The 222,191-nt window shown below is 43.2% G+C and overlaps 1 protein-coding gene across 1 annotated transcript; it reads left to right on the top strand.

Annotated features, from left to right (window-relative positions):
• The first annotated feature begins 39,334 nt into the window (after positions 1 to 39,334).
• ST8SIA1 (ST8 alpha-N-acetyl-neuraminide alpha-2,8-sialyltransferase 1) lies at positions 39,335 to 212,461 on the top strand. Its single transcript, XM_004611354.2, has 5 exons — positions 39,335 to 40,055; positions 87,120 to 87,264; positions 131,182 to 131,291; positions 135,099 to 135,191; positions 205,151 to 212,461. Exons 1-5 carry the CDS (start codon positions 39,820 to 39,822, stop codon positions 205,635 to 205,637), a joined length of 1,071 nt encoding a protein of 356 aa, XP_004611411.1. The 5' UTR covers positions 39,335 to 39,819; the 3' UTR covers positions 205,638 to 212,461.
• Positions 212,462 to 222,191: the final 9,730 nt, after the last annotated feature.

Genomic DNA, 222,191 nt, shown 5'->3' with positions numbered 1-222,191 from the left:
TCCCCTGAGTGCAGAGCCGGGAGTCAGGCCTGAGCACCGTTGGGTGTAGGTCTCCAATCAAAAACAAAACTGCCGCCTGTCAGGACAGAGAGGCCCTGTCTCTGTCTCCTTGCCCTCTTCAAAGGGGACACATTTCAGATTATACTGGGGCCACTCCTGAGAAGGCACCAACTTTCTGGAGAATTTGTCTTTGTGCACACACTCCACCCAGTACAGGTGTGCGGCCTGGCTCCCCGAATCCTTGGCTACGAGTCTCTGTTTCCAGGGGCTCTGTCTGGAAGGCAAGACCTCCCGCAGCTCCGGGGAAAGACTGACGCTAGACTGAGGAGCGTGAGGACTGGGATTCTGGTGCATTCTATTGCTAAAAGGATCTCGCTGGCGTCGTGAACTGCTTTCGATCCAATTCTTCGCTCAGGTTAGGGGCCAAGGAGGAACAGTGCAGTACATGAGTCATGAAGATCCCACAGTATTTTTTTTTTTTTTTAAAACAGAACACAGGGGCTGGAGCAATAACATAACAGGTAGGGCATTTGCCTTGCACGTGGCCTACCCAGGTTCGATTCCCAGCTTCCCATATGGTCCTCTGAGCACTGCCAGGAGTAATTCCTGAGTGCAGAGCCAGGAGTAACCCCTGTGCATTGCTGAGTGTCACCCAAAAATAATAAACAAATAAATAAATAAATAAATAAATAAATAAATCCAGAACTGTCCTGGAACATAATTTATTGTGGTTTGTAGCAAGCTGCATCTTGCTTCATGACAAAGAGAGAAGCTAACGGAAATTCAGACACTTGATGGGAGCTTCTGCCTCACAGTAGGTGGGAATCTTCTCGCATCTGAAGAGAGTACAGAAGAATCAGAAGTACATTTCAGCCTTCAAAGACCTTTTCACGAATACCTCTCAGATCCTGCCTGCTAGGACTGTATTACATCCATGCAAATTTGCTAAATCTGCTGCCAGATTTTTTTGTTAATACTATAATCCAACTATATAATTTGTTAATATATAATAACAACTCTGATTTGTTAATATACTCTAAGTACTGAGCTATTGGTATTTCTGCAGCCATACAAAATGCCTGGAAAGATATACAGGAGGTATTTTCTCCTCTGAAACTGTAAAGTCTCAGATGTTCAGACTAATGGTGTAGGTTAAACACTTCTAGATGCATTATTCATTGTATACCAGAATCCCGTATTATGGAAACCTAATTGCTCCTCATTTGAAACCACAAATGTGCTGATTTATATTACGAGCACTTGCAACCGCCTTTCAGCAGGTGAAGTTTAAAAGGAACATTAAGCTTGGGGAACTTGTCTAAGAAAGATTCTTACACAACTTAAAATATTAAATGATAGCAAGGATACGTGATAAATGATTAAGCAATGAAAATGGAGAAAAGTAAGAGATGCACGGAATCAACTGTTAATACGTCCGCGTTCCTTCGCTTACGGAACTGCCCTAGCCCAGGAGTGCTAAGAGATCTTCCCGCCAGCGAAGGGCTGGAAAGAAACCCCTTGCCCGCTGCAGGCAAGACTGTGGAGACAAAGCCGTGCTTTTGCTAAAGGTCCTGCTGCTCTGACATGGAAGTCTCCCAGCGCATCCATGGAAATGCATGCGTAGAGGGGAGTTTACCCCACTCACGTCATCTGCACTTTAGGCTTATTCTTTGCTACAGTTTTATTTCAAAACTAGTCTCAAACATGTTTTCCCAAACCGGAACCATCAAGCACAGAGCACGCACAGAGAAAAGTCAAACAGCTACAACCATCAGCGGCAGCTCCCCAGTGGAGTCTTTCTCACCACACTCCACCAAGACTCCATCCCTAACCCAACGGCAGTTTCTACTTCTTGTTAAAGCTATTCCTGCTCCGGGCAACATGCCGCGTAGCAGACAGAGAGGTGCTGTGAGAAGCTGCACAAAATCGAATGCACAAGGGGTGGAGCCAGAAAAGGATTATTTCGGGGACTGGAGCGATAGTACAGTGGGTAAAGCACTTGCCTTGCACGTGACTGACCTGGGTTTGAGCCCTGGCACCCCATTTGGTCCTGAGTCCATCAGGAGTGATCCCTGAGCGCAGTCAGGAGTAAGCTGTGAGCACTGCCCACTGTGGCCCATCTTCTTCTCCACACCCCCACCCCCCAAAAGATTTCTTTCAAACAAGGCTGCCTCCCTTCCTGCGGGGGAAGGCAGTAGGGGAAGGATGTCTGACTGTAGATTTTCTCACTAGCTCTGGCCAGCACCTTTCTACTTCTTAGGTGGCCTGTCTCTATTGCAGTGTGGGAGGTCTTGTACCTTACTAAATTCCTTCTCTTAGAATGAACATTTATTTTGCTTTTTTGAGGTTTTTTTTTTTTTTTTTAGGGTAGGGGTTGAGGCCATACCCAGCTGTACTCTGGGCTTACTCCTAGCTCTGTGCTCAGGGGTCACATCTGGCAGGGCCTGGGGAACCTGTAAGTAGTGCCAGGGATAGACTAAGTACTAACAGTGCTATGGTGCGAAGTGGAGCATATTAATCACTGTACTCTCTCTCAGGCCTGCATGGCCATACCTGGTGATGCTCAGGGGGTTACTCCTGGTCTCCACACTCGGGAATTACTCCTGGCGATGCTCAGGGAACCATGGGGAATGCCTGGGATTGAACCCAGGTCGGTCGTGTGCAAGACAAATGCTCTATCTGCTGTACTATACAATTTTTGGGCCCTGCAATTTTTTAAAACATTTTTTAAAACCAGGTATTTTATTGGTACAGTTGCAGGTGCCAACCTAGACTACAGAACTCTTTCCATTAGGCATTTTCCATCAAACTGCCCCACACCACCCGTACCTTATTATAGTTAGGACACAGTTCAACTCCTGCAAGACTCCAAATGAATTGTCCCTGCCCCTCTCTCTGGTCATCTCCTACTGCTCTGTGTTAGCATTCATATTTCCTCTGCTTTCACTATTGGAAAAGGGCCATGGTGTCTCGTGTTCATCAATGCTTTCCTCGCACAGAAGTTAATAGTTATGAGTTCAAAGTTTATCAACATAAATGTGCATGTTGTGTATGCACGTGCATGCATATAATTTGGGAGAAGGTCACACCTCCCTCTTAGTGCCCTGAGACTAATATGACACTGGGTGGCAGATCCGCAGTGCCAGGGGTTGAACCCAGGGTGGCACTACCAGTTCAGCCATGCTCCTGCCTTAATTGAGGTGGTCAAGTGCCCTTATTTTTTCTCCTTTGATTTCTGTTGCTACACACACACACACACACACACACACACACACACATACACACATAAAGGACAATAAATATGATTTCTCTCTAGTTTCTAGAAACTTGATCTATTTGAAAAACTCTCATATTCCTTGATTTTAGGTTATCAGACTCTAGAGGTTGATACAAGCAATTGACAAAGGAAATGAGTCAATGTGGTTGGTTGGTGACACTGATGAAGTAATCCGGAAACCCCTACTCCCAATACTTAATCTTGAAATCTTACCACAATGTTTTGAAGAAGCTCAAAGGGTATATATGCAGACAGTGTATAAGAGGCCACCCACCCTGACAGCCAGATTACTACCTTCCCAGTGACAGAGTAGTTGATTTCAGCCATTTGGTTGATTTCAGCCATTAGTTTATTATGCGGCTGTTAATAAATAAACCATACGGATGTTATCTTCTTTGCTCATTAAATTCCATTTTTGAGGCTTGCAGCAGCCAGATTCTCCACGAGCAACTTTGGGGTTTGGCGTGTATTCTACACTACACTTGGAATTCTTCCTCTTCTAAGCGAATCCATGTTCTTCATTTTCATTTTGTAACATAACTCAACATCTCTCCTGTAGAAACAATTCTTTATTCTTTTTGCTCTAGGTTTACTTACATTCAGTGCACCTCTTTATCCCGTATTTGTTTTCCTTTGCATTTCATTTCATTTTCTTCTGGCTTTTCCCGATAGCATCCACAACTCCATATGCAACTAAGCCATTCATAACAGAAGAGGGAATAGATGTAGTGGGTTCAGACCACCCTGATTAGATCAAGACCATGATGCGACCACTTATTTATGGTGCTGAAAGTTAGTGCGTTAGGGTTTCTACTGGAGAGACAGAACCAGTAAGATGAGTATATATGCAGACACATACCTACATATATACATATATGTGAATACATACTTCAAGCAATTGGCTTTCATAAATGTGTAACTCAGTGAACCCAATGTCTCTTTGCCACCCCAGCCTATAAGAGTGACAAGACCCTAGTCCTGGACAATTCTAGCCATCTACTCATAATTTCTTGAAAATTGGGGTTGGAATCATCTCAGAACCATCAGAGTTGTGGGAGTCACCATTTCAGAGTGAGCAATGCTTAGTTCGATTCTCTGATCTCTTGGCTTTCCTCTGCTTCTCTGTAACTGTTTCAAGTCCTTCCCGTTCCCTCCTGTGACAGGAAATATGCCTGTACGTGGAAGGGGAGCTTGGAGTCCTTCCTATTTTCTCAACTCTTCCCAACTCTAGTCTGTTTTTAAATCTTTTCAAGCTTTCCTTTTCATTCTTTTCTGATTAAACTTTCTTTCTTTCCTCCCCTCTGAACACCGTGGTTTACAACATTGCTCCTGACACATTTGTTACCGTCATTTAATATTCAAGCACCAATCCCGCCGCTAGTGTGACCGTCCCATCTCCATTGTCCCCATTTTCCCAATCAACCCCCCCGCCCCTCAGCACTTAGCAGGCAAAAAATTTATTTTATAATGCTTGTTACAGCGCAGTGGCTAACTGGGATTATCCAAAAATAAATCCGTGAAAGAAAATTTGTAAAAATTGTTATCTTGCTGTGGGGTCATGAAATCTTTGAGGGTTCCCTAAGCTGCTTGTTGCTAGTTGAGCTTTCTGTGTTTGATGGGCTTAGTTGGCTTCTGTGTTACCCTCCCATCTAATCTGGTGTGCTCCTACTGGAATGTCAGCGTTTCAGAATTTGAAGGTGTCCAACAGCTGCAAATGTGCTCCAGAAACTCCCGGAGACTTAGCTGGGTTCGTGAGTTTACATGGCTGCAGTTTGGGGCCAGGTATGTGGCTGTAATGGCTTCTGGAAATGGGGCAGGGGGGGTTGGAGAGAGGCTACCTGTCCCCACTCAGAGAAGACCCCAGGGTTCTCAGCCTGAAGACTGGTGTACCTGGAATTTTCGGCAGCATGGCGTCTCTGCGGAGATTGACCTTGAGGCCGTGGGATCGTGGTGGCATGGCGACAGCTGTGGGGGTGTAGGGGTCTCAGCCAGGCAGGCACTTAGTTCCCCCTTCTCCTGAGGGTGCCGCAGAGTTCTCAGCCAGGAGACACGTGGACCCGTGAATTTTTGCGGCTTGCTTGATCTCCGCTGAGATTAATCATGAGTGTGTAAAGCTGGACCGATTGATGAGCTTACGTGGCAGCGGTTGTGGGGTGTGGGCGTTTCTCTTCTTGTTTTTGATCTCCTTCTTGATGTAGTCCTACTTGATACGCGTTTCTAGGAAGTCTACCCTGTCTTTTGTTACTTCGCCTTTCATCATCAACTGGAGAAAAAACGTTGTGCTGAATTTACATTCTCACTTCCCATTTGCTCGGTCGCTCACTGAAATCTCCCCTTCACCTCCACCTCTCCCTGAAAGTGTGATCCCACCGAGGGGGGTGGCCCAACCCGTGGATGTATGCGTTGACCCCACAACTCTCCTTCCCATTTTGTTTAGATCTCGGTAGCCCAAAAGGCCACACTCTTCCTCTTCTTTCTGCTGGAAGCCCTCTCCTCTCCTCTCTTGCCTCACTTAGCCCTGCTTCCCTACTACACATTCCTTCTGTACTAGTAGCACTGTAGCACTGTCCTCCCATTGTTTATTGATTTGCTCGAGTGGGCACCAGTAACATCTCCATTGTGAGACTTGTTGTTACTGTTTTTGGCATATCGAATACGCCACAGGTAGCATGCCAGGCTCTGCCATGCGAGCAGGATATTCTCCGTAGCTTGCCAGGCTCTCCAAGAGGGACGGGGAATTGAACCTGGGTTGGCCATGTGCAAGGCAAATGCCCTATCTGCTGTGTTATTGATCCAGTCCCAATATCCAGTATCCAGTATCGCTCCTATACTAGTAGTCAAAGCAATTACTCTCTCATTTGCACACAGTAGGAGACTTCAAATGTTTCTGTCACAACCCCACTCAGAGGGCGAAGCACCTGTAGGCTTACTCTGTGCAAAGGGCCCAGTCCTGTGTCCAGGTACCAAAGGACCCACTGAGAGGCTGGCTCTTCAACGGCTATTATTTCTGTCACTGCCACCCAGGATTATATTGGAAAACTAGCGGGGTGTCGCACATTCCAAGTTCTCCTAGCAAAGAAAATGCTGAGCAGTTGAATAAGAGGACTGACCTAGAAACAAAATAAGTTGGGAGTTTTAAATGACCAGTTTTAAAATATCCTGCCTAATTGGACATTATCACATTTCACATAGGAGTTATTTTCAATCGCACACGAACGTTCCTTAGAATATATTTGCTTAATCTAGCTTTTCTAATTTTTTTGTGGGAGGGGGGATGGACCAAGTTCATCATATCAGCATTCACTCCCTTAGCATTCATTATTATTTATTGACTGTGCTTTGAAATAACTCCTGGCTTTTGCAGTCTTCTGAGTGTTAAATCTGTGGACTTGTAACCTCGGGATATAAATCTTATACTCCACCGTCTACCAAGAAAATATGTGATGGGGTTTAGAGATGACAGAAGGGTGCAGAGAAAGCCAGAGAGCCCCATCATAACTGTCTCCATTTGCCGATGGGTAGCTGGACAGAAAATGCAGTCACCAGAAGGGGATGTGCAATTCCTGGGGTAAAGTAGCGACTGGCTTTCCTGCAGACCAAGCAGGAAGAACCACACGGAGGGGACTGGCCATGGCACCACCCTGGGGCAGGCGGTCCTTGTTGGCCCAGGGCTGGCAGCCTCTCACTATGAAATGACTGCAGGATTTATGGGCTGTCCACCGGCCACATGGACTGGTCCCTGTGTGATTTGTCTTTGGAAGTTCTCTAGAAAGAATGATGAAAAGCTAGCTGCCCTCGGTGACAGAAGTTTATTATGTCAAAGGAAACCAGACCCAGCGAAGTCACCCAGAAGTAAAGGATGTAAATGACTGAATATTCCCCATCAGTTCTTTTTTCAAAAGGAGAAAAATTAAAAACGCATCATTCAATTGGATAAATAAATCTTCTGAATTTGTGATAGAAGAGAGGGCGGTGGTTTATTCTTGTAGCCCCTTGTCCCCACGTGGACACACTCTAGCAGCAGTTGGTGCTGAGTAGACCAGACAGTCCCCCGAATGCTCTCTGCATTCGCCAGCAGAGAAAGGCATGGGAGGGACCTCACTCCCCCAAGTTCACTGCATGTGCTCTGGAAAATACCGAGAAGAGAATTATTTTGCAAAGTCACATGGCTAATACAGCTAAATGATTATTTCAATTTGAACTTTCTGAAATCGCTCTTGCTGAAAAGGCTAGAGAGTTCTCTGGTTCCATTTGACCGTCAGGAGTGACCCCAGGCTGCTTCTGTTTTAATTTCATTATTCTGTTATATGGCTTCCTCTCCTGTCCCAAGAAAAGCATAACTGATAGGACAGAATAAACAGACCCATCTTCCCTAGGATAGTGGCCTTAGCTTCTGAAACAGAAAGCACCATAAGCACTGTCGTCTCGTTGCTCATCAATTTGCTCAAGTGGGCACCAGTAACGTCTCCATTGTAAGACTTGTTGTTACTGTTTTTGGCATATAGAATACGCCACGGAGAGCTTGCCAGGCTCTGCCGTGCGGGCAGGATACTCTCGGTAGCTTGCTGGGCTCTCCTAGAGGGATGGAGGAATCAAACCTTGGTTGGCTGCGTGCAAGGCAAACGCCCTACCCACTGTGCTATTGCTCTTACCGAAACAGTAAGAACAAGAAATTACTGATGCCATCCAAGGGCCATCAGGGAAGTGTCAAGAAAAGGAAGGTAGTTGCCGGGAGTTGGGAGAGGAGAGGCGAGAGGAAGGGAGGGCTAGAGAGCTCTGGGGTTCTCCTGAGTCACTGGCACCTCAGATATTTATAATTCTTTCAAAAGAAAGATGCACATTGGCTTCTATTTCACTTCAGATCACTGGAAGTTGCTAAAATAGAAATTACTGTCAACGTTCAGCAGACATGGGGAAAAAACTGACATGGAAAAAAATGGCATTTCACTGGCTACGTTTAAAGTAACATCTTCTGAAACTCTGGATGGAAGCTGATGTGTTGATAGTTGTGTGGCTGAGCTTAAGCATAAAAACACAAAACAGCTGTGTGAGTCAATACATGCATGTCCCAGTTACGATATCTCCATTCTGAAGAACACAGCTGGTTTTGAATGGCAGTTTTCGTCTCCTTCTTTAATTTTTTGTCTTTTTTTCTCCTTTTTGTTTCAGTCTTTTAGGTTGAGATTCCAAAGCACTATAGAACTGTAAAATGTGTGTTAACAATAAATCTGTAGGTTCAGTTCACAGGAGATAGTTTTGGTTTGGGAGCCACACCCAGCAGTGCTCAGGGCTTACTCTAGGCTCTGCACTCGGGGATCACTCCTGGCGGGACTTATCGAACCACATGTGGTTCTGGGAATCAAACCTGGCTTGGCCTCCTGCAGTGCATGTGCCTATTCGCTGGACCATCTTTCCTTCCCCTAAGCTCATACATAATTTAATTAATATTAAGTCTCGACAGCTTCTTTGACAACTTCCTGTGATGAGAAGCTTGCTGCTCACCAGGCAGTTTATTCTGGTTCTTTCTTATTTCTATATGACCCTTCCTGGCCTTATTCGGCTGGGTAGAGGCTCCTGCCAGTTCATTGCTGGTTGGTGGGGCGGAGGGGGGTGGTCTGCAGAGTTGGGGGTTGAAAATTCAGGGCCTCACACGGGCTAGGCAGGTGCTCTACCAACCGAACTGAGAATCCAAGCTCCTTATTTATTTATTTATTTATTTATTTATTTACTTGGGCTGGAGCGATAGCACAGCAGGTAGGGCGTTCGCCTTGCATGTGGCCAACCCGGGTTTGATTCCTCCACCCCTCTCAGAGAGACTGGCAAGCTACCGAGAATATCTCACCCGAACGACAGAGCCTTGCAAGCTACCCGTGGCGTATTCAATATGCCAAAAACAGTAACAACAAGTCTCACAATGGAGATGTTACTGATGCCCGCTCGAACAAATTGATGAGCAATGGGATGACAGTGATTTATTTAGTTATTTATTTATTTATTAACTTGCCAAGCTCTGCCGTGCTACCCGTGGCATATTCGATATGCCAAAAACAGTAACAAGTCTCACAATGGAGACGTTGTTGGTGCCCGCTGGAGCACTGGGATGACAGTGCTACAGTGACAGTGCTACAGTGTTATTATTATTATTATTATTTTAGCAGAACAAGTCTTGTGCTGTTCCAAACCTTATTTAATTTTCACTTCCTGTCGACTTGACTTGTGCTGTTGAGGCTTGCAGGGCTGCTTCTCCGTAAGCACCGGCAGCTTGATGGGGTCCCGGAGGGCTCCTTTTGTACCTTGGACCTCCACATCTCCACCCCTGCGACTCTCTCCTCTGCATTTAGGGGCTCGCAGCTGGCCTGGCCACCCCCGGGGCTTCCCCGCCGTCTGAGTTTCCGGGTCAGCAATCAGAGCCATGGGGTTTGCCCCAGCTGGGCTTGGTCGGGGAGAGCGTGGCCTCAAATTACGACAGCAGGTCAAATGCCAGGCCATGTGATACCATCCCCAGAACGGGAACGAGGACTTCTAAATTTAAAACTGTAACTCGGAGCATCACCGCGCCGGTATGAGGTAACTGTCAGAAAACGGTTCCAGGGTGAATAACAACAAAGGATTGCTCGTGATTTCAGGCCGAGCCAACTTCCACTGGGCAGGGAGAGTGAGGAGGCTGTTTGGAGCCTCAACCACCACTGCAGACTCCCCAGCGCCGCTCTTTCTCAGGGGGGCTTTGTGTGTTGCCGGCCTGCCCCCTCCCCTCACCCAAGACTGGCTGGAACCTGAGCCCCGGAGTCAGGGCCCTGTTGTACCCGGTGACTCTGCCTCTCTGAGTGAGGTGCAGTTCTTCGTGGACAAGGTCAGGACTGCAAGCATCAAGGCTTTCCCTTCCAAATTCCCTGTCCCCGTTTTCCTGACCTTCGGAGGCAGGCTTCTAGCACAGAACGCTGGCTTGTTTCAGACACCCCTTTGAAATGTGGCGTGGCCAAGGACAAAACTTGCCCTTTGAGTGGTCACACTGACATAAGCAATTTAGTATTTCGGGAGACAGGGATTTTTGTGTCTCAGCATAACTTGGCTGCGCTGAAGGGCCCCACATGACTCTTTGAGATAATGGGTGTGAACTGATGCTGCACAGGAAAAAGGGCCCAAAAATCATGTGTGGGAACCGGTTGTGGAAGAATATCGAACTTGAATATCATTCAGGATATGACCTGGTCCCAGGAAGGAAAGTTCTGATGACTCCAAGTACCACGCAGTGATGTTTGTTACACTCAGTTCTGCAGAGTGTGGGAAGGGGCCGATATCAATGCAGCAGTAGTTTCCTTGAGGAGTAGGAATTCGATTCACATTTGAAACGGTGAAGACATCTATTTCCTTTCCTATCCATCACGCTCCCTCAGGGTTTTGCATGCAGTAAACCAGGAGGTTTCTGTGTTTCAGAAGAAGGCAGAGCACTTGCGTGGTGCTCTTCACCACCAAGATGCATTGCGGAGTCTTGCAAACGCCAGCTCCTGAGAGAGAAGTTCTGCAGAGAGGGAAGCGGATCGCTACACTGCCAAACTCTTTTAGGTTGGAGGCGTGAACTCCAGATTTTATTGGGGATCAGAGGAAGAGGGAGAATAGAGGATGTGACGTAGGGGACAACCGTGGATAAAGAAAACCTGTGTAAGTGGAAAAGAGGAAGGAAAAGGAGGGGTGGCTTGATCCATGACACAGTCTCCGCTTGAGTTCGAGCCTGGGGATGAGGCCAGTATGCAGCCTGTGAGTACCAGGGAAAAGGCCTTTTCCCTCATTTCCTGTGGTGCAGCTGGGATTTCAAGTACCTCCACAGAAGAATATCAAACAAGGTGAGTCCCAGGTAACAAAATGGATCAGAGACTTTTGACAGGAGAGAAGGAGCTCACCACTATCCAACCAAGGCGAGGGTCTTGGAACCAATGAACAATCAACATCGGGCTTTGATTGGGCAAGAGAAGAGATCAGAAGTTTTCACTCCTGTGGGATCTGCAGATGCCAGAACAAATGCCCCATGTCCCAGCAGGATGAGAACCAGTCTCCTGGTGTGATGGAGAGTCAGGAGTGCCACATGGGAGCCACCACAAGTGTCCTGCATCCCAGATCCCTGTCTCCTGCCTCCACAGCAGACATTGTTTCTCTCAAGGGGAGACACTCTGAAAGTGAGTAATCCTGAAATAAAGTTGAACCCAAAGAGACTTCAAGACTGAGAGCCTCTCAGTGACCTCTCAGTGTGATTACGAACTTGCAAGCATTTGCATCTGGACTTTGTGGGCTAAGAGACTCAGATCCAGGGTAAAAGGTCTTGATTTTCTAGAAAAAGACCAAATTGCTGCACCTTCATTTTCCTGCTTTACCTGAGAATGTATAAGAATTTATGCTGTTTATTCATTTTGCTTGGTGCAGTTCCAAAGATAATTTCATATTTTCCGTAGTCATACCAGCACTGTGGACTATAACAAGGATGCCACTCTGTCTTCTTTTGCATGGGCACATAGCTATATTACATAGAAATGACATCTCGGCCTCCCCATAAGAAATGTAAGGTCATAAGATTACCTTCTAGTCAATGACCTGGGGTTGAACGTGCTAAAGTCACTTCCAGAAGCTAGAACATACCCCGTATAATTATGAGATTATCTCTCCCTTCTTAACTAGATGCTTAACATCCCTAGACCTCTAAGGGTAGGACTCTTATTTGTATTTGTGTGTGTGTGTGGGGGGGTTCACAATTAGTGTTCAGGAGACTTGGGAGTCACACCCAGTGATTTTCAGCTTCCAAAGCTGGCAGTTCAATGAGATAGACTGAGGCCGGGTGGTGCAATGCTGGGGATTACCTAGGCCTCCCCAGCGAAGCTCACAGGACCATGTGGTGTGGGGATTGACTTGGGGTTGTCTGCATGCAAAATATACACCTTAATCACCTTGAGAAGCAAGACTCAGATAGAAAGAGTCACTGGGTGGTATATATATATATGTGTGTGTATATATATATATATATATATATATATATATATATATATATGCGTCCCCAAGTGAGTACGTAGGAACGAACCCACATATTGGCCAGGTATGTTCTCTTGCCTTCCAAGGCCATTGCAGCAACATGAAACACACAAGAGACAGGCACCTACATGGTGGGGCGGTCATACAGGAGATGCAAACAGATCTTGGGGAATCCATTCCTTTTACAGGAACCAGAAACAGGTCTGCACTTTGCCCACAAAGATAAGGGGAGCCATTGTCTAATCTCTCAAGGCTGCCTGCAGTCAACATAACCCTGAGGACTGACCAAGTAAGGACTGGCCTCCATCTAATCAGCAAGAAGTTGCAACGATATTCAAGGCTCATGCTGGATCAGGCAAGAAATAAATCTCTACTGTGTTAAGTCATTGAGAAATTTTCATTTCCACATTAATTTGTCCGTTCTGCCGAACACATGGTAGCACACATGTACTACCTAATACATACCTATGAAGAGATGTGCTCAACCCAGAAATTTAGTGGTAATTCTTGTCTTCCTCTTACCTTCTGTAGCATTTTCTGTATAGCTTAGGATCATCCAGGGGCTAAAATTTTATGTTTTTAATTAATTTTTAAAAAAAGTTTTTCACAATAGTTTATTATATTCAGTATTCCATCACCAATCCCGACAACATTACATCCTTCCACCACCATTGTTTCAAATTTTTGGGTGACTACCCAAATCTGCCTCCAAACCATGTATGGAATAAGTTATTTTGTGTTACTTGTTATGAATAATCTACTAAAATGATCCAAAAAATTTTCCTTGGAGGAAAGTGTGTGAAGATTGTTGTATGTCACCCTGGGGCCATTAAATCTTTGCATAAGAGATTATTAACCTGTTGTTATAGGTTGCCCTTGTGTGCTAATATATATGCAAATATATATATGTATATGTATTCTGATTGAAATAGGTTGCCTTCTACATTATACCTCATCAAATGTGATGTGCTACTCTTGGTACGTCAGTGAGGTAGAGTATGAGATGTCACTCCAGGAATTCTAAAGCTTTAAATAGGGTGATGTAGCCTGAGTTAAATTTTTAATTGGATGATGATTTTGGGGTGTGGAGGAGGAGGCATCTCTGCGGCATGTTTTATTTGTGAGATTTGTTTGTGAGTCTCTGGATCATGGCTGTTACAGAGCTTATGTGGTGCCAGAGGCAGTTCATGGGCATGACAGCCAAACTGAGAAGAGCAGGGAGATGGAGGGAGGTGCCCTATTCCTGACTCCACGAATTCAAAATTCAAAAGAGGACTGTTTTCTGTGGAAAACACCGACTCAAATTCTTAGTCACATATGGCATAAAATATTTATTTCTTATTAAAAATAAAGCAATCAGTTACATTTCTGAAAATAATATTATTTTCCACTGACTTACTTGTCTTTCATGTTCATTACTGGTTCCTTTTTAGTGTATATTATGGCATCTGTTTATTTGTAAATGAATCAAAAAAACCTATCTCGGGATTGACTTTTGTGGGTTTTGGTTTTTTGTTTGTTTTGGGGTCACACCCCTTGATGCTCAGGGATTATTCCTGACTCTGCACTTAAGAACCATTCCTGGCATTGCTCAGGGGACCATGTGGGATGCTGAGACTGAAACCAAGTCAGCTGTGTGCAAGGCAAGCTCCTTACCCACTGATATATGTCTCTATCCCACTCTCAGGGGATTGAATACACAGTCATTACTGATGTCAGTTACCTCCTTACTGGAAAATGAACACTAGTTCTATTCAAAAGAACAATCCTATCACAGATTCTATGTCCTTGCAACCATCGCAAGCATGTTTGTCATCGATTTTCTATAATTCACAGTGTTCTGAGAAGACTGTACCAAGCCTGTATCAAATTCAGAGTCAAATAGAGAGGTTGAAAGCACGATTTCCTCCTACAATGAATTATATTGGATTTTACTATTTACAGAAACAAGAATTTTCTGTCTAGACTTTTGTATGGCTAAACTTTGACTATCTAACCAACTTCAACGACTGGCACCTGCCGTGGCAAAACTAGGAATGTCAGCCGTGATCTATGGGTGCATGTTATTTCCTTAAGTGGTTTGTTGATATTTATTTTCTCAACAGATTTCTGTTGTCTATTAAGTCTCCTACCACCATCTGGTGTAATTAATGACATGTGAGTCTTGCCTCTTGGAGCACAAAATCCATCTCATGGCAGACAATGCAGATGGGCATTCCATGATTTTGGAGCCAAGATTTTGCACACAAAAGCTTTGTCAGCCAGCTGGGAGCCAATACATGAGGAGTCCTTGCCACCTAGAAGTTATTTTCCTTCCTTATTCATTGTCGCAGAACACAGGGCAATGTAACTTGAGTGTGACTGGACTGAAACTGAAGCTTCAGTCAGTGACAGTGCAAGTCTTGCCCAAACTTATGCCATCATCCTACCTCTGGCTCCAGATTCATGCCATTTGTCAGAACCTTTGTTTTTTTGTTCATTACCGCCCCCTTCCTCTCTCACTATTCTGTTCTCCCATTCATCTCTTCCTTGACCATAACTCATCATATTTTTTCCTGCTTCTTTCTTAACTACCACCAATAAAACAGTACCAGGAAAAAAAGAGGAAAAATGCATTCTTATGATAAAGATACTCAAACAGTAGTAGAGTATTATAAAACAACGGTCTACACCAGACAACAAGAGCAAAACTTAATAGGTTCTTTTGTTTCTAGATAATATTTCTTCTATGCATATGATAGAGCATGTGACATGCATCTTTGTTTTACACAAGGCAATCATTCCAAACATACTATTTTCAATTTTATTCTACTTAAAATGATTCCAATATCTTTCGATCAGCTCATAACATTCTTGCTTTTATACATTTGTTTTAGACAAGAAGTTCTGAGACAGGAAAGCTCTAGGACTGGACTGAGCTGTTTTTGGCAAGTTGACCTTTTTCTCCTGATTACAAATGGCGACAGTAGCAGCCAGGATCATATTCACTAATGGCAAAATACTTTTCCAGGAGGGGCTACCTTTCTTATCTTTTAAAAAAGTAAAGAGAGCTTTCCCAGAAAGCCCCTGGAAGGTTTCCAATCACGTGACATAATTCAGGTCTTTGAGAGTTAGTAGGTCTTTTGTGGATCTCTAATTTTGCCCCCACCAGAACGTTCCAGTTGTCTGCATTTCCGTTTTCTGAGTGTGGGCTCTGGTACAGGGGGTATCCCCTTCTTGTGGGCCGACAAGTTCAAGGCCACTGTGACTCCATTTCCCAAATGAAGAGCCCCTCATACCTGATTCCTCAGGATCCCCCTTGGCTTGTCTCCACTTGGCTTTCAAATGGAGAATCTCAGCAGGTCTCAATATTTTCCTGCTGTAACGTGAAGTCATAGGCTGGCGGCTGGCTATGTACTTCTCCTGTGCTTTTCATTTCAGATCTCCCCCTCACCCTCAGCTTTTTTTTTTTCTTGCCACATACAGCTGTGCTCTGAGGCATACATGACAGGGACAAGTGGAGACATTACTGGCGCCCGCTCGAGCAAATTGAAGATCAACAGGAAGAAAAGTGATTTTCATTCTCACAAGTGATACAGCTGTGCTCAGAGCTTACTTTTTTCTAATTTAATTGTCTTTTTAAAAATTTTATTAAATCACCATGAGATATAATTACAAGCTTTCATGTTTGAGTTACAATCACACAATGATCAAAAACCCATCCGTCCACAAGTACACATTCACCACCAATGTCCTCAGTATACGCCCCCTTTGTCACCCTCCCCCTGCCTCCATGGCAGACAATATTCCCCATACTCTCTCTCTACTTTTGGGCATTATGGTTTGCAATACAGATGCTGAGAGGTCATCATGTTTGGTCCTTTATGCACTTTCAGCACACGTCTCCTATTCCGACCGATCCCTCCAGCCATCATTGATTTAGTGACCCCTTCTCTATTCCATCTGCCTTCTCCCCCCGCCCCCCACTCCGCTCATGAGGCACAGTTTCAACTGTGGAGCAATCTTCCTGGCCCTTGTTCCTACTGTCCTTTGGTGTCAGTCTCATGTTGTGTTATTTTATACTCCACAAATGAGTGCGGTCCTTCTATATCTGTCCCTCTCTTTCTGAATCATTTCACTTAACATGATACTCTCCATGTCTATCCATAAGCAAATTTCATGACCTCATCTCTCCTCCTAATAGCTGAATAGTATTCCATTCTGTAGATGTACCAACGTTTCTTTAAACAGTCGAAACAGTCGTCTGTTCTCAGGCACTTGAGTTGTTTCCAGATTTTGGCTATTGTGAACGGTGCTGCAATGAACATACAGGTGCAGGTGTCATTTCTACTGCGCAGAGCTTACTCTTGGCTCTCTGCTCAGAGATCACTCTTGGGGGACAATATGTAATGTCAGGGGTAAACCCAAGTTGACTGCATAAAGGCAAATGCTGTCTGTATCTGCTGTGCTAACTCTCTGACCCTTTATTTCAGGTTTTAAGTAACATTTCTACCTACTATGTCTTTATTCCGCCAATTGTGAAGTTAGTTATGGAATTCCTGACCCTGCTACTCTTTCTCTGTTCCTTTCAGAAAGGTTCACTGAGTTCCTCATATATAAATTGCTTTTAAAATTATATCTTGCTTTTAAAATTATATCTGTGAGAAAATTCAAAATTGAGGGCACTTGAAAATTCTAGAACTTTTTTTTTTTTTTTTTTACTTTTTGGGTCACACCCGGCGATGCTCAGGGGTTACTCCTGACTCTGCACTCAGAAATTACTCCTGGTCGTGCTCGGGGGGCCATATGGGATTCTGAGAATTGAACCTGGGTCGGCTGCATGCAAGGCAAATGCCCTACCTGCTGTAGTATCACTCCAGCCCGAAAATTCTAGAACTTTTACTTTGTTCTTAATTCTTCATATTCCCCAGCCCCTATGTTTGTTTATTTTTTACATAGTGTGTGTTCTGTGGGGTCTTCCACTCTAAGAGACACAAGTTACTAAGTGCCATCTACTAAGAGCATTGCCTGCGGAAACAAAACTCATCCTTTGTCAACCTTTTAAATTGGCTAATCTGACACACAGGGGTTATCTTTCTAGTCAAAAAAACTCTAATGCAGGTCTATGCTTGATCGATAGCTGTTCTCTTTGCCTCCTACCATGCTTCCTCTCGACTTTGTCTTCAGTTCGAATCCCATACATTTCTGGGCATGTCATTACAGGTTAGGGCTAATAATTGCACCATCATGCACAATGAATGAACTTTGTGTTACTTAGAAACGCATCCAGTGATTTGTTCAATATTTTTGATTTATTCTGTTTTCCTGCCTCAAATCCACCTTGGCTCTGGGAACCAAATGGGATGCTGAAGATGGAACCTGGGTCGGCTGTATGCAAGGCCTCCCCCCTGTTACTCTCACTTTGGTGCCCTCGCTTTCCTTTTTATGATGGTCTAGTATACCCCTATCTTCATAAGATCCCTCTCCCTTCCATTTCATCAACCTGTTTTCAATTTTCCTGCTGATTCTATTTTGATAGACTAGTGACGCAAAAGACATCTGTATACCATGTCTGTTAGGAGGTAGTAATGGATTCTTTATTATGTTGAGTTTTAACATTAAGATGAGGTAGTATATTTGGTCCATTACTCAGTTCCTGTTATGTATGCTTTCATAGATTCTAAAATTACTCTCAACTCTCCCCACTCCACTTAGCATTATTTACAACCTTTGTTCTGTGTACATCTTTCATTTGCTTTCTTCTTTTATTATTACTACTTACTTCCCCTCCATTTTCAGTAAGTAGTTTGACATTTGTTGTGATCTATTTACATTGATTTACTGAACTTTGGTGCAGTTAAAAAGCATTCCTCTTTATTTCTAAACATGACATTTCCCTTTAAATATGTTTCTGATTCCTTAGATTCGCTGAATTATGGTTACGGTACATCATATGACTTCAAATCTTAAAAATAATATGAGCTGTTTGGTAGGGCCCGCCCTAGGGAATTTTTGTAAATAGTTCATCTGTATTTGAATGGATGTGGGTGCACTGTGGGATACAGTTCTATCTATTAAGGAGATTTGCAGGGTGCACAAGTTATGTATGGTCAGTATGAATTCTATCAGTGACTAAGGAACACGTGTTAAAACTTTCTGTTCTGATTGTGGATATGTTAACTTTCACATATAGAAGATATAGCTCTCTATATTTTGTTGCTGTGGAAACGGGAGAATTTACATTTAAAACTTTTGTTTTTGGTGTATTATATACATATATGTAGTTATACTAACTTAAAGGCTTTTGTAGATTATCTTTTTGTATGTTTGGGGACCACACCTGGTGGTGCTCAGGGGTTCCTCCTGGCTCTGCACTCATGAATTATTTCTAGTGGTGCTCAGAGGACCACATGGGATGCCAGAAATCGAACCCAGGTAGGTCACATGCAAGGCAAACACCCTATACTCTGTACTATCACTCTGGCTTCTGTAGATTATCAGGTTAAGATAGTTCCCTTTTATTCTTATTTCACTGTTTCTTTATGAAAAGATGTTGTAAAATGGTTTATGTGATTGCTGATATAATTGTGCAGTTTTGTCCTTTATTCCATTAATGTGGTGTTTTACACTGATTTTCCTTTGTTAAATCATCTTTGACTTTCTCAAATCATCAGTAATGCGCATGCATTTTTATGTATTTTTTTAAAATGCCATATATTTAAATGTTATTGATTCAATTTGGTAGTATCTTATTGAAGATTTTTTTTGGGGGGTGTCCTCCCAAGCAGTGCTCAGGGGGACCAGCTGCTTCTCCCAGTAGTAATCATCCAACTGAGCCAGGAAGTTCAGTGCTCAGGCTGCCCATCTTCTTGTTCCTGGAGATTTTTGCATCTATATTCATGGTGACATAGTCTGTTGTTTCCTTGTGACATATTTATCTGATGTTGTAAGCGCGCTGTTTCCATGCAGTGAGACAATAAGTGTTCTTCCCTGTTACATTTTTTGGGAAAGAATTTGTAAAGGATTAAGCCCCTTATCTGCTGTACTATCTTTCCAACCGCTGAACCACGATTTTCTTGATCCACTAATCAGGTGGAGTATTCAGAGTTGTTTCCAGGTTTGGGCAAACACACATAAAATGGCATAGATTATTTTACAGATCTCTGTGGACATCCTTCTTTCAGAAACTGACAGTAAGCTGCGAGCAGGAGATTTAACGCAAAGAAATCACCATCTGCTTTCCAAAGTGGCTGTAGTTCTCCTTGGTTTAAATGACTTTATCCATGGTTAGTGGGGGTTCATTCTAGCAGATTTCTGTCCAATTGGACAGGTGCTAATTCTTTAATTTTTCTCAGTGAATTCACTAGTGACCCTGTTCAGTACTCGGTTTTCTGTGTGTGAATGAAGGGGTCGCTTTTAACAGTTAAGTTATCTCTTTACTTGTCTCTTTATATTTATTACACTTAGCATCTACACGGGCTGGAGCGATAGCACAGCGGGTAGGGCATTTGCCTTGCACTCGGCCGACTCGGGTTCAATTCCTCCATCCTTCTCGGAGAGCCTGGCAAGCTACCGAGAGTATCCCGCCCACACAGCAGAGCCTGGCAAGCTACCTGTGGCGTATTCGATATGCCAAAAACAGTAACAACAAGTCTCACAATGGAGACGTTACTGGTGCCCGCTCAAGCAAATCGATGAGCAACGGGATGACAGTGATACAGTGATAGAGCATCTACATATCTCTATGCCCCCAAATTTTATAATAAGCAATTTTAGAAAAAAATTATCAAAACTTACAGGCACTGAGAGATAGTACGGTGTGTAAGGCACTTGCCTTGCATACCTGGGTTGGTACCCTGTGTTTGACACCTGGCATCCATTTGGTCCTCTGAGTCTGACAAGAGTGATTCCTGAGTTCAGAGTCAGGAGTAACCCCTGAGCATTGCCTGGTGTCCCCCACCTCCCATCACCAAGAAAAAACAAAATTAAAAATGCCTTCCCAAACCCAAAATACTTACAATGAACCAGGTCACAAAGCATTTAAGATGCGCTATCCCGTATACAACATAGTATTTAAGCATTTTCTTTGTGCATGTGTCCACTTGTTTAATCATCATAATAATCCTATTCCAGAGGGCTACTATTAATCTCATTTTAATATTTTCTTTTCCAAGAAGGAAAACATTCTTTTTAAAAATTGAATCACCCAGAGATACACTGTTACAAAGTTGCTCAGGATTGGGTTTCAATCATACAATGATCCAATAGCTACCCCTTCACCTCCTGCCTCTCCCCTGCCCTCCAGCCTGCCTCCAGGGCAGACACTACTCGTGTGTGTGTGTGTGTGTGTGTGTGTGTGTGTGCGCGCGCGCGCGCGCACTCTCTCTCTCTGTTTCCTTTTAGGTTGACAATAATGTTACTGAATAATTATCATGCATATCACTAATTTACCTCCTTTCAACACTCAGTTCCTGTCCAGACTGACCATCGTCATAGTGGTCTCTTCTCTGTCCTAACCACACCCCACAACTTGTGGCAAGCTTCCTGCCACGGATCAGTCCTCCTGGCCCTTGATTTTGGGTACTAGCCTCATATTACTACTGTCTTGGGGTATTAGTCTCATATTATTATTATTATTATTGTTATTATTATTATTATTTTAGTATCTGCAAATGAATGAGATCATTCTATATCTGTCCCTCTCCTCCTTCATTTCATTCAGTATGGTATTCTCTATATTCATCCATGTATAAGTAAATTTCATGGATTTATTTTTCCTAAATGCTTCATAGTATACCATTGTGTAGAGGTACCATCGTTTATCTATTCACTCATCTGAAACAACCGGATTGGGGTTGTTTCCAGATTCTGAGATACTGGCAATTGTGAATAATGTTGTGAGGAACATAGGAGTGCAGATAATTTTTCTACATTTTTTTTGTGCCTCTAGGTTATATTTCCAGGAGTGGTATCACTGGGTCCTGTGGAAGCTCAATTTCTAGTGTTTTGAGGAATGTCCCTATTGTTTTTTAAACAGGCAGGACCAGTTCGCATTGCTATCAGCAATGAATGAGAGTTCCTCAGAGAATGAATAAATTCTCCCCACATCAGCACCAGCGATGGTTGTTTTTGTTCTTTTTGATATTTTCCAGTCTCTGTGGCATGAGATGATATCTCATTGTTGTTTTGATTTGCATCTCCCTGGTGGTTAGTGATGTAGAACATTTTTTTTCACGTGCCTTTGGCCATTCACATTTCTTCTCTGAGAGAGTTTCAGTTCATTTCTTCTCACCATTTTTTTTTTTTGATGATTCTGGATATCTTTTTCTTGTGAAGTTCTACCAGTGTCTTATATATCTTTGACATTAACCCCTTATCAGATGGGTATTGGATAAATAATTTTTCCCATTCTGTGATCTGTCTTTGTATTCTTATCATCATTTCTTTGAACTATAGAAGCTTCTTAGTTTAATGTAGTCCCATTTGTTTATGTTTGCTTGCAGTTGCTTGGTCAGTGGTGATTCATCCTTGAAGATGCCTTTAACTTCAATGTCATGGAGAGTTCTACATGCTTTTCTCTATGTAGCTTATTGTCCCGTCCCGCGGGACCAAGTTATTCCAAGGTCTGAAGTAGCAAGGGCGAGAAAGAAGAGGGAGACCAAGCAAGGAACTATTGTCAAGGTCTCGTTTATTGAAGGGAAGTATACAGAATATATAGGCTGAGGGGCAAGGCTTTTGCAAGGGGGCCAGGGTGGTTCACACGGGGCATTCGCGGGGCATTTGCGTAAGGGGAATCAGCAGACTGGAACATGATATGCCTGTCATCTTTGTGGGTCTCGCCCTTGGTACGGGATGTCTGTTTCATAATACAATATCTTGGTGGGCACTTCCTGTCTGGGGAAATGGCTAAGTTCTCCTTTTCCCAGGGTCCCGATCCCCCACAACTTATGAATTCAGGTTTGATATTGAGGTCTTTAATCCATTCTGATTTGACTTTCATGCATGGCATTAGAAAGAGGTCTGAATTTATTTATTTTTTGCAGGTAGCTGATCAGTTTTCTCAGCACTAGTTGTTGAAGAGGATTTCCTTGCTCCATTTTATATTTTTGTGGCTCTTTTATAGAAAATTAACTGATCATATATCTGAGGTTCAATCTCAGGATATTTAAATCTATTCCATTGATCTGAGGGTCTGGCATTATTCCATGTTTTACGTACTACTGCTTTGTAGTATAGTTTGAAATTGTGGAAAGTGATGCTTCCCAATCTTCTTTCTCACAATGATTGATTTAGCTATTTAGGGATGTTTATTGTTCCAGATAAATTTCAGGAGTGTTTGGTCTATTTCTTTTAAAAGTATCCTTATAGTGGGAGGGATGCTGGGACAATTGGTGGTGGAAAATGGGCACTGGTGGAGGGATATGCACTCGATCATTGTATGACTAAAATGTAAGTATGAAAACCTGGAAGTCTGTAACTTTGTCTCATGGTCATTCACTGAGAAAATAAAATAAAATAAATAAATAAAATTATTAAAATCACTTCAAAATAGAATAAAAGTATCCTTATAACATGCACATCTTCCTGTCTTGAATTTGCAAGTTTTGTTATTTTTTCCGATCTCTTCCAGTCTTTGCTTATACGAATTTTAATTATAATTAGTATATACCACATGTTTATAGCAGTGTTAAGGTTTAAAGTATTGGTGTACAAAGCTACTGCACTTCACCACCACACAAGACCTATGACTTGGGTGGTGACCTGTGACCAAGGTCTCTGACTGTCTATATGTCACCTCTGGTCCCATTTTCATTCCCTCTCCTCTCTTTCACTGGGTGGTGATCTGTTTTATAATCCAAGACAAAAGGTTTGTGATTATTTAATAACATCTATTTTCTCGTTTGTCTATCCACAAATAAGTGAGATTATCAAGTATTTATCTTTATCTCTGTCTTATTTCTCTTAACATGATACCTTTCAGTTCCTTTCAGTTTTTGTTTAAAAAATTTTTAAACATATGTTATTTTCACTGGTGTGATGTAGCTCATTGTCATTTAATGCACATTTCCTTAATAAGTACCAAGGAACACCTCTTCATATGCCTACTGCCCATCTTTTGGAAGATATGTGTTCATCTCCTTTTCCCTTTCTTGATGGGATTATTGAGTTTTTGTGCTGTTGAGCTTTGTGAGTGCTTTATATATCTTCAATATTAGTTCTTTAGATGATGTATTGATGTATCTCCCACTAAGTAGGGTTACTTTTTTCAGACAGACTTTCTTTTGCTACGCAGAAACTTTTAAAATTGATATAGTCCCATTTGTTTACTTTAGTCATTATTATTGCCAATGGAATTAAATAACGGAAAACATCTTATACAGCTTTTTAGATCATATAGATTTACAATAATATATTGAGAGTATCTTATATTTTCAAATTAAGCCATCTTTTCTCTTTCTGCTGCCATTGCCTAGGTGTGTGTATGTGTGTGTTTGTGTGTGTGTGACACACTTGACTGCAAAGGTCACAATATGACTTGTGGTATGCTACAGATCTCCCGTTTGTACTGGGGATCACAATGGCAGTGCTGCTGGGAACTGCACTCAGCAATGTGGGGTTAGTGCCAGAAATAAAACTCACAGGAGAGAGACTATTCTTGAGTCACATTTCTGGGCTAAATTACATCTCTTTATAAAAAAATTTTTATCTAAAAATTAGTTTTTAAAAATGTAGACAAAACCACACTGTTTGATACAATTCTAGAGTTGAAATGGATAAGATAACAACCTCCAGTATTAAAATCGATAGGTTTAAAAATAAATTTCAGTTCTTTTGGCACACCCAATAGTGCTCAGGACTTGCTCCTGGTTCTGCACTCACGGATCACTACTGGTGGGGTTAAAGTGACCATATGACGTGCTGCGTACCAAATGCAACTCAGATACATACAAGGCAAATAACATACCCGCTTTACTATTTTTCTGTCCCATCTGTCTGTCCTTTTATAACAGAGTGTAGAAAAGTATCAGTTCAAACCTCATCTTTGCTAAACAACTCAGAAGCCACAGAAACTATGGCTTCAAACCAAGGTCTCAAACTAATTCACACAATATTATTTTTTTCCACTGCTTCAATGTCAACAAAGCTATGATATAAAATTGTTTTTATCCTAGTTTATGACATCATCCTAACCAGAATAATGTCTAAAATATAAAATGGATAGAAATACTTAAAACAACAACAGAATAATAAATGGTAAAATAGAAACTTTCACTGTTTTAGTTGCTTTTAGTGCCATTTTTAAATTTTGCAAAATAGATCTCTCAGAAAACAGAGCAACTTGTAAATGTCTTAAAGATATATAATACAAATAACATTTTATTTCAGTTGGCCTAGATAATGTAAAACAAAGTCTTAAAAAAAGAAATTATGTTCTGTATACTTGGCAATGAAAGTTGCAGGAATCCATTAAGTATCTAGTTCAAACAGAGAAACATGTCAGAAACTCTGCTTTTAAACAAGTAATTTTTCTTGTAATATAATTCAAGACTTGCCTCTGAGGACAAAGATTTTAGTATACATTAGGAAGAGTTAGTCGAGAGCAAGAATTTAAGAAGCAGCATTGAAGCAAAACTAGCTTTTATCACAATTAATTTTTATTATTTTCAAACATACAATGTGTACTTATTATTTAACAAATTTAAGATATCATTTTTTTAATAATGTAGGAGCACTGCTATTTATTCAGTCATCGATTAAGCTGATTGAATTTTGCATGAACTCCACATCACTTTTTTTTAATTCTATTCTGAATGTTAACTTTATTTTATTATTTTATTATTAATAAAAATAATAAGAGAGTCTCTTGCCCGCACGCCTGGCTGTCTTCCCCGGGGCTCCTCGGAGGGGATGGGCTCCAGCTTCCCTCCCCACCCCGAGCAGAGCTCCCAGCAGCCAAAGACCACCGGAACCTAGCTACAGCCATGCTCGAGGCCCCTCTCCACACGTTCGGACAGGCCTCATGCATGAAGGTACCAGCAGAGGAACCAGGTGTGTGTAATTCCATCAACGGCCAACATCCAGAGAGAGACTTAAAGCAAGCTCTCAGAAACGCGCAGCCACAAGATATCTTGTAGCCTACTTCTCCCTCTGGAAGAAACTCCAATCTTCTGAGAGTTTCCTGCCCACATGGGACAGCCTTGCAAGCTTCCCATGGTGTATTCATATGCTAAATACAGTAACAAGCTGGATCTCATTCCCCTGACCCTGAAAGAGCCCCCAGTGCAACATCATTAGGAGGGATGAGTCAAGATAGACTTCTAAGATCTCAGGGAAAGGACGAATGGAGAGGTTACTGAGCCCATCTGCGAAGTCGGTGATAAACGGGATTTTGTGATCGTGATTTTATTATTATTTTCCCCACTTTTTTTTATTCACCGTGAGATACAGCTATAAAGATGTCATGTTTGATATAATCATCAAACATCCGTCCCTTCACCAGTGCACAGTTTCTACCACCCAAACCCCCGGTATTCCCCAACCCCCCAACCCTGCTTTTCCAATCCTTCCTCTGCTTGTGTGGCAGACAATTTCCCCCATACTCTCTCTGTACTTTGGTTACATTGGATATTTCAACACCAGTCTCACCACCACTCAAACCTGCCGAAAAGGCAATGCTAGACAATTTGTTTTATATTGTTTGTTATGTATAGAATATAATGTCCAGGAAATTTTGTGTCATTCTCTTTTGGGAGCTTTAGTTTATAGTCTCTGGATCTTGGCCATTGATGAGATTACATGGTGCCAGGGGTAGTTTGTGGGTATGACTGCCAAGCTTCTGGAAAACTGGGGACCTGGGGGGAGGAGGCCCAGCCCTGATCCAAGCAGGCTTGGAGATCTCAGTCACGAGTTCCCACATACCTGGGTTCTCCAGCTGGTCCGCTCTCTGGTGAGGTTCATCCCGTTTTGGGTGAGGCTCGTGCCCTCTTGGGTGAGGCTCATCCGAGCATGTGAATAGTGGCCTTGGGCATGGCGGTGGTTGGGTTCTGGAGGTTTTCGGCTGCTGGGGTTCTGCTTGGGACAGCGAGGGAAACTCAACCTGCCCTACTCCTAGGTGCCCCCGTGAAGACAGCCTCGCGTGGGGTCAGGGCATTCCGTGGTGCTCTCTTCTGGGAGCTTTAGTTTATAGTCTCTGGGCCTTCACCAGTGATGAAATTACATGGCACCAGGGGCAGTTTGTGGGTGTGACTGCCAAGCTACTGGAAAACTGGGGACCTTGGGGGAGGAGGTTGAGTATTGATCCAAGTGAGCCTGGGGCTCTCAGTCATGAGTTCCCGCCTACCTCCGTGTTTCAGGCCCTAAGTGCATCTTTTGATCTCTTTCGAGATTTATGGGTCTCTGAAATATATGGGCTTATGTAGCTGAGTCGGAGGTGGTTTGTGGTTGTGTCTCTCACATGCCTAACTTTTGGCTGTTTAATTCTTAGTAACCTTGGCTCCATGTTGTTGGGGTCTGGCCAAAGACACAGCAGCAATTTGGGGGTATCTGGAAGTCTGAAGCCATCATCAAGCTGTTGATGCACTCGCCCCATAGGTACAGGTTTACCTGCTGGCAGCACCGTACCCCTTAAGATAAGATTTTTAAAAATAAAATAAGAAATATGTCTCTTGGGTACAGATTAGTGTGGCCTAAACCCTTATCTCTGATCCGAGTTCAATTCCTCCGTCCCTCTCGGAGAGCCCGGCAAGCTACCGAGAGCATCTCGCCAGCGCGGCAGAGCCTGGCAAGCTCCCCGTGGCATATTCGATATGCCCAAAACAGTAACAACAAGTCTCACAACGGAGACGTTACTGGTGCCTGCTCGAGCAAATTGGTGAACAACAGGATGACAGTGCGACAGTGCTACTAGTACAGGAGGAATTCAACCCGGGTCAGCCCCCTGCAAGGCAAATGTCCTACCAGCTGTGCTATCACTCCACTCCTACATATATTATTTATAAATACATTTATTTAGTATTCATAAAAATTATTATTAGAGGAAAATATACATTTATTACATTTTAAGTTCCATGCATTTAGGGCTGGGGGGGCACACGTGGGATGGGGGCTTTGGGGGAGGGGCTCCAGTCCCGCGAGACCAGGCCTCACACCGAGTCTCGCGAGACCAGGCCTCACACAGCTCACGCGAGGCCACGCCCCTTCCAGAGAGATCTAGGGGCATGGCGGCCTCCCTCACCGGAAGTTGCTGAGGGAATTTCCGCTTTTACCCGGAAGTGGCACAGCCCAGGGTGCGAGTGGCCGGAATTGAAGCTCGCCCCGTGGTGGCGTGAGGAAAACTCACGTGAGGTGAGAGAAACGCTTTTCGGGTGTCACGAAGTATCTCGCGAGGCGTCAGTCACGCTCCAGGCCTGAGAACAGCGTGAGGAGAGAAGGTGGTTGTGACGGTGGAACCCGGGCGGCGTCTCCCAAGGCCGGTGGTCGCCGCGGACTCTGCCCAGCGTTGCTTGGACAGGGATCAACCGCGAGTGTGTGTGTGTGTGTGAGTGAGAGAGTGTGTGTGTGTGTGAGTGTGCGTGTGAGTGTGTGAGTGTGTGTGTGCGTGTGAGTGTGTGTGTGAGGGTGTGTGTGAGTGTATGAGTGTGTGAGTGTGTGTGTGACTGTATGTGTGAGGATGTGAATGTGTGAGTGAGCATATGAGTGTGTGAGTGTGAGTGTGTGTGTGAGTGAGTGTATGAGTGTGTGAGTGGGGTTCTGGGTTTACCTGCCTTCTGGGGACGGGTAGGGTTCAGGACACAGGACACCCGTAAGAGGACAGAGAGAGAGACAGACAAAGAGAGAGACAGGGAGAGATAGACAAAGGGAGGGAGAGAGAGAGACAGAGAGATGAAGAGAGACGGGGGAATGGAGAGAGGGAGAGACAGAGACAGAAACAGGCAGAGAGGGAGAGAGAGATAGAGAAAAAGGAGGAGGAGAGAAAGGGAGAGGTAGAGACAGAGACAGAGAGGAAGAGAGAGACAGAGAGGGAGGAGAGACAGAGAGACAGAGACAGAGCGGGAGAGAAAGAGAGAGAGAGGCATGAGAGAGAGAGAGGGTGTGGGGGAGAGAGCGAGGAAAGAGGAGAGAGAGAGAGTATGACCCCCACTGCAGGGAAGGGGGTTTAAGCACCCTACAGCCCCAGGTTCTTTCTCCCTACCTCCCCGTGAGCTGATGGGCCAGTGCCACCTGTGGGTGCCCCTCTGTGCTATTCTTTCCTTCCCTGGCCAACCTCTAGATTCCTCCTTGTGTACTGATTGGCCGACACTGTCTGCAAGCACTGCTGAGTTTGTTCGTTCCGTTCCATTCCCGAGAGGTGGTCTCGGGTTCGGGCCCAGTTCTGCTGCCAGTTCCATCATCACACAGACTAGCTGACTGGCCACTGACAACTAGGGCGGCTGCACTTTGGTCACTCTGCAATTGGCGGTACTTCGGTTCTAACAGGACTCAGTAGCCGAATGGGCAGGGGTGAGGCAAGAGGGCTGACCTGTGTTCGGGGTGTGTTCAACATGTTTCCATTAGTCATTCGTGAAAATCCCTCCTTTGCTTTGTACCATTTTTTTGCTCACAAAAACTTTCACAGGCAGGTTGTGTGGCAAAATGGCGAGCCCTGTACATGGGTCCGTCAAGGCCTGCGTCTCCTGACCAGAATGCCAGTGGCAGGAGCACTGAGCGGTGGTGACTTACAGCTGAAAACGTTGATGCTTGGATTTGGATCCTGTTAAGAACAAAAGTGAGTTTCTTGAGTTAAATGGGCCAAGTTCCCAAGTTGCGGATGAGATGGTGGCGTTGTTGCACGCCCAGTACCGTAGAAAGCTGAATGTAGTCGCAGGCACAGGTTTGCACGCACTCAGAACTGAAAGTGGGGCCAGAGCGACAGTCCTGCACAAACAGCACTGCAGAACTAAGGTTCGATCCCCGACACCCGTTACACCCCCCAGAGGTAGCATGTCACATGTCTGTGCTAGGCCTGACGGTAAGAGCTGTCCTATTGCTTATCAGTACTAGTCACGTCACCCTTTGTTCTTAATTTTGTTATTGGTTTCCTTGCAGGGGGGTAGGGGCGCATTCAGAGACGGTTGAGGGTGACTCCTGGCTCTGACCTCAGGATCTCACCTAGTGATGCTCCGGGAACCATGTGCAGTGGAATCAAACCAGGGTCAGCCACACAGAAGGCAAGTGCCTTAACCCTTCTGCCCTCCTCTGGCCCAAGTCGCATCATCCTTACCCTTTCTTCCTTGACTTCTGTTTCCTGGATGCGGAGAGAGACGATCTCAGTGGAGCTTGGCTCAGTCTGCTGCCTGCCCTGTGATTGGTCAGAGAGTCCCCGGAAGGTGGAAACAGAGTAAGAAATAGAAACAAGTATAGAAACAGGCAGATGGATGGGGCTTACATAACAGGGGTAAGGGGTAGGGAGGGGGAGGTTGATGCTAAGGAAGGACGCCATCACTGACTTTTTCTTGAGCATCTTCAGGCAATAGAATCATACTCTTTTGAAGTTTCAGATGTGTTGTTGAGTCATGGCCAATAGGCAAAAGCCCCCAGACAGATTTGTTTTCCCCTAAGATAGAGAACTGGCTTGAAGCCATTCTATAAGATTCACCCGAAGAACGTACTTGGGAGAGTTAGAGGAAAGATACCAATCAGAACCTTAGGATGAGTGACTTGAATAAGAGCACACTGTGCCCGCAATATCCATGACCTTATGTTGGTTGTGTTTGTTGTATTGATTCTTTGGCAGTTTTTGTCAGAAGTCTGTCATTAAACTGGAGGGTTCAGGTTTTCTTCCTGGAGGATTTGGCTACTGTAAAAGATCTTGCGCTTTGCTACAAACCCAGAAGACAGACCCTTAAAGCTGTCTTAAAACTGGTGGAAGATGTCTCATGGGAGACTATTTGTCACATTGCTGCTTGCCTTGTGCATTAGGTCTCTTTTGCTCTTTTGGTACACAGAGAGAGACAGCCCTCTCAGCACTCTGCACTATATGACTGCTCACTGACCTGGTCACCGTCATGATATCCTGGTCATTCATCCTGTAAACTTCAGATAGAGAAATTATGACAAGTTTTATAGGCCGTTCAAAATGAACAGCACCAAGTTATTGCATAGGTTTAGCCTAACACAATCCCTAACTTCCATTCAAACTGCACATTCTCAGTGACAACGTTTGTTGTGTCTTACCTGACACCAGCTGCATATGTTAAGAGGAAATTGTGAGGGGCTGGAGCAATAGCACAGCGGGTAGGGCGTTTGCCTTGCACGCGGCCGACCTGGGTTCTAATCCCAGCATCCCATATGGTCCCCTGAGCACCGCCAGGGGTAATTTCTGAGTTAAGAGCCAGGAGTAACCCCTGTGCATCGCCGGGTGTGACCCAAAAACCAAAAAAAAAAAAAAAAAGAGGAAATTGTGAGTATTGGGAATGGAACTGTCCTTGTTATGTGGAGGAAAGAGTAGACGGCTCTTTGGCAGCCTTGCCTTAAGATGGTTCTTGCAGACTAGATAAGGAAAGTCAATGGGCGGCTGCAGATGTAGCAGTTGTTCTGGAAAGATGATGCAGACGTGAAATAAAGGGCTTTGCCTATTTCTAAGGTGATTGAGCATCAGGCTTGCTAACACTGGGGGCCAGGGTATGAAGTTTCAGAGGTTTCATGGAAGGTATTGTGGTATTCTCCAGAAACCATGTCCAGGCTTACTGGAGGCTTGGGCTAAAAGAGGACATTGGTGGGACAACTGTGGTCACCCTAGACAGTGGCAAAATGTTACCAGTGTGTTCTTTGTCTTGTGTCCACCACACTCACAGTCTCACAGGGAAGGAAGCAGTTATGTTCTCTCTGGCACCCATTTTTGGGGTTCTGACAAACTAGGGAGCACGTTGCCATATAGCGCAGCAGATGCTTCCTTACCCCAGACCTTTTGAATTTAAGCACCCAGGTAAATCTTATGCACTTTAAAGTCTAAGGACACTGGAATAGGATCTTTCTATCTGTCGTGTTATACAGGACTTCCTCAGTTCTGTTAGTAGATCTGAAAGAATAATTAATATCTTCACCCAGCTTTGATCTTTTCAGATCTATTATCTACATGCAAGAGGTGTTTTATTTTTTTTTAAATTTTTAACAATTTTTGTTGAATCACTGTGAGATAGTAACAAGCTTTCATGTTTGGGTTACAATCACACAATGATCAAACATCCATCCCTCTCCCAGTGCACATTCCCCACCACCAATATCCCAGGTATACCCCCCCTTTCCCACCCTCCCCCTGCCTCCATGGCAGACAATATTACCCATACTATCTCTCTACTTTTGGGCATTATGGCTTGCAACACAGACACTGAGAGGTCATCATGTTTGGTCCATTATCTACTTTCAGCATGCATCTCCCATCCCGACTGATTCCTCCAGCCATCATTTTCTTAGTGATCCCTTCTCTATTCCATTTGCCTTATCCCCTCCTCTCATGAAGTAGGCTTCCAGCTATGGGGTAGTCGTTCTGGCTATTGTATCTACTGTCCTTGGGTGTCAGCCTCATGTAATATTATTCTATACTCCACAAATGAGTGCAGTCCTTCTATGTCTGCCCTTCTCTTTATGACTCATTTCACTTAGCATGATACTCTCCATGTCTATCCATTTATAAGCAAATTTCATGACTTCATCTCTCCTAATGGCTGCATAGCATTCCATTGTGTAGATATGCCAAAGTTTCTTTAACCTGTCATCTGTTCTAGGGCACTCGGGTTATTTCCAGATTTTGGCTATTGTGAACAGTGCTGCAATGAATATATAGGTACAGATGTCATTTCTACTGTGCTCTTTTGCATCCTTGGGATATATTCCCAGAAGTGGCATTGCGGGGTCATATGGAAGCTCAGTTTCTAGTTTTTGAAGGACTGTCCATATTGTTTTCCAGAAAGGCTGGACCAGTCGGTATTCTCACCAACAGTGAAGGAGCGCCCCTTTTTCCCCACATCCACGCCAGCACTGTTCGCTTTTGTTGTTTTGAATGTGTGCCAGTCTCTGTGATGTGAGATGATATTTCATTGTTGTTTTTTTTGCATCTCCCTGATGACTAGCGATGTGGAGCATTTTTTCATGTGCCTTTTGGCCATTTGTATTTCTTTTTTGAGAAGCTTATGTTCATTTCTTCTCTCCATTTTTTGATGGGGTTGGAGGTTTTTTTTTTCTTATACAGTTCTACAAGTATCTTGTATATCCTGGGTAATAATCCCTTCTCAGATGGGTATTGGGTATATATTCTTTCCCATTCTGTAGGCTCTTTCTGTATTTTGGTCACTGTTTCTTTTGAAGTGCAGAAGCTTCTTAGTTTAATGTAGTTCCATTTGCTTATGTTTGCTTCCACTTGCATGATCAGTGCTGTTTCATCCTTAAGATGCTTTTAGCTTCAATCTCATAGAGATTTCTGCCTATGTTTTCCTCTATGTACCTTATAGATTCATGTCTGATATCGAGGTCTTTAATCCACTTTGATCTGACTTTTGTGCCTGGCATTTGACAGAGGTCAGAGTTCATTTTTTTGCAGGTAGCTATCCAGTTTTCCCAGCAACACTTGTTGAAGAGGCTTTCCTTGTTCCATTTCACATTTCTTGCTCCTTTGTCAAAGATTGAATGGCCATAGATTTGAAAGTCTGTGACAGGATATTCAACTCTGTTCCATTGGTCTGCAAGTCTGTTTCTAGCCCAATGCCACATTGTTTTAATTACTACTGCTTTGTAGTAGTAATTAAGTTGGGGAAGGTGATGCCACCCATCTTCTTTTTTCCCAAGGATTGCTTTAGCTATTCATGGGGGTTTATTATTCCATATGAATTTCAGGAGTGTTTTGTCTATTTCTTTGAAAAATGTCATGGGTACCCCACAGCAAATATCATTCTCAATGGGGGAAAACTAAAAGCCTTCCCTCTAAGATTGGGCACAAGACAAGGTTGCCCATTTTCGCCACTCCTATTCAATATAGTACTGGAAGTCCTGACCGTAGCAATTAGACAAGAAAAAGATAGCAAGGACATACAGATAGGAAAGGAAGAGGTTAAGCTATCACTATTTGCAGACGATATGATGCTACACTTAGAAAACCCTAAAGACTCTACAGAAAAGCTCTTACAAACAATAGGTCAATATAGTAAAGTGGCAGCCTACAAAATCAACACCCAAAAGTCCATGGCTTTCTTATATACAAATAATGAAAGAGAAGAGACATTTAAATAATCCCATTCACAATAGTACCTCAGAAAATCAAGTGCCTTGGAATCAGCTTAACCAAAGAGGTGAAGGACCTATACAAGGAAAATTACAAAACACTATATTAAGAAATAAAAGTGGACAATAGGAAATGGAGACACACCTCCTGCTCATGAATAGAGAGAATTAACATTATCAAAATGGCAATACTGCCCAAAGCACTATACAAATTTAATGCGGTCCCTAGCAAGAGGTGTTTTGGAGCAGAACCATCAGGGCAGGTTCTGTTGGTCCCTTCATGCGAAACCTGTGTGCCAGTCGCTGACTGGGCGGGCCGGGTACTGGGGCGGGAGTGCAGGCTCCACGTTGACTTCTTTGGCCTCACCTGCTCTCAGTTTTATTTTATTACTTGAATTAGATTTTTTCCTGGGAAACAGAACCAAACAAACATGGATGAACAAGAAATACACTTATTATGTGTAATTGGCTCACATTGATATGGGGGCTGAGAAATTCTCTGCAAGCTTGGGAACCCAGAAAACTGGTGATATTATTCCAATCTAAGTCTTGAGACTTGAGAGAGAAGGGAGGTGGTGCTATAATCTCCAGTACAATGGCAGAAAACCCGTGTCTCAGTTGAAGCAGGCAGGGAGGAAGACAAAAAGGACATATTCCTCCTGCATCTGCTTTTTGTTCTATTTATATTTTCAGTAGCATGAGTGATGCTTGCCCATATCTGGGAGGGTCAACTTCTTTATTGAGTTCAGCGTCATATTCCAATCTCCTCTAGAAACAGCCACTCGGTTACACCAAGAAGTGAGGTCTAATCGAGGTACCCCGTGAGAAGTCAAGTTGGCAGATGAATGGAACCACCACACAACAAAGGATTGTTTTCTTTGTTTATCATCCTGGCTGAGTTTACCATTTTAATTCTAATGCTAGACTGTGTGTGTGTGTGTGTGCGTCTGTGTGTGTGTGTGTGTGTGTGTGTGTGTGTGTGTGTGAGAGAGAGAGAGAGAGAGAGAGAGAGAGAGAGAGAGAGAGAGAGAGAGATGATTTTATAACTGAAAGTAACTTAAAGATCTCAAACATAATCCTCAGATTTGAGAAGATAAGAGAGAAAGTGACCTGGAAAGACGAGGTGATTGTATGCTCCTCTATAGATAGAATTTGATTGGTGGACATGCTGCCTTTTGGACAAAGATCAGTATATCGTTCCAGGTGAACTGTGCCTTCCTTTCTTCTGGGTCTCATAAAATGGAGTACATGGCAGAAATACACATTACACATGGCCACCACAGGCCATGGAAACAGGGTTTAATACAAATTTGCATTTGGATACTTTTAGTCTGTATTTGAATGTGCAAGAGGAGAAAATTACCTTAGAGTGTGAATTTTGGAATACAGACTTGTCTGGGTAAAGTTTTGGGCAGTTTATATAAATTAACCTGTTTTATGACGTGCTAACAGTAATTATGGGTAGGAACAGTAACTGTGTACAGTTTTATTTTAACTCTAGTAGCATGCAAGAGTCTGGTTGATGCTAAAAAGGATGGAGATTAAAGCATATTTTTACAGCTAGTATATTGGTTTGACTTTAAAATATAGTCTTTGTTTTTGATTTGTCCCTATTCTTTGATAGTTTAAAATCTAGTAGAGGAAACAGGTGATATAATTCAAATATGTAGATAAAGCAAAAATGGAAACTTCGTTATAATAATTCTGGTTGCAGTAGTTCTTCACACATTGCTAAAGTAGGCATAAAACCACTTGGGAAGAGATGCCCGTAGCCTAGAATGTTGTGTGGAAGGAAACAGCACTTTATAAAAGGATACGATTTTAAGGTTGAGGGAGATTTGGGGGTGGCATGCAGAGATGAAGTTCTGTAGAGGAGCTGACATAAATGAAGCAAGCACAAGAAAACGGAGTATAGTGACTTGGAGGCAATTGTTTGTGTGTTGGAATCTGATTGATGCTACGGGTTGGTAACACTGGCACAACCTGCCTGCTAGCCTATGGATTTTAGACATATAGAGCTGAATTTCTGGGTATGTGGTTGTCCTATTTAGCTGCAGGATGATACAATTAAAAGTTTCTTTGATAAATATGTCAGTAATACACAGGTGAATGGTGAAAGGACGATGGAAAGAGAGTGTTGGTAGATAAAAGAAAATTAGGAATAGAATTAAGATAGTAGCAGGAAAAAGCAGTTGGTTGAACTTGTTATTGAATAGATGAGATAAATTCTAATGCTTCATTCTTTTACTCATGACCTACGGTCTTAGACTTATCTTAAAGTGAAGGTTAGTATTTGCCATATATAATGTTAACTAGTTCCATATACTTTTAAATGTAAAAACTATTGACACGCTTTTATTAATCGATCTCTGAATATAAGGGACAATATCCTAGGTCTCCCTTAGTCCTGGTTCTTAGAGTTAAGAAACTGATTTTTTTCCTAAAGTATTTTTCTTTTTGGCCTGGAGCGATAGCACAGCAGATAGGGCATTTGCCTTACATACGGCTGACCTGGGTTCAATTCCTCCGTCCCTCTCGGAGAGCCCAGCAAGCTACTGAGAGTATCCTGAATGCACGGCAGAGCCTGGCAAGCTCCCCGTGGTGTATTGGATATGCCAAAAACAGTAACAACAAGTCTCACAATGGAGACGTTACTGGTGCCCACTTGAGCAGATTGATGAACAACGGGATGACAGTGCTACAGTGCAGTGCTATTTTTCTTTTTAGGGGAAATGGGGCATAACTGGCAGTGCTCGAGGATCACTCTTGGTGGGCTGGGGGGAGATCAAGGCAAGTGCTTTGATAACAATGATGTAATTTGATACATAAAATTATAACAATATCACTGTATCACTGTCATCCCGTTGTTCATCTGTTTGCTCGAATGGGCGCCAGTAACATCTCCATTCCTCCCTGTCACGTGCTAGTGTAGCCCGATGGCATATTGGGGCTTTTTCATATATATATATATATTGCTAATATATTGTATCTCATGGTGTTGTTCTCTCATGGATTAATGTATTTTAAGTGCCACTTTTAGCATCTCAGTGTTAGCTTCTGTCACTTTTTTTTTCTTAATGCATCTGGACTTTTAAAAAATTATAGAATTTATTGTATACCAAAATAACCATTTCTTACCAAAATCATAGTTTTGAATGACGTGTCAGCATATAAAATTAAAGCAAATGTTTCATTGCATTATGTAGGTTTTATATGTAAGTCATAATAATCATCATCTCTGCATACTGTTAAATTCACCATTAAAAGTCCAGTTCCATCCTTCACCGTGCATTTTGCTCTATTTGCCTACCCCTCTTCCCTTTTTTTACCCGGTAACTATTAATTTGGTTTTAGAGTCTAAAGGTTTATATTTTAGTGTACAAAATTTTGATTTTCCAACTGGTCTGTGACTGGAGTTCCTAGGTAACCTCAAAAATACATTCTACATGGAGGGAAATGTAATCTTCCCTTATACACCATTATTTAAAGGTGTATAGAGGTGTTTGTGTGTACATATTTATACACATACTTCCTATACACATCTTTCATGTTTTCTTGTCTTTTGTCACTTTATTCTCTTCAGGTTTTTAGTTCAACTCTTGAACCAATCCTTTTATAACTATTACTCATTCTCTTCTCTCCACCTTAAGAATAGCATATTTTACTACTTAACACAAATCTTGAATTGTTACTATTACTACTTTAAACAGTTATGTTGTAAATTAAGAATAATAAAGGTTTTATTGTATTTCCATTCATTCCTTCTGTTTCCCCTTCTTGTCTCTTTATACTCTGAGTTTCTGACCATTCTACACCATTTGTTCTCTCTGAAAACTTAACATTTTGCTTGTTATAGGGTAGGCTACTTGTGACTAATCAAGTCAGATTTTTTCTGGAAAAATGTCATTTCTAACATTAAAAAATACTTTCACTGGATATATAATCTCAAGTTTGTGGTTTGATTTTATTCAAAACTTTAAATATTTCACTCATTATCTTGTTTGCATGTATTCTGATGAAAAGTTGTTGTAATTCTAAACAATAAATAAGGTAAAACTTTCTCCTGCTAACTTAAGATTTTGTTTCAACATTCGTTTGTTGTTTGAACATGATGGATAAGTACATCTGTAGTTTGTTTTTTTTTTTCTTTCTCGTTTGGCTAGGTTTTCTCTGAGATCGAACATTCTTTGGACTGGTACTACTTTTGGAAAGTCATCAGCTATTTTACTGTTCTTTCTATTCTTTTCTCTCATCTCCCCCTGGTATTCCATTAAATACAACTTTTACCTTTTGGAATTGCCCCACAATCTTAGCTTATGAGGTTTCCGTTCGCTTGTTTTCATGCTTGGTTTTTGTTTGCCCGTATCCAGCCAGTGATGAGTGTCCATCGGAGGCATTCTTCATTTCCGTCATAGTAGCTTTGATTTTTCCACATTTTCGCTTCCGTTTTCATTGTCTGTTTGAGATCCATTCCCTGGTGCTGCTCAGCGTGGTGTCGCAGGGTGAGGCACTGAGTCACACTGACAGTGCTCAGGGAAATGTGCACAGTGCTGGCGAGCCAGCCCGGGGCCTCCAGGGCGCAAAGCGTGGACTGTGCCGCGCACATAGCCCCCATTTAATGATGTCTCAGAGGCGTCCTCTATATTAGCCACCTTCACCAGAGCCTGTAACACTGCAGTGTGGTTCTTAAATACCGGATACTTGTGGTCCCTCGGGGCATATGCTTGCTTCTCCTCTTCCCAGTTTCCTCGCCCTTGCCTTACAGCATGCCATGCAGTTTCTCTGGGTAACTGAGCAAGCCAGTCGGCCTTTGAACGTGAAGTTCAACTGCGTGGGGTGCGGTAGGGCTAGAACTCGGGCGCGTCCTGTTCCTGTCTCTCCCGATCTCCCCAGGCAGGAGAGGTTTCGGGGCCGTGCGGGCGGGCCGGGCGGCGTCTGCCACGCCAGCGCGGCGGGGTCGGGGGGAGAGGGCGCGGGAGCCGGGCGTTCCTGCAGCCAACTTCCTCGCGGGTCCCCTCCGGCCCCGCGCCGTGGGGACGGAGCTGGCCCGCGGCGCTGCGCTCACGCAGGTGGCGCGGGACTCCGCAGCCCGGCGGCTCCAGCGCGGGGCTCGGGACTTGGTCTCCCGGCGGCCGAGCCAAGCCCTGCGGCGGCTGCCGGGTCCCTTTGTCCCCGCGCCACGTTCCGCCCGAGCGCCCAGCCGCACGCGCCGCCGCTAGGAGGTCCCCGCGCCGTGCGGCTTCCCCGGCCGGGCGGGCCCCGGGGTGGCGCGTCTCCAAGGTCAGCCCCGGCCCCAGATTGTTGGCGGAGTCAGACAGGCAGCTCCCGACAAACCCTCCCTCCCCCGCGCCCCCCGAAGGCGTCGCACGGCCGGGGCTCCGGGCGCTCGGGCAGCAGCTGTTTGCACATCTGGATGCAGCAGCGCCTTTCCCTGCAGGGTGGAGGCGGAGGACGGGGAGCGCGCGCGCGCGCACACACACACGCACGCGCGCGCTTGCACGGACACACATATACACACACGCACGTACACACACACACACACACACACACACACACCTCCCCGTGCACGCGCGGCGCTGTGAGCGCCGTCGTGCGCGCGCGCGCGTGCGCGTGCGCGCCGGGAGTTGGGGGGGGAGCCGCGGGTGGGGGCGCGGGGAGGGACCCGTCTCTCCGCCCGCCTCCCGGGGCTCGCCGCCGCGGGGTGACAGCCCGGCCGTTCATTGTCCACCAATCGCGGCGCGGGCCGGCCGGGCCGGGGCGCCGCGGCTGAATGAACTGATGCGGGCGACTTGCTGGGGGTCCGGGCCGGGCCGGGGGGCGCGGGGCCGGCCGGGCTGACGCTTCCGCTCGGGGCCGCGTGGAAATTTCCGCGGACGCGGCGCGGCGCGGCGCGGGGAGCGCGTGGGGCGGGCGCGGAGCTGCCCCGGGCGCCGCGGCGCGGGAGGGAGGCGGGCGCGGCGGCCAAGGGCGCGGGAGCGTCCCTGGACGCGGACCGGGAGATGCGCGCCCCGGAGTCCAGGCCGGGCTGAGCCGCCGAGCCCGCCCCGGCCCCGCTCCCCGACGCCGACCCCCGCGGCCGCCGCACCCCCAGACACTTCTCCGAGGCGAGCCCCGGGAAAAGTTGCTGCAAAGATTTTCTCACGCGGACCGCCGGAGCCCTGGAGGCCGAGGGAGCGAGCGCGCGAGCCCGGGCGAGCGGGGGGAAGGTGTGTGTGCATGGGGGGCCGGCCGTGGGGGCCCCGGGACTGTGCTGAGACTCTGGCCGCGCCTCCCCGCCCGGGACCCCCGGGGTGGCGATGAGCCCCTGTGGGCGGGCCTGGCGACACCAGTCCAGAGGTGCCATGGCAGTGCTGACGTGGAAGTGGCCCCGGACCCGGCTGCCCGTGGGCGCCAGTGCCCTCTGCGTCGTGGTGCTCTGCTGGCTCTACATCTTCCCGGTCTACCGGCTGCCCGACGAGAAGGAGATCGTGCGCGGGGTGCTGCACCAGGGCACTGCGTGGCGGAGGAACCAGACGGCCGCCAGGGTCTTCAGGTAAGGCGTCCTGCCCTTGGCCTCTCCTCCCAGTGCCCGGCTCACCTTCTCCCTCCACCCCCCCAACCTCGGTGCCCTTGCCCTTTCTGTGCCATCCCCAGCCTAGCATCTGGAGTTGGAGGCCCTTGTCGTTCACCCCCACCGATGTGCAAATGCTTTTGCATCTTCTCAAACCTAGGATGTGTTCAAGGCTCTGGCCGGGAGGAAGCCCGGCTAACTTTGTGTCTTGCTCTTCCTAAGAATGTGGCATGACTCTCGGGTTCTGGGAAGCCTCTGGCACCTTAGAGAACCAGAAGCAGGAAGAAGACTCCCCCACCCCCCATCCCCTGCCCTCAGGGACGCGGTAATGAATGAGAGAATGGTGAGCGAGCCTGGAGCTTTGTAAATGCTACCCCTCTAGGGCCGCATCTCAAACCAGGAGATTTATGGATGTCCTACCAAGAGATCTGGGATCTCAGCATCTGGACCATTTTCTCCTGCAGGGAGTCTGCCGGAGGATGCTCCTTCCCCAAGGTCATGTACCTTGCAGGGGTGGAAGCTGTGCTTCGCATCACCCCAAGCTCCAAAACTATCCAGCTCTTTTGCGTGGCTTAGCGTGTGTAGATGCTTTGTGAGGGGCAGGAAACATGCTGCAGGCAAGGACTTTCTTGAAGTCAGAAAATGAAAAACTTAACCCAGGGTGGAAATCAGAAAGAACTCTGCGCAGAGGTACGGGGAGGTTGTAGTTGCGCTCCCTTTCTGGGGGTTTCAGTTTAAGTGTCTAAAAATAAGTTTCTGGCAGGCAGAACTCCTTCTCCCTTCTCGCTCTTCTGGGGCTTAATGAGGGGACACATAGGGTCATCTCCACCCCAACCGCCATTGCTAGTTGGCCGTTTGTGTGTCCCAAGGTCTGGATTTTGGCTTTCTGTAATTCTAGTAGTCGGGATGGAGGCTCCTCTTTGCTCTGATAGTCCCTTTTCCAGCAGTCTATGGCGCAGGTAAGAGCCAAGTGAAACACTTCACTTCCGTTCGATACAAATGTTCCTATAGGTTAAAACTTTTAAAGCATATGGTCTCCCTCCTCTTCTCAGACCTGCTCAAGGAAAGGAGGTCAGGGAGATAACAGCCAATTCGTTTAGAGGAAATCAGCTGACTTCTTTCAACTGGGAGGGAAGACTCTTTAGAATGATACTATTATTAAATTTAAAAATAACCCCATTCGCTTTAAAAGTAGATACTAATTTTCTTTCACCTTCATGGTATTGATTTTTGGACTCAAACTCTGGAAAAAAACAGAGTAGCACCCAGCAATTCCTTTATCTAAAAGCAGAAAGCGTTCTCATTGCGAACAGTAAGAAAACGAGCCAAGAACTTACTGTTGGTCTTAGATCATCCCCCATCCCCACCCCTGCCACCTTTTTTTTTTTTTCAGTATAGGAGGTAGAAAAATCTGTTAAGCAATATCTTTTCATGGGGAGGATGTAACCAGGTAAAACATGCTTCATATTTCTGAGACACTTTTGCCTTGCTTTCTGGGGCGTGGAGCCTTCAGAGTGTTGGCTGTCGTTTGGTCTAGTCTCTTTGTGCTGAGAATTACTTATTAAAATCCATAATGCTGTAAAGGCTGCCAAAACACATATCCCTCCAACTCGGCATCTGTAACGTTGTGAGAGGCACCATTGTTTATTGAAGAGTTTAGGCTTCAGAGTTGGGATCCTGAATTTTCAGTTTGACTCTGTTATGACTAGATAAATGACATTCTCTCTGACAAGTTGCTTTATCTCTTTGAGTCTTTGTGTGTGTGTGTGTGTGTGTGTGTGTGTGTGTGCTGGGGATCACACATAAAGCACGAACTCTACTGCTGAGCTAAATCCGAAGCCCTAGTTTCCTTATTTATATAGGGCGATAAGCGATAATAGCATCTGCCTTGCAGGGTTAATATTAATAGAAATAACGAACCCCAAACACCCTGATGCCCACGTTGAATGGTGTTATTAGAATGGCTATACATTATGTTTTCTGTGCATGTTGTAATGTAACATTATCAGAGTAGCCCACGAGGATGTGTAAGTCTAGGACCAGGGAGATAGTACCGTGGGCTAGGGTGCTTGCCTTGCAGTCTGAGGTTTGATTCCTGGCACCCGGTCGGTGGTCTGTGGTCATTGTCACCTCCCCGCCTCTCACCACCCCCTGCCCATAAACTGACCAGGAATTACCTGTGAGCTCTGAGCAGAAGCAAGCCCTGAAAACAGCTGGGTGTGACCCCCAAACCTAAAACAAACAAAAATTTGCAGGGGCGGGGGGGGGGTGGTAATGTCATCTGCTAAACTCGCAGAGGAATAAACATTATTGGCTCATATCCTGCTGTCTCTCCCCTGACAGCGCACGTTAACAAATAGGAATGGGGAGGGGTTTTGTGAGGCAACATAATGGCAATAGTATTAATATTCATATTTTTGGTATACAAGGTGGCTGCAGTTCTACCAGCACCAACGAGCCCAGGACCCCGAACCTCCCTGGCGTCTTCCTCAGGCGCTTCGAGGTGCCCACCCACTGTTTGGTACCCTCGGTTCTGGCGTCCAGGCCCTTGCTTGGTTTCTTTATATACCACATAGGAGAGAGGCCGTCTGGCATTTGTCCTTGTGGTGGGGGAGTTTTAAAAGACAGTAAATGTCTCCTGATTTAAGTTAAATTTCTTTTTTACTCGGATAAAATTTACTGTTTTTAGACATCTCATCAGTTAGCCTGTGGATAGTATTGTGTCTTTGTGGAGTATGAGATCAGCCAGAGTCTTTAGGACGTTACGGAGACACAACTTTGTCAAACGGGTATCTGTGTTTTCTGCTCTGCAATAGTTAATGCACAAACACACGTACATGAATGTCCAAAGTGAGCTTTTGTCTGGAGATGGATGCATGCGGCGTAGTGCATGCAAGGCACATAAATAATTGCAGCCACCCAGCCCCTGTTTCATGACTGACTGAATCACGCTGGATGTCATTTAACACTGGGGACAGCGGTGAGCAGAATGGACAGATTTCTCAGGGACAGCTTAACCTCCTACCAGGGAGCCACTGGTAAGACAGGTGAAGAAATGGAATGACTTAAAGTGCGTTCAGAAGAAAACGGTTCACTCTATTTATAAATGCTAAAATTCCCAGGGCGTTGTGCTTTTGTGATTTTCTTTTTCTACTCCAGAACTTAAATTCTCAGAGGGAACTTTGACAATTGCTGCCGTATAAATTAAGTAAGGAAGTATCAAAGCTGCAAGAGTTTTGAACTACCAGGAAGTTTCTCCAGCATCCACATGGTATAATAAAAGATAAGTCAGTTGGTCCTATCACAGCAGCTGAAGGAAGTTTCTTTGCAACTCTTCTTTCTGATTGAACAGTCAAGCAATTAGAAATATCTGAAGCAACATCCAAAGGGCCTTTGTCTTTTCTCTCCTGGTCTCGCCAGTTTATTTCACTTAACTGCTCTGAAATAAACTTCAACTCGCAGTTTCATTTTTGGATCAACAACAGAAACAACAGAATTTTTAAGTGCTTGTCTGTCTGGCACTGTGCTACATTTTTAATGTATTGCATTCCCTGTAAAACATGTAAGAACAGATACAATATTATCCACATTTATAAACATAAACTTGCCTTAGCCCCTGGCTTCTGGTCCCCACCATCTAGGGGATTTACTTTAATTCCCACGTGACAGACTCGTGTATTTATAATTAAATAAACAACTGGAGATAGGGCCATCGAAGAAAGGCAACAAACACTGAAACAACAGAACAGAAGCCAGGAGCTGTCAGAACATCAGAACAGGGTTGGGATTCTGGAGGTCCCACTGACTGGTTGTGTGATCATTCTGACTTGCCCTTCGGTTTCAAATCCCTTTTGTAAAGTTTTTTTATAATAATTTTTTACAGGTTTGTAGTGAAAGGCACATGGTAGTGTACACAGATTACCCACAAGGTCTTTGCCACATGCTTGTGTTTCATGCATGGCCAGACTGACCGTAGAAATCCTGGCAAGTTCACAGAATGTGCCAGGATAGTTTTGCAGAAAGGTGGGAGATGAGAGGTGTGCCTTGGAGAACGGAAAAGTGGGGTCAATAGTGGCGGAGGAATAGCAGAAGGATGTTCCAGGCAGGTAGACCAGCAAAAGGCACAGTGGGGAGATGTGGTCGTGCCCGATGCATTTCCTCTGTGATCTGTGCCAGTGGAGATTGTGCCAATGAGGCCAGATGGGAGGTGGTGCTGTCCAGGTCAGGATCCCTGAGCGGGATTGTACGTGGCTCCTAGGAAGCGCATAAGCAAGTGTTCCAGGGGACTGACTGTGTGTCAGCTAAGAGCCCATTTACATCACGTGGACTGGAAGGTCCGGGGGTAGTTTTACACTCCGGAGTGCTTTGAAAATCCTGTTTGCTACTGTGCAGTGACCACTCTTATAAGCGGTCATGTTTCTCTCCCCTTCCCTAATTTCTGATAACACTACTCCATGGGCTTTTTATTTTGTGTGACTTCTTTTCTGCCCATAGTTTTTTTTTTTTTTTTTGGTTTTTGGGTCACACCCGGCGATGCACAGGGGTTACGCCTGGCTCTTCACTCAGGAATTACCCCTGGTGGCGCTCAGGGGACCATATGGGATGCTGGGATTAGAACCCGGGTCGGCCGCGTGCAAGGCAAACCCCTACCCGCTGTGCTATCCCTCCAGCCCCTCTGCCCATAGTTTTGAAGATAAAGATATCAGAAGTTTTAAGTAGTCCCAGACCTGCCTCGGTGGCACAGAGAGTTTTGGGACATTTGTCCTGTACATAAGTGACTCAGGTTCAATCCCCAGTGTCAGGTCCAATCCCCATGGTTCCTGGAACAATACTGCTAGGGGTGATCCCTGACCCTTGAGCACTTCTGGGTGTTTCCCAAAAATTGAAGGACAGAACAGGGCAAGGGTAGGCCTGAACGGTAGGGGCAGGGTTGGAGAGGATGAGAGGTGGGTGCCGCCTGCTGTGTAAGCCAGATTAGGCTGATCAGATGGGTGTCAGCCTGGAAAGCCTCCCCGAAGGGCAGATCCTCCTCATCTCGCAACAGACGCTGTAGTGGCGGGGAGCAACGGTGCAGAACTTAGCCGAGCTCACACTCTCATCTCACCACTTCCGTATCCAGGTGCCCCTGCGCAAGTCAGCCTTTTGGCCGTTTCCTCTTTAATAAAAGGTCATTTCCGGTAGACTCTTGGTGCTTGTTTAGAATAATAGACTGTGCATTGAAATACTTAGAACTGTTTCTGGTATATGATTAGTGCTTAATCCAGGTTACCATTCATTCCCTCCCCCCAGACTGTGTGCAGTTTATCTTTTTTAAAACTTAAATAGGGCATACACAGTATTGCCTTCCGCTCACCTGTCAAAAACATTTACAGCCATGTGTCTGCCACGGCCCCTGTTAACTGTAGAAGTTACTGGAACTGTAGCAAAATTCGTACTCTCTTGAAATGTACTGACACATAAGCAAAGGCAGAATAAACAGATAATGATCCTATTATCTGGCAGTGACAGGTACATTTTTCATGTTGTGGTAAAAGTACCGACCAGGATTTTCTGCTGTGTCATTCCTGTTTCCATCCCCAGAGCTGAGCTCAGTTCCTGGCGCGCTCGTTTCGGTTGCCGTACTATGTGAATGGAGGGTGTCCGAGTGTGTGGGTGTCGGTAGGCAGCCCCTGGCTGTGTAGGGAGGGGAGGCCCCGTGCCGCTTGGCAGTGTGGGCAGCCAGTGAGTTAGCGGCATTCTCCACGTGGTCCGAGTTCCTGCTTGAATGCAGCTCCTCCGGCGTCTCCACGGGGGCTACGTGGCTCTTTGTCATGACGGGCTTGGACATCAGAGCACGGTTGGCAGCACCCTAGTCTGAGCGGGAAGCCCTGGGGACTAAAACTGCTCTGGGCTGGACAGCCTTTGCCTTATTTACTCATTTCTTCGTTTTAAAGGCAGTGTGTTCATTCATCCCCTTGCCCTTGTCCCTTGGCTGTTGTTTCGGTGACCAGGGGTCACTCGCACTGGTACCGTGTTTGCACCCTTGGTTGTGCTGTGACATGGATCTACACACTGGCTGGGGGAGGCCGTGCTTCAGAGACGCCAACCAGCCCAGGCATGGGGCTTTTCAGAGTCCTGCAAACATCACGCCATTTGGCACGAGGCTAAATTTGGAAACCACAGGCTGTAAAGGCTTTGCTTAGGCAAAGGAGGTGTCTCTGAGTTGGGAGAGATGCCCTCGAAGAAGGGTAAAGGAAGGGCGGCTTGATGAGTAATGGGCCTTAGCTAGGGAAGAGCGGGGAGAAGGGAACCTTTTAGATTGTTTTCTAGAGTAGTTATTCGTCTCCGTTGAGAGCTGGCGGGGGCACTTCTCAGTGCTTCTCTTTGATCCTGGACAGAGATGCGCCCTGGACAGCTCCACTCTGTCCTCTTGATCTCGTCCATCCTTGGAAGGTAGGCACCAGGAGGCGCTTTCCGGGCTCCCCAAATCACCCCAGCCTGTTCCCACAGCCCGCCAGTGGGGGGGCTGTTCCCCTGCTCTCTGCAGGAGGAAAGAGGAGAAGGACCTGGGATATGGACAGCAGAGCCCCGGAGGGGCTTCTGTGTCCATGGGATGGGACCTCTCTGTGCTACCAAACTTCGTGGGGTTTGAGAAACCTAAATTTGAACTTGGCACATGGGATTGTGTTGGAGGTAGGTTTGTCTAAGAAATACAGAACTCTTTTTTTTTTTTTAATTAGAGGCTCCCTCAATGTTGGGGGTGGAAGGTGTGGGGCCACACAGTGATTCTCAGCTCAGAATGCTCATGCATGACTTGGTGCTCAGGCCACTGTTCAGTGCTGTCGTGGGGCCATTGGAGCCGTGCCCTGCAGTGCTGGAGGCCATACGGTGTTGGGGATAAAAACCCAGGGCCTGGGGCATGCAAGGCATCCACTTGAGCTCTCTCCATGCCCCGGTACCATATTTTGTCTGTTTGTTGATATGATTAAAACTTAAAAATATTTAGATACTTGTACCTATTGTCTTTTGTCTGGCAAACGGAAGTGGTTATTTGAATATTGAATATTGAATATTGCACTTCAATATTCAAGTGCAATATTGCTCCCCCCCCCCTTCTTTTTTTCCAATTTGGGAACCTGTTGGTCTTCAGTTTGGAAAGAAATGTTTAGGGAACTCATTGGATCTATTGAACATGTTACTGTAAAGTATGTCCAGTTTGTCTTGACCAAGTTGTGTATTGTCTTGAAAGTAATGGTAATCATATCTGTAGTACAGTCTCTCATGACAGAATTGGTTGATATCTCTTAGCTATTCATTTCATTTTAGCTCTGTTAGGAGCTATGTGACTTTGGGCAAGTTGCTTGACCTTTTCTATTCTTTTGTTTGGCCGTGTAAGAAAGGTTTTGTTTTTTTTTTTTTTGCTTTTTGGGTCACACCTGGCGATGCACAGGGATCATTCCTGGTTCTGCACTCAGGAATTACCCCTGGCGGTGCTCAGGGGACCATATGGGATGCTGGGATTCGAACCCAGGTCGGCCGCAATGCAAGGCAAGTGCCCTACCCGCTGTGCTATTGCTCCAGCCCCCGAAAGTTTTAAAATGTTAACTCATTTCACAGGTTTATTGTGATAATTCAGATGACTAGTGTTGAATTCGTAGCCACATTCATTTGACAGGGAGAGCTGACGAGAAGCTGGTTGTCACCTACGTTGAGCTCAGACTTTGGGGTCCCCGCTAATTAAGTTTTGATCTTAGTTCTGTCATTTGCTAACTCTGTGACCTTGAAACATTTCCTTGATCTTTCTGAGTCCTAACTGTGGGTGGAAATACGTTGAAAGGGTGAGATGATGAATTCTTGCTACATATTAAGTAATAATGATGAGAAAAGTTGCTTTTTGGGATACATTATATGCTCCTGACTTGTATCTTCAATAAAAGAATGCATAACAATGAAATATGATCTTGTAACATACCTATTCCTTAGTATCAGAATGAACAAGGCCATAACATACCCGGTATTATTCTGAGGACAGAGTCCAGCCCTAAGTCGCCTGCTCATTTATTCATTAATTCAACGTTTACCAGATGCCTAGTGCCTACCAGTAAGGTGCTGGGATACCGTCATGAGAGTCTGGCATTGTTCCTGCTTTTATAGAATTGATATTGTCATGCCCAGTCTAATGCCATTTAGCCTCAGTGAGAAACTGAGGATTATAGTTGGTCTGCTTCGGATAATTTTGCTGATTTGCAAAGTGATTATTTTCTACCTTTCTGTTAGACTATCTTCTAGATATGGGGTTGCGTAAGAGAAAAGCAGCCCAACCCATGGAGTTTTATCACTCTTTTAGTTAGGTGCCAAGACGGAGCTGAATTCAGAGGTATACCTTCTCGATATTTAGTGAAAGATACAGAGTTTACCAGTTTTCTAAGTAACTGTAGTGAAAAAGATTTTTTTTGATCAAAGTGCTTGTTTAAATATTGATGCTACAGATATATTCATTATTTTATGTCCCTCCTGCCTATTTAAGATTTTATAGTTTTTATTTGTCTGATTTTTGAAGTAATTTATGTCCCTTCTGCTTATTTAAGATTTTATAATTTTTATTTGTCTGATTTTAGAATATTTACTGTAGAAAAAATTGTAAATGTGGCAAAAAATGAAAAAAACACTCCTAATTCCTCTTCCAGAAATACTAATTGTGAACATTTTCTTTTGTGCATGTTTGCATAAATTTTGCATACTAAATTTTCTATCTTATATGATTTTTTATATTTTTTATTTACTCAAGATTGTATCTTTATTGTTTTCCATATGATTCTCAACTAATATGCTTAGAGTAAAATTTCTTTATGATTTTTTATTTAGAAGTGTTTACTCTTGGATCAGATAGATAGTATACCTGGCAGGGGACTTGCCTTGCACGCAGCCGACCCAGCGTCCCATATGGTCCCCTGATCACTGCCAGGAATAATTCCTGAGTGCAGAACTTGGAGTAACCCCTGAGCATTGCCAGTGCCCCCCACCCCCACGCCTAAGAAAAACACAGAAAGAAAACCAGAAGATATTTACTTTCAGTTTTCTTATTTAATGTTACGGTATTGACGCAAATTACTTTCTTTAATGGCATCCTTAACAATGATGCTAAAAATTGCACGTTATGTTTTTTTCTTTAATTATTCATATAGGTTTGGTAAATACTGAGCATGGGAAAATCAAAAGGTCTTTTTAAAGAGTTCTGTTTCCTTAAGGTTGACATTTATTAATTTTGGCTTTGGGGACACACCTGGCAATAGTCTGGGTTTACTCCCGGCTCTGCACTCAGGAACTACTCCTGGCAGTGTTTGGGGGAACATATAGGATTCCGGGGATCGAACTGGAGTCTGCTGCTTACAAGGCAAATACTCTACCTTCGGTCCTGTCACTCTGGCCCTGAGGTTGACATTTAAAACAGGCCCTGAGCAGCACTGTTTTCCTTTGAGGAATGACTGATTGGGGTCCCAAGAGGTGGTACCGAGGGCACTTAAATTGCATATGACTGACCCCGATTCAGTCCACAGCATTGCAAATAGTCTCCTGAGCATCACTCAGAGTAAGCCCTGACCACTTGCCAGGTATAACCCCCAAACCCAAACTAAATCAAACCAAATTTAAAAAAATGCAAAGGATGATTTAATTAGCATTTAATGTTGCTGATCGTTTGGCGCTTATTCTTCAGGACCTTTCAGTGCTTCTCTGTGTGTATAAAACAGAAGTACAGGAAATACAACAGTATATTGGGACTATTTTTATAGTAACAATGTATGTAGAACTACATCACCCCTTTTTAATGATTGTGAGATTTTTCCTTTGTCAGAATAGTTGATCCATCAGTTAATCCATAATTTAATTAGTCCATCATTATTAGATATTCATGTTTTAATTTCTCATCATTATAAATAATGTTGTGATGAGTGTCCGTGGGTGTACGTCTTAAATATTTTTTAAATATACATTTCTAAAAGTAGTTTCATGGCATTTCTCCCCCTCCCCCCTACCCTTAATCCTTATAATTGGTTTCTCTGGTATTCATACAAAATCTTTGACTTTAGCCAAGTGGACTGGAGACTTTTTCTATCTCAGTGTGGATTAAATTTGGATAAAAAGTGATTGTTAACTTTAAATGATGAAATACCCTGCAGGGGAAAATTCACCAAAGGAACCAAACAACTGGGAAAGATTCCATATAACTGGATTCACACAGTGTCACACAGTCCCTCATTGACTGAGCTTTGCAGAGGCCTAGTAGGAGGAATTCATTTAGTGTACCTTTCTTTGTCATTGCTACTGTCTCTATTACAATCCATTGGATAACTAGTGTTAGTTATCCAATGGATTGTAATAGAATAGCAGGGCTTTTCATCTGCATGTAAAAAATAGTGATTTGGAAGAGATAGTACAGGAGCTAAGGAGTAGCATTCAGCCAACCTAGTTGGATTTCTGGTACCACGTGACCCTCCAGGCTTTGTCCAGTGCAGCCCTGGAGGCCTTGGTACACTCCAGAGTAGCCCAGGTGATTCCTGACACTGCAGGGAGTCAGATGCACCTTACTTATTCTTGGTACTTCACATTGAACTGAACATTGGCCCAGTGCACCAAGCTTGGAAGCTCCCCCACCTCTCAAAAAGAAATGACTTTATGATAGTATGTTCATAATTTTTCTAGAGAATTAAATAAAACTAATTTTAGAGGAACCCAGGTGTGTGGGACCCAGGGCTGAGATCTCCAAGCCTGCTCGGATCAGGACTGGGCCTCTTCCACCCAGATCCCCCATTTTCCAGTAGCTAGGTGGTCATACCCAGGGACTGCCCCCAGTGCCATGTAATCCCGCCAACGGCCAACATCCAGAGACTATAAAACCAGGTTCCTGGAAGCTTTGCAGCCACGTGACATCTTAGAGCCTAGTTCTCCCTCTGAGAGAACCTGGCAAGCTACCAAGAGTTTCTTGCCCGCATGGGAGAGCCTGGCAAACTCTCCGTGGTGTATTCATATGCCCAAATCAGTAACAATGATAGGTCTCATTCCCCTGACCCTGAAGGAGCCTCTAATGCGGCACCATTGGAAAGAACGAGTAAAGAGAGGCTTCTAAAATCTCAGGGCTAGGACGAATGGAGACATTACTGAGACCGTTAGATAAATTTGACGATGAATGGGATGATGATGATGATGATGATGATGATGATGATGAAGAATTTAAAAAGGGAAATAACTTATGCTTCGTGAGAATGTAGAGATTTTAAAGAGAGAGAAAAAAAATCCATGCAAAACAATTGTATTTTGTTCAGGATTATTTTAAGAATTCTTTTCTTATTTACTAAAATTAAATGCCCGGGGCTTGAATTTGGAACAGATCATTCCCATGTGAGTGGAGGGTGAGGGTGCAGTAGAAGGCATAAAGAGCTCATAATGTTAGTGTCACTTGTTTGGTCAGTGATGGGCCACGTAAGGGATTGTGGTCCCAATAGACCAGCGTGATTCTCAGCTTGGTCACTCCTGCAGATTGGCAATGTTTCATAGACCAGTGGTCCAAAAATTGCTGGGCTGTACTCTCCAGTCTGGGTGTGCAGGAGGTATTTAACTGTACGCCGCTGCCAGAGTGAGAGGATCGTAAAGATGCAGTTCTCAGAGCATGACCAGGTCATCTTTTGTTTAACAGTTGGGTCATTCCGGGGAGGTTGAGTGTTGGAGGGCCTTTCCTGCGTCTTCTGTCCCTGTTGAAATTTCATCAGCCTTTTGACGTAACCAAACATATTCAGTGTTACGTTGATACTTTAGGGTCAGTGATTAAATCTTTGTTTATATTTGTCTCTCATTTCACATCATAGCCAGAGTAAGAGTGTAATGAGTTTTATGGCCTGAATGAAAGTATTGGATTTTCTTTCTTTTAAAAAAAAAATTTATTGAATCACTGTGAGATAGTTACAAGCTTTCATGTTTGGGTTACAATCACACAATGATCAAGCACCCATCCCTCCACCAGTGCACATTCCCCACCACCAATATCTCCGGTAAACCCCCCCTTTTCCCACCCTCCCCCTGCCTCCATGGCAGACAATATTCCCCAGACTCTCTCTCTACTTTTGGGGCATTATGGCTTGCATCACAGACACCGAGAGGTCATCAATATTGGATTTTCTTGACAGACTGATTTTGGGAGTCTGTATGAATGGCTTCCAGAAGGAGTTTAATTTATTGCCTGAGATGAAGAGTCCATGCTGAAAATGGTCAATAGCAATTCATTTATTTACCCTTTAGTTCAACATATGTGCCTGGCACTGCTTGTGGGTACTGGAGACGAAGTGATTAATTAGAAGGATGTAGGTCTCCCCACCATTGAGAAGGGGCCTCCCAGTTTAGAATATGGGCTACCTGGCACCCTTGTCTCCAGCTTTGAGCTTAAACTATAATTCCAGCATAAAATCACACCGAATAACCTCTTACAAAGGGAAAGAACAGGTAAGAAACCGGAATATTCCTCTTGTTTTAAAATGTGATTTCAAGGTTTGTACCTTATAAGCAGTCCAAAACACTGGAAAAGCGCGCCGATGGGCGTGTGCACTCATGGACTCTCCGGGTGGCTGTCCCACTGCCCGCATTCGGTGCTCTGGAACCACTGTGTATGGGCTGGATCGGGACGGCCGTTGGCCAAGGACAGGCGAAGGAAGAACGAGGACTAAGCTGGTTGCTGATTAGTTACTATTTATTCAATCTTCCATGTTTCTCATCTCCCGCACTCACTCCTAGCTCTGTCCTCTCCTCTCTCTGGATCTACTGCAGCATCTCTGGATTCTCTAGTCTCTCCCCCTACTTGTCTCTCCCACCTTGCCCTCTAGGCTACACATAGCCAGGTAGCAAAATCAGCATAAGAAAACCCTTCCTGAGGGCCTCCAGGTTCAAAGGGCAATACTACCTAAGGGCATTCCAAAGCTCTTGCTGACTCTTAAGGTGTTTTTCTCCTTTCCTTAGTCCAAACGCTCACTAACATCTTAATACTAGTTATTTTTGTATGGACATAGCAAGAGATACATTGAGGCTTGCAAGGCAGCTCTCCTAGGAACATCTTGCCACAGACTCAGACTACAGCACTCAGGCCAGATTAATCATTCCTCACCCTAGCAGGGACCAAATCTAGTTATCACTATTTGGATCATGACAGCATTTGTCCATGATCAAGCTCTTAACTTATAGTCAAGCATTAGGCACTTTGGCCAGGCCCATCTCGATGCCAGGATAGCATACAACTCACCACTTGCCCTGGGTCCGTCCCTTCCCTCGTCGGGACCCTGCTTTGGGGGTGCTAGGAAGTAAGGGCAGCTGAGGCTTAGGTCCAGAGAACAGATGACCAGGAGGAAAATATCATGTAGAGTCAAATGACTCCCAGGTTACAAAAGCATAGCATTTGCTAAGACTTCCTGTGTCCATACAAAAAGGACATGGCTCTGAATAAACTATGCAAAGGACTCAAGGAGAAGAGAAAAAAACAATATTTACAAGTCAACAGAACACTAAGAAAGAAGCTACAAATAAGCACAGAGGAATGGGAGCACTGTAACGGGAGTAACCCAATAAACCTAAACCGCCTGAGGCTATGTTATCCTACAGACATTCTTTTTGGACTTTTAAAATAGAAATATGGGGACTAGGGTTGTGGCTCATTGTGGGGCCCTAGGTTTGATCGCCAGCCGTGGGAAGGAAGAAAAGACAGACTGCTTTGGAAAATAGGCAATATGGAGAAGGAAGCTCATATTTAATTGACATTTTTGAACCGAATTGTGTGCAAGAACAGTGCCGGATGCTTTCATAAGTCTGTATCAATCTAACCCTTGAATTTAAATTCAGCTCCATTTTTTAGACAATACTGATATTTTTAGTACTAGAGTTATGTACTTTTTTCCGTGTCTGCCATATGCCAGGCACTGTTTTAAGCACTTTACGCCACGTTATCATTTAATGTTCACAAATACTCTGAGGGAGTTATCCTTATTTTACAAAGAAATGGGCTCTGAGTAATTATTTGCCCAAGGCCATTTAGATTGTAGGTGGTGCTGAGAGCTAGCATTTTAATGAGTCTTACTATATATCAGAGCCTCTTTAAAATACTTTTTACCATTGTCATAACAGCACCATAAGAGAATCTTTTTTTTTTTTTTTGGCGGGGAGGTGAGGAAACAGCACAAATGGCATTACCTTTCCTTGGGATAGAACTTGAAATGGGTCTCGGGTAAGAGTCCGAGGTAACCTTCCTTTCCAGAGGCGCGAGGGAAGGGCCCATTTCCTTTCTGATCTAGACAGTTGCTGGCAAAATTCACTTCCCTTTGGTTGTATAGCAAAGGTTGCCATTTCCTTGGTGGCAAGGGCTGGCATTCAGAGCAAGCTGCTTCAAAACACTCCCCTGGCATTTTGAGTATTTGGGACTAAAGTTATATAAGAAACAGCTGGTACAAAAGAACAGTGTAACACTTCTTCGCAAAAAAAGGAGAGGGATTTCCCTTCCTTCTCAGAGAAGAGGCACCTTTAGCCAGGAAGTTTAATTTAGACCCGAAATGGTTCTGAGTGCAATTAGTGCTGCTGCTTGACTAACCTAAAAACTCTTCTTTTCCTCTCTAAAAAGGCTACAGAGAAATGTGCCAGTCATTTCTGTAGGTCTCCTGCTCATGGATCCTTCAGGGCAGGAATTTGTCTGTCTTTTTCTTCTGTTAATTGGTTTTGTGTTGGTTGGTTTTGATGACTAGAACTGCTAGACTTGGGCGGGAAATTAGGAACTTTCCTCAACACTGCCCGTTGAAGGCTGCTCTTGGCACCCACAGGTTTAGTTCCTATTTTCTTGTCTTCCTCTTCCTTAACCCCCACTCTAGGCTCATGGGAACTTTCCCGTTTTATTTAAGATGTAATTTTGAGGAACAGTTTTAGGGTCACATCAAAATTAAGAGGAAAATATAGGCTGGAGGGCTACACTCAACTGTGCTAGTGGGCGTGGGACATGTGTCACTGGGGGTCAAACTCAGGTCCTTGTGCAGGCAACGGGTGTGCCCCAACTCCTACTCTAGCTCCCTGGTCTCCCGCCACTAATTTGTTGTATTCTCATAGCTTTAACTTTTCCAGAATGTTATGTAGCTGGAGTTGTAGATATACTGTGTTGCCTTTTCAGATGAACTTTTTTTCACTTATGTGCATGTAAGATTCCTTCTTGTCTTTTTAAAGTAAAAGTTGCTTTATTTAGAGAAATAATGTATGTGTGTGCTTGTGTGTGGAAAGAGAAGAGAGAGGAGAGAGAGAGAGAGAGAGAGAGAGAGAGAGAGAGAGAGAGAGAGAGAGAGAGAGAGAGGAGAGAGAGGGAGGGAGAGAGAGGAGAGAAAGAGGGAGGGAGAGAGAGAGAGGACTCGAGAGAAAGCCAAGAGTACACATCTCAGATATGGTGACCCAGATCGCAACTCCTCTGTGTCTTTTTAATGACTTGATAGTGCATTTAATTTTGCTGCTAAATTATATTCTGTTGACTAAGAGACAGTTTATTCATTCACTTGCTGAAGGCCTTCATTCAGTTGCTTCTCAGCATTGGCAGTTCTGAATAGAGCTGCTATGAACGTTTCCTCTGCCTTTGTATGAATATCAAGGAGCATGGCTGCTGGTTCCCATGCTAAGAGTATGTTTAATTTTCCAGGGAACTGACAGATGTCTTGACACGATGGAGGGAATCTAATTGGTAACATTTCAGGGTGTGAAGGTGAATTAACACTTCAGTATTTCACTATTACTATCTAAAGCCTTTTTTGTTTTGTTAACCACCTTCTCAAGGATGCTGAAATAAAGCAGTGGCTCGAGTCAGAGAGAGAGGTCTCCTTTTTTTCCTCCTTTAATTTTAGCGATTATTTTGCTCTCCTACCCATCTGGCTGTTGTATTCTACTTATTTAATTCAAGTTTTTATCTGTCAGCTTCAAGAAATGATGTCAGCTATAAACGATCTCAACTGTGCTCTGGTCAGAAGTAGTAAAACTTGTACATCTATGCGAAACAGCTGCCGCAGGATCACCCTGGGGAGACTTTCCAGTGACAACTGATAAGGGCATGTTACTCGTCTCTTCATTGCTGAGGTCCCCAGGGTAATAATTGTCTCTGAAATTGGATTTATATGACAATAGTTTAGGTTATTCTAAAGAATAATAATGGAGAGCTAATAAATAATTTCAGGTTTTATTTTTTTTTTGTAATTTAAATATCACTCTAAAAAAATTATTTTATTTTATCTTTTTGGGTCACACCCGGCAATACACAGGGGTTACTCCTGGCTCATGCACTCAGGAATTACTCCTGGCAGTGCTCGGGAGACCATATGAGATGCTGGGAATCGAACACCCGGGTCGGCCGTGTGCACGGCAAACGCCCTACCCACTGTGCTATCGCTCCAGCCCCTAAAGTAGCACTTTTCTGTTGGTAAAGTTAAAGCATTATACGAGTGTGTGTTAAGCAAACATAAATGTCTGCTCGGTCTCATTCCCTGCCAATGAAGAATGTTGAGGTTTTGATTTCTATCTTTCCAGATGTTTTTGAAGCTGAAACATTTTGGATTAATTTGTCTTATAGTTGTAGATAGCACATTTGTATTATGTAATAATCAATTAATATATTGCTTTATCAGCATTCTTCTTTACACTCTGAGCACCTTCATCAGTAGTTACACTTGTATATATAGAACAAGGTAGTGCTGTCTCATTAAAAGGAAGCTCTCCATTCTGTTTGAGCGGTGACCAAGGTGCTTTTCTTTTCATTCATTCTTTTTTTTAACCAGAAATGGCTAAATGAACATCTTGGAAACAGTGTTTTTTTTCCCGCTTCTTCAGTTATCTCCACAGGATAACATTTTAGAAGGAAAATTTCAGGGTTATGAAGTCACACATTTAATTTTAGACTGATATTTATGGATTGTTTTTCAGTTGCAGTTTATGACCAAGAGGCTGTTGTCCTCTTTCCTACTTAATATTAACCTTAAAAATTTTTGCTTAGGTAGGTGAAACTTTATAATTTTCATGATTAGTGGGGACAAATTTCGTTTTACTTTTAAATACTTGCATAATTAAAAAAATACTTTTTGTTGTAATGCCGGAGCATTTCCTTTCCTATGACAAGCACTTCCTTATCTTTTGCCTACTTTCTTCTCCAGCTTGTCTTTTCATTTTCAATGTTTAAAATGTATTTTTTTTAAAGCCTTGTGATTCTATATCTGTTAAAGAAAATGTTCCCAATTTGTATTTTGATTTTGCCTATGTTTAAGAACTTTTTCCCTGTAAAGACAGAAGAAAGAATCAGGCAATCAAGTTCATCAACCTTTTCTTTTAAAACTTTTCAATATTTGCAACCTGACCCTGCAGCTGCAGGTATATACATCTGGTATTTTTATGACTTTAACACTTTTATTTTAGATCTATCTGTGATTCATTTTAGTGTAATGAGACAGCCAGTCTTTCCTTCATGTTTCTAATATCATTACTATTTTTTTTAAAAAAAACCTTGCCTCCACTTATTGATTTGAAATACCAAATTTAGCCATGCTTGATAATTCTGTGTATGTGAGTTTATTTTGGGAGTCCTACTCTTTTCCCGTATGCGTCCATTAGTTCTAATTTATACTGCCCCACTTACTGTGTAGCCAACAGCAAACTTAAATACCTCCCAGGGGCATTGCTTCTTCATAAAAAATTCATTTCTGATTCTTTCATATTATTAATCACTTTGAATTTTTTATCTGAATTTCATTGTTTATATATTATTGCAAAATTGAAGCTTCCTATCCAAGAATAAGATATTTACTTGTATAATCAATTCTTTTTTTTTTTTTTTTTTTTGCTTCTTGGGTCACACCCGGCAATGCACAGGGGTCATTCCTGGCTCATGCACTCAGGAATTACCCCTGGCCGTGCTCAGGGGACCATATGGGATGCTGGGATTCGAACCCGGGTCGACCGCGTGCAAGGCAAACGCCCTCCCCGCTGTGCTATCACTCCAGCCCCTGCATATTCAATTCTTATTTGATTTACCTAAACATAATATTTAATTGTACACTTTAATAGAGATTTTTCCTAGATATTGTAAATTTTGGTGGCTAAAATTTCATCCAACAGCTACGTGTTTTCATAGTTGTTTCTAGGTGATTGTGAGTTTTGAGATGCCAGCAGAGGCTGAGCTAGAGGCAAACCCAGATTCCCTGACTTCAGGGCTCACCTTTGTAGCACTATCTCTGAGGCCTGCAGAAACGATCGGGACCTTGCTTTCTTCCCTCTCGTCGTCTTTCCCTTCCTTCCTTTTCTTCTTTCCTCCCTTTCCCTTCCTTTCCCCTTCTCCCCTTCATCGAACTATTTTGACTATGCCATAGTTGCTATTAGAAGCAAGGTCTGGTTAAAGTCAGGTGGCTTTAAAGACCGTGGAATTCACCCTACAGTGCTGCCTCTTGTTCACAGGACTTTTTCTGGTGGAGGATGGGTGGTCCTGAATATGTGTGTGTCGGGGGGGTGGGCCATACTCAGCAGTGCCCAGGGCTTACTGCTGGCTCATGCTTAGTGGTCACTAAATGTGCTGAGGACTAGAATGAGATGCCAGGGATTGAACTGGGGTTGACTGCTTGTAAAGCTTGCACATTAACCCCTGTTCTATCTTTCCCGCCGAGGTTTCCTGAAATATTCTCTTAAATGACTATATCTTTTCCAGGTTGTTCAAAAGTCCTTAGTTATCTCAGTACTTTAAGGATTCTTGGTCAGTTTTCTTGATCTTATTCCCAGAGGGTCCTGAGTTTGACAGGAAACAGCTTACTGTGCAAGATTTATACGAATTGGGTTTCTGGAAATGTCATTATTTTAAAAGGAAGCTCAGGAGGGAGGGTAGGAAAATAGTTCGGATTTTTGTGGGGAAGTCAAAAAAGTAAGAGGCAAAATAAAAGTTCGGTTCAGAAAAGTGTAGAAATAGCAGTTGGCTTAAAGTTTATATGTTGATTTTGCCATATTCTCTCTGCATGAACTTCAGGAAAGATTAGTTACTCTAAGTTAATTTTTGTTACTGAAGCTTGGGTCCATGTTAGGTGGTTGGGATGAAAATAGATATGCATTGGAAAAATGAGAAAAATAGAAACTTTTTCATATTCAATGTGAAAGAATATATAGCTCTCTTAGCACATCTTTTATTCAACATAGCGTTGATGAACCGCTGATGTGATGGTTTGAGAGAATTGAAAAAAACCAACAGAAAGGATGAGCTTGTCCTTCACTTGCTTGTAGATGTGGGTCACAGAACTAAGTATAGGACTTGCAGAGACATAGAGACGATCACTGGACTTTCTTTGAAGGTGAATGGGATTTGAATATGCAGATGAATATCGGTACCTTTTGCACTAGGATGAGTACCAGAAGCAGCGTTCTGTTGTAAGCTTTGGTTTTTAGCAACATTGTACAGATGTGAGAAATTAGAGAAAATCCTGAGCTAAAGTTAAGATGAGGCTCCTGAGGAGCGTGGAAAGTATTGTAAGTTCTCAGAAGCGGAAGTGACTTGCTAACTGTGATGAGGAGAATGAGTCTGGCAGTGCCACGGGGGCAGATCAGCGCAGCAGGGATGTCGAGTAAGAGACATCCTGTCCAGAGTTAGATTTAGAGAGCAGTCTAGCCTGGGGAGATCTATAAGACTCAGCAGAGAGCCCTCTGGGTTCCAGAATGTTCTTGGAAGAAAAGATAAGTTCTTGGAAGAGCAGGAAGATACATAAAAATTAAGATTTGGAGTCTCAAGGCTACTGTTCACAATTGGATTGGTGGGGCTGAGAGCTAGTACAGCACTAAGATGCTTGCTGTGCACGTGCCCGTCCAGGGCTTAATCTGTGGCACCACGTGTGGCTCCCCACTCTTCAGGAGCAGGTCCTGAACATTGCCTGGTTTGTGGAGGGGATTAAAAACCTCAGTTAGGAGATGTTCTTGATGGGCTTCCTTCTTGCTCTTTGATAATGGAACATTTTTTTTTTTTAAATTGAGTCACTCTGAGATACACAAAGTTGTTCATGATTGGGTTTCAGTCATACAGTGTTCCGCTTGTCCCTTCACCAGTTCACCAGTGTACATTTCTCACCATTAATGGCTCCTGCCATCCCTTCACCCAGGCTGCCTGTACAGCAGACCAGTTCTCCTAGCCCTCGTTTCTACTGCCCTTGGATATTAACCTCATACTGTTTTATATATATGTAAATATATAAAACACACACAAATGAGTGCTATCAGTCTATGTCTCTCTCTCCCCCTCTGACTTATTTCACTCAGCATGATACTCTCCAGGCCCATCCATTTATAAGCCATTTTCATGACTTCATTTTTCCTGGCAGCTGTGTAGTGTTCCATTGTGTGGATGTATGATGGTTTCTTGTTTAGTCGTCTATAACAGAAGAGCTATTGGAGGAGCCCGGTGGCTAAAGGTCTGCAGTGAATGCTGGAGCCAGTGTGCACAGAGGCAGGGAAAGGGAGAATGCCAGGCTCGGCTGTTCTGCATCAGCCGCTTAGCTGGGTCCTGTCTGACCCGGCTGGTGCTCTGGTGGCAGAGGAGGGGTACAGGGGAGTGGGAGATGCAGACTCCCTGGCATACTTGTTCCCTTTCCCCTCACATACAGACCACGAGGTGCTTAATTCCAGGTGTACCACAGGCATGCACACATGGAGAAAATACAGCTAAAATATTTTTTCCAGTGGATTTACCTGTAAAGGCGATTAGAGGCCACCCCAAAAGCCTCCATCCCTCTAGGAGAGCCTGGCAAGCTACCAAGAGTATCCCGTCCCATGGCAGAGCCTGGCAAGCTACCCGTGGCGTACTTGATATGCCAAAAACACTAACAACGACGGTCCTCATTCCCCCGACCCTGAAAGAGCCCCCAGTACGCCATCAGGCTATACTAAATAGCACGCGACAGGGACAAATGGAGACGTTACTGGCACCCGCTCGAGCAAATCCATGAACAACGGGATGACAGTGATACAGTGATTTAAAGAAGGAAAATACTTGAATTTGCATGGAGCAGGTATCAGCGCATAAGCAGAGCATATCTCTTGGTGCCAGGTATGTGGCCTCTTTGGGTGGCCCATATGGCTGGGGTCACCTTCCCACTGAGAGCACATGCCCGTAGCTTAGAGACATTCCTAGTCTGTCGCACACAGAAAAGCACTGTGCGAGAGGCTGAAATACCATAAGCATGAGTAAACTGAGTTTACACATAAATTTATCATTACTGATAGGTTAAGTGTCCATTCACTGATTAACTTTTTTTATTGAACGTTGGGGTATTTGACTGAGCTGTCCAGGTTCACTGAAATAAAGTGACATTTGTGGGCCAATGGTTACCCAGGCTCTTTGGCACAGGCTGGGGTCCTTTTGTTTCTCATTTTCAACTTCCTTGGATATTATTATTCCATCTTCTACCCCTGATAGTTTCCATGTGGCAATTAACTACTTTAGCAGTTGTTTTGTGTTTTTCTTATTTTCTTTGTTGGCAAGTCCCAGATAGGTTTGTTTGGTAGATATAATACACTGATTTTTTTCTTATTCTAATATTTTTCTAGTATTGTTTAATATTGATGATTTTTATTAATAAATAGTAACCATGAATACAGTGTTTTATGTGAAAAGGTTTATATAATCTTACTTAGTTATTTCTACTAGTGTATGTTATCGATAACCTTCTTATTCCCACTTTTCACTTGAGAAAACTGAAACTTAGAAAATTCATAGTACATATCCTAAGTCTTATATGTGGTAAGAAATACCACAGAAATAAAATTCAAGATTACTTGCTTCCAAAGCCTGCTAACCATGAGCTATTCCTACTATAGCATATTTATGGAGTCAAAATTAAATTATAATTCATCTGGATATGTCTAAGTTCTTTAAAATTTATAGCATAAACTTGTGTTAGTATAAAATATTAATCTGCATCGTGAATAGCACCTAAGAATCATTGCCGGATTAATCCAAAGTTCTGATTAAAACTTTGAGGGATCGTAGCTACTAGGAATATAACACTTGATTTTGCCAAGTTTGTAAACTTCCCCGCAGTGACTGATTCTGTACATTTTAGGAATTGAAGTAGCAAATTATTGTTTCTTTTTTAAAAATTGTCTTCCCATTTCTGTGATACCTCTTCGTGGTTGTTACACCAAACACACACTCTGCCTTTTGATTCATCTAATAACGGCTAAAGTGATTTATATTTATCAACAAAAGCAGCAGCAATTGTAAAATCACAGCCAATTCCCACAGTACTGATGATGTGCTGATAAAACATGTCTTCTCAGACAATTGTGAGTTTCCCAACCGCATGTGTCGGGCACAATGGAAGCATTACCAGAGAGCCAAGAGTGGTGTAGAAGCCAGGGCTCTTAGAAAACATGGGATAATCCCTAGTAAACATAAACAGTGTAGAGGCTTGTACTGAAATACAAATTTTTAGTCCTCAAAATGAATGTGAATTTTTCGTAGTGATCCTTGCTCACAAATGGATCAGAGTCTATTGAGTTTAGAACCCAGGAAGTGTCCGTAGAGTTGTCATCTCATGACCTGTCACTGGGACCTTTGATGGCCCAGGAACCTGACAAGTGATGGAATAGCAGAGCAGAGATTTCAAGAGCTGGCTTAGTTAATATGTTGGATATAATAAAGACAAGAACTTTATATTAAGTTTTTGCCTTTGAAGTTATACTACAAGTTTTGGAATATTTTACCAGATGATCCTGATTTAATTCTAGCCCCATAATCCCAGTAGGTTGGGGAGGTTACCAACAGTGCCTTTTACATACAAACAGAGCAGGTATAAAATGACTCAGCATCATGCTTGCTGGTTCCTCAATGAAGTCTAAACCTCCTAAGCAGCCATATAAAGCCTTTTATCATCTGCTCCTTGCCTACATCCTGACTTTAATCTCCTACATAGCCTCCTGCTGCATATTTACTTGTGTGTATTCTGCCTTCTGATCACGCCAAGTACTCTGGCTCTGCTAATCATGCTTAGGCTTTCCCAAGTTTAAATTTAATAGACCAGAAAATTACCATATAAATTAGTAATAAACGGATAGGATTGATAATTTTATGTTTTGGCAAGAAAGGCACTTATAAAATACCACCATTTCACTGAGGAATTTAAATGTTAATTTCAAAATGTAAAGAGGGTATAATCTTTGGGAAAATTAGGTCAAAAAATTAAAATAAAATACGAAAGCTTTATATTTGCCTGCATTTTCCTCACTTTGAAGGACACTGCTGAAAAACTGGGAAAACCTGGGTGCTTGGGAACTTTGTACCTTTGGACTTCCTGTTTTGTACCACAAGAATTCTCTGGGTTTCCCAAGAATAGTAGAAATAAGTACCAGGAGGTTGTCTCCATGGCTTGGAGGCTGGTCTCTCATTCTGGGCAACTCAGAGAAGGGAACACCAAGTAAAATGTGATTGGAGGTCATGTGGGGGAAAGATGATGCGGGCCCAATATAGGCTAGAGACTGAACACAATGGCCACTCAACACCTTTATTGCAAACCACAACACCTAATCAGAAAGAGAGAACAAAAGGGAATACCCTGCCATAGTGGCAGTGTGGGGTGGGGGGAGACGGGACTGGGGAGGGGGGAGAGGGATGTTGGGTTTACTCGTGGTGGAGAATGGGCACTGATGAAGGGATGGGTTATCAAACTTTGTGGGGGAGAAATATGAGCACAAAAATGTATAAATCTGTAACTGTATCCTCACGTTGACTCACTAATTAAAAATAAACTATTAAATTAAAAAAAAAAAGAATTCTCTGGGTTTCTTAGACCATTCAGCCATTGGCCCGTCTGACCAGAGCCTCTTAATTCCTCGCTTCTGTTTGCATGCTGACCACAAAAAATCATCATTTACCACCTTCTCCCACCTATTCTCTTTTACTCCACGCATCACTCTGTGTTCTCCTCCCCTAAGTATTCCCTGCAGCCCCCTTCCTCCTACGTTGCTGGGGTTGCTGTTTACTCTTGCTGCAAGACTAAGAAATTCTGACAGGCAGAAGTGTCTTTATTCACCCTCTTACCCAGAGCTCAGTGTAATGTCGGTTACATAGTCTCGGCAGGTAATACGTATTTCATAGATGAATGAATGAATGCATGAGTGAATGAATACCAAACCCGCCTTGATGCCCTCCGTAAAACCTTTTCTGTTGTCTGTGATCTGAAGTTGCAAGCACAGAGGATTTGTTCAGACACAAACACAAACACTCACTGCCTTCAGTTAATTTATGGGCTTTGACCTCTTCGGCTCCTCTGTTTTTCTTTGTTGAGGAAAACTAATTATGTTCTCCATTATGAGAGTGTCTGGGAACTGTCTTCAGCTGCTGTCTGCAGCTCCTCCAGGCGCGCTGATGCTTCTCTGACTCTCGTCAGCTTGCCTTTTTCTTTTCGCTTGTTCACTTTTGGTTTCCCATCTTGGTGATCACCTTTTAATTTATTTTTATGGTAACAGTAATATCGGATAGACTATAAAGTACATATGGAGATGATGCAACTTTTTTTTTTTTTAAGTCTGATCTTTCTTAATCCACTCAGGCTATGATGTTTTACCTTTCCGTTATGTTTCCTTTCAAAAATATATTCTACTTTTTCCTCTTTGATAAAATTTGTCAAATCAACATGCCATGAAAGGATACCACAGCTTCTCAGGAAATCCAGTGTTGACATAAGCATTCTCATTTGAACATAAATTATCTCAGGGCAGTAGGGGGGATGGGGTTGAGCATTTCCCAACCCATGAAATGACTGACTTGCTTCCTGGATTATTTCACCGGCATTATTTGTTGTTCTATCGGAGGGACACATGCTTCTTTGTCTTTCTCACAGAGAGGTCCTGGATAGACAATTTCTGAGAATTCTTCTCTAAAGTGTGCTATGCACGTTAGTACCTTGGAAGAAACATTAGCCTCTCTTTTGGAAATCTTCTCTTCCTTTGCCTCTGATGGCAATCTCGTCTGTTATGAAAATAGCTTGTATTCATAGAGTCAGAATTATATTAATCATATGATGTATGTCTGCTTCATGGGTAAGCTTAAAAGCTTATTTGCAGTCTCTTTAAAATTGCTATCAAGTAATTTCCCCCCACATTTTATAAATGAGAAAACTGAAAACCAGAGCTTAAGGTGGCTTCAGCAGATGATTTCAGATTGTCACGCAGGTGGTTTAAGGTGGTTTAAGCTGAGGCGTACAGAATGACAGTTAAAGCCTCGAGACCCCAAAGCCTCTGTTCTTTCCATCGCAGCAGGCTGCCTTCTTCATCAAGCGACCTGGATCGTAGTCCGGGGGATGCCGCTTCACTTCTAGAAAGAGAAGCTAGACAGGTCTGACTTTAGGGGAGAGACTCTCCAAACAATAATAGTGAGTTTTGTTGAAATATTGTATGCAATCAAAGTGAAAGTAAAGTGAAATTTATTAGTTACACAGGCGGGGGGGGGCTTAGGGTGGAGGGGCTAGGGGTGTGGGGGGGTTAGGGGTGTGAGGGGGCGGGGTGGAGCTATACTGGGATTCTTGGTGGTGGAATATGAGCACTGGTGAAGGGATGGGTATTCGAGCATTGTATAACTGAGATTTAAACCTGAAAACTTTGTAACTTTCCACATGGTGACTCAATAAAAAATTTAAAAAAAAAAGAAAGAGAAGCTAGAAGTAGCTGACTGGGGCTGGATAGCACATTAAACCGTGCACTTCCTTTGCTTATATACTGCCAGACCCAGTTACAGTGCCCGGCACTGTATATGGCTATTCTGGAGCCTCTCACGAGCACAGAGCCAGAGTGGCCTGTGAGCACTTTCCTGTGTGGCCAACACTAACTGTCTCAACTCCTGCCAGAACAAAGGTACCTGCCTTATCGGATTGAGTGGACGACTACTTAGCGTAATTGACAAGGAATAGGACCTGGCATAGTGTCTTGTGCTTGGAATATTATTATTATTATCATTATTATTATTAGACGAGTAAGGAGAGGCTGCTAAAATCTCAGGGTGGGGAGGAATAGAGATGTTACTGGTGCCCACTTGAGTAAATTGACGAACAACGGGATGACAGTGATACGGTGATACAGTGATTATTATTACTTCCTTTCCCCCTTATGTATGTTCTTCATCCATTTACCCCATTACACCCCCACCCTGCTCTTCAATTTCATCATCTCCTTAGCATTCACTTTCAGTCTGATAGCTTTAGGAGATACTCTCATCCCAGGAAGACAGATAATAAGAGGTGCACTTGTCACTCAGTTCTTCTTTATTACATAAAAAGTGATGATAAAGCCAGAGTTGGAGGCTTAGGGTAAAAACATACTTAGGAAATGGGGAGAAGTGATGTTTTGTTAGGAAAGAAAAAAAGAACAGTGAGAGAGGAGGTTAGGTGTGTTGACTATCCCAGGTGGAGGAACTGGTGAGAATAGATAAATTTTCAAGAGTGCCAAATGTCAAGAGTGCTCAGGTTGAGAGACTAATTGGGGGAAGGCCATTTATTTGATCTGGGCCATTGGAGGTCGGTGAAGATCTTACAGAGGACAAATTCCATCCAGGGGATTAACTGGAGGGCCAGTGAAAGGCTAACTCAGAAATAATGACAGTAATAATGTATGGTTTGTAAAATTCTCCATAAAGCTTTTTTTTTTTTTTTTTTTTTTTGCTTTTTTTGGATCACACCTAGCGGTGCTCAGGGATTACTCCTGGCTCTGCACTCAGGAATTACTCCTGGCGGTGCGCAGGGGACCCTATGGAATGCTGGGAATCAAACCTGGGTTGGCTGTGTGCAAGGCAAACACCCTGCCCGCTACGATATCACTCCATAAAGCTTTTGTCATGTCTTATTTGGGGAAATTGTGGGGGAAGGAAGCCCAGGGCACTTTAGTGAGGTGTACTCCTTGCTACTGAGCTATATTCCTGGCCCTCACATTTTAAAGAGATGGCAAATTCAGGAGTTTGTTTTTTTTCAAGATGAGGTCAAATAGAAGTGTTTTTTTGTGTGTGTGGGGTGGGGAGGGAGGGCACACTCAGCTGTGCTCAGGGTTTCTCTCCTGACTCTGTACTCAGGGATTGCTCCTGGCAGGCCAAAGATTGGACCCGAGTTGACCTAATGCAAAGCAAGTACCTTACCCGCTGTACTATCACTCTGGTCCCCAAATAGAAGTATTTTTATGAGTAGTACTTAAGGATTTATTTAATAACGTTGATGTTTGAGACCAGGGAGAATTGATTAGTAAGTAGCAGTTTTGAATACCTGTAAACATAGCATCTAGATCATAGTAGAGGTATGTTAATAGTATTTCTCCCTATGGTTTATATTACTTTTTAAATTTAATTTTTCTTTAGCATGAACATATTTCCTAGATTCTTCTATAATACACATCTGTTTACTTTTTGGGGGACATCTAGTTTTACCTCTTAATTTTTAATGTCTTGAAATTAAATTTAAACTAACAAAAGTTTAAATTTTTTTTTTCTTTTTTGGGTCACACCCAGCGATGCTCAGGGGTTACTCCTGGCTTTGCACTCAGGAATTACTCCTGGCGGTGCTTGGGAGACCGTATGGGATGCTGGGGATTGAACCCAGGTTGGCTGCGTGCAAGGCAAACGCCCTACCCGCTGTGCTATGGCTCCAGCCCCTAACAAAAGTTTTTAAACAGTTTATGGCACTAATGAGGCATAGAAACATATAAGATGAAAACTGGGTCTCTGTGTCTGTAATTCTTATGTCCATTTCTTGAAATCAGTTGCCACAAAAATTTCTCTTTATGTATGATACACTTTCAGTTACAATATTACAAATATAGTACCTAAAAGGAAAATGAGAAAGGGGGAGCGGAGAGAGAGAGAGAGAGAGAGAGAGAGAGAGAGAGAGAGAGAGAGAGAGAGAGAGACAGGGGGGAGAGAGAGGAGGGAGGGGGGAGAGAGAGGTATCTGGTAGGGTGTAGGGAAATGGTGGGAAATGTGCACTGGTGAAGGGACAGGTATTGGAACATTGTGTAACTGAAACTCAGTCATGAATAACTTTGTAACGGTGTATCTCATGGTGATTCACTTAAAAAATTAAAAAAAAAATCCCAGTTAAAGAGGTTAAACTTGGAAAGTGTAGGGTTACGTGGCTTTAGGTTTTCTGAACTCTTTTGAAATAGGAATAAACTCATAAAAATGACAAACACAGAACAGAGAATAGCAAGAAAAAAAGACATCAGAAATTCAGGGCGGATGACAAGCATGTAGCCCAGTGATATTTGACTCGGAAAGAACAGAAATGCACATTCTTGAGTGCGTTTAGCCCAAACTCAGCTTTTTAACTGTATTTGGGTTCTGGATTTCCTTGGGAATGAGGGATCAGGAGGAGGGGAGGCTGTGTGCAGCCCTCGTGTTGGGGAGAGAACAGGAGGGACAGAGAGGTGGCAGGGGTGGAGTGTGTGGGGGGGTCCTGCCTCTGCCCAGGGCGCTTGCGCAGGTTAGTGGTATGGATCTGCCAGGCAGAAGCACAGGTATCCCCGCAGGCCCGGCCAGCACAACCAGGATGGAGTAGGCGTTGTGAGTTGTGAAGGTCAGCACGAGCATGCAGCTCAGGAGTACCTGGAGGGCTTGTCACGGTGGGAGGTGAAACCAGATCGGTGTCCAGCAGACACCTTGAGTCTCTCGGAGCAGAGCGCCAGGACGAACATCATCTGCAGCTGGCCGGGACCACTGGAGCCAAACACACCCCACCGGGCTTTGCCAGAAGGGGAAAAGAGAAGCTCTGCAGCCGTCCGGAGTGCCCTGAAGGCAGAGCCATGCTCACATCGACACCTTTGTCCCCTTACGGGGAATACTAGGAGGAGGGCGGTGTGACTTCTGTCTTGCCAAGTTTTTGAACATTGGGAGTCCTGTTTCAGGACAAACGCGGCGAGGATCTTGAGGAAAAACAGGTCATCTCAGGATAACAGAGTGATGCTGTCTTTTCTGTTTCCTCCCTAAAACATAATTAATGATAGGCTTTCGGCTGTTGTGGCTGTTTGGAAGGTAAAAGGCAAACAGGAACAAGTGGGAAGTGTCTGGATAAATGTTATGCTTGTCCTTTCTTCCTGCAAAAGAGCTGTAACCAGTTCAGTGATTTTTGCAAAGCAGTTTCTCCAACAGAGTGATAGAAAAGTCTTTTTTTTTTGGTTTGGTCTAACCCAATTTAGCATTGTCAGCTTTCAGTTTCAACAGCAGGGAATCCTATAGGAATGACATGAGTCCTTGCAGAATTCCAAGACTCAGTAACTGGACATGAGTTCAGATGATTCTAATATCAGGAAGACTGGTTGGAAATGTTTTCTAGAATTCTCACAAAGAGTTGTTCTTTGTCAGTCAGAAGGTAGAAGAAACAGAGAGACTGAACTTGGAGCAGCTGAAAGCACAGGAATGAAGGGAAAGGCTGTGTACCGTGGAGTGAGACCCAAGCTACTCTTTCTCCAAGAATGCTATTGACTAGGCATCTTCCTTATCAAGAAATGGGGGTTTTCTGTGGGAAATTACCTAACGTGCAAGAGGAGTGGCTGCTGCACTGACGTCGGAGTGTCCTGCCAGGAAATGATGGGGTTCCTATAGACTCATCGTTGGACGAGGTCCGGCACTGGGTAATCACTACCCAAACACGAAGGGTTTAACTGCAGCTGCTGCGTATTTCACTCTTTTTTTTTTTCTTTTTGGGTCTTACCCAGCAATGCACAGGGGTTACTCCTGGCTCTGCACTCAGGAATTACCCCTGGCGGTGCTCAGGGGACCATATGGGATGCTGGGATTTGAACCCGGGTTGGCCGTGTGCAAGGCAACCGCCCTACCCACTGTGCTACCGTTCCAGTCCCTGAATACTTCACTCTTAAATGTGAACAGACAGCTATGGCTCTTTAAATATTTCTAGAACACAACTTGCACTAAAGAGACCAAAATAAAGTAATTGAAATTTATTTCCCATGGGAAGAGACAATGCAAGAAGCAAAATAATAAACTAGAAATAAACTAGACTTATGTTTCACACAAAGAAAATGTATCACACTTTCGAACCCTAGGAAGGCATGAAAATAACCATTGGAAGATATAAAGCTTTTTATTTTTGTTTTATAGTTTTTGGGCCACACCTGGTGATGCTCTAGGTGTACTTCTAGCTCTGCATTTAGGAATTATTCTTGTCAGTGCTTGGGGAACCATGTGAGATACTGGGGACCAAACCAGGTTGGCCAGAGGCAACGCAGGTGCCCTACCGCCCTACCGGCTATACCATCTCTCCAACCCCAACAAAGAGCTTTTAAATGTTACAATTTTGATATTGAAAGTGAAAAGGTCAGTAGATAGATTTGTAAAATAATGTTTAGGAAATCATTCCTCCCAAATTGAAAAATAAGCTGAAAAGGACAAGCAATCGAAGCTTAGCACTGTAGCACTGTCGTCCCATTGCTCATCAATTTGCTCAAGTGGGCACCAGTAATGTCTCCATTGTGAGACTTGTTGTTACTGTTTTTGGCATATCACATATGCCATGAGGAGCTTGCACGGCTCTGCTGTGCAGGCGGGATACTCTCGGTAGCTGACTGGGTTTTCCAAGAGGGACTGAGGAATTGAACCTGGGTCAGCCTCATGCAAAGCTAGTGCCCTACCTGCTGTGCTGTCGCTCCAGTCCTTGTTTTCTAATGCAAAGCTTAAATAACAAGAATTTCATGAAGAATAGAAAAGAAAGAGGAGCCAGGGAGCTGGGAGTATGGCTCAGTGATATAGCACATGCCATGAATGTGTGTGGCCCCAGGTCCTGTCTTCAATCCCTTATAGTTCCACCAGAAAAACAAGAAACTCAGAAACCAAAACCCAAACCAAAATATGACCCACAAACAAACAAAACAACAAAGCAGGGGAGTGAGGAAAAAAGTATCGAAAGTCTGTTTTGAAAAAGCCTATATCTCGGATACATGGGGTCAGTATAGCGAGTGTGAGAAGACATATACAAGGTTTATCATTGTGAAATTTCAGAACCCTGAAGATCTTAAGAGTCAAAAAAGAAAAAAAAAAGAAAGATTTTAACAGCCTTCACAGAAGAAAACTGTGGTCATTTGTATAGATATAAAAATTATACCAGATTCCTCAACAGGAACACTAGTAGTTAGAATATAATGTATAGGTTATTCTTTCACTATATAAGAAAGGTCATTTCTAAACTAAAATTTTGTATCCAGCCAAACTAAGAAGTGTTTCAACAAAGGCTCAAAAGTTGTTCACTTTTTGTACCCTTTCTCAAAAAGAAAATATAGTACATATTACAACAAAGGAATATGTATTAAGGAAGAGGAAACAAATGGATAAAGTCATCTGGGAATACAATTTGGGAGTGAGAGGAATGCTTGTTTATGGAAATTATAGAGCAAAATGATTAGAGCAGGAAGACAAAAGCTTCCAGAAGAGAGGCTTCCAAGGAGCATGTTTGACTACATTAAGAAAATTTTATAGGTCTTTGAAGGGTTAGAAGAGAAAATGGAAACGCAAATGATTAATGGAGCAAATTAAAGTTAGGCAATAACTCAAAACATAAATTAAGAAACACCTGTGAGACAGAAACTGAAAGGATCATCAGAGATTACTCTGAGAATCTTTATGCCATGAAACTCGGGTACCTAGAAGAAATGGACAGATTCCTGGAATGCCTGTAGCCACCTAAGGCAAGATTTGTGTAGAGACTTACTTCCACCACCATTCACCAAGATGATTTGGAATACCTAAACAGGCCCATCACTATCAAGGAAAGTCAGATAGTAATCAGGTCTTCCCTAAAACAAAATCCCAGACTTATATGGATTCACAAGTGAATTCTTTCAAACCTTTACGGAGGACCTACTGCAGCCAATTTTTAGCTCTTCCAGGAAACTGAAAAGAAAAAAAAATACATACTTCCAAACTGTTTCTGTGAAGCAAACGTCACTGTGATACCAAAAGCAGCCAGAGACACCAGGGAAATAGAGAATTGCAGACTGATATCTTTGATGAACAGAGATGCAAAGGTCCTCAACAAAATACTCAATAGGATCTAACAAATCATCTAAAAGGTCATACACCATTACCAAGTAGGATTCATCCCAGGGATTTTTTTCAATTATTATCTTTTTATTTGAACATATCTTTATTTTTTTTCTTCACCTTTTTAAAAAAAATTTTATTGAATAACTGTGAGATAGTTACAAGCTTTCATGTTTGAATTACAATCTCACAATGATCAAACACCCATCCCTCCACCATAGCAACACAATACTAGTGGGAGACTTCAATACCGCTTTATCACCTCTTGATAGATCAACCAGACTCAAGCTTAGCAAGGACATACTGCATCTGAGGGAAGAAATGGAAGGAAGGGATTTAGTACATATATACAGGACACTTCATCCTCAGAAAGCTGAATATATATTCTTCTCAAGTGTGCATGGAACATTCTCCAAGATAGACCACATGCTGAGCCACAAAACAAACCTTCATAAAATTAAGACGATAGAGATTGTATCAACGATCTTCTCAGACCACGATGTGCTGAAATTAGAAATAAATCACACACACAAACAGAAAATGACATCCTAGGGATGTTAAGATGGTTTAACATACTCAAGCCAATCTACATAATAAACCAGGTCAATGAAAGGAAAAATAAAAATCATATGATCATATCAATAGATGCAGAGAAAACATGACAAGATCCAGCACCCATTCATGATAAAAACTCTCAACAAAATGGAAGTTGAAGGAACTTTCCTCATTACAGTCAAAGCCATTTGCTACAAGACCACAGCAAACATTATACTCAATGGGGAAAAAAAGGCTTTCTTCTAATATCAGACACAAGATAAGGTTGCCCACTTCACCACTTCTATTCAGTATAGTACTGGAATTACTTACTGTAGCAATTAGGCAAGAAAAAGGTATCTGGGCATTCATATAGGAAAGGAAGAAATCAAGCTCTCACTATTTGTGAATGATAGGATACTATAATTAGAAAATTCAAAAGCCGCTACAAAAAAGATCCTAGAAATGATGAATTTGTATAGTAACGTGGCAGACTAAAAAATTAATATGTGAAAGTCCATGACATTTCTAGGTACAAATATTGAAAGAGAAGTAAAAGATATTTAAAAAATAATTCTGTTCACAAGTGTGCCTCAAAAATCAAATATCTTAGAATCAGTTAAGTAAAGAGGTGAAGGACCTATACAAAGAAAACTACAAAACACTACTTCAAGAAATAAAAGAGAACTTGTGGAAATGGAAACACATCTCCTACTCATGGATTGGGAGGATTATTAATACGATTAAAATGATAGTACTCCCAAAGTATTGTATAGATTCAATGCATTCCCTATAAAGATACCTGTAGGATTACATAGCTTCAGGTAGTTTAGGTTTATTTACATAGCTTCAGGTAGTTTAGGTTTATTGGGTTACTCCCATCACAGTGCTCCCATTCCTCTTCAGTTTTGATCCAGACACTTCATTTCTTCAAACTGTGACTAAATGACTCTTATCATTGGTGACTCTTATCACCCCTGGACAGTGCAGGACAACTGGACTCTTTACTACAAGCCCTGCTCTGGACCCAGGGTCGGACTGAAATCTTAGCACAACTATAAGACTGTATTGTGATTTCAAATTGTGTTGTGATTTGGAATTGTTCCTCATTTTCAAATTTTTGTGTTTTTGTAAAAAGAAAAAGGGGGATATGTAGGATTACATAGCTTCAGGCAGTTTAGGTTTATTTACATAGCTTCAGGTAGTTTAGGTTTATTGGGTTACTCCTGTCACAGTGCTCCCATTCCTCTATGTTTTTTTGTAGCTTCTTTCTTAGTGTTCTGTTGACTTGTAAATAATGGATACCCATGTCACTTTTCAAAGAAACAGATCAAATACTCCTGAAAATCATATGTTATACATGAAACAATAATTCCTCTCTCCCATATCCTGAATAGCCAGAGTATTCCTTGGGGGAAAAAAAGGGAGGCATCACTTTCCCCAACTTCAAACTGAACTACAAAGCAGTATTAATTAAAACAGCATGATATTGGATTAAAGACAGATGCTCATATCAGTGGAATGGAATTGAATATCCTGAGACAGACTCACAGGTACGTCATAAGTTAATCTTTAATAAAGGGGGGAAATATGAAATGAAATAAGGAAAACCTCTTCAAGAGGTACTGATAAAACTGGTGAGCTATATGAAAACAACAAAAAATACCCCTCACACTTCTTTTTAATGCCATGGACAAAGTAAAATCAAAATGGATTAAGAAAGAACCTCAATATCAGACCTGAATTCATAAGGTACGTAGAGAAAAATATGTTCAAAACTCTCCATGACATTTAAGTTAAAGACATCTTCAAGTATGAATCACCACTGACCACACAAGTGGAAGCAAAGATAAACAAATGGGACTATATTAAACTAAGAAGCTTCTATAGCTCAAGGAAATGATGAGCTGGATACAAAGACAGTCTGTGGAATGGGAAAAATTATTTACTAACCCTCCATATAGTAAGGGGTTAGTATCAAAGATATATAAGGCACTGGTAGAACTTGACAAGAAAAATATATCCAAGCCAGCAGAAAATGGGGAGAAGAAATGAACAGAAACTTCTTCAGAGAAGAAATACAAATAGCAAAAAGACACATGAAAAAGTGTTCAGCATTACTAACCATCAGGGAGATGCAAATCAAAACAACAATGAAATATCATTTCATGCCCAGAGACTGGCAAGGATTAAAAAGAACAAGACAAACCAGAGCTGGTGCTGATGGTGGGAAGAAGGGGATTTTCATTCATTGCTGGTGGGGATGCTAACTGGTTTAACTTTTTAAGAAAGCAATGTGGACATTCCTCAGAAAACTAGAAGTAAGTTTTCATAGGACCCAGCAATGCCACTTGTGGAAATATACCCTAGGTACACAAAAATACGATGCAGAAAAACCATCTTCACTCCTATGTTCCTTGCAGCACTATTCACAATTTTCAGATCTGTAAACAACTCGGGTACCTGAGAACAGATGAGTGGATAAAGAAATTATGGTATATCAACAAAATGGAATACTACGCAGCCTTTGGAGGAAATGTAGTCTTGAAATTTGCTTGTACATGGATGGACATGGAGAGTATCATGCTGGGTGAAATGAGTCAGAGGGAGAGGAAGAGACATAGAATGATCTCGTTCAATTGTGGGACATTAAAATAAGACATTTTATGAGAAATAATACCCAGACAGGAGGAAAGGTTCATGGTAGGAAGCTTTCCACAAGTTGTGGGGTGTGGAGTTAGGACAGAGAGGAGACCATGATGACAATAATTGGAAATGATCACTCTGGACAAGATCTGAGTGTTGAAAGGAGGTAAAGTGGTATACATGATAGCAATCCATTGACAGTATAAAAGGAAAGAGAAAGAGAAGAAAAAGTATCTGCCATAGAGGCAGGCTAGTGGGTTGCAGGGAGAGGTGGGAGGGAAAATGGGTGCCAGCGAAGAGAGAGAGGTGGAAGAGGGGAAGGGGGGAGAAGAGAGACAGACAGAGAAGAGAGAGAGATATGCCATAGAGACAGGTGTGGGGGGAGTGTATGGAAGGAAATGGGAACATGGGTGCATTGGTGGTGGGGTGGTGGGAAATCTCCAATGGTGAAGAGATGGGTGTTGCAACATTGTATGACTGAAACCCAGTCAAGAGCAATTTTCAAGGTAATTCAGGCGATTCAATATGGTGATTCAATTAAAAAGGAAAAGTTTGGGAAAAAGGAAATACAGTGTTAGTCCACTGTACAAATCAGCTATTAAATCATAAATAGTGAGGCTCAGAATTTTGCTGTAACTAAAAGTTTTTGTACAAATCTGCAGATGATATGGTTGAAGCAAGGTCTGCATGTTTACAGAAAATTAAATGCTATTTTTGATGTGGCTCTCTCTTGTACTGATCCTCAATGAAAGTGTAACTTTGTAATGTAACTTAGTGAAGGCATGCCTACAAATGGTTCATCAGGAGACGTCAGCTTTTACAGACATTATAGTTCCGAAAATTGCTTTTGCTTTTGCCATACCAGAGATCAAAGCTAGGATCTTGTATGGGTGAGGCATGTGGTCTACTACTGAGCTACGTCCCAGCCCCAAGAACTGTTTTTAAGTTCAAAATGATTAAGAGAAATTTAACATTGTGCTCCTGATATATTTCCACTGAAGAGTCTTTGTCCTTGGAAGCTCTTTCTGCCTTTTGGTATACAGCCAATAAGGTAAATTTCCCCCAAATGGTTGGGCTTTGTCTGCATGAAATGATTTTGAAGTAACTCTTCACTTTGCTGAATGATCTCCTATGTGAGGGATTCCTTGGCAATTTACTTTTTACCTCAGTGTTTCCATCTACATGCGTTCTTCCCCCTTACCATAAGGACACTCATCACAGCCTGCGTGTTTCACCAGCAGTGGATGAGCATTGGGTTTACAGGCATCTTACAACTATGCTTCATCCTTAGTAAAAAGCTCAAACATTTTTATGTGAGTGGCCTTACTCATCTCTGAACATTGGCTACATCCTAGGAAGTTTTTCTGGCCTTTAGATTTTAGCTTTCCTTTATCCTTTATTCACAAAAATTTCCTTTTTGTCCATCAGTCTATCAGTTTCATCTATCATCTATCAATTTCATCTATCAATGTAATCTATCAGTTTCCAGCTTTTTCCAGTTCTTTTTTTTCACCCATTGTCAGATGATTCAGTCCATCTACATTGGTGACACCCTTTACTTTCTCAGTGCTTTCTGTTTTTAAGCACATCTATTTCTGTTTCTGCTTCAAACCTTGAACGTCTCCTTAACCATTACACTCCCATTGCTGTAACTATTTCTGTACCTCTAAAATGTCTCTCAAGATGGGGTTCTTATATTCACGAAACAAATCAGAATTACAGTCAGACACCAGCAAATGTAGCAACAAGGTAAGGAATGGTTGCCAGGACACGACTGCCTGATTGTTTCCATACGTTAAGAGTAAGCTAGGTTGACACATTTGACCTGGAGAATAAATATCTCCGCTCACACCTATGAAAGTTCATAGGGTAGGTATTTAGAAATAGTTGCTTTATGTCATGCAGACAGCTGGCTTGTGGGTGATTTGACTTGAGGCAGAGACAAGATATAGAGACTCCAGCCCCCTTCTTTCTTAGATACCTGTTCCTTTACTCACCCACTTGGTAGGAAATAAATTTAAAGCTGTTGTCAATGTACAACGCTGATATTCTGTGCTAAGTAAAGAGGAAGACATATATTTTAGGCAGGCAGGTAGCACAGTTAAATGTGCTGTTGAGAAAATTGAGAATCCTGGTGTGTTGTTACACAGAATTTCATAGTGTGGAAATGGGTCAGAGTACAAAAGCCAAGGTTTTATTCCCCCCCGAAAATAGTTTTGAATCTATTCAAGTACTGGAAATTACGAGAATATCAGAAGTATAGCATTCGGCATATGACAAAGAGAGAGACCGTTATGGGCTGGAAAGTTTTCAGGACAGGAGCTGTAGTCCTGCTGCGGTAGGAGGTGGAAGAGATTGATTGAATTCAAGGCTCTTAACTAGGCTTTCTGCTCAGTGTCCCACTCCCCTGATCATCTTGTTCGTTGGTTCAGTTCCCTATTTTGGAAAAAATCATTCTAGGTTGCAAATCCTTATGCTATGTACCCCCTCCCCACCTGCCACCTTTGCGTTCTCTTTGCCTTCCACTCACTTTCACAGAAATAATCTCAGACCCAGGTGTCAGCAGGACAAGAAAGAAGTTTCTGAATGCAGTGCTCAGATCCAGTACATAATGCCTTCCTCCCAGAGCTCTGCGGGGGCATCGTGGACCATGATTGCTTAGAGAAACCCCTGCGGCACCCCTCCCCGCTGTGTAAACTTGGATAGTGGAGAAATTGCCCTGTTGTTAAAGCAGATTTGCCACTTGGGCACAGTTTACAGTCCAGTGGGTTCGAGCTGGTGCTCTGACCTGGCCCTCATTTTCAGAATAGTACATTGTCACTGATGACCGCCCAGCCATCTCTCCATGAGGAGGGACCTGCCTTTTCCCTCCTTCCTATCCAGGCTTTCCAGAGTGAATTCTCTTTTCTTCTTTAAATACTTTATTGTTATTGAGGTAGCATGTTTTCAGTAGTACTGATATTAATGCTTTTGCAGTATACACCTTCTACACCACCAAAGTGCCAAAGACCCTCTACCACATCCTTTCTTCACTTCCTTCCCAGCACCGAAACACCCTTCCCCCTTCCCCACATTTACAAATCTCAGTTCTCTTGTTTAAAACAGTCAAAGGTTTTGCTTTCATTAGACATTGTCCATTCCCCTGTGGTATTTATTTATATGCTGTGAGTAAGATTGTCATTTGTACCGTTCCCTCTGATTGATTTCACTTTAAATGGCGCTAGCCATCCTTTTGTAGGCAAAGGTAGGATTCCATCTTTTCTTATGGCTGAGTAGTATGAGCACACACGTGTGTGTATATGTGTGTGTGTGCACATGCGTGGGCGTGTGAGTGTGATAATTTCTTGATCCAAGCAACTGTTAGATATTTTGCCTACTATAAAGAGCTATGCATTGGCTATAGGGATGTGTATAATATTTCAAGTTAGTATTTCTGTGTTCTTGAAATAGATGTCAAGGTGTGGGATTGATGGATCCAGTGGTTATATCAATAATTTCTTGATAAGTCTCTCTACTGTCCATAGAGGCTGAACTACTCAACATCCCCTTCAGCAGTGAATGAGAGTTCCTTTCACACTGCATCCCCACAACACTGATTGCTTGGGGTGTGAAAGGTGTCCCTTTTTATGCCATTCTCATGGATGTGAGGTAATAGCTCATTGTCATTTGATTTGCATTTCTCTGATAATTAGTGATGTAAACACTTTTTTCATATGCCTGTTTGTTGGATAACATTGGGTTGTCCTTGCTGCTTGGCAGGGAGCTTAGGTTTATTGAGTTACTCCCATAACAGTGCCCCTTAGGTACACCCAATTCCATCAGACACTAATAAGTCTATATATTACTTTCTCTTTTCTTTATGTCATTTGCATGGTTTGTTTAGCGATGTCCTTTTTGTATAGACACAGGAAGATGGTTGATGCTATGCTTTTGTAGCATGAGAGTTAATTGACTCCAAAATAATACTTACTCCTGGATATCTATCATATTTACTTGACTTAAGCCTCAGTTGCCCTTACTTCCGAACACCTAGAAAAGGAGGGCCCCAATGAAGAGACTGGATGGACCCGAGTCACTGTAAGGGGACAAGCTAAGCACCATAAGTATAGTAAGTTAAGAGCACAGTCATGGAACAAACTCTGTCAGGACACAAAAAGAAGTAACTGAATAAGGACCCTGTTGGGGTTAGGAAAGAGTAACCTGGCCTGAGGACTGTGGTCTGGGATGTATAACAGGATGTCCCCAGGAGGAGCCAACCTTTAAGCTTAAAATACCTCTTACTGTGTTCATACAAGATGACTAGAAATATTCTAAGAAGTAAGTTTACTATGACTGTTTAAATGGATTACTAGCTGAGGAGAGGAGAAAGTAATACACCCTGGATGGAATCCCGCCCTTGAGCGGGTCTCCTAGGAATCTGGCGTGCTGAATTCCCTCAGAGGAGATTTTGTTCTTGAGTTCATCTCCTAGAACTTCCCCTGAAGGAGGGACTTTACCTCTGTTTGTGGTTATGACAATGTTCAACCCCACCTTGGTGTACCCCACCCTTCATGATTTCTGTGTAACTATGCTGTAAGGGCAGAAAGGGGACTAGACGACGACTAGGAGGACTATTAGGAGACAAGGATGAGGGAACTATGCTGACTGGGACTGTGACCAAAACCACGACTACGTTTGTGCTGTAAGGGGAGAGATGGGAGTATGCTGGGAGGAGAGGGAGAGAGACTGACTACCAGCAAGCCTGGGGGCCCAGTCCTTCACCCGTCTGTCACCGTGGGCTGGCCAGGGGAAACGTTCTCGGTGCCGAATGCCACCAACGTGCCTTTCTTTTGAAATGCACACCTGTTTGCCATCTCTGTTTCCTTTGAGGATGCAGATGTATTTGAATGGATTTTGGAACTGGATATTTTGTTTTGTTTTTGTTTTGGGGGCCATACCTGACGATGCTTAGGGGTTGCTTCTGGCTCTGCCCTAATGAGTCCCTCCTAGTGGTGCTCAGGAGACCAAATAGGATACAGCGTTGGCTCTGTGTAAGGCAAGCTTCTTACCTGCTCTGCTATCTCTTCTGCTAGGGAGTTGGATTTTTTTTTTTAAATTTAAAATTTTTTAATTGAATCACTGTGAGATACACAGTTACAAAGTTGCTCCTGATTGGTTTTCAGTCATACAATGTTGCAACACCATTCTCTTCCCAAGTGTACATGGCATTTGCCACCACCAGTGTCCCCAGCTTTCCCCCCGCCCCCTGTCTCTATGGCAGGCACTTTTCTTCTTCCTTTCTTCTCTCTCTCTCTCTCTCTCTCTCTCACTCTCTCTCTCTGTCTTTCTGTCTCTGTGTCTCTGTGTCTTTCCTCTTGGGCATAATGGTTTTCAGTAGAGATACTGAAAGGCTATCATATTTGTCCCTTCCTATCTTCAGCACCCAGTTCTTAGCCAGAGTGATCATTTCCAACTGTCACTGTCATAGTGGTCCCTCCTCTATCCCAACTGCCCTTTCTCCACCACCATTTCTGGCAAGCTTCCAACTGTGGACCAGTCTTCTGGTTCTTTTATCTAGTGTCCTTGAGCATTATTCTCATACTACTTTTTTTTTTTAATGTCCCACAAATGAGTACAATCATTCTATGTCTGTCCCTCTCCCTCTGACTCATTTCACTCAGCATGACATTCTCCATGTGGGTTTGTTTCTGAGGGGTTCTGATTGATGCCACAGACAGAGTAACTAGTCAGGGCAGATTATTCTTTTTTTCACCTCTAAAAAAAGCCACATGTGCACAGCTGCATCTTACTGTCTCTTTTCCATGTCTGTCAGTGTTTTTCTTCCAACTTCTCTGGTTTCTCTTACTCTTTGAACACGGCTAGTACACTCCTGCCTTAGGGCCTTTTACGGTTCTGGTTTCCTCTTCTCTCAAATATCATGTGACTTACTTCTCCCCTCTGGATTTTACTCAAAAGCTACTCACCCAGGAAGACCTTGTCTAGCTTATCTCATGTTGAAAATTGCACCCTCCCCCTCCCTTGCCCACCTCTTTTATCCTGTCAGACTTCTCTTTCCATTAGAACTTTAGAGAATTGGTTTTCCATGACCCCACTGGGTGTCCTTGTGCCTAGAGCAGTGTTGTGCTCAGTAAATATTTGTTGTGTAAAATCACTTCAGATTAAAAAAAAAGCAACCAGAAGATTCTCAAAGGGTGTTAGAAGCTTCCTACCTTCTAAGACCAATGAGGATAAGTAGAAAGACTGAAGTTAAGCAGTCATTAAAAACCTTCCTGGAAAAATATGTTTTTTAATCCAAGTAATCATATGTACTTGTTAAGTACCTTACGAACAACTATGTATTTGGGAAAGCCAAAGCATCCTTGATGTATTTGTGTTCCCAGAGTTTTTTCTTTGATTTTGCTCTGTGTGGTTTTTTTTTAGCGAAATGCAAATCACATGGCACTAATCTACCTTTCTTTTGTATACTTCCCCTTTATTATACAGTCATTTCGAAAGAAAAGAGCAAGATGCTCATAAATAAAAAGATTATTTGCTATCTTAAGGAGTACATAAAAGCTGCTTTTGCCTTTTGTAGTCCTGGCAAATTATTCAAAGAAGATTAATCTTGCAGAAGACATTTTATTATATCTGTAGGAAACACTATTTGAAGCAGTAATCTGGTGAAAATAGTTTTCCTCAACACATTTCAAGGGAATATTACAGAAAAACCAATTGAATGCAAGTCTGGACCCGAGAGTGAGTGGGATGACTGGGACCGTAATGATGTGATGGGACAGAGTGCAGCGGGACCACCTGTGTGCAGAGGAGGGGCCGTGACTAACGCGGTCGCGCTTCCTCAGGGCAGTGCCTGCTGTCTCACGCTCTTAGTCCTGCACGCTTGGTCACCAGGGACCCTGACTTTTAAAATAGCTTCAAGATTTAAAGCAAAGATAGATTCTTTTGGGGGGGCCGTAAGATGCGATGAGCAAACCCAGCTTTCCTAATCTCTGTGAAACATGCAATTTAGTTATTGGAAATCAACTTCTCGGATTTCTCTGTAGGTCACCAGATACTCCATGTAAAGTAAACCCCTCTTTTGTGGGCCCTGAAAGGAATCTTGACCAAGACCATGTCAGATGTGAAGTGCTTCATGGATATAGTCATTCATTCAAAACCATCCTCTTAGGTGGAAAATGGGTTCTCTTCATCAGTGAGTCTGAGACTGTGACATTCATGCGGGAGTTAGCATGCAGTAGTCTGAAAACAGCGCAGTACTGTTTACAACCAGGACTATTGATTTAGCTGCCTGAAGGAAATGCATTGCGTACATGCTTTGGTCCACAGCCAAATGTTAAAATCAATAATTGCCTGAAATCAGTTTTCACTGAAATAGAAAACTTTTTGGGTAAAATAATAACTCAGAAGCTGTCTTAAATATTTTGAGTCAAACTGTGGAAATTTGAACTAGAATTTACCAGTACCGCCAGACTGCTCCTGCGGTCTGTGCTCTGAGCTGCAACCCTAAAGGGGTTTAGCCTTGAGTCAGACTAATGTTTGATGCATCATAGAAGGAACTTAGGGTTTATCTCTCTGCAAATCTTCTAATTCCTGGATTTGCTCCAACTGAAAGTGTCGAGCACAAGCATAAGTCTTCTGGTCTCCATAGGCCAAAACTAAAAAAAAAAATCACTTCTTCAATGTGAATTTTGGATAGTGAGAACAGAAATCTATGACAAGAGCCTGATGAGTTTTCAGCATGTGGCCTATAGGCCTCCTAAGTATGTACCATAATAAGGCAACTATAGTGTCTCTTGATACTGATAGAGCAGGAATTCAAATATGAAAAGGCATCTGAATTTTAACTCCTGTATTCAGCTGAACCCCCACTGAAGCAGTAATCTGCACAATTAAACAATATAAAAATAGATTTACTTCTGCTTTTTTTGATCTGTGATTTTATTGTTTGGCACAAAAGAGAAGCAGAGAGTCAGGGGAAAGCATGTGGAATGTGTTGGGAGCCAAATTTGTTATGAATTCTAAAAACTGGTATAGATCGTCCCTTCAGGAAGACTGTAGGTTGGGTGGAGGTGAAACTCATCATTACACCCAGCAGTTCCTTAGAGGTGGCAGATGTAGCCTTTGTGTTGTGTTTGCCAAGAGGGAATGCATCATTAGTCCGTGCTCTGGCTGCTGCTTCCCTGTCTGGAATTTCTGGACTCTTGTCCCCAGCTGGCTTCTTCCAGATGCAGATCTCAGACCATGAAAGCCTGGCCACCGGTCTCTCCAGTCGTTCTTTGTACTGAGGAATGACTTCCTTGCAGGTTGTCATCTTCTTGGATGTGTTGCCTGAAGACAGGCTCATTTTTAATTCAACTTGGAATCCCCAGGACTTAGCACCATGCTAGGTAAGAACTGAGTCAAATTCATCCGCACGTCTGCTGAGGCTGCTACTACTTTGACCACCTTGACCACCACTATTGGTTCTGCCTCTGTCATTGGTAGGACAATCCCCAAGACTATTTTGCTGCTTCTGCTGCAGCCAGAATAGATGGTGAACGTGTGTGGGCCTCTTCCATGTTTGAGGAATGGACACACTTTCACATCTGTGGTATCCTCTTCAGCTAGTTTTCAGAGACGGGCCCGACAGAGGAAGGGGTGGCATTAGGGATGGAGTGAACTCTGAAGACTGATGGTAAATAAAACAGTCCCATATGGATTTTTGCATACATGACCCTTCTGTTTTCTGTCCAGTCACTGTATCACTGTTGTCCCATTGCTCATCGATTTACTCAAGCGGGCACCAGTAACGTATTCATTGTGAGACTTGTTGTTACTGTTTTTGGCATATCGAATATGCCACGGGTAGCTTGCCAGGTTCTGCCGTGCAGGCAGGATACCCTTGGTAGCTTGCCGGGCTCTCCAAGAGGGACGGAGGAATTGAACCGGTAGGCAGACACTACCCGCTGAGCTATTGCTCCATCCCTTTTGTGGTTTTATTCCCTCTCAAGATTTGGTTGCAGGCTGGAGTGATAGCACAGTGGGTAGGGTGTTTGCCTTGAAACTGGGTTTGATTTCCAGCATCCCATATGGTCCCCTGAGCACCGCCAGGAGTAATTCCTGAGTGCATGAGCCAGGAGTAAGCCCTGTGCATCGCCGGGTGTGACCCCCCCCCAAAAAAAAAAGAAAAGAAAAAGAAAAAGATTTTGTTGCCTGAGACACAGTGAATCGGTAGGAAGAGATGAAAGCTTGATTTCTTCCAATATACATTTTGTTACTAATTCTGCAAATATTTACCAATCTAATGAGCTTGAGGAAGTTTCGTGTGGTCTAAGCTATTGTCTCTAAGGACAAGAGAATTTGTTCTGTCCTGGTTTGTTTGAGGCAGTAAAGAAGGGACATGTGCTATGTAAGCTCCTAGGCAGTAGACAGACCCTGTGGTGGTATAATACTGTTGTGGCAGGTTTCCCATTCTGAATTTCCAGTAGCACTTTGTACTGAAGGACAGGCTTGACTGATTTGGGGGTGTGAGCTATGGTCACCATTAGGTTGGAAGTCAATTGTAGACATGAGGGAGAAGTAATTGGGTGCATGGCCATACTTCTTTGATTGTGTGACCCAAGATGTGCTTTTGGGTCCATCAGCACCCAAATTTTAGAGTCCTGCCTGACTGTTCTTTTCTTCCCTGCCCTCTTTCCCTTCTCGTCATTCCTGTTACTGTGATGACGGGGTCACTGTACACTTGGCCTGCACATTTTAGTTGTGGTGTTCCCTATGAGTTTCACACTTGACTGTGGCACGCGGGTCACAATAGTAGTGCTGTTGGGACCCCATCTGGCATGTGTGCTGGTGCCAGGGATCAACTTATAGACTCGTACCTGCCACTTAGCCCTCCCCTGCTCTTTTTTTGTTTGTTTGTTTGTTTTTAGGTCACAATGCTCAGGGTTACTCCTGGCTCTGCACTCAGGAATCACTCCTGGCAGTGCTCGGGGGACCAAATGGGATGCTGGGGATTGAACCTGTGTTACCGCGTGCAAGGCAAATGACTAACCCGCTGTGCTATCTCTCCAGCCTCTCCCCTGCTCCTTTTAAAGTTTCATTTGCCAATATTAAAAAAAAACAACCCTTTATTTAGACACTGTGATTTACAAAGTTGTGTCAGGTATCCAATATTCCAACATCAGTCCCACCACCAATGTGCCTGTACCTCCACCAATGCCCCTAGTTTCCCACGCACTGTCCCCTCCCCCCCAAGCCTGCTCCCATAGCGGCACTAATTAATTTGCTTCCTGTTCCTTATTGCAACATATGTCTAATAATGGTGCTGCTAAAGTTGTGATCAGAGGGTTTCCGGAGCTGCTGGGTACGAGCGGGACCTTCCGTGTTACTGTTTTCACTCATTGAGCTTAGTCAGTTTCTGCTCAGTTTCCCCATCTAATTTTCTGGTTCCTCCTGGCTGTCAGCTCTGTGAAGTGTGGGGTATCGCGAAGGGGCACATGCGGCTGTTCCCTTCAGAGGCTCTGTTGCTGGTGTCTCTCCGACCTCTCTGAGATCAGTCCTGAAGCTGGGCCTTTGCTCTGGCGGTAGCGGGAGCTGGATGTTGGTGGAGCACTGGGCCTTGGGCAGGGCAGGGACTTGGTCAGTGCCCATCCCACCCAGGGTCCAGAGGTCTTGGCCTGATGGTGGCCTGTTTTTTTCTGGGATAACTCAGCTGCTGGCATCTCGCCGAGATCAATTCTGCAGCTGGGGCTCTCCCTCATTTTTAAGGAAGGTTTAAGCCGTGTTTAGTTCTGTTTCACAAGAATACCAGTGTAGCGTATGACTGCTTCTGTAACATAGATATCTCTCCTATGAAAACATGACTGTCTCTATTCAAGCCACATTATGAGGTGCAGGAGAGCAGGAAGGAACAGATTCACATGGATAAGGGGAAAGAGGAGCAGTGGTGAGAAATAGTTATGGTATCGGAGAAGTCCCTGAGCCACGTTGGTCCTCCTTACTGGTGAAACCTCTGAAGGGTAGGCTAGAGGGAGCACTGTGGGTGAGGAGGCATCTGGAGATGTGTGTGTGTGTGTGTGTGTGTGTGTGTACTGCTCCCAAGTGGTGCTCAGTGTGTAAACGTGTACAGGGACCACTTCCTGTGATACTTGGGCTACTATGTCAGCTGTTTATTGCCAGGGCCCTAGGGTGCAGTGCTGAGTGCCGGGTTCTGTGGTGCCGGGGATTACTCAGGCCTGCCTGCTGGTGTTCAGGGCCCTCTGCTCATACCCAGTGGCATGGGGGGCCCTCCAGAGCTGCACTCAGGGAGGCTAGCGGGCCCAGTGGTCCCTGGCATGCCCCCTGACTGCTGTGCCTTACCCCTGCACCATCTCTGGTGCTTCTCTCTCTATTCCCTGTACCAGAAAGCTGCTTCTGCAAAACGACTTCTCACGGAATGAAACCCCCCTGGTCAAAACACCGTAATGATGCGTTTCTGCCACAGCTCACCGTGCTTAGACTCTCCAGAGTTAGCCGTCCAAATCTTTTCTGGGCAAAAAACCAGTTTGCAATCACAATAATTATTCTCACCCCTGGACGTATCTTAAATGCATCTGAGGGCTGCTGCATCTTTTTAAAAGATTATTTCTTTAAAATATGAGCTATGCCAGTCCTGCATCCTGGTGGCGGGGAGAGTGAATTCATAGTCGTCGAGTCACCCTGGGGACCCGGAGGCCTTTGTGAGCGGGTGCCGGGGGAAGGCTGCACGTCTCTGCGGGAATGACAAGTGAATGAGTCTGCTGCTCACTTCACCTGCTGTTCTTTTCTCTCCCTGTTTTCTCTCCTAGGAAACAGATGGAGGACTGCTGCGACCCCGCCCATCTCTTTGCTATGACTAAAACGAATTCCCCCATGGGGAAGAGCATGTGGTACGATGGGGAGTTTTTGTACTCATTCACCATTGACAATTCAACCTATTCTCTCTTCCCGCAGGTTAGTAGAGTATTTGCTCTTTTTCAATATAGTGTGTTTTGTGTCCTGATGTCATAGGAAAAGATTGTTGAGTTTACCCCACTGTGGAGATCTAATTCTGCTCATCTGGCTTCTTTGCCTGGTTGTAAGTTTTTTTTTTTTTCAGTAGCTGCCGTCTTCTGGTGAAGAAACCACTAACAGTCTGCTTCGAGGGCAGAAGGAATAGGATGTTGTCAAGTAACGATCCTTCCAGCCTGCTGATTCTAGTCAGATGAGATTGGAGGACGCAAGCAGGGCCTAATCAGACAATTGGGGAATTCCAGTGTTTTGAGGTTGGCTGTGGAATGATCGTAAAGATCTGTGATACTGGGACTGACATTGCTCTCAGGGAACAGGGACCAGATGGCCAGAATTTGCTTCCTAGAGCTTGAGTCTCACCCTTTGTGGAAACAGAGGGGGAGGGGGAGGGAAAGAATTCAAAGACTTTAGAAGTGGTCTCAATCAAGCCTCACTTTCTCAACATTTCTCTTCTTAGTTTCCCTAGAGCCGAAATAAAACATTTTACTGAAACATATCTGTTTCAGCACGTTAGGGAGTAGGGAGAAAGGAAATCTGCTGTTTCCAAGGAGCCCGAGTTAGGGAAGAGGAGAAGTTTTAGGTGAAACCCCGTTGGGGGGAAATTGAGAAATGAGGAGTGATTTTTCCGAGGTTTCGTCTCTTCTGGTCTGCCGGAAGATGGTGCAGAATTCACAGTCGTGCTGTGTGGTGGAGACCGAGGTTGAACCTTTCGACAAAGCTTGCTAGTTCCTCCTGAGGTGTGTTAGGCAAACTTGATGGTCTTCAAGTGTACTGATTAGTTTATTTTTAGGCAACACTGAGTTGAAGTCCTTATCAGAGCCCCTGTGGTTTCTCTCTCTCCTTTCACCTGCCCCTGGATGCTTCCTTATGTCAAAGGAAATGACTAACGACCGTGTGAGATTGAATTTTGTCTCCATTCTTTCCCACTTGAAAGTCTCAATAACTGGAGACTTGCCCTTCACCCCTCTCCTCCTGCCTGGTGGAATCTGACCCAGATCAGGTGTGTCCCTGTATGTCACAATCTGCAGAGCCTTGTGTTTGTGTTGCCCTGCCAATAAGGCTTCTGCAGCTCAGGGAGTGAAGGACAAAGTTGTATTCGCTAGGGTCAAAGATGGGGAACAGTTTCTCCTGGAGAACTTCGGGGAGAAAGATACTCCTTATTAGGAGTTGGGCACCATATTGAGAAGAACGAGGAACTGGGAGTTAGATGGTGGCTGTGGGAGTTCCGAGCTCTGCAGTGACGGGTTTAGGGGTCAGGATGCCCCCTCTGCCATTGTCTTTGGCATGACGCCACCTGCCTCCCAACAGACAGAGCAGGGCTAGGATGGTGGATTCCAGTCATGTAGGAGCCTCCTCCCTAGGCTGTCTCAAGTGCACATGAAGAGCAAGATTCATTTGCATCTGGAGCACTCGCTGCAAGGAAGTCCAGAATAGACCCCATTGAACTACCAGCCTTCAATAGGAAGCTCGAAAGCCGGGGCAATGGCTCGAGCAGGCCGTGTCCTCCTGTACAGACACTGAGCAGCTCTCTCTGAAGCCAAGAAGACCAGGCAACAGGCTCCTTTAGCGGCGCACCACAGATCAGCATTACAAAAGGGATCCCAAATAGGATTCTCTGTAGACAAGAGCTTTCAGTCATGCCAGCCGACTTCTAACTTTGCGCTGGAATCTAGATGTGGAGAAAAGAGATGATTGAGAATACAAACCAGTTTCCCATCTCATCTGTCAGTTGTGGCAGGAGCAGACAGTGCCTTTGTAGAGCGTGTGCTCATCAGTTCTCTGTTTTGTGTGTTGCACGGCCAAGGAACTATGCCCGACCGAGAACAGACAGCAATGTGTTTTAGAGCTCATTACATGATTATAGATGTGTGCACAGTCTTGGCTGAACCAACTTGAAAAATAGATTTTTTTTTTAAAAAATGAAGGCCTATGTGTATTTTACTGCTGATGTTCTCAAATGATTAATTAGTTCATTGAAATCCTGGAAGATCTGTTTTAATTACAGACTGATCCAGGGCTGTATCCTCTTGCCGTCATCTAATCATTACTTCACACAGGACTCTTCTAGCTTGTTACTGGGGAACTGTGCTGGCAGTTAATTGACATCCTTTGTTCATTTCACTGCAGGAAGGAAGTCATGGGTGTCCATTAGGCAGAAATACCGGTGAAGGGACATAGCCCAGTATTGTCAGTTGAACAAAGCATCCCTCCTTCATGATGTCAAATCACACTAACACAGATGGATAACCTCACATTATTCCTTTAATGTATATCTCAGTATATCGGCTTTTTATTTATTTTTAAAATTTTCAATATAAACTGCTTTATATATTGCAGTTTCTCTTAAGTGCTCCATGTATGTTCATTGTCATTATTGTTCTTATTATTCCTTTGTCTGCTTTTATGAACAGTTGCTTCCGAGTTGTAATTCAAAGCGTTTTGGAAAGCCAGCAGGTCCTAAATCAGGGCTCTGTATTCCTACAGGGGTCCTGTTGAGTCACTGTGTACTTTGCGATGCCAAATGGAACCACTGTAATTACAGAGTTGCTTCTAACTCACTCTACCCACAGCTTCTAATAGTTGTATGATCAAATTGATTTCACTTGGCCTCACATGCTATTATCGATATAACTATGTATAGACGCATTCCTGCTTGCTGTCCTAATTTCACTGTGCGAGGCTTTTGAGGTCTGAGAGCCTTTTGCCCCTTACACTGATTGCACTCACATCCAGTTGTGTGGGATCGTCAGCTGCTCCCCAAGTGTGAGTGTGTCCCCTGGGCCGCTCTATCAAATTGTCCCTGCTCGAGTTAGAGGACATCAGGCAGGAGGATTTGATGCGGTGGTTTCCAGATCATGCTGGAGGTAATTTTGGTGAAATCTTTATTGAGTGTTCTTAGCCAGGAAGAGCCAACATTTTTCTTTTTTAAAAATATCTTCCAGTTTTTATTTAGACACTATGATTTACAGCATTGTTAATAATAGAACATTACCTCCCCACCCTGTGTCAGTGTTTTTCCACCAGTGCCTCAAGGCCCCTTCCTAACCCCACCCAAAGTTTCAGTAATCTCTTCTTAAAAAATTTAATAAAAATTTTATTGTAGTTGGGTAACATGTTTATACAATAATGTTAACACAGGCTGTTCGATCATTGTATGACTGAAACTCAATCATGAAAGGCTTGTAACTATCTTATGGTGATTCAATAACATTTTTTTTAAAAAAAACATATATAACGTTAACACAATGGTTTTAATAGATGTATACAGAGAGAGTTATTCACCTCACCCCCAGCAAAGTGCCCAAGACTCTCTACTTTATGCCATATCCGATTTACCTCATCATTTTCTTTGTTTCGTTTTGGGCCATACCTAATGTGCTCAGAGATTACTCCTGTCTCTATGCTCAACGATCACTTCGGATGGGGTTTCAGAGATCAAATGCGGTGCTGGGGATTGAACCCGGGTCTGTCACATGCAAGGCAAGTGCCTTATCTACAATACTGTCATGCCACCCCTTACCTCATTATTTTATTTCTTTGTAAAAAATAATAGTTATTATTATTATTTGTTTGGGGGGATCACACTTTGTAATGCACAGGGCTTACTTCTGGCTCTGCACTCTAGAATTATTTCTGATGGTGCTCGAAGGACCATATGGGATGTCAGGGATTGAATCTGGGGTCATTTGTGAGCAAGGCAAGTGCCCTACCCACTGTACTATTTCTCCAGCCCCTCTACTTCATCGTTTTCTTAACCCACTCACCTTACTTGGAACGCTCTGTAATCTAGGACAAGGGAAACCGTCTGTTATTGTGACTTGTTTTCTGTATAAAGCAAATGAGTGAGATTGTCCAGTATTTCTTCTTTTCTGTTTGTATGGGGTCATACCTGGATGTCCTCAGCACTTACCCTGGCTCTGCAGTAGGGACCATTCCTGGCAGAGCTCAGGGGACCATTTGGAGTGCCAGGGATTGAACCCTGGTTGGCTGCTAGCAAGGCAAGTGCCCTATTCACTGTTTGTCTCTTCAGCCCAAGGTATTTGTTGTTCTTTTTTTTCTTCTTTTTAAATTATTTATTTATTTATTTTTTATTAGTGAATTATCGTGAGACAAAGTTACAGACTTACAGGTTTTCATGCTTATGTTTCAGTCATACAATGATCGAGTGCCCATCCCTCCTTCAGTGCCCATTCTCCGCCACCAATGGTCTTAGCATCCCTCCCACCAGCCCCACCCTGTCCCCTTCACCCCACCCTGCCTCTGTGGCAGGGCATTCCCATTTGCTCGCTCTCTCTTTTTGGGTGTTGTGGTTTGCTTCAGAGGTATTAAGTAGGCATCTTGTTCGGTCTATAGTCTATTTTCAGCCTGTATCTTCCATCCCTAGTGGGCCCGCCTAGCACCCTCTGCTTGGTGATCCCTTCTCTATCAGAGCTGCTTCTTCACCTAGCATATGAGGTCAGCTTCCACGTTGTGGAGTACTCCTCTTGATACTTATCTCTACTATTCTTGGGTGTTAGTCTCCCATTCTGTTACTTTATATTCCACAAATGAGTGCAATCTTTCTATGTCTGTCCCTCTCTTTCTGACTCATTTCACTTAACATGATACTTTCCATGTTGATCCACCTATATGCAAATTTCATGACTTCATCTTTTCTAACAGCTGCATAGTATTCCATTGATTTGGTCTTCTTTTGTCTTCATTTAACTTGATACCTTCAAGTTCCATCCATGTTGCTGCAAACTGAGTAGTATTCAGTGATATATTTATATCACAGTGGAATACCATATCCGTTCATCTGCCATGGAATAATTGGATTGTTTCTGGATCCTGGCTTTTGTACCCCATGCTGCAATAAATAGAGAGGTGTGCATCTATCTTTTGAATGAATGATTTTGTGTTTCAGAGTAGATCCAAGCAGAATCACCAGGTTATATGGGAATTCTGTTCTTACTTTTAGGAGAAATCTTTGTATTGCTTTCCTTAGAGGCTGAACAGACAGTATTCCATCAACACTGAATAAGGGTTACTTATTACTACATCCCCTCTAGCACTAAATGTTTCCAATATTTTCAGAATATGCCATTGTCACTGGCATGAGATGATATCTTATTGTTGTTTTGATTGGCATTTCCTTAGAATATGTGATGATAAACAATTTTTCATAGGCCTGTTGAGAAGACCCAGATTTTAACCCTCATGGACATATAGTGTGTGTGTGTGTGTGTGTGTGTGTGTGTGTGTGTGTGTGTGTGTATTGTAGGGGACAGTGTGATAGCCATTGCCTTCACATTTGGAGAATGCCCCATCCTTGGGTTGAATTTTATCTCCTTCCTGCTTTGCCAAGGACAGTTCCTTTTAAGCTTAGTAATCTCTTGCTTAGTAATATTACTGAATCATTTTTTTTACCTGAAACATATTTACACTCAGATTATAAATTTCCTTGAAAATGAATGAGGGAGTAGCAGTAATGTTAGAAACCACAGCCGCGATGATATAATGGGAAAAATGTTTCCTTTCGATGCAGTAAAAACATGGTTGGCGCAGCGTTCTCTCCCATTGTGCTGAAGAGCCGTGTGCTATAAATCACACACTGGACAAGTCGTTTTCCCTCTGATTATTTGCCCAAGGACATACATGGAGAACAACAAATGCATCATGACCCTACCCCAGATGGATTTGCCTTCTCAGCAACTCTGGTCAACCGAAACGCCCTGATTTGTTCCCCGCCACTGTCCCCAGAAAGCTCTGGCCCTGTGGGACACCCGGCAGGATGGTTTGAAGTAGTTCGTCCAAATGAAAATACACATTTCCCCACTTCCGCTTCACAGTAATGAGCTAGTAGAGTCCTCTGAGTCCCTGGAAGGCCCTGAGTCTGTCCCCCGTGAAGCAGGCGTGATGAGCACTTGGCAGCTCCCTGCTCTGCTCCTCAGAGGCGCTGTGTTGCAGTCATTTTCCCAGACACACACCATCTGACTAGCAGGAGACTAAAGGACGAGTGTGTACCAGGCATGGATCTTTGCCAGCCTATTAGGTTCGTGAAGTCAGGCTGGCGTTTGGCTGCTCTGGAGGAGAAACCCCACAGAGACTCACCCAGATAGGTGTCCATTCCCCGAAGGTGACAGGAGTCTGCAGGCAGGTGGCTCAGGGCTGCGTGAGCGCCGCCGGTAGCTTCAATCTCCCACACCGCTGTCTACCTGCCCGAACTTCAGCAAAAGGCCGAGGAACTGTCCAGACTGGCTCTGAGATCCCAGCAGCGTCGGGAACGCGGGTGAAGGCGACTCTCTGGGCAGGTCCCCTGGGAGAGGCTGGCCAGCGTCATTCTGCTGAAGGCCGCAGTTTCTTCATGCAGTTTTCTCTCTCTGCACTTCAGCAACTCCTTGCTGTTCCCGGCTCCTCTTGTGGATGGAAGTGAGACCGAGAGCCTCACAGACCTTGTCATGGATCCCCGAGTTGGCTGGTGAGAGGTCTGGGATGTGAAACCTGGCCTGCTGGATTCCAAAAGTCTTATTATTAATTATTCCGTTCGTGTCTTTAAAAAAAAACATGCTTTCTAGTGAATTATTTGTTCATATGCATCAATCTTTGGAGTCACTTTAGGGTGTTTTGTTTTGTTTTACCTCCCTTATTTGAGTTCTCTTAGAAGAAATAGAGATATTCCTTTTGAGAAGACTTAAGCAAGGGGAAAAAAACCCAGTCTAGATATCCAGGCTACAGGCCCCCCTGTGTTGCTGTAATTTCCTACACGGTGCTCTGCACCTTTGCTTTGGAACTCCCCGGTGGCCCACATTGAGAAGGTAAATAAGATCAGTTACATTATTTTGATTTTTATGTTGGAGAAATTCAGGCTCTCAGAGGGGAAGCAAAATTATTCTTTACATACTCCTTTCTGATTTTAGAAATTCAAAACATAGTTCTGCCACCATTAAATAATTCACGGCATCTAGTCTATCATTCTTGGCTCATATTAGTGTTAAAGAAATTGTAGGGAATGGAATCTGAAGATACAGGTTCTAGCTAGTTTTTTTGGTTTTTTTGTTTGTTTTTAATACTATTATCCCAACCAACCCATATACCAGTCTCAACCAAAAAATTTTCATTTTAATTCAGAACTAACAATACTTTGCTTTCATATTCTAGTGTCAACGTGAGAAATAAGACTAACTAAGATTATGAATATAGAAGTGCTTTATAAAAATGAATGCAGTAGACAAATATTTAATTTAAGTATATACTGCTGTTATATACTTAAACATGCATGGCATTTAATCACTTCTTTGGCATTCTGGTAATTCTAGGAATCAAAAAATACTAGAAAATAAAGGGTTAAAATATCATAATATATCTTTCTTAGGGTCCAGAGATATGGTGCAGAGATATGGTAACTGCCTTTCAAATTGCCAATCCAGCTTTGATCCAGAGAACTCCAAATGGTCCCCCAACTTCTCTGTTCACAGAGTCAGAAGCCCCAGGTGTGTCCTCTGATTGCCCCCTTCCTCCCACCCCCCAAAAAAAATGATTTAAAAAGTTTTGCAGACCAGTTAAGGTGAGAAAATAGCTGGGATTTAGAAATTTAAAAAATATATAAGTAGAAAGGGAGAATACTACTATAAACTCAACAACAAACATATTGTTAGAGCTAGAAAGTCATAAGTTGGATGTAGACTGTGAGAGTTGCTAGTTTTCAGTGAATTAAGATTGTGTATGTGGGGGCTGGAGCAATGGGACAGTGGGTGTAGGGCGTTTGCCTTGCACGCGGCCGACCCGGGTTCGATTCCCAGCATCCTATATGGTCCTCTGAGCACTGCCAGGGGTGATTCCTGAGTGCAGAGCCAGGAGTAACACCTGTGCATTGCAGGTGTGACCCTCCCCCCCACCCCCCGACAAAAAAAAAGATTGTGTATGTGGGCAATAGGATAACATCATCTCTCCCTCAAACATTGGTAAACCGAGATGACTGACTCGGGGTTTTCAAATCTCTGCTGTGTTCTCGGGAAAGAAAAGCAAATGACAGGCTGTGAGGTTGGACATCAGTGCCTCGGAGAGCAGACTGGAAGATGGCTTGTCTTTCGAATTTAGAAATAATAAACACGTAAGACCATCTTTTCATCAGAATTCACAGGTTGTCTCTGGTTGAGGACTGAATGAAAATGGAAGAAATGGTCTGTCCTTTCATCTCTTAGACTCTTTGAGAACTATTTGACAGTGTGTAGAGTTTAGTACCAACGCTGATGATGGTTCAGGCTTGGAGCATCCAGGGGCCAGTGGCCAACACTTATTGACACCGATTACCACTGAGCCCTGTCACATCTCAAGGGTCTGATGGGAGTGTTAACATCTCACTTAATTTCTTTTTAGCTTCGGTGACATGATGGGCTGTTTTGCAGAAAAAAAAAGTGTACTTATCAAATTGTTTTATTAACCTTGGTTCTTAATGGCAGAGTTGAGGTACAGGAAAAAATTCCATGCTGTTTTGGTTTAATTTTGAGCATTTGTTTGCATACCGGGAGAGCTCTGTTTCATTTCTGCTCCTGACACATTCATTTGCACCAAACTCTATTTGAGACCTAATAAATGAATTCAGGCATATTTGATGAAGGGAATCATATTAACACAGTATTTTCTCTTTCTCTGGCTTGATTACTTTGGTTGAGGAATAAAAAGATAAGAACAAGTATAAAGTTTTTTTTTCAGGTCAGCCCACTATCTTTCTTATGGTATTTGACCTGTGATCTTTATTTATTTATTTATTTATTTATTTATTTATTTATTTATTTATTTATTTTGCTTTTGGGTCACACCTGGCGATGCACAGGGTTCACTCCTGGCTCTGCACTCAGGAATTACCCCTGGCTGAGCTCAGGAGACCATATGGGATGCTGGGACTCGAACCCGGGTCGGCCGAGTGCAAGGCAAACGCCCTACCCGCTGAGCTATCACTCCAGCCCCTGGCCTGTGATCTTTAGATCTCACAGGAAATTTACTCGTTCTACTCTGTTTTCTGGAAAGTTCAGAACCGCTATGTAGACATTCTTAAAGGAACGGGCAGGGCTGGACTGGGGTGGTGATTGGGCATGAACTTAGCTGTGAAGCTCTGGCCAGTAGGCCAGAGAAGGGTTTTTAGAGTCTCCACATATTAGCATTGGCAATTACAAGATAACAGAGTATTACTAAAATCTGTAGAGGGTGGAACTTTGCCCAGCCATCCAGATGAAGCAGCAGCTGACTTCCAAATTCCAAACCTCTAAGCTGGAAGCTTCAGCTGCTGGGAGTAGCCAGAGGTACTTTATTTTCTTATAAAAGTGCAGAGTCCCTCCCTTCTAGAGACTTGGGAATTGCTACTTTTATCGGGGTCAGGACACCAGGGAACAACATAGGTCTCCTGAGCAAAGAGGTCAGTGGCCTCCCATCGACTCGACTGTCCTTGAGAATAAGGCTGATGTGGAGGTCAGGCAGCAGGGATGAGCTGGAACCAGGAACCTCGAAGGGCAATCTGAACAGTTTTGAAAATAAGATGGAAGCCAAGTTCCCAGAGTCACTCTCCTCAGCTAAGACTGGGAACTGCATAATAGCCTGTTGGTAATCCTACGGCTTTGGGGGAACACCTCTTCAGATCAGTCCCCTCAAGGCCCAGGGTGACCCACCTCCCCTAGGGCTCGGGCTCAGTCTGCAGTGACTCTGCCAGGTGCAGTAGATGATGCTCTTCTCAGGAGGCAGAGAATTAGCCTGTCCATGCTGAATTTTTCAGATGAAACAGCTAGAAATGCTAGGTCCTCAGTCGGACCCTTGTCTAGCTCAGAGGAGCCTGAGTGAGGGGAAGCTGTCCCGTGTGAGGTAAAGAATCTGAGGAAACTGTTAATGAAACTACTAGAAGGTTGTCTGCAAAATAGATGCGAGGGTATGTGTGGTGGAGAGAGTCAAGCTGGATTAACACAGGTCGTGGTCTGGTAGCTGGAAGGGAAAGAAAGTGCTTTTTGAGGATAACCAATTCAGGATTCATTTTGCTAATGTACTTTCATTTCCTGCCGACCCCAGACTCACATTTTTAACTCTTTAAAAAAAGTGTTAAAAGAAAAAAAAGTGCTGAGAAAAATGGAATTGTAAGTTAAGTTTATTCAGCAACTTTTTTACCTGATTGATAAATCTGCTACTAATAGCTCTTTGCTCTAATAGCTCTGCTACTAATATCACTGACTAATAGCTCCTGACAAAAATAGATATCATCTTACCATTTTGTTCAAACTTGACTCTCCTAGAGTTCAGTCTATTCTGATTTCAAAGGCATTTGAGACCAATCTACTACTCAGATGATGGTATATTCACAGAGTATTATTAATTTTGGAGTCACAGCTTACACAGTGCTAATTGCTTTTCTTGCTCTAGCCTGGCAGAGACAGTAGCATTCAGGGTCACTAAGAACTTTATAACAACAGTGACTTCCAGATACGTGAGATGGAACAGCTAGAGGATTTCTTTTTAGTCAGAGGCATTTATGAATGCAGGGGAAATTTTATTTGTGCCACGAAGGTTAGTACTGAGAAGATTCTATAAAATAAAATGAGTTGAAATTAGAAATTTCTGTTCTCAGTTTTAATGAATTAGATTTGGGTTTGGGCCATATCCAGCATGCTGCTCAAGGCTTATATTAGCTCTGCACTCAGGGATCACTTTTGGTGATACTTGGGAACCATACTGAGTTCGGGGGATCGAACATGGGTGGGCTCAGAACAAAGTAAATGCCCTGCCTGCTGTACTATCTCTCTGGCCCCTTTCCTTATTTTTTAAACTTGTCCCCTAAGAAAATGCCACCAGCCAAACTGTGCTTCCCCAAATTCTGATGACTCTCATGAAATATTCCACCCCTTACTTGTATATTTATTGAACAATTACTATGAGGCTGACTCCAAGGGAAATCACAGTGAGTTTGATAGACCCAGGGCCTCTCCCCGTGGGTCTTCAGCGTTCCGCACGTGCCTTGCCTTTGAGAGGTTCAAAATTAATCTAAACTCATTCCCTGCCATCCTGCTCTTCTCCCTTCATTGTCTTGGGTTTCAACACTGTAATCCTCTCATTACTTGAGCCGGAGTCCTGGATTGTAGGAGTCAGTTTCCCTTCCGCTCTACACGCCAATTTAACTTGCAGATATATCTCGAGTCTGTCTGGAGCCAGGCAGCGGACAGAGGCACTGTTGGTTGGAGAACAGCCACGAGGGCAGGCTGGGCCCAGCCAGCTCATTCTCCTGCGCCTCTTCAGGTTAAAAATGACGAGGCTCTAGATGCCCTCTCGAGTCTCCAGGAGAGGGACCCTGAAGATGAGCTGAGCTTTCTAGTTGTTCAGTTAGGGATCATCTATCTCTTTCAGTGTGATTCACTGTAGCACTGGAGCACTGTCCTCCCGTTGTTTGTTGATTTGCTCGAGGGGCACCAGTAACGTCTCCATTGTTAGATTTGTTGTTACTGATTTTGGCATGTCAAATATGCCACGGGTAGCTTGCCAGGCTCTGCCGTGCGGGCGGGATACTCTCGGTAGTTTTGAGAGGGACAGAGGAATTGAACCTGGGTCAGCCACATGCAAGGCAAACGCCCTACCCTCTGTGCTATCGCTCCGCCCAGGTGTGATTCACACTTGGCTGAAGTATGACAAAGCCTTTGCTCAGCCTGTGGAGCCATGACTGACAGCTTGGGGACACTGCAGACGCAGTGCTGACAGCCTGCCATCAGGACAGAACACAGCCACGCGCTCTCACCTGGGCCGGGATCCAGAGCTCACGTCTCTTCCATCCCAGCGCTGTTTTTTTTTTTTTTTTTTACAAAGTTATTCACTGTTGAACTTTTTTTTTTTTTTATTAGTGAATCACCGTGCGGTACAGTTACAGGCTTACAAACTTTCGTGCTTGTGTTTCACTCATACAGTGCTCGAGTACCCATCCCTCCACCAGTGCCCATTTTCCACTACCAACGGTCCCAGCATCCCTCCCACCACCCCCACCCCATCCCCTCCACCCTGCCCCACCTCTGCAGCAGGGCATTCCCTTTTGTTCCCTCTCTTCTTTTGGGTATTGTGGTTTGCAATAGAGGTGTTGGGCAGCCATCATGTTGGGTCTATAGTCTACTTTCGGCACGCATCTTTCAACCTGAATGGGTCCTCCCAACATCCTTTGCCTGGTCTATCTGAGCTGCCTTTCCCCCCAGCACTTGAGACCAGTTTCTAAGCTGTGGAGCAGACCTCCTGGGTCCTTATCTCTATACTCTTGGGTGCCAGTCTCCCACTCTGTGACTTTATATTGCACAGATGAGTGCTGATTTTCATGGGACTAACCTGGAGACAGTCTTTTCTGGAACCCAGAGAGCCAGTGTTGGCCGCGTGAGCCCCTTCTGCCTTCCGCAGGTGGAGTAGAGCTCGGCTTTGATGGGGTGGCACAGGGCGCCGGTCTCAGAGGACTGGGGAAGAGGGGCTGAGGCCTGGCTATTGCCCGTCTTTCCTGCCCCTCACTCCCTAGACTCCGTGATGACCAAGAGTCCTGTGCGTTTTCCAGTAGGGTGTGCTTTCTCGTTCCCACTCCCCGCCACACGTGCTCTTCTCCCTGGCCAGAGGCCTCCTCCCTCCCTCCCTCTCTCGAGCGTTCTCATTTCCGGGACTCCCCCAGCTCCTTCTCCCAAAGCTACACCTGCTGATGAAAGAGAAGTTCCTCCTCCTTTCTCCCGCTAACAAACGGCTGCCCAGGCACTCTGGCACGCCGGTGATTGGCCACTGTGGTTTCCCTTCACGCGGTCGCCGCTCTTGGTGGCGGCTCCTCGACAGGCCCGCGTGTGGCAGAGCAGGTGGGAGAGACAGCGCTGCCGGGGAAGGGCCTGCAGTTCGTCACGTGCGGGGGAGAGGGGGTGAGCAGTCAGCCTCTGCTCAGAGGTTCAGGTGAGCTGCTTTCTAGGTCTAGTCTACTTTTATGTGATTTATTTAGAAACTATTTAAACACGTGATTTAAAAAGTTGCTCTTAATACAGTTATGTCAAGCATTCAGTGTTCTAACCCTGGTGCCACCACCAGTGTGACTTCTCCACAAGTGTCCCCAGTTCCCCGCCCTCCTCACCCCAAGCCTACCCCCTTAGCAGGCACAAAATAGTTTACTGTATATTTCTTACTACCACACACACTAAAACATGAAGTTCTCTTGTGTGAATAATTTCCTTTGTGGTGGGGGTTTTTGCTGGGATGGCTGGGTTGGCACGTGCCCCCTGGCTCTCCGAGGGTGCTAGGATCGCATGCATTAGCTGGGGCATCTACACGCTTGGCTGCACCGCCCCTTATTTTGGCTGCACACACTGGCATCTCCCACCCCCCGCCTAGCTCATCCCCTTTGAAGGCATAGAATAATTTATATTGCTTGTTACAACAAGGGATTATCAGGAAATGGATCAATAAAAGTTCATTTGTGATCCTCATTATATCTTACAGTGGTGTAACCAAAGCCATAGTCTGAGGATTTACGGAGCCGGTTGGCGCTGTTGAGCCTTCTGGGTTACTGTTCTGCCCGGGGGGGGGGGGGGGGGGCCTTGGTGGGCTTCTATGCGGCTTTCCCATCAGGTTTGCTGTGGTTCCACTGGGCTGTCAGTACGATGGAATTTGGGGTGTCGTATAGCCACATCTGCTGCATGCCAGGAGCTGAAATGATTTGGTGGCTTGGTGGCTTGATGAGGTTAAGGGGTAGAGCTGGCTCGTTTCTCTGCCGGAAAATGTCGAGTGTGGGCATTGGCTCTTCTGGTGGGGATGGGTGGGGGGAGTCTGCCTGCCCCCCTTCTGTGAAGGCCCCAGAGACCAGTCTCCCTGGGAGACTCGGCAGCTGAGCATGCTTCCCCTCTGGTCTTGCTTGCAAGCAGACATTAAGGTGAGGTGCCGAGTTCAAGTCCCAGCGCCGTGGCGGGAGAAGAGTCCCGGCAAGCAAAACCCCGCACGCGAGGAGAATTCTAAAGTGAGCCTTGAGGACACTTGGATGATTGTGAAGATCACTTCTTTCCCCGTCTCACACCTGCTCCGTGTTTCCCACCTTCGCCTCCACTATCAGTTCCGGAAGACTGATTCCACACGGGGCCCTCGCTGGCCTTGTACCTCATCTTGTGTGCAGTTCATTTCTGTACCGCAGCCTGAGTTATCCTCCCGAAATGCAAATCAGATGGTCCTCTGCTGCCTCTGACCCTCGGTTAGCATCCTGTTGATTTCAGATGGGACCAGCTCGCCAGGGCCGACCAGGCCCTGCCACTCTGGTCTCTGCCCACACAAGAGCCTCCGTTGCTGTCTCCTGTCCTTGACTGTGCAGGACATTCCGCCTTCCCGCTGCTCAGAGACTCTTGCTTTCTCTTCGCACAGAGCTTTTCAACACACCCTTCCGGGAAGAGCCCCGCCCCCTCTTACCTGGTTCAGCATGTCCAGGCCTTGGGTCTTGCTTAGCAGCATTTCCTCAGCGGGGTCCTTCCTCCAAACGCCACCTACCACTGTTTGCGGTATTTGATTCAAGATCCTGTCACTAGCTAGGCGGCTCCCCAGGGGCTGGGAGGGTGTCGGAGCTGCGGGATCTTAGCTGTGAACACGGTGCCTGCCTGTGACACAGCACTCAGCAATTTCAGTGGAATGGAGGAATGAATTGAGACCTCGGTTTAGCTACAGAGAAGCGTCACTTATAATCCTGGCAGACTTCGCAAACGATGTCTGTGTGTTTGTTTATCTCACAAACTGTTTGGGGATGAATACAAAGACGTGGCATGCGTTTTCGAGAGCAGAGAGGAAGGCGGCCACTGGGAGCGTTCCACTTGAGCAGCTTCCGAGTGACTGTCAGTCTGAGCCTTTAGGGACAGAGGCAGAGGCGGTCACACAGGGAGACAGTGAGCTCCTCTGACAAAGCTAGGTGTGCCCTTGAGTGGTCCTCGCCTCACATGCACCACAGCAGAGCCATTGTAAGTCCTTTTGAAGATGTCCAGTTGGGCCCCGATGACACCATGGTCATTCTCTACCGCCTGTCCAGAGGAGACCAAATGGCAGAGACAGTGATGGAACACACAGGAGGCAAACCCTTGGCCGGTCACTTAATGGGCTCAGGGTCATGGGGGTGAGGTGGGGGGGCTGCTCTCTTGATTCCCAACCAGCACCTTCACCAGTTTCCCCCCCAAATGGGAGATTTGTGTTTTGAAATCACAGCTATTATAATACCACCTTCCTTTGAATGAACATGCTGCTTCCTTGCTTCCTTTCCAGCTCTCGTGGCTCATCTGCTGAGGAGAACGTTTCCCCTCTCTCCGTAGCACAGTGGAGCCAACATCTTTAGGAAACAGGCCAACTGGTGGGGCTCCCAAACAACCTTTTGCCAGAAACAGGAATATTTTTTTAACTCCTTGGAAATCAAACCAGGAAAGATGATTTCACTCAGATTAAGGACATGAGGCTAGTAGTTAGTGTGGGCAGGTAGACCACCCAGCCTTTGACTTGGAAGCATTGAGACTTCGCTGCAGAGGCCACGAGAGAAGTCGTCTCCTAAGACTTCTTCAGGTCGTAATCACACTTCAAGGGAAGTCGCCAGATAGTGGAATATCAACGTGCTCTGCAGCACTGAACAGGAGGAACAGAACAGGTCAAAGCGGAGAGTAAACGTCAGTCATTAAATTCCCAGTGCAGTTTATAGTTTCATTGCTGACCTCTGTCTTAGGAACAGAGAGAGGCAGGGAAGGAAGATGCAGGTTTGAGCTGAGAGAAATAAACAGATAAGGGCGAGGATTTGTAACGGTTTATAAACTGCAGGGCAGGTGGATGAAGTGAGGATGAACTTGGAGGGGAAGTGCATGCTATTATCATATAAATTAAAATAGTGGCAGTAAAACACTGGCAGTAAAACACTGTAGACAATGTTATGCTTTTAAAATGAGGGCGTCTGGAGGAAGCAGCCCTGGGCTTTAGATCAGCCTTTCAGAAAATTGTTTTGGCTTCCCTGCGGTTCAGGAAATGTGGGAACACAACTGTGGTGGGTTCAGCGTGTACGGAATGGGGGGACTGGGCACTGGGAAAGGGACATAAATGAAAGGGCACAAAACAGGGCATTTATTGGAACTTTTGGACCTTAAGGATATTAATAGTTAGCTCAGCCTTGGCATCCCAGAGGTGCCAAGCACCCAAGGAGCCAGACCACTCAGTCCTCTCAGCTCCCAAAGGATCCAGGGATCATTCGTAGTAGTGCTCAGGGGATCGTAATGTGGTCGCGGGGATTGAACTGGGGTCATGTGCATGTAAGGCAAGAGCCTTAATTCCTGTACTATCTCTGCAACCCCTCCAGCCTCAGCATTTAAAAAGAAGTTTGGGGCCACACCCAGCTATACTCAAAACTTACTCCTGGCTCTGAGTTCAGGGATCACTTTTGGTGGGACTTCAGGAACCATACGTGGGGCTGGAGATTGAGCCTGGGCTGTTTGAATGCACGGCAGAGGCTTTCTCAACCCAGCCTTGGCATTCTTAACAACTTATTATTCGGCTCTCTCAACACTGCCATGGGGGGGGGGTTCCGTTTTTTCTCTATTTTATAGATGAGGAAGCTGCAGCTGACAGTGGCTGGCACTGCCGCAGAGTCACACGAGGGAGTAAATTCGAAAGGCAGAAACCCTGCGACTCACCGTGTAGTCTCATGACTGGGGGTCACTTCCATGGTGTGTGACTTAGGAAGTGACCGAGGAGCAGTGCAGACGCGGGAGGTGTCGAAATTACAGGTGCAGGATTTGTAGTCTTATTCTGCCAGCCTGCTGAGTTTCCTTCAGTTAAGGGGCTTGTGAGCTGCTGCGGGTGATACTGGCAGTCTTTCTGTTGCTTGGCTTTAGGCTCAGGGCACGTCACATTATCCTATCAGTGAAAATCTTCTCACCATGCTCCTTATTAATCACCGTATCAACCTTCCTTTCCTTTTTTTCTTCATTAACTTAGTTAAGGGAACAGGAAAAAAGAAACAGTGTCCCAAAGCCTCTGTTGATGGAACAGTAAACAATTTCATTTCCCAAGGGCTCCGTGCTTATGTGGGGAAGAGGAATAAAAGTGTGCATGCCAGCAGGCATTGGCTCTGGGAATTCCTGATTATTATAAGAGATATGGGGTGGGTGGCAGATATGGGGCAAAAATAGGACAGAGTTGTCCTTGGACAAAGATTCAAATATATTTTGGTTTACTAAATATGAAAATGACAAAACATATACAAACAAAGCAGTGAATATGAACTGATGATCACTCCTACAGAAGTTTTTTATTGAAATAGTTCTGTTTGTAAGAAAAATTAAATTGAACACGTTTGTTCTAATTTTGTGGTTTCTTTTTTAGATTAGAAAGAATAAACTCCTTTAAATTGATCTAATTTCTTGGCATAACTTTTTAGGTAAAATATCTAGGAAAGATTAATAAAATCAAGAGAGAAAATTTCTTAGAAAGTCAGGCAGTTTCTAGTCCTGTAACTGATTTGGATTTGTGTGTATATTTGCAGGTCACTTACTAAGAACTGACACTGTCCAGGTCTTGTCCTGCCATCCCAGTGTTGGAGGCTGCCTCTGCTTCGTAGGTAGAAACTGAGATCGAGAATATGTTAAGTGCCTGTAGTTGCTCAGTTAGAACCTGACTCTATGTTGTGATTCCAAGTCATATTTGAGCACAGGCCTGCTAGAATCAAATTTAACTGTGGACTTAGTCATTTACTGGACACCACCTCTACTCTTACGTGTAGTAGTTTGCTATAGGATGATGACATTATGGCAAAGTTTGCAGTTGCACAGGAGAAATAGCTGTAGTCGTCTGTGGCGGCTCCCCATTTTCCCGGTATGATCCAGGTTCTTCCCAATCAAGGTGCCCGGGACATGGCCACCCCTAACACGCCATTGTCAGCTAAACCTGGCACAAATGGTCTTGCTGAGTAATTTGGCAATGTGTGGAATAACCGTAACTATCTGCTGATTATCTGACCCACGTCTAAGTGGTTTTCCCAAGGATGTGATGGAGAAGAACAGTGGTCTCTGCACACTAGGCAGGGGTGGAGGGGGATTCTCCACGTTGGAGCAGGGTGGCTGTCTCTGAGAGAGCGGTGCAAGCGACAGTACTGAGCAGACTTGAAAGTCCATATCCGTGGGGAGAATGAATGGACTCGTTCCCTCTTCCCCATCTGCCTTCCTGAATTTCCTGCCATTCAGCGATGTTTATGATAGTGAGAAATTGAGAGCAGTCTGCGGTACTCATGGTGAAGAATTAGCTAAATTATGAGCCATCAGTTCAATCAGCTAGTATGCTGTCATTAGACTAATGATGGGAGGGTGTCCATAGTACCCAGGATGCACATAGGTAACAACAGAGAAAGATGATCTCATACAGCCTGAGTACTGATCTCATCATCTGGGCCAGCTGGCACAAGGAGTGGGTGGCCCAGGGACTACCTAAGTACTGCTTGGGATGTCCGTTTGCCCCCCAACCCCCGCCCGATGCATCCCCAGTATAATCACATTCTGGTTAGACTGCAGACATGGTTTTCGGATGAGAGGCTCCAGGACTCTGCACAGGGCTGAGAAATCTCTGGGGGGTATTATCTATGACTTAATGTGATTTTGAACAGAGAGTGGGAACACTTCAGAAAGATGCTCTGGATTACTTTGTTTCTTAGAATCTTAGGTTTTTCGTAAGCAGTCTTTAAAAAAGGATCCATTGGGGCTGGAGCGATAGCACAGTGGGGAGGGCGTTTGCCTTCAATTCAGCCGACCCGGCTTCGATTCCCAGTATCCCATATGGTCCTCTGAGCACTGCCAGGAGTAATTTTTATGTGTAGAATCAGGAGTGATCCCTGTGCATCGCCAGGTGTGACCCAAAAAGAAAAAAAAAAAGGATCCATTGTGTCATTTGGCTTAGCAAAGAGAAGCTAGTCATTGCCAATCTGTGTCCAGAGGCATCCTGAAATAGGTCTTTTTCTACATCCTATTTGAAAATGTAGATGCACACTCATCTCTAACATTCTCCTTTTTAGCAAATGTAAATCTGGGTGGGCTGGAGTGATAGCACCGTGGGTAGGGCGTTTGCCTTGCACGTGGCCGACTTGGGTTCGATTCCTCTGTCCCTCTCAGAGAGCCTGGCAAGCTACCGAGAATATCCCACCTGCATGGCAGAACCTGACAAGCTCCTCGAGGCATATATTCAGTATGCCAAAACAGTAACAACAAGTCTCACAGTGGAGACGTTACTGGTGCCCGCTCAAATCGATGAACAGTGGGACGACAGAGCTACAGTACTACAGTGCTTAGATAGATTCCTGGTATTTCTGGGGCTGGAGTCATAGCACAGCGGATAGGGCATTTGCCTTGTACATGGCTGACCTGGGTTTGATTCCCAGCATCCCATATGGTCCCCTGAGCACCGCCAGGAGTTAATTCCTGAGTACATGAGCGAGGAGTAACCCCTATGCATCTCTGGGTGTGACCTAAAAAACAAACAAACAAAAAAATATTCCTGGTGTTTCTGGGTAATGCAGTCAATCATTGAATGCACTGCCATACTTACTGCAATTAGCCCGAAATGTTTGAAGACATAAGAGTGACAAGACATGGCTTAGCTGTAGCGTAGGTGTTGAGTATGGGTATATACACTGAGTGGTGGCTGGCAAAGGGTGAGTGTAAAGTGTCTAGAGTCTGCTTAGCGAGGCCAGCAGTAGGTCTGCTGGGTTGTGGCTTTTTGTTTTTTTGGTGGTTGCTGGCAGGGTTGTAAATGCAAATCCCAAAAGATGAAATTGGTGAAGGAAAGTTCTGGGTAAGAAGGAACAGAGTGTTGAGTGCCCGTAGGTTCTTGTGGTTTACAAACCTTTCTTTATTGCACGCGTCAATCATGTAGAGAATTTCCATCCTCTGTTTCAAGACTGAAATGAATGGGGAGTAGGAAAATGTATCTTCATTTTATTTTCTAATTTTGTTTTCGCTCCAGTCCAAAACAAAAACAAAATTAGAAAATAAAATGAAGATACGTATTCCTGGAGTGATAGCGCAGTGGGTAGGGCATTTGCCTTGCACGTGGCTGACCCAGGTTCGATTCTTCCATCCCTCTCGGAGAGCCCAAGCTACTGAGAGTATCCCGCCCACACGGCAGAGCCTGGCAAGCTACCCATGGCGTATTTGGTACGCCAAAATCAGTAGCAACAAGTCTCACAATGGAGACGTTACCGATGCCCGCTTGAGCAAATCAATGAACAACGGTATGACAGTGCTACAGTGCTAATTTTGTTTTAGTGCTGATGCGTCAAACTCATGTGAGACATATGTTCTACCACTGAGTCACATGCCTTGCATGCGCCCGGCTAGGGTTAGGTTCCCAGCAACAAAAAGCCTTTGCAGCATCATCAGGTGTGGCCCTGGAGGCCCGAAGCACTGTCGGGGTGAGCCTGGTGGTCCTGCATTCTTCTCTCCTAGCAGCGAGCCTCCCGCCAAGTTGGCTCCCGTGGGAGTGGTCCTGGGCTCCCCTGAGCAACATTGGGAGACCCCAAAAGAGAACAGATGATGAAGAAAATAATTTATATTTTGCTGTTTATTTCAGGTGATTCTGATATTTGCAGACCACACTATTAAAAGAGGGGAGAAGATAGTCCCAGTAGGTAGAGTAAAATGAACAAAAGTCGAGTGTGAATGCAAAATTTAGAGGCATTAAGGTTCAGCTGATTGGAGGCTTGGATGGGGAAGTCCTGGTCAATGATTAACGGAGAAGTACCGGGAAGAGGAGATACTTGGACGCTTTCTTTCTCACCCAAGAAATAATAGGAGATATGTTCCACAAAGCTGGGGGATAAGGCCGTGATATCCAGTTATTCATAAGGAGAACACACCCTCGTTTGTAATGGGTTAGTTATATAACAGACTTTTAATTTTTCAGAGTTATGGACTAAATAGTCAACGAGAATTGGCCTTGGTCCTGCCGGTTTCTGTGCTTAAGCAGTTAAATTGGAGTAACAACAGCAATCTGCTAGACTACTAAGTAACTGCGCACTCTGGTTAAAAATCAGAGCAGCGCTATAATTCACATCATTTTTAGTGGAATAGACATTGAGGTAAGGGTGGGGATTTGGCCCCAGCATCTTTTAAATAATAGGTGTGTGTTTGTGTGTGTGTGTGTGTGTGTGTGTGTGTGTGTGTAGTTAGTCAGCATTCAAGAAATACATGTGTAATGTTGTTAACCAAAGCTGCATGATACTTGTAGATTTTCACTTCAGGGAGTTGTCGGAGTGGGAGTTGGTGGTGGAAATGTGTTTGATAAGAGTGGTGGTGACTGGTACCGTGGAGTCTTTGGAATGTCTGGGCGCGTCACTTTCAACAGTAAGAAAGAACCTCTGAGCAGAGAAATGGTCTACCTCTACTTCAAACAGAAATTTCTTTTTTGCTTCTCTATTGTTGTTCTTGAATTATTTTCCATTGTCTGAGAAGTCACAGAAGACTTCATTGTCAGACAAAACAACATCAACGATAATAAGTTTTAAAGTCTCTGAAGAATTGAAGATAGGATTTGATTCAGTTTCATACATATTTACAAGCCACTGTTCACAGCTTTAGTGCATAATTCTCATGACTCATAGAGCACAAATGAATTCTGAAATGCCTCTGACCTTCAATTTTTGAGCCTTCCTTAAATCTGAGGGAGATCTTATTGGACACCTACCCGAAGAGGCTTTACAGATCTTGAGGGTGGGAGTTCATTTGGTGGGGAAAGAAGCAGGGAAAGGAGAAGAAAAATTGCAGCAGTCTCAACTAAATTCGGGGGAAACAGGCTGTGTTGAAAGCATGGATAAATAAAGTGGAGTGGAGGGAATGTTGGATATGAGCATAGATTATGTGTTGGATGAAATTATAAACGGGGAGTTTATGGTTTGGTGGATTCCGAGGGCCTCAGTGAAGACTCTCAAGTAATTTTGTCTGTGGACCAGAGGGAGACATAGTGCTTTTTAATGGGAGAGCAAGCTGCTTTTGTACTAGCCTTTGCTTTTGCTTTTTAAACATTCACATACACACACTATATATATATATATATATATATATGTACATATATATATTATATATGTGGACTTGTGGACTGGAGCGATAGCACAGTGGGTAGGGCATTTGCCTTGCACGCAGCCGACCCGGGTTCGATTCCTCCGTCCCTCTCAGAGAGCCTGGCAAGCTACTGAGAGTATCCTGCCCGCATGGCAGAGCCGGTAAGCTCCTCGTGGCATATTTGATATGCCAAAAACAGTAACAACAAGTCTCACCATGGAGACATTACTGGTGCCTGCTCAAGCAAATCAATGAACAATGGGATGACAGTGATGCAGTGCTACATATATGTGTATGTACACATGCATATAAGTATTCAGGTATACATATGGATATATGGATGAATAGATACCTGAATACATTTATGTATTTAGTTTACAGTGTTACTGAGGTATAATTGATAGCAAGGAGTCATATGTTTAATGTATAAATTTGGTGCATTTGTACTTGGGCAAACATTTGATGATAGCACCTTTTTTTTTAGAAGAATAACCAGTATATAAGAGTATGGAATGAATGCTGGACAAGAACTAGAAACAACTACTGATAGCAGTTGCTTCTTTTTCTTCCTTTCTTTTCTTTTTTCATTTATTTTTTGGGGTCTCGGGTCACTCCCAGAGATGCTGAGGGCTTACTCCAGGCTCTACACTCAGGAATCACTCCTGACAGTGCTCAGGAAATCATATGGGATACTGAGGATCAATCCTGGGTCTACCTCATGCAAGGCAAGCACCTTACCCACTGTGCTGTCTCTCTGTGCGTGTCCCCCACTTTAGGGGTACATTTACAATAGAGGTGGAAAGAGAATAGAAGAGCACCCACAAAGGTATGCATTCGACTGATACCGAGAAAGAATGAAAGAAAGGATCCCAAGATTTCTAGGCTGTGCTGCTGAGTCCATGGTGGGCCATTAACAATAAATGGAGTGGGACGTGTGGCATGTGTGAGTGACAGGAAACCAGCAGTGTGGAGGTCACTGGGCCTCCCCACCCATCCCCCTTGAGCAGCACCTTAGCCAGGTACTGGAGGTAGAAGCTGAGGTGGCTCGAGCCACAGACAAGCCTCAGCTCACCATCTGCCACATCAGATTCGTCTGGCCGAGTTTCAGAGAATTCATTGCCCCCAAAGGGGATGGTGGTGGTTGTGGTGGGCCAGGAGAAGGGTTTGATGTGCCCAGGATTAGCGGTGCCCAGATTGGGCGTGTGGTTTTTGCACCCGTAGGGAAGTCCACACTGCCCAGTAATTTGGCAGTGGTGTACTCCGAGTTCACCCACCTGGCCACTGTTGCTGGTGTCATCGAGTACAGGGGGGCCAAGATCCAGCTCCAGCTGTCCCCGAGGGTGCCAAGGATGGGGAAGGTAGAGACCGTCGAGTCATTTCAGGGGCCCAGACCTGTGACTCTATCCTGATGGTTCCAGATGTCCCGACGCCCGTGGAACATAGAGGGATCATTGAAAATGAGCTGGGAGACTCCGGTGGTCACTTACAGAGCAAATCCCCTAACACGGCTGTCAGAGAAAGGGTGAGGGAAGCAATCATTTCACAGCCTTTTGCCTCCGAGCGAGCTGGACGCTGAAACTGTGAGGAACATTCTGGCTGAATACAAAATGAATAATGCCGAGACGACTCTGTGTAGGGGTGCCACAGCAGGTGACCTCATTGTAGCGGGAGGAAACAGTTTCTATCCTCTACAGATAAGATTGACTAGCTCTCCTCCGGGGAGTTGGATCTTAACTCCGAGGTGCCTCACTGTTTATCTAGCGGGGCCCGTCACCTCTGGAGTTCTGGTGGTCTTTCGGTAAAGGTCTGGAATGATCTAAAACCAGTGATATCTCCAGTGGTACTTCCTTCTTCTGGCACCACGATGGAGGATTTCTGAGTGAATATTCACAAAAACATCATCAAAGGATTCCAACGGGCTCTGGTCTGGTGTCTGACTGTGAAACGCACAAGCCTCAGAAAGTGGGTTCAGCCCATCTGTAGGAGGACAGGAGTGTGAAATGATGTTTGTTCCTCTTTCTTTTCCGCAGGCCAACCACAGCATCTTTTGCTTTGACCTCCCTACTTCTTCTTTCGGCAGCCACTGACTCAGGATGGGGGGTGCGGGGTGTCAGATGGAGGCGCCCAAGCTGGCCTTTCATTTGTCTTGGCCTTACCATGTAAGCTGAACTACATAAAGGGTCTGGCACCCACTTCCCCCACCAAAATGGGTATAGCCAAAACACAAGAAACAAGTAGGGCAGTTACCCGGGCTCAGTGCTCAGACACCTTGTGGCAGGTGTCATTTGTGTAATCCTTGTAACAGCCAGACGAGGCGAGTTCCTTGGTTCCCAGTGGGCAGACGCAGGCCCTGGGGTCTAGCCTGCATTTGGTCTTGGAGGATGCCTTGGGTGAGTATTCGGGGGGGGGGGGGGGGGCGGGGGTCTAGTGCTGGCTCCTCGGCAGGAAGATGCTGTCCGTAGCGGGCGGCCCTCCCGCCTCTGGAGTCCTGGGGCTGCCCCTCCCCCACACAGCCTCAGCCACCTTGGGACGATTGGAGCCATCCTGTGCCCTATTTCCTTTTTAATTCTCCATGGAAAAAAACCCACAGTTTTGAGGACTTTTTATTTTTACTTTTTTTCTGCGTTATTATTATTATTATTATTATTATTATTATTATTATTTGAATCACCATGAGATACACAGTTACAAGGCTGTTCATGACCAGGTTTTAGCCATACACTGTTCCAACACCCATCCCTCCACCAGTGTACACTTCCCACCACCCGTGTTCCCAGTTTCCCTCACCCCCAGTCAGCTGTCTCTGTGGCAGGCACTTTCCTTCTCTCTCTCTCTCTCACTCTCTCTCTCTCTCTCTCTCTCTCTTGAGCAGCATTATGGTTTGCAATGCAGGTACTGAGAGGTTCTCATGTTTGTTCCGTTACCTCCTCTCAGCATGAAGTTCTCATCCAGCGTGATCATTTCCAACTACCTCTTGTCACAGTGGCCCCCCCCTTTTTTTTTTAATCCCAACTTCTCTCTCCCCCAGCACTTGAAACAGGCTTTCAACCACGAACCAATTTGAGGCCTTATTATAGATGCTCAACCTCTGACATTAGACAATCTTTCTTCCTGCTTTGGGCAGAGGGTCAGGGAGCAGGCAACAGAATTGGTAAGAAGTATCAGTTATTGGGAATTAATGATGACATTTTAAATAAATTTGATGAATGATCATAGTAGCTAATGTTGTCTTTGGCTTCCACAGTATATTCAGAGTAGCATATTTTATGTGAGGAATCATAATTGTCCTTAGAATGCTTATGTGTATTTTTTAAATAATGCATTGAATGGATTTTAACAGGGAAATTGCACCAAGTACTTAAATATCCACATCATTCAATTACCAGAGATTCATGCTGTGTTGAAAGAATATTAATGCTTAATTTTATCTTTTTAAAACTGCAATGTTATTGGTGGAATGGGAAATACAAATCTCAGCAGCAGTCTTCAGGAAATTTTTTTTCCATGTAATTGAACTTTCTCAACTGGCTAGACTTTCTCCACTGGTAGGTAAGTGAAAATATTAGTACTTAGACCTCTAGGAGAAGATTTGGGTAGTGTTTTTATGGCTCAATAATTAAATAAATGTAAGAGTCATTTGTCTCTGAAATAAAATAGATAATTATTAGAGATTTGCATCATAAAATGCTTACACATGCCAAGAGAAAACAAATAAATTTTTGAATTTAAAAAGTTTTATTGGGTGGGGCTGGAGCAATAGCACAGCGGGTAGGGCATTTGCCTTGCATGCGGCCGACCCGGGTTCGATTCCCAGCATACCATATGGTCCCCTGAGCACCGCCAGGGGTGATTCCTGAGTGCAGAGCCAGGAGTAACCTCTGTGCATTGCCGGGTAAAAAGCAAAAAAAAAAAAAAAAAAAGTTTTATTGGGCATCATGAGTTTTAATAGTGTTAATATTTTTGTGTTAAGTATACAATGTACTGTGCCATAGCCCCCGTCAAAGAGCCATTACTTTTTTTTTTTAACTTCTCTAACTCATGACTTTATTTTTTTATTTTATTTATTTTTTTAATTTTTTATTGAGTCACCATGTGGAAAGTTACAAAGTTTTCAGGTTTAAATCTCAGTTATACAATGCTCGAATACCCATCCCTTCAAAGAGCCATTACTCTTTACCACTGTCTCTCAGTCCTTCCTGTTTACCTCATCTCCACGCTCAACTCATCCTGCCTGATGGATTCACTTCTGTTGGCCGGATTTGTTTTATTTAGCCATTGCTTTTTCCCTGTTTTGTTTCTTAATATTCCACATATGAATCAGATCATGTGGTAATTGTACTTCTTCTGACACACTTCACTTAATATGATATGTTCTATATCCATCAAGTTGTGTCAAAAGGCATTTTTTTTTATAACTCAACAACATTCCGTTGTATGCATATACTACAACTTTATGCTGTTTTGTTTTGGGTTTGGTTTTGATTTTGGGTGACACTCAGCGGTGCTCAGGGATTTTTCCTGGCTCTGTGTTCAGAGACCACCTCCTAGTAGGTCTCGGGGGACCATGTGGGGTGCCCGGGATTGAATCTGCGTTGACCTTGTGGCGGGCAAGTGCCTTGCCTGCTGTACTATTGCTCTGGCCATAAATACAACTTTTTAGCCACTTTTCTGCCCCGAGACCCTTGGGCTGTCTCTTGATCTTGGCTGTTGAAATAGAGCTGTACTGAATATAGGTGTGCTTATATCTTTTGAATTAATGGTTTTGTGTTCCCGGGATAGATACTAAAGTGTGAAATTAATGGATTATTTGATAGGCCTATTTTGGGATTTTTTTTGAGGCTCCCATAAATGCTTTCCTTAGAGGCTGATCCAGATTACATCCCTGTCCACGACATTCCCACTAGCTTGTTTCTGACTTTTTTGATATAGCTCATTCTCACTGGTGTGAATTAAAACTCGCTGCCATTTTGGTTTTGATTTCCCTGATAATCACTGATGATGAGCACTTCCCAGTGGGCTGTTGGACCATCTATCTACATGTCTTCCTTTTGTGTTTTGTTTGCTCTGGTTTGGGGGCCACACAGGCTGTGCTCAGGGCTTACTCCTGCCTCTGTTCTCAGAGATCACTCCTGGCAAGGCTGGGGAGGCCTTATTTCACTGGATGGGGCCAGTGGGCGGCAAGTGCCCTGCCTCGGCATTGTGTCCCAGCTCTCGCCTTTCACTTTCGGGTGGGACTGCCTGAATCTTATTGTTGAGTTTGACGAGTGCGTTATGTATCTTGACATTAATCCTCTGTCAGGTGTTTTGGTATACAGGTGTTTCTTCCCACTCAGTAGGTGTCTTTATTGTAGCTTTCTTTTTTTGCCGCAGACGCTTTGTATGTGGTTTGTTCCCATCTATTTTTGCTTCTCCTTTGTCAATGGTGTCACATACTTGAAGGCATGTCTGAAGTCATTATCACAGAGAGTTCTGCCTCCATTTTCCTTTATGGATTTATGAATTCCGGCATAGCATCAAGTCTTTAATCGATTCTGAATTGGGTTTTGTGTGTGATGTGAGGTAGTGATTCAATTTCTTTTTTCATTTTTCTTTTTTTTGCATGTAGGTAGCAGTTTTCCCAGCACCATTTTTTAGAAGAGGTTTTTCTTCCTCCACTTAGTATACCTCTAGCTTCTTTGGTATAAATTAACTGTTCATACTTTTCAGAGTTGACTTCTGGGCCTCATTTATCTTTGGTCTCAAAATCTGGCTTTATTTTAGTACCACTTTGTTTGGCTAATATAACTTTATGGTTTAGTTTCCAGTCAAACAGTACAATCTCTCTCTCTCTCTCTCTCTCTCTCTCTCTCTCTCTCACACACACACACACACACACACACACACACACACTTCCTCCATCCCTCTCCCTATCTCCTTCCCCGCCCTCTTTCTCTCTCTTTCCCTCTCTCTCCCTCTCTCTTTCCCTCTTTCCCTCTCTCCTTCTCCCTCTACCCCCCACTTCACCCCACTCCTCTCCTCTTCTTTTCCTTTTCTTCCTTTTAGCCCCTATGAGTTTTATGGCTTCATACAAATTTTAGTAACACTTGTTCTCTGCCCTTGAATACCACTGGAACTGGTATTGAAATCTTACAGTAGTGCGGTCACTTTTATAGTTTTGATTATTTCAATTCATGAACATGGAATAATTTTAGAAATGATTTATAGTTTCCAATAAATAAGTTTCTCACCTCTACCGTTGACTTGGTTCCTAGGTACTTAATTTCTTTTTGTTTTGCACAATTTTAACTGAACTTATTTTTTCTTTCTCCTACATCTGTTGTATATAAAATTACAACAGATTTTTGTGTGTTGATTTTGTAATCTGTCACTTTATGGTATATAGGTTTGTTGTTTCTAGGAATTTCTTGGTCACATCTTTAGAGATCTCTGTGCATAATATTCCACATTCAAATAATGATAGTTTGATTTCTTTTTAATTTGGATCTCTATATGTGGCTTGGAATTCCAATTCTGTGTTGAATAACAGTGGTGAAAGATGAAATATTATTGCCTTGTTCTTGAACTTAGAGGAAAGACTTTAGGTTTTCATCATTGAATATAATGTTAAAACCTGGTTTTGTTCATAATAACTTCTCAGTATCTGTATTTCAAACCATAATATCCAAAAGTAGAGAGAGAGTATCGGGGAAATTGTCTGCCATGGAACCAGGGGGAGGGTGGGAAAGGGGGAGTATACTGGGGATATCGGTGGTGGAGAATGTGCACTGGTGGAGGGATGGGTGTTTGGTCATTGTATGATTGAAACTCGAACATGAAAGTGTGTACCTGTATCTCACAGTGATTCTATTTTAAAAAAATAATAAAAAAAATAGTTACAATCCAAAAAAAAAAACCAAGAAAAAAAACCCCATAGTTTTGTTATGTATGGCCTTTACTAGGTAGAGGTAAGTTCCTTCTATTCTCGTTCTATTGAGAATACTTTTTTAAGTCATAACTGGGTGTTGAAAGATTTTTTACATATATTTGAGTGATCATATGATTTTTTCCTTTCATTTTGCCGATGTGGTATATTATACTTATTTATGTATTGAACCATCTTTGCAATATATCCCACTTAATCATGGTGTATGAGCCTTTGAATTTGCCAATATTTTCTAAGAATCTTCGTATCTGTATATTGGTCTGTGATTTTCTTTCTTAGTAGTGTCTTTCTTTTCTGGGCATGAGGTTGGCCCATCGAAACTGAGAGAGTTCCTGGAAAAGTATGAGAAGGATATCCCCTTTGAAGCTTTGGAAGAACTCACTGTTCTTCCCTGGGCCTGGGGCGGGGGGTGTGTGCTTTTGGTTGCTCTTTGGATTTCTGTAGTCATAATTGTAGATTTTTCACTCCAGAATTATTCAGTCTTGAGAGGCTATATGATTCTAAAAATGTGTCTGTTTCTTCTAGTTTCTTTCGTGTAATGGCGAAAAGTAGTTCACAGAAATCTCATATGACTGTTTATTTATTTATTTTTTTTAACATTTAACCTTTATTCTTCGAGCATTCAAATACTTTTTGTTTTATTATTTACAATCATTAAATTATGTGCTTAGTTAAAAATATATACTAAAACTGAAAGACACATACATTGAAATTTCAAACTTATTATAAAAGTAAAGAAATCAAAGCAATGTTGTTATAGAGATCATAAATATATTGAGATTGGAGAGAGAGGACAGCATTTAATGCCCTTGCCTTGCACACGACAGACCCAGATGCAATCTTCAGCATCACATATTGTTCCTTGAGCACCTCCAGGAGTGATTCATGAGTGCAGAGCCAGGAGTAAATAAGTCCTGAATGTTGTCCTGTGTGGCCCCTCCAAAAAATTGTGAATATATTTTGGAAGAATTTAGAGGACATAAATAGATCTGTGAAAGTAAAATGGATTTCATTTCAGACAATGGTACTAAATATATTCATTAAAATTTATATTGATTTGTATTTTCAATTTTGGTGGAACACTAAGCATTATTACAAAAATATTAAACCTTTCTCTATAAAAAAGATGAGTTCAATATACATAAAATAGTTATTAAAAATAACACATAGAATAATAGATTTTTTTTTTCTTTTTTTTTTTTAATTTATTTATTTTTAATTAGAGAATCACCGTGAGGGTACAGTTACAGATTTATACACTTTTGTGCTTATACTTCCCTCATACAAAGTTTGGGAACCCATCCCTTCACCAGTGCCCATTCTCCACCACCCGTAAACCCAGTGTCCCTCCCACCCTCCCCAATCCCATCTCCCCCCCACCCCACCCTGCCACTGTGGCAAGGCATTCCCTTCTGTTTTCTCTCTCTAATTAGCTGTTGTGGTTTGCAATAAAGGTGTTGAGTGGCCGCTGTGCTCAGTCTCTAGCCCTCATTCAGCCCGCAACTCCCTTCCCCCACATGGCCTTCGACTACAATGTAGTTGGTGATCGCTTCTCTGAGTTGACCTTTCCCTGGAACGTGAGGCCAGCCTCGAAGCCATGGAGTCAACCTCCTGGTACTTATTTCTACAGTTCTTGGGTGTTAGTCTCCCACTCTGTTATTCTATATACCATAGATGAGTGCAATCTTTCTATGTCTGTCTCTCTCTTTCTGACTCATTTCACTCAGCATGAAACTTTTCATGCCCATCCACTTAACTACAAAATTCTTGACCTCCTTTTTTCTAACAGCTGCATAGTATTCCATTGTATAGATGTACCAAAGTTTCCTCAACCAGTCATCCGTTCTGGGGCATTCGGGTTTTTTCCAGATTCTGGCTATTGTAAACAGTGCTGCGATGAACATACATGTGCAGATGTTGTTTCGATTGTACTTTTTTGCCTCTCTGGGATATATTCCCAGCAGTGGTATTGCTGGGTCAAATGGGAATTCAATATCTAATTTTTTGAGAGTCGTCCAAATTGTTTTCCAGAAGGGCTGAACCAGTCGGCATTCCCACCAGCAGTGAAGAAGGGTCCCTTTCTCCCCACATCCTCTCCAACAGCGGTTGCTTTTGTTCTTTTGGTCATATGACTGTTTAGATTCTGTGATGTTTGTGCAACTTCTCTCCTTTCATTTCTGATCTTATTGATTAGAGTTTTCTCTCTTTTTGTCCCTTAATGAGTCTTGCCAAGGGTTTGTCAGTTTGGTTTTTAAAAGCCATTTCTTGTTCAATTATCTTTTTAATTTTATTTTTTTTATGTTTCTAGTCTACTGATAGGGGCTGGAGCGATAGCACAGCGGTTGGGCGTTCGCCTTTCACGCGGCCAACCTGAGTTCGATTCCTCCACCCCTCTCGGAGAGCCCGGCAAGCTACCGAGAGTATGGAGCCCGAGTGGCAGAGCCTGGCAAGCTACCTGTGCGTATTGGATATGCCAAAAACAGTAACAATAAGTCTCTCAATAAGAGACGTTACTGGTGCCCGCTCGAACAAATCAATGAGCAATGGGATGACAATGACAAAGTCTACTGATTCCTGCCTTGATCTTTATTATTTGTTTTCTTCTACTTTGAACTTCATTTGTATTTCTTTATCTAGTCTTTATCTAGAGGTGTTTTGTTTTGTTTTGGATGTGAAGTTAGCTTTTAAAAAGATGGCTCAAAGGGCTGGAGTATATACCTTGCACCCCTTGCATGTGTGAGGACCCAAGTTCATCCTTAGCACCTCATGATCATTTGAGCACTACTGGGTGTGTCCCAGGGAGCCCCTGAGCACCTAATTGGTGTCATTCTGGTGGCCCACATCACCATTACATTACTAATCCTAGCATTGAACCATTTGGCCTGGCCCCATGAGTATCATCTGGAACATGGTTCCAGATGATCCTATATCCTCTGAACATGGTTTGGAGGCCCTGTCCACCTATCCCCCCACCCACCCCACCACACACACATGCACACACACACACACAAAGATGTGAGGTTAAGAGATTTGTTTGAGTCATTTCTTGTTTCCTAAAATCACCCGTTTTGCTATGAACTTCTCACTGAGTATGGCTTTTGCTCTGTCTCATATGTTCTGGTGCTTTATGCCTTCATTGTCATTTACTTTAAGGAGTCTTACTCTTTGATTTTATCTTAGACCCAATGGTTATGTAGTAGTAGGTTGCTTAGTTTACAAATATTTGTGATTTTTTAATCTTTTATCTTAATTTTTATTTTGTTTTAGAATGGTAACAAAATGTATTTTGCCCATGACAACATGAAAATGCTGTGAGAGGAATTCCTATTATGGGACATTTAGTTACAATGATTAGGGCATTTATTTATGGATGAGTCATCTTTTTAAAAATTGTTTTTTGTTTATCAGTTATTGAACAAGAGATTATTAAGTAAGTTACATAAAACGAGACCCTCACAAACATGTCATGTATGTAATTCAAAAAAGACTTAGGGGTTGGGATGTAGTTTGGTGCTAGAGCATATACCTAGCATGTGTGAGGTTCTAGTTTTACCACACATGTGTGAGGCCATGATTGGTGTTACTGTAAGAAAATACACTAACATGAGATACATGTTTTAAGTATTTTATATTTGGATGCTACTGTTCAGAGTCAAGTGGGTGATTTGATTCAGTCACTCTTCCATTTATCCAACAGAAGCGTGGACCTGACTTGCCTTTTCATATCAGTATACAAAATATATATGTAATAGCGACATGTAATAGCCTTGTTCTCCCTCTTGGAGAACCTGACAAGCTACCAAGTGTTTATTGCCTTCATGGGAGAGACTTGCAAGCTTCCCATGGTGTATTCATATCCCAAAATACAGTAAAAGATATATGCATACCTCTCGGAGAGCCTGGCAGGCTACTGAGAGTATCCCGCCCTCACTGCAGAGCCTGGCAAGTTACCCGTGGCATAATCAATATGCCAAAAACAGTAATGATAGGTCTCATTCCCCTGACCCTGAAAGAGTCTCCAATCATTGGAAAAGACAAGTAAGGAGAGGCTACTAAAATCTCAGGGCTGAGTGTAAAGAGACATTACTGGCCCGCTCGAATAAATCAACAAACAATGGAATGACAGTGATACAGTGATACAGTGATTTTTAATGTATCACTATCTTTATTTTTTTATGGTTTACTTTTGCCTTCATTGTATTGCGATCTAAAGAGATAATTGCTATGATTTCTATCTTCATGAATTTTACGCCACTTACTTTGTGTCCCAGTATGTAATCTGTCTTGGAGTATGTCCATTTGCAGCGGAGAAGTATGCATTCTCAGCTTGTGAACAGAGAGCCCTTACACACGTCTGTGAAATCCTACTCTTCCCATTTATTCCTTGAAGGCTGATGTTTCCTTATTAATTTACTGATGAGTCAGTCTTATGGTGGTGGCAGGTGTTGAAATTTTCTACTATATTTTGTTTCTGTCATTATGTTTTTTCAGGCCTATTAGTGTTTCTTTTACATATTCTTGCACAACTTCATTTGATGCATATACACTGAGTATAAAAAGGCTGTATAGAAAAACCAAAGAGGAAGGATATTTCCCCCCTTAGCCGGTGTGGGGCAAAAGCTTAGTTCACAGTCTGGAGACATGGCTGCAAGCACTTGCTGGGACCCGAAGTAATAAAGCTGGCTCTGGATCCTGGTCGTTCAGTGCAAAGGCATGGCCACCCAGGTCGAATCTCGGCAGAGCTGCCGCACGACTTTATATCTCTTCATTCTCATCAGTGGAAAACTAATTATCAAATGTTTCCTTGTCAATAGGGCCGTATTTTGGGGGGATAAACTCCAACAAGAATAGTGAGTTCTGTGTTGAAACTCCAACAATAGTGAGTTTTGTGTTGAAATATGGAATGTAATCAAGGTAACGAGAAAATGAAGTGAAATTTATCAGTTATGCAGGTGGGGGTAGGGGTTGGGGGGTAGAGGGTGGAGATATACTGGGTTGGTTTTTTTTTTTGGTTGTGGAATATGGGCACTGGTGAAAGGACGGGTGTTTGAGCATTGTATAACTGAGACATAAGCCTGAGAATTTTGTAACTTTCCACATGGTGATTCAATGAAATAAATTTTAAAAAAAGAGGCTGTAGAGATCTTTAATAATTGTATATTGTCCATTCAGTCTCCTACTACTTTTCTTAGTTGAAGGTCTGCTTTTTTATCACTTAAGTATGGCTGCCTTGCCTTTTTAAGGGCACTGTTTACCTCTCTGATTGTTTTCCAGCTTTTTCCTTCAAGCCTGTGTTTATCATCACAGCTCACATCTTGTAAGCAGTAGCAGGTTGTGTTTATTTTATGACCTATCCAACCACTCAGAGCCTTTTGATTGAGTTCAGACCATAAATATATTATCAACAATTTTTATCATCAAAATATTTTATCGTCAAAATTTGTTCAGGAAATGAATTTATTACCATATTTCTATGTAAATTCTGGGCTCGTGAGGGTTGTGTTTGGCTGCTTTTATTTTCTTACACTGTACTTTGGAGTCTATCTACATGCAGTGGTCAGGCTCCACTTGCTTCTCCTTGTTTGTGAACAATGAAAATTGGAATTTTCCAAAGAGCTAGCTAAGTGAGTAAAAAGGTAATCTATATTTGCTGTTCTACTTGAAAGAACCAAAACTGCTTTTGATTCTGATGCATCCCGTTATTATTTTGCCTGTTTAGCTGATGCCATGCTTGCTAATAATTCATTTGTGGGAAGTTGCCAATTCTTCATTGAAATAATGAAGTGAGGTACAGAGAGTTGCAACTGATGAATATTGGTGTAGGGTGGGGGGCTTAATTGATGCATTGATTAGAAGGTAATAAGGTCCTTGAGCAGGGCAGTGCAATTAAATATGTCATGGAGGGCATAATTAGATTGGTGGTTGAATAGTGTAATTACATTCATAAGTGGGGGCTATAATTAGATGTGAGGCAGGGGGTGTATTTAGATGCCTAGGTTGAGCATATAATTAACATATGGGCGAGAAATTAAATTATGTGTGTGGGTGAAGCATGATTATGTGTGGGAGACCATGTGGATGTGTGGGTGAGGGTAGACAGAAACAAATGAGTTAGATTGTAATTAGATATGTGAGTTCATGTGCTTATGGACAAAAACTTGAAGTTTTCATCACTAAGGGCGAGCAGATGTTGAGATATTGGGAATAATAACAGTGACATATAGTGACAGTCTTTCAGGCCACTTGGAAGGGTTGCGTGTCAAGATCTCTTCTTTCCTATTGAGGCTTAAGCCCCACCAGTAAAATTGGCAATGATTCTTCTTGCTAATAGTGGCTCTTTATGGTTTTCTAAGTACCAAATGGTATGGAAACTTTTCTACCTTAAAAACATACAGGCAGGGTAAGGAAAACTTGTTCTCCGGTCCTTTTAAGAAGAGTTTAGAGAGACTTGTAGGGTAAAATCAACCAACTAATAAACAAAACAAAACCTTCCTTTGAATTGTGAAGTGTGAAATCCATTTTGAGTTAAAAGAGTATTAGCATAAAGCTACATGTGTAACAAAATCAGCAAAATTTAGCTTGACAACCTTCTTTTCTGTTATGAAGTAATATTCAGAAATATTTATGGCTCGGGCTGGAGCGATAGCACTATGGGTAGGGTGTTTGCCTCGCACGTGGCTGACCAGGGTTTGATTCCTCCACCCCTCTCGGAGACCCAGGCAAGCTACCAAGAGTATCTCGCCCACGCCAGCAGATCCTGGCAAGCTACCCATGGCATATTCAATATGCCAAAAACAGTAACAAGACTCACAATGGAGACGTTACTGGTGCCCGCTCAAGCAAATTGATGAGCAACAGGATGACAATGATACAGTGACACATTGATTTATGGCTTTGCCACAGTATGCCTCCATAATGTAAAAGCAACAGGACGAGGAATGTAGGTTACAAGTAATAGAGGTACAGAAAGTGGTAGAACCAAGAGCATGGTAGGTACAAGAATACATGGGGGGGTCTGAGCAACTTGTATTGCATCAATGAAGTATGAAGAGAGCTATACCAGTAATCACACACCTCCTGCATTAAATTTAAGACAAGAGAATCCTTTGTTGCCATTTTCAAAAAGTGAGAGAGCATTTAAAAATGAATGACTCAGTTAAATTCTGGAAATCAAAGATATTTAGTTGACTACCAGTCTACTTAATCTTATTCAGTGCATCCCTCAATTCTCATAGTTGTCAGAGTCTCTTCTTCTTGTTCAGGGATTAGGCCGTTTCTAGCTGGGGTCCACTCTAGAGAGAATCCCAGTAGATTGCTTCTGGATCCCAAACCTTTAGGCTTCGTGATGATCTCGCTAAGTGTCAATTTAAGACTTTTTAAAAAGTTTGGAATGACTTGGCTTTTTGTGTGTGTGCATCTTGGTTTTGGAGCTAGCCCTGGCTGTGCTCAGGGCTTCCTGCCGGCGCTGTGCTCGGGGATCATTCTTGGCAGTACTCAGGGACATTATGTGAGAATAGGGATCAATCAGGGGTTGGCTACGCACAACACAAGTGCCTCACCCACCGAACTCTCTCTCCAGCCCAGCTGTATAACTTGGATGAAGGGACATTATAGACTGTTCTCTTATCTCTGCCTTTGTTGAATGTTGATTTTATGGAGTATTTTATTCTTTCATTTAAATTTTACATCGTTATTAGTTTTGTATATTATAGACAAGCCTCAAAGGTATTATTAAAGTCATTGTCATTTTGATCAAAGGTGCCCTTATTGATGTGTATTTCTTGATCAGAAGCTCACATATTGATGTCTACTTCCGTGAAAACAAATTTCTTAGCATTGTTAGATCCAGTTATATGTATACCAAGTAATTTATAATTTTTTTCCAACCTATCTCCTGCCTCCTTACCACCTCCCAAGACAGGCTCAAACTCTAAAACAATGAATGATCAATGGTATTAACTCAGTTGCTCCAAGATAATGCAATTATCACTCCATAAATCGAGTTCTGTCTATGGTATGGAAGACGAGACTCACAGGATGTCCTTGTGCCTGTGACTGAGGTGCCTGGTCTTTGTTCTTTGAGGATTATAGCATTTTGTCTCGGGATAACAGAAGAAGTGAATTATCAGGCTTTGGGGATCACACTGGTAAACTGATGTTTCATTCACTCATTTTTTAAATTGTTTTTGCTTTCAGGCCACAATTGGTAGTGCTAAAGGCTTAAGCACTGCTCCTGGCTCTGTACTTAGGGTCACTTTGGTGGTGCTTTTAGGACCACATACAGTGCCAGAAATTGAACCCAGGTTAGCTACATGCAAGGCAAGTGTCTTACCCTCTGTACTGTCTCTCATCTTATTTTCTTTAAATTTCAGTACAATTCTCCCAAAAGTTATATTATAAACCAGAAATATCTGCACTGTTTTAATTTATAGTTTGTTTCCAAAAAGTCTTATAATCTATAATTGTTTTTTTTCACTGTTTTACCAACAACCCTAACTTGTGTTTTTAAATAGCCCTGATTTTCTAGCAGAAGATATCTCAACAGTCTTTCCTTCTCTTTCTCTTAAAAAAATTTTATTATGGTTCAGATGTTACAGCTACGATAGTGTTAATTTTATGGTTTTCTTTTTTTTTTTTGGGGGGGGTCACACCTGGCGATGCACAGGGGTTACTCCTGGCTCTTCATTCAGGAATTACCCCTGGCAGTGCTCAGGGGACCATATGGGATGCTGGGATTAGAACCCAGGTCGGCCGCGTGCAAGGCAAACGCCCTACCCGCTGTGCTATCGCTCCAGCCCCTTATGGTTTTCTTATATACAAATTTTTATGTACAAAGTCATTGCACTTTAGTACCCAAGACACTTCTTTGTTATCCATATGTCACTTCTAGTCTGCCTCTTTCTTCTTTTCCTCCCCACAGCTGCTTGTAACAAGTTTGACATAATCCCATTTGTTTATTTCCACTGTGTGTGTGAGAGAGAAAGAGAGAGAGAGAGAGAGAGAGAGAGAGAGAGAGAGAGAGAGAGAGAGAGAGAATAGGGTCATCTCATTGAAGTTTCTTCTGGAGTCAGTCACTGTCACTGTCATCCCGTTGCTCATTGATTTGTTCGAGCACCAGTAACGTCTCTCATTGAGAGACTTATTGTTACTGTTTTTGGCATATCCAATACGCACGGGTAGCTTGCCAGGCTCTGCCGTGCGGGCTCCATACTCTCTGTAGCTTGCCGGGCTCTCCGAGAGGGGCTGAGGAATCGAACTCCGGTTGGCCGCGTGAAAGGCGAACACCCAACTGCTGTGCTATCGCTCCAGCCCTCTGGAGTCAGTATCATGGAGAATTCTGTTCTGCTTGATATATTTAATGACCCTCGAGCACAGAAACTGAGGTTTTCAATGCATTTTGAATCAACCTTTGTACATGGCATGAGATAAGGTGCATGCTCTCTCTTTCTCTCTCAACACTGTCTCTTGGAAAGACTTTCTTTGCTCCACTTCATTAAGCAAGTAGAGATTGTTGTGGATTAACAGTCCATACATCCAAGATTTCCGAGGAGTTCATGTCCAGCTCTCAATTTCATCAATTTTAGTCTTTAGTCCAGTTCCATGCAGTGTTGGTTACTCTAGCTTTGTGTTTGCTTTTATTGTTTAAAATCAGGGATTTTAATTCCTCCCGTCTTTTTATTTCTCAGAATTGCTTTGGCCAGTCTGGGAGTTTTATGGTTCCACATAAATTTTTGATGTTTTTGTTCAATGCAATGAAGATTGCCTTAGGAATTTTGATGGGTATTGCAGAACCCACTACTTTCAGTATGGCTAAGGTGAGAATCGGAGAGAAAGAGCCTTGGGAAAGGAGTCGAGCATTATTGGCACGTTGGTGGTGTGTATGGTGAAGAATCACTGCAAATGTATCAGACAATAAAATGGGCCTGGAGAGATACTCCAGGGGCTAGTACACAAGCCTTGCATGCAGCTGAGCCTGGTTTGATACCTGGCACTGCATATGATTTCCCGAGCACTGCCAAGAATGACCCTCGAGCACAGAACCAGGAGTAAATCTTTGAAATCAAAATGATCTTAGACACACACACACACACACACACACACACACAAGACTATATATTATAGGGGTAAAGCAGGATTTCCCCCCAGAGAATGAAAAAAAGTCAGGATACAGTAATGAATTGATGGCACAACATAAGATTTTAGGGTTTTCTGTTTACGCCTCACCTTATTTTAATTCTCATAGCCACACTGAGAGATGGATGGGATAGTAACTGTCAGGTCTGATTTCCCATGGATGCACTGAATGTTTAGGGGTTAGGAAAACAAATCCTGAGTCCAGATGGTTTTAATATAATATAATCCAGGTATTAGGAAGATGGTTATTAATACATAGAACAGTGATTGGTGCAGAATTTTGGGCCAGGATTCATAGGATGCATTAGTGATTCAACAATGATTTGAATGCCCAATCCATACTTTAATATAGAGTAGTGGATTTTTTTTTATTTTTAATTTTTATTTTATCACCATGTGGAAAGTTACAAAGTTTTCAGGTTTATGTCTCAGTTATATAATATTCAAACACCATCCCTTCACCAGTGCCCATATTCCACCACCAAAATCCCCAGTATATCCCCCGCCCCCGCCCCCCACCCCCAACTGTATAACTGATGAATTTCACTTCATTTTCTCTTTACCTGGATTACGTTCCATATTGCAAAACAAAACTCACTATTGTTGTTGGAGTTTCCCCCCAAGAAAGATAGCCCTACTAAGGAAGCATTTGATAATTGGTTTTCCATTAAAAGATTGTATGTTTTCAGTTTTTAGAAAAGGTTGCGCGGCTGCTAATGCGGCCGCGCGGTTCAGATGTGTCCCAGTTAGAGTAGTGGATTTTTGTTTTGCCTGTTTGAGGGTCATACTGACAGTTCTTGGGGCTTCTGTACTCTCTCGCCAGTCCCCAGAGCAATAATTTTTCAGTTAGCCGGAGTGTACTAAGGTCAGTTGATATTTTCTTGCATCAGTGCAGGAGAAACATTTGAAACACATTTTCAAATGTATTTGAAAGGAGATACATTGTTAAGGGTAGCAGGAGTGTACTGAGACCAGTCGACATTTTCTTGCATCTGTGCTTGGAGATCCATTTGAAAAGAAATGCTCCTTGCCAAATCCTAACGTTCTTGTGGAATAGACAATGAAACATCCTTCTGTGTTGTATGTTCCCAACAGGGGAAACACTTGGAACCTAAGTTGCTTGAAAAAGTTAGTGAACTTAACTCTGTGAGTAAAGGGACAGGAATGAGAGAAAGGAGGATGGGTGGACCCCCTCTCAGGGACAAGAAATAGAAAAGGAGGTCCCACTGCCTGCCTGCCTGCCCCGTTCTTCACCCTCCCCCCCCCCACACACACACACATACACATTTTCCTGTGCTCTGGAAGTTTTTACACCAAGTAGCCGTTGCGACTGTTGTTCCCAGATCTGTTTTTTGAGGCCTCAGTATTTTACTTGAAAACCTGGTGTTGCTAGTTAATCAGCGTCAAGAAACTCACTCTGGAGAGAAGAGAGGTGCCTGCCATCGAGGGTTGGGATGGCTTGAAGGGGTGGGAGGGAAACTGGGGACACTGGTGATGGGAAATGACACTGGTGGAGGGATGCGTGTTGGAACACTGTGCGACTGAAACGCAGTCATGAACAGCTTTGTAGTGCTCAATCACAGTGATTCAATTAAAAAAATGGAAAATTTTAGAAAATGGAACTCCCGCTAGCTGGAAAGAGCGTAACGGTGCTTTGCATGCGTGAGGCCTGATCCCTGCTATCTTTCGGTCCCCCGGGCACAGCTGCGAGCAACCCGAAGCACAGAGCTCGTGGTAGCCCCAGAGCACCCCGGGGGTTCCCGGAGCAAAACATAAAATTGAACACAACCAAGAAAATCTGACAACAAGCCAAGTTAAAACTGGGTTTTCCAAAAGCACACTAGTAAATATTAGTTGGGGGATGAGTGAACCACCTATAAAAATAAACTGCATATAAATAGGCAAAGAGTATTGATGTAGAACTCACTGAGCTAGTCAGGCTTCTGTCAACACTACTCGACAAAACAGGTCCTGGTCTAGGTAACCAACCCCCTCCGTGCTGCTAAATCTGGTGCAGTTTTAAGTATGTGTCATACTTAATCTATTACCACAGTACTTTTGAACTCCATGTGTATTTCTCTCCTGTACACCTTTTTTTTAAAAAATCTCAGTTTCCAGGACCCACACTTTCCTCATCAACCATACCTTTTCTGTCTCTTTTACCATTTTTTGTTCTTCTGACTTGTAGTTGGGAGTGGTCTGAGATTCAGACTTCTGCCTCTCCCTTTCTGTCTTCACTCATCATCTAGTCTCCTGAGTTTAAGGACCTTTTGTCTGCTGATCACATCCAGCTTCCTAGCTCCAGGAAATACGAGTTAGTTCCCTTGCTGCATTCTTGTTTATTCAGTTGCTGCTGGACATTGCCACTTAAGTGTATAAGGGGTATCTTGCATTTTATAAATATAAAGTTGAGCTCCGTATTTACAATCTTGTAATCTTCCATATTCCAGTAATCATTCAAGCCAGACCTTGATGTCATTTCTGACCCGTCTTACCCTTCCTCCAACACCCTGAGTCATCTTTTTCACCCGAAAATCTCCAGAATCTACTTCGTTCTCACTAGCCTCACTGTTACCACCACAGGCCAAGCCACAAAACCTCTGTCAGCTGGTAGTGGAAACTGACAAGCTGGGCCAGTGTTTCTCCCCATGACATTGTACAGCGTATGCCGGGATCAGCACTAAGCCAGACTGACGTACTGTCATTCCTTTGCTCATCCTACATTGACTCGAGCCTCCTCTTGGGGCCAAACAGTATCTTTGTAACACCTCACAAGACCCCACTAATCTCTCCCTGGCTGGTTCTCAAAGTCTCTCCTGCTTCTCTGCTTAGTTGAGCTCCAGACACAGTGAATCTCTGCCTCCCTCTCAGAGTTCTGGAATGTTCCCCACCCCATCTTTGCATCGCGGTTCCTCCTGGTGTACACACACTGTACACTGTGTGTGGCCTGACCTCCTTGGGGGAAGTGGCCATCCCCCTTCCAAAGCCTGTCCTGGTCCTTGGTGCCAGGGTCATGCCCACTATTTATTTCTCTCCACAGCCTTGTCCCCACCCGACAGGCTGTTGGTTTGTGCCTGTCTCTGCCATTCAGTTCCTCAGTAGAATCCCGGGTGGCTGGATCATGCGTCAGTCCCTCTCACCCAGGACAGTACCTGGCTCTCACTTGGTCCCCTTGTGGGTTACTGAGCCGCCAGCTTGGGCTGTGAACGGAGTCACACCTACCGAATTATAGATCTGGCCAGTGTTTCTAGTGTGGAGTTCAGATCCTTCTGTCCGGAGGGATTGCAGAAAGATGCCACGGATATTCTGGGCCATCCTGGACATCTCGCGGGCTTTGTCTCTGCCTGTATCTGCTGTGGGGCTCACGGGACTGAATTGCTTGTACTCATGTTGGCAAATGTCCAGACATTACCCCTAAGTGCCACGTCTTCATCATCTATACTCCAAAGCTCCACTGTCCCTTATTTTCTAACAAGGAAGTGGAATTCTCTTCAGCTGCAATCATGCCTCTCAGCAACCAATGGCCTCATGGGCTCCTGGAATCTTTTTTCTTTCACGGTTTAATTACTTTATGCCCAGGTCTGGTCCCTGTGATATATATTCATGTATTTATTCCACTGATTTTTTTTTTTTTGGTCTGGTAATACCTATGATTTGCTGCAGGTTTGGGCTAGCATGGCCCGCTTAATACCATACAGTTCCCCCCGCTCCAGGTTACGCAGAGGCAAGGTCTTTACTCAAAGGATTCCAGCGGCTCTGCATTGTTTCAGTAGGCAGAAAATCCTGAGCTTGGTGACTCTTGCTGACTCGAGGAAAAGAGAGGGAATGACACATTTTATCCTCAGGACTACCTCGGGCTTTGCTTGTCCCTGGTTCTATAAATAGCCCTCCAGGGAACACTGGGGCACACTGAGCGGTTTCTGTACCGTGTGTCGTGCAGTTGGCAAAGGTCACGGGCTGTCTGCTCCCGCACCGTTACCTGCGCCCTCACTTACACTGCCTTCCCTGCTTGGCAGCTGCCTGCACTTCCTTTAAGTTTTGCTTCGAGTGAGCGAGTGAGAGCGCTTTCCCGACTGGCGCCATCTCACCGCTGCTCCCTGGGACCCAGCGCGGCTTCAAGCATGTGGGCAGACGGGGGCCATTCCTGCATCACGTTCAAATGTTACATGAGAATCTGTGCTCACCCATGAAATCTGTGCTTTGGTATTTGTCCCCAACATTTAACGTAGGATGCACTCATTAGTTGAGTGACCAAATCTATAAGTGAGTGGATGAAATTGATTGCATTCCAGTGGGGGGAATGGAATAGATTTGAGTTTGTTCCCAGCTGAGGGCCTTTAAAATTAATTTTCCAGGGCTGGGGATGTGGCTCAGTGGTTGAGTATGTGTTTGCGTGTATGAGATTTGGGGTCCAGGCTCTGGCAGCATGCATATACAAAATAATTGGTTTGGGATTAGCGCGAAGACTTTTGTTTTTCTGGACGACATTTTCTGCTGGGTGCATGGTCCATTTGATACAGACAAAAAAAATCTATATATTTAAATACATGTCAAGCCTTCATTTTTTTTGATTTTCAAAGAAGAGGCTAGTTCATTCCTTACAAACTTCTTAGCAGCTTCCTGTCTTCGTTCTCTTTTTACTCTGCCCAGTCTTCAAGCAAATTCCTCCAAGGGCTGGACCGTAACAATGATTTTGTGAGCACTTGTATGTTCTCTTCAGTGAAAACCCGCCTTGTTTTCTGTTGCTAGGCAACCCCATTCCAGCTGCCCTTGAAGAAATGCGCCGTGGTGGGGAATGGTGGGATTCTGAAGAACAGTGGCTGTGGCCGGCAAATAGATGAAGCTGATTTTGTCATGCGGTAAGAGCGCACCCCTGGCAGGGCCTCACCCCCTCTCCTTCCCTCACCCCTCCCAAGAGCCCAGGGCCTTTGGAAACCAGTCAGTTGGGATTAATCATTTGTAACTGCTCCTCAGTCCTTCCAAGTTCACACACAAGTGAGTTTGGTAGTGGGATTTGGTGGGGGGCGTGGTGGGGGGCCACAAAGGAACAAGCCTGAGGAAGTACAGAGCTTAGGTCTTGGGGAGTGCCCCACCCCCCAAAAAAGGGAAATACTCATTTTATTTCAGATGATCCTTTCAGGCCAAGAACTATATATGTATATATATATATATATATATACATACATATACATATACATATATACATATATATGACTATGTGAAAACACATTTAATTTATTCACTTTATGCTACTTTTTTTTTTTAATTTCTCACAAAAGCATTTGTAGGTAGCAAGGGATTTGAGCTGTCCATGACTAGGAAGAAGTAGGAGAGCAAAGGTAAATTTTGAGCGAAGAGGAAGCTTCAGAGAGTGCCAGGGCCAGCCAGAGACTTCTGCAGACTTGGGCGTTAAAGGAATGTTAAGGGGCTTCCAGTCAAGGGTAGCAGTTGTCTGACGGGGTGGCTCCAGCCTCACTCCCGGTGATGGTAACACAGACAGCAGGAATGATGGGACACATACAGGCTTGGGATTACGTGGGGAAGGGGGAAGGACGCAGCCGGCAGAGGAGGACGAGAGCAGAGGAGAGGCCGGAGCGTGGCTGAGCTAGGATTTCCGTGTTTAGCTTTTCTAAGAATGATCCGAGGTTAGCTTCTCTGAGGGTTGTGAGAAAGAGGTCTGGGATTACTGTGCGGCTCTAGGGAAGACTGAGCCAGGGAGGGCGCATGGTCTCACTGAAGTGGAAGTGACTGCCTGCCCGGCCCCGAAAGCTAAGCCGAGGAGCGAAAGGATTTGGTACTGATCTCCTTTCCACAAGGAATGAGTCAAGACCTAGCAGGGGCCCAGGCAGCCCAGAGCCCGCTGGCCCTCTCCAAGCCCAGCCAGCAGTCGTCCCTAAGTGCAGAGCCAGGGGGAAGCTCTGGGCGTCACCGGGTGTGCCCCCCACTTTCTGGGAAAGGAAACGCTGCAGGGGCCACCCGCACCCTTGGAGAGAAAGTTTACTCAGAACTTAAGACATGTTTTTCTTTTGGTTTTGTTTGGGAGCCACACTCGGTAGTGCTCAGGCGTTACTCCTGGCTCTGTGCTCAGGGTTCAGATCTGGCAGATTCAGAGGACCCAGTGGGGTTGCCAGGGACTGAACTCAGGTCAGCTGCATATAAGGCAAGTGCCTTACCTGCTATATTAGCGCTCCAGCCCAGAGGGACAGATTTTAATGCTAAAATATGTCATTCCCCCCTGAAATGCAGATGCATTGAAAAAATACCTGTAATGTCTCTGTTTTTTGTTTGTTTATTTGTTTGTTTTTTACTTTTTTGTTTTGTTTTGCTTTTGTTTTGTGGCCATACCCAGCAGTGTTCAGGGCTTCTAGCTCTGAGCTCAGGGATCACTCCTGGCAGTGTTCAGGGTGCTCATATATGATGCCTGGGACTAAACCCGGGTCAGCTGCATGCAAGGCAAATGCCCTGTCCACAGGACTATCACCCAGCCCCTAAAGTGTTGTAATCCTTTTTTTGGCAGTCACTATTCACCTGTTTTCCTTGAACTGTTACTTCTGGGTTCTAAGTCTGAATGGCTCCATAATTTATGAGCCATGAATTTCCCTACATGGAAGACATGGTAATACAAAGTATAGAACCATGAAAGCCAACTTAATTTCACTGAATAAAGGTGAAGACAGGTTGAGCCTACTCCCTGTCGATACCAGAGTTTAGGTTTTAATATAGCTAGGTTCATTCCCGTTTCACAACGGATCAAGACCAAATGTTCAGTATTTGGCCTTGGTCTCATCTGGGGCACCAGCTTCATCTCTGCCAAGATCGGTTAAATCACAAGAACTGTCAGTGCCTCTTCTGGGCCAGTGTGGTGTTTAGGGTTAGGCTCACCTCCTCACGAGGATCCTAGAAACCACATGAGATCCGGTGCCTCCCCACACCACGGGCCCCTCAAGATTAAGCTTACAACGTGCTCTGCCTGGGATTCCCACCCTCTAGACCACTTGTGTTTGGTCTCAGTGAGCAAACGGTCGAAGGCACTCATCGGCTTACTAATTAAGCTCCAGTAGCTCATGACCAAAGTGTAGGTGAGAGGAAGATTCCAGATGAACAGAGATGAGTTTCTACCCAGGATGCCCTGAAGTGGTCCGATATGAGTCATAGAGTACATACATGTGAGACAGCATTGAAGAGGCTTGGCTGATCAGCTGAGTGGATTCAGGGAGAGGTCTGTGCCCTGGGGAAGTTTGCAGGAAGATTTCACATCTGAGAGTTAGAGTGGTGTGCATCTGAAACTTACATCACATTTTGCAACAGCTTTAGGAAAATTAATATGATCGTAAATTTTAAAATAATTTATGAAGAGGAAATTATTTATGACATCAATAGAAACTTGCCTGGGAAGCTGACAAGGCCCTTGCTGTCCGGAAGATACCTTTCTTTGCAAACAATCATTGTGTTTGTTGAAATAATAAAGAGCAAGATATGCCCTGAAGTGGGAGGGCTAAATTGAGAGATACTCTCAGAGGAGAAATTAGGACATGGTCATAAGATGGAAATGGAAACTCTAGATTTTTATTTGGAGTTTTCAGAAATAATAAATGTCCATTGAATTGTAATTATACGCTATGTACATTACATAATATTCTTGAGCTTTTGTGATGTTATCAAGGTGAGAACTTTTCTTGCATTTTTCCTTTTAATCATACAGGCACCTTATTAGAGAGGAAAAGCCATAACACTTCTTTTGTCTACTGGGGAAACTGAGACAAGACTGATGAATTTACTTGTCTAATGTCTGCTGGCAGAAAGCCATAGGTTTGGATTTGCTGTATTTTCCTTTATAAACACCTATGAGACATAGTAGCCAAGGAAAGCAGCCAGAGTGGGGGCGATTGTGTGAAGGAAGGGAAGGGTAGCTATTTCTGTCCCCAGAAAAATATTCCTGTGCTCTTTTCCTTGGCTGGACTGGGATGGTGGATAATTATTGCAATTCTCTACATGACAAATCACTATGCCTTCACCATGGTTAACGCATACATTGGTCATCTACACAAGACAATTCTCTTATACAATTTGCCCTGAATATTTTCTTAGAACTTGGGCAAGAAAAACTTTAAAAAGAGCAAATTTAATTCTCTCATGGTTTAAGGTATGTGGATATGCAGAAAAGTTGGTGGATCCTCTGTAGGCCAATGTTTCTCAACCCCTTTTGACCTTATTTCCTTCCTGTGTTCCCCTTGTCCTGCTGGTCGGCCCCAAGCTCTGTGACATGCCCTCATCTATGTTCTTCTCACCTGTGGCCCCTTAGCACTTCCTGGGGTCCCTGGTTGTCACTGTTCTTAGGGACCATACTCAAGTTCTAATTTCTGCTGGTCCCATCACTTCAACAAATATTTTGAATGGAATGACTTCATTTTAGTTATATTTCTTTTCTTTTGAAGCTCATATACCTTTCTGGCTGCCTTTATATTTCTTCCAAAACAAATTTTTATGATAGCATTTTGAAAATGCTGAAAGTTAGTCAACTAACGTCTATTAAACCCTGGGGAGAGGTAATAAGAAGTTACTTATGAACTGAGCTAGACTTAATAAACTTCCAATCCATCATAACTGTTTCAATTTAATAGCTAGGCAAGCCATTCTAAAATGTTTGCCCTTGTTAATTTTTTCAGATGTAATCTCCCGCCCTTGTCAAGTGAATACACCAAAGATGTTGGATCCAAAAGTCACTTAGTGACGGCTAACCCCAGCATAATTCGACAAAGGTAAGGGTTTCTCACTTTATCACGTCAGTTTGGAAAGAGTGAAAAAGAAAACGATTTGTAACATCTAGCGTCTTAAAGACAGTGAGCACAATTCCATTTGGGAAACAAAGTTATCCGTACAGGCCGGAAGTATGATGGAGGGAATTGTAAATAAACTAATACGATTATGGGGATCCAAACACTATTTTGTGCTTGCTCTGGAATTCTGTTTATTTTCTGTAGAGAGGAGAGAAAACACAAGGACCCATTGTTTTGCTCACGAAAGTGGCACAGCATCCTGCTTACTCGTTAGCACTACTTGCAGATTTATTGGTTCCGCTCACAACTCATTGGCACTGATAGGTGAATGGAATGAATATCAGTTTTGTTAATGGATAAAAAAAGAATTGACTCATCCACTGCATACATACATGCACGTATATGCATATATGTTTATATGTATATGAAAATAACGGCATTCCCAGAATACAATGATCCACTGATACATATATGTATATTGAAAATAAAGCATTGCCAGGATGCACAGGAACAGATAGTCATATGATATTATTATAAGATGTTTCATTGCATTCAATCAGTTGAGAAAACAGATGGAACATTCTTGCTCTAGTATCAGCTCTAGAAATCTTGGCAGCGGCTGTGGGACACTCTGGGGTGTGAGTCTCTCGTCGATAAAGCTGTCCTGCCGGCTCTCAGCTGTTTCTCCGTGGATCGCACTTTGGAGACAGGGACTCGGTCTCTGTGGGAACAGGAGCCTGCCGCCGTCTTTACACTCCCTTTGCAGACTTTGGAGTTTGTTTATGTCTCATTAGTATGACTGTTTCCCTTTACCCAAAGCAATAAGCTATGTTCATTTCTATATTCCACATACCTTTTTTTTTTTTTTGCTTTTTGGGTCACACCTGGCGATGCACAGGGGTTACTCCTGGCTCTGCACTCAGGAACCACTCCTGGCGGTGCTCAGGGGACCATATAGGATGCTGGGAATCGAACCCGGGTCGACCACGTGCAAGGCAAACGCCCTACCTGCTGTGCTATCGTTCTAGCCCCCATATATTCCATATACTTTAAAAAATGCTACGGTTAATGCTTTGGAAGGCCAGAGCAATAGTACAGAGGATAGGGCACTTGCCCTGCATCCTGCTGACCTAATTTGATCTCCCGCGCCCTATATATTCCCACTAGCTCTGCCAGGAGTGACCCCTGAACACAGAGCCAGGAGTAAGTCCTGAGCACCACTGGGTGTGACCCCCAAACAAAGAAACAAACACAAAACAGAGCATGAGTTAACAAGCAATAGAACATTTCCATAAATTTTCAATGAAAAAAGTTATTTAAGATAATTACACGTATCATACATATTCATATTTAACAGTTTATAAATTATTTTTTAAAATGGGAGAAACTGTGTTTCTATGTGGATTATCCTATTTGATACTTCATTCATTCCTTGTAGTGTCCTTTCAAAGTCATGCAAACCCAAGATATTTGCGGTGTCTTGAACTTTGGTGTGACTAAAAAATAAATTTATTGTGCAAAGATGTAGAGATGATAAATTTCGTGAATTCTCATAGATGTTCTCCAAAGTCTTGATTCTTATAAAAATATTTCTTTGAGATTTAAAGGCACTAGGAGTTTTTGCTACAAAACTCTCAGAAAATATATCAGTATCAAGATAAAACAAGTTTGAATAAATAAATATATATTTATGAGAGGCAAAAAGTAAATATATGTCTATTTGTGAGAGATACGTATTTATGGTAGCAAAAGTAAGATTAGAGGTAATATTTCTTGATGTATTTAGAAGAAATTCATAGTAAGAAGGAGATGGATATTATCTTGCTTAGGATAAATTATTTAGACTTGTGATACTGTGGTTATTTTTGTTTGTTTGTTCGTTTTGGGGGGACCATACTCGGCTGTGCTCGGGCTTACTTTTGGCTCTGTTCTCGGGGATTACTTGTGGCAGTGGCTGGGGACCGTGTGGGATGCTGGGGATTGAACCCAAATCAGTCACAGGCAAGGCAAGCACCCAACCCACAATATTGCTCCTCCAGTCCCAGCTGATATTGTGATTTCTAAGGAAAAACATAAGTATATTCGGTCTTTATCCATAGTTCGTGATCATAGTTCCCCAAATCCTTAGAATTTTCTTAGTGTTGAGAATAATAATGGTGTCTTCTGTTATGTGAATGAAGTGACTTTGGAAGCACCTAAAGCTGATGACTTGTTGAAACAACATGGGATTCGAAAGTCAGAACTGGAAGCTTGGAAGTTTTAGCCTAGATCTTCATTGGAAAAGAGATGAAATGGAAATCAAGTTCACTTGCAGATGGCAAGTTATTCGCATGAGGGTGGGAGTTTCCAAGTTGGCAGACAGTTGGAGAGCTGGGGAGAGTGCTCCCGGGGAAGGCCGGGAAACTCAGTGATGTATCCCCAGGCCCTGCCCCATACATCTCCCTGTCTGACTGTTCCTGAGTTACATCCTTTAATAAAGTGCCGTTCTAGTGAATAAACTGATTTCCTGAGTTCTGTGAGCTGGTTTAGCAGGTTAACCTGAGGTCGAGTTGTCGCAACTGATGTGCAGCTGGTTGGTTAGAGCCCCTGAGGGTGTAGGGTGATCTTGGGGGATGGAGGCAAGTGCCTGATGCCTGAGAATTGCTTGTTGACATCTGGAAGCCCACATGCACATTTGTGTTCCGTTTGGGTCTAGGGATCCTGTAAAAAACTAAGGCACGCCGAGGGGCGCGTGCATTCGCGGGCTCTCCAGGCGGTTCTGTCTCACCACCCGCATTCGGTGCTCTGGAACCGCAGTGTGTGGACTGGATCAGGACTCCTGGTGGTCAAGGACAGGCGAAGGAAGAACGAGGACCAAGGTGGTTGCTGATTAGTTACCGTTTATTCAATCTTCCATCTTTCTCATCTCCCGCACTCCCGGCTCCATCCTCTCTCTCGATCTACTCCGCTTGCCCTGGGTCCATCTCGTCCCTCGCCGGGACCCTGATTTTTGGGAGCTAGGAAGTAAGAGCAGCTGAGGCTTACGTCGAGAGAACAGATGCCCAGGAAGAAAATATCATGTAGAGTCAAATGACTCCCAGGTTATAAAAGCATAGCATTTTCTAAGTCTTCCTGTATCCATACAAAAAGGACATTGCTCTGAATAAACTATGCAAAGGACTCAAGGAGAAGAGAAAAACATTATTTACAAGTCAACAGAACACTAAGAAAGAAGCTACAAATAAACAAAGAGAATAGGAGCACTGTAACGGGAGTAACCCAATAAACCTAAACTACCTGAGGCTATGTAATCGTACAGGATCCTTTCTAAGAAGAGTGAATTTGTTTACGCACACTTCTGGGGATATATAGGGTGTAACCAAAAAATACAAAGCCTGCGCATGTGTAAAAAAATGTAGTTTCTGATGAGTTTGGGCTCGAGTCACTATTTGTGATAACTGTCACCTCGAGTAAGGTAATAAACATACTCATCACTTCCAAAAGTTTCCGTCTCACGGACTTTGATGATAAGAACACTTCCTGTGAGAGCTGCCCTCTTAACTCATCTTGTTGAGTGGGTAGGAAGTGTATTTTTTTTGACAGAATCCAGAACAAGATGAATTCGGGTGCCCAGGACACAAGGTTTTTAAAAACCATCTAGGGCTTTGCTGTCAAGTCACAATTGTCTTTTGGCAGCATTTTCGTGGGATTGGAGAGGACAGGTGGTTCTAACATGCAGCAGAATCTGCATCTGCAGATTGACGGCTGTTGTCTTCTTTCTTTTATTGCGGACTTTTGTCAGTGGTAGGTAGCAAAAATCATTTTGTGGGTTAGTTTCCCTTTATCGGCATTCTGCTTCTAGCGTATTTGTTCAGATGCCCTTTGAAATCTGTTACTCCTTCCTTGATAATTTCTAAGTTTTCTAATTTGGAAGTATATTGTTAGGCTGTTTTGTGGTATGTACATTCAGTTCATTTTAGAGGGAACATATGTTTGAAATATGTTGTTAGAATCCCAGAAGTATCATTTACGTGCCCTCATAATAAACAATCCTTCTTGTCAGATTAATTCATTGAACTGACTTGTCAGAAAAAGGCTGACTACCTTCTAATTCAAGTAAATGGTAAAAATGACCCCAAATTATGATCTCACTTCTGAATTCTAATTGTTCTATTAAGTAACAGAGAGGAGTTGCCAAAAGTTTGTCCCTTGGATATAAGATTCAGCATGTTTCTGTTTCTTATAAAAATCTATTTTATACCTCAGAAGCTATATATCTTGAAAATATTTTTATTTTGTTTTATTTTATTTTATTAAATCACCGTGTGGAAGATTACAATGCTTTCTGGCTTAGGTCTCAGTTATACAATGCTGAAACAACCATCCCTTCACCAGTGCCCATATACCACCACCAAAAAAAAAAAAAAAAAGAAACCAAAAAACCCCACACAGTACACCTCCCATCCTGCCCCCCCGAAAATATTTTTTTGATGACTCAGTGATTTTTACCCTCTGGGACAGTGCATCATTGCATTAGCTGGGATAACAGGAGGCATGTTTTTCTTTTGTAAAGAGGAAAAGTGAAGATTGTGAAAATAGAATTTGCAAGTGAGGTCATTGTTTAGACTGTTAGATTAGACTTGAATAAATGAGTTTCGTGGTGTGTGAAGAAGTTGAGGATTTGGAAATTCATGGGAAAGGAAGAGAGAAGCATGAGTTTTGCAACATTTTTGCGTGCTCATTCAAACATTTTGCGTGCTCATTCAAAAATTAATCAACACTGGGACAGAGTTGAATGAAATGTGTTTCAAACTCTGAAGTTACTCCAGTCAGCAGACATGCCTGTGGTTTGGGGCTCTGTGCAGGGGGTTTAGAGGTACCACAGATATTTCCAGGTGTGTTTCCAGAGGCCCCAAACCACCTCCAGCAGATGCTGTCGGTGCCACCTCAGGACCAAGTGGCACTGCATCCTCCAGCCCTCACAATGAACTGCTGGCTTAGTTTCCTGAGAATCGCAGGGACTGGCCCTAGAGGCATGTGAGCATTGCTGTGCCTCCTCCACATTCCATGTGTGTGGGTGTGTATATGTACTCGTAGTTTTTAAACCTTATTGACTGATTTCCTTAAACCTGGAAGGCTGACTTGACAGTGCTTAGGGCCACTCCCATAAAGCTTGGGGATTGTGTGCCTCCAGGGGTCATTTCCAGCTCCCTCATACAAAACATGAGCCCCCTCTTGGAGCCAGCTCCCCAGTTCCTTGCAGGGATTTTTTTAAACGAGAATTACTGATGGCTTTAACACTGGTAAAAATTTTAAAAATTCACTGACTCTCGATGGGTTGTACAGGAGCGTGGTTTGTAAGAGTAGGGATGATGAGAGTGCTGACATTTTAGTCTTCAGTTTTTCAGTAGCTTTGAACTCAGTTTTACCCGTTTGCCCTTAACAAGAGTTCAGTATATAATTGGACAAGTGATTGTTCGGGGTCACAGTTTGGAAATAATTGTGTTTTCAGCCCCCAGATCAGCAGGAGAATCTGAGTGTGTGTCTCCGCGTGACACAGGGAGGCCGAGATGTCGGAGTGAGCGAGCAGAGTCCTATCAGGGCTCTTTCGTCTTTGCTCTTAAAACCCAAGCCTGCTGCTTGGCTGCTGTTTAGTTTGCAATTCCTAAATGCCAGGCAGAGCCAGGGTAATCTCTTTCCCAGAGACTGGAAGAAGAGGCTGTATAGTACAGGGCTAAAGCACTTGCCCTGTGTGCAGCCAACCCAAGTTTGATCTCTGATACCACATATGGTCCCCTGAGCATTGCCGGGAGTGATCCCTGAGCACCAAGGCAGTAGTAAGCCCTGAGAACAAAGCCAGGAGTGAGTCCTGAGTACTGGCACGTATGTCCCCAATCCATCATTCACCCCCACAGATAATAAAAGGTTAATATAAAACCTGCCACCCTAAGTATGTTGAGGAACACTTATGTAAGACCCTCCAAGATCTTGGCCTCAGAGGAATGAATCTTAAGTGATACAATCTCGGCGGAGAAAACAAAAGCAGGAACAATGAAGACTACATCCAACTAAAAAGCTTCTTCACTGTGAAAGAAATGAGACCTAAAATAAAAAGAGAGCTTACTGACTGGGAGAAAATATTTGCGCACAATACATCAGATAAAGGACTAATATCCAAGAGATGTAAAACAGTCTGAAGGCTCAACAAAACAGCCCTCATAAAAATGGAGAGGGGATATTAACAGACATTTTCTCTCTCAGAGAAGACGTACAGGTGCCAACAGGCAGGTGCAGAAAATCTTTATCATCCTTTATTATCAAGGAAATGCAGAATCAAAATGATGGGAAATCACCTAACACCAGCGAGTATGGTCTGTATATCAAAGACCAGAAACGCTAAGAGCTGGTGGGGATGTGGTGAAAAGGGAACTCTCCCTCACCCCTGGTGACTCTGTGATCTGGCTAAGCTTCTGGGAAAACAAACTTCCTTATGACCCTGTACTCCACTCCTGGGTATCTACCCAAAGGGCACATAAGCAATAATCTGAAAAGACACCTGTATACCTCTGTCCATCACAGCAATGTTTACAGTAGCCAAGATCTAGAAACAGCCCAGGTGCCCGCCCAGCTCAGGTGAGTGGATAAAGAAATGGTGTATATAATGGAACACTATTCACTTGTGAGGAAAGATGAAATTTTGCAGTTTGCTGCAACTTGGATGGAATTGGAGTGTTGTGAGTCAGAAAGTAAAAGATAAATGCCAGATGATCTTACTCACACGTGGCATATAAAGAAACAAAGGGATTAGAGAATCTCCAACAGAAACAGTAATTCTGTGTGACGTGTTCAACAATGCAGGGAACAGAGAAGGTGGGAGGAAGTGGGAAAGGCCCGTGGGATAATGGTGGCAGGGTCTGGAACCACTGGTCGAATGAAAAATATTAATTTAAAAAAGAATAATGGAGTCATAAATACAGGAACTATAAACTATGTCGAATGGGATCAATGAAATTTTTATAAAGTATAAATCTAGGCTATTTTAGTAAAATTGAAACTTAAAAAAATTTTTTTTAAATTTTTTGTTAGTTCACAACATTTGATTACATTTAATATTCAAACACCAATCCCACCACCATTACACCTTCCCACCACCAAATTCGGGATGTTTCCATCCCAAACCCCAATCCCTGTCCCAAAGCAAACATTAAGAATATATTTTGATACTAAAATACAGAAATCCAAATCTGCGTGGCCGCTATTTCATTCTCAGCAATGAAAAAAAAAAGGAAGCAATGGAAAGCTTCCTTTTCAGCAGGTTCTACTTTTGGGGGGAAACTCACAACAGTAATAGTGGGTTTTTTATTGAAATATTGAATGTAAGCAAAGTAAAGAGAAAGTAAAGTGAAATTTATCAGCTACACAGGCAGGGTGGGGGGCTTGGAGGTTGGGGGGAGGTATACTGTGATTCTTGGTGGTGGAATATATGCACTGGTGAAGGGATGGGTGTTCGAGCATTGTATAACTGTGACTTAAACCTGAAAGCTTTGTAACCTTCCACATGGTGATTCAGTAAAAAAATAAAAGAATATATTTTGTATTGTCTGTTATGAAGAACTGCTGAATGTGCTTACAAAAAAGTGTTCATATAGGAAACTGAAGATTGAAAGGTTGGGTGATGTGAGCTTTGGTATATATAATCTGAAAATATGTATGTATGCATATATATATATATATTTCCCTCTATGATTTGTTGCCTACTGTCTGAACCCCATCAAATATGGTGTGGTAGTTATGGTGTGGTAATTGAGTGTCTTATGATGTGTCCAGGAATATGTTCACTCATGTGAGTGGCGGCGGTTGGGTTGTGGAGGTCAGCTGCCAGGGCTGGGTCCCTTGGGGTGGGGAGAGCTCTCACCAAACCCCCTCTGGGGTGCCCCGAGTGGAAACAGCCTGGCACGGAGTCCGGTGGCATGGCTATGGGGGCCTCATCTTATGCTTCCTTCCGGGAGAAGCAGCCGTGGGATCTGGAGGGTGGCTGATGACGAAATTGTCTGGTGCTGGCAGGAGGTAGCTTATGGGAGTGACCCCTGGGTTGCTGGAGACTGGGGAAACGGGGAGAGGGTCTCCGCTTCCAGGTCCTATTGAGCCCAGAGTTCAAATCGAAACTTTCAAAAGCTTCCTGAGAGAAAGGATGCTAGAAGGGAGAACAGACCAAAAGCAGACAGCTCTCAGCACTATGAGCGGGAGTCAAAAGCAGTGACAAAGTACCTTCAGAGTGTCAAGAATAAGTTATTGATACAGAAATTTCCAGTAAGCAGATGAGAAATTACTTTCAGAATACAAAACAGTTTCAGAAATATGGACATAGAGATGACTTAACATCTAAAGCCTTCTCTGAAAGAAATTCTAAAGAACTGCCTCTCGGAAAAGGAGAATTACTTTGAAGGGAGCATCTGCAAAAAGAAATTGATTAGTCCGTGACTAAGCCTAAACAACGTCATCTGTATAAATAGGAATAATTAGACATCATCTGTGTATAGGAGGTGCTGTCAGAGCAGACGGTACAGCGAAAATCCTGGGACACAGCGTTGCACGCTGAGGAAGGAGCTTGCGGTTCAGTTTCTGGGTGCTCTGCTGCAGGCCGCCCTGCTGGCTCCCGCACTAGCAGGAGCTCTCCTCGTAGCCTTCAGAGTGTCTGTGGTCAGAAATGCAGCAGACACTTGTCGTGGTGGCAGGAGTACGGTGGCGATGGCGAAGATTGGAGCAGCCCCATCCCCGGCCGGGCCACCCCTCTTTCTTCATCTGGTTTCAGAGCTCTCCTGGTGAGCTGCTTCAGGCTAGACTGTGTCGTTCAGTGTTCTTCAACCACAGACCCCCTGACAAGTGCTAGTCCACAGGCGCTAGAAGGCAGAAAACCACTGGTCTGCCCCCCTCGTGACAACTTTACAACTCTGATCGTGGACTGATTGACAGCACAGGGCTAGCCCACAGGTGTACATAAGCGGAAGAACTCTGGTGTAACTGATGTCCCTCAGAGCTAGCACCTAACAGAACCCAGTAGAAGTCCATGGCGTTTTTGAACTTCACATCAGAAGTGACTTTGTGTGTCGCATGAAGTCATCGATCAATCAGTCGGAGGCACGGAGATAAAACACGTGAGAGGAATGTAAAGAGCACCGAGGGCCAAGGCTCAGTCTGGCTCGAGGTGAAGACCAACTACCAGAAGCCTCCTTTAATTCTATTTTTTTTTAATCAGTTACATCCTAATGACTTCATCACAGAGAAGACTCACTAACAAGAGTACAAACAATTATAGGATAAGCATTCGTCAAAGGAATGTCAGGGCATACGTTGTCTTATCAAAGCTATGCTGTCAAAGCTATGTTTTATGATTAAAAACGTCAGAGGAAGATGTGGAACTGGACATGTGGGCTTTACAGATTACGTCTCCCACATTCTTGTGGTTGGTTACACTTAGGGCAAAGAGAAGGCTCGTACTGATACTTGAAGTCAGTCCAGATGAAGGATGTGTAAGAGAGGGGAAACTGCTGCCTTGTACTGCCAAGATAATGTGTGACCGGGCGGGTGTATGAGAGCATGCTGTACTTGTCCAGGTCAGCGGACTCACAAGTTTTTAGCTTGCTCGCTTAGTGAGAACTGGGGCCTCGGTTCTGCTTCCTGCTTGCAGGGCAGCGTCCAGAGGCTCGTCCTAATGTCCTGGCTTAGCAACAACATCTCCCCCTTTTTGTTTAGGGCAAATTTTAGCCACCAGAGCTAATTGGGTCTCCTGTTTATTCTGGCTTCTAGTTTTGTACTGCTTAAACTTCCAATAAAATATCAAACACACAATGGTCAGTACAAGTAGCAGAACACCCATCCTGCAGATGCCCCCATCAGTCCCTTGATGCCAGTTCCAGGGTTGAGGGAGCTTAGGCCATCAGAAATTCCTTGCTATATTTCTGGAGGTCCCAGATTAGGAAGATGGTCTTTAAAGTTACCATGTATTTTACTTTGGAAGTCCAGAATCTTAGCTATAATATTTTTATGTGTTAAAAGATGTTTTTTAACCTTCTCCCAAGGAAACTCAGTTTCATTATCTGGTACAGGGTTTATTTACAAAATGAAGTAGTATTCCAATCATATTTCAAAAACATTTGTCAGTGGAGACTAGCTAACTGGTCTCCAAGTAAAGTAACAGTTTGTGTAACGTCAACTAATTCAGCCTGCAGTTCAGAGTCAGTTTGTCCTTGAGCAGTCCATAATTTTTCAGAATTCTCGTGCCACTTTTGGATGAATTCTGCTGTCTGATGAATTCTGTGTTCCTGGCTTCAGGGCCACACTGGCCACGGTTGCCATCGCTGTCACTGTGATGATCCCCATAACAGCAGCAATGAGCAAACCCAGGAATCTCTTGGTCCGTTGGGAGAGATGGACCAGTAGTCGGCTAAGTGCTCCCATTATTGGATTCTCTTCCCAGGGTCGAGGAAGAGTCACTGGCATCCAGACACCTGCTCCTGCTCTGAGAAAATATACTCTCTCCTTCTAGGAGTCTCATAGGAGGATTAATACAAGTATGCAGGGAACAGTTTCTGCAGGAAGTAACTTCTTCATGCCTATCCCAATCAATTTTCCCTTTCCAGATCACATAAAGAAGAGGCACACAAGCTAAGACAGGGCGGTTGAGTTCTTGTCAAAATATATCACATCCATAGTACTATCTTACTTTGGCCACCCTGCCTAGAGGTGAGTTCATGTAGAGCTGAGCCAGTTTTCCAGAGATGAATTTGTTTTGCAAAGCCTGGCTGGAACGGTGCTAAGGGGGCAAGTCACTCATCTGCTCAATAAAGGGAGTCACGTGACACTACTTCCGCATATCGATTATTCTTGTATCACCAAATCACACTCCCCTTTTTTCTTTATCCCTTTCTTGTTCATTTGTTCATCTGAAAAACATGACTTTTAGGGCTCCAATCTATAACTTGAATGGGATCATGAATATAGAAGTATGTACACGGTTTTTCTAGGACACCCAATGGTGCAAGTCATTTGTAATCTCCGGTTTACACAGAGGGATGGTTGGGATAGATGTGCAAGTTGGTCTGAATGTTCTAAAGCTCCCAGTTGTTAGCCTTAACAGCCTAGTTGTTTAGTCTCATCACTTGAAAAATACGATATCGGCCAGGATTGTTTGACCAATTGTAGGCAATGATTCCCTGCTCCAATGCAGGTAGGTGTTCCTTCAACCCCTGTCTCATGGTCCGGAAAAATGGTCCTTTCTTCCTCAGGCTTGAGCGGCCCACGATTATCATGCGGGCAAGGCAGCCAAAAGGTTTCATTATAATCAACAGGTATTATTTCCTCCGTCCTGTGTCCGTCCTACCAGGAAACACCCCTCAGTAAAGGAGGGCGGGGGTTGGAATTAAGCCCAGTATGTTAGATTTTGGGGGTAGGCACTTAGCTGCAATGTCAGGAGAGATGTGATGGCTAGGAAGAGAGCCTCGGGGGTTTTCTGTGTGTTAGTGTTGTGTAATGCCTCCTCAGCACGGTTGGTCAGGGCTTTAATGTTCCCCCAGGTTACACTTTGTTGCTTGCTGTGTATGTAGTAGGAAGGCGTCTGAGTTGGGGAGGTTTGTTTTGGTCCGGGTCCTAATGACTGATCCGGAGTTTCTTTACCCCTTTTTGTAGCCATCTCATTTGTCTCCTCTTGTTGGAATTCATGGAGAAGTTTAAGCTTTTTTGTAGGACACCAGAAGCATTCTTTGTCTGTGGAGATAAAAGTGAAACCTTGCCCCCACCTTTCCACTGTTCCCGGTATCCATTCACCAGAAGTCACATGTTTAGACAGGACCTTTGTGTGTGTGTGGGGGTTTTTCGGTGCTTTCTGCAATTGGGGAAAGTAAATTCTTTTGACATGAGTGATTTTCCCAGTGTTTTTCTGGGAAAAACTGATATGACCTTGTTCTTGACATTATTTAAAAAATTTAAAGTAGGGGCTGGAGTGATAGCACAGCGGGTAGGGCGTTTGCCTTGCACGTGGCCGGCCCAGGTTCGATTCCCAGCATCCCATATGGTCCCCCTGAGCACCGCCAGGGGTTAATTCCTGAGTGCAGAGCCAGGGGTGACTCCTGTGCATCGCTGGGTGTGACCCAGAAAAAAAGCAAAAAAAAAATTTTTAAGTAAATAAAGCTCAAGAAATCTATTGTTTTGGAGTATCCATATATACTCCCTCTTTTTCTTTAAGCAACATCTCTTCCAGGGAGTGATTAGCTCTCTCAATTATAGCTTGTCCTATACTATTTACTGTAAGGAATGCCGGTAATATGAGTGACAGAGAAAAGGCACGCATTTTAGCAGAAGAGTAGGCGGGTGCGTTGTCAGTTTCCATAGTTTTAGGGACACCCATGACTGCAAAGGCCTCTTGTAAATGGGTAATTACTGGTCTTGCTTTCTCAGAAGCCATCAGCAGTAGCCCATCAAAATGAGAATAAGTGTCAATTGATTGTTCATCAACAAAAGATTGATGAACATACTTTTGTTTGCCAAAAGCTGAGACAATAGTCACATCCATTTGCCAGATTTTATCAGGCATCATGCCTCGAGAATTAGTCCCCAGAGGGATCTGAGGCATATTAATTGCTTGACAGGTAGGGCGTTGCCTAATGATGGCTCTAGCTTGTTTCCAGGTAAGAGCATATTGTCTTTTTAAGGCAGTGACATTTTGCTGATGTAAAGTGTGAGAATCTTCAGCAGATATTACTAATGCTACTAGCCTGTGGGCTCTGACATTGCCTTGGGTAGAGGTCCGGGAAGGCCTGTATGAGCCTATATATGAGTAATATATAAAGGATGTTTACGATTCCTTAAACTTTGTTGTAGATCCTTGAATAAGGAAGTAAGCTCATTGTCACTCAAGGGCCAGGCAGCTGTGAGTATCGGACACTCACGCTGCATGCCGAGACTGTCACAGTGTTAACTGGCTCTGAGTAATCTTGTAGAAGGGAAATAATTGCGAACAGTCCATTCTTTTGAACCGACTTACATGGAGTTTGTAAAACTTTATCATTTTGCATATCCGTATAAGCAGCCTTTCCTTCCTTGCTAGCATCTGTAAAAAAATGTTACTGCTGATTCAATGGGTTTAGTTCTTAAAATGCTAGGCCAGGTCCAATTAGTGGACATAAGAAATTGAAATGTCTTCTGTTTTGGAAAGCTGTTATGGATTTTACCTAAATAATTTGTGCAAGAAATTTGCCAATTCTCATAAAATTCCCACAATACTTTGATTTGCTCATTGGTTAATGGTACGACAATTTCAATAGGGCCATTCCCAATTAACTGCCTAGTTCTTTTTCTTCCTTTGAGAATTATCTGAGATATTTTAGACACATAAGTGAGCAATTCTGTAGACTTGTTAGGCAAATAACTCCATTCCACAATATTAGTCCCTTGTACCAGTATTCCAGTGGGAGAATGTGAAGTATGCAACACTATTAAACTTAAAGCTTCTGAAGAATCTATCCTATCTAGTTGAGCTTTGTTAACGATTTCCTCACTGTCTCATTTTCACTGTCCTCCCGTTGCTCATCGATTTGCTCAAGCGGGCACCAAGAAAGTCTCCATCGTGAGACTTGTTACTGTTTTTGGCATATCGAATACGCCACAGGTAGCTTGCTAGGCTCTGCCATTCGGGCAGGATACTCTCCCTGGGTTTGATTCCTCCGCCCCTCTCGGAGAGCATGGCAAACTACCATATGAACGAAAACTTGAAAAATAGGAGAGGGCCGGAGTGATAGTACAGTGGGTAGGGCATTTGCCTTGCAAGCAGTGGACCTAGGTTCGATATGGTCTGACATCCGGTAGGGTCCCCCAAGAATCTCCAGGAGTAATTCCCGAGTGCAGAGCCAGGAGTAACCTGAATATCGCTGAGTGTGGCCCCAAAACCAAAAATTAAAATAAATAAAAATAGGAGAAACAAAAATGTAAGGAAAGAGGAAATCTGTGTAGCTCAGAGTCGGAAACATGCCTGTGTAAAGCTCTGGGCTCACCTGCAGCATCACAAAATCCTGAAATTGGGCAGGGCAGCCAGTGCACAGTGGCACTGTGGGCAGCCAATCTAGGTTCAACCCCTAGGCTGGGCTCCACCCCTAGCACCACAAAACCCAAAAAACTGGGTGCCAGAGTGACAGTACAGCGTATAGTGGCACTTATAGGCAGCCAGACCATGCTCCATCCCTGGCACCTCATATGGTCCCCGGAGCACAGCCAGCAGGGACTCCTGAGCAGAGAGATAGGAGTAAGCACTGAATACAGCTGGGTGTGGCCTCAAACCAAAAATACATAAAACAAAAAAATAGGAAGGAGAAGGGATAAGTAGAAAACATCCACTTTGATCATTACCCTATTAGGGAAGTGTTGACTGGATGGGCAAGAATTAGGGAGTATATCCTGCACAGCACCAGGAGTGACCCCCAAGCAGAGAGCCAGGAGTAAGCCCTGCGTGCTGTCAGGTATGGCCCCAAAACAAAAACAACACACACACACACACACACACACACCAAAAAAAAAAAAAAAAACCTAAAAAGGGAAAATAAGTGGGTTCAATTGTTCTGCAGGCAAGAGAAGACAACTGAATCTCAAATTATTATCTCTTAATAATCCTTTAATGAAGAGATTAGCGTAAAGGACTGGACCGCATGCTGCTTTGCGTGAAGGAGCCCTGGGTTTGATCCCAGCATTTGCACGGCACCCCAGCACAGGATATAGAGGCTAAGGAAGGGAACTTGATCCAAGAACCACTGTTTGTTAATCACCTACTATGGGCCAGGTCTATATAGATGAGAAACAACTTTTTCATTTGCTTTCCTAAATACAAGAGAGAGTGAAAATGGGTCAGCATGGAATTTAAGTTCCAGAGGTTCTGGACCGGCCTTTCATCTCACTCTTCTCTAAGAGCTGGTCCTGAATCAAGGGCAGTTCTAATTCACGTTCAGCTTCGGGCTAAGCTGTCTTGGGCTCTTCAGAGATGTGTCACCTTCCAGAGTATGAAACAGATTTTGCAGGGCATAAGTTGGAATTCCCAGAGAAGGCCAAAGCCAGTTTATATCTCCCAGTAATTTTTGAAAATCATTTAAAGTTTTCAAATTATCTTTCCGAATTTGAACTTTCTGTGGTGTAATCTTACTCTCCCATATTATTTGTCTCAAAACTTCCCAAGGAACCTGATGCTGAATTTTATCCCCTGCAATTTTCAGGCCCCAAGATTCTAATTCATGAATCAGATCTTCATAAACTTTCTGCAAATTGTTCTGATGCGTGGCAGTGATCAAGATATCATCCATATAATGAATGATTTTGACCTCAGGATATTGTGCACGTATTACGTCCAGTGATTGATTAACAAAGTATTGGCACATCGTAGGACTGTTCATCATCCCTTGTGGCAGGACAGTCCTCTGAAATCTTTTACGGGAAGTTCATTATTCAGAGAAGGCACAGTAAAAGCAAATTTTTCTCTATCCTCTTCCCATAAAGGGATGGTATAAAAAGAATCTTTTAAGTCAATTGTAATAACGTTCCACTGTTTGGAATCATGGCCAAATTGGGAAGGCCCGGTTGTAAGGACCTGTTGGTTCCATACATCACTAACTTTCCTGAGATCTCACCTTTGCTCCCCGGCGGTGTGGTGGCTGCCGCCTTTTCAGAGCCCATTGGACAGCCAGGTATGAGACTGCAGTGACGTGACATACGGGGCCTCACAGGATGGGGGGTGGAACTGACCTCTCTCCCCACCCTGACGAGGCCCCAAGTTGCTGCCCATGAATGGCTCCGGGCTCCTGAACGGGCATGATCCCAGAGGCACACAAACCAATCTCAGATCCCAGCGGCTTTTGGAAGAAATGCCTCCAGACTTATTACTAAAATATCAGAAATCCAAAATTTTCTTTATATCAGAAAATAGAAAACTGCACTGTGGCACTGCACGGTTGTCCCATTGTTCACCGATTTGCTCGAACGGGCACCAGTAACGTCTCCATTGTGAGACTTGTTGTTACAATTTTTCAGCATATCAAATAACTTACAAGGCTCTGTCATGAGAGTGGGATACTTTCGGTAGCTTGGCAGGCTCTCTGAGAGGGACAGAGGAATTGAACCCAAGTTGGTCACATGCAAGACAAATGCCCTACCCACTGTGCTATCACTCCAGTCTGATGCCTTTTCAGCAGGTCTGAATGTTGGGGAAAATTCCAAATAATAATAGTGGATCTTTTGTCGAAATATTGAATGTGATCAAAGTGGAGAGAGAGAGTAAGGTGGAAATCATCTGCCACATAGGTGGGGGGGAGGGATGGATGGGGGGGGGATGAACTGGGGTTCTTGGTGGTGGAGGGTGTGCACTGGTGAGGGGATAGGTGTTTGATCATTGTATGACCGAGACTTAGACTGGAAAGCTTTGTAACTGTTCTCATGGTGATTCAATTAAAAAAATCTGGGTTAAACTATAAAACAAAAAAAGAACTTTCCTGAGATCTGTTAAAATTCTCCATTTACCAGTATTTTTATTAATGACAAACATAGGTGAATTCCAGGGACTGGAGCTAGGAACTGTATGTCCTAATCAAGCTGTTCTGTGACCAAACCTGTAAGGCTTTGAGTTTCTCGTTTTGCAAGGCCCCTGCTCAACCCAAACAGGCTCGACCTTCTTCCATATTATTGGAAGAGCTGTTTTTTGAGCAGTGGCCCCACTCAAAAAGGTGACTCACGACACACCTGCTTTCTCTTGGAGTACCGTATGCCAAGTTTTCCAACACTGTGTCAGCTCCCTCACACTCCGTTGTTTGGAGCAGTCCCAAGGCTCCCTCACCTGCCAGGCTCAGGAGAGGAAGAGCTCAAGGACAGATCTAACTTGGTGGGCGGCATGTCAGAATCGCGTTGTCAGAGGGATGTGGGTAACAGGATATGTCCTTGTGGGCATCTTTAGAAAACAGAGCCCCCCCCGACCGTAATCCTTACCCTTTACCCATTCAAAGGGAATCGAACCTTGCCTGAAGAGCCCAAGGCTTAGTCCCTGGTAGCTTCACCTTAAGTCTGAGTATGTCCCGTGTAAAGAAGGAACGATGACAACAAAAATCTAGAGAAGAATGTCTCAGAACAAAACTAGGAAACAGAAAGCCAAAGCTGATTAAATACGAGTCGATAAATGCAAATTATTTGCATTCATTTGCAGTTATTTGCAAATAATCTGCAAATTGTTTCAGAGTAAATTTTATGATATATCTGCATAAAGGATATTTCCCTTCTTGTACAACAGAACGGTCCTGCTGGTTTTCCATTGGGACAGAACCTTGCATTCAGACAGGTAGTGTGTGAAGAGCCGAGCCACTGTATTGACAGGTACTGGTGGCAGATTCTTCAGGTGTTTGGGTCTGACCTTGTCTGGACCAGGTGCTGTACGCTTCTTTACCGACAAAATGGCATGTCGGATTTCAGAAGGGAGAACACTGGGAACGACATATCCATCCTGCAGAATTTGGTATGTGGGCAGGTGGACGTGGCTATCTAAGAGATCCGAGTAGAAGTCGTGGATAACCTTTCCCATTGCCCTACTGGAAGATGTGGTAGATCCATCAGAACATCAAAGGGCAGTCATCTTGGTCTTGTAGGTGGTGAAGCACAGGCGAGTGAGTGTTGCGAATACTTTTCCTGACTTCTGCCGCGTCCGCCAATACTGCTGCTCTTCTCTCTTTGAGGTCTTCCTTTATCGCTTCTCTGCACAGCTTTTTGAGCTTGGACATTAGCTTGTGATTGCCTGAGGCTCGCGCCAAACCACATTGGTGAATGAGCTCAAGAGTTTCCGAAGACAGGCGTCTTTTTGTGGTTTTCTCTCTCTTGGCATTCCTCACACAATCATGAAGACGCTGAACCAGTCAATCGTATTCCTTATTGATATTGTCAACGACAGCATCTTCCCATATTGCTGTAACAGTGCCAAAGATCTCCCAGTTGGTAGTCTTTCTGGGAGTTCTCTTCTTAAACTTTGTAGCCCTTCCCCCCCCCCCTCCCGCTTCATGAAGTAGAATTTCTCATGAAGGAGACGGTGGTCTGATCCCATTTGGAATTTTGGGACAATAGTGACATCGGTCAGGCAAAACTATCAGTTGAATATGATGTGGTCAATTTCATTGTGGAACTGTCCACCAGGAGACTCCAATGTCCAATGTTTAGATTTGGCCTTCTGGAACTGCGAGTTACCATGGATGGTCTTGGTCAACATGATGAACTCAGACACTCCCTCACCCTGTTCATTCCATTCTATGCCACGGATCCTGACATTATACTTGGTCTTCTGCGCTTGCACCATCAGGTCCTTGATGAATGCTTCCGATGCCAGCATACGTGCATTAAAAGTGCAGAGAGTCATTTTAGTCTTTCTCCGTTTTGGCAGCCTAGTTCAGCCCTAGCAACCTCTCCTTGCTCGTCTGTCTCAATGCTGCCATACTGGGGGTTCCTCCATGGTCAGGGGAATGAGGCCCATTTTGGTTACTGTTTTTGGCATATTGAATATGCCATGGATAGCTTTCCAGGCTCTGTCATGCGGGTGGCATGTTGTAACGATCTGCACACTGACAAACACAGCACACACCTTGTGCATGGACGTGCCACTCATGTACAGAAAGTACTGGCCATAGCTACACAGTTGATGCAAGTAGTCCAGCCCTGCACCTGCCTGAATCTCTGGGCAGCACCTGTTGGTTTGCTTTTTGCCATTTGGCACATTGCCAAGATGAGGCGGTGAACTGTCAAGGGACAGCATCCACGACATCAGCAAGTATCCTGTGATCTGCCTGTTGGCCATCATCTACAAATTGTTCACTCGAGTCATCCTGAATAGGATTGGCAGAACACTAGATGAATTACAACCATGCGAGCAAGCTGGGTTCCAAAACGGATTCAGCACAATAGACCATATCCACACGGTGACCAGGCTCATTGAGGTTTCGCAAGAGTTCAAGATGCCGCACTGCGTAACATTCGATTTAAAGAAGGCCTTTGATTATGTTGAGACTGAAGTGGTCATCAAAGCCCTGGCCAAACAGGGCATTCAAACTCAATACATCAGTATCCTCCGTGAGCTGTATTTGGATACACCACCAGGATCTCACCATTCTACAAGGAAGTGATCATTGATGTAAAGAGAGGGGTACCGCAGGGCGACACCATTTCACCGAAACTCTTGGATGCCACCCTCAAGAACATCATGCGACGACTGGAATGGGAAGGAATGGGTGAAGGTTGGCAACTACACCACCTCCACTTCGCTGATGACATCATTCTAATAACACCAAACATTAGCCAAGCAGCACAAATGCTGGCCAACTTCGACTATGAGTGTGGAAAGGTTGGACTACAGATGAATCTCACCAAGACAATGTTCATGAGAAACGGACTGACGTTCCATTTGCTCTCAATGGAATGAACATCTCTGAATGCAGCAGTAATGTGTACCTAGGTTGAGAACTCAACATGACCAACGACCTGGCACCTGAGCTGCACAGGAGGAAGAGAGCGGTGTGGAATGCCTTCAAGAGCGTCGAAGAAGTGGTTAAGAGGATGAAGAACCTCTGGCTCCGGGCACATCTTTTTGACTCCACTGTTCTTCCCGCACTAACATACACCTCAGAGACCTGGGCCCTGCAAAAACAGGATGAGAATGCTATTTGGGTATCCCAAAGAAGAATCAAAAGAGCTATGCTTGGAATATCACGTTTCATTCAAGTGACAGAAGGAATCCAGAGTTCCGACCTCTGTCGACGATTGAGGATCAAGGATGCTGTCTCATTTGCCAAGGCGTCAAAGTCAGATGGGCCGGACACATAACGTAATTTGGAAAAGACCGCTGGACTAGAACCGTTACCGACTGGATTCCATAGGATGTCAAAAGAATGCCTGGCCGCCCACTTATGAGATGGTCAGACTTTTTTGTCAAAACCCTGAATGAATGGTTTGAGGCTCTTTGTGTTCCTGGAGTGAGCAGATGCCATTGGGCTGTATTAGCATGCGACAGGGATGAATGGAGACGTTACTGACACCCGCTTGAGCAAATCAATGAGCAACAGTATGACAAGTGATACAAGTGATACAAGTGATCTGCATCAAGGGGTTAATGTTCATGAATTACTAATGAATAATATGTTTTCATATTATATTAAAAATACATATAAATGCCAGTGTTTCCATTATATGAAATTAAATGCATAGATAATCTCTAAGAATAGAATCAGTATTTTCCAAATTTGTTGCAAAATGTTATGTTAGGAAAAATTCATAATAAAAGCAAACTCTTGCCATTGTATTTTTTTCCCTTATAGTAACTGACTGTCTTCACCGGGGCTCCTCAAAAGGGGTGGGTGGAGTTTCCCTCCCCGCCCCGAACAGAGCCCTGGCAGCTGAAGACCTCTGGAACCCAGCCAGCCACAGCCATGCTCCAGGCCCCTCTCCACACATTGGGACGAGCCTCAAGCATGAAGGAACTGGCAGAGGAACCCAGGTGTGCGGGACCCAGGGCTGAGCTCTCCAAGCCTGCTCGGATCGGGACTGGGCCTCTTCCGCCCAGATCCCCCATTTTCCAGTAGCTAGGCAGTCACACCCAGAAACTGCCCCTGGTGCCATGTAATTCCATCAATGGTCAACATCCAGAGATTATAAAACCAACCTCCCAGAAGTTTATAGCCTAGTTCTCCCTCTCGGAGAACCTGGCAAGCTACCAAGAGTTTCCTCCCCGCATGGAAACCAGTAATAATTCTGGGTCTCATTCCCCTGACCCTAAAAGAGCCTCTAATGCGGCACTGTTGGGAAGGACAAGTAAAGAGAGGCTTCTAAAATCTCAGGGCTAGGATGAATGGAGACCTTACTGAGACCACTCAAAAAAAAACCGATGATCAACGGGATGATGATGATGATGATGATGATGATGATGATGATGATGATGATGATGATGATGATAGTAACTCATTTTGACAATGCATCTGCCATGTTAGTAGGAGAGATAACATGAATGAACCCCCAGTATGTGTGCGTGATATTTACATAACTTTGACAAATCTTTCAGATCTAAATCAGGTTCATTGGACCCCAAATTTTAGATTCTGGATTCAGAAAGCCAGACTATTCTCTGCACCTTTCCACTTCCCTTGTTAGGAAGCAGTGGAAGCAAGCCTGGTGCAGGAACCCACCCCGGGGATCCTCGGAACACTGCCCACTGTTCCTTCTTTCCTTCCTCCCGAAGTTCTGATCAGGTCAGATGTCACTCTTAGAGTGATTAATAAATAAACATTGTAATGGCCTACATTTTCATGTGCTGCAGATCCGTTGAAGGTGGATTTCGCTCCAGAGAGGCAACACTGTTGCGGACTCTGCAGGGTTGCCAGTAAGAACCTTTCGAATACAGTATTTACATTGACGCATCTTATGGGGACCCCTGGGTCAATGCTTGTAAAATATTTGACCTTCTGTTGTACTCACTTTCTCTGACCTCCGCTCACATCCAGCTCCCCTTTCAAATTTTGACTCTAGCGGTGCAAGATCAGCAGAATGTCTGTGAGTTTCAGTTTCAGTGGTAGGAAAAAAGTGCAGAAAGATTCCTGCACATGGTAGGATGGCACTGTCTCCTCTAGGTAGTTACTCAGCCTCATTCTGCATGGTAGGAAGAGTGTTTGATGGGCACCAGGATTCTTTTTGTTATTATTCACTTTTATTACATAGTCACCATGAATTACAAAGTTACTCATGTTTAGATTTCCTGTAGGTGTTCCAGCACGTGTCCCCAGTTTCCCCCTCTGCCCCCACCCCCAAATCACCAACCTGCCTCAATGCCATGTACTTTAAACATAAACTAGGTGCTGTGGTTGGTTTACACTGCTGTTACTGATAGGGTTTCATGCTTAACACTTTACCACCCCTCAGCACCCCCTTCTCCTCCAGTGACCCTTTCTCGCCACTATTGTCATAGTGTTCTTTTCCCTGTCATGTTCCTCCCCATCTCTTCTTGGCAAAGTGTTGAGCTTCTTACTGAATATTAGTTCTTATGTTCTTTGTTTTCTCTTGTCTTTGGGCATTTGTTTTTCCCTAACTGTGTTTCTTTATATCCACATACGAGAGAGATCATTCTGTCTTAGTCTCTCTCCCTCTGATTAACTTCACTCAACATGATACGCTCTAGATCATTTATGTAGCATCATATTGCTTTATTTCATCTTTTCTTATGGGCAAGTAATATTCCGCTGTATATGTACATCAAAAAGAACAAAAACAACCAGTGTTGGTGTAGATGCGAGGGTTGAGCAAAGGGATCCTTCTTTACAGCTAAAACAGTGTCAGTTTGTCTAACCTTTCTGTAAAACAATATGACCATTCCTCAGAACACCAGGAATTGAGCTCCCACTTGTCCCAGCAGCTCTATTTCTTGGAATATGCACCAGGGGACCAAAAACACAAAGCAGAAAAGACATCTGCTCTCCAGTGTTCATTGCAGCACTACCCACAATAGCCCAAATCTGGAAACAACCCAGAATGCCCAAGAACAGATGATTGGATAAAGAAATCAAGATACTTTTAAAAGAGTGTTGTGTGTATGGAACAGTCATTTTGTTAACTTCTGGGGACCAGGGAGAGACTCAGGGCTTGAAGTCAGTTCTTTTGTTGGATCTGAATAGTAGAGTACGGCTGTTGGCATGGGCCTAAACAGAAGAGAGAAAGAATCGGGGAGAGGTGGAAAGGATAGGAGAAAAGTCTGTGACCCTTGAATAGGTTGTTTAAAAAGGAGTAGAAATGTTCACTAAATTGTTCTCCAGTAGCTGAGGCTATTTCCCCGTGGCCCCTTCCCTCCGGTCCTTTTCTCTCTGTTCAGATTCTGATATGTCCATGAGTTTTTGTGTATGATGCTGTTTGCGCGTGTGTGTGACTGTTTAGGGGCAGTAGGGCTTGTGCTCCCAGTGAAAGCTCTTCCGGAGCAGAGAGAACTCTGAAAATGTAACCCCCCCCCTGGAGGTTTCAGTGGAAACCTGGGGCTCCGTGTCCGTTGGTACTGCCTGCATGACTCTTCTGTAGAGACACCCTCTTGACTTGCAAAGATATTTCGTTACTGCTGAAGCATTTGTGCCCCAGATTAACTATGAGGGGCAACTTCCCATGTGAAATCTGAAATGAGCTGATTATTCTGCCAGACTCCTTATTTGTGTCTGGGGGCCAGGTGGCAGTGATCCAGCTGTGAGCCATTTCATGGAGTTGATTAAGTAGTCAGTGATTGCATGTGGTTCCCCTATTAATGAACTTCACTAATTATCCTCATGAATAAGGATAAGGTGGTAATGATTATTAGTAGGGGTTGAATATTTCTGTAATCTGTGAGAATTACTTTATTTTAAAATTTTATTTCTAATTATACTGAGGAATAGGAAAGACATGGATTAAGTAGAATCCAGTTTTGTAAATAAACTATAGCTTTGATTATATGTTGAGTAAAACAGTTTTAAATAAGTTACATATTTTTAGTGAACCATATTTACATTTCTACTTGAATTATAATAGCATCTCCACATATTTATATTTCTGAATTGTGTTGTTTAATAGAAATATTTCTGTTGGTAATCAGAACCTCTTGTGGATCTACAATCTTGCTAGTTTAAATTTCTACTATTAGCTTTTATTTCCAGATCTCTGTAGGACATACACCATTACACAACCACCAAGGAGGACAGACATCTCAAAAGCCAGTCCACACTGCAAGTTATTGACAAGGGAGAATCATAACTTTGTTACAGACAGACAGGAACTGCTTCTTCTACCTCACGAAGGGATCAGTAGAAGGAGGGGATGCCAACAAGTAAATATTACAAACTTTGTGACCACGAAGTGTACATACAGATTTTTATATTTTAACACTGAGAATGAGCTGCCTGCACAGCCGCCCTTGGCCTGTCACAAGCTGAGACACAGCCAGCAGTGACTAAGTAAGAGCATCCTTGGTGAGGGCTACACCTGTTCCATTTCATTTCTCAGTGGAAGTGAAATCTGGGAGGAAGAAAGTAGAGAAACTATGGAAGCAAATCTGCTTTATAGCAAGCTAAAGTCAGAAGACAATGAAGTTGTATTATAAGTGGTGGTTAAGATGTGTACAAAATAATTATGTCTGTAATAGTGAAAGTCAAGGTAGAAGAAGATCACTCGGTTCCTTAGAATGGATGAAAGTAATGTCAGAGGCAAGAGATCACCAGTGCAGATTTATTCATAGAACTGTTGTACAGTCGGTTTTATTGGCAAGTTTCTTTTCCTGCATTATTGATAAATAACATGATACCATCTTAGATTTAATGAAATGGAATTTATTTTAAATAGACAGTGTCCACCAGTTATTCAGAAGTAAAAATGATCAGATAAGAATGAATTGAGGCATAAGTGGATCAACATGGAAAGTATCATGCTAAGTGAAATGAGAAATGAGAAAGAGAGGGACAGGCATAGAAAGATTGCACTCATCTGTGGAATAGAAAATAACAGAGTAGGAGACTAACACCCAAGAATAGTAGTATATAATACAAGGAGGTTGGCTCCATGGCTTGGAAGCTGGCCTCACATGCTGGGGGAAAGGCATCCCAGATAGAGAAGGGAACACCAAGTAAAATATGGTTGGGGGTTCCTCTCGAGAAGAGAGATGAGTGCTGAAAGTAGAGTAGAGACTGAACACGATTGCCACTCAATACCCCTATAGCAAACCACAATACCCAAAAGGAGAGAGAAAAAATGGAATACCCTGCCACAGAGGTGAGGCGGGGTGGGGGGGGATGGGATTGGAGGGTGGGAGGGATACTGGGTTCATTGGTGGTGGAGAATGGACACTGGTGGAGGGATGGGTTCTCAATCATTGTATGAGGGAAACACAAGCACGAAGATGGGTAAATTTGTAACTGTACCTTCACAGTGACTCATTTATTGAAAAATAAATTTAAATTTTTTTTAAAAAAGAATGAATTGAGGGCGCCACAGAGGTAGTCCAAAAGTAAGGCACTTGCTTGTCATGTGACCAACCCAGGTTCAATTCAGGTACCATCTATGGTCCCCTAAGCACTGGTAAGAGTGGCCTCTGAACAAAGAGCCAGGAGTAAGCCCCAAGTACCACTGGGTAGAGCCCCCACCCACCCCCACCCACAAATACCAACAAACAAACAGAAAGAATTTGGTATTTTTAGGAGAGTGACAAATGGAAAAAAAAAGAGTGGGATGAGAGAGATAGTATAGCGGGTAAGGTGCTGGCAATGCAAATGGCCAACCTAGATTCAAACCCTGGCATCCCATATTCTCCCCCTTGTGAGGCCAGGAGTAATTCCTCAGCTCAGAGCCAGGAATAACCACTGAGCATCACTAGTTGTGACCTTAAGACAAAAAAACAACCAAAAAGAAAAACCACCAACCAGTTCAGTCAGAAGAGAAGAGAAAACTCCAAGAGACAGATAATGAGTTTACCCCTTAAAAGCAAAGGGAGGATTTCACTGTATCACTGTCACTGTCATCACTGTAATCCCGTTGTTTGTTGATTTACTCAGGAGGGCACCAGTAACGTCTCTATTCCTCCCAGACCTTAGATTTTAGCAGCCTCTCTCCTTACTCGTCTTTCCCAACGATTGGAGGCTCTTTCAGGGTCAGGGGACTGAGACCTATTGTTACTGTTTTTGGCATATCGAATATGCCACGGGTAGCTTGCCAGGCTCTGCCCGTGTGGGCAGGATACTCTCAGTACCTTGCCGGGCTCTCTGAGAGGTATGTGTATATCATACACACACACACACACACACACACACACACATATAGTACTCTATGATTTGTTGCCTACTGTCTGAACTCTATCAAATATGGTGTGGTAATTATGGAAAATGGGTAGGAAGTTTCTTATAATGTGTCCGGAAAGTGGCTTGGAGCATGGCAGCGGGCTGGGTCCCTTGGGGTGGGGAGGGTTCTCACCTGCCCCCTCTGGGGCGCTCTGAGTTGAAAACAGCCTGGCACAGAGTCCCAGGATTTACCTAGAAATAATTGGGTGAAGCTCCTGATTTAACTCCTTTGTGATACTATATTGCAAGAGACCAGAAAGAGTAACTGTACAGATTCGATAAACATTCAAAAAGGAAACAACACCGAAAGTTACAGAATTGCTATTTTAACACAGTAAACCACAGGCCACTGTGGTTAATACAGGATGTGTTTCCCCACATTTTCTATTTTCTGGTTGTTATTTTTTACCCATGTAAAACTGAATCCTCTCATCACCAAACTAGCTTTAAACTAACACCTATCAATTTTCTATCAAAATAAAAGGTGATTGATCCTTGCCAGGATAAATTAACCCTAATCAGGTGTTCTGCTTTTATTATCACATACCTTGTTGTAGTCAGTTATCACAGTAAATTATCTTCTGTTTTTTTTTTTAACCATGAGGTCATGAACTTTAAATCTTCCATATTACTCTCCTCCAAATGAGGCTGAAGTTCTCATCTCAATTTCAAGCCACTTCCTCAGCGTGGTTTGTAACAACACTGCTGTTAATCAGAGCTTTTATAGATCTACAGCCTTGCTAACGTAATTTTCTGCTGTGAGATTTCATTTCTGGATCTCCATAGGCCACATACCTGTGCACAAAACCAGCAAGGACAAGCATCTTAAAAACCTTCTGTGGACTTGACCACACTCTGATCATTAGCCACACCAGCTCATGAATCATAGACTGTATTTCAGATTCTCTTTTCCTCCACTGAATTGTTTCTGCACTTCCTGTATGCCCCTCACCTCCAATTAGCTGTGTATCTCAGTGCGAAGAGATGGGAGTTGGCCAACTCTCCCGTGTGCCATTAGGAATTGCTGGGCAAGCCCATGGCACTGCTCTCGTTAGTCAGTCTCCCACTTTCAAACAACTATCGAGCTCTGCTCTCATGCCCCCACACCACTCCAGCCCGTTCCTCACAGGTAAGAGCCTTGCTTTCTTCTTTGCTGAGAAAATAGAATTTATGGAGAGGAAGCGCCAATGCTCTGTTCCTGGATCCAGATCTCTCTTGTCTGAAGTTAATGTGTGACGTACTTCGTCTGTGTTTTTGTTAATGTTCCCTTTTATAATAAAACTTCCAGAATTGTAGCAGTTAGTTTAAATGGTAATTCCACAGCATAAACAAAAATAGTTACCCTGGGATCTTCCTTTAGCCTTTTACTCCTACTGTGTTTTCAAATTCACACAGATGTATTACCCTTCTTGGATTATGTTTTTCTTATCTGTTACACATGTTACCCAATACTTCCCAGGGGAAGGTACAAGGGAAGGAAATGTTTTGATCTTGCTTGTTTGAAATTGTCTTTATTTACTCTTTACTTGAGTCATAGTTTGGTTAGGATTTTATATCCAGTTTGGAAATCCTTTTCTTACGCACTTTGAAGGCTCTCCTCTGGTGTTTGGGTTTCACTGTTACTTTTGAAAAAATTTGATGACATTCTGATTGTAGATTTTTTTGTAACCTGGATTTCCAGTTCTTTCTGCATCCCAAACCGCTATTCTATTTACTCTGTGGATCTTCCTACCTCTCCCTGCAACACATCTGTAATACTTTGAAAAGTTGCACCTTATTGATACTGAAACCAAGTTTAGATGCTTGCCACTTGAAGGCCAACAATACTCAAGAAGCAGAGAGAGAAAGAAAGAAAGAAAGAAAGAAAGAAAGAAAGAAAGAAAGAAAGAAAGAAAGAAAGAAAGAAAGAAAGAAAGAAAGAAAGAAAGAGAGAGAGAGAGAGGGAGGGAGGGAGGGAGGGAGGGAGGGAGGGAGGGAGGGAGAGAGAGAGGGAGAGAGAAAGAGAGAGAGAAAGAAAGAAAGAAAGAAAGAAAGAAAGAAAGAAAGAAAGAAAGAAAGAAAGAAAGAAAGAAAGAAAGAAAGAAAGAAAGAAAGAAAGAAAGAAAGAAAGAAAGAAAGATAGATTTCAGGTACTAGAAATCTGAGCAGATGGTGTGTTGTCCCTCCATGCCGTCTTGCTCTCAGGATAAGTGACCTCTCTAGGCCATGTGGAGAAGTAAGAAAAAGACAGTTGTGGGAAGTGGTGGGTCAGCAAGAGGAAGGAGGCAGGAAAAGTTCAGGAATCTGTACAGAACACCTGGTTTTGGCTCTTCTCTGATGAGGAGGACGCTTTGGATGTGATAAGCTTCAGAAAGTTTCTCTGAGGGCCTCTTGTTTGCCTTTTCCCATTTGCACCTATAACTTGATCTATTAAATATCAACTACACGAAGTTCAAGGACAATTTTTTTGGTTGGGAGGCAGAAAAGAGCCTGGGGGAATGAGAGACTATAAGACATACATTTGTGAGAAACATGATGGAGTCTTCAGTGCTTGCTGATCTACAGTTCACCCTGGTCAGTACCTTTCCTTTCTGTGGAAATTGTGGTAACAAATTCTCTCACTGATGCCTGCTAAATTGGGGTAGTGTGGTAAGTTTGAATGGAAGAGGTTGATGTGATGGGAGAAATAACCCTTTGTCCATATTTGTGGAAAAACAGATGGGGCGGGGGTGGGGAGTACTGTTTCCGGGAAGTTTTCCAATATTCCTAGTCTCAAGATGCATTTTATTTATTTATTTTAATTTATTTATTTTTAATTAGTGAATCACCGTGAGGGTACAGTTACAGATTTATACATTTTTTGTGCTCATGTTTCCCCCATACAAAGTTTGAGGACCCATCCCTTTACCAGTGCCCATTCTCCACCACCGGTACACCCAGCATCCCTCCTACCCTCCCCAATCCCGTCTCCCTCCACCCCACCCTGCCACTGTGGCAGGGCATTTCCTTTTGTTCTCTCTCTCTAATTAGGTGTTGTTCGAAATAGAGGTGTTGAGTGGCCACTGTGTTCAGTCTCTAGTCTACATTCAGCCCGCATCACCCTTCCCCTGCATGGCCTCAGACCGCATTATACTTGGTGATCCCTTCTCTGAGTTGCCCTCTCCCCAGAATGTGAGGCCAGCTTCCAAGCCATGGAGTCAGCCTCCTGGTACTTATTTCTACTATTCTTCTATTCTTGGGTGTTAGTCTCCTACTCTGTTATTCTATATTCCACAGATGAGTGCAATCTTTCTATGTCTGTCTCTCTCTTTCTGACTCATTTCACTTAGCATGATACTTTCCATGCCGATCCACTTATATGGAAAATTCATGACCTCCTTTTCTCTAACAGCTGCATAGTATTCCATTGTATAGATGTACCAAAGTTTCTTCAACCAGTCATCAAGATGCATTTTAATACAAACCAGATTCCCGCTGATATTTAACATGGTAGGTTTAAGAGCCGGAGTGATAGTACAGTGGGTGGTGCACTTGCTATGTGTGCTGCTGACCGTGGCTCAATCTCCAGCACCATATATTTTGCCCCCGAGCCCTGAGTCTGCCAAGAGTGATCCCTGAGTGCAGAGCAGAGTAAGCCCTGAGCACCACTGAGTTAGGTCCAAACTCAGAACAAAACAAAAAGCACAGGTTTATAAGTTAGTCTTATTCCCCTGAAAATAATAGGACTGGAGTGATGGCACAGTGGGTAGGGCTTTTGCCTTACACGTGGCCAACCCGGGTTCGATTCCGCTGTTCCTCTCAGAGAAACTGGCAAGCTACCGAGAGTATCCCTCCTGAATGGCAGAGCCTGGCAAGCTACCCGTGGCGTATTCAATATGCCAAAAACAGTAACACAAGTCTTACAATGGAGACGTTACTGGTGCCCGCTCAAGCAAATTGATGAGCAACGGGAAGACAGTGATACAGTGCTATTTGTTTCACTCAGGTCATCCTTACTCCTCCTTTTAATTTTAATCTCTGCTGTCAGTGTTCATATTTGTAATATTGTGAGAAATGGAGCACGTACAATGACCTGGATATTTTATACTGAACAGGGTCATATGAGGGGGAATGCTGACATTGGACAAACTGACCTAGTGGAGAAAATATTCCTTTCATCCAGCATCTTCCCATGAACGTAACCTTCATCCCATGACATATTTTATAATGAAAATATTTTTGCTCCCTTATAGTCCAGCACTCTTCAGAAGTTTCATAACTCAGAAGTTAATAGTTTTGTTATTTTCTAGAGTCAATCTCTTGGACCAGTATTAGACTAATTCAATTCAGAGTTGTGGGTGAATTTGGAATAATCCTTCTATAGAGATAAGAACAGCAGATTAAAGTGGATGTATACCAGAAATTCTACTGGGAGTTCTTGACTCAGAGTTCAAGAATTATTCCTAGATATAAATAATGACATCTTCATATGGCAAGTTCTCCTAGGTTGCAGTGTCCTTAGATATGCAGACAAGCATTGCAAATTTTGTCCAAGTATAATCACTGTGGTTATTTCTGGAGTCTGTATCAAGCACTCTATTCTAGTTTATATACTCTTATATAATACTTTAAAAAATGAAAGTCTAAGTAGTCAATCAGTGTAACTTAGAAAGAAAAAAATTGGAAACTTTAGTTCAGAAAATCATAACCAGATAGTCTTTTAAAAGTCAGGATTCTTCCACTTTATAAGTAAACCACATGCAAGACAAATGCCCTAGCTGCTGTGCTATAGCTTGGGCTCCTCGTGATACCTTCTTTTGTGAATTACACTTTACATATACTTGACATATAAAATTCCATATTGAAACTATGCAAGATGCTCTTTCGGTATTTGTGTATATTATGGGGTGATTCAGAGAGTCCGGCAAGCTACCGAGAGTATCCTGCCTACATGGAAGAGCCTGGCAAGCTCCCCGTGGCGTATTCGAAATGCCAAAAACAGTAACAACAATAGGTCCCTTGACTCTGAAAGAAGCCTCCAATTGTTGGAAAAGATGAGTAAGGAGAGGCTGCTAAAATCTCAGGGTTGGGACGAATGGAGGCGTTACTGGTGCCTGCTCGAACAAATCAATGAACAATGGGATGACAATGATAACAGTGATGACAGTGAGAAGTAGACTAGAATCTTGAGTTCTGCAAAATGCATATTACTGAAAACATTTCCCCCCTCCACTTCACCTCTGTTCTACCAAATAACTAGAGTAAGAAATTAAGTTGGATCAAATGAAGTTTATTGGTTATTTTTGCACATGTATAGGAGGAACAGTTACAATGTTATGAATTCTTGCAGTTTGCTGGGATTTTTCATTTAGGGATTTTAAGACCAAGTTCTAAATGGCCTCTCAAGGCTCAGGAGCCACGTGACTTACTCTCTTCTCTTCGGGGTGAGCCTCCATTGATGAGTATTATGCAGTCAAGGGCCTCGGCCTGCGTCCTTTTCATGTGTGCCAAAGGCTGCATGTTGAAAGGATCATATGGGTGATCTTAAAGATGTTGCCATAGCCCAGTCCAAGGTGACTTCCCCCAGGGAAAAGCTGTCACACGACATATTAGTCTGAGGCCCCTCATACCACAGGCTTCAGCCAATCTGTTTTAACTTTCTTAAGCCCACAGAGTTCCTCCGAATCTGGGAAGGACAAGATGGGGTTAATTACATGTCCCACTTCAGATCAGATTCTTTCCCATACAGCAGTGCTTATGGTGAATATAGCTGGATTTCCTTTCGGACCCTTAAACCCTCCCGTGTTGAAGCCAGAATGACATTGCAGAGATAGATGGTACAGCAGAGAGGGCATTTGCCCTGCACACAACTGACCCCAGGTTCAATCCCCAGCATCCCATATGAGGAAGTGAAGTCTTCAACCACTTCCAGGAGTAATTCCAGAGCACAGAGCCAGGAGTAACTCCTGAGCATCCCTGGGTGTGGCTTAAAAACAAATTAGCAAACAAAACAAAACTCAGTAATTCCAAATATCTGAGGATATTTGGAACAAAGCAAAAACAAAACCAATTTCCAAATAGCTGTTATAAAGAGAAAAGATTCCTTCCTGGACTTATGCAAGAAAATACATTATCATGAAGTGTAATAATACTAAAGGATCATGGTAGTGTCGAGAGAGAAAAGCAAATTCTTTAGTTCCACTCACAAGAACCTAGTCTATCTGATTGTAACAGGTTACAGCTAAAGGTTTCTTAAATCTACTTAAAATAGAACATATGGTCCCAAGCAAAATATTTAAAATCATACTTATCAGTGGTTTAATCATTCTAATGCAGAAATTTCAGTCATTTGTAGACAATTCTTAGGAGTCCAGTTTTTCCGCAAACTCTGCAATTTCTTATGTTCAGTATTACTAGCAGTTTCTCAACCTTTTTCTGACCATTGCTCTTTCCCGGCCTCATTTCCTCTCTCTGCTACATCCTGTCCAGTTGAGAAAAGCTCCTCTAGAATATTTGCCCAAGTCTTCTCCTGGGCATCCTTCTGAACACAAAGCATTAGTAGTAGCAGTTTCTTACAAAGAGCAAATAGAACCCAGTGACCACAGTCAAAGTTTCACTAATTAACAAGAGAGTTGCTCAACTTTGTGACATATATCACCGCAGTAATGACCAGGACTGACTAGAAAATATCAGTCTACCTTTTCATTCCTATGTAGCTCTTTACCCCACCACATGGCATTCTGACCGAAAAAATTCTAATTGCAAAATAATATTGTGATTCAGAAACACATTTCGGGGCTAATTTTAAAATTCTAGCATAAACATAGGCCAAATAGTGTTATAATAGAAACTAATTTTCATTCTACACACGGTCCTATAACTTTTGCAGCCCGGTCTCCTCTAAGATATGACCCAGGGGTCTTTAAGGTGGTGCTCACATTGAATAGCAAAAGAAAATAATTGAAAACCCAAACCAAAGCAATGCAACACAAATAGGTGGAGAAGAAGAACAACTTATCACATGACTCAGTGACCCAAGAGTTCCAAATGGCAAAAACAAGGTCTTTTCATTGTGATGACCAAGCACTAACCTTGGTTTTTGTGTCCGTTGAATATTTTCCAAGTGTTCTTTCCCCCCCCCACCCCAATGTATCAACATAGCTTTGAGGGTCACTAGCACGAAGGAAAGGAAAGGGAGAGTCCCCAAGACACATGGGTCTTAGCAGCTGATCCCTAGCCGTCCCCCAGACTCCCCCCCTGTGGGGTTGGCTAGACCTGAGTTGATGACAACACAGCTGAGGGCTATCTCTACTACCCCCAGTGACATGGACAGGTGAGCACTGGCCTAGGGCCGGGAACCCTGGGGACCGAGCCATACAGGTGCAGAGCATTCCCATTGGGACCGCCAGAATTGATTACCACATCCAAGGTGGGTACTTAATCACTTGAAGACCTGTATTCAGAAATAGTAGTCTGTGTCAGGATAAACAAAAACAAACAGGAAACCTCACAGGTATATTCAGATGCTTAGCAACCTGAGAAGCCGGTAGACCTCTTGTCTCCCGAAACCATTTCAGGCTGGGGGTGTGGTTTATTTACGGGTAGTGGGGAAGGAAGGAAGTCAGAAGAAAATTGTGAGAAGTGAGTCAACAAGAGGAAGGAGCCTGATACGCTTCAAAAATCTCTTCAGGGGGCCCGGGGTGTTGTTCTTGAAAGACAAGTCTTGGGGCTATAAGCTTTGGGAGGTTTCTCAGTGGGTCTCTTGTCTGTTCTTCCCCTTTCAGTCTGTACCCGGGCCTGTTCAGTCAAACACAGTGTTTGGAAACATCCGTTAATATTGGGAGGCAGGAAAGAGCCCAGGGGCTGGAGGTGAGAAACTATAAGAAATATGTTTTTGAGAAGCGGCATAGTCTCTGATGCTTACTCTCTCCCAGCGCTACTGGCCTACTTTCATGTGCTGTGTTAGCACCCAGTGGAACTTTTCAATCTGTAAGTTCATGACTTCTTGTTTGGAACGTTTTTCTTGAGTTATTTCTGTAACTCTGCAGTTTTGGTCACAGTAGTCAGCCAAGTTCTTGCCTTGCTTAACCACATAGCATCCGGTGGTACATTTGATCCTCCCTTTCTTCTTATTTCACTGTTTTCATTTAGCTGCCAAGTCAAGTGAATAGCTTTTTCACATGTCCTAAACCTAGAGACATTGTAGTGGATAGAAATATATCCATTAATTTTTCTTTCCTGTTTGTTGATTCTAACAGCATTTCTTCTACTCTCATGCTTTTACTCTCTATGCTTCTATATCTTCTAGATTTGTACTATACCCACTCTTTGATCTCCAGACTGATATAACTCATAGCTTAACTAATATATGTATATACATATATAAATCTCATATGAGTATTAAACTTAGAATACCAGTTTAAAACCTTTGTTTTTAAGCTCCCCTCTGAGACCTGTGCTATGCCATCTTCTCCGTCTCAGAAAATGGACACTCCATTTTTCTACTTGCTCAGTTCAATGGTGTTCGAGTCCTCAAGTCTCACGTTTGATGAAACCCACTGCCACGTTATGATCAATGTACTTCCAAATATTACAATAATTTCTCACCTTCTCCATTGCAAGTCCTCTGGGTTAAAGCATCATAATCTTACTCTTGAACTATTTCAATAGTATCCCAACAGGTTTGTTCCATTTGGCCATGTTATTTGACCACGGAGAGGCCATCTCAGCCACAACCCACTTTTCTGTACAGAGCCTTAACCTGCTATACTACCTCTGTGCCGCCACCACTCCTTCCCCAACCACTTTGCCATTTGTAGAACCACAGCAACTCAGGATAAAATAAGTTTATGCTAATGAATAAATTCATTTTATTCTCTTTTCCTTATTCTCTTTTTTATACATTTTTTTCCTCGTAGGACTTGGGCTTTACACTTCAACTTTTTGTTTCCTTCTTTATGTAATTTCCTTTCTCTCAGGGGCAATTAGCTCATATTAATCAATTTGATAAAAAAAATTTTTCCTCTTATATTGAAGTGAAGGGATATTAGTGATAGGGATGATGATGGGAAACAGTTGTAATGTCAGGCTAGGATCTCCAGTAGGATATAGGTCTTTGGGAAAGAATAGGCAGGATATAATTATGCACTTGGATACTTATATTTGAAAAATAATATTTTATATTTGGAAACTTAAGAAATTTTCTCATTTTTACATTTGAATCACACTAAAAATCCCAGAAACCAAAGATTTCATGACACAAATTGTCATCAGATGAGAAAGGTTTCAGATGAAAAGCTTAGCATTGGGGGGGGAGACAAAAAAAAAAAAAGAAAAGCTTAGCATTACTGTGTAAGAGCCTTTGCCTTTTATTTCTTTGAACATAGTTCTCATTATTAAATAAATATTTGCAAATGAGTTGAAAGAGTAGAAGATTAAAACTCGTTCTTTTATTATGTGATCCTGCAGCAGTTAGCACTGTTGCTTTCTGCTTCCTTGAAATAGTATTTTGCTTGAGATCGCGTTTCTTCCTCCTGTTTCTTATTATTGGAATGTCCATGTTGTTTCCCAAAAAGGCTAGACCAGTTGACATTCACACAAGCATTGAATGAGGGTCCCTTTTTCCTTGTACTCATGCCAATATTGAGTTTTGTTCCTTGTGATAAGTGCCAATTTCTTTAGTTTCTGTTAATTTCTAAGTCAAGTCTAGGGCTATCAGCCCTAATCACTTTCTCCCATTTACACACCTCAGCATTTTCCGACTCCCTAGAGACCATGCTCTCAGAACCCATGCACACAGGCATTGCCTGCTGTAGATGACCTGCTCTTCATTGGTCCTCTCAAGGACAAAACTCTCCAAAGGCTCTTGGTTCCCAGTGCCCTTCAGACAGAGTGCTTGGCACAGAATGGGTCTTTAAGAAGTAACTGGAGTTGTACCATTTTGGTAAGATGCTCTATTGCAACGTTTTTTCATTGAATCATCATAAGTAAAAAAAAAATCTACAGAAGAACTGAAAAATAGGAATAAGAAAAAAAATCAAATGCCAGGATCTTCAGAGAACTAATTAACTACATTGAAGAGGGAGTTGAGTTGAGAGTCACAATCCTAAACTAAGCCTGCAGGACCAGAATAGCACAGAAATCTGGGAAGAAAGAGGCAAAGATTATGACTCAAGCTTTTTTCCTACCCCCTCTGACAGAGATATAGAAAATCCCCTAATCATATGAACCCTGCTTAGCTTGACAGTCTTTTAAGAGAACAGAGGAGTGGAAAGTGGAAACGGAAGGGGATATATCTATGAGCCAGCCTGACAATCTTTAAGAGAACAGAGGAGTGGAAAGTGGGAACGGAAGGGATCTCTCTGTGAGCTAACACCGTGCAAAGAAAGCAATACACTTCTCACTGGATGAGGCAGGGAGCAGTGTTGGAGTGCGGAAAGAAGAGTCTGTGATGCTTCAGCTTTCAGGATGTAGGGATGCTTTCAGCAGGAACTGCCATCTTCCAATAAATTGTCAAAATGATCAGAACAGAAGGAGGTGCGGGACCCTGTGTATGTCCTTTAGATTTGTTTAAAAGAACTGTGAGATTTGTTTCTTTGGCCACATCCATGTGGCTCTACAAGAAAGGTGATATTGGGGACATAAAGGTGATACTGTGCTCACAAAGGAAGCCCCCACAGGTGTCCCTGTGGCGTAACTGGAAAGGTCTGCAGTGTTACTCAGCATGGCGTTTGTTGTCAGCGAACAAGGGCAAGATTCTAGCCGAGAGATTTCATGTTTGTATTGGCCATATTAAACGCTGTAGGAGTTGAAGTAGCTTCTGTTTTGTTTTTGTTTGGGGGCCACAGCTGGCAATGCTCAGGGTTGCTCCTGACTATGGACTCAGGAATCACTCCTGGCGGGGCGCGGGGGACCATATGGGATGCCCGGGATCAAACCTGGGTTGGCCTTGTGCAACTCGCCCGCTGTAGTATCTCTCCAGTCCCGCAAGAGTTGAAGTAGCTTCTTGAAATGTGTGAAGGAAAAGCATCGGGAAGAAAATGAAGCCGACGAGAAAGGAACTTGGGTTCAACCGAAGCGCCAGCCCGTTTACCCAGAGCAGCAGCGTCCGACAAGCAGTGGGAGGAGCTTGAGCTGCGGGTCCTTTTCCGTGAGGTCCGGGGGTGAGACGCATTTATAAAAATCAAAAGATCTCTGGACTATTAGGAAAGAAGCTAATGCAGAGAGACAAAATTCTGGAGATATAATGGCAGGAAAATCTGAGACGGCAGAGAAATACCTCCCAACCGTACTTTCAGAGTTGTTGGAGAAGTAGGAAAGAGTAAAATCATCAATCCTAGTATCAGTAAGAAAAAGAATAAACTTAACTGGTCCAAAGAGGGGGAAAAAAACCAACGAAACTTAACCACATTCTAGATAAAATGGATATGAAAGACCCACATGTAGGCATGTTCTAGGATAAAGAGAGAGGTCCAGGGGCCGGAGCAATAGTAAAGCAATGCTTTACTGCCCGGGTTTGATTCCCAGCATCCCCTATGATCCTCTGAAAGGGCTGGGAGTGATTCCTGAGCACAGAGCCAGGAGCATCTCCTGAGCACCTCCAGGTGTGGCTCAAAAACAAAAGAATGAAAAGTCCAACAAACATCTGTCAGAAAAACAGGATTTGTGTAAAAGAGTAAGAATCCAGGTGGCTTTAATGACCTCTCCATGTCATTAATCTTGAGGAGAAATAACACAACAGCTACAGAGAGTTGAAGAGCAGAATTTTATCCATTCAAGTTATCATTCATATATAATATGTGAGCTCAGAAAATATCTCACATTACTTTCTTGAATTACTTGACTGTACATTGTCTTCCGTGTGTGTGTGTGTGTGTGTGTGTGTGTGTGTGTGTGTGTGTGTGTTTACTGTGGCTGAGAACTGGCTACTCAGAACTAAGAAATTTGTCATTTAAACTACTAATAGTGAAGTTCTGAAGTAGGGGACTTAAAATGCTGTGGTTTGCTGGTAATGGGTTTCAGATCCACTGAGGGGAGTGAGGGGGAAAGAACTGTTTGGCAGAGTTCACCCACTCTGGTGCGTGCACTGCCTTCTCCCCTGGCTGCTCAGGCTGCCGTGTGCTATATCTTTGGGGAGCTTGGAAACATGCACAACTGGTTCTCACAGACTTTGAGGGCTAGCTAGACCCACTAACACACAATTCGAGAAAATACCTCATAATTTTCAATCCAGACCATAAACCAAAGTCAGTGATATACTCAGTGCGTTGGTTTCTGCACACTACCGTCACTCTCACCACTCCAGGGGCACAGTGATCATCGCAGTCCACTCTCTCGTTCTTGAGTGGTGCTTGCTCACTAGCGACTCTCTCTTTGGCCTTCACTGGCTTGTATAGGCATATCATGCCAGCCTGTCTTTGACATTTTCCCCAAGTGTGTCTGTGTCAGCTTCTCTTTTTCTAAGAGCACCAATCATTGTGTTAGTACCAACCTAATCTGCTGACACCTAGTTTTAACCCATTACATCTCAGAGACCCTATTTCCTAGTAAGGTTGCAAAGGTCCTGGGTGGACAGAGACCTGGGGAGATCATTGTTTAATCCAATATAAGGATTAACACCTAAAATGTTAGAAACAGACCACACTGGAAAAAATCAATTATATGAACTTATTTTTTTTCTGAAGATGGAATGCTACTATTAGAAGAAATAATGGATGATTTATACATCTGATTTAGAACAACTTAACGTTTGTTCTTTTCAAAAGCATGAGAAAAATTAAAAATCTGACAGTAAGTTGGAAAAAGTACATTCTGTATAAAAAGGGGCGAATCTCTTACATATCCATAAATAGTATGTAAATAGATGTGAACACTATTACAGTTGGAGATAATTGGGTAGGGAGGTGGAAGAAGGACAATGGAGTAAAGAGGGGTGGCTCACGGGATGAATAAGTATTCAGCCATATTAATAAGTAAGTACATTTATGCCGAGCAGCAAGCTATTTTTAACAAAGTAGCAAAAATAAAAGATAATTATGATATATATCTCATAGTAGAATAAATTAGTACGACCTTTCTTCTAGAAAAACAAAAGAATTGACATGTATCAAGAACCTAAAAAACGATCCTACCTTTTGTTTTATTAATGATGCTTCTGAAAGCCACTCTAAAAGTAACAACCATGAATTGAAGTCAAAAGCTAAGATTGGTATCAAAGAATGAAGTATTACCTTAAACAATTAGAACCATTCCAATGTGGAGGCTTTGTTGTAGAGACTATAAATCATTCTAGCTCTTTAACCACAAAGGGATTCATGCAGACGGATTTTAGAGTTGTGGAGAGGGTAGTAGAAAACCGGGAGCAGAGAACAGTTCTACTAGCCACACTGTAGGAACTTTCTGGATCTGGAAGCCACACTGGGAAACCCAGGGGCCACTGCTTCCTCCATCCGACTCTAACAACAGACCCCTCTCGTCTTTCTCTTTCTGTAGTGTGTGTGTGTGTGTGTGTGTGTGTGTGTGTGTGTCGTGGGGGAGGGGGAACATGCCCACCAATGCTCAGGACTTTACCTGGCTCTGTGCTCAAAATTACTCCTGGCAGGACTTAGGGGATCATATGTGGTGCCAGGGATTGAATCTGGGTTGGCCACGTGCAAGGCAAGCGCCGTATCTACTGTACTGTTTGCTCCAGCCTGTCTTTATCTTTTAGAATTCAGAATTCCAGCCTGTCTTTATCTTTTAGAATTCAGAATTCTCAGTTCAAAATTCAAGACACACAGGTTGGCTGAGCCTGCATCCTCGCCCAAACCCTAGCTATAAAGAAGCTCAGGGAATGAAGCTTTTAATCGAGGAAGCAGGAAAGGGGGCGGGATGGAGAATATGTGACTCAGTCTATCTACTCTTCGCACTCCAAACATCCAAACTAGAGGAAATAGATTCAGTGGCTTCAGATGACTTTGAAAATACTTTTATTGAACACTTTCATATAAAGTATGAAGTAGTGTATTTAACATATGTTGTCACCTGTATAAAAATATGCAGGAGACAAAACACTCTAATGAAATATGCCAATATATTAAAAATTTGCACGAGACTATGAGAGGTTGTATTTCTGCAAAGCATACTTTTCATCTTTTCTATAATCATCTAAATTAATTTTATAATTTCCCTTTCAAGACAAGCAAGTCTCTATTAAATAGATTTCAGGAATTTGTGAAATGAATGAACAGAAAATAAGTATCCATTGTTGTTTTTTTAAAAAATTATATTAGAATTTAAGACATAATAGAAAAGGCTTTATTTCTCCCTAAATTTAGCTTTTTCACAGCAGCTGTAAATTGTGACTACTGATACAATAGTACTGACAGCACAGGTTAGACTTTGATATAAATGTTGTATCAATGTATTGGTCTTATGTAAATAAGCATAATTATACAAATTATAAATTTTATATAGATCACATATTATTCATGATATTCATATAGCTGTACTTGTGTAGTTAGGATTCTCCAGCCAAATAGGATGAGTAGGGTAGATAGAATTATCCGAGGCAGTTATGGAAGCTTCATGGTCCTGCAAGCTGGATTTTTGTCAGCTGGATCTGCTTTCTGTAAGCTGAATACCCTAAAAAGCTGATGGTGTCTTTCTAATTCCAGTCTGAAGGACTGAGAACCAGGAAAACCAGTGGTATGAATTCTGTTCTAAATCCAAAGATCTGATGGTATAAATTTCAGCCACAAAATACTAAAATTGAGGTTTCAGCCCAAAGAATCCACAAAAGAGAGTGAATTATTGCTTCTCATTGTTTCATTCACATCCTCTTACAACTTAAATGTTGCAGGGTTATCTTCTTTACTCAGATCTGTTCATTCAAATGGTGTTTTAACCTGGAAAAAAATGTCATAGACATAAACAGAAATAATACTTAACCAAGTGTCCAAGCACCTCATGACTCAATCGTATTGACATAAAACTAGTGACCATAGCCACATAATTTTAATACTTAAACAAATTTAATATGTTAAAATGTGATTACCTTTATTGTAGACACTAATTTTATTTATTAGTCATAAACTAAGAGTACAATAATTGCAAAGAAAAATTAAAGCCAGAAATACAGTATGTCATGGTCTTTCCCTGGTTAACTAGCATTGGTACTAGCCTATTTCTAATTAAAATTCCAGCAGTATTTTAAGCAACTTTTACTGTTGTTCAGTTGTGACAAAAGTCATAAGTTCTTCAGTGTTGTCTCTCATTTAACTTTCTCACCTCGTCATTAGAAATTGCTTCAGAGTAAAAGTGGAAAAGGTATGTGTAGACAAACATGTTTGAATAAAATCAAAACAGCATATTTAAACTCCCACCCATAGATTCATTCTTCATATAACTTATCGATTTATTCCACCATTAGTAATATTTTCATAATGTATGCACCATTGAATTTCTTTTACTTTTGTTTCCACTTTTGAACAGTGGGTAAAAGTCATTACATTAATTGTATTTTAGTGAGAGAAGAACCAATGTTTGTTACAGATAACATATATAGTTTGTTGCTCAAAATGCTTTTCAGCATAAGCAGACGGTAACTGAAGATCGGAATAGCAGAAATTGCTCTTTGTCGTGCGCCTAATATTGGTGTAAGTAGGGAAAATGGTTTACTTTAAAAGCTGATGCAATTCCCTAACACTTGAATCACAATCTGAACCGAAAATAGATGTTCTGTTTTCAACAGCTGTAATATAATTAACTCCTGGGTTCTGTTTCTGCCTAGCACAACGGTTTTGCAATCAACTGAGGTTTCTTTGGGGTTGTTTGCAGTTCGTGATTTGAGAGAATTGGAGGTGAGATAAAACGAGTGTATAATTAGTCTCTGAAGTTGAAAGGAGAAAATGAGATGTGCCTTCTCACCTCCTCTCCTTTATTTTCTCCTCATTGGTCTTTTCCTCTCATTGTTCATGTGGCAGATAATGGGACTGGTGATAGGGTTAGTGATAGTAAAAGGAATTTTTGTTCCTTTTCTTACATTGTATCTCAGATTCCATATCACTCAACTTAAAAAAATTATTTTAGGTACTGTAGTCTGTGGGCTGGAGTGATAGCACAGCGGTTGGGCGTTCGTCTTTCACACGGCCGACCCAAGTTCGATTCCTCCTAAGAGGAGGAATCAGAGTCAGGTTCAAAGGAAAACACAGGCTTGAAGACCAATCCAATGTTTGTCTTTTTCTACCTGCAAGAGAGTCCTGCAAGCTACCAAGAGTATCAAGCCCGCTCGGCAGAGCCTGGCAAGCTACCTGTGCGTATTGGATACGCCAAAAACAGTAACAATAAGTCTCTCAATGAAAGATGTTACTGGTGCCCGCTCAAACAAATCGATGAGCAACAGGATGACAGTGACAGTGACTGTAGTCTGTAGCATTAAAAGAGTATCCTGCATATAATTTTTTAGAAGCTGGGGACATCGGTAGTGGGAAATATGTACTGGTGAAGGGATAAGTGTTGAAATATGACTGAAACTCAAACAGGAACAACTTTGTGACTATATGCCTCATGGGGGTTCAATTAGAATTTTTTAAATTCTTTTACGGTAGTACAATATTATGTTTCATATTTGCAGTGCTGCTACTGTGACCCTACCCAGAGTTCCAGGCTCCCCCTCTCCAGCCAACATCCTCAGAGCATAACTACCAGCCATCCATAGTGCAAGGTGGTTTCCCCTGGGGATTGTCTAACCTTCTGTTTCTTTAACTCTGCAAATGTCTCTTGTTCTGTCTCTTTAACTTGGCAAATGAGGACCATGTGCTACCCCACACCTCTGTGTGCATGTGTGTGTGTGTGTGTGTGTGTGTGTGTGTGTCTGAGTTTGTGTGAAGGATAGTTTTTGTGGAGTGAAACTTAGAAAGATGTGAGGTAGGGAGGAGGAAAAGGAGTACATATTCAAGAGGGATCATGAGTCTGAAAGAGCAAAGAGACAAGCAAGTAAGAGTCAGATTCAAGAGAAAACACAGGCTTGAAGAGCAATTCAACGTTTGTCTTCACTTAGCACAACTTTCCCTGTTTCAACCAAGTCACAACTCAACTGCCAGATTTCAGTCTTTCTCATAGCCACATAGAATTCCTGTGTATATTGCCACTCTTCTGTTGGGACATTTGCATTGATACCAGTTGTTGACTGTTGTATTTTACGCTGCAGTACACGTGTGTCTTTCCAGAGTGATGTTCTTTGGGTAGGAGGTCAATAATGGAATTAAGGGTTCAAATGGGAGCTGCTTTCTTACATTTTTGGAGAAGTCGTCAAATTGCTTTCTAAAGAGGCTAAACCAAGTAACAGCCCACCAGCCACGAATGAGATTTTCATTTTTGCTAAATCCCTACCAGAACTTATTTGTTTCCAGATTTTTTGATGTAGTCTATTCTTATACTCATTATTGTTTACATTTGCATTCTTTGATAATGAGTGATAAACCTCTTTTTATATGCCTGTTGGTTATTTTTATGTTATCTTTGAGGAATTTTCTGTTCCCTCCCCATATTTTGGTGTGTGTGTTGGGGTGGGGGGGATGTGCCTGGAAGTATTCAGGACTTACCCCTGGCTCTGCACCTAAGGATCAACATTGTTAAAATGACCATATTACCTAAAGTCATTTACAGATGCAGTACAATACCCATGGCATTTTCCAGTGACATAGAACAAATTCTTCTAAAATGGATATGAAACCATAAAACTCCTCTGACAGTCAGAGCAAGCCTAAGAAAAGAGAAGATTGTATTCCACACTTTACTGAATGCTACTGAAACATCACACAAGCTTTAGATCGTCTGATGTTGCTTCCATTTGTTTTTGCCAGTCTGTTTTGTTCATTTCCTCTTCCTCATGTCCCAGCATTTCCTATTCTTTTGTCTCCTTTTTTCTTTCTTTTCCATCCAACCTCACTCCTTTTTTTCTTCCCCTGAGTGTGCATTGAACAGTTTGGCTGGGACAGTGTCGAGGAGCAGGATGTGTGTCTGAAAGGACACTTTAAGAAGACCAGCAACTTCGGTGTAATGACGCTGGTGTCAAATGACTAATGACCGTGTGGGAAGGCCATAAAATAACAAGAGTTCACCATAACTTATCTGTGATACTTTGGAAATCATGATATTTCTGAGTTTCTGTCGGTAACTACGAAAGTACTCAAAAGTACTGGTAGGGAGGGAATCGAAGACTGGGAACAGAAGAGTTATCTATCGGGTGACAGGGTAGCATGTAGATTTGAGTATTGTGATCAGTGTGATATCCCAAAGAGCCAGAGATAACAACCATATCTCTGGACAGTGGTGTTGGACCCCAAGGACAAGACTGGATCCCAAGGACAAGTCATAGCCATTGAAAATAGCCCCAAGAGCCACCTTAAAATAAATTTTTTTAAGCCTCCAAAAGAAAGAGGAGAGAACTTCTGAGAGGGAACTGTCAGCTTCCCCTAAATGAATGGTATATTCACCTCAGACTTTTTCATTTGAAAAGACACTGAGTTAAAAAAAATTTTGAGATGGTATTTAATATAGGGCTTCAAACTTGTAAGACATGTACTAGATACCATTGAGCCATTTCGCTGGCTGATGCTGAATCACTTTTAATTGACAAAAGTAATGGCTTTGTTCTGCCATTGATAAGAATGAGACAGTTACATTGAAATTAAGACAACTCACTGTAGGTGGGGGAAAAGCTAGATTTTTCTATGTGTTAGTTGTGTGAGAAAAATGAGAATCAGTATGTAATGATCAATTATGAATGGCGAAATTGTGTGATTTATTGCTTTCTCTTCCTTCTCCTAATTTAATATACATTTGTCAACTTTGTACTTTATAGCGGACACACTTCTTTTGTGTTTATCTTTATCTCTAAGATAATCACATATGTATTTTTTCCTTTGAAAAGAGGGGGAAAGTTAAGATTGAAGAAAACCTATCCAACTCATGCATTGTGGATTTAATAAAACCCACCTCAGATGGAAACCAAGCACTGTAGTTTACTCTTTTGTTCTTGAATGTATGCTTTAAAGGTTGATTGCCATTTCCAAGGTTTTGGAGGCTCATTATGTAGAATTTAAGTGTTTAATTCCCATGAAAGCCTTTTCATTCATAGTTTTAGATCTGACATGCTGTGATTATACACAGACCAACCCTGGTTTGATCTTCAGAAGTGGGACAAATTTGGTGAGCTTGATACGCTAGTACTCAAATGATCATATTCAACATGAATTAGAATGAGAAAGTTGAATTTGTAGTTGATTCTGCTAATAAGATCTCTCTGTATATGCAGATACTTGCCACGCAAATACTTATGACCACTGTTTGTAGTAAGTCATCGGTCTCTTGGGACAGCCTACAGTTGTCAACTTTGTTCTTTATGACAGACACATTTCTTTTGTGTTTATCTTTATTTCTAAGATAATTACATATGTATTTTTCCTTTGAAAAGAGGGGGAAAGTAGAGATACATAAAGATAAAGTAAAGAAAAATACATATGTAAGGAACAGTGGCATAGAGTAATGAGCTACTCCTATTTGCGTTCTTGTCAAGTGCACGCTCTTGGATTTTGGTATTTGTAAATAATTAGTTCATGATGACAATTTTTGTGTGTGTGTGAGGGAGGAACACTGGTGCTGGGGATGGAATCCAGGGTTTCACCCGTGTAAGAAAATGTGAGCTATACCCCTCGCCCCTCAGTTAAGAACATTGGCATCAAGAAGTCTTCTCTGATCAGTTGTATCTTTGATTTCTAGTAGCCAGCATGCAGTCTGCCAGCTCACTTAGATTTACACAGGGGCCACAGAGTGAGGTCAGCTGTTCTCGCTCTGACACTCTCCAGCTGCAATTCAGTTGACCACAGCCCTTCCTGGGAGCCTAGATTCTAAGGGGACAAACACCTGCCTTCTTTTCCTTCCTAGATTTTTTTGCTGAGATATAATTTGTTTCACAAAAAATAAAGTTATGTACTAGCCTTTCAATAGAAAACTAGTCCGCAAAAAGAATTTTGATTCTGAATATGTAATAAAATTAAAACCCTACATAATTTAGATTTAACTGGAAAAAACTTTAAATTAAATAATAATTGAATAGTGAAATACGTTGTTACATAAATATGATACTAGAATAAGACAAGTGTATTAAAATTTTCATTACATGCAAAGTTTAAATTTAATAAAATTAATTAAAAAATAAACACAAAGTTTTCTTGATTGTTTTAAACAAATTTGCTTGTTTTTTTTAAGCCTGTGCTCTCTCTTAAACATGTATCTATCTCTTCTGCTTTTCTCCATTATGGAGAAATCTGTGTTCTCTGTTTCTTTCTCTCCCTTCACATCTTTCTAACTAAATTTCTTCCAATAAAAACCACCTTCCTTCATTAATAAATTATAAAGCTAATTTTTTTAAAATTTAATCACCATGAGATAGAGCATTACAACATTGTTCATGATTGCATTTCAGTCATACAATGTTCAAACACCATTCCTCCACCGTGGTAATTCCCCAACACCATTGTCCCCAGTTTCCCTCCCACCCCTTCAAGCCACTCCCCACCGCAGCCTGTCTCTTTGGCAAGCACCTTTCTTCCCTCACTTTTTTTCTTTTTCTCTCTCATTTTAGGCATTATGGTTTGCGACACAGAGCTGAAAGGTTATATCATGTATATCCTTTTACCTGCTTTCAAGACTTAGTTCTTGTCCAGAATGATCATTTCTAACTGATATTGTCATAATGGAGTTGTCTCTATCTTAACTACCCTCCATCTCCCACACCATTAACCAACCATTGACCAGTCCACCTGGCCCATTTTTCCTGGCATCGGGCAGTAGTGTCATACTGTTTTTTTAATATCCCACAAATAAATGCAATCATTCTGTATCTGTCCCTCTCCTTCGGACTCATTTCACTCAACACGATACTCTCCAAGTCTATCCATCTGTAGGTAGATTTCATGACCTCATTTTTCCTAGCAGCTGTGTAGTGTTCCATTGTGTAGATGTACCATAGTTTCTTAATCCGTATGTCTATTCTCGGGCATTCAGGTTGTTTCCAGTTTCTGGGTATTGTGAATAGGGCTGCAATGAACATAGAGGTGCAGATTGGTTTCTGTTGTGTGTCTTTGGACCCCCAGAGTATATTCCCAGAAGTGGTATTGCTGGGTCAAATGGGAGCTCAATTTCTAGAATTTTGAGGAGTGTCCATATTGTTTTCCAAAAAGGTTGGACCAGTTGGCATTCCCACCAGCAGTGAGTGAGGGTCCCTTTCTCCCTGCATCCACACCAGCACTGATTGTTCTTGTTCATTTGTATGTTTGCATGAGATGATAACTCATTGTTGTTTTGGTTTACATCTCCCTGATGATTAGTGACGTAGAGCATTTTTTCTTTTTTTTTTAAAATTTTTAAAATTTTATTGAATCACCATGAGATAGTTGCAAGCTTTCATGTTTGGGTTATAATCTCACAATGATCAAACACCCATCCCTCCACCAGTGCACATTCCCCACCACCAATATCCTGGGTATACCCCCCTTTCCCACCCTCCCCCTGCCTCCATGGCAGACAATATTCCCCATTCTCTCTCTTGTAGAGCATTTTTTTCATGTGCCTTTTGGCCATTTATATTTCTTCTTTGAGGAAGTTTCTGTTTATTTCTTCTCCCCATTTTTTGATGGAGTTGGGTGTTTGTTTGCTTTTTACTTGTAAATTTCTACCAGTGCCTTGTATATCTTTGATATTAATGTTTTATCAGATAGGTATCGGGTAAATAGTTTTTCCAAATCCATGGGCTATCTTTGTATCTTGGTAATTGTTCCTTTTGAGGTGCAGAAGCTTCTTAGTTTAATGTAGTCCATTTTGTTAATTTTTGCTTCCACTTGCTTGGCCAGTGATGTTTTGGCTTTGAAGATGCCTTGAGCTTCAGTGGTATGGAGGGCTTTGCCTATGTTTTCTTCCATGTATCTTATGGATTCAGGTCTGATGTTGAGGTCTTTAATCCATTTTGATCTTACTTTTGTGCGTGGCGTTACATAGAGGTTAGAGTTAATTTCTTTTACATGTAGGTCTCCAGTTTTCCCAGCATCACTTGCTAAAGAGGATAAAGCTAATTTTTCTATGGTAAAATAGAGATAAAGGATTTTATAATACCCATTGGAAATGTTTCATTTTTAAAAAATATCTTCTCTTATGTTTAACTTTGTTTTTTTAATTGTAGAATAGATTCTTTGATATTCTCTCTTAGCTGTAAATAAATCACTGACCAAGTTACGTAAAACTCACCTTATTTAAATAAACCAAACTCTGAAATTATTCTTTCCTTATCCTTTCTAAATGTCCTTTGATAGTTTGGACTATCAGTCTCATTATTTAAAAACAATTTTTTACAAAATAACAAACAAAAATGACAAGTAACACTTGTTACTGTCACCTTAGTATTCCATAATGTCTGTGTGATACAGCCAGAAATACCCTGCCTAGAAAAGGCTTTTTCTATTTACCTTAACTTCCTCAAGACAGTGTCTGTTTCTCCGGATTCTTTAAGAATCATTTCTCCTTATTTGTTTTTGCAGAGAGGAGAGGAAAAAATGAAATTGCTGATAATACCGTTGGAAATGGGAATAATGGTGGTGGTTGTGACAGTGAAGATGACGGTGGTGCCGAGAGTAGTGGTGCTAATAGTTATGAGGGTGATTATGTAGCTTTTTATTATTCCATTTACTTCGATAAGGTAATTGAGGCGTGATGATAAAGCAGGTTGTTCAGGGTTGCAGTTTGCTTGTGGAAGAGGCTGACAGTACCCTCTCTGTAATTGGAAGCCACATTTGAAACTCATTTGTATTAGAATTTTTGTTGCAAACATGGTGACATCAGTAACTTCTGGAATGCATTCTGCTTTTTAAAACACAACTATCTTATGCCCACAATTGCAATACTTTTTTTTTTACTTAAACAATGATATTCCAAAGTCAGAATGTACTTCATTTTATTTTTTCTGAAAATGAGTTAGTTTTGCTCTGACATTCATTTTGCTTTGAATTTTATATTGAGGTTTAGGGAATTATATTATTGCTATTCTGAGAGACAATAAAGGGAGAGCAGTAACTCTGATCAAAAAAACAGTAAGTGGAGGCTAGAGAGACACTAAATTGGGTGAGACACTTGCCTTATTCACCCAGATTCAATCTCCAGCACCCCACATAGTTCTCCAGGCACTGCCAGGAGTGATCCTTGAGTGCAGAACCAGAGAGAATCCCTGAACACCACCAGGTGTGGCCTCAAAGCAATACCTAAGAATGGTCACTGGTCTCTGTCAACCCGTTGCTCATCCATTTGCTCAAGCGAGACTTGTTGTTACTGTTTTTTTGGCATATTGAATACGCCACAGGTAGCTTGCCAGGCTCTGCATGCGGGCCAGATACGCTGGAATCTCCGAGAGGGACAGAGGAATCGAACCTGGGTCGGCTATGTGCAAGGCAAACGTCCTACCCGCTGTCGTTCCAGCCCTACCTAAGAATAATAAGCATAATTTCATTTGCCTTGGAAAAAAAGATTTTTCTAAATGGTTCCTGAGATTCAAAATGCTGATATGATTCGTAGAGGATTGATGTTTATCAGACATTTCCATATTGTTGATAGGAATGTCTAACAACTGTCTTATGTTTAAGAGTGCTGTTCAGATCCTAATTGCATTTTTTTTCTGGTTTAATTTGCACAAAACTAGTGAAAGAAAATACAGCTTAACAAATGTCAGGGTGGAGCCAGAAAGATTGAACAGTATGTAGGTTGTTTACCTTGCATGAAGCCAGCCCAGATTCAATGCCTGCAACCTCACACGGTCCCCTCAGCCTCCCCAGGAGTGATCTCTGAGCATGAGCCTTGAGTCGTGCCTGTGCAGAGCTGGGTGTGGCAAAAAAAATTATCAAGGCAGTTAAAACGATTTCTTAATATTGTCTCAGTCTTCCGGAAAAAAATGCTCTTTTTTCCTGTACAACAACTTAGAATTATTTAATTGCACTTTTTAAGAAAATGGTTAGAGATTGCTGTGTTTTCTTATGCGTTTATTCATTCAGCACTAAATGTCCACACCTTGTCAGACATTGCTTTAGAAGCACAGAGATAAAGGAGCATTAACTTATTCTTAAGGAACTTGATAAAGGAGCTATAAGAATTAAAGAGACAATCATATAACAAGCGATAAATACCTTAGGTGATTTAAAAAAAAAGCTCTTAAGAGAAAGCTAGTAGGAATTAGCCGTGCCACCAGGATGGTCACCTCAGACAGAGGAGAGGCATGAATATACATAATTCACTTGAGGAATACCAAGTATTGGGTTTTGAACCATACTGGAAACTCCTCCCAGCCCTCTGCTTAGGGCCAGGGAACACTCCCTGTATTACCCAGGAGGTCATGAGACACTGGGGGCCAAACCCTAGCCCGAGTGTGTATAAAACATGCTCAGTTCTTTGATCTCTCTCTCTCTCCCTTCCTCTCTCTCTCTCTCTATCTCCCTCTCTCCCTCCCTCCCTCTCTCTCTCTCTCTCTCTCTCTCTCTCTCTCTCTCTCTCTCTCTCTCTCTCTCCCTCTCTCTCTCTCTCCCTCTCTCTCTCTCTCCAGCGTCAAGTAGTTGGGCAGGGTAGAGGGCGGTAGGAGTGAGCTGGAAATGTAGATAGTTTGATATCCGGAAGAACTTCAATATCCAGATTGCTTGAACTTTAGATGAGGAAAAATCACTGAAGAGCTTTGCCTTGGTGGAGTGTCCTGGTCAAATTCTGGCCGGATCAATAGTACAATGGGTAGTACAATGCATGCGGCTGGCCCGGGTTCCATCCCCGGCATCTCATATGGTCCCCCGAGCACTGCCAGGAGTAATTTCTGAGTGCAGAACCAGAAATAACCCCTGAGAACCACTGGATGTGACCCCAAAAGCAAAAAGCAAAAAAAAAAATGGTAAAAATAAATAAATCTTATTAAAGAACAGAACCAAATAGTGACGTGGGAACTTTAAGAAGCATGTTTTTGAGACCAAGGATCAGTTGTGTGTCCCTATAATACAGAGCAGTGATGATGGTCTGAAACAAAACTATGACCTGGAGGAAATGCGTTAATTAGGGTGGTGTCACTACTGTCACCAACCACCCTTACTTTGAGGTTTTAAAACAATGAAATCTTCTCACTCATGATTTGAGGGTATATGGCGAAGGAAGGCGTAAAGTTTTGTTCAGTTCTGTCATTTGTGGACCTAAACTTCTTCAACGTTTTCTCAGGCCACTCCTCCTTGACCAGATATTCTTTATCCTGATGTGGGTATAGGGAGGACCAGAGTAGCCGTTGTGTTTTGAATGGAGATCTTATGGTGCAGGCCTAGGAGTACCATACAAAAGTGTCTCCCGAAGACTGGTTCTAATCACGTGTATCTGCGCGCCAGGAGGAATTCTGGGCAGCCAACCTTCCGTATGTCCTGGAGGAAGAATAAAAGGCTTTTGGTGCCCACATGTCAGTGTGTCACTGTTTCTGTCTGGTAGGGTGACCATGTGCTGCAGTCAGTGAGCAATAGGGAATAGGAAGTAGATTCAAGAGAATTTCATGGCCAGTTGGAGTAGGATGTTGCGTCTGTTTATGAAGTGTTTGAGTCCTTGATGGATGACTGTGCCATTGTTGTGATAGATTTTGAATGAACTATGCCCACTTTTATCTTTAGGATTTGTTCCTCATTTTCTTTAGGCTTCTGCTAAAATTTTTAGCCAATCTGAAAAAACATCTCTATTATTTATTTTCTAATTATTCTAGTTTATTTTCTTCAGGCACATTCTTCATTTGTTACTTTTTGTCATTTCTCTCCTCAGACAAGTGAAAATCCCACAATACCAAGATTTTGTATATGTAGTTTGTGATTTTTTTTTGTAGTGATAGTGCCTACCACATAATAGATGCTCAACAAATGTTGAGTGTGTGAATGAAGTGGAAATAGATAGTGGTCATTTTGGTCAATACAATAAATGCTAATGCCTATTGTATGCTTTTTATTATCAGATACTTTGTTTCATTCTAAATACTTTGTTTCATTCCTATAATTGAGGTCTACAGTCAGTAGGAAGGGAGCCCCAGCATTAAAGTTCCCAGGACACCACACAAAGAAGTGTGTGGATAGACAAAATTCCACAAAGCATATAAACTTTGGGAAAAAATATGTGTTCTAAAATGGATTCTTCTTGCTGCCAGCTCAAGAGAAAGACTGGACCACATTTGGAGATGATTTATAGGCAGGAACGATACACTAATAGGATTGAGAGAATGAAAAGATTACCAGAACTCAAAGGAATCCTTCTCTGTGATAATTCCCTAGAAATGACCCTGAGCCCAAACAGGAGGAAGTTTGGAAAAAAATCTGTACTATTAGCCTTTCACGCCAGCTTGGAGCATTCCATTCTGGATTTACTGGCACCTTCCTTTCAGTGCGTAATCTCTTTCTTTCATGGTAGCATCTTCTCCTCTAAAAAAACCCCCTCTGGAGAATTCTGTGCTCTCCCTAGAACAAAATTCTTTTGCTCTCCTGTTGGTCTTCACCTGAAAATCCTTTCTGTGACCTGGACCTCTAGTAGAGTTTGGGACTGACCTTGTTTTTCTGTGAAGAGCGTCACCTTCCCTTAGCCTGAGAATCACAGCTCCCCAAGGTCTAGGTGGCAGGGGTCAGCTCCTCAGACGTACTTATCAATGGGGCTCAGGTAAAGCTTGCTTGCGTTACTGGGGCTAACCCGACCTTACTGCCCACACGGTGCACAGCTCCTGCAAACTCGACCGGTTCTGACCTCCCTGGGTATAAGCATCAGCAGCAGGATCATGGGCAGTCAGCCAACAGTGAGGTGACTCTACCGTAGCCACCTCTTCCTCTTCCGCTCCTTGTGACCCTTTTCTCTCTCCTGGTACATCAGCCAGCTGCGTGATAAGGCGTCCCTCTGAGCGAGCTCCAGCTAAATTCCAATTTAACTATTGAGGAAATGGAAGTGCATCTAAAGAAACTTAACCAAACTCACATTGTTGATTTTAGCTATGAGACTCAAATCTAGGAGTCAGGGCCGAAAAGTCTACACTCTGCCTGTAAAGCTGTTGTGCCTTGTAGTTCCGCAGTGTTAGAGCTGGGCTGGGAACAGACTAGGAATCATTAGTATGATTTTAGATGTGTGTAGAGGCCTCTGTGCGTACAGCCTCTGCCTCTAGGTGTTCTCAGATATACTTGAATTCCTGTTTCTATCTGCTAGACAGTGCGTTGTGCTCGTAGAAATTTGGGGAGCCTAGATTTGTGTAAGTGTTTGTTACACTTACCCATTTTCTTTGCTAGCCTTCAGTTTACTCCAGTCTCGTCTTGCCTTTGGCACTGCTCCTCTAGCTGCTCCACCTTGGGCACATGTGGATTAGCTTCCTTCCCCTGATTTTTCCAAAATATGATTCCCAAAAACAGGAAGTATATGTCAAAAATTTGCTAAGATAGAAGATTTGGTAAGAGAGAAGAGATACTGTATAAAGTATAAAGTAATGAGTATAATACTTGAACATTAGAATTCTGTTCTTAGCAACCACCCCATTGCTAAGAATATGCCACTTGTTACATTGCCTCCAGCCTCCAGGATGTCGTTATTGTTCTGCATTCTACTCTCTTTCCCCCTCATCCCACGCTTTGGTTCCCACTGATCCCCCAAATACTGGCTAAACACTAACGTGTGCTAGAGGCTGTTATCACTTAATCCTCTTCTGTTCCTCTGCTCTTAGGTTTTCACTGGGAGCATCCAAATCACCCCTACATCTGAACAGAGGGAATTCTTTTTTGACAAGGGGGTTTGGTGTCTGTCTTAAAGCAATGTTTTCTACTCCATGACCAATTTAACCTTAGACTTAGTGAATGAAAATGAATGAAATCTCACTCTAGATATGAAAGAGTTGAGAAGATACAAGCTGTGGGTGGATGGAAATAAAAATATCAGGAAATAACTAAAGATGTTCCTTGGGTGACATTTTTGTTGTTGCTTCATATCATTTTGAGAGATTTTCTTGCATGAGGGGGAAAGGATTTAATAAAAAGGGAAAGGATTAAGATGAAGATAATACAGAGGTCCTTGAGATGGTGAGAAGGTGTAGAATTCAATCACCAGTGAATGAATTCTTACTGGACAGAAAGGGATACTTCCCCTTTAGTGAAAGCTAACCAGTAAAATTGGGTTTTAGATCAAAGTGATATTGAGCTTTGATCTGAAATTCAGGAATTCAGGTAATTTTATAATTCACTCAGGAATTACCCCTGGCGGTGCTCAGGGGACCATATGGGATGCTGGGAATCGAACCTGAGTCGGCCACGTGCAAGGCAAACGCCCTCCCCGCTGTGCTATCTCTCCAGCCCCTTCATTTTAGTTTTGAATGTGTCTTGACACAGAGCCAGTTTTCTGTCAAAGTAGTAGGTCAAACCTACCTGCATAGTTGTGTTTGTTTGGCTATTATTATCTTTTTACTTAATTTGAAATTCTTTGGGTGGGTCATGTACAACACAACCCTCTTGCCTTAACACCTCGGTCCTTCACCTATTTTCCTAACCTGGCCCCTGTTCCCATGAAGTTCTCAATCTTGATGTCGATTGTTGCCAGTGCCAAGTGCTGAAGTGCAAAGGGGAGTCACAGCTGGAGGAAGTAACTGCAACAGTGTGTTATGTCACGTTACTCCTTCCTGGTTCTCCACAATGACATCAGTGCCCTGGGAAGAGTCTGCACAGGCTCCTAAAAGGCAGGGACACGAAGGGTCTACCAGGTTTGACCCAGGACCCATTGATCATTGCGCATAGAGTGGGAGCTGGTTCTTCTTGCTGATTCTCGGACTCACCATTTCCAGGATGAGGCACGGTGATGCTATTCTTGGGAAAAGAAGTCAGTCTCATCCTCCACTCAGCCCCAGGCCCTTTGTGTGTTCCCCCAGACAGTAATCTCAGAACAAGGCTGGGAGTGAAGCAATATAGTTACACTAGGAAAACGAGAGAGGAGAAACTCTCATGCAGTAAAAGGAATGTCCACAGAGTGTGGATGTGGGTGGCTCTCGGAAGGAGGGGAAGCTGCTTCTGCAGGGTGCTCCTCAGCCCCTCTTGGTCTAGCTCTGCAGGTACAGTGCCAAGGAAAAGGACTTGGGATTCTGGCAGTCTTCTTCATTCAGAGTATCCCTGGGAGTCTTTGTTCCTGCTGAATTGTCTCCTGATGAGTTCTATCTAGCCTTTGATTTTGAACTGGCTTCCGGCCATACCAGGGTAACTCCCAAGTTCCTTAATTTTTTTTTGACTTCCTGAATTTCATTGCCACGAGCCTCCCAGCCTGACTATCTACTTCAGATTGATTTTGCACAAATATCGTATGCTTCTTAACTTGCATGTTGCCAAATTTTCAAGTCTGATTTTCTGCCTTTATTTCCCTTGATCTTTCTCTAGCATTTGCCACTGTTGACAAACTTCCCCAGCTCTTTTTTCCTCCTTTTTTAAAAAAATAAATTGCCATGAGATACAGTTATAGACTTACAAACTTTCATGATTATGTTTCAGTCATACAATGATCAAGTACCCATCCCTCCACCAGTGCCATTTCTCCACCACCAATGTTCCCAGTATCCCTCCCGCCACCCCACCCACCCCCTACCCCCCACCTCTGTAGCAGGATCATTCCCTTTTACTCTCTCCTTTTGGGTGTTATGGTTTGCAATACAGTTAGTAAGTGGCCATCATGTTTGGTCCATACTCTACTTTCAACATGCATCTCCCATCTCGAGTGAGCCATCCAAGTATCATTTACTTAGTGGTCTCTTCTCTAACCCAGCTGCCTTTTCCCCCAGCATGTGAGACCGGCTTCTAAGCTGTGGAGCAATTCTCCTGGCCTTTATCTCTATTATCCTTAAGTGTTAGTCTCCCATTATGTTACTTATATTCCACAAGGGCTGGAGCGGTAGCACAGCGGGTAGGGCGTTTCCCTTCACGTGGTTGTCCTGGGTTCGATTCCTCCGTTCCTCTTGGAGAGCCCGGCAAGCTACCGAGAGTATCCTGCCTGCATGGCAGAGCCTGGCAAGCTACACTTGGTATATTCTATTTGCCCAAAACCGTAACAACAAATCTCACAATGGAGATGCTACTGGTTCCCGCTCGAGAAAATCGCTGAACAATGGGAGGACACTGCTAGTGCATATTCCACAAATGAGTGCAGTCATCCTGTGTCTGTGCCTCTCTCTCTGACTCTTTTCACTTAGCATGATACTCTCCATGTCAATTTACTTTTATGCAAATTTCATGATTTCATCTTTTCTAATAGCTGCATAGTATTCCATTGTGTAGATGTATCAAAATTTCTTTTTTTTTAATTTATTTATCAAAATTTCTTTAACCAGTCATCTGTTCTTGGGCACTTGGGTTTTTTCCAGATTCTGGCTATTGTAAATAGTGCTGCAATGAATATACAAGTGCAAATGTCATTTCTACTGTATTTTTTTTTTTTTGCATCTCCAGGATATATTCCCAGGAGTGGTATTGCTGGGTCAAATGGGAGCTCAATTTCTAGTTTTTTGAAAAACGTCCATATTGTTTTCCAAAAAAGGCTGAACCAGTCGGCATTCCCACCAGCAGTGAAGGAGAGTCCCCTTCTCCCCACATCCAAGCCAACATCAGTTGCTTTTGTTCTTTTGGATGTGGTCCAGTCTTTGTGGTGTGAGATGGTATCTCATTGTTGTTTTGATCTGCATCTCCCTGATGATTAGTGATGAAGAGCATTTCTTAATGTGCTTTTTGGCCCTTCAATTTCTTCTTTGAGAAAGTTTCTGCTCATTTCATCATCCCATTTTCTGATGGGATTGGATGTTTTCTTCTTATAGAGTGCCTTGTATGTCCTTGATATCAACCCCTTATCAGAAGAGTATTGGGTGAATACCCTTTCCCATTCTGTAGACTGTCTTTGTATTCTGGTCACTGTTTCTTTTGAAGTGCAGAAGCTTCTCAGTTTAAGATAGTCCCATTCGTTTATCTCTGTTTCCACTTGCTTGGCCAGTGCCACTTTGTTTTTCTGTGAGCCAGAGAAAGAATAAAGGGGGTTAGTCGCTTGCCTTGCATGCTGCCAACCAAAATTTGATCCCTGGCACTTCCTATGGTTTCTTCAAGCACCACCAGAAGTGACCCCTGAGCACAGAGCCAGGAGTAAACCCTGAGCACAGACTGTGTGGTCCCAAAACAAAACAAAACTACAACCAAGTATAACCACAAAAAATAAATATAAGCTCTTTGTAACAAAATCCTCTTATTCCATAGCATCTCTTTCTAAACCGTGAGCATATCCTTTGTTCATCCCTGCTGCCTCTCCCTATTACTGCAAGTACATCATAGGTTGGACTTGTGTGAAGCTTCTCTTCTGGGTGATTCTTGTCCAAAGCTGTCCTCTCCCAAACTGGATAATGCTCTTTCCCTGTAGGCCACTCTCTTACACTATATTCAGAAATCATGATAGGAGTTACCTGAAGTCCAAGTCACCAAATCAGAAACTTGCAGGTCACACTCCTCCGCCATTTGAAGGCCCATCAGTCAAGAGACATGGTGACGGATTCAGAAAAAAACTTTATTGACCCCAAGCTGTGGAGGGTGACAGACATGCATCAAAGCAGCGGTCTTGCGTGCAGGCTCCTAAGACAAGACCTTTACAGGATAAGAGCAGCAAGGCAGGTTGGTTTTGGTTTCTTGACCGGTGGTTTCTTTCCTCAGTGGGTCTCCTGCAAGCCTAAGTAAGGGTGAGGATTTGGAGAAGGACAAAATGTGAAGATTCTCATTATCTTTACTCTTGTGAGAGGGGGAGGGAAAAGTAAGGCAAGAACTAGAAACCTTCCTAAAGTTCCTGAATTCTCTTTCTAGTATCTCTGAGTTGGTTTCACAAGCTCTCTCATAGCAGGAGAAACACGTTGCTCTGGTACAGAGTAATTCGCTTTAGGACGGATACTAACCTGTCCGTCAGCCCTGCCGAAGATCAGACCTGCTCTCTCAGGGGCCATTGTGGGCTTCCCCTCCCTCCTCTGCCCCAGTGGAGGGGCACAGAGTCCCCCACAGAGTCCCCCACACCCGCATTGTGCTAATTAGTCTCTAGTCCTAGGGAAAAGGCATCTTTTCTGTCCTTTATGCTGCAAGCTGGCCTCACTTCTCGCTCCTCTGGCTCTTCTGTGTAATTGTTTGGGTTTCCTCTCTCACTTCCCTGCCTTTGATCCTGAGGCTCTTTCAATCAAAAATGTTTTTCTTCATCCACTCCCTTCGTGTCCTTAACTTGTACCCAGCCTTGAAGTTCACTTGAAGATGAAGTGTCTCTGAAGGTCTGGCTTAGTTTCCCTCCTCTTGGCAGTGTTCCCAGTCCAGACTGGGAGCTCCCATTTGGCAAACACTTTTAAAAATTGCATCCTTGGGTCATATTTTAATGTTTTTGCATGAGTAGATTAGCTTGATGTGTAGCATTGTTGTAATCCAGTAAAATCCATCATGGAGGAGACAGTTTGGAGGAGGGAAATACTGTAAAGCAGCATAAAATCAACATGCAGGACAGGAAAATGAAGCAAGAGCTGGGCAAACAAACCGCTAGGCAGAAAGAGAAAAATGACAGCGACAAGAGTGAACGGCAAATGATCCAGGGACTAGAGAAGCAGGCAGGCAGCAGGAGGAAGCAAGTTAGCCACTGCAAAGCTACGGAAACATTTCAACAGAAAGGAAAAAGGGAAATATTCCAGGGAAGTTCTTACAGAGAAAAGAAATCCGGTCAAATATTGTGTTAAAAGAAGTGAACTTTTTTTTATGATATATTTGAGATAACTTGGACAGTGATTGTCATTTTAAATGTATATTATAAAGCAGAGATAGTATAAATATATAAAAACCAAAAAGAATACACTCTAAAATCTAAAAAATTGCATTGAAAAGAGCAAAAGAGAAAAGTTCATATTTGAGTTTGGCTTGACATTTATGCAATTATTAAGGAGGCTGACCTTTAAAAAAGGACATTTTTAACACTGTGCCATATAAATATATTCAACTTCTAAAGGATGAAAACATTCCCGATAATGGGGCCAGATAGTACAGCTGGTAGGGCATGTGCCTTGCATGCAGGTGACCTGGATTTGATCCCCGGGATCCTGTATGGTGCCCCCTGAATACTTAGAGATAAGGCTGGTGTGTCCTGTGTCCTCTTACTCTGCCTCCCCAACGAATAGCCTCTGACACAGGGTTACTGCTGCTTCAGCTCCAAGTGTAGCCTTTCGGCATTTTCCTTCATTAAGCACATCCTGGTGTTTAGACTTATCATTGATGCTGGTGTTTGCTGAGCGAAGGCCTCTCCCTAGGTTGTTCTGTTATTGCAGTGTGGCCAAGTCCGTCTCACAGAGGTGGGTGAGGCTTCTGCTCCGTCCTTAAGGGCCCCTCCCCCACCGGGTACTAGCCTTAACTGAACTTACCTCCAGTATGGGTTTTGATTTGCCTGCCATGTGAATTTTAGGATCAGCCAGTAAATTTTGTTATAAATTAATGGTGGAATTTTTAAGTTTCATTGTCACTATAGCACTATCATCCTGTTGTTCACCGATTTGCTCGAGCGGGCACCAGTAATGTCTCCATTGCGAGACTTGTTACTGTTTTTGGCATGTTGAATACTCCATGGGGAGCTTGCCAGGCTCTGCCTTACGGGCAGGATACTCTCAGTAGCTTGCTGGGCTCTCTGAGTGGGACGGAGGAATCGAACCCGGGTCAGCCACATGCAAGGCAAACACCCTACCCGTTGTGCTATCGCTCCAGTTTAAGTTTCATTAAACCTATAAATTTATTTTGGGAGAAATCTTTCAGTATTCATTATAGACTAAAATGGGTTTTTTTTTACAATTTTTTATTTAATTGAAGATCAATGTTATTTTGAGGGGGGTTTGTTGTTGTTTTTGTTGTTGTTCAAGGTATTTGGACAGTTCGCTGCTGTTATGAGAGAAATCATTGTTTTACTCTAGTTTCCTATTTTGTGATTTTTTTTTCTTCAGTTTGTCTGCTTTCAATCCCAGAGTTAAAATGAGCCTTAGCTGAATCCCTTGATTATTCTAGTGGAACATAAATTTTGAGATCAAAGTCTGTGCCTGTATTTTGAAACTGAGGTGATAGCCCATCCCCCTAATTTTATTGTGACTCTTGGCCGTGGCTTTTGGGTTTTAGTCTCTAGTGGTTTTGTCTGTGTTGATGTCATGGCCTATATGACTCAAAACATGTTACCCCTACTACAAGTGGCCTTCCAGAATCCGTTGAGCATTTTTTGAATTCAGGTAAGTTTTATGGAGAATTGATGATGAATGATTATGTGGTATGAGGGAAAGATAGCAAGCCAGGTTTTTATTGGGTTTCTGAGCTGAATAGTTGGTTGAATGTAGACATGTTTCTCTGACACACGAAGCTGAGAGAGGGATATTTATCTCCATATCCTGTCCACATCAAGGGTGGAGAGGATATGGAGATGAATTCAGTTCTACTTTAATAATTTACATTAAGTTTGAAGAACTTACAAGACATGTAGGTAAAGTTCTTGGTTAAATGAGGCCAGCATTTAAAAGTTAGCACTGAAAATTTGGTTTGGGGGACCCATGAACAATGGATGATATTTAGTTTGTGTTGCTTTTGGTTTTGTTTTTTCGGCCATGCCTGACTGACTGTCCTCAGGTTTCCCTCCTGGCTCAGATTTCTCTACTCTCGTGGCTTGAGTGACCAGATGGGATGCCAGGGATTGAATGCTGGTAGGTCTGGTGCAAAGCTAGTGCCCTACTCGCCGTACTATCTCTCCAGCCTAACAACGATGATATTTAAAGCAATGAGACTGGACACGAGGATATCTGGAGAAGAAATCGTAAACACAGGACCGAGGTCTAGGGAATGCAGAGAAGAAAAGCCAGGGAGGCAGAGAAAGAAATTCTGATGAGAATTTCAGAAGAAATTTATATATCAGAATAGATATATAAGTAGACATATAAATAGATATATAAATCACCCAGAATCCTTATTTCAGCTAAGGGTGCTCTCTTGGTATTGTACACTCTTTGGTCAAGTGTGTAGTGACATGAATCTATTATTTTAGTAGCACGTAGAGCATCTTACTGCTCCAAAAGTCCTCTGAGCTCTGCCAAAACTCCCTTTCTTTAGAACCGCTGGTAGTTACTTATTGATCTGTTATTTTTTTCCAGAGTAACTTATAGCTTGTTGCCTTTTCAGATTGGTTTCTTTCAGTAATATGCATTTTGGGTTCCTCAATGTCTTTGAGGACTGTACGATAGCACAGCAGGTAAGGCGTTTGCCTTGCACGCAGCTGACCCAGGTTCAATTCCTCTGTTTCTCTCCGGAGAGCCCAGCAAGCTACCGAGAGTATCCCGCCCGCATGGCAGAGCCTGGCAAGCTACTTGTGGCATATTTGATTTGCGAAAAACAGTAACAACGTCTCACAATAGAGATGTTACTGGTGCCCGCTCAAGCAAATCTATGAACAATGGGACGACAGTGTTACAGTGCAATGTCTCTTTATTTCATTTTCTGGGAGCCTTGGGGCCATTCCCAGTGGCGACTTGGGTCAATGCTAGGACCCAAGGATACAGTGTTTCTTGGGCCCTGTGGTACTGGCGAGTACTCAGCCCCCCTGACAGTACTCAGATGCTTCCAGCCCACACACAGTGGGCTCAGGGCCTCCAGGGCTGCAGCTTCTGTGATGCTCAGGCAAGCATGCGGTGTAGGGACCAAACCAGGCAGGCTACATGCAAGGCATGTGCCTTAACTCCTGGGCTGTCTCTGGTCTCTCATTTATTCTTAGTGCTGAGTTAGATACTGTTTACAAATACTACAGGTTTCTTTATCCATTCGTCTACTGAAGGACATCAGTGTGGTTGCTTTCAAGTCTGGCAATTTGAATCGAGTTACTATTAGCATGTGTGTTGGGGGTGTTTGTGTGAATATATTTTCAACTCCTTCGTGTAAATATCGAAGAGCATGATTGCTGGATCACATGGTCCGAGTATGTTTAATTTTGTGAAGAGAGCCAAACTTTCTGTCAGAATGACTCTGACATGTTGTAACGCCACCGGAGGTGTGTGAAGTTCTTGGTTCTCCACATCCTCGTCTGCACGGGGTGGTTCCTGCATCCTGGATTTGGGCCATTCTCCTCAATACGCAGCCGTACCCCATTACTGTTTTCGTTTTCATTTCCTTGAAGACAAATGATGTGAAGCATCTTTTCATACACTTTTTATTTTTGCCAGCGGGTCAGGTGTTGATGTTGGGAAAGCGTGTGGCCCTTCTGCTGTCGCTCCTGTGGCGGCGGGACCGTTCCTGGCCTTGCTGGGGGGCTGAGGGAGGCTGTGGTTCTGGGGGCTGAGCACAGGGTGCCGTTCGTGAAGGGGAGACACAGGCCTGCTGGCCCGTTGATTTGTTTTTCACCAAACCACCTTGAATTACGGAGTTACATTTCTGGCACCATTCCCTTCACCAGTGTCCATTTCTCTCCACCAGCGTTCCCGGTTTCCCTCCCCCCCCAGTCAGGCACTTTTTCCTTTTTCCTTTTTATTTCCACCGTTTAGGGCCTACGGTTTACAGTACTGTCACTGACGGGTAATCACGCCTGTCACATTCCCCCATCTCAGTGCCTCATCCTGGTCTAGAGTGACCACTTCCCTCTACCCGTCTTGTTGGGGCCCCTTCCCTGACCCATCCCACATCCCACTCCTGTAGTAAGGACCAGATCTATCTTTGGGTGCTAGTTATTCCCCTGCTGTGTTTCCTTACATCTCACATGTGAGTGGGATCCTTCAGGATCTGCCCCTCTCCCACTGACTCATGTCTCTCAGCATAGAACTCTCCAGAGCCACCCACGTGTCAGCAAATTTCATGACTTCATCCTTCCTCGAGGCCAAGTAGTCTTCCGTTGTGTCCATGTACCAGAGCTTCTCTGCCCAGTCGTCCATTCCCGGGCACTTAGGTGTCTCCCAGCCTCTGGCCACTGTGCACGGTGCTGCAGTGAACGTACCAGAGCAGATGTCTTGGGCTCGTTTTGGTTTCTTTTCTTTTTTTTTGTTTGTTGTCAGGGAGCCACACCTGGTAGTGCTCAAAAGTTACTTATCTCTTGTTACAGAAATACAGAATTATTCCTGGCATGACTATATCGGTCCTGCTCATGGGACGAGTAGGGTGAAAGAAATCGAACCCAGGTTGTTGGCGTGCAAGGCAAACAGACACCATACCCGCTGGACGATCGCTCTGGCCCCTTCGGCACATCGGCACATTCTTTCGATTATTTTGTTTGCTTGTTTGTTTCAATTTTAGTATCTTTAAACAACGATTGGAATTATTTGGGGAGAGGGGGTTTCCACGCTGATACCATTTTCCACAGAAGACAGCATTGCCACCAGCAGTGGATGAGATTGCCTATCTCCGCATTTCATAAGCACCACTGGCTGTCTCTGTGCTTTTTGACATATGTGTTCTCACTATGTTAGATGGTACCTAATTTTGTTTTGATTTGCGTTTCCCCGTCGATCTGAATTCAGACTTTTGCTGTGTGCATTTTGAAACTACTTTTGTTGGTACATATTTATTGACTTTTGGTCGTGGTATTCAGTTGATGACTATAAACTGTTCTGTTTTCCTGATTGCAATTTTTAATTTTTATTTTTACCAAAATAATGCATGTACGTGGTTTTAAAAATCAAATAGTATGACAACACTTAAAATAGAAAGCAGCAATTTCCTGACTCACGCTCCCTTAAATGATGGTGTTCCAAGACTTCCAACTTCTCCAGCTGATTTTCCTCTTGTTTCACTGTAAAGCAGCATGCTTAATTACATTTTAAAAACGTATCTATGGCTTTCTTCTTTTCTTTTTTTAAATCCTTGAATGTCTGGTGCAAACTCAGAGCTTATCTGCTTAGGCCCTTCCCACAGCACCTGCCCTCCGACGCATTCACCTCCCTCTGGGCAGCTCTGGCATGGTCCCAAACAGGGCGCAGTCCTTCCTGGGGACCCCTAGCCCCATTCGCCTCTGAGCTGGACATTCTGTCGTCAGGCATGAGTATCCGACTCAAAGTCAGTGTTTCCTCAGTAACAAAGTTCTTCCCAGAAACAGCCGCTCACTCCCCAGGTTTCCGCTGGAACTAGAGTTTCCAGTGATGCTTCCGGGTCCGTCTGCCAAGGCACCTTTACCAAGGTGTTGAGACATCCTTTCAGGAACTCTTTTTCTCTCTCTAGACTCTTAGCCGATGACTTTCTAGGCCTGCCATATGTGAAGTATGTTTTCCTCTTACAAGAAGCCACCTGTTATTATATGTTTTAAATGCCAGTAGTTCTCTCAATTACCTGACTGTTCTTTTTATTTTTATAGCCTCCTACTCCGTTGGTAGGTTTATTTATTTTCAGATTTCTTTTTTTTTTTTTTTTTTTTTGCTTTTTGGGTCATACCTGGCGATGCACAGGGGTTACTCCTGGCTCTGCACTCAGGAATCACCCCTGGCGGTGCTCAGGGGACCATATGGGATGCTGGGAATTGAACCCGGGTTGGCCGCGTGCAAGGCAAACACCCTACCCGCTGTGCTATTGCTCCAGCCCCTATTTTCAGATTTCCAAACCAATGAAATAGAACTTTTCTGCAGATCTTCTTCTGAATGGTTTGTGCCCCTCAGTTCTTCCCTCCCTCCCTCTGTTTGGTTCTCCGGCCTGCGTTGTGGGGGTGTCCTGCTCTGGTAGAGGTAGTCTGTTGCTGTTGGCAGGGGAAAACCTTGTGAAACTTTCTAGAAAGCTAAGAAAGTCGCAGGAGGGGACTTCGTTGGGGTGAGTCCCAAATGCCGTTATTGGTAAATGCCGTGGCAGTGCCTTGGTGCCTGCAGGCTCCCAGTCACGGTAAGAATACCCCATGCGGGGTTGGAGACCCCGTCCCCAGTCTCTGCAGGAACCCTCCGGGCCTTCCCCAGTATACCCTGCTTGTGCGGGAGGCGGCCAGTGCCCCTCAGGTCCCTGTGACCTGCTTTCCCGCTAGACTCCTCATTTTTCAGGGACAGCCCACACGCACCGAGAGTTGTCTTCTCTTGTCCCGGTGGATGTAGAGATTTCCAGACGTCTTCGCTCTCACTCCAGGAGGCTCCCCGTAGGACAGAGAGCTGCCTTCCCTTAATCAGCCCGCTCACTGGCAGCTTGACGTTGAACATTTTAACATTCTTATCCACTGTATTTCTTGGTACACTGTGTGTTTGCCAATATCTTGTTCTATTTAGATTGATTTTCTCAATATTAACTGTTCATTGGCTGGATTGGCTGAGAATGTTTTTTTTTTTTTTAGCTATTCCCTTTGTGTTCCAGCTCATTGGTCATGGTTATAACATTGCATGTGCTGACCTAATCGATTTTGTCAATATTTTCCTTTGGAGGAAGAGTTGTTGCAAATGTCTAAGTTCTTCATTGTTTTCTTTAGCTTTTCTTATAATGTAGATTTTAATCATTTATCTGTCTTACCTTGAAGTAAATTTTTCATTGGACATGAATCTGTTCTCCTTCAAATTTCTAAATGATTAACTAAAGAGTTTGAATTATTAGCTAATTTGGATTTTTATCAACCTTTTCTAATTACATAAATTAATTTATAAAATTGCTATATTTTTGTGCCTCTGGCATTTGCCTTGCATGCGGCCAACCCGGGTTCGATTCCTCCATCCCACTCGGAGAGCCTGGCATGCTACCGAGAGTATCCTGCCCGCACAGCAGAGCCTGGCAAGCTACCTGGGGCATATTCGATACGCCAAAAACAGTAAGAACAAGTCTCACAATGGAGACGTTACTGGTGCCCGCTCGAGCAAATCGATGAACAACAGGAGGACAGTGGCAGTGATATAATTTATAGATTTAAATATTCATTGGTTAATTGACTTTTTAAGATTATTATTAACAGTTTTATTCTTACACATCCTACTGTTAGGTTATACAAATTAAAGATGGGTAAGATTTCTCCTGTGTCTTCAAGGGAGAAATAGTGAGTTACATAATATGAGACCAGTACCCAAGGACAGTAGAAACAAGGGCCAGGAGGATCAGTCAGTGTTTGGAAGCCTGCTTCAAATACTTCGGGAAAAGGCAGTTGGGATAGAGAAGGGACCACTGTGACAAAGATCATTGGAAATCATCACTCTGGATAAGAACGGTGTGCTGAAATAGGTCAAGGAACAGACATGATAACCTCTCAGTACCTGTACTGAAAACCATAATGCCCAAAGGTGGGGCGAGAGAGAAGGAAAGTGCCTGCCTGCCATAGAGAGAGGCGGGGGCAGGGGCTGCGGGAGGGAAACGGGGGACACTGGAGGTGTGAAATGTAAACTGGTGCAGGAATGGAGGGATGGGTGTTGGAGATTGTATGGCTGAAACCTGATCATGGACAGTGTTGTAGCTTTGTATCTCACAGTGATTCAGTTAAAAATTATGGGGAAGCACGCAAGAAAGATTGTTGAGAGCTGACTTTGGAGGGAAGAGGCAAAGCGACAGCCGGGTCTCGATTTGTAGCAGAACTTCATCAGGATGGGGCATGGGTGAGCCCAAAAGACTCTCTTAGTGCAGAAATCACAGTTGCACATTCAAGGTGAGGTTTAGCAGGAGTCTAAGGATGAGAGATGTGTGTGTACGATTCAGGAATAATTCTGTAATCATTCAATAAATCACAAAGTTACCATATCAAGTTCTTGATCAAGAGACTGTTGAAATTGTGGCGTGTTTTCCGAAATGATTGAATGGAATTCTGGTTTTGGGGGGTAGTCCCTGGGGAGTGCTTCAGGGGCCCTGGGCCAGATCCAAGACTTGTCTTAACTGTTGGGTGCTCGCGCCAGCAGTGCTGGTGGGGCATCGGGAAACTCAGCGCCGGGGTCCCCTCGGGCCAGCCCTGCAGTGCTCAGGACCATTCGCGCAGCACCCAGGGGTGGGGGAGCTGGGCAGGGGGCCGTGTGATACTGCGGGCATGGAAGACCTGCCTCTGCCCTCACGAGCTGTCTCCCGGCCCCAGCTTAGCTTTCCAAACAAGGTCATTTGTTGGAGGGTGGAATAGGCCAAATGATACAATGTAACATACAGCTTCGCTCTTTAGCCATCGGTGAAGTTCGGGCCATGGCAAATGTAAGACGTGTATCCTTTTCAGAATAAAAATCAAGAGGGAAGACTACCCTTTCCAAGAATAAGCCCTGTGGGGCCGGAGCGATAGCACAGCGGGTAGGGCGTTTGCCTTGCACGCGGCCGACCCAGGTTTGATCCCTGGCATCCCATATGGTCCCCCAAGCACTGCCAGGAGCAATTCCTGAGTGCAAAGCCAGGAGTAACCCCTGAGCATCGCTGGGTGTGACCCAAAAAGAAAAAAAAAAAGAATAAGCCCTGTGCTTGAAGACTGGGCTCAGGGGCTCCGTAGCCAGGGGTTGATTGGCTGGAGTTCTCAGTAGTCTGCAGAGACCGTCTTCACAGCCAGCAGGGCCCTGGGGTGCAGGAGCCCTTCTGCACAGCAGTGGGAGCAAATGGAAGCAAGAGAGGCAAGCTGTCAGGATCCTGACTGCTCTCGGGCGTGGCTGGTGAGAGAGAGGGATCCACGTAGTGGAAGTCTCGCATTAAGGCCTCACCGTGGTCAGGAGACTGGACAGACCAGGCGAGGGCGGGGGTGGGGGGGAATATCCCAAAGACAGAGAGCCCCCCCTTCAGAACACGATTCCTTTGAAGTCAGAGAGAGAATCACCTCGCTCCCAGTCACAGATGGGAAGATAGACTAGTACCTCTTCCTCCTAGAATTGGGACCAGGATAACGTTTGAGGGTGTCAAGAAATGGACGTCCAGGGAACAAAGTCTTTGCTCTCCTGAGAACCGTTTCCTGGACAGGACACCTGCACTAGCGTCCCCGGGGAGCTGCGTGAAAGACTGAGCTCCTGAGATCACGCTCAGCGTTCAGGAGCTGTGGGACCAGGTCATGGTCACTGCAGGCTGAGAACCAGCGTTCGAATGAAGTCAACGTTGCCTGCAAAAGTGTCTGCGTGAGGGAGAGAGCATGTGTGTAAGACAGCAGGAGCTCTTCATGGGTTCGAGAGAGGGAGAGAGAGGGAGAGAAAGGGAGAGAGAAGGAGAGAGAGGGAGAGAGAAGGAGAGAGAGGGAGAGAGAGGGAGAGAGAGGGAGAGAGAGGGAGAGAGAGGGAGAGAGAGAGAGTCAGAGAGGGATGAGCAGAGTGCTTTGGGAATGAGAAAGCAGGAATTTATGCATCTTTGTAGTTGCAGCTAGGATGAAAGACGGAGAAAGAAGCTTGCTATTGTGTCTCAAATTGTCAGGCCCAGGGGAGACTGACTAAAGCAGCCTGCAGAAAACGAGAGATTGCCCTTCCTTGGGACCGAGAAACACAGCCCACCTGGCAGGCAGTAACTGACGCTGATGGCCGCACAGACTCCTGTGGCTTTGTGTATTCCAAGTTACACGGCACGTGTTTGTAAGGAGCCCGCCAAAGAGACAGGCCCGACCTGCCTCTGCTAACGGGGACTCCACTCCATTCTCAGCAGCTGCCACTGCCCCTCATCTAACGTGACGTAGGCCACTTCCTTAGTAGAACAAGTTCTAGAATTTTCTCTCTTCACTTGGGCTTGTTGATAGCCTTTCAGCTGGTCCCAAGACCACCAGCCTCTTACTACCCCGGCTCGCCTTAACCCGTGTAGGCTGTCTTTTTCTGTTGTCGTTCTTTTTTTAAAAAACTGAAATCAACTACGAAACAAATATGAAATATTTACAATTCAAGTAGCAATTGCTCCAAAGGCTGACTGCTCTGAATGCTCCCCCTGAACAGAGTCTGACCAAGTGAGAAAGCATCACAGTGCCGAGTGAAGTCTGAACAAATGACAAACCATCACTGTGCCGAGTGAAGTCTGACCAAATGAGAAAGCATCACAGCGCCAGCACCACTGCTTGGCTCTCCAGCCCCGCTAGGCAGGGACACTGCCCCCTCGCCGGTTCTGGCAGGTTAACAGGGTGCCGCTGGTTGGCTGGCTCTTCTTCCCACCTCCCCACTTCCCCACAAGGAGGGAAGTTTCCCTGCAGTCCCTTCTCAGCCCATTTTGGCCGCCTTCTACCTCTTTTCTAGGCAGAATAGTTATTCCATTTGCATTCCATAGGACTTTCTTTTAAAAAATAAAATAACAGATACCAGTGTAGCATGTAGAGTATCATATTGAATCCACTTGGAAGTTTTTTTTTTCTTTTTGGGAAAATGCACAGGGAATGCACTCTGTATTCAGGAATTACTCCTAGCTGTGCTCAGGGGACCATATGGGATGCTGGGAATCGAACCCAGGTTGGTCGCGTGCAAGGCAAATGTCCTACCCGCTGTGCTATCACTCCAGTCCCCCTCCCGCTTTTTTCTGTTTTGTTTTCTGTTATAAATTGTACTTGAGTTTCTTGAGACAAAAATCCAGGCAATTAAATTTTAATTCTGAAATACCTGACAGATAAGATACATGTCATCAGTGTTAGATGAATAACATCTGAACCAGGGAATCTTCTCTTTGTATAACCCAAAATGAAGGAGCAAAAATAAAGGATTTTTTTGAAACAGCTAGATGAGGGATTCTCAGCATCATTTGCTAGAAGTAATAGGTTAATCTGCATATTCATAGAATTGTCTTACTTCCCAGGAAGATGGTACTTAAAAGTGGTTCCTTTGATTTGCAAATGAGGAAAGTAGGTCTGAGTTTGTGTCAGACCACACAAGTGACTTTCATCAAAGTCCTGCCCAAACAACATCCTCTCTGAATTCAGGAGTATTAAACTATTTTTACATTCCTGGCAAATAAATACTGAATGAAAACAAAATGAATAATGTTAGAGCATTCCAAGGGATCCCGAGTTTAATATTGACTGGGGGAAAGCCGGGTTACTTGCATAAGAAATGATTCAAAGAGAATTTTAAGTAAATGTGAAATATTTTTTCTTGTTACTCGCTGAGATGGTAGGAGGTATCAGTGACATAAGAAAAAAAAAAAACAGAATGGGTTTTGATGAAGTTCTTTTCTCCACGTTCATGGAGCCTCTTTTTCTCTTTAATAGGTTTCAGAACTTGCTGTGGTCCAGAAAGACATTTGTGGACAACATGAAAATTTATAACCACAGTTACATCTACATGCCTGCCTTTTCCATGAAGACAGGAACAGAGCCATCCCTCCGGGTTTATTATACACTGTCAGATGTTGGTGCCAATCAAACAGTGCTGTTCGCCAACCCCAACTTTTTGCGTAGCATCGGAAAGTTCTGGAAGAATAGGGGGATCCATGCCAAGCGCCTGTCCACAGGACTCTTCCTGGTGAGCGCCGCCCTGGGCCTCTGCGAAGACGTGGCCATCTACGGCTTCTGGCCCTTCTCCGTGAACATGCTGGAGCAGCCCATCAGCCACCACTACTACGATAATGTCCTGCCCTTCTCTGGCTTCCACGCCATGCCGGAGGAGTTCCTCCAGCTCTGGTACCTTCATAAAATCGGTGCGCTGCGGATGCAGCTTGATCCGTGTGGGGACGCCTCGCTCCAGCCCGCTTCCTAGGGGTGAGACGGGAGAAGAGAGAACTGAGCCAGGATATTTTTGTTAGATTTTCTACAGGAGTCCAAAGGAGACGGTCAAGTTGCTTCATGGATTGACATGGGCCACTTGAAAAAAACAAAATCAAAGAAAATTCCAAGGGAAACTCTGCTTTTCACGTTGGCTTGGAGAACAAGCAAGAAATGCAGCAGCCTAAGAAATATTTTATAAAACATTGACGTTCTAGCCAGTAAAATGCTGATGAAATGATGATGGTAAAGGTTTACATGGTTCGGATCTAGAAGGTGCCATTTGTAAGCAGGATGGAACTCTGGTGGTTGTACCTGAGGGACTAATCCAAGTAGGGAATGACAGGAAATGCCAGTGCTAGGTAAAATGTATTTTGATCATCAACACAAACTGGATTAAATTTGTTTTTTTAAAAACTGTCTTACTAAGACTGGCAATAGAACCATAGGTTTAAAAAAATATATACTTATTTTTGCCCTATTTAGGGGCAGTGAGTATGCGATGGGATAGATTTTTAAAATCCCTTACAGAATAATATGAATACAAAATGCTATGGCTGATCATTGTGATTTGTTGAGCCACGTCGATGTTATCTATAGTCCCCTCCTCCCTACCTGTTAAATAAGAATTGCTTCCCCCCCTTCTGTCAAGTCCCCTTAGATAATGTGAAACATTGTTGAATTTAGATTGTGTTGATTCTTAGTCTGGATAACATGAGCCACTTTCCTTCTCTTCATGATTTAGGACATAAACTCAGTTCAGATCTGCATTAGGTAAAGCCTATTTGCATTATTATTTTAGTGCAAAAAAAAAAAGATTACACGCGTGAGTGTATCATCACTTTTGCAAATTGGCATAATTGTCTTCATGATCAAATGTCGAGATGAAGTAAAAGCACAATGTCACCGAGTTTAGTCTGGAAGGCAGTCTGGAAGACATCTCCGTTCTGCCTAGCCTGGTTTCTTCCCTCCATGAGGAAGCATGTGCCTGCACATGTGTAAGCAGAGACATCTCCACAAAGCTCGTTCCCGTGCAAGTGTAAGAGCTGAACGCATATGACCTGCTTTAGTAAAACTCTGCAGCCAGTGTTGAGAGCTTACAGGTGCATTATGTGCTCTCTGCTCCACCTCAGTATAAACCAGCCCAGCTTTCTGCTCGTAACGCCCATACCAGCATGTGCCGAGAGCCTTTCCCTGCGGCAGCTTCCCCAGAATGATTAGAATTGCTTGATTCATTTTGACCCCCGCTAGTTTTTTGAACGGACTCTGTGTTGACCCGTAGATCACGCAGACCTGGTGTGTACAAGTCAGGGCACTTGATCTAGTTGCTGGACACCTTCTCAGTGGGAGTGAAGTGACTTAGGAACATTGTGACATCAGCCTCGAGTCACTGCAAGAACGTGACGGACAGGAACTAGAAGCAGCCCCGTGTGATCACGTGGAAGGGAAAGCGAGGGGGAGCGATGATTCTCCTTGTGCCTAGAAGATGCCTGAGGTTCCATGGAGGTTCTAGAATTCTCCCCGTTTATTAAATATGACCGAGTAGAGGGAAACTGTACCCAGAAGTTCAGCTTCATTAATCCCCCCAATTGTAGAAGCTTAATATACCATGTACATTAAAGTAAGTCTAATTTTGTGGTGGGTTAACTTTAAAAAAAATCAAATCCGTGAAAGCTGACAGTTCAGTGAGCTCCACAAGAAGATTCAGGTTCAGTCCCTGACAAGACGAGGACCCCAACACTGCTGCAGTGGGACCCAGAAACGGAATTGTGTGGCGGGACGGGGATCAAGATAACAAAACCTTTGGGGGAAAGTATGCACTGTTGAAGAGACCGTTTCTAAGGTTGGGTATTGAGATAACTGTATAAATCAGCAGTTAAATTGACTCAACATGCATCATATTGGCAATTAGAAAGTTTAGAATTTGAGAACATCAGTTCTGTGCAGAACTGATTTGCTGTTTGGATTCAATATGGCAGCAAAAACGTCATGAGAGTGTCATGTGAGTGAGCTGGGTGAAAGACCATGAACTCAGCCCTGGATATATTTTCTCTTTTGAGCAGTCGTTATTTAGAACTTATCTGTACAAAGGAAAAAAATATTTTTTCCCCTACACTTAAGCAAAAATGGAAAAGAATAGTCAAAAACCTACAGTGTTAATAAAAAGTGTCCCTCAGGTTAGTCTTCTAATTGCCAAATTTGTTCAAATGTAGTTCAAGAGCTCCATAAACCTCAAGCCCTGCAATTCCGTTGACAGTGATATCTGGAATTGTTTTCTTGTTAATTCCAGGGATTGATCTACCCAAAGTATTTGTACAATGTTTAGTCTGTAAATTTGTGATTTCTAACAGACAGTTCAGAAATTCCCCCAATTAATGTTGATTAATCCAGTGATTTTCAACTAGGATGGTCCCCTCCCCTCTCCTGGTGTCATCCGGCAATGTCTGGAGACATTTTTATTAGCACGATGTGGAGGATGCTACTAGTATCCGTGGGTGGGGACCAGGGATCCGTGAAGCATTCAGTTACGCACAGGGTCAGCAGCTGCAGCATCACTGGAGCCAAGGGGGAGACGCCCTAAGTAACACCGAGTGACACTGGGGCGGTGCCAGTTATCTCTTCTTACATATGTCTCTGCCATATGACGGCAGTTGATAAGGATGTTGCCTTAGCACCTGGCGGTATATTGTAGGAACAACACCTCTGTCTGCGGCTAGATAAATAAATGGACGTGAACATAGGTGTGGGCTGTGTGCTGTGTGTGGAGCATCTATTCTCACACAGGTATTGTTGATCCTCTAAGAGCATGCAGGAATGCTTGGATTTTTAAATTTTGTTTTGTTTGGGGTTTGGGGTCACACCCAGCAGTGCTCAGGGCTTACTCCTGGCTCTGCACTGAGGAGTCACTCCTGGTGGTGCTCAGGAGGCCATAGGGATGCCGGGGATCGAACCTGGTTCAGCTGCGAGCAAGGCAAAGACCTTGCCTTACCTGCTGTACTGTCTCTCCAGCCCCTCCAATTTTTTTTTTAATTAGTCAAACACTTTACTGAAGTTGTTAGAGATACTTTCAAGTATAAATTCCTATCCGTAACATTCTTGTCAGCAACTATGCTCATTTTATTGTTCCATTACTTACAACCTCCTCTCGGAAAAAAAAAAAAAAAAACAGTACTCATTCATGTTTTAAAAAACTGGCTTTGAGAAATAGCAACAAACCCTTGTTAGGAGAAACCTCAGAGGAAATTAAGTCAGGACTCGCGGGACGTGACAGGAAATCCCGCCGTGGCCGTGACCACAGCCAGCAGTGCTCAGGGGCTCCTCGGTGGGGGCATGGTCTCCAGGCCTCACACATGCAAGGCCTGTTCTCTCCCACAGAGCCACATGCGCGGCCCTAGAAAACTTACTGTGTTGTGTAAAAAAAAACAAATGTTCCCACAGAACTCGTAGTATCTGCTCTGTAAAGCTCCACAGAAGTGGCAGGAAGTTCTCTGGGAAGCTGAGGACGAGCTCGCGCAGGAATAGGTGTGAGACCTGGGCTGTGGGTGGGGCCGGGCAGTCGCCCCAGCTGGGCCCAGGGATCTGTGGAACATTCCATCCCGCACGGCTTGGGTCAGCACCACAGCCGAGACGTGAAGCTCTCCCAGTCGGCCTCGCACGCCTCTCGCCTCCCGGCTTTTTCTTTCTATGACTGAAGAGTCTGTTGACCCACCTTTCCCGGAGGGTAGGTCAGCGCTCACATGCCGTGGCCTTGGGTGAGTGCACACTGGAGCCCCCTCAGCCAGCAGCCCCGGCTCTGTCAGAGAGGGGGAGGCCAGTGGAAAGGAGGCTGCCTCATTCTCGTGTGCTCAGCACAGCTCAGAGAAGCCCCTGCTCGCGACCTGAGCATCCGGGCACGGACCTGGCACTGACCACAGGGCATTTGCAAGAGCAGCGTCACATTGTGTACTGCCTTAAACCCTTTTGTTTCGGTGTGGACTTAGATCTGGGTGTCCTGTGTCAGAGGTCTGTTCCCTCACATAATTATCATCCTCAGGGGTCTGTGTTCTGAAAAGTGGAGCTTTTCCCCGTGCACCGAGGTTTCCTGAGTCTTTAAATCTAGGGAGATAGCAAGTAGCCACCGATTCCTCTATGGCTTCCTTGAAACCCCTGGAGAGTCACCTGAAGGAATCCTGAAGCCTTGAGTCTGTAAACTCCTAGGTAAGGGGCCCACTATATTTGGGTTAAACCCTGCAATTTTTGTATTTCATAAATGGCAGGAGATTTCTATGAATATACAATTGCTGTAGCCCTTTTTCTTCCTCACACACACACACACACACACACACACACACACACACACACACACACTACGATTGGATTTACCCACTGCCTACGCTTGGATTTTGAATTTCTAAAATACATCCCAGAGGTGAGAGATTGAATGAGCTTCTGGGAATGGGAAACTCACTCAAACAGCACAGTTTCTGCTTATCACTGCAGTAAGGAAAAAACAAAACTACGGGCTTCCATTTCCTTCTCATTTCCTTCCTTCTGGTGCCAACATTCTGACTTCACTCTCTGACAAATAAGGAACACATAATTTATTGTAAATTGACTTATAATTACCAGTGGATGTTCATGGGCAGAAATGGGAGTCATATTTCACTGAGGGTCACACATTTACCTCCTTTCTCTTATTGATTGCTATGTTGCGCTAAAAATCCTTTCTCATCCTGTTCTGAAGCTGTGGCCTAAAAACCGATGATGCAAAGCTATCTAGAAGTTTTATTGTATAATATCCAGATGTATTGATTAAGTCTCTTATTGCGCCAGGATAATGGGATTTTCTGCAGATATTTGAAGAGCATTTGCTTCACATGATATCAATAAACATACAAAATAGGTGATGCTCCCCAGAGCAGAGCCAAATCAGGAGATTGTCTGAAAATAGATACGTCTGTTTTCCCCTGCAAAAGTCAGAGGAATAACGAATTGTCACTCAGTGGGGCAGGAAATGTTTGTGGGCACTAAGATTTAGCCAAACTGCAAAGAAGGGAGATCAAAGCAGGCCTTTAACGGGGCAGGACTGCTGGGAGGATTCTTTGGGAGTCACTCAGAAGAGGACACAGGCCACATTGTCCTTGAGTGCAGCCCAGAATAGAAGCTCTTAAAAACACATGTCAGAGGAAACCAAGAGTCACACAGATGATACGGCTAATGAGGAAAAGACTCGAGAGGAAGTGTAAGGAGCCAGACAGGAAGAAGCTCCAGGAAGCAGAGGAGGCACCTGTTGGCCCTCTGCAGCCTGATGTGGCCGCGTGAAAGGCTCCCTGCTCCCTCCCTCCCCAGGGGGTGCTTGCCTCGGTGGCGTCTGAGCCTGGACATGCAGACACATCTTCTGAGCCCTCCTCTCTCTGCCTTGACACTTACTGCCACAGGAACACCGTTCTGCCAGTCTCCACTTGCAATGAGGCGGCAGTAGGAAGAAGTGTCAGTTGAGCCTGCTCTTTGTGGCAGGGTCACCAGCTGCTAAGCACGACGAGTCCGCAAGCTCTAGGCTCCTTATTACGTTGGCTTGGGCGGCCCTCAATGCGTTTCCCACTGTGTTCCATCCAGTACACTCATGCCCACCCCCCTTGTCTTCTGTATGCCCACTGCAACGGGAAAGATGTCTGAGCTAGGGGGAGTGCCGTGGCAGAGGGTGCCTTAACTTTTTCTGCCTTGTCTCCTCCTTCCTGCTGTCTTTCTTTTCATGTCCTCTGTCACTTTGAAGGTGTATCTGTTCCACGGTGTATCTTTCTCATCAGCAGAGCTGTCGGCGTCTCGAGCATAAGCGTTTTGTTCAAGTGCACACTAGTCTTGGGCCTTGGAAATATCTGATAAAAGTCTGTAAATACCCTTTGTTGACGTAGTCCAACCTTCTCGCTGAGAGTTCCTTAGGTGAGAACCGCAGGGAGGATGCCAAGATTAAGACTGTGTTTTTCCAGCAAAGTCCAGTCTGGGAGGAAACTAGGAATTGGTTGGTTTCTGTTCCTCATTGAGAGTCAAGGATGAGTCCCCAGGGATTTCTGGGTGTCGGGTCACTAGATGCCCTCTCCTCATCTGCACCATTCACAGTCTGGGTGATTGGTGAGAGGGGGGTATATTCGAATCAGAGGGCAGAAAACAGGCCAGGGTAGCCTGCTGAAAAGGTTGCTCGTTCTTCACAAGTCTGAACTATCACTAGCGTTCTGGTCACCACACAGCATAGGGGAAGCTCCTGGTGTCTCCTTAACTCTGCGCATATATACTCTTTCTCACGCGTGCCATCTTTTTTCAGGAGCAAATTTGCAGAGGCTAGAGGAAAGGGAATCACAGAAGCAAGCAAATAGTCATAAGCCTCATTTTAGAGTCTGACTGCCAGTCCGTGGCAATGGGGGTTCTGAAAAAAAGGTTTTCCATCTGACTATAAAATTGAAATCGCCTTTGAAGTGACTTTATACTAAAATTCCTCTGTACTGGCAGGAAGTAGAGGGAAAAATCTGTGCTCTTCACTTCTGCTTTTTTTTTTTTTTGAGAATTTCATACAAAATGTACCAGGTAAAAAGAAAAAGCTAATTGGTACTTTTCATAGTGTGACTTGAAAGCCAATATCTCTGCCTGTTGCTGAGTTGTTTCTTTCCACAGAGTCTAAAGACAGAGCCGTGAGCAGAGGTTTGCTGTAAAAACATGTCTTCTTCTTTGGTGTGTTCATTGTAATTATGGCTGGTAGTGAGAAGGTTTCAGTAAGTCTCCATTTCTACCTCCCTTACTTGGAGTATATTTGGAAATGCACCCTGTCAATAAAAGGATTTTTTAAAATAGCTTGTGGAGTCCTTTTTTCTTTCCCCTAAATGCCTGTCAGTAATTGTTCAATATTTCTGTTGCTCCTTTGTTTCATATGTTATCAGCTACATATTTCTTTCCTTCTAGATGAAAAGTCATACTGCTTAGGGAGAAAATTGTTTTAGAAATGCAGAATTACAAACACTATGAATAGACTATGAAAGCACCACTGGTCCGTGTCTACGTGAGAGGCACTATCTGTCGGACAGAGTAACTAAGAAAGAAAACTGAGCATTAATTGGACACGAGCCTTCTTTTTTAAGCAGTAAAATGTGTCCTTTTGGAAATGATTCAACATACATCAGCCTGTGTGTCCTAGAAATATTTCGGTAAATTCCTAACAAAATTGAAAACATTTATATTCTCATTCTGCTTGTCTGGGTGACTTTCAGAAGCCAAAATGTGCCTTCTTGTCTAAATTATTTAGGTAATTGCTTCAAACTCCCATTTCCCCTGGGTGGCTGAGATCTGTCAGAGAGAGTGACTTCAGAAAAGTAACCTTGACCCCTCCTTTCTTAGACTTTTCTCCTCAGAAATTGATCAAGGTACTTTCTGCAGATGATCTGATGAATCTCCTGACTTCACTCTCACATGACGTTCTTTTGGGCTGTGTTTATTTTAGGAAAGGACATTCTAATACTTAATGTTAAATCTTCATGGTATTTAGCTGAATCATTTGTCGGGAGGTGGAGGAAGTTGGACAAGAATTCTCTCGTGGGTTACCCTAACCTTTTCAGAGAAAACAGACTTAACCAACTATCATTAAGTTTTTTTAAAAAAAAAATCTAGATTCTACTGAACACTGCTGTTCTACTTTGTTTCAATTTAAGCATCAAAAATAGATATTAAGGATCCCAAGGCATTAATTAGTCAAGAATTACTCCTAAACCTAAAAGAGGGTAATTATAAGTCACAGATGGTATTTTTGCCTGAACTCTTTATTTTGGATATAGAGTCAGACTGTTGACAATGTGAAGAACTACAGATGCAACAAGATTGATTCAGATCTTACAAAATTCCTTTGTGATGCTCTAGAGACCATGGGGTGAAGTTGAGGTCACACGAATTTAAAAGCAGCCTCAGGACCGAGGAGATGGTTCAAAGACCTCGTTTGAATGCTTTGCCCATGGATCTGTGGCTTAGATTCCTTCCCCACACTCACGGTCCCCTGTTCACCACCAGGAGTGACTTCTCGTGACAGGAGCCCCCGAGCATCACCAGGTGTGGCACCAAAAAACATCAGTTTCAGTATTTGGGAACTTTTATGATGATGCAATCAAAAGTTAGAGTACAATGCAGTCAAGAGTTTCTTGATTGGTCCAGGTAAGCATCAATCAAGAAGACTCAAAGCTCTGGAGGGAAATGGGTTCAAGAAGAATGAGGCCCAAGTACCCATTTGATTTGGTAAGTCTACTATAGTCACTGTCTCACGAGGTGAGTTGTTGACACACAGTTATGGCCCAGTCTGCTAAGGGCTCAGCTTGGACCCTTGCTATTCTTGCTCAAACCCACAGCAGTGGGGGAAGGTAGCTGGATTCCACTGCTTGCTACATAAACCACTGTTTTGAGACTCATTGAGTAGAAGTATAACTGAGAAAGGACTAACTAGTATCCATCCAATGCATTTATCCCTAAAGGTTAAGAAGAAATAGCATGATAAATTCCTTAACTGAGTGAATTTATTATCAGCATATTTGATCCTGGACGGTGCCGCCGCCATTTATCCTCAGTGGAACTCTGATAGTCTTTTGTTGTTGTCCTTTTCTTTTCTTTCGGATCCTGGCATTTGTCCCACACGCATGTAAAGTATGCACTGTACCACTAAGCTCCGGCATGGATCCTTGGAGAAGACATCTATCTGTCTGGGTGGGGTTTGCTTTTCCTGTCCTCAAAGCTTCAGCCGGCACCTCCATCTTTGAATTTACTGGATGCTCTAGTTACCAAATTGGTGTCATGTACAACATGAAACCTCCTTTTTGACGAAGGGACACACTTTACAGGGAAAGAAATATGAAAAAGCTCTTATGCCCGTGAAAGCAGTGTTACTCTATAGCTCTATAACATGTTGACCGTTTTTCTCAGCAGGAGTGATAGCTCTCCTACAAACAGCAAAAATTGCTTCTGGAGAGCAAAACAACCTTATGTATTATGAGTATCAATCTATATATCTACAGAGATATATCTCTAAAAAGTATTGGTGAAGGAATAATGAAAAGCAGTAGAGATAGGCTGATCTAGAAGATACTATCTTGCAGAAGCTTGATGGAGTCTAAGAGAGACTCATTTCAAAGACCCATTTATGAGAAACTGTCTTAGGAAGTTGCCATTTTACAACATGTATGTTTGGGGTCTTGACCAATATTTACAATAATCAGATATTTGATCATGGAATATTTGGTCATGGGTACCCCTCCAGGGATAAAAGAGTAACTCCCACAAATTGCCATCTATTCAGCTTTCACCGGTGCTTAATTGAAAGTATATTCTAATTTCCCTTCAATTCTTTCGGAATTCTTGGGTTTTTGAGATGTTTTTAAAGTCTCTGCAGTATTTACATACTTCTTATTATCTCTAACTGAATTCTATTATAATCAAAACATAAACTATATGATGGAAATGTCTTAAAACGCACTGAAGCTTGATTTCTGGCCCAGTTTCCTGGAGTACTTCAGAAGAATAAATATTCTGGCGTCGCAGGCAGGAGTGAGCTAAAAGTGTTTACTAGGTCAAGAATGCCCCGTTGTTATTCTCTCTTCGCTCCTGACAGTTACAGAAAAGGAAGTGTGAAAGCCTGTGAATAGGCCGTGCCCTTTTCCTCCCATCAGTTCTGTAGCGTTTAGCTTGACATTCCCTGCAATTGCGTTAGGAATTGCATGCGCGGAGGAATCTAACTCTCACACAGCACACAGCTCCCTGAGCCTTCCAACTGACCAGAGGCAAGGGAAGGCCTCGCCTGGCCGTCCTCACGGGGAGATGCTCTGCATTAAATTTGCCCACAGTCGTGGGCAAGGACTCAGGCCTCTCCTGGACCCGTCTGCATTCCTAGCTCAGCAGCCTGCCTGCCATTCCTCGGGGGTTCTCTGAAGAGCTAGGGCTCTCTTCTCTGTCTTCACTCAGTGCCTTCCTCTTCCTTCCCAGAACCTCGACTTCCTCCTGCTGCCGAGGCCAGGAGCCTTTGTAGAGCGCCTTAGCCGCGAGTGACCTCCCCAGCTGCCCTGTGTCTACCTCTCCTGTCTGTTTGGCCTCCCCAGCGGGGCTTAGGGCATCCAGGGGCCACTGAAGTGATACTCACCCACCTCTCTGGGCCAGATGGTTTACCGCTGTAGGCCAGGGGTGCTGGGGGTCTTCAGGGTGCTTGGGGATCCCGGCCCCTTGCAGCTCCCCAGCTGTAGGACCCCTAAATCCAGATGAAATGCTCTCCCAATGTGATGCGATTGGGAGGTGAGGCTTTTGAGAGGGAACTGGGAGTGGGTGAGGACATGAGGGTAGAAACTTCCCGGATGGGAGTTGTACCCATAGGTCACCCGAGAATTGGTTTCTTCTCTCTGCTCTCCGCCACCTGAGGATACAAGAATTAGAACCTATAAGAGCTCTCACCAGAACTCAGCCAAGCCGCCATTTGGATCTTGAATTTCTGGCCTACAGAAATAAATGTGTTGCTTATAAGGCACCCATTTATGGCATATTTGAATAGCTGTCCAAATGTGACAATATCATGTACGTTCCTATATTTTACAAACCCCACAATATTGTGGTGGCTTTACATATGCAGGCATATTTCAAGGAAATTAGGATATTAAAATGTATGCTTGTCTCTTTATGCCCACATCCCCATTTCATGCCTTATAACCTGTCCTGTGGCACTGAGAGCCTCTGTTTACAGACAGAAGAAATTTTTTAAGTTTCAATACTGACAGAAAATTGTCTCATCTTTTCTATGTCTCCAACTGTCTATAGTTCATCTTCACTTCTGAATTGTGTTTTGCCATAGGTAGAATTCTTGCTTGACAGTTCTTACATTTAGCATTTCAAACGTGTCATTCTGTTGTCTTCTGCCTTGCCTGGTGTTTGACGAGGGTTTCACTGAAACCGTTATCATTGTGTTACGTGTGCTGCTCACTCTTTCTCCCTCCTCTAACTTCTTTCAGGGTCTTCCTTCCTTCCTTCCTTCCTTCCTTCCTTCCTTCCTTCCTTCCTTCCTTCCTTCCTTCCTTCCTTCCTTCCTTCCTCTCTCCCTCTTTCTTTCTCTTTCTTTCTTTCTTTCTTTCTCTCTCTCTCTCTTTCTTTCTTTCTTTCTTTCTTTCTTTCTTTCTTTCCTTCCTTCCTTCCTTCTTTCTTTCTTTCTTTCTTTCTTTCTTTCTTTCTTTCTTTCTTTCTTTCTTTCTTTCTTTCTTTCTTTCTTTCTTTCTTTCCTTTCTCTCTCTCTTTCTTTCTCTCTCTCTTTCTTTCTTTCTTTCTTTCTTTCTTTCTTTCTTTCTTTCTTTCTTTCTTTCTTTCTTTCTTTCTTTCTTTCTTTCTCTCTCTCTTTCTTTCTCTCTCTCTTTCTTTCTTTCTTTCTTTCTTTCTTTCTTTCTTTCTTTCTTTCTTTCTTTCTTTCTTTCTTTCTTTCTTTCTTTCTTCCTTCTTTCCTTCCTTCCTTCATTTCTTTCTTTCTTTCTCTCTTCTTTTTCTGGTTCTCTTCATCTTTGGATTTCTGCACTTTGAAAGAGGATTTGGATTTAGCATTAGCAATGTTCCTGGTTCTAGGTGCTGTCAGAATGTGTAAAATAGTGTGAGTTCTTGAGTTGAGATAACCATTTGAGATCACCCTGTCCCATAAGAGTGGTGTTTGCTGGGGTGGAGAGAGAAGTGTGATGCCACATAAACCACTATTGCACCTCATGATTTTCCCACTTTCCTCTACCACTTGCTAGTCACCCACTTGCTGCTGCTAATACACAGATCATCCAAGATCTGGGCAGGAGAGGAACATTCTACTTTAGCTGCATCAAAATTGGGTTGTTAATGGATTTTTTGTAGTTTTATTTGGAGATAGTGTTGCCATCATACAATTTACCCATTGTAAATAGATTAGAGACTTTGAATAAAACTAATAGTTGGGAAATCATTGCCAGAGTCCAATTTTCTAACATTTATAGCACTCCCTCTCCCCCAAGCTTTCTATTTCCAGTTTATATCACTGTCACTGTCATCCCATTGCTCATCGATTTGCTTGAGACCAGTAATGTCTCCATTGTGAGACTTGTTTTTACTGTTTTTGGCATACCGAATACGCCATGGGTAGCTTGCCAGGCTCTGCCGTGTAGGCAAGATACTCTCGGTAGCTTGCTGGGCTCTCTGAGAGGGGCAAAGGAATAGAACCCGGGTCTGCCTCATGCAAGGCTACCCTACCCGCTGTGCTATCGCTCCAGCCCAATATTTATTAAAGTAGATTATTTTTTAATTGATTGTGAGGCTTGCTTTGTGTTTCTGTTAACAGTGCTGATAAGAGAATCTTTAACTAGAATACAAATATCAGTCTCTTTATATTTGAAAAGTCTTCACTAAGGATTTCTGCAGTTTATAATAATTCTGTAAAAAACGAAAAGGGAAAACTTTAGAGAATAAAGCAAATTCATGGTTGTCTGGGGTTGGGTTTGGATCAGGTAATGACTATAAATTGAAAGCAGCAAATTTGGGGGGACGAGTATCAGAAGTGTTATTTCTATATGTGCAGTAATAAATTGTGTAGTTGTGGGTATCTGGCTCCTTCATCTAGCATAATGTTTTTGAGGTTATTTCACTGCATACATCAGTAGTTTGTTGCTCTCTATTGCAGAATAGTAACCTCTTACATGCGCTTACCTCCTTTTGCTAATTCCCAGTGGTTTGATGTACATTTGCATTGGTTTCATTGGTTTTGAATAATGCTTCTATATACATTCACTTAGAGATTGCTGGTTCATGTGGATAAGGCTTTCCTTTAAAAAAAGAACTAAAGGGGATGGAGCAATAGCACAGCGGATAGGGCATTTGCCTTGCACACGGCTGACCCAGGTTCGATTCCCAGAATCCCACTCAGGAATTACCCCTGAGCACCGCCAGGGGTAATTCCTGAGTGCAGAGCCAGGAGTAACCCCTGTACATAACCAGGTGTGACCCAAAAAGCAAAACAATAAAAAAGAACTAAGGCTATTTTGCAAAGTAGTTATACCATTTTAAACCACCCCATCATACATGTATGACTCTTTATATCTTCAACCCTCTTTTGTTATTCTTGTTTATTTTTTTCAACTACTTATTTTGGAGAATATATTATAACATCCCTTTACAGTTTTAACTTTTATTTCCTTAGGGTCTAATTATGTTGAGTATTGTTTGTGCTTATTAGACAGACATTAGATATATGGTTAGTTAAATAGCTGTTAAAATATTTTGCATTGCATGTTAGGATGTTAGGTGGTCTTTTATTATTGAGTTGCTGTGTTTAAAGTATTTTTCTACACATATTCTTTTTCAGGTACTATATTTTGAATTTTTTATTAATTATTAATCATTTCTTCATTTTTATGTCTCTTGAAAATGAAATTTTCATTTTGATGGAGTTCACATCTTTCCATATAGATGCTTCTGACAGCATCTGTAAATACACATTTATTTATTTCTGTAAGTATGCCTTTAATTTCTTTTTCCTGTCCTAGAGAGCTGGCCAAAACTATGAGAACAACTTTAAATTGAAATATGTATCTTTACATTGATCCTAGTCTTAAATACGGTATCTTTCAGATGCTGTAGTATTTGCACATGCCTTTTAAATGAAGGAGAAGTTTGATTTCTATTCTTGGTTTCACAAGTTATCATGAATGATTTTGCTAATTACAAATGCACTTTTGTGCATCAAGTAATTAATTACCTGTGTTTTCTTTTATCTGCTGGTATGATGTTTTCAATCCATGTTAAGATACTAAACCAACCTTTCATCACTATAGGAAACTCTGCTTTCCTAGGTTGCTTTGCTTTGACAATATTTCAGTTTGAATGTGCAGGAGATATTGGTTTGTTTACTTTTGTAGGAATATATTTGTTTGGCTTTGATATTGGGTTAACTCTGACTCCATAAATAGTTTCCTTGACTTTACCAAATAGTTTTTCTGGGATTTGTATAATTCCTTCACTAAATGGTTGATAGGACTCTAATCAAACCATCTGGACCTGAATATTTATTTCTAAGAATTTTATTGACTAATTCAGATTTGTCTGATGTTTCTAATTTCTCAGCATCAAATTGTTAGTGCTGTTCTGTTAACATCACTTTAATTTATCTAAGGTCCCTAATGGTATCTCTACTTTTATTTCTGGATGCTTTAGTTTATTATTTTCTTCACCGTGAGCCTCAGTAAAATCCAGCAGTTGTTTTGTTCTTTGCAAAAACATCTGGGTTTGGGCAAGGCTGGGAGAGTATGGAGTAAGATTTCTGAGGTAGTATTGTTTTGGGGCTACACCCAGCAGTGCTCCGGACCACACGGTGCTCAGGACACACCTGGGCTTACCACCTGTGCCCAGCCGTGTGCTCAGCCAGTTAGCTATTTCTGTGGCTCATAAGTTTTCTCTTTCATAGTTTGATTTTCTTGTTTTTATCTTTAACTTTCTTCTGTTTTCTCTAAGTCATCTGTATTCCTGGGAAAATAAAGTGATAGAGAAATTTAAACAATGAAAACATCACATAATCATAATCTCTCTTCATGAAGAAGGTGGGATTTAGGCTGGACCTGGGCCAGGAAGAGTAGACTGTGACTGTATGAATACTACAAAGGACATAATAAAAGAAAGGCGCTCAGGAGGAGTGAATACAGCTACAGGCAGTGCGTAGGAAATTAAGGCAAGTTGCCTTGGTGAAAGAGAGATCAAACATTACAGCAACAACTACTAATTTAAAGGTGCCCGAGTCTCCAGTCACAGGACAAAAAAATTCTACTTTGTGATGGACTTGCCAAATTGGAGTTTTATAAATGTAATATATCTTGAAGTCATGCTATCAGATACAGCAGCTTGAGGAAGATTCTATCACCGTGTTGATGGATGAAGTTGAATTTATTCCCTAATACAATGAGGCATCGATAGGAAAGAAAACTATGTATCACAGGATATTTTAGGAACAGTGTCTTATGAGTATGTCAGTAGGTGAAGAAAAATCGTGATGAAAAAATTTGTCACATCCTTTTTTAAAAAAGTCCTTTTAATCTGTTCAATTAAGAGTAGAAGATAATTTTCTAAACTTTTAAATACTATCTATCTCTTTTAAAAACAGTACAGCAAAAGACATTCTTAGTGGTGAAACATTAGAAGCATGCCTTCAAAAAATAAGCCTGAAATCATGTGATATGATTCAATGTGTCCCTGGAATCTAGATGGCACAAAAAGAAAACAAAAGTAACTAAAAAAGAAAATAAAATTCTTTTGAATATAATAGAAAATCCAAAATTATCTGTAACTTGACTACCAAAGTTTTGACAAGTTTGTAAAATTAGTGCATAAATTTAGTACAACAACCAGTTCCCTATAGAACAGCATATTATATTTTATATCACTAATATTAAGTAACTAGAAAATGGATTTTAAAAAGGCAAATAATCTACGATAGCAAAAAGACAACAACCTTATAGATCCATAGGAATCCCAACAGAATGTATATTTTATGAAGTAATCATTCAATTTGGACTGGAGCAATAGCACAGAGGGTAGGGCGTTTGCCTTGCATGCAGCAGACCCGGGTTCGATTCCTCCATCCCTCTCAGAGAGCCCAGCAAGCTATGAAGTGCCCATGGCATATTTGATATGCCCAAAACAGTAACAACAAGTCTCATAATGGAGATGTTACTCGAGCAAATCGATGAACAATGGGATGACAGTGCTACAGTGCTACAATTATTCAATTTATTGAAAGATAGGTTTAAAACGCATTATATTAATAAACAGACCTAATATCTTATAATGTTCTTTTTCCTAAAATGGTCTGGACCTACAAAGTTTGTTGTATAACTTAAGTTGTAGTTTATATGAAAAAACAAAAGAGTAAAGAACTCTCAAGACACTCAGTTTGCTCCATTTGTCAATGACCTTAGTTAAGTCACATGCACATGAAATAACTTAAAAGTCAAATTATTTTTATTACTTTTGGGTGACTTAAAGCTTTTGAACACCAATTCCCCATGATTTTTAGCCACTCCACTATTAATTGAACCATTACTTGTCCATGTTTTTTGCTTTTTATATGCAATTCATTTTTGGAGATCACTCAGACCATGGAATTCTGTGAAATTAAATGCATGAAAATAATCTTACGTAGTAATGTTGCATATTTTCATAGTGATATGCTTCCCTGTTTGGGATCAAGATATCTCGAACACCTTTAACATTGAGTTAACCAGCACCTTTAAAATCAAAATATGATTTTGAGGCAAATTTGAAGACCTTAAATTCTTTAGTTTGCTATTTTCATATTTTTTTCCTGAAACAAATTATGTATCATTAAGGCAAGCCGCCTTTATTACAAATAATTAGGAAGGTGCTGCTATATTAACATCATGTTGAGAATCTTTCACAACACGGGAATAGGTTGTGTCAATACTCATTACTCTGAGCTTCTTTCATCGATTCAGAGAGACACTCGAACATTTCCCTGCGTCTGGTTGCATTTCACGGCAAGCAACAAGCAATGTGCTTGTGT

The sequence above is a fragment of the Sorex araneus genome, chromosome 10, assembly GCF_027595985.1.
Source record: "Sorex araneus isolate mSorAra2 chromosome 10, mSorAra2.pri, whole genome shotgun sequence".
Lineage (NCBI taxonomy): Eukaryota > Metazoa > Chordata > Mammalia > Eulipotyphla > Soricidae > Sorex > Sorex araneus.
Note: the sequence above shows the minus strand (reverse complement) of the source record. Positions and strands in the feature narration are given on the sequence as shown.

Bases quoted from the DNA above. Each gene is read 5' to 3' on its own strand.
- ST8SIA1 (XM_004611354.2), top strand. From the start codon at position 39,820: ATGAGCCCCTGTGGGCGGGCCTGGCGACACCAGTCCAGAGGTGCCATG. The intron at 40,056-87,119 runs GTAAGGCGTCCT...TTTCTCTCCTAG, and splicing joins ACGGCCGCCAGGGTCTTCAG to GAAACAGATGGAGGACTGCT. The intron at 87,265-131,181 runs GTTAGTAGAGTA...TTCTGTTGCTAG, and splicing joins CCTATTCTCTCTTCCCGCAG to GCAACCCCATTCCAGCTGCC.